Source organism: Stigmatopora argus, chromosome 12 (genome assembly GCF_051989625.1).
Source record: "Stigmatopora argus isolate UIUO_Sarg chromosome 12, RoL_Sarg_1.0, whole genome shotgun sequence".
Classification (NCBI taxonomy): domain Eukaryota; kingdom Metazoa; phylum Chordata; class Actinopteri; order Syngnathiformes; family Syngnathidae; genus Stigmatopora; species Stigmatopora argus.
Window position 1 is genome coordinate 3,523,766 of NC_135398.1, and position 288,358 is coordinate 3,812,123.

The 288,358-nt window shown below is 39.7% G+C and overlaps 2 protein-coding genes across 2 annotated transcripts in view; both read right to left on the reverse strand.

Moving 5' to 3' along the window:
- Positions 1-1,404: 1,404 nt before the first annotated feature.
- ptprfb (protein tyrosine phosphatase receptor type Fb) lies at positions 1,405-161,999 on the reverse strand. Its single transcript, XM_077616357.1, has 36 exons — positions 161,656-161,999; positions 161,459-161,554; positions 141,327-141,410; positions 114,412-114,587; positions 100,333-100,478; positions 99,509-99,650; positions 80,872-81,060; positions 79,621-79,638; positions 76,898-77,008; positions 73,242-73,253; positions 69,530-69,799; positions 68,867-69,448; positions 68,654-68,787; positions 67,605-67,749; positions 64,405-64,710; positions 62,576-62,769; positions 55,851-55,877; positions 53,245-53,362; positions 52,205-52,777; positions 50,474-50,574; positions 49,520-49,773; positions 47,775-47,853; positions 45,508-45,732; positions 32,799-32,956; positions 28,031-28,143; positions 23,966-24,063; positions 20,538-20,661; positions 20,280-20,455; positions 15,376-15,495; positions 13,928-14,082; positions 10,636-10,921; positions 7,814-7,992; positions 5,415-5,541; positions 4,190-4,470; positions 3,980-4,115; positions 1,405-2,622 (listed from the first exon to the last, which is right to left on the reverse strand). Exons 4-36 carry the CDS (start codon positions 114,491-114,493, stop codon positions 2,554-2,556), a joined length of 5,730 nt encoding a protein of 1,909 aa, XP_077472483.1. The 5' UTR covers positions 114,494-114,587; positions 141,327-141,410; positions 161,459-161,554; positions 161,656-161,999; the 3' UTR covers positions 1,405-2,553.
- A 35,655-nt stretch (positions 162,000-197,654) lies between these two features.
- Positions 197,655-288,358, reverse strand: part of tceanc2 (transcription elongation factor A (SII) N-terminal and central domain containing 2) — a 127,751-nt gene continuing 37,047 nt past the window's right edge. Inside the window, exons 6-7 of the transcript XR_013304392.1 lie at positions 272,538-272,780; positions 197,655-197,784 (exon numbers count right to left, since the gene is read on the reverse strand). The gene's annotated coding sequence lies outside the window, so the exon portion shown is untranslated. The remainder of the gene's footprint in view (positions 197,785-272,537; positions 272,781-288,358) is intronic.

Below are 288,358 nucleotides of genomic sequence, written 5' to 3' on the forward strand. Positions count from 1 at the left end.
TTCTTTAAAAAACGACATAGTATAGTAAGGCTTTTTTTCTTAAAAAACGACATAGTATAGTAAGGCTTTTTAATTAAAAAAACGACATAGTATAGTAAGGCTTTTTTCTTAAAAAACGACATAGTATAGTAAGGCTTTTTTCTTTAAAAAACGACATAGTATAGTAAGGCTTTTTTTCTTAAAAAACGACATAGTATAGTAAGGCTTTTTAATTAAAAAACGACATAGTATAGTAAGGCTTTTTTCTTAAAAAACGACATAGTATAGTAAGGCTTTTTTCTTTAAAAAACGACATAGTATAGTAAGGCTTTTTAATTAAAAAAAACGACATAGTATAGTAAGGCTTTTTAATTAAAAAAACGACATAGTATAGTAAGGCTTTTTTCTTAAAAAACGACATAGTATAGTAAGGCTTTTTTCTTTAAAAAACGACATAGTATAGTAAGGCATTTTTTCTTAAAAAACGACATAGTATAGTAAGAATTTTTTTCTTAAAAAACGACATAGTATAGTAAGGCTTTTTTCTTAAAAAACGACATAGTATAGTAAGGCTTTTTTTCTTAAAAAACGACATAGTATGGTAAGGCTTTTTTCTTAAAAATACGACATAGTATAGTAAGGCTTTTTTCTTTAAAAAACGACATAGTATAGTAAGGCTTTTTTCCTTAAAAAACGACATAGTATAGTTAGGCTTTTTTCTTAAAAAAAACACATAGTATAGTAAGGCTTTTTTCTTTAAAAAAAAAAACGACATAGTATAGTTAGACTTGGTCTTTCTTCACGAAAAAAAGCCTCACTATACATGGTGTTTTTTTCACGAAAAAAAAAGCTTTACTATACATGGTAATTTTTGAGGAACAAATTAAAATTTGGTAACTTGCAAGGCACAAGGACCAACCAGGACTCAAACCCAGAACCCAAGAACCATGAGACTGAGGCACTTACCACTCACCTGCCAGATTATCACAATATTAAATGTTGAGTTCTGTTCTACTCACCACAATCATCGAGTGTCAGGTACACATGCGCAAATAATTGTATCTGCTCATTAGTCCGTTCTGCTTCATGACATGTTCTCAAACAGTGACCTGTTTTTCCAGATGGTGTCAATTTCATTAAAAATCCAACCTTGGACATTTCATAAAGCCTGCTTTCAAAAATAAAAGACAAGGTTAGCAAATAACTTTCTCTTTAAGACACATAACTGCGGGCAGTAGTTAAAATACTTTGTACAGCCAAAGGCAATATTAAACCAATAACATTCATAAGCATTCATATAATAATACTATTATTATGGAAGTAGAATGCACACTAAACAACTATTAATTCCCAAACAAAAATGAACTCAAACCGATTGCAAAAAAAACAATAAAACCGATAACCTCAATAATGATGTCGAACATATTTGTACAAAAACCCAATTGTATACCTTTATTAACATCGAGTTTTTTTTATACAACTTGAGCGTTCATTCGTTAACAGGTTTTTTTTTTAAATTCAATTTCTTTATCAACAAATAGAAAAACAGACACGCCTTTTGTGCGTGTTTGTACAACAGGTGGATCCCCTACAGCACAATGCAATCACAAGATATTAAAATGAACATGGTAGCCCCCCCTCAACTCCTACGACATCCGCCGCCAAGCGTAGGCGCCCGTGGTGGCCATTTTGTTAGTGTGTGTATTTCGCCGTGTGGCGACGACACGAGGGTTTGTGCTGCATTATTTGTCCATTTTTTTTGTAGAAGGTAGAACAGTAGATACAGCAAACGGCATCTCTCAAGAACAAGATAAGCTGTGTGTACACCTATGCGTCATTGTACATATATATAATCATATATATATATATATTTATATTTATAGTTATATTTCTGTATAAAATAAAATCAAGTGTGTGTGTCACATCTGGGAGGAATGGTCCATTCTGTACAAAGGCCTTTTTTTTGCAGAAAAACACAGCCGTGTGCTTTGCTTTCCTGTACACACACAAACGTTGTCTCTTAGCTTAGCTTAGCTTAGCTTAGCGTTAACCACTTTGTGCTCGTCCTCGAGGAAATGGCGAGTGAAAAGGCAGGTTTTTTTCTTTTTTTTTTTCTTTAAACCGTTGCTGTTGTATTCCCAACTAAATCCCGAGCGCGCGATAACGACAACGCAAACAAGTATCTGACCCGCAGGATTAACCTAGCATCGTTGTGCTAATAAGTACCCCTTTTTAAAACAAAAAAAATACAACATAAAAAGTTTTAAAAAGTAGCAGGTATGAAAATAAAAGCACTGGAGCTGTGTTAAGACACAATGTTAAACAAAAGAGGGATTAAAATAAAAAAGTAGACTAAAAGATAAACATAAAAATGAGTGTTGGTACAGGTGGCGCTCGACTGTACAAGACGTAAAAAGCACAAAAAAAGTCACATCGTTGGTTCTGTCTTTTGTGCCTCCCCCTTACAGTAACAGGGTTAGATGGGTTTTTTTTGTTTTTTTTTTTAGGGGCATATGGTGGCTGAGATGGGACACTTGGCACACTCCTGAGAGGGTCCGACCTCGGTGACTGTGGTTACGTTGCATAGTGGTCGAAACTCCCGAGATATTCCAGAGCTGCCCGGTAGCACAGCTGGTACTGGTCCTGTGACAAACACCCGTTAAAATACGTCTCTTTTGTTCGTAGTTTGAGAAAATTCTAAGGAAAAGACGGGGCATAATTCTCGAATCAAAAAAATGACATTACAGACGCTTCCCTACTTACGAACGAGTTAGGTTCCGAGCGGTTGTTCATAAGTTGAATTTGTTCGTAAGTTGATTCAGTGCTATATTTTATGTTTAAGGCCTATATAAGTATATTGAAGGTTTATATAAGTGCATTTGTATGTTTAAGGCTTGTATAAGTAACCTGCATTGGTTTGTACTGAAAAAAAAACATTTAACGAACGATCGTCGAACGATTCAAGTTGTATGCCCGTGCAACGCTCACCATTTTCTCACCCGCATCAAGCTTCTTTATTATTGCCACTTTCGTTTCAAATGAAATGGCTTGCCTCTTCCTTGCACTACCACCCTCACTAGAAGCCTTTCGCTTTTCACCAACCATATTGAATAATGGATGCACGAGATATTTAATGATAAAAATGTTCTTTGCGCACTGGAGATACGTTCACGCACTTACGCACTGCAACGAACTGGGCAGAGGAAGGTAGATGCTGAGTGAGCGGAGCTCTCACAGCGCCAGGCGTCGGTATTAGCGGCGGAAAGAAGCACTACAAGAAGTAGCCGAAAGAAGCCAGGCTCACAGAACAAAGAAAGTTGTAAAAACGTTAAAGTAAAAAGTATAAAGTACAAAGTAAAGTAAAGAGGAATGTATTAAGAAATATTAAAATGTAATTTAAAAAAGATAGAAGGGCTGTAAAACATGAAAAACATAAGAATATACAGAGCTACTGTCACTGGCTTCCGCGTGATGGCACCATCTTGGGGAAGAAAAAAAATGTACCGTTGTTCGTAACTCGAATGTTCGTAAGTAGGGGAGCGTCTGTACATTTACCATATGTCATCACGTCGTAGATATATTGAAGGGTCTAATGCAAAGGTCGGGAACCTTTTTGACAGAGAGAGCCATAAATTCATATTTTCTAATGCTATTTCTGGAGAGCCATTGTAAAAATACATGAAAATGTGTGATTTTTTTGGGTCATTTCACCACTTTTAAAGTACAACATTGTTATGCTGATATGCTAATAAGTCAGTATTAATGATAGCATGCATGCAGAAGAGTAATAAAAAAGTAAATTATGATTAAAGTGGTGGTAGAAGTAGCGTCAATGCCATAGTAGTGCGTCTGGGACTCAGCTTTCGCACCAGAGATTTCCATTGTTTTACCTCACATGTTAGTGGAGAGCCATACGCACCCATGGAAAGAGCCACATATGGCTCCTGAGCCATAGGTTCCCTACCCCTGGTCTAATGGGAAAAATGTGAAAAATTCTGACCTCGGTCTGCACCATGGCAGGTCGCTGGGTGCGAAGCGTTTTGACGGTCTGGAAGAGGTCCACCACGCCTTCGTACCTCATCCTCTCCAGCACGATGCTGAGCGTGATGAAGACTCCGGTGCGGCCCACGCCGGCACTGCGCCAGGCAACGAGAAGTGGTGAGGCGGTAATTCCGCTGTTGAAATGTTGGTTTATAATCGGGCTTCCTACCTGCAGTGCACGGTGATGGGTCCGTCCTGTCCGAACTGCTCCTTGGTCTTGTGGACTTGCCCGATGAAGTCGATGAAACCCTCCCCGGTCTTTGGCACGCCCTGCTCAGGCCAATCGGTGAACTGGAACTGGCGGATGGTGCGAGACTGTCCATCACGGGCATCCGTGACCTTGAATTCTCTCAGGATGTATTGCGGCATGTTGTACTCGGCCATGGGGTCCACCACAAAGTACTGGTAGCGGGCCGAGCGTTCGTCCGGCCAATATTGGTGGCACTTCTCCTGTTGTGTAACAAATTCATTTAGCATATTCCGATCGTCCATCAATGTCAGAAAGACGACTCGATAAAGACATTAGCATTTAGTATCCCCATGGACAACAAACATCTCGGTCATGATATCGCTTTATGTACTATGAGTTGTGTTTTCTCATCCATCTACAAATCCCTCCGATAAAACAAAAATAGAAAAAAGGCAGCATATATACATACGTATACATACATACATACATACGTATACATACATACATACATACGTATACATACATACGTATACATACATACATACATACATACGTATACATACATACGTATACATACATACATACATACATACGTATACATACACACGTACACATACATACACACGTACACATACATACACACGTACACATACATACACACGTATACATACATACACACGTATACATACATACACACGTATACATACATACACACAAGTATACATACATACACACGTATACATACATACATACAAGTATACATACATACACACGTATACATACATACATACACACGTATACATACATACATATACATACATACGTATACATACATACACACGTATACATACATACATACACACATTTTTTCTTCAGTAGCAAGAGTGGCTTCCGCTTACGAGTTTCAGCGTGGATTTTCACATTTTTATGAAGTTAAAATAAATAAATAATCAATAGCAGAAAAAAATCGCGATAAGTGAGATCGCGATAAACGAGAGAAGACTGTATTACTATTACTACTACTATTAAAGCTAAAAATGAAAAATCCAGTTACAGAAGGTTGTTTACTTAAAATAATGAAAAGTGGTAAATATAGAGCAGCGCATTGACTTGAGATCCACAGCATCCAATAATAAACCCATGCAATGAGATGTTACGCTATGATATGATGTATGAGGTGCACCAGGTATTGTTCACGCCTCACCCGTCCCATCTCTCGTAGCTTGGTAAGCATGACGATGATGGTGGAGTTATGCTCCCACAACATTCTCCAGAAATCCTCGGTGGTCTCGGCTAGTGGGCCTTGCGTGGCCAGGTAGGCCTTTTGCTGTCTGCACACACAATCAAACAAGACAAAATCATCATGAAAGAGAATAGAAAGGAGGCTGCGGATGACAAAACACAGGTGTTCCCCAAAATGTGGCTCTGTTTGGGAAGACTGTTTGACGAGCTATGATCACATTGTATTCATATAATACCTATTAATCCAGACTAAGGGGGTTCATCTATGAATTATGAAGATTTCTGTTTATAAATGGTATCCATGGAGCTTTTTTAAAGCAAAACAAAAGTTTGCATGCCCATTTTTTTTTACACATTGCGGATGTGCACATCCCACTGTTCAAATAAAACATCTTTCAGTCCTAATGTCCATGTAATAACCCAAATATTGTCCATTGGGTAAAACAAGCCTCGAAATACTTTACTTTACTTTAAAACCAAATTCTTGAATTTCTTTCTAGCCCAGTACTAGAAAAACAAAGCTTGCCCAAGGGAAGAAAATAAATAAATAATAAAATAAATAATAATATAATAATAAAATAAACAAATAATAAAAAAATAAAATAATAAATACTAAATAATAACATAAATAATAATAACATAAATAATAAAAAAATAATAAAATAAAAAATAAAATAATTATGAATTAAAAAAACATTTCCCGGCTGTCTATGCTACTTATCTCGCAGTCACTACTCTGCCTGTGCGTGGCGCTATTACCCCACACTCATGTACAGTACATGCGACACATGTTGAAGTGGGCAGGTGCATATAAAAAGGAGGAGGCAGGCTGGCATGTAAGTGCATGAAAAAAAAACACACACACACGCAAACACACACACGCAGAGCAGCTAATGAAGGCACTGCAGGCAGAAGAATGCTACCGTGGAACCGGGAGATTAGAATGTGCTGAGGGCCCTTTTTTTGCCTTGCACAAATAAAGAAACAACATATTGTTGCGAGAGGAGACATCAGAGCGAGGAGAGATGACGCTGTGAGGAGAATGTTGAAGGAGAGGAGATTCCAAGAGATGTATGGGGCGGACCAACTAGAATAAAATGGTTAAGGGCGGATAAAAGGAGGAGACGGAAAAGAGAAAATAATGTTTTTCATCTATAATTCAATGCAACATCTCCACTATCATTAAATGTCAACACAATCCACGAAGGGAAAATGGAAGTACAGTGGTACCTCGTAATACAACATGCTCGTGTTACGACGAAAAGTTTGATCGAATAATTCGCTTGTGATACAATTAAAATTTCGAGATGCGACCAAGCCAGGTGGCCATGACATGAGAGGCTGTTTATCATTGTAGTGCAATGTCTTTTTTGCTGCATCTCTTTCATTTATTACAGATATCTATGAGCACTGAACGATTTATTCAGACGAGTTTCGACCAGGAAACGCACAACGCACATGCGCGGGCAAAAAGAGGGCTTTCTGGGTAATGAAGTATACTCGTGCACACAACACCAATAGCCAATGGCACCCTTTCTCAGAATAAAACTTCATTACCCACAATCAATACGTGGGAAGCTCAGCTATTGCATTTCCTGTTATTCTTTCTAAGGAAAGAAGCTCCCGTGATCTTTCTTTCAAGACTTTCTCGTTGGCAAGTGGTCGTGCGTTATCCTATCGTAAGGACATTTGTGTGCATCATTTTCGGAATATTTTGAAGGCAATACAACAGCAAACAGTCCATCGATAGCGAACGTGAGGGTGGAGGCGTGGCAAACCACTAACCCGGAAAACGAAGGAAACAAAAGACAAAACTAGAATTCAGTTTTGTGTAAAGTTACATTAAACGTATGTTTGAGTGTGTCTGTATATTTTTATCCAAGTTAATTTAAATTAGTTTGTTCGTTTACGAGTGCCGTAGATAAAGTGCCCCCTCACCCTCTTGCTACTGTGACAACGAAATTTCCCAAATTGGATTGGATAACTTTATTCATCCCGTATTTGGGAAATTTCATTGTCACAGTAGCAAGGGTGAGGATGCATAAATAGGAAAGGCATTTTAGACATAAATAGATAGGTAATAAGTAAGTTAATAAATAAATACATGAATAAATATATAAATAAATAAGCGTGTTGCTTATTAAACGGGATAAATAAAGTTATCCAATCCAAAATACATGAGGAGAGGACAGTTTTAAGGAGGAAAAGAAAGGGAAAGATGAGGAAAGCAATGGCGGATCGAGCGTATGAAAGAGCGAATAAAAGTAAGTCGGCACAAGAGCGAAACAAAGGAGCTCAACGAGAGCCAAAAGAGGAATTTCAAAGCAACGGGGATCAAGCGGGGAGGACGGACGGCAGTACCTGTAGCCGTCAATGCAACTGGCGTTGATGTAATCGGAGCCCTCCACGCCGCGGATGGGTTGCAGGCAGACGCGCGTCGACTCGAAAGGCATGATGTTCACCAGGCGGTTCTTGAATTTGTTGCACGGCAGGTTGGCGCTAATGAAGCGGGACGTGTGGGCCTTGGAATTGGCCAGCCGCTAACAAGGAGAGAGACAACAACCCAGAAGTGCTGTTAATTTTCTAGCCAGAGGGGGCACTCATCACTAAAGCTAAATCCGTACATGTAATGCATTGATTTTATGTTTAAACTCAATAGTGGTGATGAGGTTTGAGTTACTGGATTATTACACTGTGATGAATTGTTTTGAAGATTGATTATAGTTATTTAAATTGGACATGTAAAAATTAACTGGAAAAAAATAGGAGCCTTATCACAAAGGTCTAAAAAAACATTTACATTCAATAGGCTTTGTGATATTTTTGTAATTTAACAAATTGTCTTATTTCTACTACGTATACAATATTTTTAGTCATCCCACGGTTGAGCTTTTTTTTCCATTTCATAATTAGGCATATTTTGGTGTGATATATTTCATTGTTTTCTAATATATTTATTCAAAACTTTTTTTCTGATCTTGTATTTGTCCTTAGTGTCCAGTGTTGCAATTTCCAATGTAATATTTTTTACTTTCATTAGGCTTGGTAATATTTTGTAATGTAACATATTGTCTTGAGATTAATTCTTCCTGTATTTTTTAACCCAAAAAGTATTTTAAATATTTTTTTTCATCTTATACTGATAATTTCTAATTTCTAAAACCCATCACTGTTAGAAAAGAAAACACTGCTTCTAAAATACAAATTAAAAAAGCCTTTATTGTCATCATACACACCTGTGTATAATGAAATTGGCGAACTTGAGAGCAAAGAGCCGCTGCACCCGTGCATGCCGCCATTTTGGATCTAATCATCCTAAGATTCACGTATCTAGTATGTTTCTTTAAAAAAAAAATGATATATCCATCATGTATTCACTCTTCATAATACCAAAAAAGAGTCAAGGCCAAAGTCAGATTGCCATGGATGTTTTCTTACTAATTATTTCTTTTTCTGAGAGCTAACGGCAAGAGAGGCCATTTAATAATTAAATCTCACACACACACACACATGTGCCATGGACTCATTAGAGTGGGTTATTTCCAAATGAAATGATGATATCTGATGTGAAAAGTGGCGGCAATCATGAAAAAGCGAGATGAGGGCTGATCAATTTGATTTGATGATGCATTTGTGCGTCGCGTTCCCGTTTTAATGAGCAGGTTTTAATTTCAAAGCAGTATTTTAAGGAATATATTAACAAAGTGTTTGCATGGAAATGTGACAGAAGCAAGTTGGCAGTGCTTTCCATGGCAGATGGACTCGCAGGAGTGCATACGGGCATTCGGGCTTTGCCAGGAGTTTGTGTACAGGATGTGTGCGTGTGTGTAGTGTGTGTAGTGTGTGTGTGTACTGCGACCCTTGCGCCACACAAACACCACACGATTACTCCAGCCATCTTTCATTGGCCGGCGCTATTATCACTTCCAACACAATGCATCATGGTCACCACCGAGGCAAAAGTCATAGCGGCGGCGCTGGGAGGGAAAAAAAAACTGTGTAATGACATCACACCAAACAAACAGCAGGTGTGTGTGTGTGTGTGTTTTGTGCATGTTGCCGAGGGTCACCTTGAACGCCAACAATGTCTATGTGGCGTGTTTCCCCATGTCAGGGGTGTCAAACTTGTTTTTTTTGTCACGGGCCACGTACTTGTTATGTTTTGATTCAGAGGGTCATTATGTCTAACATCTAAATTGCCTTAATTAAATTACTAATTAATTCACTGATTTTTTTGATGGTTCATAGATTTTGTTCAAATGCTCTTTTTGTGCCTCTTAATAGTAAGTAGTCTCTTCTATTTTGATTTTTAAATTAGTTATTTTTTTATAAATCATTAGTGTCAAAGTGGCGGCCTGGGGGCCAAATCTGGCCCGCCGCATCGTTTTGGGTGGCCTGGGAAAGTAAATCATGAGTGTCGACTTTCTGTTTTAGGATCAAATTCAAATGAAGAGTATAGATGTATATTAAATTTCCTGATTTTCTCCCTTTTAAATCAATAATTGTAATTTTTAATCATTTTTTCTGTGTTTTTAGTTCAACAATTATTTTGTAAAATCTAAAAATATATAAAATAAGCTAAAATAAACATTATTTTAGATCAATAAAAAACTGAATATTCATTCAGGGATTTTAATCCAGTTCTTTTAATCCATTTAAAAGTAATAAATATAAAGGAGAAAATATTCAATATATATTTTTTGGGTGTTTTAAGTAAAAACTGTGAATGTTCTATTTCTTTAATTAAATTGCAAAATAAAAGAAGGGTAAGCATTCTAAGTCATATTTATTTTTCAAATTTTTAGAAGATATATTTTGGGATAAAAAAGATGACATTTTATATATTTTTTTTAAAAAGTGGAAAACATTAAATAATTCCCTTTTATCTTTGAATCGTTTTATAACATTTAAAATCAAAAGACAGCAAATATAATACTAACAGAAATATATGTTATTTTTATTTACATTAAAAAGAGTAGTTTTCTAAAGTTTAATTATCTGGATTTTCAAAAGGTTTTTTTTAAAGGCAAAAAAGATAAATATTCTCCATAAACCGATAATCTTCATTTGAATTTTAGCTTGAAACATAAAGTCCAAGCAATATGATTAACTTTCACGAGCTACACAAAACAATGTGGCTGGCCAGATCTTCTGGTCCATCCATACTTCATTATTACACCGACCTTGAACTCCAATTCCATGGCGGTGACCGTCTCGCCGGTCGGCGGCTGCGTCAGCTTCTGGATGTGCGCGTAGAGGTTGCGCGCCGGCACCTCCGTGTTTCCGCAGGTGGCCGCCTCCAACAACGCCTCATGGATGAAGATGTACTGGTCCTCGGTTTGTACCATGTAGTTACGCTGGGCTCGCATGCAGGTCACGTGGCCGTAGATGTCCACCGACTTCTCGTGCTTCATGCGCTCCAGCATGGCGTCGATCACGATGAAGCAACCGGTCCGGCCCACGCCAGCGCTGTACAGCGGAGGAATCAAGACGGTATTATTGCATGAGCATTTTTCAAGTATTTTAAGATGGTAACTCATTTGCTGCAGTAGAAGGAGGTGGACATGATTGGTCCTATTTTGGTGCCATTGACGTGATAGGCGTCCAATCCATTTCCAGTTATTTTGATTACACTTCTGTTATCATCATCATGTGAATAGCGTTATAGACAAAGGCTCCCTCTAGTGGTATCGAAAAGATTGAATTATAGGTTCAAACAATCTTTTTTTATAGTGGATAAATAAAGTACAATTCAGTTGCACTCAACTTAAACTACGAAATAGTCACGTCATGTTTTAGAATACTTTCTTTTCAAAGATTTAGAACAACTTTTAAGCGTAATAATACCATTGAAACAGTTGCACTCAACTTAAACTACGAAAGAGTCACGTTGTGTTTTAGAATACTTTCTTTTCAAATATTTAGAACAACTTTAAAGCGTAATAATCCCATTGAAATAATTCCTAACATACAGTATACAGTAATCCCTCGAATATTGCGGACAATGGACCCATGGCCACCAGAAGACAAAGGACTTGGACTAAAACCTGATTTTTTGGATTTATTTCAAGCAGAGAGGAACTATTATCACTGTGAGTAGAGAATTTAAAGTAATTACATTTTAAAATATATACATTATATTTAGATATTAATACATTATAATCTTTTGACATGCTTATACCTGTAATATTTAATAAATATGCACTTTTTGATAATTGTACTTGTGTACTTGTATTTCTGTATAGGTGCAAATTTTGGTAGTTATAATGGTCCTCCTTCGCAATTTTTCGTTTATCGCGGCCATGTCTGGTCTACATTAACCGCGATATTTGAGGGATTACTGTGTTATCCTTTTTTGGACGTCATTATGAAAAGTGGACTGAAGGTCAGAAGTTCATAGATAGATGCCCAACATTGTCCTCCATTACAAAAACTACTGCGTTACTGTCTTTAATCATGTTAGCTGCTTTTGGCTTTGTGGATTTTTACTATGTATTATTATTATATACTCTTATCGGAGGATTAATTTGAAAAAAGTGAGTCAACCTTTGAGTCAACAAGCAATGTGTTTCTTCTTCGTAGGTTCTTCGCAGAACATGCGTCAAAATTATGCACCTTTTATTTTGACGAGACTTGTTTTACCACGCCTCGCAGATTTTTACAACGTAGTTCTATTAATGTTGTAGCAGGTGGCCGTTAGATGATTTAATAGAAAAAAAAGTCTGCCATTTTGTCACTGAGCAAGGTGGTTCTTTTTTAGTTTTCGGTAGACTAGACTTCCAAACGATGCATATATAATTTTTACAAGATTAGTTTCGCTGTGGCTTCTTTTGACACAGCTGGGGCACAATTCAACATTTTACACATTTGCACTTGTCATCTCCGGGCAGGTTGTTTGTGAAGACGCCGCAATTTGCTAACGCTAAACTTCACAGCCATACGTAAACAATGAGATCGGATGGAAGATAAGTTTGTGATCATTCTGTATCCTATCGCAGTGTTTCCCAACCACAAAATTGCATACAATGTAAGATTCAGAGAGAAAAAAATGATATAACAAGATTAAAATTGAGCTAATCCAAGGTTAAAACCCATATATATTGAACGTTAAATTATAGATTATACTATTTCAAGATTCAAACTGTGAAACAGTGATTTTGTTGCTGATTTTTCTCTAACATTTACCGGAAGTTTTTTGGTTTCTAGGGCATAACTTTTGGTGACGTAAAGTCTACGTGAGCAAACCATTTTTTTAGCATAATATTTGGAGAAAAGTCATAAAATTATCCGATTAAAAACATCACATTACTTATTTTTGCATCACTCAATCCGGATGTTGTTCAGGGTCCACATACATAATCTTTTGGAATCATTTTGGAGGGTTATGTAATTCCTGTGGATAAAACTTTGATGACAATGACTATTATTAATATAGACAACATAGTTTTAAATTAAAATATTTTCCGATGGTGGTGTCCCTTGAGATTTTTTCAATGCAAAAAAGTGTGCCGTCGCTCCAAAAAGGTTGGAAAACACTGGCCTATCGTACTCGCCATTGGCCGCTTGGCGAATTATGGGATTAATCGATTTGCATAACATGCAGGCATTTTGGAGTTCCCCAGGCGACTTTTACTTAAGGAAATTGGCCTTCGCCAGCGTGGGAAATATTCACCGTGCCACATTCCCTTTTAAATCACCATTATGTGGCGAATGCAAGCACGCATTGGGACGTGTCACAGTCCATTCCCATCGGCATTAAATCTACTGTCCGGAAATGTAATACCTACAGGGGTTTTACAGTAAATTTATGTGAATAATAATTTAGTACTTAATGCCCACTAGAACCCTGCCATAGCACACAAAAATATGGCTATATTCTTAAATAATATTTCAATTGTGGGCCTGGTTCTGATATCTGAAAAGCTCCAGTGTTAGTATTTAATCACTAAATGCAGCTAGGAAGTGGATATTACCTCATTTTAGTGCAATTTTTGCCGGGGAAATGGTACTCCGGGCCCGGTTCTGATGTCTAAAAAGCTCCAGTATTTGTATTTAATCAATAAATGCTGTTTTCGGCTGGATTTTACCCCATTTTCGGGCAATGTTTGCCGGTACGCCATTGACGTTCATCGCTGTCTTTTCCCGGGAAAAGCTCCAGTATTTGTATTTAATCATTAAATGCTGATAGAAAGTGGATATTACCCAATTTTTGTGCATTGATTTATTGATTATTTTTTTATGTGTCACAGCTGTAGATGTTTTATAGCCATAAAATAGTTTTTGAGGGTTGGATTGATTTGTTGAAGGCGCTACGAGAAAATGCACGGACCGCCACTGGTCTATATTGATGAAGGACTAAATCCGATTTGAGAGCCGTATTTGACCAATGACTGGACTCCTTGCTTTTATGTAGCGCAAACTAGGAATGTAGTTCAGAAATTTTCCCCGTGGATGGCGGCTCATTCTGATTCTCACCTGCAGTGGACCACCATGGGTCCTGCATCTGGAGGATTGCAAGCCTTGACGCGTCTCAGGAAGGCCAAAATGGGAGTGGGGTACTCGGGCACGCCGTGGTCAGGCCAGGCCATAAACTGGAACTGCCTCAGCTCTCTCTTCTCACTGGAACCGTTCTGCGAAAGCAGAGAAAGAGGCTCATTCGGGGTGCAATTGCCAGGAGAACATATCGTGCTGAGCTCAAATACTCCTGACAGTGAAAGGTCAAAGCACATTAACGACATTACGCGACTTTCATTTGAAAAGCACCAGCGATTTAATTGTCAAAGGTTCTTCGCTATTCTGAGGAAAGGTCTCCATTGGAGTCGCTCCCACGGCTGTCGCTGGAGATAAGGTGCGGGGTTTCGAATTTGACTGCTCAATTCCTTGGAAAAAAAAACATTTGCGAGAATTGTCTTTCTTCGGTGATTGAATCCGAGAACCATCTCCGGCTGGAGTGGATTTAATAAACGGCAGATAATTGTCGTTTCAAAATAGTCTAAGAAAAATAAAGGACGTTCCATCATGCCTGCAGTTGAATATGTTATCCACAACAAAGAACTACATGTTTAGTTACCTTTTGCTAAGAAACAATTGCCGACTTTGTTTTAGTAAAAACTATTCCAGTAGCTAAACTTACAAGCAGCCATGAATTTTGTCAATCTAGGGAAGTTGGATTGGATAACTTTATTCATCCCATATTCGGGAAATTCCATTGTGAAAGTAGCAAGAGGGTGAGAATGCAGATACAGGAAAGGCATAGTTACACATAGTAACAAGTTAGAAAATACAGTCGCAAAGGCCACAGAACTACAAAGCAAAATCACAAGGTACAACGCAAAGCAAAGTATATGGGATCATTAAGAATCACCAAATTATATCATTAAGACTGAAAAGCAGCAAAAACACAAATCGAGCAAGAGCGGAAAGAGCTACCGCCACCGGCTGCCAATTGAGCGGCGCCATCTTGCAAAAACGGATACAGACTCAAGAAAAAGACGCTGTAGAGTTGGATAAAGCTGGAACCACATACCAAAAAGTTCAGTCCTTAACTCAATGACCTAATTCATAAAATAACATTTACGCGATTCCAACAGTACAAAAAGTGATTTAGCTCTCCTTATTTTCAGTGTATTAAGATGTAACATGCCAAAGTTATTGCTTGGTCAGTGAATAAACAGCTCATTCTTCGAGCTAATCGGGCAAGTTTATCGCCAATGCTGGCAGCCAATGAATGAAGGAATTCCAGTTTATGACGAGAGAACAAATTCCCTGCCATATTCTACCCAAAAACTTGAACCAAAAGTGTAATCGGCTATTTAGCTTTCCTTGTTTGTCGTCTTTTACTACATCAAAATTGGTAGCAATCAAATCAAAATGCCCTTTCGTTCCCCGACAAAAAAAAACCAAACAAAATGAAAATGTCCTACCTTGTAGAGTGCAAAAGTGCGGACGCTGTAGGTGGCCAACTCCACTGTGTCCAGCATGGTGACCTGAATCATTCCGTAGGTCTCAGTTCCTCGTGCCGGCCAGTACTGGTCACACTTCACCTGGCGTTTGGAAAGAAGAGGGAAGAGGGAAGAGGGGGTGGACTGTCAGAACCAAGTGTGGCGGCATTGATTAACAAGGAAGAAACATTAGAGGGGTCGGATCAGAGGCGATGCATTCTGTCTCATTAAAAGCTGAAGACTCAGCATCCACCAAAACACCAATGCCCGCTCTCACCTGCCGTCGGTGCATGTGTGTGGAGTGCACTTCAAAAGGCCACTTTGTCTTTTTAGCGGCCTGTGATCATTTCCAATGAACTAATTGTCAGGTGGCTCCATGGCCTTTGTCATGTCTGCTTTTTTTTTGGCAGTGGCACCACAGAAGAGTGTGAGGACAATGTCATTTCACTCTTTGTTGGCATACTTCTGTTTATTCCTACATGCAATAACAATGTGCAATATCTTAGAAATCTGTGCAATATTTCAGAATCTGTGTAATATTTTAGAATCTGTGCAATATTTTAGAATTCACCTGTGACTTTTTATACTTTTATACTACTATTTATGTTTTTTTACTGGGAAAACACACTTTGAAAAGCTTGGAGTAGCACCACCAATTTCGTTATACGCAGCTGTGTATGATGACAATAAAGGCTTTTGATTTGATTTGATTTGATTTTGATGTGATATGTGTCTGAAGTAAAAATTCCGTTATTGTCATCAAAAAGTGCTTGTAAGGTGGAATGCGTATGTTTCCGAAGTCAGTTGGGATGTGTTGCAGCTTGGTCAAGATTAAGAGAAAATAAATAGATTTAACCCTTTATGACAAATTTTGGTCATTTTTTTTTTTTTTTTAATTAAATGATATCCATATTATATATTTTGGGTCATGTAGGCTACAATATAAAACATTTGGTATTAAAATGCTTTACTATTGTTACTTTATTATTATTTATAGTATTCCTCATTGTTATATTTCTTATGCATAAATGAAATTATCAGTCATTCAAAAAAATGATATCCATATGATATATTTTGGGTCATATAGGCTACAATATAAAACATTTGGTATTAAAATGCTTTACTATTGTTACTTTAATATTATTTATAGTATTCCTCATTGTTAAATTTCTTATGCATAAACGAAATTATCAGTCATTTAAAAAAAATTAAATGATATCCATATTATATATTTTGGGTCATGTAGGCCACTATATAAAACATTTGGTATTAAAATGCTTTACTATTGTTACTTTATTATTAGTAATAGTATTCCTACTTATGCATAAATGTAATTATCAATGAATATTTTCATCACTTAACACACTTAAAATAAAAATACACTGTTATGGCCAATAATACTTGCGTTGAATCCATTTTTTTTAACGATACATTTGAACCTATTTAATTGGCCTGCCTATTTCAGCGATAGAAATTCATTAAAACAGTTGCGTATGTGTTCCCTATAAAGTGTTCATAAAGCCAAATGTTAAGACCACCTAACGTGGACAAGATGAAAGGTGCGATATAATTTATACTTTTAAGATTTCCCCCAAAAAACCCTCAAGAACTTTGTAAAGTTGAGCTCTGATTGGGCGATGCAAAGTTCTTAAGCGGCCCCCACGTTAAATTGTGCAACAGAAGGTTACTGATTGTAAACTTTAATCAGGATAAGCTCGCTTCCGCCATTTAACAACCCGTCCCACGAGAGTTTTGTCCCTATAATTTTCATTTATGTGGAATCTATAAAATCTCACAGCTAAAATCAGGGCCGGGCAACACTTCCACTTCTTCAACTCCAACTATCGATTAGGCAAACCCGAGTGGGAAGCGCCGCAGTGCAGTCGGGTCACAAACATGCGGTGCAGAGCTGACATTTAAAAGAGCCGTCTGTCTCTTGTGGTGTTCGCCACAAATGGATTAAGAAAACGTAGTCAAATCCTTAACTCTCAGATGATTGAATTTCCCGCATGAGGGTGAGCCATGTTACAGGGAGAACTAATGGATGGCATATGCATATTGCCACTTTTGAAACCTGATCACATACACATACACATTTACATATACATACACTTACCAATAAGTGTGTAACGTCCTAAAACGGATGTTTTAAGTGAAAAATAATAACAGCCAAGACAAACAGACTCAAGGACAGTTTCTTCCCAAGAACTGTCAACTCAAGTTCTACACCTAGGACCTAATCAAGACTTTTGCTAGCCACCATAGCCACTTTGCGCCACTTACCCGCGTTGACTACTCCTTACAATACGTATTATGTTGACCACTTAGATAATCAACATATAGTAATGATATTCAATTCCATTCAGAAATGGCAGACATCTTGAGACTCTTTGCAGGCGTTGAATTTTGTATTGCCAAAGTATAACCTACATTAGAGACTGAAATTAATGCAGGAATATGTTTTTTTTTTTCCCAAAGTTCAAGTCAAAATGGCTATCTTTTTAGGTCTTATCGGGGCTTTTTGGTCGATGCCAGTTTGAAACTTCATGAAGAGGATTTGTTAGCTTAATTTAAAGTAATTACATTTTTAAATATATACATTATATTTAGATATAAATCTTTTGACATGCTTATAGCTGTAATAATTAATAAATATGCACTTTTTGATAATTGTACTTGTATTTCTGTATAGGCGCGAAAACATGTTTTGCGGTAGTTATAATGGGGGTGATCCTGCTTAGCGGTTTTTCGTTTATCGCGGACATGTCTGGTCTACATTAACCGCGATATTTGGGGGATTACTGTATTATTTTTTGGGGGGGATCTCATTGTGATGAGTGGACTGACGGTCAGAAGTTCATAGATAGATGCCCAACATTGCTCTCCATTACAAAAACTACTGCTTGGGACCTTGACCTCTCCTGGGAATTCTTGGTCGATGCCAGTTTGAAACTTCATAAAGAGGATTTGTTAGCTTAATTAAGAATTAAAAATGATTAAAACTTCTCTGCATTAAATCAAAAGAGTCTTTTTTTCATATATGTCAATTTTCCCTCCACTACAGTCTTTGTGAAAGAAGAATTGTTTGCTGTAATTCTCAAGATTTCAAAGCTCTCTTTTACGCCAGTTAGAAAATGACTAACATTAATAACAAATTTGCTCATTCCTCAATCAAGGTTTTATGATGGCGACAAATTGACTTTACACAACATTCCACTTCCTCAGTACAGAGCTCTTCGTGATTGAACGCACAATAAACGCGCGTTTACGTATGACGAGGTGAGCGCTCCCTTTAGAAAAGCGTGTCGGCCGCTTTGCCTAAATGACTGATGGCCTCCGGAGTTGCAAAATTAAAACATACGATGTTATGTTGCTGTCGAGCGCTTAGGGACTCGCCATATTCATATTTATACTGATGGATGGAACGGATGGGTAATTATTTTTCTTTCCTTCGAGGCTTCCTTGTTACTCGTAAGTAATGGTGATGTGACGGTTATATTTTGAAAAACTTTCCCGACATTATTTTTTTTGGGTGTGTTTTATAGTTTGTCTTTTTTGGAAGCGGGCGACAATCCTCTTAACTTCAATTTAGTGAGTTTTCGTCGTCTCGGGGGCCAAAAAAAGCAGGCGGGGTGCATAAAAAGCCGCCGTAAAGTCGAGCGTGGCTGCAAAAACATATTAGTATTATATGGATGTCGCCGTAATGAATGAGGAATGTCATTCTTATTATTATGGAAATCCATCTAGCAGACAGGTGCAGAGGGAAGAGATTTGAAGAATCTTTGGAAGTGATGGCGTCTGCAGACTGACTTTGATCAGGCGGAAAAATCCAACCTAGCGAACGCAGGTGGCAAATAAAGGCCTGGTTGGGGAAGCTGCTGATAGAGTGTATTTTTTAGGGATCATCTGACAATAAAGGTTTTTCATTAGGAGGTCCCTCAAAGGGCATGTTTTATTCGACATTTTTTTTATTACGCGGGATTACCACAAAAGCACAATTTTGCAGAAATTGCAACACTTGTAAGCTTTTCATGTTGTTTTTAATAAGACATTGTGTATTTGTAATAATATATTTTGTCTTATTTTATACTACATATACAATGTTTTTAGTCATCCTATGGTTGAGCATTTTTTTCCAGTTCATAATTAGGCATATTTTGGTGTGATATATTTCATTGTTTTCCAATATATATATATTCAAAACTTTTTCTGATCTTGATTTTTGTGTTTTTATTTAGTATATAATATGTATTTGTTATAATAATTTATTTAGTTATAATTTAGTGTTGCAATTTCCAATGTAATATTTGTTTACATTCAATAGGCTTTGTAATATTTTGTAATTTAACAGATTGTCTTATTTCTACTATGTATACAATATTTTTAGTCATCCTACAGTTGAGCTTTTTTTTCAGTTCATAATTAGGCATATTTTGGTGTGATATATTTCATTCTTTTCTAATATATTTATTCCAAACTTTTTTCTGATCTTGTATTTGTCCAGTGTTGCAATTTCCAATGTAATATTTTTTAAATTCAATAGGCTTTTTAATATTTAGTAATTTAACATATTGTCTTGAGATTAATACTTCCTGTATTTTTTTAACAAAAAAAAGTATTTAAAATATTTTTTTCCATCTTATACTGATAATTTCCCATTTTGGTCCTATTTGTTTTTCATTGGACAATTTTGTCATTCTCTAACAATGTTGTTTAATGTGCATGTTTTCCATCAAATATTGAAGTTTTTTTCCACATTCATATTGTTTCTCTAATATTTTCCCCAAAGTTTGTCTAATATTTGTATTTTTATCCAAAAATACTGCATCTATCATGATTTTTTTTGTACTCATCTCCCCCTTAATTGGTAGCATCCTCTTCCTTACCCTAGATTTCTCTTCCAGTCGCGTCATCATGACAATAGTGCTTGAGCGCTGCTCCCACACCATCCTCCAGAAGTCGCTAAGCGTCTCAGGAAGCGGTCCCTGCGTGGCGATGTAGGCGTTTTGCTTCCTGTAGCCGTCGATGTAGTTGGCGTTGATGTAGTCGCTTCCCGGAACCGCTGCAAAGGAAAAAAAAAACATCTATCCAAGATGACATTTCCCCGATTTTGCGAGACCGTTCGCTGGAGGTTTTACACTTACCATCGACAGAGGTGAGCACCACTCTGGAGTGGTCGTAGGCGATCACGTTGGCGTAGCGGTTCTTTGGCTTGTTCACTTCCATGTTGGAATTTTCCCAGGTGAATTGTTGGCCCGGATCAATAGACTAAAGGGGTTGAATGCCAAATGGACGTGTGAATGCACGATTGAGAGTAAGTGGGCGGTATGGTGATACCGATAAGCAGATATTTAAGATTTTAGCTGCATTCCTTCCCAGCAACAGCAAGAATCAATTTGGACAAAAAAAGAGTGTCGACATGGGCATCAAAACATTACGTGAAAAGATTGGTGATGAAAACCAAATCTGAGAAAATGACCCAAAAAAAAAGAAGTACATTACACAAAATGTAGGAAAAAAAGATAACGGTTTAAAGTATATATATAGTAATATATTTCGTATTCATAAAAAAAAAAAGGAACATTTTTGGTTACCTTGTGGTATATCTTTACTGAAATTTAAAAAATCATAGTAACTATTTATGAGCTTTCTATTAATTCTGGTCAGATTTATTTGACCCGGGGCTTGTTTAATAATCTAAAGGTGTCAGATTTGTGGAAAAATGCCAAATAACAATGAATATCTCATTAACTCCATTACTCAATATTTGAATCAAATTATTATTGGATTGTCCGTCACACTTTACAGTTCACTTGTCTTTTATGTTTTAGAAAAATGCATGCTAAAAGTGTTTTCTGTTTAAAATGTAGCAAATGTGGCATTTTTATTTGAAACATTATACTTAGGACGAAGAGCTTAACATCCTTACAATGGGTCAAACTGATCAGCATACTAGCAAGTGTTTAAAATAAATGTATCTTCCAATTCATTCCGTTTCCAGTGTGATTTTCCTCTGAAATTCATGTTTTATACATCATTTTTGCCCAGTTGTTTGTCTTTTAGGTTGGACATCAGACTGAATGCTCTTAGAAAAAAATCTAGAATTGTCATGCTTGGTTAATTAAAAAGAAAAAAAATAAGGTCAGCAGAAGCTTTATCATAAATTTTTGGTATACATATATATGTTTTCCTTTGAAAGATAAGCATTTAAAACCCAACCACTTTTTAAGAGTATAAACATAGCATTTCCATCCTCAGTTCAAAATAACAATTACAAAAACTGTTCATACTAATATGACCATGGGCATTTTTTAGGATGTCTTTTGTAGACTTTGGCTAGATTGCAAGGTGAAAGGTTCTGGGGGGATAAATTAGCGAAGGTACAGCTGCAACACCGCCGCGAGTGGACGATCGATAGCGAATAACAAGACACCGGGTGACGTTATTGAGCTCGGGGATAGGATTCCGTGGCATATTCCTAGCCAATCAATATGTATGCGGTCTTGTGTCGTCTGGAGACAAATGATGCTTGGCGGGAGGACATTTTTTTGCAGGGTTGGAATCAAAATTAGGTTTGGTATACCTATCAAAATGGACTAAAATGAGGGGTAATACTTGTTTCCTTTTTATCAATTTCTGTCAAAGTGGCCTAAATGCCGAGTGGAGGGGTCAAGAGCAGCGTCATGCGGCGGCCAAGCTGGCGCGCCATCTGGTGGGCCGAGGAGGTGGTCTATTTTTCGTTTCCTCCCGATGCTAGCCTTTGGCGAGCCCGGTCGACTGGCCGGCGCCAACCGTCGTATGCCACTTCCTGGCCAGCGTCGGGTCGTTTGCACGAACACGCTGTGAGGCCAACGTGCCGTTTTGGAGGCGCTTGTAATGCGGTTAGTGAGCTGCCATGTTTTATTAGCGGCATTAAGGACGCTAATACCTTTATTAGGATGTCCATAAAAATACTCTTAATGCCTCCAAGTTGTGTTTACACTGTTTTTTTCATTCTGGGCTTGTTTATAGTTGTAGTTTTTTTATGTATTGTGTAAGGCGATGTCAAAAATGTGTAGTTATGAACATGCTCAGAGTCTACAATGACCTTGACGCCACAACAACTCATTTCCTTTTCCATTATACTTTGTAGGATAAAAAAGAAAAGTGTTTCCAAATGGGAAAACAAACTGTTTTTTTTTTTAAACAGGGGGGAAAAGAAAAAAAATATTCCCATCATCTTTCAATCATTCCAAGCGGTCAATCAGTGGTACACGAAAGAGATTGAAACGTCCAGAAGAAATAAAAGAGGATCTTGGTGTTTTTTCTGTACACGGGGACATTTCCTCGCTTGCTCTCCAAAGCAATGTGCCACTTTAAATGCTAATTTGCCCCGCTTCTTTTTTTTATTGAAGAGAGATAATCCCTCGCCGGGTTGCATCACAGGATGCGAGCATCAAGACGCGCCGCGATTGCCTTTGCTTCGTTACCACCTGCTAGTTTTGTACACCCACAAAAAGAATAAAATGCAGCATCGGCTTTTAAAGTAATTAAGCTGTCGGGGCAGGATCAAAGCGGCGAAAACTTCGTAGAAATGTACGCTTGAACGCGAGTGGCTTTGGAAAGGGGGGCAGGGGATTTTTGTTATATTAGCAGACGTTTTTGGTGGAACCTGACATTTGTTAATTTTTTAAAAGGCATCCATAGTGTTTCTGTGTTCGAGCCAAAGCTACAAAAGTATTTATTGACTGGCTCCTTGCGTCATTTTAGTCGTCTTGTTAGGATAATTCATGGACGATGCATTTTTTTTCTCCGCTACATCTGTTTTTTTAGTCACTGTTGAAATCACCCTCATGGTAGATAATTTGAAAGTAGATTTTCTGCGTTATTGGTTCGTGTGTGTACGGTACTCTGACGTTTCGTCGAAAGACGTTTGGTCCTCAGATGTTTGGTCCCCGGACGTTTGGTCGACCGGACGTTTGGTCGACTGGACGTTTGGTAGAATGGACATTTGGTAGAACGGACGTTTGGTCGCCGGGTTGTTACTGTTGAAACCAGCTCTCAAAATTATAATCATGAGAAAGAGTTTAATATCTAAATATCTAATATCTAAATATCAACAGTAAACTCTTTGTCATAATTTGACAGTGAGCGAATCCGGCGACCAAACGTCCGTTCGACCAAACGTCCGTTCGACCAAACGTCCGTTCGACCAAACGTCCGTTCGACCAAACGTCCGTTCGACCAAACGTCCGTTCGACCAAACGTCCGTTCTACCAAACGTCCGTTCTACCAAACGTCCGTTCTACCAAACGTCCGTTCTACCAAACGTCCCTTCTACCAAACGTCCATTCTACCAAACGTCCATTCTACCAAACGTCCGTTCGACCCAAACGTCCGGGGACCAAACGTCTTTCGACAAAACGTCCGGTCACGTGTGTGTACATGCTAGGTGCGTGGTTTTCATAATTTATTGGTTATATTTAGTGTCATTTTTAACTACCACTGGAATTTTTTGAGTCGACAGCAACAGGGTTCGTTATTTACCCCTAGTTTGGGTTTAAAAAAACGGCATCAGTACTTTGGCTCTTACCTCATACTCCTGGGAAAAGCGCAGGCCGTCATTGGCCTTGAGGTGCTCGATGTGGTCGGCTAGGCCGGCAACAGGAATGGGCGGATGCTCTCGCATCCCTGTCGGAAAAAAAACAAAAAACAAAAACCACAGTGAGAATGGGTGGCTTTCCGCAGAATATCCGAAAATGGGGCGGGGCCGTGAGGCTACGTTGATGCGTCAGTGTGACGGTAGATGGCCAGCCAGGACACAGGTGAGTGTGCACGAGCGACTGTCGGGTAAAAGGCATGCTTCCGTGGATGTATGGCGCCTGGAAGCAAACGAGCGAACGAGAACCCCGCAAGTCTCAACGGATCAGTCCCGCTCTTATTTCACAGGAAGGAAGCGGGTTGGGAAAGTGACTGGTCACCCGCCAGAACTCATTTCTTTGAAAATATCGCTTCTTACAATGGAGCATCCTTTGGCGCAGCCTAGAGTGCCTGGCCTGGATTACTTTCAAACAACCTCACCCCCCTACCCCTCAATTCGCTCCTGCTGTTTTCTTGAGTTATTGGGGTGATTTATTGCTAATCTGTTAGCGCAAATTCCCTCATGCGCCTTTGATGGAGGCTTAAAACACATTGCTTGGAAAGTAGTGAGCTCACGAAGACGGCGCGGAGTTCATCGTCAATCCTGCGTGTCACCTTGACACCACTCACTGATACATCAAAGTCGTTCTCTATCTTACCAAAATAAACTCTGAAACGGTAAAAGATGAAAAACAAAAAGGATGCAGCAGAAGAGGTTTATTTAATCACAAACTAAATTGTTTACGGTTACGAAGAATGCAAAATGAGTCACTTGCTACTTTACTAAACTCAAGTGTTTTGAAAACCCGTAGGAGTTTTTGTCCAGATAGTGCAGATTTCATGACGATTTGTTTGTAGTCGTAAAGCATGCAAAAACTAAACCTTGTAAAGAGCTACGTTCATATTCCTACTACAGAAGCAAACAAAATACCATATTTTCTCGCATATTAGCCGCCTCTGTGTATAAGCCGCACCCTTAAAATCGTTGAATTTTACAATTTCTCTCGTATAAGACGCCCCCTGATTCACAACTTTCACCTCCATATTCTTGGTTTTAATAGGGAGAACAAATGTGTTACTTTGAAGGGAAAATCTTAAGAAAAATCATCGCACGTGGTATTTCTGAGATACTGAATAAATCGAAAGGATCGCCTGCTGGATTGCACATTCCTAAAGGGTGTCACGTGAGCAGTACAACCAGGAAGTGTCTGTAGCAGTCTAGTTAGTCATTCCTAGGTAAGATGGCGGCGCCCTGAGCGAGCAACGGCAGGCACACGCAAGTCAGTTATTTTTCTTCTTGAATTTCATTCATAGTCGTCAAAATAAATTTTGTTAAGCATTTATCTGCTTATCTTTTCTCTATTTTGAAATAAATGACCATATCGACCGCATTGTCTTGCGTTATGGCGTTTCGTCTTTGTCAGCTTGCAGTTTCGTGCATGTCAAGTCTAATTTGTGCGCATATAAGCCGTACCCTCGATTCAGTCATTATTTTTTTGAGCGACGAATACGGCGTATATGCGAGAAAATACGACATTCCCAGAGATCCTCACATGCCTTTGCTTACTCGTTAAAAAAATCAATTCAAATAACAAATAAATGCAGTTACTTGCTTTCGTCACTACTTCCAAATTCTCACCTTAATAGCTTTAGTACTCCAAGCGTTCAACCACCCAAAGCTCATTGACTGCTATCTAATACCTCTCCACACCATGGCACCTGAGCAATGAATCCAATTAATAGCAGCATATTAACATAAGCCGCTCTGTGGCCACACCGGTGTTTTACATCCACGGCCCGGATGAAATGGAGGATGAAAACGCAAAATAGCCGAATGCGCGTCGAACACATGTCAGCTCAGCTAACTATTAAGTCAGTCGCTTTCGTGCCGTGCTCGAGGGCGACGGACTGGTTGGATGATGAAGTGCGGGACAGACACACACACAATGGGATTGCGTGAGAAACACAATTGACACCTGATTCCACCCAGCAGTACAGTTCAGTACTTTCACAAGACCAAGAGCACAAGGCGATTGTGTGTTAGAGAATCACATCTTCTGGGATTGAAATGACGTCATAAAGCCAGGCCCAAAGGATTTGACTGAACTGTACGACTGTGGCGGAGGGGCGAGGGGCTTAAGCGACATAGCTGACTAACTTGGCGTGTTGGGGCTGCGGTGAGAGCTGGGACCTGTGGAAGAAAGGAAAGTACAGGAGGAAGGAAGAAAATACAGAAAAAGAAAAGTAGCTCAATGGCAAGATGATCTCGGTACAGTGTATCGGACAAAATAATACCCAATGGATCAAATAATTCTCATTTGTTTTTTACAGAAAAAAACTGTCAGTGGGGTGAGCAGATATTTGACATCCAATGTATGTCCAATAACGTGATTGGTTACCGGAGCACTTAATTTATAACCGTTGTCCTACTGTGAGCCAATCAAGTCATTGAGAGTGAGAATTGGCAGCCGATGGCTTGTTCAGTTTAATGAATATTTGATCATAAATGCCTCGGTTTGGTCGGCGCAGGGGAAGAGAGAGCTAAATGTTGACATTTTCGGAAAGGAAGGGGGCGTTAGAGTGTGAGAGAAAAGAGCGACAGTGGGTGAGAGTGAAAGAGAGAGAGAGAGAGAGAAAGAGATTATCCTTCAGGGGGGAAAACAGAAGACAAAAGGGAAAAGAGGTGGAGTGGGAGGAGGGAAGAACAGGGATCCTTTAGAGCGGCAGCGCTGCTTAATTCCTCTGCAAGGGTTCAAAGAGGCTGTGTGCGTGTGTGTGTCTCAATGTGGTCTCTAATAACCTGTGAGAAGGAATGCAGACACACACACTTGCACACAAATTGTGTGCGTGGATGTGTCTGTTGCCTGGTTGACATTTTCTCTCAGCTCCATTGTTCCCTCCACCTAGCTCACCTTGACATCAGAGGCAGCACGACTCATTACCTGTTTGGTGGGGGTTTGAAAGCAGCTGATGGAGGGGAGGGAGGAGAAAAGATGGAGGAGGCTGAGGTCACATACCTCAACAAAAAAAAAACCCTTATCCCTTGGCCACTTTTCCCTAACAGGGAAAGCTAAAAACTTGGTTTAAGTCTTTGTTTTGATTTTATGTAGAAAAGATACAAAGGGGGCGGGGGAGATGCTCACAAATGAAACATACTTCTAAAGCTATGACTCATGGTGATGGGTTTGTGTTGAATTTAATGTAGACAGACTGATAGTGGAGTTTTGTCTTTGCCAAGTTTTCAGTGCAATGTCGATGTACGATGTTTTGCAGTTTGTTTGAAATTGTGGCAGACCTCTCTGAGGTCATCAGCGACTGGCAAGGATAGGTCTTAGTTTTGCTTCTAGGAAAATCTACAAAGGAAAATAAAGACAGCTTCGTAAATTGAACGCCTTTTAAAGCCTTGAGTCGGCAAAGATGATTGGATTGGGTCCGTATCAATGAGGACTGAATGAAAAATTGGTTTTCCCTGTCTTATGCCTTAGCTGCAATGCCTGGATGTGTTTTTAGTTGGTTCTAAATCCAAGCTATTTTTGGGACCACATCAAGCGGTACTCCTACAATTTTCTCAAGTACGACTATAAACAACCATACTACATTTCTTATTTGTCTACTACAGCCTGCAGAGAAAGTGACAAGGGATGAAATGCTTTTGACAGACACCACCGATTAGTAAAGAAAACAATTTTGGTCCACTAAAAGCTGATCTGAGCGAGGGACAAGGATACTATTTAAGAAACCATGAACAAGAAAACCCTGCACCAGATGGACAGACCACCATCAGTTGAAGTAGATGGTCTCGATTCTCAGGCAATTTAGTGAACTCATGTATGGTTCAACAAAGTGCACCTTAAGTCCACCCTAGATTGAACAGTCTTGAAAAAATGTTTCCTTTCCTGATTCAGAACTGGAGACGCCCACTGGTTATACAAATCATTTAGTGGACTTGAGTTGTCTTCAACCATATCTCGATAACAAACGCACCAGGTGACAAGGAGAGGTGAAAGCTGCTTCCTACCTGGCGTCTGGTAGTTGAGTCGTCTCATCTCTACGGGGTCGGAGGAGTTGGCCAGCAGGGAGTCTTTGACTCCACCCGAGTGCTCATCCTTTGGCAGGGGTGACGCCCGCTTCCTAGGGAGAGAGACAAACAACAACACAACATTTAAGTGGTGTCCTGCAGCTAGGCGTCGATCTATCCACTCAAGGGGAAATGACAACATGACTTAGAAAGACAAAGAAGAAGCTTCTCTTTGAAAGGGCTAAGCAATTGGTCACCACACTTTTTTGAAGGATCCTTTCTTGGTTTGAATTCCAGGGTGTGCATACATTTTGAAACTTTGGAAGATCTATTCCAAAATTTTCCAGGGAGACTGTACACATGATCCATTCGTGGCTCTGCTGACTACTGCTGAACTGATGCTTAATTAGATCTGGACAGATAACTGTGTGATTAAACTTCCTGGAATAATCTTTTCTTGGTTGAAGTTAGTATATGGTTTATCTAGACTTTCTGTTATGATTGACAACGTTGACTTAACTTTCCAGATGCACTCTCAAGGTCAACTGTTAAGAGTGACTCTTCAGTTCTTCGGTAAATTTTCTAGATTCCAAGATTTGGTTGAACGACATCCACTGATTCCTTCTGACTGAACATGCTGCTTGGTATTGCGTCCAATTGAATCCAACTGAAGGATCATTTTAGTCAACTTTTAGGATGGGAGAGAATTTCAAAGGTGCCTCGTTCTGAATGTTTCTTGGCCTTGATTTTATATAACCGCTTTGAACTTACTGTAATGATGTTTTTGGGCAATTCCCCAAGGATGTGTCATCATTTGACTGAACTTCCCTGTTTGGATAAGGCTAGGATTACATTTTCAGAAAGGTCAACAAGGTAATCTGAGGTTAATTATTGGCATGGCTATCTAATTTGTTTAGGACTACTTATAACAATCAAAGTGTTAAATACCGGGACATCATCATCATTAGTCTCACAATTGAGTAGTTAGAAAGGCCACCATTTTCCTGGAGTGGTATTGCCTAGTTTTGGATATTTGACAGCTGCTGTGTGGGAATGTGGACTTGTGCATATGTGTGATTTTCACGGTTGTGTGTAGGCATGTGTGCCAACAACACATTGTGTTTACAGGCTTCCCAGACTGAGAGGAAAACAGGCGGCTGCTGTAATTAGCTCATCAGCTGGGCGGCACAACACGGGATAATTGAGACCGGTTTTGGAGCACCTGCGTCGCATGGCGAATCGTAGCGAAGGCTCGGTCGGCCCCGCTCGTCTCGGTCGACCGTAATGTTGTCCATCAGGCGGACAGGCCTTATGTATTGTAAAGTTCAGACAGCCAGCATCTGTTGACTAGCACACACGCACGCGACGCAACATCCTCTCTGCCTGCAAATGGGGATACCCAGTGGAAATTTCACATCTCATTGCACCCCATAAAGGGCAGGTTTTGAGACCTTCTGGCGAGGAGACGTACAGCAGCCTGAATCCACTCCACCTGTTAGGTTAAACGGTGTGGGCTTAAGATAATGCTAGCAGCGTGATGGATAATCTATGACAAGCATCCCTTCTCTCTCGGAGTCAGAATACGTCCGGAGAGCAAGTTTATGACCTGTACATGCGTTGTCTGGGATTGCTAGCTACACACACCGCAATCTAACAATTATGGAGTTGGAAAAACTGAATTATTCAGTGAACATTTCCTTGGATTTGTCTAATTAACACATACCATAAAATTATTTACTATTTAGACCAAGGGTGTCAGACTCGGGTTGGTTCGCGGGCCGCGTTAACGTCAACTCGATTTCATGTTGGCCGGACCATTTTAGATATAATATTCAGATTTTTTTTATAAATGGATTAAAAGAACTGGATTAAAATCCCTGAATATTCAGTTTTTTTATAGATCTAAAACAATGTTAATTAACGTCAACTCAATTTCATGTGGGCCAGACGGACCATTTTAGATATAATATTTAGATTTTTTATAAATGGATTAAAAGAACTGGATCAATGTTTATTTTAGCTTTTTTTAAATATATTTTTAGATTTTACAAAATGATTTTTGAACTAAAAACACAGAAAAAATGGATTAAAAATTACAATTATTGATTTAAAAGGGGGAAAATCAGGAAATTGAATATACATCTATACTCTTCATTTTAATTTGATCCTAAAACAGAAAGTCGGCACTCATGATTTACTTTCCCGGGCCACACAAAATGATGCAGCGGGCCAGATTTGGCCCCCGGGCCGCCACTTTGACACCCGTGATTTAGACATTTAAAAAAATCTATAAAACATTTCCTAGACTTAAATAGGAGACCTCTAAACCTTGTGTTACGTTGTGAGTCAAATATTTTGTCAAGTAGTTCATAGTTTGAAAATTCCCTTGAACTATTGAATGAAATGGTATGTGATGGAGTTGAAATGATATAAAACATTGAATAACATTTTCTTGGTTACTTTGAAATAATTAAACTGGCCTTAAGTCATTAATTTTCCTTTGATTAATAATCCAATACTGTCGGAGATGAATTCGACCTATTGAAAAGTCATTTAAAATGGTTATTACGGCATTACTAAGATAAATGTCCTTTTTCCTTTGCTTTAGTTCTGCCAGTGCTGGATGCATATTTTAATTAAACTGGCCCTGGGTCAATGTGAAAGAGCAAAGTTATTCCCATTCCTGAGAGCAATGCAACAGGAGGGTTAAGCGCTGGCCTCCAGTCATCACGGCAGATTTTTCAATAAGGTTATTCACATCAAGCCTAAAGTGAGTGTGGGAATCTGCTTGTGAGTTGAAGTGTGTCAGCGTGTGTGTTTGTGGAGCAAGCAGTATGCTTAATGAGGGCAGAACAAGCCTTTTGTTACGACTCCAGCCTGGAAGAACGAGTCTCTGCGGATAATGTCAGCTTCAAAGACGGGAACATTTCTTTTTGCGGCACTTTCCCTCGGCTTGGCATTTACTTGACAAGGGGCCATTCTGCAGCCGTGTGCTGCCTCGGCAAATTCACATATGGCGGGGGGTTGTTGGGGGGTGGCAGGGGCTGCTGGGGTCGCATGCCGATGTTGGATGGATAATGAAACACAGCACGGATAGACAGGACGGATGTGTTGAATAACATGGCCACCAAATGTGGAACATGCACGTGTAAACTCGCACCACCCTCCAATCACGCACCTTCCATGACTTGTTTTATTTAACCTTGTTGCGAAAAGACGCTGTTGCCTAAAATGGAATACTTATCCTGGACTAGCATGTATATTCATGTTCCCATTTTAAATTGGACTTTGAACTTTAAATTCTCTGCACGAAATCCCGGTAGAAAAACAAAACATTGTTTTGATTGTATCGTTGTATTTTGTCCTTTCTTCCCCGTTTTTCACACTTTTAAGTATGTGCGTTGCTTGTCGATGATGGTTAGAGGAAATCTTTTAAAATTTAATTAGCTCAGACTCCATGCCCATTCAAAGATTAAAGCAACACTGCACACATTTCACTATTTTCTACAATGCTTGTATGATTTAAATGATAACTGTTCCAAAATGTAATTTGTTTATCAGATGGCACTTTCCCCCAATTTGAGGTACCCCCCCCAAAAAATAGAAACATCATAATATGTGTCCCTTTCTGAAATTGTGTGGCTATGTAGCCAATAGATTTTGAATCATCATGAATACGTAAATACTATAGCGTTTCAAATTTTAATTGAATTATTTTTGCTTGCAGCAATATTTTACTACGGTGCCAGGCCTCTTCAATAAAAATCCTGTGTTTGACATTTTTTTTTTTCCCTAACACTATGCAAGCTTTTAAAAATATTTTTAAAATTAGCTGCCCTAATTGTCCCAATTTGCTGGCCTTCAAACCATGCAGCAACATGTTACCCTTTCTGCCAGGATGCCTCGTGACTGGAATATAATCATGTGTCAGTCGCTTATTGATATTTTCAAACAGTAAGTAAACACATTTTCCATGACTCATTTTGGTTCCCAAAGGAGTTGATGATGCCCCACGTCTACTACAGCCCAACAAATATGACTTGACGGACCAATTTGAGCTTGCATTCCCTTCATTTTGCCACTATTTTTCCCATACAAAAAAAGTCAAAGTGAAAACCACACAACACGAATGCAAGAGACGTGACTGATGAAGAGTGACAGTACCCACCTCTCCTGTTTGCTGCGTTCATAAAGAAAAGGAAGGAGAAGGAGGAAGAGGATTAATTGGCAATTATTACCGCCTTGTTTTTAATCCAGCTCTTTCAAAATGTCAAGTATGAGCCATTATGGCAGGCCCCTTTTTCATGGAAACTCTGTTTGCCAAATGCGCAGGTAGCAATAACTACCGTGCCGGTGAGAACTCAATTATCCCTTTACGTGTTTTATTGGCAGAGAATAAAGAGGCTCACAGCTTCCAGCTCACACTCCCTGCTGTCAATCTGTTGGCGTAGAGAAAATGGCTACAGGAGCGCAGTGGGCTGTCTTGAGGCCTACTATCATGCCTAGGTGAGCCTGCTAGCAGTCTGCATGTGGCTGGCTGCAGAACAAATTGGCTTTTGAATAATGTTTCTGTTGTTGTTGTTGTTGTTACTCTTTGGGTTAGGATTATCATAAAACGAAAGGACTTGATTTATTTGATTTGAGCCATTGAGCATAGGGATGTTTCCTAAATGATCCCCAAATGAAAACGTTACCGCAAGATGGCATAAATACAAATAAGTGCAGAAACACTTTTACTTGAAGAATATTAAGAAGGTAGGCTACTTACTTTTTGAAAAGTAGGATGGCGATGACAACACTGATGATGAGTACCACGGCAAACACGGGACCCATCACCCAGAGCATTTCTGTCTGTTCCGCCCCTTGAGCCAAAGACTGCGAGGTGACCTGGATCAGGTCCGAATAGGGGCTGGCGGAAAACGTCATCTGATGGAGTAAAAGATATGTGGGAGTCAACACTAAATAACTGTTAAACAAATCAGGTTACAAACCTTTATTGATAGCAATAAGGGTCTAGTATTTTGACACCACTTGTCAAATTGAAAACTATTACATTAGAGAGAAATTAATATGAATATGTTTTCCATTCATTCATTTTCCGTAATGATTATCCTCACAAGAGTCAATGGGGGCTGGAGCCTATCCTGTCCAACTGTTGGCAGTAGGCATGGAGGTACACGGTCAATTGGTCGCCGGTCTTTTGGTCGCCGATCTTTTGGTCGCCGGTCTTTTGGTCGCCCGGAAGGTTATTGATAATTACCATTTAAATCGTTGTTCAAATTCCCTAAATACAAACTGTGAATTACTATTTAGTCATACTTAATGCCCTATTAATTATTAGGCTAAAGAAAAGCTCCAAATTTCCCGTACTTTTATTGTTTTTTGTTGGAGAACTTGTTAAGACCCTGACTGACGTCGCTTCTTAAAGGGACAACACATGTACATACAAACTCTTATACACTCACACGTCGGCTCAGTGAAACTGAATTGGTTGCCAGCCAATCACAGGGCGCACCAATACAAATACAAAATGACCCGCAAACCTAAGGAAAAAATCAGTGTTCAATCTGGGATAGCATGCATGTTTCTGGGATGTGGGATGAAACCGGAGTACCCATTCAAACTCCACGTGGGAATATCGGAATCCACCTAGGATTGACCTTTCGATCTAAGAACTCTGACATGCAAGTGCTCCATGTCAGCTTCCAAAGTGGGCTTAATGACTTGGTGAGTTACTGATTTGCTAGTTGATTGTGAAGTATAGCAGAACACTTGACTTCTCAGTAGCATGTGTTTTTCAAATGTGCCACATAAGAATAAGCCAAGACAGCCCGGTGAGACTTGAGAAAGGTGAACGAGGCGATGCAGAAAAATGTTCACTCCGCCCTCGGGTCCACTACACAAAAATGGAGGGCATCACCTCTTCTTCATTAGTGTGGGCGGCATGGCGGTTAAGCAAGGGGAGGAGGCGGTGGCGACATGGGCATGTAGCAAATGAGACATCTCCCCCTTTTCGCTCCTTCGTTTTCAGATGACGACGATGAGGCGGAGGGGTGAAGGTGTGCGGTGGAGGTACGGGGTGATAGACGAGAGCGCGGAAAAGCTTCTTGTCATTAGAGCTCAGCATGTTGCTCATTGCGCGGCCAAGCGGGGGTGCGGTTTGGGAAGGGAGGGCTGCGGGTGACAGTTCGTGGGCCGTGGCGGGGGGAGCTGGGCTCCCAGCGTGTAGCAGCACCGGCAGGCGGCGGTAATCCGCATCATTAGCGGCACAGCGGCCCGCTCTGCGGCACAAAGGCAGATATTAATTGGAAAGATAAACCAAGAGGGGTTCAATGTTGTATAGATACTTCAGCTATCGCAACTCGGGCTCGAAAAAATGGCGGATGTGCCAGTTGCTTGAGGGGGAATGTGGGTGCACACTCGTATACACACACAGTAAGTCAAGTGTGAAAGTAAAGCGAAGACAAAAACAGGAAGGACAAACCAGAATTAATGAACTGGGCATTGTTGAAACTTTTCGGGGTGTGTCCAAGCTTTGAATTTGTGCTAACCTGGCATGTCACATTGATTGGTCTCTATATCTGCTAGAGAGCTTGTTGAAACCACTATTTGGATTTTAAAGACTTCCTAGAAATGGGTAAAATCATTGAAATTGAGACTTCTGTCCAAAGTGGCAGCCTCTTTGAGACTTTTTTTGTGGGTCTCTTCATGACAGACATGCAAAATCTGGTTGCTAAAACCCATGCCTGGCTCTGGTATCAAAGGTCCGAGGTCTGGACATTACTTCGAATAATAGTCGCCTAGGGTTCTCTCCTACAGTTCAGTAAATTAACACCCCTTACTGTAGTACCAGCAATTGTAATATTTTCATATATATTTAAGCATACCTAATTACCTTAATCACCTTCAAACTTTTGAGTGGCCGCGTAATTACCGTGAGGCATTTGCAAGTCTACCCATACATTAAGAATGAGATAAGACCGTTTACCGCTGTAAAATGGGTTGTGATTGTATTTGATTGCCTGCGTCTTGTAGTTTACCTATCCTTCTTGTTTACAAGCTCTTTGCCAACGAGCGAAAATGCTTTATGATACATAATGTAGGGGGAAAAAAACAGGACCCTCTACTGCAGCGAGGGAGAAGCGCCAATGCTCTTGTGACTGACTCCACAACCGTCAGCGTATTGTGATGCCCCTCACAGAAACTGCTGCGTGACCAGGCTTTTATCAGATTTTAGCGCCGTTTAAATGGATGATTCTGAGTCTTTTGCCGTGACCGAGGAAGATAAAAGCAGCCTTTTTATGTTTAGGGTGGTTTTCCTTTGCGTGTTCCCTCACTCAAAGCACAGCTGCATTCATTTGTCACGCCGTGGGGGTTGTAAAAAAAAATTCCCAGGATTTCCCGCGGGGCCACATCCTGAGGCTCCTTACTGTCCTGTGGTAGGAACAGGAAACTCTCCATTATTTGTGCTGTCCAGTGTGTCAAAGTTCCATTGTTTCAGTAAGTGGAACTTGCAGACCAAAGACTCAACTGGTGTGTCTTTGACAACCAAATTGTCTTTATCAGAAAGCAACTGCACTGAACTTTGACAACTGATCTTCGATGATGTGAATATTTTGGGGATGACACTCCAAAAAACGAATGGCCTTCCACTACTTGACTGAACATTGAAAAGTCATTCAAGTGCGTGAATCCTCTTGTTCGTGACGGATCAAAGATGTGACTTTCGAAGGACATGTCTTCACTGCAACTAGCCAACTCATCTTTGAGTATTTGAAACTTTATGTTCATGAGCATCAGAAAACCAATTGTCTTTTTAAAGCCCCAGGTGAAGTAGTCCTTGACAACTATACTTCAAGTGTGTAGACCTTTTTATGACTGGTCAAAGACTAACTGTCTTCATAAGGACCTGGATGAATTTGATCTTGAACACTTTTGTTCAAGTGTGTCCTTTTATTTACGACAGAACCACGACTTAGACCTGTTTCTGTAACTGGCTTTGCTACGACATATGCTTTACACGTACAACAGCAATATCCAGATTTATGCGGGGAGCAGAGGCCAGCAAGTACATTTCAACTATTTACATGAAATTTACATTATGGGTGTCTATAATCAAATGTTTGGAGTGATGACAAAGAAAGCTGACCTTGATTGGAAGAATAAAAAATATTTTCAGGTCAGACTCAACCGATAGTTTTCCCATTTAACCCGACTCTTCTTGGGTTAGTAGCTTTTTACTGATTTATAGAAGTGTGTTTTATTGCGTGACCGGACGTTTCGTCAAAAGACGTTTGGTCCCCGGACGTTTCGTCAAAAGACGTTTGGTCGACCGGACGTTTGGTCGACCGGACGTTTGGTCGACCGGACGTTTGGTAGAACGGACGTTTGGTAGAACGGACGTTTGGTCGGCGGGTTCGCTCGCTGTCAAATTATGACAGAGAGTTTACTGTTGATATTTTGATATTAGATATTTAGATATTAAACTCACTATCTCATGATTATAATTTTGAGAGCTGGTTTCAACAGTAACAACCCGGCGACCAAACGTCCGTTCTACCAAACGTCCGTTCTACCAAACGTCCGTCCTACCAAACGTCCGTCCTACCAAACGTCCGGTCGACCAAACGTCCGGTCGACCAAACGTCCGGGGACCAAACGTCCGGGGACCAAACGTCCGGGGACCAAACGTCTTTCGACGAAACGTCCGAGTACCGTTTTATTGACACACGGGAAACATCGTCTGTGTTCGCAGTGGCAGGTAGTAGTCCAGAGTGAAGAAACAGCTGATAAAAGCTGGGATACTGCAAAGATATAATTGAAGTAAGCGATGTTATACTACTTGCACTATATCCAGTCTGTGATCTGGCCTGTGGGCTAAAAAGCCCCCCCGCCACCCTCCCTGGAGCTCCCAATCGGCAGTGCGCAGCAAAAAACACCACCACATTTGTTTCAACTGGCTATTGACCCTACGAGTCTCTTGTCTTTGCCAAAATGCCTTAAATAAGCCGCAGGGAGCCGTGTAGCCACGAAAACAAACACGCGTGTAAAGACAGCCACCGTGTGTCTCTTGCCGCCTCCCCCGGGCAAACCCACGCTCTCGTCCTCATCTGAGCATAACAGAGCTGGCGAGGGGACGCCGTTGATGAGACAAAAACTGCAAGTTTGGTGGATGATCATGCACTCCCTGTACACTGAACATCAAAGACACAAGAGTACAGCCTACATTTGCGGGACGGCGTATGTTCGCGCAGCCATGGCGGCTTCGTGTAGATAATTTAACGGGTGCCAAAATCTGATCCAGTGAGAATTGCTGTCAACAGAAAGGGGTGTGTGACTGTTGGGTAGTTTTGTCTCTGATCCTGAAGCCAGAACTCTTGTTACCTTGACTACATACAACTTTTTCCACATCGCAAATGACAAGGACAGCAATTCGGCAAACAATTATTCTCGGATGGTCCTTGTGAAAGGCAATAAGAACATTTTTAAAACCCCTACAGAAACGACGGGCATTCTTTTTTGCATCCGATTCGACATTCCCTCCGAAGCTCTTTCAGCAATAGACTGCTGCACCCTCATTGTAGGAAGGAGCGCTTCCGCAGATCCTTCCTCCCATCAGCTGTCAGGATCTTTAACAAAACAAATGGCTGAGTGTTAAGACCTACCGTATGCATGCATGTACATCTGTGTGTATCTATGTATATATGTGCTTATATATGTATGTATATATGTGCTTATATATGTACATGTATGTATATGTGCTTATATATGTATGTGTATGTATGTATATATGTGCTTATATATGTATGTGTAGGTATCTATATATGTGCTTATATATGTATGTGTAGGTATGTCTATATGTGCTTATATGTGTGTAGGTATGTATATATATATATATATATATATATATATATATATATATATATATATATATATATATATATATATATATATATATATATATATATATATATATATATATATATATATATATACATACATATATATACACACTTCAGCAACACGCTTATTTATTTATATATTTATTCATGTATTTATTTATTTATTTATTAACTTACTTATTCCCTATCTATTTATGTCTAAAATGCCCTTCCTATTTCTGCATCCTCACCCTTTTGCTACTGTGACAACGAAATTTCCCAAATACGGAATGAATAAAGTTATCCAATCCAATCCAATTGTACGCAGGCAAATTTGCAGCTTCGGAAAATTGTTGGCTTATATTTCTGTTTTCAACGGTTAATGTGGCCATCGACTCTGTTTTTCCGCTATGCCTGGTCCAAATCCCTCGTGAATCGTGTTCAATCCTGGATCACGACCCTTCATAAGACATTTTGAGCTAATATTTTTACGATATATCACATACACTTATAAGACATTTTTACAACAATCTCATCCGCCTGTGCCTTTTATCACAGGCTGGGAAGGACGGAAGGGCTCGCTCTCTTATTTCCCACCCTCTCTGCGGCATCACACACTATTTCATGCTCGCCCCCCTCCCTCTCGCATTAAATGATACTGTTTATACACAGCAGCATCTATCATCCCATTTCACACTTCCCCAGGCATGTTTATCTGCTTCGGGTTCTCGGGTGACGTGAAGGCGCGCTACTCCCTCTTCCTCACTTCCTTCCTTCCCAGCTTTCCCATCGCCTCCCAAGATCGGCTGCTCAAGGCCGCTGATGGACGAAGGTTTATTAAAACTCAGTTGCTGCTGTTTGATCCGTGTCTGGCGGTGCTGTCGCTTGTTGTCCACCAAGGCATTGCTTTTATAGCGAACAAAGTCGCTCGTAAAGGAGTTTCTGTGATGCAATCAACAATAGCTGCTTCGTAATCACCACCTCCGCCTCACGTCAAGACTATTGCGATATTCACAGACTGTGTTTACGGTACAGCGTGTACAGTTATCAGATTCCTTTAATGTACTTTTAAAGGTGAGAAAAAGAAAATTCCACATGAGTTTTGACGCAGTGTGCAGCAAACCCAAAGATGTTTTTTTTGGTCCAAGATTTGGACTGACGGTTCAATGAGAGGACAATCTCTGTAGTTCTACTTCTGTTCTGGCGGGCAAAAATAATCTCATTTTCAATGCCAGTTCCAGTCCAACACCAGATATAATTAACTTAAGGATAGAGCCACTGTGAGTAATGACTTTTGCTAATCCCAAAGAGCATGAGTCACGCAAATACACGTGTGAACTCTGAGGTGGGAATCTAAGCCGTTTTCTTGAGTGTTATGCACTAAAGTAACTAAGTAACTCAGTAAACTTTCTGAAAGCAGGCAAAATTACACAAGTATTGAAGAATTTGGGCATTTCTCACAATTTAGATGATTAAAATCAAATAATAGTCTAATAAATGTCATATTGGGTATTGAAATTGAGGTAATTCCCAATATCGCCTATATTCGCCTATTTTTTTTTATTTGCGCACTCGCTAGGTCGTTGACACTTGAGGTTTATAGATTTATATTTTTTCATGCTCTCACCCAAGATGATCAAATTCTGGTGGTTCTTTAGATCACATCTAACAAAATCATGGCTAATTATTTTTTTTCTTTTGGGTGGCACGTGAGATCAATTAAAACAAAGTCATGTTCTGTTCAGACAACTGCAAAATTGTAGCACTTTTGCTGTATGATGATAATGATCCTGATAAAATATTGAAATCAAAGTGTGTCTGGTGCAGATGACTTTCTAATTTGCAGTGTTGTCAACACAATCCAAAGGGCGAATTCATAAGTAAGTAAAAAAGCACATCATGGCTAAAGCTGCTAGATTGACACGTTCCCGATATTGATCGGAATGAGTGTAAATGGCCTAAATGTATACGTGCCGCAATCTTATTGAGGTAAATTGAAGACATTAACTGTGCTGTCGATAGGTATGCTGCTTGTTAGGGCAAAATGCTGCAATTGAAGCGAGTGATTAAAGGTGGACGAGCTCTACACAGTTCAAGGCAGTCGACAAAAAAAAAAGGACGAATATCGAATCCCATTATATGCAGCCGAGTGTGTCCGACAGGCGTCCAGGGGCGAGGGGGCCTGCCGGCGAGAATCCCCTTCTAGGTCGAGCGTATCACAACTTGCACTCAACATTCTTAGTCACACCTTTCTATCATCCTTCCCAGGTCTCCCTTCTGTTTATTATAACACTGTAAAAAAGTATTTTTATTCCTTGGACATTAAGATCAACCATGAGATCAAAAAAATGATATTGTTATAATTGTTGAATTTTGACAGCATTTTTGTTTAAGTAATGACACTTTTAACGATTGTTGTTACACTTTCATACCTGTCAACCTCGGCCAATTGCTCTCCTTATTAATGATTGCAATTCCCCTTATCAAGCGAAAAAAACCATACAAATGCAACGCGGCACATATTTACTCGGTACTCGGACGTTTCGTCGGAAGACGTTTGGTCCCCGGACGTTTGGTCGACCGGACGTTTGGTCGAACAGACGTTTGGTAGAACGGACGTTTGGTAGAACGGACATTTGGTCGCCGGGTGATTACTGTTGAAACCAGCTCTCAAAATTATAATCATGAGAGAGAAAGAGAGTGAGTTTAATACCTAATATCAAAATATCAACAGTAAACTCATAATTTGACAGCGAGCGAACCCGATGACCAAACGTCCGTTCTACCAAACATCTGTTCTACCAAACGTCCGTTCTACCTAACGTCCGGTCGACCAAACATCTTTCGACGAAACGTCCGGTCACGTATTTACTCACATAGGGCGCACTTAAACCTCTAAAATTTTCCCTAAAGTGGACGTATACTGCCTAATCAGTTGGTGCGCCTTTTGTATGCACTAAATTCAAGATTCTGTAGATGTCGCTGTATGACGTTGACGGCTTGACTGTCTGGATACATTGCTTGCTGAGGCGCTGTATTTATATAGTGAAAAGGCGGATGTGTGAAAGGGGAATGTGTGTGTGCAAATCATGCTTAATGCATGATAATACTAGCATAACGATAAAGTTTTTATCTGCTAGCAGTGACCAAGACGATCCGGGTTAGAGCCGAAATGGGTAAAACAAGACTGCTTTTACCAAAAAAAACGCACTTTAAAAAAATATTTTCCCCCGTACAAAAGTTGTTATACGGCGTACACAATTTGAAGTGATTAAAATACGGGAAAAAGGTATACATTGACAGCTATGCACTTGAAATCAACGTTACTTTATGAAAATAAAGGCTTTACATTTAATATTTTTTCATTGAACCCAACATTATTAGCCTGGGGAGCCTTTCCTCCCAAGTTGAGCCAATCATGGCTTGGCCAATATAGCCTCAGTCACACCTTTCTCTCCCCTTATATATGGCAGGGGGATTACAGGCAGGGAGGGGGGCCTAAGGGATCTTTAAGGCAGCATTTCAAGAGAATCTGGTCCCATTTACAAGCTCCCTGGGCCCCCTGTGACCGGACCCTCTTCTGCCTCTTCACTCCAGCTGCGCTAATCAATCTCCTCTGCTCTTGTCACGGTAAAGGAAAGAGCAAGCGAGAAGAAAGAAAAAAGGAGAGATGGATGGAAAAAAATAGGTGAATAGCCACAGATTTGCTGGACTCTGCAGGGTTTTTCTTTCCTCGCCTTTGCGGCTCCAAAAGGAAAATATCACACAGCGACACCGCCGGGATGGACTAAAACATGCGGCGCCACAACGGACTCAACGGTCGTTGACAAAAAAGTATTTTAATTCCAGCAAAAGGCTAGATTTACAAATTAAAATTTATTTGATGATGAAACTTCCTCGAGTAGGTTTTAAGTACAGTGGTACCTCGAGATACGAGCTTAATCCGTTCCGGAACTGAGCTCGTATGACGAGGTTCTCGTAACTCGAACGAACGTTTCCCATTGAAATGAATGGGAAACAAATTAATTCGTTCCAACTATCTGAAGAAAACACCAAAAACAGGATATTGGATTGGAAAACATGTTTTATTTCTTATAATTCACCATCTATTAACAAAGTAATAAATAACGAGTGGTTTGATAGTAATAATGTGTTTAATAGGAGTAAAATTAGACACATTTCGCGGAGGGGAGAGAACAACACACACGGAGGCGGAGGGGGGGGGGGACTGTTCGGGGTGACTTTCTCCACGGCAACATTGCACTCTTAAACGAACAAACAAATTTAAATTAACTTGGATAACTAAAAAAAAACAGATACTCAACCTTTAATGTAACTTCAAACAAAACTAAATTCTAAATTAGTTGTAATCTTTTTTACCTTACTTAGTTCTACGGGTTGACACCACCTGGCCGCTCCGCCGAAGTCTTCAAAACGAACGCATCAAGAGTTGTTTGTTTTTGTCTACCCTTCAAAATATTTCGATAATGTAGCATACAAATGTCATCATAATACGATGATGTGCGACCACTTGCCAGTTTGTCAGGGTGAATCGTTTCTATAAAATCCGAAACCTCTTGCTACTTCGCGAGCATGTCTTTGATATCTTTTGTAGCCGCCTCTTCCACCGCCTCCTCGCTACTAAGTTCCGGCAACAAATGTTCACGCTCCTGTAGGTCGATTAAATCCTGTGTCATGAGTTCTTCGTGGTGCTCGGCGATTAGGTCATTCACATCTGCCTCATCAAGTGCTCTTTCCAAAATTCACGAAGGGTTAGCTCTGTGTCATCTGTCACATCGAAGCATTTTTTGAATAAATTGTACACCAGTAGTGGCTTAATTTTACAGTCACCGCTGGCATTAGCACACAACGCTAGCGTTAAGCGGTCTTTCATAGGTTTGTGTCCCGGTAATGCCTTCTCTTCTGCCACGATGAATGTTCGCCTGGGCATTTTTTTCCAAAAAAGACCAGTTTCATCGCAGTTGAAAACTTGCTGGGGGTGTAATTTTCCTGGGCGATAATCAAGGCAAATGTCTTGATAAATTCCACCGCAGCTTTCGAATTGCAACTCGCCGCTTCTCCGTGTCGGATTACAGAGTGTATTCCAGATCGTTTTTTAAATTTTTCGAACCAGCCATGACTCGCTTTAAATGTTTGTGAAGTTGTTGAAGGCTCTCCTTTCGTTGATATCAAATCTATGTAAATTCGGCTGGCTTTTTCACAAATGGTAGACTCGGCCAGGCTATCTCCTGCTAATTGTTTATCTTTTATCCACAATAAAAGAAGGTTCTCCATCTCGTCGTGAATGTCACTGCGCCGGTGGGAAATGATAGATAGTCCTTTGGTCGGCCTCTTCTCCTTAATTGCGTCCCTCTGCTTAAGGATGGAGGATATGGTTGACGTATTCCTCTCGTATTGCCGAGCGAGCTCGGTAACACGTACCCCACGCTCATGTTTTTCAATTATTTCGCGTTTCATGTCCATTGTCAACGGTCGCCTTTTCTTAGCAAAACTTTGCCGATCCATTGTAATACGTATTGTTTACCTGGTATGTAAATGTAGACCAAGTGGGGGGAAAACGGGTGTGGAAATGCAAAGTCCGCCCACCAGTGCTCGTAGACATATTTTTTACACGAAATAGATGCAAAAACAAAAAAATGCCATGGCGACCTGGCTTGGTCGCATCATGAAATTTTGACCGCATCACGGGCGAATTATTCGATCGAAATTTCCCCCGTAAGACGAGCATTCCGTATGACGAACGGTCGTATGACGAGGTACCACTGTATTGACCTTTGCGTTTTTCCGATCGTAAAACTGTACATTATTCGTGAATAGAAATTGGGATTTTTGTTTTTTTCATTGTACCAGAAGCATATACATCACAGAATTAATTTGATAACAAACTGGAAATATAACTGCACTTGTCAAATGTTGCCAAGAACAGTGAAGCAATGCCCCAGGCTAGCAAACGTCATTCATGTAGCAATAGACTTTTGGCAATGGCTCCAACGCAATAATGAATGCCATCCGTGTTTTATGGCAATTGCATAATTATCCACGCAGTTCAAGCTGTTACTGTCTGGATTTTCCCTTTCCTTCAAAAACAAATTTGATATGCTAACACTTGCCTAAAAGATGCCATGATTACCGTTGGATACATTTGGGGTGTCCAAACCTTTCTCGCCAAAGGAAGCAAAAAAAAATGCAAGGTGCAATTAGAAATATTTCCAATTTCAGAGTCAGGCAAAAAGAAAAAAAAATTGGGTTCTTAAATGTATTTTAAGTTTGTACTAATTGGGGGCTGACAGCGATCGAAGGATGCCCAGACATGACGACTCAATACCGGGGTTCCAAGTTAAATGGATGTAAATGAGTTAAGGGCTACAAGCAACCAAATAACTCTAAAGTATAAGGATAGTCCAAACTATATCAACTTTTATTTACACTGCTGATTTTTTTTTAAACATTTGTATCAACATGTTGACATATTTTGACCCCTAAGCTAATGGTAAGACCCTTTTTAAGTGACCAACTATCTAATGTTCAATCTGAGAAGTGGAATGTAGATTTAATTTAAGCTTTTAATCATTTGCGGTGGGAACAATAGAAACTGAGCAGTCAGCCAGCTGGGAAATAGTTTGGACACCCCTTGATATGCATGATTTTGTTTATTTGAAAATATTTAATTCATTTTCTCACAGCCAATTTTACTCACTGACAATGTACGGGGGAAAATTTTGGTTTGCCACGGGTTACTTTTCTCCCAAAACAATGCATACTAAGGACAAAGATTTTCTTTTTCATTCATTTAAAAAAAAAAATCAATAATTTGTTCCTACACATGCAAAAGAACTTTTGCATATAGCTTACGGTTTTGTTACTTTCACCCAAAGGCAAGCGAACAGTCACATTAAAACCAAGGAATGAATTTTTGGCATACCGTGACACCTGTACAATATGCTACATCTACTGGTATGTCGCAACGAGCCCTGATTTGCACTCACTTGCTTGGGGGCATCGGCGCCGCCTACTAAATATGCATGCGCGGAGTCGAGTGACAGCCCAAAGCAATCGCCTTCCTCATTGTTGGTGGAATCAAATTGACAGGGGGGACGAGAGGGTGGGGTGCACTCTTATTTTGACACCCACTTAAAAAGCCAACGCGTCTAGTTTCAAAGCATTGTAAGGAAAAAGCCTGTGAAAAGCCGCATCTCCGAGGACTCCAAGGGGCCAACTGGGGGCGGGGATGTGGGGTTTGCGGGGGAGACTTAGCGGGACAAGCCGCAATGACTTTTAAAGGCGGCTGTATTAAAGGCTAAGTGGCAATAAAAACAAGCGCTATTTGGCTCGCCATCGCCGCCCATTCTGGACACGCTTTAGCGGCGGCGTAGTTAGAGCCTGGGGATGGGCGATAAACTTAAATAGTTTGTCAGGCGAGCCGGCTCTGGGCCGACTCCTTTTTAATTTGGCGAGTTGGGGAGGAGGCTTTGGGTCTGAAATTGAAAAACTATTTCGAAGTACTTACAATGACATAAATCTCACATCCGATAATTTGACAATTCGCTTGCTAGTTTGTTGCAATTAGAGACTTACGTAATTGGAGGTGCTGTCGGTTCCTTCGCTTCGTAGGACGGCCAGCACGAAGCAGACGTACTCTTGCCCGCTGGTCAGAGGCTTGTTGTAGAAGCCGTTGTAGGGCTTTTCGTCGCCCAGCGTGAAAGTGGGCGGAAGCGAGGCCAACTTGGCGGCGATGTACGGCTTGGAAGAGTCCAGGTGGCGCCGCCGCCTCTGGGCGGGGCCTTCGCTCGATTTAAGCAGCTAAAGAAACAAAACCATCGTAGTTATTTTGTGGAGGCTTGAATAAGTACAGTAATACCGTATTTTCTCGCATATCTACGTATAAGCCGCACCCTAAAAATTGCCAGCAAAGGTCGTAGACCAGGGGTGTCAGACTCGGGTAGGTTCGCGGGCCGCTTTAACGTCAACTTGATTTCACGTGGGCCGGACCATTTTAGATATAATATTTAGAATTTTTTTTTATATAAATGGATTAAAAGAACCGGATTAAAAGCCCTGAATATTCAGTTTTTTATAGATCTAAAAGAATGTTTATTTGAGCTTTTTAAAATATATTTTTAGATTTTACAAAATGATTTTTGAATGAAAAACAGAAAAAATGGATTAAAAAATTACAATTATGGATTTAAAAGGGGGAAAATCAGGAAATTTAATATACATCTATACTCTTCATTTTAATTTGATCCTAAAACAGAAAGTCGGCACTCGTGATTTACTTTCCCGGGCCACACAAAATGATGCGGCGGGCCAGATTTGGCCCCCGGGCCGCCACTTTGACACATGTGACGTAGACGAATTAAAAAAGGAAGTCACGTGAGCAGTACAACCAGGACGTGTGTCCGTAGCGGTCTAGTTTTGTTATACCATCCCTCATCACCAAGTCTCTGGATGCAATAATAGCATGAGATACACATTACGCAGGTATCAAGGCTGATATTTTAATGATCGACTGCAAAGGTAAAAGCGTGCAATGGCAGGCACAAGTGAGTTTTTTCATGTTTTATGCAAGATATGCTTTCTTTTTTTTCTTGAATTTCATTCATAGCTGTCGAAATAAATTCTGTTTAGCGTTTTATCTCTTAATCTTTTCTCTATTTTGAAATAAATGACCGTATCGCCTGCATTGTCTTGCGTTATGTCGTTTCGTCTTTGTGACCTTGCAGTTTTGTGCCTGCTAATTTGTGCACATTTTTTTTTGGTTACAATTACGGCTTATAAGCGAGAACAGGACTCTAATTTGTCTTTGGTGAAACTCGTGGGCAACAGGACTGCGGCGGCATTTTGTTTAGTGTCAAGCGCCGCTCCAGATGCAGCGTTATTAAATGATGATGTCGCAGAGAGGAGACAATGGGCCGTTCGTTGTTTAATGACTCAAGGAGGCCCCCCTCTTTCCTTGCCAGTCTTGTGCTTTATTTAAATACGCTGCTATTAATATTCACGCTGTCATTACGCTTCAGTCCCCTCGTGGGACAAGAAAATCTTCATTAAAAGGAATGATAAAGTAGTCATCAAGACCATGTAAAATGAGGATGAAGCCTCTAGGATGTCTGCAGGTTTAAGGAGGACAAATTCAAGGCTTTTTACCGAGCATTCTCTCTCAAATGGAAGACCTGTGGTTAATGTGACCGTTGTGAGTGGGCAATATTGGCTCGAAGTGACAACACAATTAGAGAGGTCCCCCATCCAATCGTGGGATTGGAAATCAGGCCACATTGCGTCATTTTCAGGGGAATCAAAATCGGGTAAAAAACATATACATTAAGTATTATTAGTAGTTTGACTGATCGAATGACATTAAATACAATACAACACAATAGAGAGAATTATTTGACAATGTTATCTATATTTGTCCTTATTATTTTTGTAATTGATTTATTTTTGTATTTGCCAATGATTGATTAATCCCCTAAAGCGATTTTTTAATTTATTTTTTTCTAATTTACGTTGATTTCCTTCCGTAAACAACCATTCCTACATCCAATTAAGGGATTTTTATATGAATTGTGTGGGCTACCTTCCACTGTGTTTATTTCTATTGTCCTGTTTGGCGCCTAATTATTCAGAGTTTACTGTGGATGGTGCAATGAGCAGATGGGGACTGTGCAGACCTGGCACGCAATAATTAGTCACCCCCCACTGCACCACTGCCACCGTACTCCGAGCCCTAGAGAGCGATGGAGATAATTGGTAACAAGTGGACACTTCCTGCCCAGTTGGAGCTCACGGCGACCTTTCACCCGTCATGTAACATGCCAACCAGCTGGCTGCTTTCTACTTCTCACCTCGTCCAGGTCCATCTCGTCTGGAGTCTTCCAGCGCCATCTCGACTGGGACACAGGTAGAACCACGATATAGTACCACCTGCCAAAAATAAACAAACAATAACATCTAAACGCCATGATATACAATGCCACATTGAAGGATGAAAATGACCCTTATCTTTTTTTCCAAGATGGCGCCGTTCACGCGGGAGCCAGTGGCAGTAGCTCTGTACACTCTTATGTTTTTCGTGTTTTACAGCCCTTCTATCTTTTTCTTAATTACATTTTAATATTTCTTAATACATTCCTTTTTACTTTCTTTACTTTGTACTTTATACTTTTATCTTACTTTAATGTTTTTACAACTTTCCTTGTTCTGTTAGCCTGGCTTCTTTCGGCTACTTCTTTTTTGGAACCATTCAGCCATGCCTACGCTGTCACACACATGGGACTAGCTGTTACAATACGCAGCAGAAGGAGCAAAATCTCGATGCCGCCGGAGATTCGGAGCTGGACAAAAGTGCCTGGAGAAGAGGCAATGCTTCTGACCAACCATTCCATCATGGGATAAGATGGAAGAGCTGTCGGTGCTTACCAGCAACGGAGTCGAGGGGCTCTACTCTGCTACTGTTGTCTTTAGCTCCAGACTACTGGGGAACTGTGCGGATAAGCTTGGAAGAGTGAGTGCATATTCTCTAGCTCGGTCGCAGTCTGTAGAAGTTCCCCATCTCGTGGAAGACTTCCTGTGTGTGGTTCCAATTTATGTCCAACTTTACGTCTTTTGAGTCTGTATCCGTTTTTGCTACCACAACCAAAATGGCGCCGTTCAAGTGGCAGCCGGTGGCAGTAGCTCCGTCCACTCTTGCTCTTTTTGTGTTTTTGCTGCTTTTCTGTCTTAATGATTTGATTTGGTGATTCTTAATGATCCATTTACTTTGATTTGCTTTGTACTTTGTGCTTTTGCTTTGTTGTTCTGCGGCCTTTGCGACTGTACTGTCTAACTTATAACTATGCCTTTTCTTGCTACTGTCACAATGAACACAACTCCCGAACACGGGATGAATAAAGTTATCCAACCTAATCCAATCCAATCTCCGAAAAATGATGGGATAAAATATCATCTGCCCCACATACACACGCTGTCATCTCCAGACAAGTCAGGAGCTCAGAGGGATGCCCGCAGGACTCGTGAGGTTAACAGGACTCCTTGTGTGAGGAATCTCTAATTGCTGTCATTAGCGAGGCCGCAAATAGAGCTGAAATTGAGCTATTTAGGACATTTGGGAATTGCAATACATCAATATGTTGGGGAAGACATCATCTATGCATAAAAATTTCAGTGGCCGCCTCTCCCCCAAGAAATGACAACTAGGATCATTTACTTGACACACCAACGCTCGAAGCTTGTACTTTCAGTAGAGAAGTTGAGAAGAGGAAAAACACAAACGTAAACCCTCGATGAACACAATACACCGCGTTATTGTGAAGCCTGTTCCCCTTATGTCTTCAAAGTTGACAGCTTTAAAAGTTCCTTTCCTGCTGCGGCACATGAGCACTTTTCCGCGGTCTGCCGCAGAGAGCCCAGGCGCCCGCTTACTTCTCGTAACAATTCGGCGTTTGTGATTTAACAGTCAGCCAAATACCCAAGTGCAAAAATTTAACAAGACCTCCTCCTGGTCCCGCACTTGCATTTCCAAAATCAAACCGTCCAAGTTGCCGTGCATTATCGGTCAAACCCATTCATCATTGCGAGTATTCGCACTCACCTGATGCGAGTGGTGGTCTGAACCTTGGGCAGGCTAATGGTCATCATGCCACCCAGCGCCTGATGAGTGCTGTACAGGGGCTTGGTCTTGATGAGGTCAGGGGCGGTGCGGATAGACACCTGCTGCTGAAGCCCCCCGGCAATGTTTCCGCGACTTGTCAGCACGAAGGAGTAGTCGGTGTCAGGCTGCAGCTGCGTGATCAGCTTCCGCTTGAGGTTGCCCTTCACCTCCACGCTTTGCTGGTTGTACAGGATCTAAAACGGCAACATAGAGTCAAAATAACAATCCACAAAAATGAAAAAAAATATCATTGGGTGCTTCCTTGGACACTGTATGTTACATGACAAATGTAAGTTTACTATGGTGTTACTTGTACTCTACACACACTGTCTATCCGTCACGTACGTTCTTTCACAATACATGCAAGAGATAATCAATCCTATGTGGTAATTTGCTCTTCCTTTTAGCAGCAACATTAATTTAGGTCTAATTCATGTCTGAAGATTTGGAAAGGCAATGCAAAATCAACACAGAAATCCCTATTACACCCAAAAAAAATCATATTCTTGAGACCATATTTCCATTTCCACAAGGCAAAGTCAACCTAAATTGAAAGTTATCTTTGATTTGGGTGCCAGCTTAACATTGTAGGGTCTTGGTGGGTCCTAATGCCAGACCAGAATCACTGTTGTAAAAACAAGTAACACTCCCAGAATCAATCCAGTAAAAAAATGGCACAAAGTGCTTGTCATTCATAAAAAAAACACTGACAAAAAAGCCCATGACACTTCCCGTCATGCATTTGTGAGCACAAAGTATCCTTCAAATAGCTAATATATATATAATAACTGAATCAATACAACACTAACCACACACAATAACATTCATTATGAAAGGCTTTCCTAAAAATAGATACGTTTGCTACATTGTGAATCTGTATTATTGGACACCCACCTTAAAAGGCACTTGAGATATATAGTTCATTGGCAAATCCCAGGTGAGGAGCACCGATGTCTTCGTGACTGCTTTGACGCCAAAGTTCAAAGTGGGAAAGTCTGGAGCAAAACGGGAGGAAGGAAAACCATTAATGCACAGGTTAATGTAGGGGTTGCTTGTTCCACAACATGAAAATGTTCTCCACGATTAGCTGAGAGGCGTTGGCGTAGAAAGCCTAGCATTAATTCACACAATGATGAAGAGCATAAAGATGTGCTGTGCATGTGACGGCAGGGAGGATGGTGTGACTGCAACGTTTAATGAGATTAGTCAGTCATAAATCAATAAACACACACATACAGGTGTGTAGAGAAGTGCTCACTGAGGAAGGAATGTATTTGATGGAAAGAAAATGAAGCCTGAGCCGTTCCAAAAACAAAGCAGGTGACGTAATGTTCAAGAGTTGAGGACTGTAAATGTACACATTTGGGTTTTTGTCAATGAATAGTGTTATTTTTCTTGCAAAACATGCACTGAATGCCGTGGAGTAACTGCACAGGGATGGCATGAAGCAAAAGTCAAAGGCAGGGGGAAAGGATGCATTGCATAATTCAAAAAATATGTTACATTGGAAGGTGTGCTTTCATTCCAATTTAAAATGTATGTATTATGTATGCATGTATTCAATAAACGTAGTTTTCTAGACTCATCAAAGAACACTCTTCTCTCTTAAGTAAATCTAACAATGCTTTGATGAACATCAAAGACACCTTACAGTGCTTAATGAACCTAAACTGTTTTTTGTATGCATCTAAATTAGGTGAACCTACCACCCATGTTTTAGGGATAAATTCAAATGTTCAATTAAACGAATGGAAAGCTTCATGGAATCATTAAAGACTTGCCTGTACATTTTTTTTTGGGGTTTGTTTAATATTTTTTAATCAATACCATGAGGTGATTTAGTCTTAAATGAACCAAACTTCCATGTTAATTTGGAAAAAAGTGGATTTAGATTACGAAATATATCGATTTTAGATCAAATCACTGCCCTCACTGGAAGACATTGCCAGCCTTCGATACCTCAGCAGAGCCAGGAACATCATCGGGGACCCATACCACCCTGGTCACATTCTGTTCCAGCTGCTGCCCTCTGGCAGACGCTATAGGTCCCACAAAGTACGGACAAATAGGCTTAAGGACAGTTTTTTCCCACATCCATCAGGACTCTAAACTTGCGGTAACACGACACACAATCCTTTCTGAGTAATAACTTCGGGGTGAGGTAATATGAAAAGACGTTGGGCGGTGATCTGCCTCCTACTGGCTGACTGAAGGTAAGTGAAAGACAGTGAGAGGTAAGTGATCCGCTCGGGGGGTGATGCGATGTATCCATCACGGCAGAATGCCAAAATTATCACTTATTTGGGTCTTTTGCCGGGAAAACGCACCTTATGGAGAAGCACTACCAATTTTGTCATACGCAGTTTCTGGGTATGATGACAATTAGGCTTTTTGTCGACTCAATGATGATGACAAAGCCTATGTCCGATTATTATAAATCAAAGACCAATAGGTCTTTGCTGAAGCTCACATGTGTACTTTGTTAAACAAAACGGGGAATTTACCATTTCCAATAAATGCACATCTTTGTTGGAAGTTGCAAATAATTGAGTCTTCAATGGACTCTTTGACATGAAGATTCTGTTAAGTGTCTGAAAACAGGCCACAAGTAAACACAGTACTTACCGTTAGACATGGTCCTGCTCTGTATACTCGGGCTAAGGGGTCCTGGACCCTTGTTGGTGTATGCCTGTATCCGGATGTCATATGTCGTGTCAGGGTTCAGCCCCATGATGGTCATGCGCGTTTCGGCCGTGCGGTTGGTACTGTTCTGCTGGCTGTTGATGTCCCGGTAGATCACAACGTAGGAGACAATCTTCCCATTCCGTTCTGCCAGCTGGGGCGGGTCCCACGTCAGTTGGGTGCTGGACTGGGTCAGACCAGTCACTTGCAAGTTCAAGGGGAAACCCGAGGGAACGTCCTCAGGAGTGCCGATTTCTTTGGTGTAGGCCTCGCCCACGCCGGCGCGGTTGCGAGCACTGAGGCGGAAGATGTAGGTGGCGCCCTTGTGCAGCCCAGTCACCGTGTAGTGGTCGTCAGTGCTGCGCAGCTCACGTGATGTGAACGTGTCATCGTCGTTGCGCTTATACTGCAGCTGGTAGCCCATCAGCTCCCCCACCATGTCTTTGGGGGGCTGCCACTGGATAAGTGCCGTGTTACCCATGGTGGCGCTGATCATCATGGTGGGCTTGCCTGGAACTGGAATCATCAACACAAGATTGTCACAGCATTGTCTCAAATTGCTTAAATTTGGACTATAAACATATTAGCTGAAGATAATAAACCGAAGAGAATAGTTAAACATGTGGTTTAGATCAGTGGGTGTTGTTTTTGACTTATGAATGACCCAAATTGTGTATCTTTTTCACTTGAATAAGTAAACACACGAACATAAATTGTTCAAACTGTACTGTGTTGTATGAATAGTAAGTTCCACGTGTGACATGTAGCTTCAAGGGTTAAATGACTGTTGAATGTCAAGTTTTTGGGTATAAGCTATGGCTGATACCAGCTCATGTGCGAGGTAACTGAAGATTGCATTTACCCGCTGGGTGTCCTAAAAATAATCCTTCTAACTGTGGTTTTACTCCCAATTCTGTGGCATTAGCTTAATGAATACACTGAAATGAAAAAAAAGTATGCTATACCGGGAAAGACTATCTCACCTGCTCCGGTAGTCGTGACCAATTTAGGTTTGCAGCGAGGTCCATCTCCTCTGGTGGTGTACGCCGCGACAGCAATGGAGTAGGTGGTCTCAGACTGCAGTCCGGTAATGTAGGCCTCCTGCATTGTGGCGACATGTACACAAAAATCCTCAAAAATGACCACACAAAGAAGAATTCTCAGCCAAGTTGCCACAAAAGCAACTTGGCCATCATCTATTGATAGTGTCCTCGTCAAATCTGTCGACAGCAAAAAAACAACAACCTTGGAATCTTCCAAAAGATACACACAAGCGGAACCAGGAACTTTTCTTGGCCAAGAAAAACTCCCCTCTCCAATTGCAAGGCACACTCCAAAACCCATCAACCAACCAAATGAGCAAGAACATCACCAGCGTGTCAGTGTTTGTTTCTGTCGCTCGGGAGATCATCAGAGGCTAAACTCGCTAATGAAGAAGGATAGGCAGTGTCGTCCAATTCTGTGGGCTCAAATTGTTGCTTTGCAAGGGTGAATTTAGATCAGGCCAATGATTAAAAAGTGTAGAAATCATTCCATCAGAGGTTTGTGTGCTCCCTCTAGTGGTCTGGAGAATAAATAAAAATCACACAATTACTGCGAGTGCCAATTTCGATCAACTAAACTGTTTTGCAAATACAAAGTTGTATTTCATTTTGAAGATCAAGACATTTGCATTAATCTTGAATAAATGTATTTAGCTAAAAACTTTATCCAGCGTGTGGATTAATTTTAGTATATTTTTTTTCTTACATCGTAAACTTAATGTTTGTTGCAGTCAATGGTAATAAACGCCCAATCAATTTGAACTAGGAGAGACTGCCAATGATTCTTTTTCCCAGTGTTATTCATTATGAAAGTATCAAGAATATTTTGTATGTTGAACTTACTGTGAAAGGCTAAAAACTACTGAAATTTGTTATATTTGGTTTGACGCCAGTGATGGTCATTCCCAAACGCGATGAACACGGACACGCTTGAGTGGGAAAACACACAGACAAACACTCCACTCAGACCAAAAGAAACATCAAAAACACGATCAACCGCACACGGGCATACTCACCAATGACAAATCTGCTTGTTATTTATTCATTATTTGCTTCCTATGCATGCAGACAAGAGTCAGCTCTCGGTACAAACGCCTGTAGCTCACATAAGAGGAGAGGCAGTTGTCATCTTGTGGAGCCACCAAGAGGGCAATCACAGCTACAAGCCTCCCTGCTGGCTAAACGCTACTCTTGGAATGATGCCTTATTTTCCTACCATCTGACACCCTATGACCTACTTTATAGCGTTGTGCATCAACAGTGCGCCACTATATAAGCTATTACATAAGTTATTATTAGACTTTCAGGCAAATGCATTACTCCGATATTTGTCGTTAGACATGGTATTAGTATTAATAAAAACAACCACGACAAAAACATTAACTTTACGCAATAATCCTATTACTTTGATCAAGAAAATGGCGACCGCTTGAAATTAAATGTGCATACAGGACATTTTTATCAATATTATATTTCTTATTTCTGTGCTGAGAACTATTTTCCACATTCAGAAGTTTTATAATTTGATGTCACAACTGAGTGGTGAATGCCCACAATTAAACTTTACAATATGTAGTATTGATGTAAACTACAACAAATGTATGTATCGACTGTATATAGAGTATCTATACTGTATTTGTATGGTGACTGATGTGATATTATGAGCGGTTCAAATCATTTTTCTGTCATAGTAACAGATGAAGCACATTTCTGCAAAAGTGTGCAGATGAAGATAAGATAAAATCGTAGAACTGCGCGCCATGTAGAACAGCATTGACAACAAAGATTAAATATGCGCACGTATATGGACAAGAGGTAAGGTTTAATTAATATCTTCCAACAACATGAAAACAGTACATGCCAATTGTGACATAAAATGGTCGTCACAAGATGGGCACGTAGTCATCAGTAAGCCTCTTCAAAGCTGAGCTCACGATAAATATAGACTAAAAAGTGGAATGGAGTTCACTATATGGCGGTGAGTAGCAGAACAGGAACGATGTTGGATAAGGCCAGTCTAAACGAGCGGCTGTTGAAATAACGGAATAGAAATAGTTGAAAAAAAAAGCCAACCCCTAAATTTGGACTTTTCCGCCTTGGAATTTAAATTGAAAGTGGAATTGTTACTGTGTGTATTTTTCCCCTAAATTAATCGCATTCTAATAATTTGGGATCGATTGTATCTGCAGTAATGTTGACAACAATTTGCATTCGCTTAATTGCAATGAGGCAGCAAACTAATTCTTTCGATTGTGTTTATGTTTAAAAATACGGGCAAACGTTTGAAAACCATTTGTTATTTTCTATTTATTATACTCTACTATTAAAAAACAATTTCCTCAATTTCATCCAGTCTTATTGCTGCATATCTATTGCAGTGCTGGTCCTGCGAGTCCGCAAACCAAATGAATTAAAGCCACGGCACGCTCACACAATCACACGTTCAATCCACACACGCAAAAACACACACAAAAACACCCCCAAACTCCGGATTGGGACCCTGCAATAAAATGGCAAACCCAGCAGCACACATGAGGCTTACTCACATGCTCGGTGACCTCCGTAATATTGAACTGATGGGAGAGAAGACAAGACACAGGACACAGGGTGGGGTGCATGGAGGAGGAGAATGAGTCTAAAGACAACACAACAGGCATTTGGAAAAAAAAAAAAAAAAGCTCTAGGACTTTTTTTTGCTGCAAGACAGATGAATGTAGGTGTCGTGCAGGGCAAGCAGCAGAAACAGAGAGAGAGAAAGAGAGATAGAGAGAATGAGCCCGGATAATAGAGGAGAGGCAGTAAAAAAAAGTTGAATGCATGTGATCAAGGTCGAGAATGATTGTGAAACTTTCTGGTGTTATGATGCGCTGCCTTGTTTCCCCTCCTGTCTATCAATCTTAAGAAAATGCGTTCCCACACATCTCCATTAGTCGTAACTGCGCTAGACATTTCGGGTGGAAAGCGTTTCCCTCTCACCCTTTTTTTTTTATTCATTACATTTCAATGTGTTTTCCAAATGTTCTCCTTTGCTCGCCCCAGGAGATTCCCGAGGGACGCGAAAGCCCATTTCCTGCCGCCGGCTCCGATGCCGAGCGTGAAATCTTATTACCAGCGCCACTGTACTTGCGCCCCGACATCAAAACCCGTCCGTGCGGAATGCAACCACTTGGCTTTTGCCAACAACTTGCTGCCTAGTTCAACAACTCGTGGGCTAAGTTCAACGATTGGGGGTGCGGGACGGGGCTTGTGGGTCATTGTGAGAGCTCAAGGCGGGATTAAAGAATGTTGGGTGTAGGTGAGCATGGCTAAACTGGAAATAAACCGTTGCTGAATGATAAAGTGGGGAGGTGCAATGTAACAAAACGTGACTACGAAATAAAATGAAGGAAAATACATATATCCGGCCCAACCAATTAGCGACCTAAAATGACTGTCGTTGAAACCCGACATAAAGCGGTGTCTACATTATTATATTACGCCCACTACATACCTGTCAATTTATAAATTTTTCCCGTTTAATAATTTTTTTGATCATTTCAAAAAGTCTACGGTGTATAACTACTTTTGTACGGCATTTTTTAAGTACCTTTTTTGTAAAACCGATCTCGTTTTACCCATTTCGGCTTTAATCCAGATTGTCTCGGTCACTGGTAGCCTTTTCACTATATAAATATAGCAGCAAGCAATGTACCCAGACAGTCAAGCTGTCAGCGTCAGTTTTTTTTTAAACCTAGGCCTACAATGTCTTCTGTGTCTGTGTTTGCTACTGTCTCGCTACTGCAACCACAGGAATTTCCCAAACACGGGATGAAATAAAATTCTAATCTAATCTAATCTAAATACAGTGACACCTACAAAATCTTGAATTTTATTGTATAGTGATTGGGCACCCCATCCAAAATTTGAGACTTTTAAATGAGTCCTATGAGAGTAAATATGTGCCGCTTGAATTTGTATTTTTTTTATATCACGTAATAAGGGGAATTGCAATCATTAATAAGCGGAGCAATTGGCCGAGGTTATCAGGTATGCCACTGTGACCTGTATCCACCCCCTTTTCTTTACTTGTCGTCGGGTTCACTGTGACTAAATATTAGAAACACCTCTCAAAAGGATAGACATGATCTAATTGGTTCATTTGCTTTCCTTCAGCTTCCCTTCACGTCTTGAATATCATCATGTCTAAACTCGAGGCGATCCTTACAAATGACTCCAGCGTACATTTATATTTCCAACGCCACGGCGAGCCGATAAGCGTCATCGCCGCCGACGGATGCAAATGTGATGACACGGGCTGAAATTTGCGGTTTTCAAAATGAGAATGAGGTGGCGGGCGGCGTGACGAGTGATGTGGAAGAGAAGGAGTTGTCATGATTGATAGAGGGTAACAGACTGAGGTGCTCTTTTTTTCTCTTCTTTATTCCATTTCTATTCAACTCCTATCTGAGGTAGTGGAGCGAAACGCACACGGAGGAATCGGCACAAACACGCGTGAAGTGTGCTATCGCATGAACGGTCAAGCAAAATGGAGCCGAGAAAACGGGTGCCGAATGTCGGCAAACATGGGCGGTAAGACTAGGAAAACATATGAACAGATGCAGTCATCCACAAAGCAGACTATTTTCCGATGGCTGTTATTGATAATTGTGTTATGGTGTGCCTAATTTAGTCTGACCTAGCTTTGCCACCTTCATACACATTGCACATAACATGTCATAATTTTGCATTATTAATGGAAATTGTTGATTTCTCACCAAAGGCTAAATACTTGTCAAAATAATAAACGGAAGATGACGTTAGGATGCTGAAGCACTGACATTCAGTAGCGCAATGAGCGATTGTTTTTTACTTTTATATTCTTGCTGGACATTACCGTATTTTCACGACTATAAGGCACACATAAAAGTCTTACGTTTTCTCCAAAATAGACAGGGCGCCCTTATAATCCAGTACACTTAATATTTGGACCAATTCTAAAAATTTTATCATGATAAAATAAAATAAATCAGTCGATAGGATGCACCATCCTCTACAGCTCTAACAACTACGGCAAGCAGCCCCGACTCTACTATATCCCGGTAGAAAAAGTACTGCGCAGTGACTGCTGGGATATATATTTTTGTCAATACACCCAATGGATTGTTGCCTGGACATTTGACATCAACACAGCTTTACGAAGCATGGAAGACAGCGTCAGAATAGTTATGCTAGCTACTAGCCAGCTACTAGTTGCGAATGGATTGTGGCCGCCTGGACGAACGTATAAAACTCAGCGTTTTCGATGACTCATTTGGACAATTGTTCAATTCGGACACAGAAAATGAGGACTTTGATGGATTTGTGGGTGATGATGACATGAGTACATTGTAAAATTGCTAAATAAAGTACAACCAAACTCAGCTTTGCTTCTGTTGCCTTTTTAAAAACGTGTTTTTAGCGTGTGTCCGTATGTTTAAGCTGGTGTATGTTTTGCCATGCCCGGCTGCGTCTATAAAAACGGTGCGTCCTTTGTGTGTGTAAAATACAGAATAGCACTCGTTACTGACACTGCGGCTAAACGATGCCCCGTATTGTCGTGAAAATACGGTATTTTTTTGCAATATACTTCATGATTATTTTGCTGTTTCCCTGCCATTGAACGTTATAGACATCAAATCCATTTCAATTGTAAAAGCTGGAACTGAGCGATTTTGTTTCACTGCCATCAAATTATCCATTGAGTTAACACTTAAGAAAATAAATACATATATTTTAGGGCTGATTAGGGACGGCAACTAGAAAAGGGGCTTTTATCACAAGTAGTAATTGCTCAAACGTTGGCCTAAGTGCAAAAACTGGAGGTGGCCCATGTTCAACATCCTCAAAAAAAGGGGTCGATAGCATCACACGGTTGGCGTCAGCCTCTTTGTTTAAAATTAGCACGTAAATGAGGTTGCTGTGTGGGCTGGGGCTTGACGAGAGGTGCTTCTAGCACGCAACTACACACAAAGTGCTTATTCTAGCATTGTGGCCAAGCATGAGGTAGGATCTGCTAGTTTATAAATGTGACATCACTCTACCCCTGATAAACTTTGGTGTTATTTCATGGCCAATATAAAAAAAATCGAAATACTGGGTAAAATGAATAAATTAAAGGCATACGTACAGTAGCAGTTTGCATTGTTTTTTCAGTTCTTTGTTTGATAAATACCATGATAATTATATTTGGACCCATAGCATTTTTTAATGCCTCTCTGTTTGATATGTCAACACAATTGCGGTTGGGAGGTGAAAGACAACATGGGGGCTGATGCTTGGGTGAGAAAACGACTGCTGGAGTGTTATTTTGATATTTGGCTGGCTGTGTGGTCCTTCTCTTCGCTAACATCCCGGCAGGCCCGTGCAGGTCGCCTGCTCGAGATGACTTAATTGAGGGGAACCGACTTGCACGCAAAGGCCCTTATGAAATGATTCAAATGGCTTGTAGAGTCAAGATGAAGGGGAAAAAAACAAAACAAAAAAAACAGCGCGTGATGGAAATCTGCCTGAGGCAAGAACAACTGGTTTGAACGAAAGAGCAAGACAAGCATCGTCGGAATTGGCTTGATAGGCAATTTGCATGATGTGTTAATTGTCTGGACCGCAAATGAGAGCTGTTAAGGGATGAATGTTTGCACGACAGGTCTGGGTCACGTTAAGTGCAACGACTTAGGTTGAGACTTGTTCAAGAGGCTGCCATTTTATTTTTTGCGACAAAAAGTTTAAGTGGCGGTGTGTGAAAACAGCAGGAAATCCTTTCATATAGCGCATACCTGTCAACTTATAAGTTTTTCTGTCTTTTATACATTTTTTGATCATTTCAAATTGTCTACGCCGGATAACAACTTTCGTACGGGATTTTTTTAAAGTACGTTTTTTTGTAAAACTGATCTCGTTTTGCCCATTTCGGCTCTAATTGGGATCGTCTCAGTCACTGGTAGCAGACGAAAATGTAATTGCTGACTGCTAATAGTATTGTCATGCTTTAAGCATGATATGTGCATGCGCATTCCCCTTTTGACTATATAAGTATAGCGCATCAGAAAGCCGTACACTTTGTAGAAAATTTCAGACTTTTACGTGCGCCCTATGTGAGTGTGCGTTGCATTTGTATGTTTTTTATTGCTTAGTAAGGGGAATTACAATCAATAATAAGGGGAGGAATTGGCCGAGGTTGTCAGGTATGATAGCAACAAAAATCCCAAGTACAATAATTTTATCTTTTTATTCTGATGTAGGCTCCAGCACCACCTCGACCCTTGTGAGGATAAGCGGTACAGAAAATGAATGAATATAACTGATTACTGTCGATTTAAACCATTATTTTGCGGTCTTGTTTTCAATTATAGTTTTGCGTCTTGGCCAACAACCTTAAAGTACGATAACAGTTTTATCAACAAATGATACGGTGGCGGAGAGTGGGTGTGTGTGAAATGATTTCTTCTTCCGAAGGGCGATGAGGGGTTGAGAATCAGTAGTTTACTTTGCGAATCACTAAACCTGCTATTTATCCAGCCAAAGCTGTCCCATTTGACCCCGAGCTGCCCTGCAACTAATAATAATTCCATGCCTACATCTGTCCACAGCAACAATTCTCATTAGACCTTTTACAAAAGGCCATCTCCTCACAAAAGAAGATCCCAGCTACTTACTTGGTTGACCTTGACCGTGCGCGATCGGGTGAAGACGACGGGATGTTTACCATTGCTAATGAGGGTTAATAGCCCACCCGCTCGAGGGCGCATCGGTGTGTATTTGCCGGGGGAAGTGGACCGGTGTCCCCGCTGCTCTTCCGAAATACAAGCGTGTGAAAAATGGGATGTTTTTTCGGAGGCGGCAGAGGGCGGCGCGCGAATGTGTGTTCCCGTTAATGGTAGCAGCCAGCAGAACAAACACAATCTGTGTTTTATTAGGTTCTTAAGATAGTCATCAAACGATGAATAAGGCAATGCATGGTGTGTTGTGAGATGTAAAAAACGGGTAGTTGACTTCACGATATGTATGTTTCCAGGGTTTATTTTTTTTCTCCTTTTTTATTTTGCCAAATTGTACTCGGCTCCCTGGTGAGCGAGACACAAATGACTCAGTGTGGCAATTTAGCTGATTTGTGATGACTGGAAATAATGACAAACAACTACTTCTGACAGGCTCTATTTATATTTTGTCCATTTTGCCCCCAGGTAACTAAAGCACCCACTTACGGAGAAGCACAATGTGCTTTTTCTCATTAGCCACACTAGACTATATATACGCTGTATGGGTTAAAAATGGCCAAAAAAGTAGCAACTTAAAGGCAGTTTTCTGAGTAAAGCACTAACAATTTTGTCATGCGCAGTTTCTGGGTGTGATGACAAGTAGGCTTTTGTTGTTGATGATGACGACAAGGCCTATGTCCGATTATTATTATTATTATTATTTCAAGGCACTACAATACATTGTATTCCATATCTGTCAATTTACACGTTTTTCCCTATGTACGTTTTTGATCATTTCAAATTGTGTACGCCATATAACAACTTTTGTACGGGATTTTTTAAAATATTTTTTTTTTGTAAAACCGATCTCGTTTGACCCATTTTGGCTCTAATCCGGATCATCTCGGTCACTGGTACCAGACGAAAACGTCATTGTCGACTGCTAATATTGTCATGCTTTAAGGACGATAAGCCAACGCCCATTCCCCTTTCACATGTCCGACTTTTCACTATATAACTATAGCTCGTCAGCAAGCAATGTACTCAGACAGTCAAAATGTCAGTGTCATACAGCGGCATCTATAGAGGTTTTTATTTAGTGCATACTAAAGACGCACTGACTGTTTGGGCACCCTGTCCACATTGGGGAAAATTTTACACTTTTAAGTGCGCCCTATGTGAGTAAATAAGTGCCAGGTTGCATTTTTTTAAATCGCTTAATACGGGGAATTGTAATCATTGACAAGGGGAGCAATTGGCCGAGGTTGACAGGTATGTATTTCTTAGTTACACTATTAGGAACCAATCATTACAAGCGTGTACGAATCGTGCATTTATGGCAGTGTTGGTAGACTATCAATAGATTTTTTGTGTTGAGTATAAAAAGGTGTGAGAGGCAATTTTAAAGTGAGTGTCAGACAGAGTAGAAAATTAAGAAAGGATAGTGGACAGAGAGGCATTTGTGTGCATGCAAGATGAAGTGTTAGCTGATTTCAAGTGGAAGTGGGGGAGAATTGAACACGGATTAGTGGATATTTGCATAGCTATGGACAATGTACCTGCTCCTCTGCCAAGACAACGTCCAGGATGTTGGGCTGACCGCGCGGCTCGCCATTTTCCACCAGCGTGAAGGCCACCTGGTAGCCTCGGATCTGGCCGTGCTGCTTACTTTGCAGCGGCGGCTTCCAGGTCACGCGAATAGCGGTGGAGTTGACCGCCTCGGCTTCCAGCTTCCGGGGTGGTGCGCCAGGCACTGGAGGGCGAAAAGAAAGTGGGGAAAAAAAGGCTGAGTTGGCGATTTTCACTGTGCTTTGATGAGAGACGACTGATAAGAAAAGCGGCGTTGGCGGCGGATCAACAGCAACTTTTGGACCGGCGAGAATGTGGGCCAGTGTGTGGGTGCGGTGATGGCGTGAAAATGAGCTGAACTTCAAAAACATTTATTGCAGACTGATTTCTCTAAGGGGAAGGAAAGAAATGAAGAAGAAGAAAGGGGAGCAAGGGAGCAGGCGTGGTGTTCCACTTTAGAACCTGAATGGTGTGTAAACAGTAAGGAAGGGAAGTGACACACAGGGAAGTCCCGAGGTGATGAGACATAACCTGCAATACACTTTCAAAAGTTGAAACAAGGAGTAAAAGAGGTGAAAAACCAACATGGCACCCCTCGTGGCTACAGAAGCGCCTCATTAGCTTGCTATGGATCAAAAAGAGAGACACAAAGAAGACAAAGAAGATGGAGACAGTGAGAGAAAATAAGAAAATAAGTCTTGCATCTTTTTTTGCCTCAAACAGTTGTACTGCAATACTACACTTAAAATATATGTACCGTATTTTCACGGCTATAAGGCGCACTTAAAAGTCTTAAATGTTCTCCAAAATAGACAGGGCGCCTAATAATCCAGTGTGCTTTATATTATGGAAAAAAATTAAAATGTGTCATTCATTGAGGGTGCGCCTTATAATGCGGTGCGCCTTATAATGCAGTGCGCCTTATAGTCGTGAAAATACGGTACTAAATAATTTGCGCAGTCACTTTGTTTTTGCACCAAAGCCCGACTTTAAGTAAAAACATTAAGACAGATTGGTACAGAACACACCCTAAATAAAACCAAAACAAATAAAAAACCCACAGACAATTCACCATTGCATTACCTGCATTTAGTAGTTAGTGGGAATTCTGTGCATGCTGCTTATAAATGTTAATGTTAATGAGAAAAATAAAATAAATGATTATCAATGTCAATTACAATGTTAAAAAAATGGAAGCAGATAAAAAGCACCCTAAAATTTGGCAGATTGGAAGAGAAATTTCTAAATCAGTGCGATTATTCCACTTCAGGCATAAATGTGGACTACTAGTCTGTTTAACTTCTACTTTCGATGGCGGATTACTATACAAGGTCAATAAGAAGGAAATCATTTGTGATAAAGTCAGCCATGGTTGAGAATTTTATTGAAACAAGGAAAGCAGAGTAAAAAGAGGAAATGATAGTAGCAATATAGATGAACATGAAGTAACTAGCAAAAGATTCAGGAAGTAAAAGACGAGAAGAGGAATTAAAGGAATAAATATGTTCCTAAGTGAAATATGTTGCCGGCTACAAAAAAAAAAAAAGATTCATGACTAATCTCTTTCAACTTGCTTTACACCACTACCACCATGGTGTCTAAAATTCTCAATGTAATTACAAATGGTGTATTATTTGAACTATTATTATTATCAAGTCATAAAGGTTTGCAATACATAATGGTTCAGCTCATTCATTTCTACCATTCTTCAGCTAAGGCTTAATAACTAGAACTTATTTTTTAAGAGACATTTTTTTTTCCCTTCCGTCTACTTAAGTGCAGAGTGTAATTGTTTCTGCCACATCTGACGTCAACCTACCATCCGGTTGGGTTTTCATCCTCACCGGGGCACTCTCGGGGCCCGGGCCTGCCTTGGTGTGGGCTCGCACCCACACCTGATACTCAGTCCAACGCTCCAGATCTTGGATGACGTAGAAGGAGGCGGCGGCTCCGATGCCGCTCACCTCGTGGCGATCCGTGTCCTCGCCAGTTAGCGCTTGGTAGCTGACCGTGTAGCTGACGATGACGCCGTGGCGCCGACCTGCCGGCGGTGCCACCCAACTCACCTTGAGGCTGGTGGAGCTCAGACTGAACAGGTGCACATCCTGCGGTGGGGCCGAGGGGGCTGCGAGGAAGGGAGTGGGGTGGGGGGCACAGTCACAAGGGAGGGAATGGGTGGGCGGATCAAGCAAACGTAAAAAAAACAAAACAAAAAAACTAAAAGATGAACAAACAGAATGCAAAACAATGGAAGCCTTTTGTTCTACAAGTAAAAATTGTGGGAAAATATTGAGCTCTTAAAAGCTTTAGCTGCCATTTTGGCTCTGGTCAGGGTTAATTTTTCTCATCTCATCTCATTTTCTGAAATGAGGCTGGCAGTGTTTTTGTCACTCCAATTATAGACCCTGGAAATTTTCAGCTTCTGTCCATTGGAAATCACAAACAATTGATTCATGGAGAGTGACCTAATAATTTTGTGGTACTCGGACGTTTCGTCGAAAGACATTTGGTCCCCGGACGTTTGGTCGACCGGACGTTTGGTAGAACGGACGTTTGGTAGAACGGACGTTTGGTAGAACGGACGTTTGGTAGAACGGACGTTTGGGCGCCGGGTTGTTACTGTTGAAAGCAGCTCTCAAAATTATAATCATGAGAGAGAGTGAGTTTAATATCTAAATATCTAATATCAAAATATCAACAGTAAACTGTCATAATTTGACAGCGAGCGAACCCGGCGACTAAAACGTCCGTTCTACCAAATGTCTGTTCTACCAAACGTCCGGTCGACCAAATGTCCGGTCGACCAAATGTCCGGTTGACCAAACGTCCGGCGACCAAACGTCCGTTCTACCAAACGTTTTTCGACGAAACGTCCGGTCACGTAATTTTGTTTATGGGCTTCAAATTGTATGGCCAGCAATTTGAACAATATGGATACAAAAAGCTTCCACTACACAAGTGTTACCTTTGGACTGAGATTTTTGCTGCACTATATATACATATACAGGAGTCTGCTGTGTGTATGTGTGTTTTAGAACTTAGGACCGTGAAACCTCGACAACAGGAGGAGCATAATAAAAAATATCCCAGAGAATTTTACATGTCAGTGTTTTCATAAAGATGTAATTTACCCTGAACGACGATAGCCCCTCCCGATGCTCCCTCGGTGAAGCGAGCAAATAACTGCGCAAGAGTGCGAACGACTGTCAAGTGATGTTTGCACGTCGTTGCCGAAGAAGCGGTGTGGCGGCGGCGGAGAGTTTCCCGACTAATGTGTCTGTACGGAGTTGCTACTCATCGCTCGTTACGGCTAATTAACAGCCACAGTGTGAGACGGTGAGAAAAACTCCCAAGTCCAAAGGTACGCTTTGTAACACGACGACATGCATCTATCTTCATCACAACACTTATTCAACAGCACAAAGGGAAAATAACATGGGATTCAAAGCAAGCATGCCTATGAAATGACCTTCTTAAAATACAGCGTAATGAACAGTGTGTTCCAATGGGAAGCCGATATAACAAATTAACCTCGGAGGACATGTTGCGCCATTCATCTTTTTACAAGCTATTGGGGCTGAGTTGAATGAGGACTACTGCTTGAATAGCGCAAAGATATTCATTTGGAACAGCTTTTTAATCATCTTTTGTTGCTTCGGTTAGCCTAAAAATGGAAAACACGGCAGAACATTTATTTCTGGCAACAAAAATAGATCCTGTCCTATCCTATCCAATGCCATTTTCAACGAACATTTACCTCAACAAGAACTATGCTATGACATTTCAATTTGGACTATTAATGTTTGTTCTGAGAACTATTCATTTAAAACATGCAGCAAAATGTTATTTTGTTTTTTGCTGGGGTGCATCTGCATCCTTATTGATGTTGGTTTTCATTTTATATTAGTCTAGCATAAGGTGCTATTTCCCCCTATTTAAAGCATGAAGCAAGATTTCACATTTTTGTCATTTTCCTTGTTAATCAACTGATAAATGTGTTGCTAAAGATGTTTTATAATGAATGGTGTGTTTAAACGTGTATGGATTTTAAACATTCATCTTTTCGGGACAACTTTAGTCAGCACATTTTTAGGGAATTAAGTTAAATTCACATTTGATATGCTTACAAATGTGAACAAAATTACTAATAAAAGCAAACAAATCAGCAATGACTGTTTATAAAACCTGTTTAATTACTTATTTTTATTTTTTTATAATTCTCTTAAAGGAAAGTTCAAAGGTAATGGCTGATTTTAATTGTTTAATGTCTTTTTTTAATTTTATTTTGAAGGTACTAATTCTGAATTGGAATTAGAACTAAAGACTACTATTCTGTGAAGCAACTACTCACTTTTGTCAGTGAGTTTGAAAATTCAAGGACGTCTCAAGGGTTTAGTTAAATTAGGCTTGTCGAAATATCTTTATAACATTTTAGTGTTCACATCTATCCTATATTATTCTTTTGACAAAAGCCGAATCCGAAAACACGTGAAATACACAAGCCTCTGGGGCTAAAAAAAAAAAGTGAATGTGCGATAAGAACGAAGCATGAAACCAAGATCAAATTAAAGATAAAGTAGCTTCTTTTCCTTTCAAATGTAAAAAGCTTAATGCATTTTTCACAACTTTAGCTGTACGCCTTATTCAAGGGCTTCTTTGAATGACTGAGTTAGCCAATCATATTGAAAAATATAAAAAGGGATTCATGCAATACATGCATGGTGGGAGTTTGACTAAGTGGGTAAAGTAATATGTATGTGGAGGGGACACATAAAACCTACCTTTAACGTTGAATAACAGAGCCTTGCCCTCAGGTGAGTGGAAAGTGTTAGTGTTGTTGACAAGGACGACGAATGCACAAACAATATTTGACGCTACGCCAGATCTGACTTTGAGACTCGGGAAACATAAGATGCCTGCCACTATACTGACTCAACTTTGCGTGCTAAAAAGCGATGACCTCGGCTGCCTGGCGGGTGACTTTTATTGGGTTAGGGGCAAAATACATGATTGACTTACTGGACTGAGCAGTGCGAGCCTCAATGGCCTGGGTGTAGACGCCTAAGCCCATTTCAGAGCGGGCGGCCAAGGAGAAGCGATAGACTGTATCGGGTTTGAGACCGTCCACTGCGTACGAGCCGGCTGGATCGAAAGTCACGTGAATCTGAAAAGAGTGATAACAATGTCATATTTGTGCATCAATTTACACAATGTACGGTATTTTCACGACTATAAGACGCACATAAAAGTGTGAAATGTTCTCCAAAATAGACAGGGCGCCTTATAATCCAGTGCGCTTTATATATGGACCAATACTAAAATTGTTATCACATAAAATAAATCAGTCGATAGGGTACACCATCCTCTACAGCTCTCACAACTACGGCAAGCAGCCCCCGACTCTACTATTTTACCCGTAAAAAAAGTACTGCGCAGTGACTGCTGGGATATATAGTTCTTTTGTCAATACACCCAATGGATTGTGGCCTGGCCATCGACATTCACACAGCTTTACGAAGCATGGAAGACAGCGTTGGAATAGTTACGCTAGCTACTATTTGCGAATGGATTGTGGCCTGGCGATGGGCATCAACACAGCTTTACGAAGCATGGAAGACAGCGTTGGAATAGTTACGCTAGTTACTATTTGCGAATGGATTGTGACCGCCTGGACGAACGTATAAAACTCCGCGTTTTCGATGACTCATTTGGACAATTGTTCAATTTGGACACACAAAATGAGGACTTTGATGGATTTGTGGGTGATGATGATGCGAGTACATTGTAAAATGGCTAAATAAAGTACAACTGAACTCAGTTTTGCTTCCGTTGCCTTTTTAAAAACGTGTTTTTAGTGTGTGGCTGTAGCGTGTATATTTAAGCTGGTGTATGTTTTGCCATCCCTGGCTACGTCTATAAAAACGGTGTGTCCTTTGTGTGTGTAAAATACAGAAATAACACTCGTTACTGACACTGCGGCTTAACATAAGATGTGCCGTATAGTCGTGAAAATACAGTAAATGTAATAAAAAAAACAGGCAAAAAGAAATAAGGATTGTGTTTCTGACCTTGTTGTCTGTACCAGCCTCCCAATATTGTAGCTCGTACTTGATGATGGGGTCTTGGAGGGGCCACAGCCAAGACAACAAGACACGGGTGTCGAGCTCAGTTTCAGCTTCAAAGCCTGACGGCTGGGATGGGACTAGGAGAGAATTGGCATTTAGAAGCCAATACTTCTGATAGATTCTTAGTCTGGCCTACACAGGGTTTTGGACACTTACCTCCCTGCTGGGTTTTCACTTGAAGGACCTCAGAGGGCGGGCCGTCCCCGACTGAGGTGAAGCCCAGTACCCTGAGACTGTAGGTGATATCTGGCGTCAGTCCAGAGATGGTTGTCAGGCGGCTGTCGTCCGTGTTGTGCTTGTGCCAGGCACTTAGAGGCGCCGAGTGGTCCGAGCTGTAGTAGATACGAAAACCCCGGATGTGTCCGTTGGGCTCCTCGGGCGGGTCCCACTGGACCAACATGGTGGTAGCGCTCAGCATCCGGGCTTGAACGTGCAACGGGGGCGACGACGGGGCCTGCTCGCCCGTGCGTGTTGCCACCGGCTCGCTAGGCGCCCCCCTGCCGATGTTGTTGACGGCCATGACGCGGAACTCGTACTCGGAGTAGGGGCTGAGACCACCGATGCTGTAGCGGGTGGTGGCGACGCCCTCCACTTCCTGGAAGCCCTGGTCCGAAGTCTTGGCCCGATACTGGATCATGTAGTAGGAAACGGGTTCAGGGTTGCCAGAGTCCCAAGTCAGGGTCACACTGGTGGCTGTTCTCTCGGTCACCATGAGAGCAGTGGGAGGCTTAGGTAGAGCTACAGAAACACATTTTACATTAGGTTGAAGGAGGACCAGAAAAGGGCCAGACTTTCAAAAGACCTTGACAGGACTCTCACCTTTGACGGTGACTTGTGCCGTGGCTTCAATCATGCCAAGAGAGGACATGGCCACGCAGGTGTAGTTCCCCGATTCGCGGATGTTGGTGACTTCTAGCACGTTACGTCCCATTGGCATGTCCTCCTCGCGGGTCAGTTCTTTCAGCCCCATCATCCACTTGACGTACGGCATGGGCGAACCCACGGCCACACAAGTCAGGTTGACGCTGCCGCCAGGCATCACTTCCTGGTTGGTGGGGGGTATCGAAAACCTGGGTGGGACTCTGCGTACTAAAGGGAAGGGGCGGGACAAGGGTTGGTGTTGTTAGCATTTGATAAATCTGATGTCGATGTGAATTGTGGTGTTCTGTTCTGAGAGTACCTAGTTAGTACATTGCAAGTCATTAAACTTGATTAATGGACTGAGCTTTTTCCATTTGAAACATGCTGTTCAACATAAATATATAATTTCTGTAAATTGTGTGGTACTAAAAAACAGAAAGGGAAAAACTGAAACTCTCTTTTTGAAGATATAAAGTTCAATAGATAACAGCATTATCAAATGTTAAAACAAACAAGCAAAACATCATGGAAATCAAAATCAATACAAAAAAAGATAGCATTTTACAAACAATAACAAAGAAAGCAATAATTAAAAACTATTGAAAAACATTAAGTGCAAAGTAATAAGTAAAACCGAGTTAAAAACCGCATCGGCTTGACTTTACCAGTATTTTTATTATAGGTAACTGATTTAAATGAGGATATTTATAAGGCAAAATGTTTAAAAATGACCACTAATAACCTCTATTTGGGGAAAATATTTTTAAAAGTTGTGTATTTGTATTTTTACTCTTTCTAGGCATACATACTCCATTTCACGTTGCTAAGTTAAAATGGGTTCACGGGCTCAATGGACTCAAATTGCTCAGTGATGTTACAGAGCTACTATTGTTGGTTTTTGGGGCAAGCACCAAGAAAAGGAATGTAAAAGGACTTTTACGAGGCACTCTCAAATAGTGATAAGAGTTGCATCACTGTGGGCCCCTGCAGTCAAGCCATTGTTTAATTTCTCCTCCCTCTTGCCTGCTCTCCCTCTTGCTCACTTGCTCTTCCTTTGTGCAGTGGTGATATGCAGATGGGCTGACATTAAAAAGGGGTTCCCATGGAGACGAGAAGGCTCGCTGACGTCGCGGAGGGACAAGGCAAACACTGATGCAGAAGCTTCAATGTGCCATCTTGGGAAGCCAGGCCCAGGATAAACAGACAGACAACATTTACATATGACTTGTTTCCCCCCCCAGTTTGAATAAAAACAGACCATGGAAGCCCGCCATTTTCCAACGCTCTTGGTAACTTTTGGGTAAACATTGGACACTGTGGCGAAAACGAACTTTTGAATCAATACCATAATGAAGCATGGTATGAAGTGAATTCTAGAGAAGAGGAGCTCTGACTTCTTTTGATTATGGAGAAAATGGAAGCCAAGGCAAACACTTAGCTGCCCAGTGGGACACCTTTATGGCTTCCCCAATACTGCTAGGTGGAATGTATTCAAAACACTATGGCATTAAGCTATCCCTGCAGATTTTATACTGCAGCGCTCCCCCGCACTACTGCAGCATCTGTTTTTTTTCTGGGAAAAAAAGCTCTCAACTGTAATTGCTTCTCTATATTTTCAACAAGTCTCCATTAAAAAACAATTTTCAAATTTGAGGCTTCCTTCAGCTTCTCTTTTCCCAAACTTTTACCCATTCCTCTCCGCCGGATATAATTTCAACTGTAATGTCATTTACCAAGGTGCCTTTCATTATCAGGTGCAATTGAATGATGCAAAAGCACCTTTTGAGATTCTCGTAAGGAAATCGAGTCTCTTCTGCATTTTCATTTTGGTAAATGATGATTAATAGACTGTGGTGGATTTATCCAATCTAAAAATGAAGCTTTGGGCATGTTATTATTTTTGGGCGAAATGGTCTTGAACAAATTTCTTCCTATTTGGAACAGCTACGTTTGTAGAGGGTATAATATGCTCTAAACCGTTAACAACAACAGTAAGATATACTTTGTCAAAAGAAATAGTAAGAATAGTCAAGGACCATAATAATAACCCACCAACCTATAAGTAACCAAAAGGCAATTCCCTAGCCATTAACAAAAAAAATCCTGAGCACTGCTTCATAAAATAATTATTATAACAATAATATTAAACTATGCTGTTGTAGCGGCACATCTGATGGAAATACCCATAGCACAGTTAGTTTTAGATAAGAAAAGCAATTTAGAAAAACTGAAAAAACAAAGAAACAAAAAGTTTGGTATAGGTTTGAACGTTTTTCTTGGAATGAGGCTGTTTTAGACATGCACACAGGTTGTAAAAGAAAGGGAAATATTGCAAGTCCATGAGAAAGACACAAATGACATTCTCAAACTTGGCATGCACGGGAGCCGGGGAAATATAAGGGCAAGGGTTCAAAAGGAAGCAGGACAGGAGGAGCGAGGACGACGAAGGCGCGCTTTGGTCCGATTTTCTCATATCAAGGCCTGGCCAACTGATTTGCAGGGTGCCAAATATATGACAGCTAGTTCTTGGTTTCGTTGGGGCCTTGTGACCCCTGATGTCACTCCCATTCAATGGAATGTGAAGTGAATTTGCACAACATTCACCCGCGAAAAAGGCCTGGAGTCGAGTCGGGCCTAATGTAAGACCATTACGCTAAAAGTGTCTGTTATTCTGTCATGATAGCGCAGACTTAACAGCGCTAAGAGGAGACGGTCAATGGGGCTTGCGTATTTTGAACACTTAATGCTGTGAATAATTCATGGTGTGCGGTTAAGTTTGGAGAGGTGCTGCGGAACTAAACGACTGGAGGCCAGGTAATTGTTATCGATTTCCCTGCCGAGCTGCTAACGCCGACGAGAGTCGCTGGCCTAGATGTGCGATGGGACTCTATCAAAACCACAAATAAAGCCCCGTCTCCACTCAGCCCTGGGTATCTATAAATTTAACAGCATTTTCAAAAGTGCCTGAGGATTGCAGAATGTGTTCTGTCAATCCAATCGATCGAGACCACCAAACTGGCAGGACCAGCAAAGTTCCTGGGTGATTCCTGGCATGATTTCAGCTGATCAGTTTGACGGACAGAGTGGTGCGAGTTCATTCTTAAATGTTGGATCATGAGTTGGCAGTGCAGACATGACTGAAACATTTTCTGTCTCTAGGGTGTTTAGTTCAGAGATGAAAAAAAAAACAGGGATGTCAATGAGAATGAGTTTCTATATTGCTATATAATCTCTTGAGAAGTGCTTTTTACGTTTTGAAGTCAATAGTCGTTTCAGTCTCATTGCCTGAAAACCTGACTAACCGGTCAGCAGAATATAAATGCAATCCATCACTCGTGATGAACCGCCAATCAGGAATGGAAGGCATACTAGCCTGTGGCTGGGGTTGACAGTGACAACAAGGATATGACTAAATAAATAAGAACAATTCAAACAATATCTTAACACCTTGAGCAAACTGCGCAATGTTATGGCAAGGTTGTCAGAAACCTGTTTTGCAGGACATTGGGATGCATGCGGGGGAAGAGGCTTATTCCAAAATAAGGAAATGAAAACACTCCTATTTGTCTGAAAAGGGGAATTCTAGGGTTCCTCATCCAGGTAAAAAAAATCTGCCCTCAAATTAAAAAGGTGGGTGGTGGGTTAGGGTTAAAAGTGAAAGTGAACCAACCTTCGCGCTGATCTGTGCACAGATGAAGTGATTTTGATGAAGGTGAGCAATGGAAATGAAGAGTGGAGAGCAAGACAACACACAGGTGAAAGACAATAGTGTTATGGAGAACAAGTCAGGTGACACAGATGCTAGTGTATACGCACAGAGGTGAAGAAAAGGCTGGATGACCTTCTCCTAAATGGACAACTCATTTTCTAACAATATTTCAGCATGAGACACACATCCATAAAGTTGCATTCCCAGGAAACCTTTATAAATGTGTAGAAGGATGGACAATTTATGTAAATGTTTTCCTTTCCAACACACAAAATGAAGATATTTTGGTCAGGAGAGGGGAAAAAAAAACTGCAGAGAGCGCTAAACTATATCCATGTGACATATGAACGTGTCACATGGATATATGGAAAGGAGCGTCTGCAGACAGGCGCTATTCTGCACGGGAAAAAGCTTTTGATAAATGTGGACGCTTGTCATTCCACCCACGCTGATGGAGTCCTCCCCTCGCTAGTATGTGTGAGCGACCTGCACCTGCAGCACCTACACAACGCTTGTAATGGACAGAGGAGAACGGGGACAGACAGCAACAACAAGAGAGCTCTCTTTCCTCCCTTGTGGTGAAATATGAAGACATCATTCTGCGGCAGCTGTGGAATGTCAAGGCGAAGGGTGGGGGCTACGCTCTGGGCAGCGGTACCCCGAGTGTGGCGAGTGATGGCGGACAAAAATTAGCGTGTACATTTTTAACCTTTAAAGGTATTTTGCGTTAACGTCAACTCGATTTCATGAGGGCCGGACCATTTTAGATATAATATTTAGATATATTTTTATAAATGGATTAAAATAACTGGATTAAAAGCCCTGAATATTCATTTTTTTTATAGATCTAGATGTTTATTTTAGCTTTTTTATATATTTTTAGATTTTACAAAATGATTTTTGAACTAAAAACACAGAAAAAATGGATTAAAAAATAGCAATTATTGATTTAAAAGGGAGAAAATGAGGACATTTAATAAACATCTACACTTTTAATTTGATCCTAAAACAGAAAGTCGGCACTCATGATTTACTTTCCCGGGCCACAAAAAATGATGCTGCGGGCCAGATTTGGCCCCCGGGCCGCCACTTTGACACATGTGATCTAGATAGTTAATTTGATTTTACAAAAAAGATTAAAAAACAAACAGTATGGATTTAGCTTTAGTAGTATAAGTTGTTTTTCCATAATGCAATTCAAAAATATTTTCGTGGTGTTCGTTCGAATCATATACTCCACTGTTTTTGTTCATATAATTATTTAGAGATTTAGATTGAAAGGCAATTTGTTAACTCGCCACTGGCATACTGATTGGTGTGCTAGCATTAATCATGTTGCGATATTTGATTTTCTTCAATGTGTGTTTAATTTTACATGATTAGATTTCAGTAGAATGACTTTGTATTGCTCTGTATTGTTTGCATTATTCATTCTAAGGATTTCTTGAAATTCATATCCGCCCCACTTTCACTATATAACTTCCGCAATACTCAGTTGCTACACTTTATAACTCCATTTGCATCCAAAAGCTTGTAATGTTCCCAGTTTGTAGGGTAGATATGCTAATCCCTTAAATCTTCCCAATGGCGTGCTGGATAAAACGAGACAAAGTACAAACGAGACTGGCATCGTCACTCATGTTTAGGCCAAATCAAAGCCCACCTACAGCCGAGCCTGCGGGTCTGACATTCGCTGTCGCCCTAGTAACAAAGACGGAGCAAAAACAAGTCTGTCTTCCGCCACTGGAGACGAGTGCAGATTTTAAAGGGTTATGCTTGGTTTGATTTCTACCTGTGTGTGCTTGGGGCTGGGGCTAAAAAGGGGGTTTGACAGCTACCTGGGTGGTGTTGGAGACCTACTGGCGCCACGCCACGCAATGACTGTAATTACCTGCGAGAGGAAGCAAAGGCTGCGTCTACCCCTGTGACAGCTGATTAATAGACGAGACCTATATCCCCTTCTATGTAGACCCCCCTCTGCCCCGCCCCCCGCCCACTTTTGCGTTAAGATTTAAGAGCAGAACGTGTCTGTGCTTGTGGTGTTTCATCTAGCAATTTTGATGGCGCTTTTGGCCTTGAAAAGATCATGTAACTCCCTCATTGGAAGCTATTTTGTTGTTGTAGTTTCATTTTTCTAACATGCTGTTTTGAACTCTTTAGGTGTTTACTTTATTTACTGCGCACGCAATGTTTAAATAAAATGGAGAGCTCATAGAAATGGGAAATAAACTGCAACAAAACAGTGCTTACTTTCTAAATCAGGGGTAGGGAACCTATGGCTCGGGAGCCACATGTGGCTCTTTTGATGGGCGCATATGGCTCTGAGCTATAATATTTTGAAACCAGTGGTGAGAGAGCCGAGTCCCGAACGCACCAATAGGAACGTCATGTCGGCACTGTGGCATTGTTTTTTTTTTTTTTTCATGAGTCTTCTGCATTTATTGTCTCATTGATACTCATTGATATTCATTGATTAGCAACAGCGTAACAATGTTGTCAAAAGAATTCAGAGACCTTTTATACTTTAAACGTGGTAAAATGACTAAAAAAATTGCACATTTTCATGTATTATGACTTTTAAAATTTGAGTATGGCTCTCAAGGAATAACATTTGATAATAAGAATTATTTGTGGCTCTCTCTTTCAAAAAGGTTCCTGACCCCTGTTCTTTATGTTCAATTTGTTGTATTGACAAAAATCTGCCCCATTTTATGCCTCTACCCAATTTACCTAATCTACCTTTTTTTTAAATTTTTTTATTTTAAACTGACTCGGTGTGACAAGATCTTTAATCAGAGACCGGAGAAAGGTTATTGACAATCTTTTTTGTCATGCAGCTTGCACGGAATTAAGTTACTCTTTTTTATCATTAGGTTACTTTGTTGGTTGTTGTAGCTCTAACTCATGTTAGCAACGGAAAAAGGTATAAAAAATGTTGGGTATTAAAATAGATCTCACAGGCAGTCAACGCTTTGATGCCGGCTGAAATTATGTTTACTAAATCTGTTCACGTTTTAGGGCTTTTTTTGTCATTTCTAACTAGGACACTGGGAATACATGTACTCGAGGCAGCTTCTATATTTGCCTGGTACAAAGTCGTGAAATGTTAAAAGTGCGTGTGCTCTTCGGCCTTACACTTTCTCTGTCTCTTATCCTTCTCTCACTCCACTAACAACAAGAGTTGCAATTCTGTTTCATGTACTTCAGACATGCTGGTGTTATCTACCGGGTCTGACCTGCACACAACTCCCGTTGCCGCACCGGCGTCATTTTCTTTTTTTCCTCCTACTGCAAAATGTTTGCAGCGTTACCCTTAGCCTACCCTGATTTAGTCCTCTCAGGGAAGCCCCAAAACAAGGACTGGCCAATCCGGTTTGGAGATCCTCACGACACAGTCAAAACAAGACATTTGAGACAGGGTGTTGGTGTGCCCTTTCTGTGTGGAAATTCCGCCTTAAATGCAGCTGTTTGCATAAAGGCTGCACCTGGAGGAGGCGGTTAGTTGATAAAATGCATGACCATGCCACAAAGATTAGTATATAGGAAATAAATATAGCTTTGACGCCAAGGTAGATGGGGAAGAAAAGTACAGGGGACAGCGGTTTGGTTGACTTTACCTCGTACGTAGAGGTTGGCGGGGGCCGAATAACGGGTGCCGGCACTGTTGGTGGCGATGCATTCATATTTGCCCTGGTCAGACTCCTCGCTGTTCTCAATCTGTAGAGCGCCTGTGGGGGTGGAGAGAAGGGATGAAAGATTCCAGCAACAAACTGGACTAAAACACACACTAATGTATGCTAGAGGATGGATCCATTTCAACACCATTTTTCTCTAGCATTCTCTCCAGCATTTTGCCATTGTTCTAATTAAACTCCCAGTGATAAGAATATTTGTTTTGCTATTTCAATCAAAAATAATAATCAATCTCTTCCACACTAATTGCCTGATCATCAAATTGGTGTTCAATTCTCCCAAACAAATGACCAATAAACGAATTCATTCATAACACTGACAATCATTACAGCAATATTCAAGCAACATGTGTGTGTTTAATGTTCCTTGCCTCAGGTCTACCATATTTAATGTTTGTCTTTTTTTTTTTTTTGTTGACCGTGAGTCAACACGACTCCCCTAGGGTGGCGTTGACACTGCCAGATGGCGTTGGTTATAGCTTTTAGCAGGAGCTTTGAGTGCAAACATGTTGTAAAAAATAAAATAAAATCATATATAGATATCTTTATCAAAGTCCAAAGGACAACACGGCAATTTAGACATATTGCACCACGCCTTTCACACTGGACAAAGAAGACACCTTGTTCCCGTCTCGCGATTGTTGTGTGTAAATGGGAAATGAGGGGGTTGAAGTCTTCTGTTGCATCATCCGAGGTGTAACAGTGTTGGACAGTGTTAAGGGTGTAGTGAGAAGTCATGACCAGCTTGTTAAATCTAACACAAAGTGTGTAGGGATGTACGTAGCATCAAGTTGTTAAACAGGTTTTAGGTAGTATCTGCTATCATAGACATGGTCACCATCCATTTTATAATATTGAAAAGTAATGTTAGGTACAACAGAGAGAAGTTGTGACCCACTGTCTTAATCTGTACATCTGGTTGAGTCAAAAGTGATTGCCAAATAAACAACATTTGGATTGTTACACCTCTGAAAAGGCAACGTTGTCACAAGGGGCACTGTGACAGACAAAAAAAACTTACCTGCCTGTCATGACTGACAACATATACGTTAAAACTTTAAGGTAGTGGAACATGTGCTTATGACAACGACAAATATGGCGCCTTCCGAACAGCATGGAACCGACGTCAAAGTCATCCAGTCACCGTGCAGTTGGGAACAAGACAAAACAGTCAGCGTACGATGATGTGTCAGGATATGCTTTTTTTCCACACGCCATGCAGCATGAGATGGATGCGACAAACAAGGCTCACCACAAGGCAACCTGACTACCAAGGTGAGGCTTCTCGAGTAGGAGGAAACCGTGTGCTCAGATCACACGACAGCATATCTTCTTTTCCGAGGTGGCAAACTCGCCGTCGCATGGCTCAGTGCTCACACGCACATGCATACTAATGATGCTGTCACCAAACTGTCAATCTCACGTTGGGTTAGGAAATAGCGCGGGCCGCCTGCGGCAAGGCGGGCGCTTAAGTTGTCAGACCTGCGACACTTAACTCCCGACTTTCTCAGCTCACCCTCCAGTCTGGTTACTTTCAATTTTTTAAGAGAAGTAGTCCTCAAACTAAGGTCTAAGGGCCCCCCACGCGTTTATAGGCCTGATCACTACCATTTAAATATTAATGTCATTTCACCATCTGACAGATTAAAATCATGTTGTATGGCAACGTATAATGACAGTTAAGATTTTCTGATTTGAGTGTCTTTCTGAAAATAAATCAAAAAGACAGGGACCCAATACATTTGGTAACCTCTTCAAAACTTCCACAAGGTCAACTGACTATAATAAAATTAGCGATTCAGAAGCTAGAGTTTAATACTGTTTATCTCAGTCTTAATCAACAGTCTTCCAAATGTGTGCGGGAACGCAAGGCTCACAGTATGGCTTATATGCTAACGACGCATCAATTTACATTCCCGGGCAGGTAGCTGCAGCAACAGCCTCACGTGGCAAGACCGTCCTTCAAGTTAAGATTCAAGACCTCGCTGCTTCGCCTGAACACCAGGGGTCGAGACGTGGATGACTCAAAGTCAGCATTTAAGGTAGCACAGCCAGAGTTGAAGGCCTGCTCGGTCAGATTGTGTCGAATCAATGGCTGAAATCTTAGCGAGGACTAGAAAAAGCAGTGGGACTGTAAAGGGAAGACGTGTGATAATGATCTAAATACCAGGGCTGTTCATTGCAAAATGCCCAGAGCAATTACCAGTTGATATCAAAGGGGATAAACAAAATGGACAGAGCATCTCATGTACTTGATCAGTGCAATCTCTTATGCAAATGAGCCACATTAATAACGATACAAACGCTTGGTATTTACATGCCCTATAGAAAAATCTAAATAAATGGAAGGTCTACCATGGTCCCAGAACAGATTGCGTTCACTTGTTTTTCCGAGGACGTACAGAATGTTCAAGGTAACACCTTGGAACATACCGACAACAAGGTTGGTGAACATTGGGTGTAAGCCGCAATAACCATAACGAACAGACCATGTGCTCGACAGACGAGGGGGGGAAGGAGGAAGAGACCTTGATGGACCCGTAGAAGTGGTGGGTGGTGGTTTGGGTAGAGTGAAGTGGCGGATGCAAAGGGTTTGTTTATGTGAAATGTGATGGAACACCATTTTTTTTTCGTTTTCTCATCCTTACCTCTAATTGGTGTACCACCTAGGTGGGAGTCATTTTGAGGCAAACAGGGGTTGAGAGATTTAGTTAGTAATCCACTTAATCATCAACAGAAGAAAAAATATATATATAAAACATGGCTGTCTGGTAGGCCACAGATAGGGACTATACTGATTAGAAGCGACGTGATAAAGTTTGCTCTCCCTGATGCCGTGGAACAGGTACAGTTTCCAGTCAGTGCATTCGGTTAATCAACAGCCAGGCGTCTTGCCTATCCCTTGTCGTTGTGTGTAATTTTTGTTACACATCTACTTCTATGGCTAGCAGTAAATCCCAATGCGGCAACAGATGTCTGGGAAAATTGGGGGTCATTGATAAAAAGAGGTGTTAGTCTGGTGGTGTATCAGGCTGTTTCCAAGGCAACCAACCTCCCCTCCCTTAACTTCTCTCAATAGAGCAAGAAAACTAATTAAAAGTTTTGCTGCTTGACAATAAGTAATAACATATTATATGACTGGTTTTAACCTTGGCATGTGTTAGTTTCTTTGTGAGGGGAAAAAGTGAAGCCACATTGTAACACCGGTTTTAAAATATTTTGCTTCTTCAAAGAAACTGTTGTAGTACTGCAGTTTAATTTTCATTAGAAACTTTCTATTGTCTGATGCTTTGAAGTAGCGCTTTTAATGTAGCGACGTCAAATGGTATTTGCCTAAATATTTTGATGTAAAACGTTCTTGAGATGGACTGAAACTGCAACACCATGAAATGGCAATATTTTTTGCTCATGGCTATCATAACATCCAAATCTGATAATGACACTGGCAAATAGTATTCCTAAAAATATAATATACTTTTATTTTTTTAAATAAATTACTTTATGGGCAGGCTTTAAGATGGGAGTTTACGTATGGTAACTGGTATTGAGTTCCAGGTTTGTGAGGCACGGACAGAGAAGGTGCTTTGGCTGAATGCTTTTTGAAGGGAACTACACAGTCACCTCTAGAGCCAGCCCTTGTTGATGTGTTGGAATTTTTTTGTACAAAATCTTGCAGTAGAGGAGGAGCTTGTTTTTTTCATCCTATACCGAGTCGCACTGCAGTAAATGAAACCGGAATATGAGAATATACTGTATGAAGTTAAAAAATTTGATGTGGGTTTGTAGCAAATATGTCATTTCTATCCGTTGATATTCATTGACGGTCTTCCAGAACAACTGTTTGTATTTCTTGAACATTAAAAAAAAGAAAACAACTACATAAATACTGCAAAATGTACCTGAGTGTAGCTGTCTGATGCGTCCATTGCTGCTGCCGATATCAACAGGTAACATATCCTTGAACCAGGTGATCTCCGGATCGGGGTTTCCGCTGGCTGCACACAACATGGTGGCGGTCCTGGTCCGCTCCACCACCTTCAGCTGTGGGCCCATGTCGATGGTAGGGAAGCCATGGGGGATTTGGTTCTCTGTGGGAGAATATTTGAGAATGATTTTTTGTTAGTAAAGCCTGTGAGGAGGAATGCAAGCAAGAAAAAACGCTCTGATGTTGAGAGGGCTCTCAGCAGTTTCAAGAACTTCAAGGATAACAGCCATGCAAAGTACATAAGAGGTATTCATTGAAGAATGAGGAGGTATTCACCATACATGAAGCAACGCTCAAATAGAAATGACGAATAACGCATCGCCTCACGATAAGAAACGTTTTCTTTTATCTGTGGATTACTTTAAAATCGATCCGTTTTCATTTCTATAAAATAGAAAGAATAACTTAATATAATCATAATTTAAGAATGATTTATTAACAAGGACGGCTTGGGCACATTGATATTGATGCGGCGTATCAAAATGAATGAAAATATAAAAATAACTTTAGAAAAGCCTACAACATCCCACAACCCAGTGTTTACATTACAGAAGCAGAATATTTGTATTCATGTCGCAGCGTTTTTGGCAAGCTAAGCCCTTTTCGCTTTCGACATCAACAGGGGATATTTGAGAGCAAACAATGTTGTACTGCCACCCATATAATATTTATGATTAAGATTATTGGTGAGTGCTTCCGGCTGGTGAAAAATGCAAACACAGATATAACATGAGCGGGAGGTGCGGTCCTATCAGCAGAGCTTAAACGAGGAGGGAATAAATCAAAAAGGCTTTTACATGGACCTGACACTTTTTACGCTCCGTTTGCACAGTAGGTGAGCTGTGAAATCCAAAACAAGTGTTTTGCACTAGGAATTAAATCCCGTCGGGAATTTTAAAACAGAGTAACATTGGCTGACCTGAGGAAATTTCATGAACATCCAAGTGTTTCAAGTGATAACAGTGACGCTTGCAACACGTATTTAACAACCTTAAACTTTTAAACCAAGTGAAAACACCAAGGTTGTGTTGAAACTGTAAACTAAAAAACCTTAATACAAGCTTGAAACCTACTTTTAATACAATAAATTATAACGCTTTGGTCCAACACAGTCGAGGTTTCTTTGAAACAATAGTAACAATCAACCCAATACATTTGCAAGACACTCAATTGGTGAAAAAGTTTCCTATTGTTTGGTTGGAATAAAAACCTGAACCCACCGTGGTCCTTTGTGGGTGAAATTCTCACTCTGGATGTCTCAAAAAAATAATAAAATAAAAATCTTAAGACATGTTTTTCGTCACTGGTTGTGTGTAAAACGGGTTTGTTCGCGGGCCGCGTTAACGTCAACTCGATTTAATGTGGGCCGGACCATTTTAGACATATTTAATTTTTGGGACTGGATTAAAAGCCCTGAATATTCATTTTTTATAGATTTTAAAACAATGTTTATTTGAGCTTTTTTAATATATTTTTAGATTTTACAACATGATTTTTGAACTAAAAACAGAAAAAATGATTAAAAAATTACAATTATTGATTTAAAAGGGGGAAAATTTAATATACATCTATACTCTTCATTTTAATTTGATCCTTAACAGAAAGTCAGCACTCATGATTTACTTTCCCGGGCCACACAAAATGATGCGGTGGGCCAGATTTGCCCCCCGGGCCGCCACTTTGACACGTGTGTTAATGCTTAAATCAGCTGCAGCATTGGTTATTTTATATAATTTCCAAAATCCTGAACATTTTGCCAAAAGTAGTTGAACAAATTTACATATCACACTTGCATGGTTTAAACCAATAAAATAAAATAAATGAAAGTCGGACATATGAGTAGTTGACAAGCTATTGTGGAAGATTTGAGGCCTGCATGGTTTCCAGACTCTTGCAGCTGGTCCATTTGCCAACTTGTCATTCCGGGCAAACAAAGACAAGCCTTTGTTCATGTCCTCTTTTATTGCCAGGAATGACAGAGAAGGCAGGCAGGCAATGCCTGGAGGAAAGCCAATAAATGGAGAAAAAAAACATGCGGTTTGACAAACTAGTCCGTGCCACCCTAATTTAAAACGAACTATCTCCAAACCCCGGCTAAACCTTCATTTAAAACCTTAACTCTATCTCGACATCTCACTCTCACCCTAGTTGAACACCTGCTTCCAAACACTAACAATATCTCCAAACCTGCGGGAGGTTAATGTGGTTTTCTGGTTGTTACTGAATCAGTAAAGCATTGGAATGGGCTAAAACTAAGGACGGCACCCCTAATATAGTAATTACCGTATTTTCACGACTATAAGGCGCACCGCATTATAAGGCGCACCCTCAATGAATGACACATTTTATTTTTTTTTCCATATATAAAGCACAGTGGATTATAAGGCGCTCTGTCTATTTTGGAGAAAACGTAAGACTTTTAAGTGCGCCTTATAGTCGTGAAAATACGGTAATTCAATTAAAAAGGCATGACGCTGCCCTTAACTATTGAGGCAAACCCTGAGCATGAGGCAGGTGAGGGGAAGAGGAAATAGGAAAGCGAGCAAGGAGAAAGGGGGTGGGCACCAGGGAGGGTTTTACATGCCAACCTCCTGCCAGCTCCAATTACCAGCGCGAGTAGAGCGTGGCGACGAGGGCGATGGCTCTAATAAGTGCCCCACTGAAAAAGACCCGTCCTCATCCTACTGTCCCGCTGGGAAGACCGGCGGTTGGCAATACCGGGCTAATGTCAGAAAACGTCGAGGCGCATACTCTCCCAAACGTTTTGACGGGGGAAGCAAGCGGTAACTAGAAAGGCCTGACACGCCAGATAGCGCACTTGGATCTAATTTTCATCTGGCCGTGTGTTCTCATTACTCGGTTCAATTTGCAGTGCAGGAGGCAGACAAATGTGCTGCTGTGAATCTTTAACGTGTAGGCAGTAGAATAGAAGGTTCCTATAGTAAGTCGATAACGCATGCAGTTGTGAAACATAAGGGGAAGTGAACATATGCCTGAGAATATTCATGAGAATAACACATTTCTCCACTTTCACATCAATAGTTAACAGAGACGTATCATGCAATTTTTCCTCCCAATTAAAACAGGTCCCAGTTGTCTGAAACGTGTTGAACATGTTAGAGAGTCATCTATAGAACTTTAGGAATACTTGATTGTCAGTTAAATCTAACTTTGACAAAGAGAACTTTAGCTTTGGAAAAATCATGTATCCAGGTAGTGTAATTAAAAGATTGCTGGGCCGTCACCAAAGGCCTTTTATATGGTGCAACTTTTTATCTAATTTATTATCATTTAAAATGTAGTCCTGGACAATAAATGGATGCTTTGAATTTTTTTTTTTAATTTTTATTGTGGATAATTACATTTAAAAAAAATCTTGCACTGCTCCAGCAGCAGTTTATTAGATAACTGCACTAGAAAGAGTTTTTTTTAGTTATTACTTTGTATTCCTGACAACACAAATTTAGAAAGAAAATATATTTAATGTTACTGTTGTTCAGGTACTGTTTTATTCATTCATTTTTACAAACATTTTCTATAGGCAAATGACTTCTTTCTTAGTATACTACCTGGAATAGGAAACTAGATATCAGAATCATTAATTCATTAGGCGAGCCTATCGTCAGAAGGATCGCGGGGGTGCTGGAGCCTAAAATAATAAATTTGTTGTCAGCCAATCACAGGACACAGGGAGACGGATAACTGTTCACACTCCTTCTCATACTTAAGGACAACTTAAGTGTTCAACCAGGTGGTTTTGGGGATGCGGGAGGAAACCGGAGTACCTGGAGAAAACCCACGCAAACTAGTGAGGGGACGATATTATTCAAGTTAACCTGACTTAATTGTCACAACGTCTAGATGACATTATAGAAGGGATTAAGGAAGAGACCCAGACCACCTGCATTCGTATGAAGAGTAAACATTAACAGCTTTCTTGACATAAAAACAAACTAAGCCCTTTCCCGCATCTCATGTTTTGCATTAGTCCCCCCCAATCTAGTTTATTCAATAGCAGGTCTCAAGCGCAAGCCTTTTATAATTCAGCAGCAAGGGCAAAAAAAAACTAAATAGCACTAAAGGTGTTGTTTTTGCTCCAATTGGCTGTGAGTCAATATGGCACTGAAAGGCACAAAGTTGAGGGGGAGAGAGATGGGGTAAAAAGGCTCACGCCTGTTTTCCGTTGGGAGCATCGCAAAAGCAAGAAGACATTTGCATGTACCTCATCCATAGGGGTGAGGTGTCAACACTGTGAGGAAAAAGATGGAGAGATGGATGTAAAAATAAATGGGCAAGTTCAACGAAGAAAAAAAAGCTGTCTGACTTGATGTAGTCTCTTGTCGACATGATTCACATGTGCAAGATGTAATTTTCAGTTTCTCAAGACGTCTTTGTCTCCTATTCCATTCTCGTCAGGCTAAGCTTCATTAACCTTACCCACCCTATTACTTTCAATATTGCATTTTGCGAGTCCTTTAAATCTTAGAGGATATGTATCACATTTGGGAGCAAACTATGTAAAACCAATCGTTAAATAAAAGGTTTCCCAAAAAAACGGACATGGTGATTTCTTGTTAGGTCTTCGATCTGGGAATGTCCAAGTACCGTAGCAATAGTGGTAAAATTCAGTTTAGTTGTTAGTAGTTTATTCTTAGAATGCCTTGCTTAAAAAAACAATGGTGGTAAATGTCTGACTAGGTAAAAACTTTTCTTGCACAGTCTCTATTTTATCAACTTGTGGATATTCAATGTAAACACAGTCTTGACGGTTTCATCCCGGATGGACAAACCGTTTCCTAGCTTTTGAATATTTTTCAACTAACGGCTGCTGGCATTCATCTCACATTGCTCTCAGATATTTGTCTGATTTGTCGCCCTTTGTAGTTGAAGCCAAATTATACGACAGAAGACGAAATCAATTTCAAGAAACACCTCCCGAGTCTCCACATTATTATTCAATGATAATAATCTCTTTGATGGAGGTATTTCGGAAGAAAAATGAAATCAACATCCAAATCCTGACTGCGCTCTGGCATGAAACTTTCCATTCACCACTCTCACGATCCTCGGCCTTAACGAACGTTACGGAGGAACGCCAAAGTGTCTAGGCGTTGCTATGGTGCATCAAACAAACGCTACGCACACCCTGAAACACCTTGTTGCCACAGAGTGTTGCAAAACACAGAGTTACAGCAAACTAAAGAAACCCTGCAACTGCTGATTTGAACACGATTGCCACAAGATGTAGTGGCTCTTAGTACGCTGTTTATCCAGAGTAAAATGACTGTAATGCATTTCTGCGACCTTTGAAACAACATCCTTTTTTTGTCTGGCTGAGCAGAACATTTGCTTTTATTCCCCGCCAGTAGGCACATAATCAATAACAGTCATCTAATTCCCCAGTACATCCCCCCCAAGTCCTTCCTCTTTTCCTGCCGTTTTATCATCTTCATCTCTTCCACTTTTCCTATTTCTCTGGTTCAGGCGATCTGATATCATACTTCCACTGCCATCAGTGTGATCTACGGCCCTGCCAGAATCCAAGCGTTTCTTATTAATGCCGGGGAGCATTCTTTTAGTACATAACCCTGGCCTTTGACCTGACACGACAAGTCCGCGGGTGGTTCGCCAAAATATGCTGGCTTCTGCTGACCGAGTCACCTTGTTCTCTGTCAACCAAGACTATTCTTGCGCTCGTTTATATTCTATCACTGTTTCCTTCTCGTCCGTGTAGTCAGTCTAACTGGCAGGGTCTTTTCCTGCATATCTTCCGCCTAATTACACAACTCTCTAGCTCATTTTTAATGACTGACACAATATAAATCACATATGCCAAGGAGTTTTCTATTTGTTGAGTTTTTGTCTAAGTCAGTTTAGATTCTCACTCATTCAGGTCAGTGTAATCCACAAAGATTCAACTAAAATATGTTAGTTCTAGTACATAATTAAAGAGGCAAAATTTTAAAAAGCCATCATTTGCTTGATAATATTTGCACACACAGCTAGAATGCGGATACAGATGATTTGAAGAATACCACATTTTGTTCAAATTGAGCCTTGAAAAACCCTGGACAAAAGTCTGAAGATCATCAAGATCACGTTAACAGGATGCACACACATTTTCCATTTACGTCTTTTCAAGCACCAACATCTAGGAGACGAGTAAACAAACCAGGGTGTGTGTGTAATACGACTTGACTGTCTGTCCTGGAGTTGGAGGATAAATACGACAAGGATCCGAAAGCCAGGAGAGCGTGACGATTTGTTCGAGCAGAGCAACAAGTTTGTAAACAAACAAATGAATCAATCATCTCCACGCCTCAAATTAATCACCGGGGAAACTTTGCCGCGACAAGCTAAGTGTAATTACAGGCAGATAGGAGAGACTTTTATCCAGTTTGGAGAGTAGATGGTAGCGGGTTGGCTTAATTAAAATGTGGCGGTCTTGTGACAGGTTTTACTCATTTCCCTCAGTTGGACATAATGAATAATATGCAGTCCCTGTCAACAGCGTCAACTGTGATTATAGAAGAAGGGTTCAAAAACAACCTGCAAACTGTTTAGACATGGAGGTAATTGAATCAGCGTGTTGGACAACAGTTCAGGTGCCTGGAAGGAAAGATAAATACATGGAAGGAAAGATAAATACACGACCTTCAAGCTAAACAGCTAAGTTGCTTCAGTGATTGATTCATCAGATCAGTGTGCGTTAAATGCCGTGAGCTGCGAACAATTATTATTATTTTATTATAATTAGCCAAATGCTAAGGCATCAACAACTATTTCATCTGTCTGTTTCCACATGTAGTTTAGTAAAACCCTTTTTAAAATTCCAAATATTCATTTAAATGATTCGGTACGCCTCACAGATACCCAAGTTTGAAGACCTCAAGTTTAAGATTTTATCTTTGTCATCAGTCAACACAAGTGAGTATAATCTCTTGCGCCCCTCCCTACACTTTTTCATTTTTTTTTTCTCTTTTCTGGCACAGCGCTACATGCAGGTAGAAACACTGGCCCTACGGTCATTTTTTTAGAGGTTTGCAATGCAGACAGCGATATTAACGACTCAACACTGTCTTGACAGATATCTTTATCTGGGGGCGGTGGATCATGTTTCAGTCAAGACATGAGTGAGAGTGGTTACGATACCATCCTTATCTTAAATAAAAGTAAACACAGACATTAGGTGTGACACTGCAGGTGTTAAGAAGCAGGTCAAACCCAGGTGAGATCATGTTTGCTAAGCCAGCCATGCCTTGCATAAGTATTGATGCAATGCAGTCATACACAAGCAAATGTGCCTTTATCACTGGTGACTGAATGACTACAAAGGCGATGCCTGTGAGAAATCAAGCGGTTGGCTGACTGATACGTAATCTCCGTCTAGTGGAAAATGGTTCTATTGTGTTGGAGAAGAAGAAAGAGGGTCAGGTTGAGAGGCCTGCCATTAGCCAGGTCATGGAGCACAGGTAAGAGGACTCCCCCGCTGACGTTCGCTAAGGCCCATCCATCCATAGCTCGTCAGGGCCCAGGGAGCCGTTGACTCGTTGGCCTGCGAAGCCATTAGGTGGACCTTGCTCTTTAATAGCAAGGTTACGGGCTTGGAGCGCCATTATTAACAAATTGGATGAATGAAACAGCTCTCGGCAGGCAATTAAGCACAAAGCATTGTTAAAGAATTAGCGTTTCATGCTTTTATGATCCTGAAATGAACCATTTCAAATCTCGAAGATGTTTGTACCAAGCGATACCGCAAATAAGATATTAAAATACTTAACCCTACCTTCCTGCTTGTCTGCAGCCCTATATTGAGGTACCAGGGACAACAACACGCTGGGTCAAATAAATTCTGTCATAGTTTTTATTATCAAGTTGACCCAAAAGGCAGAGAAAATTTAATCTATTCAAGAATCTCAAATGCATCGTATAATTGTTATGTGATCATAATGTTATACAACATCAGACCCTTAGATATACTTAAACGGGTATTTTTGAGAATTCTTGAGGGGCCACCAATGGTAAGCCTGCTTACCAAATATCATGCAGTTAAGTAAAAATAACTTTAGAGCATTCGTTTAAAAAAAAACTGAAAGGGAATAAAGATGAACTTCCTGACAAACTAATACAAGTAGCTGCTTTTTGGGTATTGTTTCTAGAGAATTTCTCGTGAGTCTAGTCGTAATAGACATTCCGACCAAATTTTATGCTGCAAAGGGGCGGTGATATTTCTAAAAAGAACAAACAATAACACGTTTTCCAACACAGATAAAGACAACTAGACTGACTCTAGAGAGGAAAAAAAAGAATATGGAGTTGTTTTCAGTCTTTGCAGTTAACGATAAAGGAAACTAAAACTAAAGTGCCACCTTGCAACATTCCAGATGACTCCTGAAAAGAGCCTAGTGTCACTTACCACTTTAGTTACTGCTAAAGAAATGTCGGCACCTCTCAGAAATCAAGTGTCAGACATAATTGATGCTGCCTCGATTTGATTAACACGAATAATTCCCTCCAACAGAGCCATAATAATAGACAGCAGGAGAGTTAAATTATTGGGAACCACAACAGGCCAAGTTAAAGTGGAATAAATGTGCACCACAGTAAAAGCTACAAGTAGACATGACACATTAGTCTTGATAATCAGATCAGTCATGCTCTCTTAGGACTTCTGGGCAAAGTCTCGTATTAGTGATGAAAAACGACTGGCTTGTGGATATTTAGCAGCCACATGTCAATTTCCAGACGTCACTGTCTGCTCTTGACAATTGGCAGATATTAGAGGAGGCCTGTGCCATGTCACATCTTCGATATCTTCCCCGGGGCCGGTGATGATGAGTTCAATACAGCCAGAGAATCAGCGACCAAAACAGATGGCGTTTTCACTGCACTAAAAATAAATTAAATAAAATAGCACAAACTGGCTTAATCCAAGGATCGTTTTTTTTGTGGAAGGGGGCCTTCAAACCCGTGACACCAGGGTGTTAGGCTTTTTATTGAAGAAAAATTTAAGATAGTGTTTACACTGAAAATAACTGCAAAAAGAGCACCATAAAAATGAATGAAACTTGGCAAAAACCAGAATACAACAAAAATTATAAAGACAAACAAGTATTTTCTTAATCAATTTTGCATTGGAAGACAGCGTTGGAATAGTTATGCTAGCTACTATTTGCGAATGGATTGTGGCCGCCTGGACGAACGTATAAAACTTAGCGTTTTCGATGACTCATTTGGACAATTGTTCAATTCGGACACAGAAAATGAAGACTTTGATGGATTTGTGGGTGATGATGACGTGAGTACATTGTAAAATGGCTAGATAAAGTACAACCGAACTCAGTTTTGCTTTCGTTGCCTTTTTAAAAACGTGTTTTTAGAGTGTGTCCGTATGTTTAAGCTGGTGTATGTTTTGCCATGCCTGGCTGCGTCTATAAAAACGGTGCGTCCTTTGTGTGTGTAAAACACATAAATAGCACTCGTTACTGACACTGCGGCTAAAAATACGATGCGTCGTATAGTCGTGAAAATACGGTATTATTAATATAACAATGCTATTACTACTATACACTTATCCCATCAATGAAGAGACATAATTTTTCCCCACGTGTTGCCGTGTTTCAATTTCTAGACACTAGTGCGAGCGTCCCGTTATAAAACTCCTGTTCCTTGCTCTACGTTTGTATTTTCCAAACAAACACTCACAATCACTATTTATCAGGAAACTTATATATTTCAGGTACATATTGGCTTTATTGTCAAGAGAAACCCCTTGTTACCACTACAGAAGAGACCATTTAAGTCTAACTGTGTATAATTATCAATATAGCTAGTGCTAGCCATTTAGTCGTGTTAGAACATCCAAACATTTAATGAAAAACGCACATTTTCGAGGACAGCGAACAGCTGGTCATAAGACTAAGCCGCTGTCCACAGCTGCAAAGACATTGAGCATGAATAAGCCATTTAATGTCTCCTCAAAATAACACACTTGAACGTGTGAAGAGAGCGAGAAAGAAGCCCACTGCGAGAGAACTTTCATGTGCACACTTGAAACCCCAATGAATGCGTCTCAAATGGAGTCTTTTGGCATAAATCTGTTCTCCAGCTTGCAGATGTGTTTGGTGGGTTTCTAATAGCAAATTACACGTTTTCCGAAATTTTACCAAAGGGTCCACTTTCGGAGCTCTATAATCTTCGGACAAACTCTGAAAATTGCAAGCCTCCCTTCTGGTTTCCTTGTCCGCAATCCCTAACTTTCTTGTATTTTTAGTCATTGATTGAGGTTCTGTCGTCTTCTTTATTCCCCTCCCTGGCTTCCTCAGTTCCCCGAGGCCACAGACGTGATCATCACTGACAGTGCAGCATTTGCTCTTTTGCAGATACGGCTCGCCAAAAGCACACGGCAATTGATGGACAAGTAGAGATGATAAAACGCCGCCCGAAAGCACTGACAAGCTGCTCTTCCAACGCTAAGGAAATATTCCAGCAAATTTAACTTTTAAAGGAGTTTATCAATCACTTGAAATGTGCCGTATCATTTATCGATGGGAGCGAGGGAAATAATTCCGGCGTGAATTGCGTCTTGTTGAAGGACACTGCAAGGTGGCCTCGAGTATTTGTGATGCGGCAAAATGTTGAATTACTCTTTCTGACTAATGCGAGAGTGCATCCACTCGAAAATCAATGTGAATCGTAAACTTGAATAGTTTAGAACATCATTTGAATACATTAAAATATTTACTTCAACAGTATAATCGGAAATGCTATTGTGCCATTTGAATCATTGCATTAAAAGGATGAACATGAATGGTGTAATAGAGAATTCTCTTTATTCATTTGACGATTCAATCACGTATTTTATACATCAAGGTCATATAGTTTTTCAACGCAATGATTCAAATAAACCAATAAAATCCTTACTAAATAAATAAAAGTAAATGCAATAGTCTAATTTAGCAACTCCAGTGGCATAAATCGCAGCCCATAACAACAACATTGTCAGCAAAGACCTACCGTATGCATGCATGTACATCTATGTGTGTATATATATATATATATATATATATATATATATATATATATATATATATATATATATATATATATATATATATATATATATATATATATATATATTCAGCAACACGCTTATTTATTTATATATGTATTCATGTATTTATTTTTTAACTTACTTATTACCTATCTATTTATGTCTAAAATGTCTTTTCTGTGTCTGTATTCTCACCCTCTTGCTACTGTGACAACGAAATTTCCCGAATACGGGATGAATAAAGTTATCCAATGAATAAAGTTATCCAAATCCTCCGAACAACTAATAAACAAAGACACGCTACTTAATGTTAGCAACTGACCACACTACTCGTTTTTAAACAGCATCTCTCCGAATCAACACCTGAGTTCAGTTGGAATGATAATTTGCAAACAATTTTCCTCCGTTTTTTCTATTCTCTGTCCTATAAATACCCATAAAGTTCTTGGAAACAACGGTGTAAGGGCGCAGACTGCTACGTTCACCCTCGCCATATTGTCTAAGTCCTTGGGAGAGGCGCACAGAGACAGATGCAGTTTATAACTGTCAACCTGGATATGATATACGAGGCCAGACCTCCAGCCACCAGATGGTGGGAGATATTAAATCGGGAGGCTCGTTCGGCCACAGTGGAACTGGCAAAATATATACAGGCGGATGGAATTGGCAAAATATTTATAGGCGGAGGAATGCACCCCCGAAGAAGCCAAATAGTCATTGTGTATTTCTAAATTGCAAGTTTACCATTATAAAATAATTATCATTTAAAGGTTAGGTGAATCAAAATGATGATTATGTTCATGCCCATATTGAAAAAGCACATTTCATTTAATCGGAGTGTTCAAAAGATTTCTAAAGAAGAAAAAGAACCTATTATAAGAAAATGAAATACAAAAAATATTGAGTGACAATAAATAAATATTTCAATTTTTTTTAAATCTAGAAAATATTTAATGAAAAGTATATATAACATATTATTATGGTTAATTATGCTACAAAAAAGGTTGATTTGACAGAAAAACTAAAACCGACTCAAATTACCCCCAAAAAAGATTGGTAATTTCAATTTAAAAAACATTGCAGTTACCCATGATGCATTCTGCCATGTTTCGGAATACATTTTGTTTCCAATTAAATGAGGAAATTCAAAAGATAACATTATATTAAGGTGTATCATAACAACGTGAAGCGCTAATACTAGCAGTCTCGAAATGTTGTCACGGTTTATCGGTAAAGTGTAAACCATCTGAGCTACAATATGTTACGATAATAAACAGCAGAAGCATTGTTATAAACCACACCTGGCCGCCACAATATTAAACCCGCCAAAGTGACATTATATAAAGAGATGGCGAGCAGAATTGAAGATTTGGGGAGCATATCAGTTCTACAACACACTTATTTGAGTCATTGTAGACAATTTGAATAAAGGCGAGCAAAGGAAGGGATTAAGTTGTCGGAGGAGCTCGGCTACGTGTTAAATCATTCCAATACAGCTCGCGTACGCATTCAGGGCGCAATGAGATTTCCTTGCTATTTATCCCGCTCGCTCTGTTTGTCCACACTTGCCCATGCCGACAAGATATTTATTACCGAGTATTGTATCGGAGTCATTTCCCCGCTCTGAGCAGGGGAGCAGCTCGAGCCGGACGAGCAAATAAAGGTCTTCTGTGAGGTTGCGCTGTAATTTGTTTACTGCTACCAAAGGCAGTGCCACTAAATGCAGTCAAGCTGCGGCATGGTCCAGAAACCAATGAGGTTTTCACACAAATGTCTCCTTTTGCAGCATAAATTGAATTCATACGTCAAGACTATTCATATTCCGGGAGCCGGGTCGCTTGGCGGTTTTCTTTTCGGCATCTTTCCGACAAGTTATTTTTCCTCGAAGTATGGGATAAATTGCTTATTTCTTGCTTGACCTTTTTCCACATGTACAAACTTTGAGAGTTCAAAGGGAGTTGACGGGCTAACTTCTTCAAAAAAGAACATTTCTAATTTACGCCCTGACAGGGGAGGAATTTGGTAATGATGGTGTGCTTTTGATCTGTTACCATTAGATAACGTTTCTCCTGTCTGGAGACACGTCTGCAGTCTCCCTGAGGACGAGACTCAGCTTTCCAAAGCACCTTCATTTCTAATACTCAACATATCGTATCATTGGCTAGACCAGACATGGGCAAATTACGGCCCGCGGGCCATATACGGCCCGTTAGGCCTTTTAATCCGGCCCGCCGATGTTGTCGAAATTATTATATATTTTTCTATTTTATTATTATTTTTTAAATTATTTTATTTTTATTTTGTTATTATTATTATTATTTTTAATTTTATTTTATTATTATTATTTTTTATTTTATTATTATTTTATTTATTTATACATTTATTTTTTATGCGGTCAAAATACAGGAAATCATTGGATGACCTGCATGAGCAATTCTGCCGTCGGTTTTGTGATTTTGGAAAAATTGACAGCTGGTGTCATGTCCTTTCTCACAAGACCCGGAAACGGTTCCACAGGAGTTGCAGTTGGAACTGATTGATCTCCAATGTGATAAGTTCAACTCCCTGAAAGTTTCTGAGTTTTAGGCTTCATTAAGTGCAGCCAAATTTCCAAACATCAACAGAAGATGGCACAGAGGATTCTGGTGTTATTTGGCTCTACATATGTGTGAACAGACCTTTAGTCTGATGAAAACCAAGAAAGCACCCCATAAATCCCAAATGAGTGATGAGTATGTTCATACTTTAGTCCTTTTTTTCGGTTTATGTTTCATATGTACTGTTAACGGATGCAGTTTTTTATATGTATCGTATCTTGTGCCGCCTGTCAAATTTTTAAAGTCAATGTGGCCCCCGGGCCGAAAAGTTTGCCCAACCCTGGGCTAGACGAAGCAATTAGGGCATTTTTTTTGCATGGACAAAACACTAAATTTGCAAAAAAAATGGCTTCTTCTAATTGGTCTGCAACATTTAGCACATCTTATTCCGAGTGACGTGTCACATCCCGAGTGTTTTTCGCAGTTCTACCACTCGTGTCGCTTCTGATGTCTTCTCTGCCGGCGGGATTGTTTTTTTTCGCACGTCGGCCAGACAAGCGCCATTTAGCAGGACATTTACTGAGGCGCTTCAATTCAAGTCGGGGTGCTCGGGGGTCAGAGCTTAGGCATCGTTACCCATGTAACGAGTCATTGTTCCCTCCGGTCATTTGCGAGTATCTAGTATACTCGGCGTAGCGATAAAAAGAATTTAGCAGGGATGAAAGAAGCGGGGTATGACGCTGATAATTATTTTGTTATAGGCGAAAACAATGAGGACTTTGGGCCTCATTTGAAAATTTGGATGACCTCTCAAAAAGAGAAAGGGCCGTGAGAAAAGCAGCACAACAAAAGCGCGGGAGTCTTAGCAGCGTGACAGAATGAATTACAGAATGACTGGATACTCGTGACATGCCAAAGTGCTAAAGTCCAACTTGGCAGAAGGTCGGGAAAACCTGCTCTAGCATCTCTATGATGCCATTGTTTTCGACTGTCTTTTCGTAGTAACTTCAGAGCTCCAGATTATTCATGGCCATTCGTTTTTAGTTACCTTGTAACATTTTAACTTTACAATTCACTCATAACTCATTCCTCCATTTTCTGAATTGGATCCCAGCCAATCCCAGGGCACATTGGGTCGAATAATCATTCACGCTTGTACCAAAGGACAATTTCGATTGTTCAATCAGCCTAGCACAAATGGTTTGGGTAAGAAAACCAGAGAAATGCGTAGAAAGGTCTGAACCCCTCAGGGACTGAACCCTTGGTCTCAGAACTGTGAAGCGGATGTGGTAACCACTCAACCATCGTGCCACCTTACTTAAAACAGGTCAGATTAACTGTTACTTTTTTATCAAATGCATTTCTTCCCAAGTACAATTTAAGTTTTGAATTCACACAGTAGCACTTTCAGTGAAGTAAACACTCCTCACGTTGCAGTTTTTCAGTTAATGTAACAACCCCCGCCCCCCCAGCGAATGTTCACCAATGTCTCCCCTCCCCCACCATCATTCATTTTCATCAGAGCTGCTGTACAACTTCTCAAAGCTCCGGGCTAGCATGCGGTCCATTAAGGTTGGCCGGCCATTAATCTCAGTCTGCTTGTGGGCTGCCCTGTGTTTTTTTTGCACCGAGTTCCGGCGCCATGAACTTGATGCATTGCCATGGCCAAAAACAATAGCCTAAATATAGTCGGGTGGGGCGACTACATTGCCCTTTGAAAAGATTTGTTGTCCTGAAAGTAGTATACTTAAGAGTACTTAACCAACGAAAAAAATATAGAACTAAATACAATTGGGAAATTGCTATGCATTCTAAAAGGTGTTTATTATTTAAGCTTTGCCCTATTTTACCTGACGCAAGATAATCAGGAAAAACCTAAGAAATCTAGGGCAGTCTTGTATAGTCAGTGCCAACACCAAACAACATCAGCCATTGTACAACACGAGTGTGTTTTCACACAAGAACATCTGTCTCTCTTATGTCAGAAATGAAACCTTCACCTTCATCGGGCGCCCGTTTGCTTTGGCCGCCTGCCCGTTTCTCTCAAGGCAGGTAAGTGCAGGCAGCCGGGATAGGCTTGCCTGAGCTTGTAGGCCGAGAGCACCTTTTTCACGCAAGATAGATGAGCTCACATTGTTTTGCTTTTGTCGGATCAAAACAGTTGACTGTTGTTCACCACTATGAGGGTTTTTTTTTTCTTTCAAACCGTTGATGGAGGACCGCGAGGAATGTTAAGATGTCTCCTGAAACCTATTGAGACACAATCTCTACAACAGAGAGTTGTTCCTCATCTTTAAAGATGAGTTAACTTTTGAAAAGGGCAGGAGAGGGAAAAGCTACAACGCAAATAAAACTGAAGAATGTCCATAGACATGAAAAAACAAACATTTAAGAACCCGATGCCAACAATACGTACAAGAATGTTTAACGCACAGCTGGGGTAAGCAAATGTTTAAACATTGTCTTTTCCTAAAGAAATACTTTCAGTGACATTAAAAAATATTATATAAGAACAAAACCAATAGAAAAATGCAAAATGTTCCTGTTAGGACAAAAAACATTACTGTATTTTCACGACTATAAGGCGCACATAAGTCTTAAATTTTCTCCAAAATAGACAGGGCGCCTTATAATCCAGTGCGCTTTATATATGGACCAATACTAAAATTGTTATTACGATAAAATAAAATGAAGCAGTCGATAGTGTACACCATCCTCTACAGCTCTCACAACTACGGCAAGCAGCCCCCGGCTCTACTATCTTCCCGTAGAAAAAGTACTGCGCAGTGACTGCTGGGATATATAGTTCTTTTGTCAATACACCCAAAGGATTATGGCCTGGCGATCGGCATCAACACAGCTTTACGAAGCATGGACACTAGCAACTAGCTAGCTACTATTTGTGAATGGATTGTGGCCAGGCGATCGGCATCAACACAGCTTTACGAAGCAACTTTGATGGATTTGTGGGTGATGATGACGTGAGTACATTGTAAAATGGCTAAATAGAGTTCAACCAAACTCAGTTTTATTTCCGTTGCCTTTTTAAAAACGTGTTTTTAGCGTGTAGGTGTAGCGTATATGTTTAAGATGGTGTATGTTTTGCCATGCCTGGCTGCGTCTATAAAACAGTGCGTCCTTTGTGTGTGTAAAATACAGAAATAGCACTCGTTATTGACACTGCGGCTAAAAATACGATGCGCCCTATAGTCGTGAAAATACGGTACTCTATGTCATTGTAGATGTTAAATCGAATAAAAGGGACAGTTAATGGTTAATTTGAGCAAGCCTAATTATGCCATAAAAAGTATGAATACAACCAATAATCAGTTTGCTGGCCTAAATGATGGACCCATCTCTAATGAAACAATATAGTATTCAATGTTTCAATTTTGTTTCTATAAAACCTGCAATAAAACAGGATGAATATACTGTTTTTTTCTGTTGGTTTGTTTATTTTTTAATATTCTGGACATGCAGACATTTCTAAGCCTCTAACTTCGTGGGGACAGTTGGAGAAGTGTCCCCACCGCCCAGAGGACAGTTTTGGACTGACTTTGGTGCGAAAGGATCCCATCAAGCACCTCTGGGATGAACTGCAACAAATACAATGAGCTACGTCCTCTCTCAGGGCCCAACATGAATGACAATAATCCCACCGACACACTCCAGAATCGTATTTTTTTTCCCCCGGGAGAGCAGAAACTGTTTTCCCTCATAACTCCAACAATAACTAGGGGGACAGTGGACTTGTACTTGGGCCTAATACTATGTGACTCGTGTGCACCTCGTGCCACATAATTCCTCACTATGCACAAGATGAGGACAAGTAAGCGAGAGTTGGGAGGGTGGGTAAGAAAGTAAAGCAAAAGTCCCTTTGGGAAGATTACGCAAGTCCCGACCAATGATATCAAATAAGTGCGGAGGGGAAGGGGAAGAAGTGGGATCTTCTGTAAGTCCGATGTGTCGGCAACGGATGACCCTCATCCTCCCACTGGCTCTCGCTCGCAGGCTTTTTTTTTACTCTAATGGAATCAAAGCCCCGTAGTGACTTGCATCCACATGACAAAATTACAATCAATTAGGGAGGAAATGCATGCTCACGAGCTACTGATATAGAACGCGGAGCGGGGGACGGGGGTGCGGAACCTCTGTCCACATACATCACGTACATTAACGCCACCGAGGAGGAGTGGGCAGGAGGACAGTGGGGTTTTAAGGCCAATGTGTGAGGGGGAAAAAAAAATCCAAAAGCTGTTTGTGTGATTATTCTGGATGTCGCTCACTGACTAATTTACATGTGCGGACATTTTGGGGATGACACGGGGTGTTGGAGTCCCTTTTCAGCAGATCCGTCGACCTTCCCTTCAACGTTTTATACAGTAATCCCTCGAAATTTGCGGTTAATGTAGACCAGACATGGCTGCGATAATCGAAAAATCGCAAAGGAGTGAATTCGTGATAATCGAGGAAGACTGTATGTATGTATATATAGACATGCAAAATGTTTTATTTTTATGCAACTTATTTTGTGTATAACTTATTTCATCTGTTTGAAATGTGCAAATATATTCACAGAATAAAGGAGAAAAGTTATGAAGGCACTTTGATTAAAATTTTAAGTTATACGATGTTGTTACTGTTATATATATACATACAAAATGTTTTTTTTAATGCAACTTATTTTGTGTATAACTAATTTCATCTGTTTGAAATTTGCAAATATTTTCACAGAATGAAGGAGAAAAGTTATGAACTCATTTGACAATTAATGAATCAATTTTCCCGCTCATCTGTAGCTGAAACTTTTAAAGTCAATGTTAATTTCACTAAAATTCCTCCATATCAACACTGGCCACCGTGAGGGATCATCACAGCGTCCATGTGCAAATAAATGCATAATTGATGCCGACCATTCCGGGACGAGTGCCAAAATGGAGGAGAGGAGATCCTTGACATACCTTCAAACACTGTCAGCTTAGCGCTTGTGTTGATCTCTCCGGCGCTATTGGTCGCCGTGCACTCGTAAATGGCCTCGTCGCGGTGCGTGCGCAGTGGCTGGATGCGGAGCACGGACCCCGAGCCGTCGTCAAACTCGATCACCTGGGAAAAAGCAGGGGGTAAAGGGGGCTCGGTTCAGTTTTATTTTCTTGTCATTTGACTATATTGCTGTAATGCAGCAGAGGAGCAGCCCTAAGGGCAGCAAGCACACAGACGTAGCGACAAAGTGGAGACTGTCAAATATAAAAGCACCCAAAGCTAAGGCATTGGAGCAAAGTACGATAATGGAGCACGAGGGTCAACTGCATTGATGTTTCGGAAGTGAAGAGACGAATGTTACCCCAATGCCAAATTTAAAGTACAGTTACATGGAAAGTTACAAGCGTCTGCATTAGAAATTACTTCGCTTAGCCTTGATTTTTATGGAGACGCTATTAAAAATTTGGGAAACGAGACAAAAGAACCCTCGTCGTTTTTAGTCGGAGATGGTCGGGAAAGCATTATGACGTATCAGTTTAGTACATACATGTTGAAAGAAGCGGCGGCGAGTAAGGCATCAAGAGCGAGGCATGGGTGGAAAGGACATGGCCGAGTAATGCGGGGGCGGGAATACACAAAGATGAAGTGGACTACTCTATAAACTGAGACGGAAAAAGATGAAAGCCAAAGGGTGTGAGGCTTGTCTGGTCTTGCGAGGAGTAAAGAGGCCACATTCCTTTGTTTGAGGATCAATAGTAATGGGGAGGAAGGACGTTTGTGCAAGTCAGGAGATGCAAATGCCTACCTCAAAGCGTTGAGAGCTGACTTTTTTGCCCTTCTTCATCCAGGTGATTCGAGGTTTGGGCTCTCCGATGGCCTGACACACAAAGGACACGACGCCACCGGAGATTCCTATCTGGTCCTCGGGGGATTTGATGAAACTTGGCAGGCCTGGAAGGGGGTGACAGGGAATTAGACAATTTAATTATTGATAATGATGGTCAATGTTCACTCTAATTTTTTGTTGGTCTGGGCAGAAAGACAACCTCCCTGAGCATACTGAGTACCGCCGGTGTGAGCAACATCATCATTGCTCGCTATGAGCACACACCAGTATCACACCTGCCATAAGCAGGTGCATGTCTACTACACATAAATTATTTAGTAATCATAAAATGTAATGATTAATATCTATGAGTGGGGCGGCGCGGCGAATGACTGGTTCGCGCGTTGGCCTCACAGCTAAAAAAAAATTTAAAAAATTGGGATTTTATTTTGTGCGCTCCATATGATTTGCTGTGCGCAGAGAAGACGAGACTAGTGCGCAATTGCGCACGCGCGCAGCTTAGAGGGAACATTGATGATGGTTCGAGAATTGAAATACAGATACTGACATACATAGAAACTTGACCTGGGAATAGATGGCATAAGAACCAATGAAAAACTACATAGCCATTTGGATAAAGACAATTCTGGTAAAAAATAAAAAAAATAAGTACATAATATTTAAAAAATTAAGTACAGAATATTTTAAAAATGGGTATTTAGAAAATTGAAAGTTTGCAAATGAAAATTATTTTAAAACAATTAAAATACATATAAAAATAAAGAGGATATCCTTTTAAAAAAAATGGTTCCTCTAAATTGTTTTCAAAGAAACCTTGTTTTCTAGGACCAACGCCCCAAACACAAGTGTTGATAATCTTTTGACATTTCATAAATGACCCAAGAGAGATGTGGATTAACCAGTGACACTTGTTGCCATGCACCGTGTTTGTTCCCAAGGCATCAGGGCAAGCTATCAAAATTTAGCATGCTTGCTTTAAGAGGATTAAAGAGAAAAAGAAAGGCTCAACTCCGTCTCTACTTTTCGCCCAACTCCCATGATTTCTTAGACGTCGCGGTGCCAAATGTTTGTCGCAGCAGCAGGAAGGTCGTGCCTTCTTAATTTGAGGGCTCTTTTAATGCCGTCTGATCCACAAAGTGAAAAGTCTCCACATTAAATTTAAACGGAAGTGTTATGACTCACAAAACAGACTCTTGAAGTCAGAACCGTAATAATCGGGTGTTTAGGATTCTAGGCCAGAACCCCTTCACCAGCCCAACCCCTCCCTCAAAACTCCTTAGCACGCACCAAAGCATGCTCCGGCATAAGAGCTGATCAGGTTGCGATCATTACTGCGGGTTGGCGCCTGCAGGGGAAAGAAAAGGATTTGCACTCTAAATATTTTCAGTGCAACAAGAAGGACCAAAATAACAGTCAAATGTCAGCCGGGTTGACGAACAATAGGGTGTGTGTGTTGGATTATTGTACGTGGAATAACAACAGACACACTAGAGCGTCTTACGTTATTTAAATGAAAAGTGCAGCTGGGAACGGCCATGTTTAATTCAAAGACAATCTGGCTAACCTCACATTTATATTATACACAGTCCCCCAAGTATACAAAAAAAAATACAACAACCCTGAAGCAATTTGTGCAAAGTGACATTTGAGGTCGATTATCCTGTTTGAGCCTTTAAGCAAAAAACTTGCTTTATATCTCCAAGCCAATATATTTTTTATTTATTTCTTTTTGCGAGCTTGCAAGATTTCTATCTACTAACTGGACTTGTCCAGTGACATCCAATGCGAGACACTCGTTTGCAGGTTAACTGTTGTACTGATTGAGTTTAAACACTTTATTTCAATCTTTTTCCTCATAAACCTTTGTTGTGCAGTGATATGATCATTCACATAACTAGGCATCAATGTAACAAAGAATTTAACACACAGTTTTGCTCAGTACTGCAGTGGCTCATAAACGTGAATTTTACAGACGAAATGGGCGTGATAAACATATTCAAATCAAAAAAACTCCTAACAAATTCTCATGCCAGCTTGGCAGTTGCCACATATGTGGTTGTTAGATTTGTAGTCAGGTTTAATTTACGCTTAACTTGGCTAAAATAACACACACGGGAGTTGATGTATCATTTTGTTGGCGGAAAAGGCAACGTAGAACATATAATAGAACACGTAGACTACATGGGGGTGTAACTACAAAGGCTTGGGAAAATATATGGGATGGTTTCTAAGTATTGGATTGGATTGGAAAACTTTATTCATCCCGTATTCGGGAAATTTCATTGTGACGGTAGCAGAGGGTGATTAGACAGAACAACAAAGCAAAAGCACAAAGTACAAAGCAAATCAAAGTAAATGGGATCATTAAGAATCACCAAATCAAATCATTAAGACAGAAAAGCAGCAAAAACACAAAACGAGCAAGAGTGGACGGAGCTACCGCCGCCAGCTGCCACTTGAACGGCGCCATCTTGGTTGCGGTAGCAAAAACGGATACAGACTCAAAAAGACGTTGTAAAGTACTAAACTATGATAAGGAAAATATGAGTTGGGTAATTTGGTAAAAACAACTACTCCAACAACAGCGCAGGTAGCATCTACTCCAAAATGCTTTTTTACCATTCATATCTGTTCTCAAAGGGGAAAAATGTGTGGCTTTTATGTAGTCCAACGGTCTACCAATGTGATCCAAAAAAATAAATGAAAAAAATGTGGGCAATTTCGGCATTAGCTTACTTGCCAACAGTGATTATTGAACAAAGTGGTGGAAACCATCGTAGGAATTTCCCCAGTGGGGGAACACTGGCATCTCCTTTGTAGACATGATTCCAACCCTTGTGTGTGAGAGTGTATATGTGCGTGCGAGAGGGTGCATGGCAGTTTTGGTGTTCTCTTTCCCGCTTCCTATGTGACTGTAGAGATGTAACACAAGCTGAAAAGAGAAGTCGGTATCAGGTATATCACTTTGCCACTGGTCGAAAGCAAGGATCGTATTATTCTGGCGGTAAATAAAGCCGGGGTGTGTCCATTGTCGCATTGACACGCCATCTCATTGGGTGTGGCGCTTAGTCAAGGTAAACAGGTTCACTGTTGTTAGAAACACACAATGAAAGACTAGGCGTTTTGGAAAATTGTGGGTTTTTTTATCGTTTACACGCAAACTGGAAATATGCTTATTTCTAAAACACGTGACTTTACATAAGGTGGGCGGGATCAAACTTTAGCTTTGGATATAAATTATGTTATCAGTGTAATGTGCATACAAGTGACCAATTTATAGTGTTCTATATTAAATATGTACAAGGAGTAAACACACAAATATGCATTTATGTGGTACTCAGACGTTTCGTCGAAAGACATTTGGTCCCCGGACGTTTGGTAGAACGGGCGTTTGGTAGAACGGACGTTTGGTCGCCGGGTTGTTATGGTTGAAACCAGCTCTCAAAATTATAATCATTGAGAGAGAGAGAGAGTGAGTTTAATATATAAATATCTAATATCAAAATATCAACAGTAAACTCTCGGTCATAATTTGACAGCGAGCGAACCTGGCGACCAAACGACCGTTCTACCAAACGTCCGGTCGACCAAACGTCCGGTCGACCAAACGTCCGGTCGACCAAACGTTCGGTCGACCAAACGTCCGGGGACCAAACGTCTTTCGACGAAACGTCCGGTCACGCATTTATGTTATATATAGGGTGTTTGAAAAATAACTCTGTTTGCTCAACAACTGATTGCGACCAATCTAGAGTGTGTTCCGACTTTCGCACGATAGATTCCAGCACCCCATGACAAGCAGAGTTGAAAATGAATACAGATTTTTAATATTGCCATTTTAATATTAAAAGACACACATTCATACACATTTTTATCTAGCCACATTCCCAAGAGGTAAGATATACTGTTTCACAATACTATACATTTCGGTGTGGGTGTTCCTCCATCACCAGTTTAAGGTTATCAAACTGTTTTATTTTTTCGCCGCTTCTTTTCTTAAACCTTTTTTCCACTGCCTGTGTCCCATTTTCTTAGCTGTCAGGCAGTTGTCACATGAAAACAAAGATGAGGATGAGGTGAAGAACACATAAGCCTACCTATGCAAATCTTCCCCCTCAGCTGAAGTGCACAGTCACTCTCCTTTCAAGGTTTTTTTTCTAAAGAACGAAACTCCAGTCTTAAAAAAAGCTCCTTCAAGGTGGCTATGTCTCTGCAGGTTTAAAGTCTGATAAATAGCGTTAGATTGTCTGTTATGATCGAGATATGACCCAATGAAATAAATTGACTTGTCACTGAGTAAAGACATTCATTGTGAGACAGAATTCAGTGAAATATCCTCAACAATTTATTAAATACTTAGCCTGATTTTTTATTTTTTAATACCGTGGTATTTTAAAATCACTGTTCATGTAGTAATCCTGTGCTTTATAGTTCAATCATTATTACAATGTTGTTTTATTATGCTGTAAACCATCAAAAGTAAGATATATTAATTTTAAAACTGCCAAAATCAGAATTTCAGAGCTCAGTCGACATGTTTTTTTCATACCATAGCTGAATCATTACATAAAGAGAATATCCAGCCAAAATGGTAATTTTTTTATTTAAAAAAATGTGGGTATGCCAGATTATGCTGAAAACCACCATAGCCTTCACTTTAAATCACTTGTAAATTTGTTTGGGGGTTTAATTTTATTGTCAACATCATTCACACAAATGTGCACAAAGCCCACCCACTCATAAACCGACAAAAAATAAAAAAATAAACTGCACAGCGGGTATCTAAAACCCTTCTAGAGTTCCTGCAAGTGTAAATTGCTATTCATTTGACCGTGGTTGCAAGACAAAGTAACGGAAAATCTGTTTGAAGAGAAGGCGGAAACAAATGCCTGCAAATGAGGTGTCTTGTGTGAAAAAGTATTTTGTTTGTGGTTATAAAAGCAGGCTGTGGTGTATTACTAGTCTGAGAAAATTGGAATAGCTAACAGCTTTTCTATCTTATTTTGTTTGCGGTTGAAAATCAGCGTATTCCCAAACTTGCACTGCCTGAGAGCTTCCTCTGCAGTGTCGAGTATCAGGGATCGATTTGCAAGCAGTAGAGTGAAAACCATTCATTCCTATTAATAATAAATTAGCAAGTTATCATTTTCACTAGGCGACACTAAGCGGGAATACGTCTGATGCCATCAGAGTGGTTGGCTTTAATAGAACACTTCCATTTAGGTCTTTTTTTGAAGGCTATTAGTGGGCAACTTGGATGCTATTAATTCCAAATAAAGCCGCTTTGCCTGTGTAAGTTATTTACCACAGTGAGATTGAGGCAGTTCAGGATGTTTAAGGCAATAAAAATAATGCCTACGTTTGTGTTTTGCACGTAAAAATAAGGACTATGTATCGGACAGAATCTCAAAGACAGGGTTCTTTTGGGGAACGTCTGGGATTTTAAAAATAAATGACAAAATTACCCAAATAACATAAAGATGACTAAATTCCTGTGTAATTTTAGGCATGGGATGTTGACACTTTTTTAATGCCAGAATGTACAATTAAATGTAGAGCCACACTTCCTCTAACTCAGGGGTGTTAGACTCGGGTTGGTTCGCGGGCCGCTTTAATGTCAACTTGATTTCACGTGGGCCGGACCATTTTAGATATAATATATAGATTTTTTTTTTATAAATGGATTAAAAGAACTAGATTAAAACCCCTGAATATTCAGTTTTTATATATCTAAAACAATGTTTATTTTAGCTTTTTAAAATATATTTTTAGATTTTACAAAATGATTTTTGAACTAAAAACACAGAAAAAATGGATTAAAAAATTAAAATTATTGATTTAAAAGTGGGAAAATCAGGAAATTTAATATACATCTATACTCTTCATTTGAATTTGATCCTAAAACAGAAAGTCGGCACTCATGATTTACTTTCCCGGGCCACACAAAACGATGTGGCGCGCCAGATTTGGCCCCCGGGCCGCCACTTTGACACATGTGCTCTAACTCATTCTAAAAATAATAATAAAATAAATTTAAATGCATGGAGCGTCACACTAAGACAAAACAAAGTGCCTGATCATTTAGAAGCTAACAAATTTTACCCATCGAAATCAGAAATGCAATCCAATGCCAATACTGAAATTTCCATCTTTAGATTCAAAACACGCAGATTTAACTCATGACACAGCAATAAACATCCCAATTTTTTTCCTGTCACGATGAGTGAGTCGGAGATTGCCGTTTTGCCCTTGTGAAATTGGACAAACTACACGAATCATTGCCACTTAGTAGGCGTCCTAACATCTAAAACCATAGCGGCGAGAAGCAAAGAGGAAAACATCAAACTTTCAATACCCCAGCGTACCATGAAGATGCAGAAGGGCTAGCGAGGCGGAGGGGAGATGCTTTCTATCAGCTCGCCCAGCTTTCGGTGAATTATTCAAGACAGCGGCAAAAGAACAAGAACTCTAAGTGCAATTACCCTTCGTTCCTCTCTTCCCTGTGTGAGTCGCCGTTATGTAATGGCTTTCATCTTCTACAGCCCGATTATGACTTTGGGAGGCATCCCCTCTTTAGACGGCCCAATAAGCACCATGTGACCAAGAAAGCAAAACAGGCACTGTGATTTCAGAAGCGACCTGACGCCCGGAGTGGCAGATGGTTCAGGAAAAAGCTTTTGTTTTTAATAGCAATCACATTGGGGACAAGACAATTACTTTGATTTTAGACAGACGTACGTGTCAAACCTTTTAGGCTTTTACCTCCTTAGTGATTTGTCATCTTACAAATGGCAACCCTTTAGCAGTGCCAAAATCATTTGATGCTTTTCATCGTTCTCTATTGCTACACAGAATGAGAAACTTTATAAAAAAGGTCTAAAGCCACTTATCGTCCTAACTGTCCTAAAATGTGGCACTCGGACGTTTCGTCGAAAGACGTTTGGTCGACCGGGCGTTTGGTCGACAGGACGTTTGGTAGAATGGACGTTTGGTCGCCGGGTTCGCTTGCTGTCAATTTATGACAGAGTTTACGGTCGATATTTTGATATTAGATATTTAGATAGTAACTTTCTCTCATGATTATATTTTTTTTCTACCAAACGTCCGGTCGACCAAACGCCCGGTCGACCAAACATCCGGGGACCAAACGTCTTTCGACGAAACGTCCGAGTACCGTCCAAAAATGTATACTTACTCACTTTTTCAAGACAACCAGACGCACAATAGCATCAAGGCAATCACAGGTTCAAATGCTTTAATAAAACAACTACAGACAACTAGGAATGAAACACATTTTAACTGCCATTTGCCATCGTAATAATCTTAGAAATGGTGCGCTTCCATTGTGTACTTCCTTTCTGAGGATTGGCCAAGACTGACCATATTTAAAATGTACAGTACACGAACAATAAAGTGACAGCTATGGAAATGCACAATTGCTTCTTGACACATATTGTGCTACGGTTATTTGCCATAATTGCTTTAGAGCAAAAAGCGCAGGTTGAGTCGTCAACTATTGTGATGTCACAATCGGAATAATGCATATTAAACGCAAATAGCTTTTGTATAATGAATGCTTTCATTCTAATCAAAATTCAAAGTGAGAAGCATTTTGTGCACATGTGGCCTCATCGTAATAGAAATCCAAGCTCCTCTACTAACTGGATATATTTGTACTAGAGCAAGGGCTTTGTTAACGCAGCTGGTTGGGTCTTGTGGTCAGCTACACTACAATTAATAGATCAATGCGGGGTAAATGTTAAGTGTATTAAATGATCCCAAGAGGCGCAGGGACTCAGCTGGCGAAAGGACTCCCAACTTCTTCAGGCATCCCATTTTAGGGGTGGTGTGGGTGAGCTCATCATCCATTAGTGTGCAACTACACCTTAAGCCCTGCTTGTAACCCCACTTACCTAATTAATTTGCCTCCCCTGGATTAACCCTCCCTTTGAGACCCACTATTGTTCTTGCCATCTTGACCACACCACCCCTTTTAGTCTTTACTCATTCAACTATGCTTCACATAAATTATCTTACTTACTGCACTCATAAAAAGCGAGGCAAGTTATTCAAGCTATGATTTTGTTTATTTATATATATATATATATATATATATATATATATATATACATATATATATACAGAAATATATATGTATATGTGTATATGTATATACATACATATATATATACAGAGAGATATATGTATATGTGTGTGTATATATATATATATATATATATAAATATATATATATATAAATATATATATATATATATATATATATATATATATATATATATATATATATATATATATATATATATATATATATACACATACACACACACATATGCACACTATGTATACACGCACACACACACAATGTATACACATGCACACACACTACATATACACATTGGCACAATACGTATACACATTGGCACACTACGTATACACATGCACACACACTACGTGTACACATATGCACACACACTATGTATACACATATGCACACACACTATCTATGCACATATATGGACACACACTATGTATACACGTATATGCAAACACACTATGTATACACATATGCACACACACTATGTATACACATTAATGTACACACACTATGTATATACGGCACAATACGTATACACATTGGCACACTACGTATACACATGCACACACACTACGTGTACACATGCACACACACTACGTGTACACATATGCACACACACTATGTATACACATATGCACACACACTATCTATGCACATATATGGACACACACTATGTATACACGTATATGCAAACACACTATGTATACACATATGCACACACACTATGTATACACATTAATGTACACACACTATGTATATACATCTACCTACATGGGCACATCAGCATTGTGCAATTTCTTACATCCGCAACAAACTTCGCTTGACATCCAACATAACGAGTGTTTTGCAAAATAACTACAATTCATCTAATGACTTTCAGGCAGCTTCAGCAAAAGACTTTAGGTTGTGCATCCGTGCACAATATTGCCTTAAGTGTAATTGCAACAGACAACGGGGGGTTGCTAAGTGTCCACTGTCAATAAAGCTATTTTCTATGAACACAAATTGACATTCCTTACTCGTGGTGTGGCACTGATGGATCTGGGACACAGTGGGAAGGGTTTGGGTGACTGCCTCAAGCCACGCTATCGAGCTCCAATTAAACTATTAATCTCACATCATTAACCCCCACCGACTCCCGTCTAGCTGCCACTTTGTGACACTACTGCACTTTGGCTTATGAAAACAACTCCATTTCCTTTATTTTGCTGATGCTATTATTCTACAAATCGAGCGTATTTTTTTCCCCTGGATCAATTTTCCACCGCCACTGTAGTCCAGTTCTGGTGGGCCAGGGACCGCAGCTGTGTGCTAACTGCATTAGGCTCTCCAAGTGGTTCTCCAAGGTGGATATGGTTACCTTTAATTAAAAGATAATCAATTGTTCTGTTCCCCACTTGATTTTGAACTGGGTGACCATATGGACCATAAAAAAAAAACAATCCAATTTCCACTCGCGCAGCTGCCCGTCTGCTCGCCCCCAGTCCAAAACCCACTTTGGCGCATTCATTACATCACCACATTGAAAGAGGTTTTCGAGATTGCCAATTTAATCTTGTCTAACACGATATGGGGCGATGGTATTTTGGTCCCAAAGTTATAAATACGGATGGCATGATGTGCATTTAATTCCTATAGTATAAATCCTATGTTTCACTAATACAAAAGGGTTACATTTCATCTTTGTCGGACTGATTTCTCATTTATGAATTGTTTAAAATATGTAGTTGTTAGAGCCGTTTGACATGATGTATTTGGCAAAGTTGTGTTTATAGTTCAGCTTTATATGTGATTATTGTTGACCTATTGTATTGGTATTGTTGTAGTTAGTTATTTTGGAATGATGACACCCCTTGGACTTGTTAATGGTATGGTGTCTTGTATGAGTCGTTAATTATCGTACACGTGGTGTGTTTAAATGGGTGTGGAAGTTGAGTTTTTAGGGCAAGTGATACCACATGAGACGCAAGTGAAAATGTCAACTGGACAACGCCAGAGAATTTTAGTGGACATTGGTGGATTTTTTTTTAAATTTGGCAAATACATTAGAACAGGGGTGTCAGACTCGGGTTGGTTCGCGGGCCGCGCTAACGTCAACTCGATTTCATGTGGGCCGGATCATTTCAGATATAATATTTAGATTTTTTTAATAAATGGATTAAAAGAGCCCTGAATATTCAATTTTTTTATAGATCTAAAACAACGTTTATTTTAGCTTTTTTTACATATATTTTTATATTTTACAAAATTATTTTTGAACTCAAAACAGAAAAAATGGATTAAAAAATTACAATTATTGATTTAAAAGGGGGAAAATCAGGAAATTTAATATATACATCTATACTCTTCATTTTAATTTGATCCTAAAACAGAAAGTCGGCACTCATGATTTACTTTCCCGGGCCACACAAAAATATGTGGCGGGCCAGATTTGGCCCCTGGGCCGCCACTTTGACACATGTGCTTTAGAAGAAGGGAAATAAATGGTCGACCCTGGAACCTCAGAAATTTTGTCTTGGTGCTAAATGACACTAAGACAAGACTATTGTTTACGTTAGTTTGTTAGAAAGATGGGATAAGGCCCAAATGTGTCTTTTAGAGAATAGGTTGAAATGAAAGAAAAAAAATTCCTTTGCTTTTTTGAAAATTATTATCAAATGCCACTTTTGAATGGAAAAAAAAAAACAGCAAACGTGTCTTCAGTGAGGACAACATAATTCTATTACTCAAACATGTGGGAACACAATGGTAGAACGCATACAGTCCCTTTTAAAGTAATAAGTTAATTAAGGCTGTATCGTAATCCTAAGGCGCCTCCCCACCGGAGCCCTTTGTGGTCATCCTCGCATGAAAAGCCTGCCTAGATTCTAACAGAAGAGGCGCACAGAGGCGACACATACATCAAAAGCTTATTAACGCCAGCGAAATAACTCACAACAGCAGCGCTACAAAAAGATAGGTTGCGCCAAGAAGGCAGCTGTGTGACTTTGAGGCCGACCTTGCGGGCCCCGAGGCCTATTGTGTACAAGTAGTAGGAGTTGGTAGAAAGCCTCCCTGCTTGATTAGGCTCAGCTCCCGGAGGAGAATCGATGGGGATGTCTGCGATCAGCTCTCACTGTAATAACACTGCACCGTGTGTATTCAATGACAACACAAGATGAACAATGTCACCGAGCTGATAGTGCCGCTCAAGGACTTATTCGCGTTGCCGAAACACAACAGTTTTAATTGTGCAACGGTGCAAAACGAAGGGGTGTTTAAAGGCAACACACAAAAATTTGCCTCATGTGGCCGCTCGGCTTGTTCGCGGAGGGCCCTTCGCACGCCACTTGTTTCAAAGCCAGCTGCTTCAGAGCACCTCTGGCCAAGCAAAGGAACTGACTAAAGATCTTAGAAGCTAAGCCTATTCCTGGCCACGTCCACACACACACACAAACAGTTCTTTTGCATTTCTATTTGTCTGTCCGTTTTTCTTCACTTTATGCTAACATGCAAATCGAGTGTTAGGACTACAGTGGTACCTCGACCTACGATCAGCTCTACCTACGACATGCTCGAGGTACGATGAAAATTTCAATCGAATAATTCAACCTAGATACGATCAAAATTTCGAGATGCGATCGCTCATTCAAGACTACTTCTCGTTGGCAAGTGGTCGTGCGTTATCCTATTGTGAGGACATTTGTGTGCATCATTTTTGGAATATTTTGAAGCGAATACAACAGCAAACAGCCCATCGATAGCGAACGTGAGGGTGGAGGCGTGGCAAACCGCTAAGTGGTCCTTTAATTCTAGTAGCGTGCCTTTCAAATTTGATTCTAAATTGTTTTGAAATAATATCAAGTTCTACTTAAAGGATTTATTTAAAAGCTTCTACCGCAATGGCCACCTGTCTTGTTGCGTTGTCGCTTTCTTGCGATTTTCTTTTTTACTAATAAAATAAATGCCTTACTTTCGTTTAAAAAAAACTCTCATAACACTGCTTTACAAGCTCTGATCTTGACCAGAAAATAGCCCCAAAATGACTTTCTTCTCATGAAACGGGATATGTTTTATGTTCAATATAGAACACAGATGTACGTTTAAACAGCCTGTGAATTCTAGATGGGTGTGGCATTGTGGCAAAAAGTGGGCCTTTTCATTCAAAAGCAAATATTTCAAATTTGAGCGCAGATAATGACTTGCCCACTTAATTGGTTAAGCCACACGTGTCAAAGTGGCGGCCTTGGGCCAAATCTGGCCCACCGCATCATTTTGTGTGGCCCGGGAAAGTAAATCATGAGTGCTGACTTTCTGTTTTAGGATCAAATTAAAATGAAGAGTATAGATGTATATTAAATTTCCTGATTCTCCCCCCTTTTAAATCGATAATTGTAATTTTCTAATCATTTTTTTGTGTTTTTGGTTCAAAAATCATTTTGTAAAATCTAAAAATATATTAAAAAAGCTAAAATAAACATTGTTTTAGATCTATAAAGAACTGAATATTCAGGGATTTTAATCCAGTTCTTTTAATCCATTTATTAAAAAAAATCTAAATATTAAATCTAAAATGGTCCGGCCCACGTGAAATCAAGTTGACGTTAAAGCGGCCCGCGAACCAACCCGAGTCTGACACCCCTGGGTTAAGCAATACATAATCCAAATCTGTAAAGAAGACTAACCTGTATGTGTATGAGGGATTTGGAGAGTGTGGTTGATGATTTGCTCTACAACTCAAGATCGTTGTTCTTTTTGTTGTCAACGAGTCCTTGACTTCGCTCACTTTCTATCACAACATGCAGTTTCCTTTTAAAGACTTTTTTAAGAATGTTGGAAAGAGTCAAACTAAAGGCGTGTAATCACAAACCTGCCATGCACCCATTCCAATAATATCTGTCTGCTGTCTGGACTATAACACAGGAAATCCAAAACCGGCACTATCAAGTTCACATAACTTGGGTTGCGCAGAAATTACAGGCACCACATTTACACAACCCTGTTATTAGTGGTAGGTGTTATTTTCACCCCCCAACGGTTTTATTTTAATTGTACGTCTGCTCATACTTGGCGGTAATAACAGGTCCGTAGTGGCTTTTTTTCCCCCTGCGTGCATGCACACGAAAATACAAGTGTAGCTTAACCTCAGACCAAGGCTAAGGTCTTGAATTTTTCTTCTCCCCTCAGTCAGAATTTGTTCTTGTGCGACTTTATCGACAAAATATATGAGCAAGTGATCGGCTGCCATGTATTTTTGACTCAACTTATAATTCATGACCACAAACATTATGTATCTTTTAAAAGATTGCTAAAAACAATGTTTTTGAATGCTTTTAGGGGAGGAAAATAATTGTGATTGTAAAAAAAAGTAACATTTTTGATCTAGAAAAATCCCATGTGAATTTAACATTATTATTGTAAAGCCTTGATGCAAGACCTGAAAACAACTACAGTGCAAAACTGATTTAATAATTTAAAGAAAGGAGCTACAAATGAAAGGATAAATGAGTTGTTCTCGCCCAAGTTTTTTGGTGTGTTTGTGCAGGTGAGTGTGTGCCCACGGGCAATTGAATTACATTGATGCCCCGACAGCACTATAGGTGAGGTCATGTATTCAATTAATTCTGTTGCTGACCTTGTCTTGGCTGTGACGGAGCCCCTCGAGCCCCCCTGCCCTAAAACCTAAGTGCAGTAACAATGGCACATCCGATTCTAAGCCTTATTCTAGTCTTGGTTGTCATTCACAGTGACAAAAGATTGAAAAAATCCACAGATGGCTGTACAATTAATTACAGCAGGATAAAACCTCAATAATATTACAAGATCAAAGATGGAAAAAATTATCATTAAAAAATACAGCACAGTAAATTAATGAAAGAACATTTGAAAACCATGCGTTTCTAAAGTGCCCATATTATAGAATATTGAATAAAGTGACTTACTGTCTGCTACAGAGGTGATCACGGCGCAGCTCAGGAGGAGGGGCAAGACAAGACACGCCCCTCTACTTTGGGGGGGCGCCATGTCTCAAAGTTGGCACTGCTGCTACTGCTGCCGCCCTCGGTCGTCGTCCCCCTGCTTAGACGCGTCCCGCTTTGGCACGATCAAAGGCTAAAACCTGTAAGAGCAAACAAACAAACATAATTATAGATCATTAACAGTATGTACATTAACAACAATGCATTTAAACCACTGTAAATATGTGATCCTGAGGCCTTTTCTTCATACCTAATGCTATCTCATTCTTTAGCTTTTAACATTTTAGAAGGAATAAATGGCACTTGACTCCAAACTGTGTGTGTTCCCTCAGGCTAAAGATATTTAATGTGTTTGTAAATAATTTTTGTCAGTTCTAATGCTAATTTTAGTGTTGTGCATCAATCGGGTTTTCCAATTCAATGTTGGCATGAAGCTGTCACTCAAATCAAATGCTTGTTGCATTGTAAATATAGAATGAGCATCATTATTTTTGAGTGTTAGTTTATCTCCAACTAAACTTAAACTCCAACTGGGGCGTCATTAAACAGCCTAAAACACACTCATGAGAGGAACAATGCAACATAATGCATTTTAAATACCTTTAGATACCTACATTGTGTTCAGAACAATCAAAAATGATTTATTATATAACTACCTAGTTACCCATTTGAAATATACCCTGGATATCAAAGTCTCAATATTATCATAATTCAGAATTACTTGCAGGATAATTATGGTAATTACCGACTGGCCACCAAAAAAGCAAATGTATATTATAATATCACAGCCCAAAATAGTATCTCAACATCGCAATTTCTTGCAATTGATTCAATAAATATGTAAACAATGCATATTGTGGTGGTAAATGCTTTAAATGTCATTATACTTGTATAATGACAATAAAAGCATTCAATAATAAAACAATGCATATCATATTGTTATAGAAAATGCATAATAATTATTCTAACCACAATTTCATATGGAATTGATGACAGTACACCGAAGGAAAACAATAGCATGATCTGTATAACAAAACTAAACATATTATGGTACAAAAGTAAGCCAATTTACAAAAATCAATTATATTTATTTGCGTTATCCCTACAATGTGCCCACCACGTTTTCAAAATTCTACTCGGGGCAGCAGATAGTACATGCAAAGCGAGTAAACCCAGCAAAGCGGAGCAGTCAGGATTACAAATGGGCTACAATGTCGTAGTTATAATTGATGGGATGAAAGTAAGAGCAACCAAATCGAAGACGGTCTCCCCGGGGATCTTTTTTTTAAAACCCAGAGGCTCTCCCAAAGGAATACCGTTGACACTCTCCATTTGGAAGATTGCCGCCCCATATGGATTGAAATTAAAACGAGAGCAATGATGTCATTGAATCTCAACATGTATGCTTAGCTAAACCCTTGCACCCTTATACCAGTGCCCCCCCAGAAAGACTGCAAGCAGCAGGTGTGCCACAAATGTAGCACAATTAAGCAAGCCATAAAAGCAAAAGCATTGGCGTTAAAACAGTCGGAAGAAATGTACTAGAAGAACAATGTCTCTTCTGAAGCACGCAGGGATTCTTATTCTTTTTAGCAATTAGATTTAGTGTAGGAAATAATAAGATCAAGATATATGACCCTAACTTTCCCCCCCTTATAGCCTGCAGTTTCTGCCTAATGCTATTACAAACAAAGTAACTGTGCGAGTGCATGAATTGCACTAACAGAATTTCTTATCCTTTTGCCCGTGGGGCATCTTTGATGAGCAATTGTAACGCTACAAAGCAGACCCACAATATGTTGCGGATAGAAATCTTGTCTGTTCATGGAATTAAAGCAGTATCTCCAGAGGACTTATGGGATAAAAATAAATAAATACGTAAAATATAAAACGAGCAAAGTTTTTTGAAAAGTTGTCTTGAAGGCCTTCATGACAGTAAATCTTAAGTGTAGTGCATATTTTCATACTCACTGGGTGGCCCGTCTGCTTTAATCTTATTTTTCTCCGATAGATATGTTAGCATGGCAGGGAGACAAAGCCTCCAGTATTTGCAGTTGGGGGAAGGGGGAAGACAAAAACGTTCCATTGTGAAGTGTCTGGAGGTTTTTGAGTGGAGTGTGTTACGCCCAAAGATGTTTCAAAATATCCGTGGGACACCTTTCCAACGACAGCCCTGCAGGTGAATATAGACGGAGACAGAAAAAGCCAAGAGTTTTGAAATGTTTATTCTATGAAAGCGAGTGGAATGACTCAAAGGAATGTAGTGAGTCACCTGAAACCTGAAGCCTGCTCACCTGAGCAGTAAGCCTTTTTGAGCTGCACAGTGCATCGGCAATTTATCGTGTTTTAATTAGGGAGTGTTTTTTGACCTTGTGTTAGAACACAGTTTTCAGCTTCAAAATACTGTTCGAATTTGCTGACAATTTGAAATACATAAGTTTTGTACTACTGTAGCTGAAATGTTGAAGCAATCGTTCAAATTCCCTTTGACTCGAGGAAAATTCCAAGAAAAGCCTTTGGAAATGAACGATACAATCCGACTGGAGGGCTGGCTGCAATTGACCGATCACTAGCAACGCTCTCAGTCCAAATGGATTGAATGTCTCTCGTCGTCAATGACATCTAATAAGGTCAAACCAAAAATTGTACATTAATACGTTTTAAAAACCCGATTCTGATCCTCTGAAAATGACAAGATCGGGCCACAATCCCTTCATTGGATCTGAATAGTAATCATCTTTGAACCCCAAATTCAATTTCCATTTGGTTCCAGGAGTTGGCGCTCCCTAAAAATAAAAAGGATAAATGTAGCACCCATCAGGTTTGTTGGCTGACAAATTAGTTTTGACGCCTGTTTTCATGTGTTCGCTTCGCGAGCTGATAGAGTTGGCTAAAAGCCGTTGCATCCAAACCGTTGGCAATTGATGCTGGATATCTTCCACGACAGATGCCAATGTGGGGCAGATGTTCCTCATATTGAATGAGTAATTCCTAGAGCGATGTTTTATTCTTTGTTCATTAATCGGCACATTTATGCACTGCGCAAGCTTCACACAGGAACGTGTCAGGCAACAGTGTAGATGGTTCCAACATATCCACCGAAGGGAGCAGTACTGACAAGCTTCCCGTATTTAGGAATTATCCATAGCCTCAAGAGTCATTTAGGAAGAAGCTTTTAGGAGTCTAGGGAACCCCCCCCCCCCCTCCCCACCGGTAATGCAGCTAACATGACATATGTGCTATATGTGTAAATAGTGTAACAGACAGAAGTCTAAGAGGTTTACAGAAGTAATTAGACAGACTACGATGAGATGGAGGAAAGCTTAAAATGTTCCAATGGTGGAGGTCAAAAAGAAGTGTTTTATGGGGGTTGGTGAGATAAAATCCACCTTGGTTAGCTACTGTACATCGTGGTCTTTTATATTGTAATTGTCAAGTAGATCCTTTGTTGCTGTCGGGTTGCGCATGATTCACCCCAAAGCCTTGTATGTCAGAACCCCCTCATTTTATGTTGGTTGAACTCAACTTCAACACAAACTGATTGCCTGTGCTTGCACCGCATGCCTTCACGGAGTTTCTTTTACTGGTGAAGAAGAGGCTTATAACTCAGAGAGTAGTAGGGGATTGTTGTGTGTGCCTGCTTCGTTATTTTACGGTACCATATGTCCTCAAACAAAGCTTCAAGTGGCAAGACACTGGGCCATTTTTGTTCGCGGGGCTTATTTGCCGTAGATGTGTACATTGCACATCTGCTGTGATTTTTTTTTCCTCATTGGAATTTATTTCGGTAAGGCATATCTTTAGTCAGGATCGATCTTGATAAGGTTAAGGTTAACTCAACAGCCAAGGTGTTCCACTCTGAAATTGGGTTGCTTCCCAAAAAATTTGGAAGTGATCAAATTCAATTTAGTATCTGAATCCTAATCAACTATTCAATATGGACAAAAACTTTGCAAAATTTAAGGTTTTGTACTCGCCCCTGAATTCACGAAGTAGAAGTTGAACATTGCTGTGCTACTTAAGTTAGAAAAATATTTGGTTGACATTTAAAACTTGACATCCCAGGGCTCATGCAAGGCCTCGAACGACAATATTTTATTATATTTATTCTTCTGCCTTCACTATCAAAGATACTGCGCGTGGCATACTGTCAAAGCTTGATGGTTTTGTGAATTCACCCTGAAAACTGGGGTGCGAAGGCCCACTCAACATTAGTGCAGCACTTCTTTTGTTGTTGTATTGACTAGACACTATTTGATGACAACAATTTACTCATTTGGTCGCAGTCAAGGTTTCCATTCTATTGGGAAAAAGGCTGTGTAGTATATGCCGTTGAAAGACATTCTAATACTAAAGTTGTTTGTATTCCAGTTTGCACAATAGCCCAGTATGCTGCAGGTTGTCAATACTTTACTTTCTAAACCCTGAACAGGTCCAAGTATTCACAGCTTTAGCATTTTCCTTGATGTATTTGTTTTGTACATTGCAGCCAGCTTCTTGATTTATTACCAGCCCTTTGCACCGCGCTTTGCAGTGCAAGCCATTTTCACTCGCGACAACACCGATAATCACCCTCCAATAAATCCAATTGAAAGTGTGTATCATCTCCACCGTGTAATACACATCAGCATAATACCCATCACCTCTCGTTCCCAGATTGATTTGCACCCTCCATGTCTTTAGAGGTGTAAATCCCTTTCTCCGAATAGACTGAATTTATGGTGGTGCTTGAGTTTAGTTAAATGTTCACATATCCACACTAAATGCTCGACATTGCATCATATGTGGTAAGACTAGCAACGGTGGAGCAAGTTACCACCCGTACAACCATTTCATTTTTCAGGTGTACAATTCCCGCTCCTCATGCGTCATGGAAAAGCTGCCATGTGTTGTGAAGTTGAATTCCGCACGTACCTATTGGGGTTAGGTTGCATCACCTTTATGGATAATCTTAAATTAAGTGATTTATTACAGTAGGTCTCGGATTGGATTTTACGTCAAGTGTACTTTGTGATCTGGCGCACTCACAACAGACCGTACAAGCCACTAACATCAACTTGAAATCGACAATTTAGTGAACTTGGATTATGTGTTTCTAGCCTTAACAGCAAAGTAGACAAGTCACGCTATAATTGTAATGAGATCGTTCCAAGTGAAATCAGGAGAATGACTAAAAATATGCAAGGACCAACAAGTCTGCTGCAAGGTGTCATGTTCCTGAGATTGTGTCTAAAGAGTTTTGATTCATGCAAACTGCCACCTTGCCCAATAGAAACGAAAGAACTAGAATTATCTCCAAGTTAAAAAAAATATTGCAAGCTTGGTCACATACACTAACATGCAATGTGCCATCATACAGAGGATATTGTGTTGACGGTTTATCACACTTGCTAGAAAACGACAGTCCGAACCTAAAATACAAGTTATGTACTGCCATATATTTATGGAGTTTTTACTCTCTCCGGTTATTATTGGTAACTGCCACTCAGCTGCACAGTAGAAATAAACGGAATGCCACAAGGCGCTGACTCAGCCCCAAAGAGTCCACTAGTCTGCCACAGTGTCTTTCAGCTGTCTTCTTGGCAGTAAGGCGTTAACAATTAACCCCCTGCAATCGCCTTGTAAACAGACGCGCCATAAAACTCGATAGGTCACAGGACGTTAGCCTTTGTTGGCTCGGATTTCAACGCTGAGCCTTGTCGCCGCAACAGCGAATAAAAGACATGCACCATCGACTTTGCGCTTACAGCAAAAGGCAAAGAAAAAAATGTGGTTATGTTACACTTTAATTTCACCGTGAGGGGCCAAGTGTCTCGCCGTTGTTCTCCCGTGGTCAATGTTTTGAACGCGGGAAAAGCCTTCGAGGAGATAGACAACAAACACAAGAGCCATGTTGAAATGCTCCTTGTTTGCAGAGCCCAACACAAACCTCTTATCACCCTCGCAAAAGGCCGTCATAATCTGGCCATACTGTGAGCTAGTATGTGTACCTTGAGAAGCACTAGACAAGACGACTAAAAATGATGAGGAAAAACTGCCACTTTAGCTCTTTGATTCGATCATCAAGGTAGTAAAAATGTAGGTTGTCATTTATATCTTTTGTTGGGTGTTTTTGTTTGTTTTTATACTGCCAGCTTTTCTGTTTATAATTATATGGTCGGATTGTCAAGCTGCACAAGCAAGACCTCATGCAGCGTGCCATTGTTGCTGAGGTTGGACGCAGCAAAACAGTTGATGGGGGACCTACTCAATAGTGTATCCTACGGAGAACATTTTTTGTTCTGGTTTGGTGTGTTTTTGTTTTTTTGAATGGTATATTTTTTAAAGCAATGTTCTTAAACTTTTGATCATCTAATAAACAGCCTATTTCAATTTGATTGTTTTCAATAAAGTGTTTTTTTTGTTGTAATAATCCCACGTCAATCTACTTAAAACCCAAGTTACATCCAAATCTATTTAAAGGTAAATTTTTCAACAGGTCTTGGGATTTTGATCAGGATGGTACAAGTTTGTTTTGTACCAAAGGAATCAACATAACAGTAGGGTCAAATGCATAGTATAATTGAAAAGACTGAATGTTTACTCACCAGCATGAAGCTTCTTATTATGAATTTCTTTTGAATTGAATCGGTGGCTGTGCACTGAAGTGCCCTCAACTTTGTACAAGTGCATAGATTGGGGCGCATTTGAGACTTTCATACTATTCAGCAGGTGCCTCCACTGTTCTAAATCAATTACCTCCAGTCGGCCAGCACTTAGGGTAGGGGGTATTGTAAATCAGCTTGGTGTCAAGACAGATTACGAACTGTAACTGCCTGTGGAGTGAAGCTCTTTGGCCAACAGGGACCCAATTGCGAGGCCTGTGTGACAGCAACTTTTCCCCCCCACTCGTAATTGTTTGGTGATACTTTCAAATGAAATAAGAGATGGAGAGACACATAACGATTGCTTCTTTTTTAAGGGTGGCCCTGCTCAGAGAGTCATGGTGGCACGATAAATAAGCAACACTGGAGTCCTGCAGTGCGGAGGCTATTACTTTTGCTCTTTTCCAATACTATTTCTATATCTTTAAAATGTCAGAGCACAGTGGGAAAATAATGTGGGATCAATGAAAGGGACTGCTGAAGCAATATTGGATTTGGTGATGTATCGCCAATGTGTGTTGAGACATCGCCTTTGGTGTACGATCAGAGAGTCATTAAGTTGACCTTATAAATAATACATGTCACATATTAGCATGAGTTTTTGACATCAACTACAATGTGCGGGTTTCAATAATTATATATTTAACAAAAAACTGTGAAATTAGAATTCACAAAATAAATCAAAAATATGTAAATATGTGATAGTGTAAACAGAGTACTGCATAACTGCAAGTCAGTCATCATACATACAGATGTGAACATGTAGATTTCTCAAGAAGAATCTGTTCATTTATTGGTTAGTCATTGAAGTGTTGACTTGCCCTGCTTGCTTGTGAAATTCCGGGTTGTAAACCACTGAATTGAGAAACAAATCCATGCACTGTAAACGGCCGCATTGTATTGCGTTAGATTTATGATCGGCACATTTTTGGATTACAAGATAAAGATCACAGAGTGATGAATCTTTGCTTGCCGCATCTATTCCAAAATAAACATAGTCATCATATTTGAAGTCCGGCAAGTTGTACTGATCTTGAACTATAAAAAGTATGCCTGTGTTACAAAATTAAAAAAATGTACATATGAAATAATATCACAGAATTATAGTATGTATTTGAGTGAACACTTTATCGACACTTTGTCCATCCAATCCAATAAACACACAATTTTGACTAGCTCTCAGCCACAAACCCACAGACCATTTTTGACTCACTGAATTGCTTCATCTGGCTCCCAAAACATTCACAATGTATAAATTGTGTCCTCTTGAAAAGGATAAAAATTCTCCCTCTATTTCAAACACAATTGTTCTCCAAATAAATTTGCTCAAAACAAACTACCGCTCATTCCAAAGATGGACATGCAATTGTAGCTTTCAATGCCCACATTCTATTGCAATTCTCTACATGACAAGACTTATTTCATGTCACATCCAGCATTGTTTGTGTGGTTCAAGGGCAAGAGAGTTGACGTTGTAGCGGTCAGTGATGCGATGTTGCTGGTACACATGAAATAGTATCACGGGATTATAGAATTAAGTATTTGATAAATTGAAATTGTAGCCATTTTTACTACATCGTTGATAGTCATACATCTATGTAGTTCAATTTGCTTTAAACCACTATTAATGCATCACAGAGCAACTAACTTGAAAGACAATGTCTTTATACCTAATCCTAATCAATTTAGTTTGGCACTATTTGAACAAAGAGGGTCTCCCGGGGATAAACTTAAGTACTGTAAGTGACCTAGTGATGAAGACATATTTCATGCGTATCAGCTCTAGCGTAAACTGGGGCCTGCCTATCCTGGGAAAGAGCTTCGCCCTAGAGTGGTTGCCAGGGAATAATGGAAGACAAAGATATCATTCACAATTTTAGTCCGACTTTAGTGTATGTTTTAGAATGTGGTAGTTAGCATGTTTTTGGCTACTTTGTGGGAGCAAGGATTATTTCCTCGTCTGTGCAGTGGTTTTGTAAAATGGAGACTTTTTTTAAAGCTAAATTTGGAACGATATGTTCCAACATCTATTTGAGCGAGCGATCTTCCAAATAGGAGGTAAATGTGCTAGTCATTATGTTAAAGTATGCTTTTACTTTGGAACCTTTTGAAGGTACAATCTAAGTTGGGTCACGGAATTACTTCAGGTCTTACATACCCCCAGACAACCCCACAGGTAATGAGGTCATATCTGGACAAAGAATCTGTCGTAGGGGGAAAGATTATGCTTCATCCTTCCTATCTCTCGGGGTGGCAGTCCTGACAGGCAGGAAGAGTGAGGAACAACAGATGAGCGCCCCGATCGATTGCCAGCTGACTGGCGAGGTCCATTATAGTGACAAGCCGAAGCTGTGGCACGATGACCCGCACTCCGACGCTGGCCTCATTACTACCTACGGATCTCTCACTGGGACCAATCTCTCTGGCATGGCTCCCTCATCCCTTTTTTCTTCTCAGACTTTTTTTTACTGAATATCATCTCTCTTTACAAATCACTGCCCTTGATTTTACAAGAAATGTTGCAGAGTTAAATATGAGCGCTGCCTTCCGTGATAAGGAACCAGCCCACCATATGAAATATTACCCAAACCTCATCCTGTCTATCAACAGATATGCTATCATTCGACTGATTATTTTCAAATCTTTAGACCCTGGAAGACTTATTTATACCTTCGGTGTCCCTACACTCAGCATTCGTTGTTCAACAGCGCAACTGTGGATACGATATAGCTGCCATTGAGACAACATCCAGGCCATCAATTACCACTGTTACCTACTGTAGAATCACTGTTCTGCGGCTCCCCGAACAAGAAGCGCACACGGTGAAGACAGGCAGGAAAATGTAGGATACTGCTCTCCGAAGATTAGTTCTGGCCTGGCTGTGAAATTCTTACCAAAAAGGATCTTGCTGCCAATACAACTGACGGGTTTTCGAGTTTTGGAGTTAGACATTTTTCTCAGTTTTTAGCCCTCTCTTTGCATAATAACATAACAGAAGGTCAATATGGCCTAAATTGAATATACACCATAGTCTGTCACTTAGATAAGATAACACTTACCTATAGAGAGAATATACTGTCTATATGGCAAACAAGCACTGGCCGTAGATGTAAAATAAACAAATCAAAAGCAGTAAGTACATCAGGAATGTGTCAACTCAAGGCCCTGACTAGACAACTTATAGCACCTACGTCCTTATAACTTCCCAGTTCAAAGGGTGTGCAAGCAACTTCTGAAGTAAAAACTAAAGTCCTTTTGTGCGAGTCACCAACATCCTGCAGCAGCCAGCAGTGAGCATCAGGATAACGCATTCAGGTTAAAGGCCATAGCCTGTTGTTAATTTGACCGTCCATTCTGAACATTCAGCTGTCTTTCCCCGTGCGCCATTTTTTTCCAAGTGCAACCACAACGCAAAGACTGATGAATCCCACCATTTCCTTGCGGCACTTGTTAAGAAGAGCAGGGCAAGCAGTGTCTGCAGTGTTTACTAATGTTGAGGCATTGCCGTTATCAGGGAAAAGATTTGTAGGGGAAGAGGCTGGGGATTAGCCGTCAAATTGCCAGGCAGACAGCATCCCTGCTGCAGGGTTGCCAAGCACTAATCTCTAGAGCAAGAAGGGGGAGATACCGATAAAGATTTGGTAGTAGGTCTGGACTGCTAAAAACGAGGGGAGGGGGAGCCCGAATATTTATCTGGTGTTGGTTAGAGGGCTCTAATGTTAAGTGGTGTTAAAGTCAAATATGATGGATGTGTCTCCCTACAGTAAATACTACGTAAGTCCATAGTGTAAAGAAAATATCTCTCTATTCACATTGCTTTAATAAACACTTATTAAAGTGTTAATCTCTGTGAACACTCAATTTTCATGAAAGATTGTACGATATGAATAAAAACACCCACTCTAGCATATTTTTATATAAAAGACAAGCTACAATGGTGCAGCTGTGTATTTGATCAAAGTAGGTGGACAAGGCCGTAACGTATTTAAATACTATTTATTCACACAAAACGAGGCTAAATCATTTCAGAACATTTCCAACATTAACGTGGCCTATCAGCAATGTTCCCTCTAATTTTTCGTTGGTCTGAGCAGAAAGTCAACCTCCCTGAGCGCACTGAGTACCAGTGTGAGCGACATCATCGGTACTCGGATGATTCGCCTAAAGACGTTTCGCCGACGGACGTTTGACAGACGGGCAGGTCGCCGAATGAACGTTCGGCGGAACGTCCATTCGGCGACCTGTCCATTTTTCATGTAAAACATGCTGTAAAACACGAAAAACATAAGTGGACAGAGCTACTGCCACTTGCTGCCGCTTAAACGGCGCCATCATGGGGAAAGGGGTAAAAAAAAAAAAAAAAAAAAAAAAAAAAAAAAAAAAAAAAAAAAAAAAAAAAAAAAAAAAATCCGATATTTTTTTTTTTTTTTTTTTACTGCGCGCCATATGATTGCTGCTGCGCAGCGAGGACGAGAGTAGTGCGCAATTGCGCACGCGCGCAGCTTAGAGGGAACACTGCCTATCAGCCTGTACAACCCTTAGAAATTGAAGCATTTGAACGCTCCGAATTAAAAAAAAAACATGAAAATGAATTATAAGCCACGATCACAGTCATGATGGTGATGGTGAAATATCCTGAATGACTGATTTTTCATTCCATCTGAGCTGGACAAAAATCTAATTATTTTATAGTAGTAATGTTAGAAATTCAAACAACAGGGATGGATGTATTTTGTATTAACCTATCACTTTCTAACTCATTGAATAAGACCTGCCATCTGTTTAACTGGCTTTGAATGAGTACACTAAGTAAATGCAAATGGTAGATGTTCTATTATACATGAAATTAACGGTAAACCGTGTATGTGTGTGTGTATAAATATATATATTTTTATATATACACATATATACACATGTATATAGATTTTTTTTTTTTTACGAGCTAACAAATATATCAACATCGCTTAGTGTTTAAGAGTTACTTCAGTAGGAACTTTTTGAAAGTTATGTTTATTTACAGTCTCAACAAGAGCCCCATTATTGTACAGATTATAGTTTACAAAAATAATTTCATTAAAGTTTTGATTTGTCTCATGACAAGAGTGGGCCAAATTTTTATATCCATACTGGTTTATCCCTTGTCACCCATTTTTTCACCGTTGCCTCCGTGGAGAACAACCAACCCCGCCAACCCCCCAGACACAGGAATGTCTCATCAGCCTCCAGCATCCTTTACAGGGCCCACAACGGGGGAAAAAGTGCACAGGCTATAAATAAGTCAGGCGTTCTAATGAAACCAACGTCCATCCATCTTCCTTGAACAAGCGAGGGACTTGGTATTCCAGCGGAAAAAGGAATAGGGACACAGCAAAATTTCTCAAAATGCAAGGCTAGAAATGGGTCGCTATTAGATTCAGTTACGTTTTAATGATAGTTAGACTCTGCCATGTTTTGCTGCGCTACGCTGGGCCGATGAAAATGAGGTCATAACTCGCCGAAGCGGTGACAGCGGGAGCTGATAAAGTAATCAAGCAGAACGTGGAGTCGACACCCGACATTTGGAGAAATTGGGAAGGCCCAGGCACAAACGAGGGGTGTCGAGAAGCAGCGGGATAAATCTGCCAAAAGACTCAGCGGTGCATAAATCAGGAAGCCTTTTCCATTTTTATTTGGTTTAGCAACACAAACTAGAAAGCAGCCTAAGAAATCAAAACAAAAACAAAAAAACGCAGTTTCATCATGTCAGGACATTACACTTATTAAAGTAGTTTTTACGTTTATGAGGCGATACATTTTGAAATATTTTCATTTTGTTGTTGTATATAAAACATTTGGTTGATTGTTTGAATATATTTTTAGGATCGAGTTGATTGAATTGTGTGAAAAACAAAGCGAGAAGTTACGTCTCTTTGCCAAAACGTACTAAAGAAAAAGTTGTCGGATGTCGTGATGTCAATATTATTCAAGGAATGGACGGTCTATCCGGAATAGCAAGTAAAATGGTTATTTTCTGCTGAAAGGATTCAATTATGCACAAAAACAACAATATATCCAAGGACTCCTGGAAACGATGGCTTCTGCAATTCATATGGCAGTGTAATGAGATTGAAATGAGTTTTTGCAAAAGGATGGAAAGCAACAGTGGATTTGTGTTCCTTTGAGAAATTTCCTCAGCTTTTAAGGTTTTAGTGAACGCTGTAACACTCGAAGCACAAAACAAAATTGGGTGGATAGTATCTGAAGTATGAAATTGTTCTTGGGAAATAAGTACTTCAGAGATAATTAACTGGATTTAAAAGGTCTCACGACTTATACTAGCGTTGCACCCTGAAGAAAATAAATGAACAGTACTTTGCCTCATGAAGAGATGGTTATTTACCACTGGTTTGTAGTTTCTAGTGTCGTGCAGGTCATCTTTCATTAAGTCAAACGGTCAAGGATAGATAATACTACACATAGACAAAGTATTGGCTCACTTGGAGTAAATCTTCCATTGTCATCTTGCAGAAATGGCATTTCTGTCCTTTTCAGTAAGACTGTCACATAGAACAAACCTCTTTTGGACTGTACGGAACTTCTACTCCTGTAGTTTATGATCTCTCGGCTATTCCTAATAGTGATCTTAGTGGTAAGGCAGCGTTTTCTTCCTTCCTTTCATACATCTCATCCCAGCAGCCGTCAACGAATGAAGCTGCGCTCTAGGAGCCAAATGTCACAACTGTGCCCGGAAAGTGACTATCAACACAACTAACACATTCGCTCAGTTGGTGGCGGCTGATTGAAGTCGGGTATTATGCGTGACTATCTGGTATGTTCAGCCTCCTTTCACTCTCTTGCTGCATCTACACGTTGTTTAGCGCAGCATAGGCGGACTGGCAATTAGGTTTCGTCCTCACAAAGCAGCTACTTTTGACCTTGTCGCCGACGGGCAGTTAATAATTCCTGGCGCAAAAACCAAACAACTTTGACTTCTTTGAGGCAGATCACAAACATGGCTGTTTTACATCAAAGCGTTGAACCCTGATTAGCAGCGCAAATTAGGGGTGGGAATCGCAGAGAAACTGGCGGTGGTGCTATATGATTAAAAAAAAACTTAATGACATTTTGTAATAATACTTCTGAGTGGTTTATACAATGTTTGGGCAATTATTTATTTATCTTTAGCACTAAACCTTATCCAAATATTTCAATTATAATGAATTGCGTCCTTAGAGAGAAAATATATTCATACGAGTTAACCGTATATTGAGACTGTCATAATAGACACAGCAGCAATATTTTGTTTGGCGTTTTCAGACATCGATCTGTAATTCTAAAGCAACTCTCGTTGGTGTCCCTAGTGGATTGAGAGCGATTAGGGTAAATCCATCATGCGTTAATAGGCCATTAAACATCTAACCAAGTCACCCATGATGAGAAATCAAGTTGAATGAAAAAATCCATTGGCTCCCTTTTATAATTACTTTTTAGCTATCCTATGAGGGAAGATAACTGACGGATTGCCTGCGAAACCCACCGTGATTCATTTCAAAGGAAAGCCTTGAAGTCAGAAAAGGTATTTCATTTTTTTTAATAACGATGACGAGACACTTCTTGGCAAGATGTCCGGTACATTCTAGTGGTTCCCCAGATCAATACCAATACCGAGGGAAAGTCGTAAAAAGTGTCACTGACCAACCATAACCGAGGTTAAGGCGGGAGTGAAGGGGTTCACCCTTGGTGGACGGGAATTGGCTTTGTTTAAATAAATGATGGTCGCTTTTTGTCTTCTTTGTTTAAGCAACTCAACATGCATTCTAACGCCCATCGTGCGGTTGTTGTTGTTTTTTTGCCTCAAGGTCAAAGTTTAAAGGCACATTTTTCTTGCTTTTGTTCATCAACAATCCAGCAATTGTTGTCTTGAGGACTCCTAAAAACCTAAGTGACCATATTGTCTCAGCAACACTAACAACTAACAAAATAAAGACAAGGGTCACCATCTAACTGTTCACGTGTGTTTGTTAAAGCCAATTCCTTGAACAAAAACAATTAAAAGTGGTAAGCCTCGAAAAGGCTAGATTTCCATGTTTACTTATTTGGCCGTAAGACCCCGTTCTTTGAAAAACTCAAGCGGTATAAGTAAAGGTTTACTCGGTCATACGCTCACCGGCCCACTAATTCTCCAAGGCAAAGTTTGGGAATTTTAACATTTCCCTGTGTCCCCCACAGTCTGGAATTTTTGTGGTTGGAATTCTAGCCTCCATATTGCCCGGGGAGATAAAGGCAACTGGAAAAGCAGGTTGTTTGCCCCCGACATAGGCCCTAACGTGGCATTAACGGCAGGGTGCCTCACCTTAGCAGCGGTAGCTAGGGGACATTCTATGGCTCCAATCTATTCAAAGTCCTCCTGAATAAGTTCAGGGAGGGCTCACGGCAGACGGGGCAATTTGCCAGAGAGCCAGCCAATAGAGCAAAGCCAAGATGAGGTTAAACTATTGTTTTGGCTTAACAAGCTGGAGTGAGCAAGGACAAAAGAATAGTGCACAAAAAGATTGAGTAAGAAAATACCTGACTGCTCAAGGGTGACACTTATTTTGTTACTTTTATTCCCGGTTTTAAAACCAGAAACTCCTGTCTCTACTGCCCAAGTAACGCATTCAGCCATACTTCCTCAAAAATGCACCTGCACTAACTAGATGATGTTACAGAAAGTTTCACCTTAGATAAAGACTCATTAATAATGCTCCACTTACCTATTCATGTCAATTATGAATCAATCTTTATTGTTCCTTTTCACTTTTAGGGACTTATTCCAGAAGGAAGTATGGTCTAATCCCAGAAAAGGCAATCCAAAGGTATTCAAGAAAAGATTATCCCTCAAAGTATTCTTCAAATGGTCTTCTATTATTCCACAAAACTTGGGAAGCAGAAGAAAGCGGTCTTCTTCCCAGTTACAATTCCAACCGCCGAGCCGTATCGCGTTTGGGGTCGATCCTTCAGGGAGAAGAGCTTGTTCATACACTGAGAGAAGAGGGTGCTCAGCAATGGCAAGGGACAAGCCAAACCCACTATGTGATGTCACTGGTTTCAGATTTCAGAGGGGAGGAGGGCCGGGGCCTTACCTTGTTGCGCCTAGACCAATGAGCTACAAGTCTGCAGTACACTTTAATGTAAAATTGAGCGCCACTATTCAGTATGATGACACGTGAAGCTATTTTTTTTTAACTCGTAGAAAATTGGCAGCCTCTCTGTCAGTCTCCTTGCAGTGAGGAGCTGATGAAATCTAGCTCCTACACAAGCACGAGATGATAAAGCAGGTCATAAAAAACTCAACGGTATGACCTTGACACAGTCCCGTGGGAATGTGGCAATCGAACACATATTGCGACAAAACCAATCAGATTTACCCAGACTTAGGGGCATCGATTAACAGTGAAAATGACCATTTCTGCCAGAAAAGGGAATGAAGAATATCTTAACTTTAAAAAAAATACCCCTAAGCCACTTAAAAAAAAAAATGACTCAAGATCAAAACATCTTGCACGAAATGCCACCTAAAGGAATATATATATAATAACTTCATGCTCTTTAATGAAGGATGAAAATATAAAAATATAAATTCAGCAGGGTATCGATAGAACATACACAGAATCCCCAACCACACATCCGTACCAGCTCCCGGTGGTCAAACCCTGCTAGCCACAGAGCTAATCATCCACAACAGATGTTCAAAAATGTTCAGCTGGATTTATGACAGAGCTCAGAGGAATAGCCAAGTCAGCCTCTGCTCTGGGTGCTCTTTTTTTCCCCTGTCGTCTGTCCTACAAGGACGAGGGATTGCACCAAGAGAAGGATGTCAGCACTACTATTCTCCCGTCCCCAAATTCCCTTGCTCTGTGAGATTTGCCATCCGAGACGACAGCGCTTTAATAGATCACACAGCCACAGGACCTTGAGAGAAGTTTGCTCATTTATCCCAGTAATACCGCGTGGACTGTAACTTGGCTCATCCGGCAATGCTTCAACCATGTTCCGTCGTCCATGTAATGATTTTTTTTTAATCAGTGATATTGCTGACGCTGCAAGCTATGGCCAAGACAAATGCTTACAGATGATTCCATTCATAATATTTAGCAATAGCAGGGATCAAATATTGCATTTAAGACTATGCAAGTCACCTAGTAATCAACATATTTAAGTTCTTCATAACGTTTGGTCAGACCAACATATCGTAAGTAAATAAGTATCCAAGTGTGCCTTGCTTGGCTCCCATCAATCGTAGTAAAACTGCACTGTTACCGACAAAATACAGCATTTTGAAAGAATTCAACTAAACGATTCAAACTGCTTATGATGGGTTTCCGCAAAGCGGTAACGTCGACTGTCTCCTAGGCTTTAACTCTGCAGCAGGAAATGGCGAAGTGCAATGTGTTCTACATTTCTCTGCGTCGCTAACAATGAGCGACAGCTTAATTTCACCGGCGGCTGCAGATGTGGGCATGCAGCAACAGAGAGCTACAATTGTTTTATCTCCAACTTTTTAGTCGAGTTTGAACAAAAAGGATATGGGTCATCTGATTAAACCGTAATTCCACCGCCTGTTCTGGGTGTCAATATAATCCTGCTCATACAAACTCTTGAAATTGTACAACTATCTGCATAAAAAAAGACAGCCGTGCAGGAATTTTGGAAGCCTGTCATCGTATTACAAAGACACGAGCAAGCTGAGAAACTTCTGGAGAACAATTAGCACCCACGCACCCCTGGAGAAGAAGCAGAAAAAAAAAGTCTGCAACAGACATAAACAGCGTAGGTGTGCATGCTGAAGTCAAATGTCATGTTCTCTCACGATCAAATCGGAAAATAGATGAAACTACCGTGAAAGGTAAAATGAAAGATTCAAACAGACAATTTGGTTAGCAGGATTTCTTGATGTTGGCCAACTTTCCTCATTTGTGGGAGATTTCGACAACTAAAATAGTCATTACCCCCCAAAAAAGGATTTTCTGTTGAAAATTTGTGTGAAAAAACAAAAACAAACTTATGAAATGTCGACACTCTTTTAAGATCCAACAAACAGTTTAATAAATCTCATTTCAGTTAATCTTATTGATAAGCAAATCCGAAATCAGCCCAACGATCATTGCTAAGATGTTCAAACCGTTGCCTCGGGTGCGATCCTTTTACTACTTCCCCACCCCCCATGTTTGGGTAGGCTTGCAAAGACCACCACTACCAACCCCCTTTCCAAAGAATGAATTTATAACATTGTGACAAGCACCCATCCCCCACAACACTGAAATAAGGGTGACAACCTTTTCAATCTAAAGGGACCCCAGAAGCCTCAGTAGTAGAGCGATTGTAGCCGGTGAGGAAACAATGCTTGAGAACACGCCGAGGCTGATGAACACCTGGATCGAGCCAGACAGCTTCACTTGGCAGTGCTCTGCTACAGTCAGCGTTTGATCGGAAGAGAGTTCGCTCGAGGCAGCAGGATGGGGATGAACCTTTATCAATATGACTGTCTGAGCAAGGCTAACAAGTCCAATCTGCCAAAACCCTCTCACGGTCCAGGGAATAAAATCTCCTATAGAGTCAGGCTTGGGCTGGGTGACAACACAGCTGACATAAGGAAAAAAAGCTTTGTATCATTCATTTTGTTCCACTTCAGAGAAGAATGATAATTTAGGCTTCATTCATCACTTCTGTGTAAGAACACCGTTAAAAATCCCTTTTGTGAACACAACTCCAATGCACTTTTTTGTCGCTTCCTCCGCAATTGTGGCTGCGAGCCAAGTAGAAAAATGCTGACCCATGTCATAAACAGTGAGTTGTGAAAGTTAGTGTGCTGCTGTTCCTGATAGTCTTCTAACATGAGCGCTATGTCATCATGGCCAAAGACACAGCTGGGCAACACCTGTTACCAACATGACTCCCTTTCACTCCCTGGTCCCGCCGGAGTTGCTCTTTACAGACGCTTGGCCACTGTTCCTGTCAACTTGTTAGCTAATTTCCCTTTGGACTGCCAGGGAAAAAGCATGAAGTTCCTACAGATAAGGGTCGGACCGTGACTGACAATACAATGAACTATTGGGAGCTATGTGCAAACCAAATCAAATCCCAACCAAAGGGCTTTAAAAACTGAAAATTGGAATGACTAAAGGATGTGTGAGAAAAAGGCAGTGACAGTAGCAAAAATTGATAAGGCAAGGTACAGTCAGTGTTGTACAAATATGTATGTATGTGTCATTCATTGTTCAATCCCAACCGAGGTGGGCGTGACTCGTTTCCGCATAAGGAGTTGTGGGTTACGGGTGGAAGTACACAAGGGAAGGGAAAGAAGATGAGAGGTAGAGACGGAGGAAAGGCGCACATCTTTACCCGCTACTCATTGAAAATCAAAAGCAACGAGCACTCTAAATTACACTCTGCCATTGAGAACCGACGGGACGCGCACCCTCCAACGGGAATGACGGAGAGCATGCCTCCGAATGCGCGCGACAAATCATTTTTATCAGGCACCCCAGCGGGTATTGACAAACTGGGGATGCATTTAGATAGCCCAATTAAAATGAGGAAATGAAGCGCCACTGAAGCGCCGTAGTCCCTCCCAGCCCCCCTCTGCCCTCTGGCCCCCTTCTGCTCCCCACAGAGAGAGGCTGGCTTGCATTGGATGTTCCCTGTTGAAGGAGCCCCATAGTTTTTGAGGTGAACTACGTATTACAGATAGAGACAAAAGTGGCATAACATCATTTCGCACCGCGTAGCTCTTGTTTGCACAGCTGTATTTCTGAGATAATGGCTGCACCTGATTTCGGATGCTCCCAACGGGCACTGAGGCAGCGTGCGAGACAAAGGCTCCGAGGCAACACGATACAACTTCAAAGGCTAAGTTAACGATCAATGATATTGATGTTGTTTTCCCATTTATCTAAACTTATCTTAGGTGGAGACCTCCAAAGGCATCCTTGCTCCCACTCCCAAAACCAAGGAATTGTTCGCTATCCCCGACTTGTTTGCAGTACAGAACCTCAGCAATTAGTTCACTATAGTAAAAGACAGAAGAATGACATGCTCTTCCAATAAATAGAAGTTACAGTATGTCTACTGTATTAGCATTTATATAAGAAGAAATGAGTGATGGCTTCCTTTGAGTGCTGCTTATCAGGTTTATGTTCGAAAGTATTTAGTGTTATTACATACTAAAGCTCAGAAATATGAGAAATGCTGCTCTTGTATTTGAAACCAGCCAGCAAATTATATTCCCCCTCTACATACACCACTTGGCAGACAATTTAAGCTTCTGATTGCACTGTAAAAACAAAAGCAGCAACAATGTGTTGGTCATTCTGAATAAATGTATACAAGGGTCAACTTTTGGTGTTGTTATATCTTGGCTCTGCACAACAAGAGAGACGAGGAATGCTTTTAGCGGCAGGTTTGAGCCCTGGGGAGTGGTCCCGCCTCAGTCAAGCGTCGCCGCTCTCAGTCTCAGACAAGCGTGCCTTCCGGATGCTTCCCCCCTAATATGTTTCTGGCTTGCACTGACGATAAGAAGCCGGCACTCAAAAAGACAAGTTGCCTGACTGGCTACAGTGAAAAGTGTCAACTGCTGCTTTGACACTCCCTAGCTTCACACCTCCATGCCCCTTATGTATTCTATTTAAAAAAAAAATGCAACATGCTGTAGCTTGCAATCTCAAACCTTCCATTGTTCAAATAATGGCTCATTAACAAACTGGAAAAGTTACAGTTAACTTCAGGTTTGTAAACCCATTAACGGAGTCTTGCAAAACAACACGTCAGTTTAAAAATGATGCCCTAAACGGCTTAACTTCCTTGTGCAATGCAACACAAAAATCCCGATAAAAAAATCATGCCAACTACATGCAAGCAGTTACGAAAAAAAACGTAACATCCTTAGTTGTTAAAGAACCACAAATAGCTGTCAAAGGTTAAATAACATTCAATACTAGTAAAAGTACTCAACCGCTGACAACACAGAATCATAAGCAGATAGAAATGTGTTTCCAAATTGCCATGTTTCTCCATGACTGAAAATACACAAGTATCAAGTTGTCAATCAGAACAGAGCAACTAACAAAAGCAACGCCCCCGTCAACAAAACCATGATGGACTCTGGATAGAAGACTTTGCACTAACAATAAGGACATCATTGTTAACTTATTTGAAACGCCACTAAAGGGAACATTGTACACACTTGGAATAACATTTCAACATACTCCCAGATTTTTGCAAACCAAGTAAAAAAGCTGCACTGGACTATAAACCGGAGGCATCATTACTGACAAAAAAGTAGCGGGTCACAGTACCTGAATTACGGTATTTAATTGAAATAGCTTGAGAACCAATAACACTCTCGGACATTCAAAATGTCTGCCTGGTGCGTAGCTCTGCCTATTTCCCCAATCTGTGGATTGATTGCATTCTGTGCATGCATGAACTAAATTGAGACTTTTAAAATAATTTCCAAGCATGAACTATTGAACTCTATTAAACAATTAAAGTAAGACAAAGAAAGAGGGGGAAAGGCAAGAAGGAAAAACAAGTAAATACGCATTCCTAATACCTGACTAATCCTTACATGGTGGTGGACTTTCACGTGAGAGATGAAAAGCCTGCCAAGTGAAGGGAGTAATCCATCACTCATGCCATTTCGTTTCAACATGGGGTGCCTTTCTTCAACGGGGGCTTGACTGACTGCAAAATAATAGCCCAGTGTTGACCAAAGAAAATGGTGGGCAGGAAAAAAAGAAATGACCAAGTCTGGGATAAACATGCATTTTTGGGCATCAAAAGCTAAGGCCACTTAGGAGCAATATGGCTACTGAATGTGGGAAAGAGATAATGACATGCATCCATAATGTGTTCTAAACGGACATTAAAGAACCTCACAAGAACGCTAGACTGCGTTTCTCTCTATTTAAAACGTGTGGTGGGGGGATGACAAATGGACTTCAAGTCAGGCCTGAAAAAAAAATTAAGGGAATAAAAAATTCAACACATACCTTCTTATTATAGCATTGCTGCCTCATACACTAAGCGAGAAAAAATGAGTGGTTTCGCACGCTTGCTAATGGGAGGAGAAAAGGTACTTTCAGCCTCCCTATTTGACTTAATATAGAAGTTCCATATTCTAATTCTTGCATGTGGGGCTTTTTGGCACATTAAATCCACAATGAAAATATCTGGTCCTTAGAAAAGAGAGATCCACGAGGGAGGTGTGAATGAACAAGGTAGTACAGATCTCATCTTAAGAGAGCCAAGAGTAAAATTCAAAGCCCACTGTGCCTCATCACAGACAATCCTTACCATGTGTCATGGTGAAAAGACCTCTTTGAGCTGTGGACAAAAGATGTGGGTAAAATGCTACTTCGGATAGAAATGTAGAATGCGAACGAAGCAATCTGACCGCCGATGTCTGCTTTTCCGACGTCCACCGCGTATATTACGCATTTCTTTTAATATCTTACCAAATGGAGCTTGTGGAACAACTAAACCCGAGCTTTGGCTTTTGTTAATAGTCACAAAGGGCGAGTTAACTGCAGAGTATATTACAACTCTGCTGCTAAGGCAAGTCACCGCATAACAGGGCTGAATTTAGTCCACTTTCACAGCTGTTGTCCCAATGTTTGTTGGGATGAGGGGTGTGTCGGCATAGCAATGAATTCCAGTTTTTCTTTTGATATTTTGAAGTTTTAACTATAATTCTTAGTGTTCTTCCAGATCCATTTTTGACGAAGAACTGAGACATCTGAATGTGAATTCATAATAATTCAATTGACAATAAATGTCCTTTTCATCCATTTTGTTTACAACTGTTTATAACTGATTAGCGTGTTAAAATGTTGCACGTTGTTCCGTGAATGGATTTGTTGTAAGCTTGCCTGTTGTTTCCACAGCAAGGTACCAAACTGTAATTTTTATCTTAGCATTACACCGTCCATTCACTGTGTTCGTGCTGTTCGCTTGCTACCCCGCAAATAGAAAACTGAAACACTGTGCGACCATGTGAACACTTCCCACGTTAGTCATGTTGGCAAAGGGCTCAATTTGGCCGATCAAAATCATTAGCGCAACAAGCCCTGCCAGATTAGGGTGACGTGTTCTGCCAGTTTGTTTATCCACTAAGTGACAGGTTTGCAAAAGACATACAGTTTGTAGTTGTATATTAGCTTCACATTAACTACCATAGTGGTTTGTATTTTCCTCCAATTCTTGAAATGCTTAAATTGGCAAATAAAAGGGACTCAAGTGAAGTTTATCATCAACTAAAAAGTGTAAATTTGATACAATTTCCGTGTTGCCTGAGCTAGTTAAAACACTTAAGTTAAATCATTGAGGATTATTGTCTAAATACACTACCACAACACTGACTGTAAACAATTAGAACATATTTTTCTCTCTCCAGGATTTAGACCTACATTGCGAAGATTTACAACTCCTTGGGGAATTAGCAAACAATGTTGGATGATTTACAAGAGGATGAAATAACTTTGTACCTTTTTTCTCATTTGGCTGACAGCGTTGATTTATTATATTAAATAACAGCTAGATCTAGGCCACCTATATTGCTGGAGGTGTTGGCAAAACTGTGCCCTTATTGCGCTATAAATGGTGTTCAAATGTGGGCACAGTGACAATAAAAAAGAGCTATGTACAGTGTATACATCTGCTGGTTATTTCTACCATTTGAGCAGCACGTATGCAGATACATATTGAAATTCTGCCACCTATTTCTGGCCTATTTAAGCCACAAAATGTGTCCGCCACTGAATTAGAAAAAACATGCAGCGTTTCTTTGAGTGACTATGTAAATTAGCCTACATGTCACACATTTCTTGCTTAATTGGCAATTTAAATGAAGTAAAAAGTGACTAAATAATACAAGTGAAGGAATGAGATAGACTCTCCGGAGGCAAAATATGACAAAAATACTCTGCAAGTTGGCCTAAATTGTGGTTATTAAAAGTGACTAAGTTGTCATATTATTTTAATCTTTAAGTAAACTCATTTCCATTCTCTGTCACCTCCTTGCCAGCAAACAACATTACCAATTATCCTATACATATATAAAATAGTTATCAGTACGTTCCTTAAATAATCTCCACAAAGAGAGGTTAGAAATTGCCAGGTAAATGCAAAGCTAAACGCCAATAAGTAGAGAGGGTCACGGAGCACATTCCTCATTTGCATCACATAGTGGGTCAGCTCCCATAACAGTTCCATTTGGGTGTTAAAGAGGTTGAAATGTTCTGTATTTTTGATTCATCAGACATCTGAAGACTGTCAAATGTATGCGCCATTGTGAAAAAAAAATGGCATAGGCACGAGGTTGAAAGATTGAATAACAATGGTGCAAAAGTTGCATCAAAGTCAAGCACTGATCTGAATTGTCATGTCAATGCCGACAACGGGGGTAAAATATAAGACGAAATGCTTGGCTTTCCATTGATCAGCGCGGAGTTTTGATTCTACTTGTAATGACTAGGTAAACAGATTCAAGGTATCATAAATGACATCAGATGAAGCAAAGGTGAGATCAGTGCATTTGACTTCTTGTTATGATTGTGCACACCACCTGATAAGTGCAAGCCACCTAAAAGGTCAAAAACTGGGGCAGGAGACCTGTTTGTCTATCTTTTTTTCCCAGTACTATTTTGTCTTGCTCTCAAAAGGCAGACAGACAAACAGACATCCTTGAGGCCCTTCTACATGCTTGCCTGCGTCAATAATACAAACTGACGTGCACAAGATACTTTCAAGGAGAAGCCGTCGGTTCGCGTCGGCTAGTGTGCTTGCCGTGAAACTGGGATGAGAACTGACAATCCTCGGGATAGTCTGCGACCCACCCTTGTTGGGTTAGCTCGGTCCCTACAGATTTCCAGGGCTTTTGCTCGCAGCTAAAATAGATAGGCAAGGGTACAGACGAAGACTGTTGATTGAAAATATGAATAATTAACAAAATGTCAAATCTTCAAATCCTTTTGCTAGGCTGTTTTCAAGGCAAAATATTTTTCAAGGATTTTCCTAGGGCACACAAATTTGAAGCTGGGACACATGCAGAAAGATAAAAACCAAGTCATATGATCCATTTCTACAGCTTTAGTCTAAAGCGGCTAATTGGTCGAGACATTTTGCTTAGGTGGCTTAGCATCTTAGCCACAGGGGGATTTGAAGTGGGCGTGGTAGATTAGGATGGACATGGTTTGCTAGGGGTCACGACCTAAAATACGCTGATTCAAGAAGCTATGTCATTTTTCCCCCCAGTAAAGGGCTACGATTCAGTACAATAAAGACCAAACAATGGGACAACGTCCTTCAAAAGTTGCACAATCAATCCTGGGTGTCAGACAAGATGTCAGCAAATCTCCCGAGACTTCAGCAAATCTCCTGACACTTTAGCTCAGTAGATTAACTCCACAGGTATAGGCTGACTAGCAACAGAAATGTCTCTTTAGCTCCTCAGTAGTACAATACCTTTAGATAAGTCAACATTGTGACAGTGGAGGAAACAATATGGTATCATGTCAACAAAAAATCTTAGGGGAAACACGAATGTTGCACCAGGTCATTCTTGTCTACCTTAGAAGAGGTTGTCTCCAAGGAAAATCGGACATGCTATTAGTTGCTTGGTAAATTCAACTCCATCCAAGCTGTTTAGTACAATATGGCCTTATTCTCAATAATAACATGCCAGTCATAGTGATAATGTCATCACCTGTTTTCGACTAGACTAGATTGGACATCAGTTGCCTCCACTTTGGGTGTCTATTAAGTGAGTTATACAAACTGACAGATGATCGGTAGAACCATGTCTGCCCTGATTGTTCAATGATGTATGACAAAATGTAATAGCTAAGCACAGCCTTCTATCCCAGCATAAAAGACCTAGAGTTGATTTTTTTTAACGCGTAAATAAAATCCTATTAAACTTACAATTTAATGTCAAGGAGTTTCAAATCACTATCATTTTCAAACTATTTTTCCTCGACTAGTCGAGCAGTGCTGAAGCAAAGTGAGGCGCGGGATAGACATGTTCATTATCCTATTGCTGAGACAAACACATCTGATGGATTAAACAGTGAAATATTACAAGATGCTTGAACCGCTGTCCTGCTCTGGGAGATCAAAGTGGGCCCTGAGGGTCTGGTGAGCAACGGGGGAGCGGGATTGGTTGGAGCCCAGCTCCAAAGGAACAAGTGCTGGACCGAGAAGATACAACATCAGAGGCGTGCACTGCATTCCCTTAGGCTTGTTCCTTCACAACTGTCAGCTTACCGTGTACAAAATGAGCCGCATATAGAGGAAGGGGTTGGAGGGGTGAAGGGGGGGTTGCCAACATTCTGTCAGGGAGTCCTTCTCATCTTACAATAAGGATAAGATTCGTTTGGTAACATGCCATTGAAGTGAAGATGCCTGATCTTGGTAGGAAATGAAGTTGGGATTTTGTAAAAGCGCCCCTCCTACAAACCTTCACCTAAATCAGAAAATGTGGCGCACACTCTAAAATAGGTCAAAACCAGACCTCCACCAAGGTCCAGTAGCCTTCAAACACTGTTCAGCAAAACTGAAATGAACTTGATCAAATGTGAAAACCTGGCAGTCTCAGGCTGTATTAATGTGGTGATTTAATAACAAAAAGTAAAGATGTCCCCAGTACGAGCATGTTATTTTTCTTGCAAACGGCTAGAAAAGCTAAAAATGTGTTTTAAAAATGCACTCATCATTTAACATAGGAATGCGTATGGTAGTTGCTCTGTTTATCAGTGACAAACACTATTATTTGCCTGTTGAAGGATGGCATGTCCGTGTGCACAAGTGCACAAACAGCAATGGGACAGCCAAATAATACTAACAAAGGTTCTCCCTCCTTGTGACTGTTCAGCATCTCAGCTAAGAAACGCTTGCTATTTTACCTCCAACAAAAAGGTGAAAATTTGCTGGAAATACTCTAGTCGTGTATTTTTTTTCCCCATCTTATCCGTTAAAGGTCAGAGGATTGTAGAAATGAAGTGTTGGTCTGACATTCTGTGAGCTGTTGAAGGTTTTCAGGGTTTCTTTATAGAGGTAAATACCATGTTGGATTGGTGATGACATTCACAAATAAATTCAACTCAATTAAAAATATAGAATACGGTCTCAGTTTTAACAGATACTAAACGATCAAAAATATAATCACAAATTATACTGTACCTTTCCAATAAACAATACAATAGAGGAATATTTACATACCTGCAGTCAAAAAACTTGGTTCCAAGACATCTGATATCTCTCTAGTCAAGAACAACAAAACTTGACTGCTCCGAAAGGCCAAATCTGATGAAAAATCGGGAAGGTACCAACTGATTAGTTTAAAGTTAAAAAAACAAAATGCAAAGCCTTATTAGCCAGCAAGTTAAGATAGATCACAGATACACGATGTTTGAATCTTCTCTAAACGCTACTGTATGTCAAGCCAACATTCACTGACTGGCTCACAGGTGTAAATGGGAAACAATTTTTGATTTAATCAAAATAAAGCAGGTAAATGTGTAGGAGTGTATGTCATTCTGATAATAATAACAAGACCCCCCCAACACAAAAACAAATGATTGAATTTTCAGAAGGATAGATTGTTCAGTTGTATGCTTCAGGCTATACACGATTTTATAAAGCCTTGCTCAAATGGAGTGAAGACAAAACAGCATTGGGCATCATTAAAATTCTAGACAGATGAAACTCAGAAAAATGTCTCCATGTTCCTTAAATTAAAAAACTCTTGCCTGAAAAAATAAATTTACTGCATATATACACATCATATTTACTGTATATACATCTTCTTCGATTGCAATCTTTCTACATTTTAGCATCTCCCATTCATCTACTTAACATGGTTAAAATTTTCTTCTAGTAAGACAACATTTTCGTCCGTTTCAGTTATTTTTTTCCAGCAACCTAAGAATGGCACGTTTATCAGTCAAGTGACTGCGATGCTCATATTTTCCGAGCACTACTTGATCTTCTCCAATTGCTTGAAAAAAAAAAAGGCATTTGCTTGAATTGATTTAGAGTAAATGCAATTGTAGTCCAGACGAGTTTGACACCACCTTGTGACATCATCTTTGTCGGAAGACCACAATAACTTTGATTGGATTAGTTTTTCAGCAAATGATGGCAGATCACTTAACCTCCAAAAATCCTTGCGTAGGCTATTCTCCAGATAGTAAGCCGTTACAGGTTGAGGATTACGATATAATTGCATTTTACATTGCAAATTCACAAATTGGCATCAGATATCTTTGATCTTCGTCATGGCAAACGCAGTGGCCGTAGTAACATATATGATTTATGAGTTGTGTTAAGCGCAATTGTTTCACGTCATTAAACTTGCATAATAGTGCATGGCAGTCATCTCAATAACGTAGCATGAAGCAATTACTAACACACACAAACGCAACACAGCAACACCAGCTTATACAAGTGGGAAGCACCTGCATTATGACATCTTTCGACCGCACCTACTGCTGATATTTTTTGAAAATCTTTCTTCAGATGCACAAATGAGGCCGATTAGTGATATTGCTTTTTTTTTCACCTCAATTTCACTTCAATGTCGACTAAATGTTCCATTCTGCTGGGATCATGTTCGTTTGACAGCCAAGTCGGCCATACTTTTTAACAATAACCATCCCATGGCACAAAGGAGGTGCTAGACAGAGGATGATGGAAAGAAATTAAAATGCGAGAGGAGATGAAGCGAAACAGATGCGCTTCTTGTGCAGAGGGTAACGGCGTCACGTGTCCGCAACAACAGCATATACTGTACAAATGCGTGGAGAGCGGCAGGCAGGGAAGCAGGCGGCGAGCGCAGTCACTCAATCATCGGCAGGACGTGAGCCAATCCATCTATTGCAAGTTGACTAGGATCCAATCACCATTCCCCAACAGGGCTAGAATGAAAGGACGGCTGACGGCCGACAGGCTGCGTAGAAACCTATGCTCTGGTTCTTGGAGATTGATTGCAAGAATCTGAAAGCGCTTCACTCGGCGGGGCGCATCAAGATGAGCGCGCCATTAAATAAAAAATAAAAAAAATCTTGGGTGACATGCCGTACCGTGTATCTGCTGTTCATTCAACTACCCAGAAAATGGATCAGACGTGATGATAACCACTAGTGTGCCGTGCTGCCCAGAGTATCCCCGTTTAAAGTTTAAAACCGTTTCGAAGGAAGAATACTTCTGTTATTTTAATGAAAAAATGTAATTCAATGTCAAAAAAGCAACTCTGACCCTTGCAGAATCGGTGTATTCAAGTGGGGTCAGAATGAATAATGGCTTGTATTCATTTTCCCAATAGTAATTTTGTTGTTTTATGTATCTGCTTAGTTCAGGGGTACGGTTAAGAAAGCCTTTTGGGGAACCTCCCTCGGAAAATCCCTTAGTGGCCCTTTGGCTAAATGAATAATTCAACAAAATCTTTAGGAGGAACAAAAACTATATTTTTCAACTACGCGATAATATTAAAATGGCCTTGCAGCCCAATTTGTATTCATGAGTAAATCCCATAACATCTCTCGGCAAATGTAATCAGCGGCAACATCAAAACTGACAGAGAATGGCTATTCATGAGGTTTGTTCGGCTCTGAATCCGTTTTGCAAGAACATGAATTAGGTTGGGATGTGGTGGTGGTTGTGGGAGCACTTGATTTTACATACTGCTGACCCGAGTCACAATAAAACTACTTAGCATCTGTGTGCTGGTATATTCATCGTACGTCTGCCAGACCCAGTGCGACTTAACGTGGTGACATGGTTTATAACCTTTCATTGGATTTTACCATGATGCAAATATCATGCATTATTTATCAGAAAAAAATGCTTCATAGCATAATGTCATGACTGGGCCAATTTCCTACTGATTAACTGTGATGCGGGATCTGAAGCTGCCATCACAACAAATATCTACAGTGTCCTCTAATGTTAGATGTAGACCACCTCAATCTACTAGTGATTTTTGACTAGGGTGGTTGAGGTGAATCATCCAGCTTCGGCGGTATGTTTGAAAAACCACAAGACGTGACAAGCCCAGAGAAAAAGATGCTGAGATTTTCTGAGGGAATGATGATTGGGGAGTATAAGGAATGTGCACGTTTGAGGGACAAGATTAGGAGAGAAAAATGGAGGCACATGGATAGATCAGTGTCAATTTGGATGAAACTCCGCGAGCAGGCACACACCATAATTTTGCTAGCATTGAAATTCCTTCTGACAAAATCAAACGAAAGATTGAGTAAATGAATCAATGGAAACTGACTCGAATGGCTGAATTTTCCACGGTGTCCCTGAACGGAGTAAATCATACATAGAAACTGTTACATGAAATCTTATTTAAGAATCAGTCTTTTTACCATACATACATTGTTTCAGTATTTGGAGGTCAGGACTACAGGTTTATGTCAGCTGACACTGAGCAACAACGGGTGGCATTAATCCTCAATGTAAAGTACACAGGAGGTACTCGAGGAAGTTGTTTACAGGCCAAACTGCCAGGAAAAGGAATAATCCTCATCCGTGCTGTCAGTTTTATTGACATGTGCAGGAGGATCAAGTCTTGTGCACTGGCTCTCTCCCGCCTCTTGCCATGTCACACAGAAACACAGCAGTAGCAATCTCCTGCATTGCACAGTCGAGCGGCTGCTGCTGCTGCTGCTTGTTGTTAATGTGAAGAGGCGCCTGCTTACATTGTAGCATTGCGCCAGAGGGGGCGAGAAGCACCTCAAAACAGAAACCTACTGAGCTCCGATTCCGTTGCTGGCAAGAAAAAGCCAGCACCGACCCCTGAGACATCAGTCACTCGCAAAAATGGTAATCCAAGAAGGAACTGTTTCATGTCATGATATTTTACAGTGCAAATGTGCTGAATTCCATTGGGTGTGTAGTATTGAAGTGGTGATTAATTATACTTGGCTGCAATCGGCAGAAGCACTGTCAATCCAGCCACAACTAGTTTAGTGTCAGGACCCTAAAAGTACGACAGCAGATCATGTGAAGTTTTATCATTATTAAGATCTTGAAATGTGAAAAAACTTTGTAAAAATGAATCCAACTTTGTAAATTGATGAATCATGTGATTGGAGCCTTACAGGGAAAAAAGGTGTACCCAAAAGCCTTATTTGTCCATTTTCAATTAGCACTTAAGAATGCAAAGGACATGATGTGCCATGTGTGATGTTTAACGAACATATTGTGAGATCAATAAGAGTTCTGTTCAATGTGTGGAATTGTGACTGAAGTTCAGTAAGTTTCTGATTAAAAGAAACTCCACCAAGCGGGTCTGTTGATTAACTCAAATATTTACTGTCTACTGGAGACGACAAAATATGAGTTCAGGAAAGTTGAGCCACATTAAAGACTGAGTCACAAGACTCCCTGGAAGCATTGGCCGCCTCGACTCATCTCATTAAATAATGATTGATGAATAAATCATAATCGAAAACCTCCCCTTGTATGAAGTCAAAGCTTTGAATAATTCTCTGCCATTTGCACTAAGTCAACCGACAGTATGTAGAACATGTACAGAGTGTACAGTTTTGGTGTATGCAACACCAAGTGTCAGTCTTCAAGCTGGCCAATGACGTTAACCGCTGCAGTACACAGCGTACGCAGCAGTGTGACCACGCTTATGAAAGATGCAGGAGCAAGAAGGAAGCAACAAAAGAATTGAACATTCTGTAGCCTAGGGTGTTTGGTAACACTGGTGATAGGGAGGGCAAGTCAACAGAGGAAGCTCATACACAAAATGTCTTAGGTACACACAAGTACACCCCAGTCCTACATTTATGATTAATCAAGGCATACGCAATTAAGTATCAGTCTCGAAATGTCACCAAAGGGGCGTACAATTGATGATAACTTGTATCTGGGGTCAAAACAGAAAGATATTCAGTAGCCACTGCGGTGTTTGGGAAGATTTAAGCAGTGTTTAGAATGTGGAGGGAAAAAAACAATAATACAAATCTGTCTGGCCTAAGGCCAAGGAAAGGCTGCGCTTAACAGTCATTAAAACACATGTTGCATTGGCAATAGCTCGGATTCGGTTTGACTGGCATCCAAAAACAAAACGCGAGCAGCTTGTTTTCCAACTGCCATATATTTTAAGAATTATTTACAAAAAGCGAACATTTTAAAGGGGAATGTCTTTTGCGCAGGAAAACTGGTAAGCTGTTGCTGACAACCCTAGTGACACATTAGGCTAAATTTTAATTCACTGTGAAAGATAAGTAACCGTCTTTCATATTAATCGTGGTCTGAACAATTTAGGGATATAGCTACCTTTTTGTTACAGTTCTACAAACACATTATTAGGTGTCTGCAGAAATTACACACATTACATAATACAACATTTTGTAAAATGTGTATTCCTGTAATGCATCTGTCAACTGTGGACAATCCATTTATATGGAGACTGGGGTTGTTATGTAAATTAGCCAAATGTAACATACCCATTCCGCTAATTTAATTTTATTTGTTACTTTCAAAGCATTAGCTATATCTATTTTATTGTCATGGTAACAAAATGCCTACTAGGCATTGTAAATGTGGACAAGGGGAGCAGTGACATATTTGCATGAAACAGAACCACCCCTAATGGGTGATGTATTTCTTTACTCTTTTTGCTTCTGATCAAAGAATATCCGGCCAGTTAATATGAAATCTATGAGTTTTGAAATAAATAAATAAATGTTTACTTTCACACTAAGAACTACCCGACACAACAGGTGGTTCAGGAAGGAACAGTCGGAGAGGGAGCATTCCAGATGTTTTCTATGCATCATTAAGCTAATACTTTGTATTGGTGCTTGGTTTTAACAGGAGTTTCAGCGCAGTTTCGAGGCTTGGGCGTTCGCGTCGAAGTGACATCCCTCCACTCAAAGCCAAAGGACTCATTGGAATGCTCCAAAGCATTGTGGTACACACAGTCCTTGACCGCAATGTGCCGCTTTAAATGTAAATGAGCCTCAGTGTTCCCGGGATAACGCTGTCATGAATATGCATACTGAGGCAAATTAACTTTGCTTATCTAATAATTAATGCTGCGCTCTGAGGAATTTGGGAGTACTCTGGATTATTGATTGAGAACCCCCGAGAGCCTTATTCTGTTAGCCACAAGGTGCTAAATGTCTTGTGTCCTTTGAATGGAGTCTTCCATTTTGGTTGATTTCATGCTTTGTTTTGCAGTAATGTGAGGCAGACATGACGTTTTTTTTTCCCCTTTCAAACAGTTGGTGTAGAAACCAGTCCTCAACGACCGCAGTGGGTGCAGATTTTCGTTCCAATCGATGAAGAGGATATACATTTTCATCAATCTGGTGTTTTACAAGTAGTCTGCTGATTGTCAGGTAATGTTTGTTTGAGTAGAAACCTGATTGGTTAAACTGTCTGTGCTTGATGAGGTAGAAGAAAAACCTGCATCGACTGCAGCTCTATCTGGAATAGTTTAGACACCCTTGACATAAAGGAACCATTGGCTGGAGTGGTTATTGACAGTTTCAGTGCATCCTTACCTGGTACAGAAAGGCATTCATATATTACTGGCTTTGTATAATTAAGAATGAATACTATTATAATAATGATGATTTATTTTCCTTTTTTTTCAAGCAAAAAAATGTAAAACGGCAAGTTGCTAAGGAAAATGTTACCCAAAAAAAAAAATCAAAAAAACATTTAAGAAGAAAGAAACAGGTGCTCTTTTTCAACCGCCAAGTAATGGCAAAGGATTTTGGGTTTTTATTTAAATGCCTTCAGGTTAGATTCACAGCAGGTTCTTTTGCTTTGCTTTACTTCAAACCCAATCTCACGCGTATTTTATGGCTGGCCAAGTACTGACTTTCCCCCACCTTTCCTTCACTTGGGAGAGACATTAGACTTTAAAATTCCACGTACAATATGAAAAGATGAATTCACTCGATCAATGTGGTCTCCCATTTTATTGAAAATATTTTCTCGAGGACACCAAAATAGGTTGACCATGGGTCAACTGTGTTTTTAAAGAGTTGCATTGAACACAACAGTTATTCCCCATCTCCTTTTTGCTTGCAACTTCCTCTTTTTTTATTTACTTAAAATATTATTGCTTTGTATTAGAAAAAATACAAGTTCGAAGTCCTTCTTTAATTAGTCTTCTTTCTAGCCAAACTATGCTACTATTCTCTAATGACAATAACTCCAGAACAACCAATAAGGACAATTTCATGTTTACACATATAAAACATGTTCTCATTCAGATTTTAGTTTACAGTTCTGCAACATAATTTCAACCCCACTCCTATTTATTTTAAAATGTATCCTTCTTTCAGACAAGATTTTTTTACTGGATCATTCCAAAATTAAAACATATAAAAGATTACACTTGACTCACTTCAAGTAAATTGTCCATAAATTCACCAAGGTTTTTCCCCCCAGCCAGACTTAATGTCTGAGCACCTCGTTAATTTCCTCAAATAGAAGGAGGAAACACACCGAGTTGAGTCGAGCTGGCAGATAAAGATCTGTCTGTCATGGAACCGTTGCTATAATCCACTTGTAAATGCATAGTTCTAAAATGAATTAACATCTATCTTTGTAAAGATTTTCAGATACTAATTTGCTGGATAGGCATTAATAAACAATATATGATAGGCGCTCCAGGTAACACAGAGTTCTCAGGGGGCATGCAGACATTAGATCACTCATTAAAACCCAAAACAACTGCTTGTGACACATCTAGAGTCTTCGAGTGGTTCGATAAGTCGTGAACTCGTGCAACATTTGTGAGCGGAATGAAACAGAACTAGTTTGAAAGTAAAAGGGGCTACGTGCTGCGCTTTGGGACTAAAAACAGGTGATGTTGGCTGAAACACAGTCTGTCACCTTTCATTTTAAACGCTTGAAAAAGTCAGTCAAATTTGGTTTGTGCCAGCAGTCCGTTTTTTGCCCTGCGGGCTGTGCAAACACCGGCCATTTTGGTGAGAAAGCGCAGAACCGCAATCAGCCAGAAAGGCACGATGGATGAGAAACCATGATTGTGGACAAGATCCAGAGGGAGTCAATGTTAGGCTTCCATTAAACAGGACAGCGGACAGTAGCCATCTTTGGCGTAATGTGTGTAGAGTTCTTGAAAAGTAGAGAGCAATAAAACATGTTTCTTAGAGTCGATTAGGGGGAAATGTGTATGTAATGTTGGGGTGAATTAAGCAAGTAATACGCATAAAAAAAAAATTGAACAGAAAAATTTGATAATCTAGGCCAGGGGTGTCAGACTCGGGTTGGTTCGTGGGCCGCTTTAACATCAACTTGATTTCACGTGGGCCGGACCATTTTAGATATAATATTTAGATTTTTTTAATAAATGGATTCAAAGAACTGCATTAAAAGCCCTAAATATTCCGTTTTTTATAGATAGATCTAAAACAATGTTTATTTTAGCTTTATATATATATATATATATATATATATATTTTTAGATATTACAAAATGATTTTTGAACTAAAAACAGAAAAAAATGATTAAAAAATTACAATTATTGATTTACAAGGGGGAAAATCAGGAAATCTAATATACATCTATACTCTTCATCTTAATTTGATCCTAAAACAGAAAGTCGGCACTCATGATTTACTTCCCCGGGCCACACAAAATGATGCGGGGGGCCAGATTTGGCCCCAGGGCCGCCACTTTGACACATGTAATCTAGGCTGTACTGTCTAACTTTGAATTTGTTTTGCAGTAAAAGCTGGGGCAAGAAAGTCAGTCAATAATCTTTCTTGAACTGGTCAAGGGGCAAAAAAATAGCATTCTTAAATGTGTTTACTGCTGATCTCAATTCCCAATTATAATGGTTACTATTCAGAACACAATAAATTTTCAAGCATTTGGCAGATATTTTTGCGATTTTGAAATTTTAGTCCTGAGAATCATCACATCACGAGTTATATGATATTGTCACTAAACTTGAAAATTGCAGAGGAACAACTTTCCATCGTCACTGAAACATGGCCTCGCTATTTCAGGAAATTTGTGTTCCCTTGTGACAGCAGATAAAAGCGGCAGAAAAAAAAGACTTCAAGCAGCTGAGGCGCGCACATCCGTATATAGACAGTAGATACAGACTAATAAAAGATATATTTTTTTAAAAGTTCATTCCTCGGCTGGATACGTAGAGAAAATGGGCTGCTTCTATCACCCAACAACTTGGGGTCCATAAATAAGCTTCTTACTATCTTTTGCCTTTTCAGAATACCTCACAGAATGGAGCTTAAATTGAAGATACATAGATTGCGAGCTTGGAGGTATAGAAGTGGGTTTGTAAGTACACACTCGATGTTTGTGTACATGCGACGGAGGCAGGCGCGGGGGCGACTCGGGCCAATACGTGACGAAAACCAAAGTGATCAGCCCATCTTGCGCCATAAATCAGTGCCTTGGTCAATGTAGCTGAGAGCATTTTCAAAGCCATTTGCAGACGATAATGCCAGCTATTCCTTTCAGCCTCAGGGACAATGTGGGATGGGGGTGCATGGAGCCAGCCCAATGAATCATTAGCCTTTTAGAAGTGCTGCAGCATAGATCTCACCTTGCCGTCCGTAAGGTCTTTCCCGATTCTAGCCAGTAGGCAAAAGCAGAGAGGAATGTCTGAACAATGTCTTTTTATAAAGATGGCTGGCTGGGCACAATAATTCAAGGCCGCGTAGACATAAAAGAGCAGAATACTGTAGTGTTTTGACGATCGGCACATAAAGTAAGGCTGTTCATTTACACATTAAACTCCAGAAACGGAAAAAGCACACGCTGGAAGACACTAGTGCTCTGAATAGATTTGTTTTTCTTTTTATCTATTTGTATCCACAAAGGGACAGAAATTGAATCAATTAGAGTTGACGGGTTGTCTTTTTTTAAATATAAACTTTACATTTGATCATTCAGAAAAGCAATTCCTTCACGAATAGTTCGAAATGAACGCTTAATGTAAAAATATTCGTGGTGTGCCTGTCAGTTGCCTTAAATCGTTGAGGTTTTTTTGACTGAGTGGTTTGACTTTTTTTGTTTGTGTGCTGAAGAAAAAAAAGGTCTATAACATGCAACTGTTTCTCCCTAGCACAGAATAAGAACAAACAAACAACAGAATTCAATTCAAAATTAAACATCTCAGATCTCAGACAACTCAAATAATCCTGGACTTTCGCAAACAGCATAGATCTGGCCCCACTCCTCATAAATGGAGTAATATGTGTAGACAGGGTCCAGTCCTTTAAATTCCTGGGGGTCCACATCACGGATAAGCTCTCCTGGTCTACAAACACCACGGCAGTAGTGAAGAAGGCCCAGAAATGACTCAATTTCCTCAGGGTACTCAGGAGGAACAACTTGGACACTAAGCTTCTGGTAACCTTCTATAGAGCCACTGTGGAGAGCATTCTGGCATACTGCATTACGGTGTGGTACGCTGGAAGCACGGCAGCAGACAGAAAGGCCATGCAGAGTGATTAACACTGCCCAGAAGATCGTCGGCTGCTCTCTGCCCTCACTGGAAGACATTGCCAGCCCTCGTTACCTCAGCAGAGCCAGGAACATTGTCGGGGACCCATACCACCCTGGTCACAACCTGTTCCAGCTGCTGCCCTCTGGCAGACGCTACAGGTCTCACAAAGTACGGACAAATAGGCTTAAGGACAGTTTTTTCCCACATCCATCAGGACTCTAAACTTGCAGTAACACGACACACAATCCCTTCTATGTAATAACTTCGGGGTGAGGTAACATGAAAAGACGTTGGGCGGTGATCTGCCTCCTACTGGCTGACTGAAGGTAAGTGAGGAGACAGTGAGAGGTAAGTGATCTGCTCGGGGAATGATGCGTGCGATGTATCCATCACGGCAGAATGCCAACGAGTCTGAAATTATCACTTATATGGGCCTTTTGCCGGGAAAGTGCACCTTACGGAGAAGCACTACCAATTTCGTCATACGCAGCTGGGTATGATGACAATTAGGCTTTTGTCGAGTCAATGATGATGACAAAGCCTATGTCCGATTATTATTATTATTTCACAATCGGCTTTGGTTAAAGGAATTTACAGTACCCAAAATAGCTGCATAAAACTGAAATGACTTAATTCTTCATTTTTTCACGTATCCTCTTATGATAGACAAATCGATTCATGGCATAGATTTTTTTTTAATGTTACATGAGGCACTATTGAGTGATTCCTACCTAATAATGCACGCTCTGGCCATTACGAGTAATTCAATGTCCATTGCCCTATTTAAGATCCACATAGTGACACTATTTGACAAAAGTGACTCTAAAACTATAAGTGCACCTCCACTCAAGTTGAAAACGATCGTCCTTCAAGAGCATTATAAGATAGACTGCAGTGCTAGTAAAATTGCTTCAAAGTTCAAACTCAATACAGTACAAGAGGTTATGCCGTTAATTGTTGTTGTAATTTGCAAATGAATTAATCGCATCGTTCTTTGGAGAAAATAAACAAAAGCAAGTTGAGATGCTTCCCCCCCCCCCAAAAAAAATAAGAAATATCATTCTGCCCTAATGCTTCCATCATCCTTCTTTGATATGAATGTCATGAGTAAAATGTCTCTCAATAAAATGGAGCGGTGCACCTACACACGTTCCCAAATCAAATTTCATGCTTTTTAAATCCCAGCCTTGAAAATTGGGAGTACATGTTCAGAGCATGAAAGTGCACATTAGTACGGCGGAGAGATATGTTTGACACCAATCACCATATTTATGAGTATAGCTACTTTTGCGTGAGAGGGAATGGAGTATATAAGTCTGACACTGAGCAAAGGCCGGCTGGGATTTAATGAGAAAAACAGTTTCATGCGCGTAATTAAAGCACAAACTTTGGACTTACTTATATTTCAGTCGGAATTAACATATCAAATTTGAAATACTGCGCTTTTCAGACTATCATGGGAAATCCTTTACTTTTCCCCAAACTGGCAGTGCGCATTATAATCGTTTTGCAGAACCAATCCGCAACATTACATAAATGTTTTGTGCAATTTCAATAGTTATTGATCTGTGTGTGTGTCTTGATAGTTCATTTTTTTTTAAACTGACACATTTAATTAGTGAGTAAAATGTGTGATCGAGGGACGTTAAAAGATAAGGAACAAATTATGCACGTTGATGCAATGAAATAAAAATTCATTCAATAATGGTGCGCCATATAATCTGGTGTTCATGACAGTCCAAAAAATTAGTATATGAATCATTTTTTGAATTCACCCTGCCCTTATTGATTGCTTTGTTTTTGTTTAATTTGAATGTCTTAAATTATCTTATTACAAAGTGTGTTTTGTGTGATTTTGTGAGATTTTTATGGATCAGTGTCAGGTGCGGTTCTGCAAAAAGTGCTTTGCAAATCAAGTAGAGTTGAGATTAGCAATGGAATGAGTTTGAATTTGTTTGAGTTATTTTAATTAATGACTAATGCATTATAATGCATTGAAACATTTTTTTTGTTTATTTTATTGCCAAAAGAGCCCAAAAAATGCACAAACTACCCTTTAAGTACCCTTAAACTTCCCGCTGCAATATTCCATTAATTTTCCAGGCGCAGCCGGTAATATTTGCATCATATTTCATCTCCACCATACTTTGTCACCTTGAAATGTACTTTTGACAAAGAATATGCTATTAACGGCATGGGCGTGGGGCTCATTTATAATATAGAGGGCGGTATTTAGATGATACCAAAAAAAAAGTCAAACGCGCAGCCACTCCATCCAAAAAGGAGTTTCCGCTTCTTATTACTTTGTGCTGTGCAGCGATAAGAATGGAACAATACAAAGCCAGGTCACTGACATGTGAAGTATTGTGGATTCCATCCTTATCGAAATCCCAATGATTGCTTCCATTATTGGAATACAGCAACAAAAAAAGTCTTTTCAAAGATATTTGAAACCTCAATTGTATTCGATAGACTTCAGAAGTCCAGTCTCACGGTAAAATAAAAAACAGCTCATAACAAGAGTGGTGAGGGAGATATCCTATGATTTGTATCTAAATTTCTGATTGTTTAGTTCCCTAGTGGTTGTGAAATGGAATTTAATCAAATGAGAAGGGAAAGAAAAAAAAAACATTTGTCATGATATGCAATGAACGCTGAATGGTTACATTCCTCAGCCAAGGTCTAGAGCTTGTTAGTTTTCTCCAGCTTTGAGAACAGCTACCTTTAAATCGAGTATCCTCTAATTGTGTCACTGAATGATTGCATTACACTTTTATGAGAGACACCAGTCTTCACTTGTGTCATTCTAAGGTTTTTGTCAAATCACACACGAGAAACAACTTAACAAAATGTAAAGATTATTTCTATTTCTTAGAAAAAGTCCATTTGGCTGCGTATCATTCATCTGACAAATAATTCTCCTCAAGCTCAGTATCTAACTTTTGTCAGCATGCATATTTTGAGGGCAATCTGTCGATTTTTATTCTTACTAGCATGGCTTTTAATGGTTTATTATGTATTCATCATGATTAAATATTAAAATACTGTATGCGTTACTCTACTGTCAACATTACGGAAGGAAAGGATCAACAAAAGAGGTCCAAAATGGCGAATTGCTTCATTAACTGGTCCTAATTTTTCAAAATATTTTCAATAAACCATCCTCCGCATATTATAAATCCTTTGGTCTCATCCTATATTTGGAGGACAATTCTAGCAGTCAATAGAGGTATTAAAAACAAAGTTATCAGCGAGCATCAACGGTATGGATAAATTTCATGTAAACAGGGAGGGATTGGAATAAACAAGCCTGTCCTTATCGGTGTGATTCATTGCTTGACCATGAGCCGCTATTTGACATGATGCGATGCTGTCAGCGCTAATGATCTCTGACGGCATTACAGCGCTGTCAGGAGGACACAGTCGGCGCTGAGAGCCAAGGCCCCCAGTTGCGAAAGAGCTGTCATCTCCCTTCCTTTCCAACAAACACTCCCATCCCTTTAAAGTCCTTTTCATGTGCTGCATCAGCGGAGGCAACCGTAGACTGCTAAGTGTGCACTTTCCCATTATCCGCCACTTTTCTATTGAGCAATCAAGAGCATAAAGTTTGTGTCCCAAATGATGTGATAATCAAATGGCCTGTTGCCAAATGTGTCAAAGCAACGTTCACTTCATCTGTCAGTCGGCAAGTCCTGACAAAGTTACTCCAATGTAATTCTTCACTGTCGAGGTGATTCGTATACTTGAAAGAACACTACGATATTGTCTTTTTTTGGTTGGGTACAGAGTTTAAACTACTCTTGGAAAAAAAACTTTAACCATAACAATCTACAGTGGTACCTCTACATACGAGCAGCTCTACATACGAGCAGCTCTACATACGAGCAGCTCTACATACGAGCAGATCTACCTACGATCTGTCTTTTTTGCCGCATCTCTTCCGTGTATAACAGATATCTACGAGCACTGGGCGAAGCTTGCATTTTCCCGTGTCACAGAGATTGCTCGTTGTCATGGATGATATCGTGTCATCGTGAAATTCCTTGGGGCTGGAGGTTAACGAGGCAGATGTGAATGATCTAATCGCCGAGTACCACGAAGAACTGATGACAGGATTTAATCGAGCTCCAGGTGAGTGAACATTTGGAGGTGTTGCTGTAACTCAGTAGCAAGGAGTAGGTGGACGAGGGAGGCCGCCTGGCTACAAAGGATATCAAAGACATGCTAGCGAAGCGGCAAGTTTTCTGATTTTGTAGAAAAGAGGCACCCTGACAAGCTGGCAAGTGGTCGCGCGTTATCGTATTGTGAGGACATTTGTGCGCGTCATTTTCGAAAGGGAAGGCAAAAACAAACAACTCTTGATGTGTTCGTTTTAAAAACTCCCGCTGAACGTCCATCATCAACCCGGTGGAGTCAACCCGGAGAACAAAAAAATTAAAACAAAATTAGAATTCAGTTTTGTGTAAAGTTACATTAAACGTATGTTTGAGTGTGTCTGTAGATAGTAATCAAAGTTAATTTAAATTTGTTCGTTCAGTTACGAGTGTGTTGCCGTGGATTAGTTCATTTCAATGGGAAACGTTCGCTCGAGTTACGAGAAGATCGACATACGAGCTCAGTCCCGGAACAAATTAAGCTCGTATATAGAGGTACCACTGTATTTACATGTCATTGCCTCCTATTTTCAAACGTAAGCATAATCAGGCTACTAAAGTGCTGTGACTGATTAGAAGGCCAAAATGGCATAGGCAAAATCCATTTACAGTTAAAGATCACCCTGGCTAATGCTTGCCAACACTGTATTCAATCATATCCTTATTGCGTGCCGTTATCTCTCTTATTTACTTCCTTTTCAGGTAGAAAAAAAATAGTCAGCGAGTTCAGGGAAGCCTTACTTAGCACGAGGTTAAAATCTCTAATATTACTCTGGAAATGACTCAACGTTTTCCTAATCCCCTATGACATGTGGATCATCAGCACATTAATTCATAAATGATTGAATTTTGCAGGTGATTTGTTAGTCACTAAGAAATATGATTACATGTAAAACCAACGTCCATTGCTTGGACATTCATCATCAAGCAAAAATTGCGTTGGTTGAAAGTTAGTGGTGGAGAGAGATAAGAGAGTTAAGCTTTCTTCCACCACTTGATAGCATTGTCTTTCTTTTCCAAAAGGCAATCGCTCCATATGCCTAATAGCCTCCTTCTAGACGGGCAACTCTTCTTTAATGAGAAACAGACAGAATTGATTAACACTTAACCTCTCGATGTTGTCCACACTCACCTTTTCACTCAGCAGAAACAACACACGATCTGCAATCAGGCAAGCAAAAACTACGCTTCTCATAAGACATTTTAGATCTGTTTCCAGTTTTTTCAAGTTGCAGAGGTTCCCCACAAAATCCCCTGATGTCAAATGGTTTAAATTGCCACCATTGGAATCTCCAGTGAGAGAGCTGGTCTCAGTCAACATTCCAATTGCTCCTAACATCTGTCGCAGAAGTAGCATTAAATCACTCCACCTCGATGTTGCCTACGCTAAGGAGAAAGCATTGTTAAATCCCACCAAGCGTGCTATTGAAGAGTACCCTCTCCCTATACAGCGATGATAAACAGGACAATAGCTTGCGGCGGCCCAGTAGATGCGACATAATCTGATGTCTAAGCAGAACATCTGAATATCTTCTGCGGTAATCTACAAGGGTAAGAATCACAAGCCGTGAGCAAGTGGACTGAACTACAGCGTGTAGCTAGGCGTGATGAATGTTGCTTCCAAGCAACCTTGGTAGTTAAATTCAACATTTTTCTATGGTAAAAAAAAATAAGTTAAATAAAAACTAGGCCTTGGCTTGTCCTTGTAAACGCCCTGAAAACAGGCCGGCACATCCACTGTAAAGCCCACAGAAAAGTCAATCCCACCCACCACAAACCAAGACACTACAGGCAAAAGCTCTCATTAAAGAGAGCCAGCGGCTTTGAAATTACCAAGAATTTACCAGTCGGGAGCAACTGGGAGTCAGTCGTGCCTGGCGGTTTCTAAGCGTGTGGCCCGCTGAGTAGATAGACTTCATAAATAGTATCAGGTCTGTTTCTTCCGAGTCGATTAGGGGGAAATGTGTATGTAATGTTGGGGTGAATTAAGCAAGTAATACGTATCAAGTATACGTACTGTCTGACTTTGAATTTGTTTTGCTGTAAAAGCTGGGGCAAGAAAGTCAGCCAATTATCTTTCTTGAACTGGTCAAGGGGAAAAAATCGGTTTGTGTAGACAGCATTATTAAATGTGTTTACTGCTGATATCAATTTCCAATTATAATTGTTACTATTGAGAACACAATCAATTTCCAAGCATTTGGCAGATATTTTTGCGATTTTAAAATTTTAGTCCTGAGAGTCATCACAGCACGAGTTATATGATATTGTCACTAAACTTGAAAATTGCAGAGGAACAACTTTCCATCGTCACTGAAACATGGCCTCGCTATTTCAGGAAATGTGTAATGTTAAGTCATTTCCAGAGTAATATTAGATATTTTTACCACAAACCAAGACACTACAGGCAAAAGCTCTCATTAAAGAGAGCCAGTGGCTTTGAAATTACCAAGAATTTACCAGTCAGGACCAACTGGGAGTCAGTCGTGCCTGGCGGTTTCTAAGCGTGTGGCCCGCTGAGTACATAGACTTCATAAATAGTATCAGGTCTGCCCTTCCCACCCCCACCCTGGCCTACAATCGCCAATCCTGGATGAGGAGGCCAAGGCAGATGCTTTGGCGTGTGGCCCGGACCAAGCCTTCTAGGAAATACCCTTCACAAACAACTCACAAGTGACAACGTGTATTCAGGTCAACGAGCAACAGACGCATTCAAGCAACAAGTTCAAAGGACATAGACCAAAGGTGAGGGCTGCAAAACCTGTCTGCAAACGCCAGACACCAACCCTTCTTGTTCGGCTCATTAGAGAACCAAATTAGGGAATATATTGACCTAAATAGTGTTTTCTAAAGGTCACTATTTAAGACAAGAATCAATAAACCAATATACCAACGATAAGTCAATAAACTCATCAAGGCAAGGATTCTATCTAATTATTGTCCAATAACACCCAATCTTGCATTTACCAAATGCTTGACAGGCTACCAAGAAAAAAGGAACATATTGATTCTGAGATATTTCTCCATTTTGAGCCGTAACAACTACTATTGGTCAATTTCAACTATCAACATCCGACCACAGTCTGGATAAACAGAGTGTGCTATCATAAAAAGCAGAACAATTAGGGGGCAAAAAAAAGTCAAATAAATTTGCTGCAGCACAATACATTGGAGGATTGCATCGTGAAATATCCAGCCACCATATAACAACACCCAAATAGCACCAGCTGCCTGCAGAATGTTTTACAGTGGACAGAGGCCTCGTATGGCCCTTGTAATGTAGTCAGCAGAACAAAGCAGTAGGACAGCTTGATAACAAAGTGCCTTGAATTTAAATGACAATGCACCATTCCGCATTTGTCTAGTAGGACTTCAAGGTTAAGGTGGGCAAAAGTGGTACATTTTTATCAAAGCTATTCAACGCACTTGTTCAACTGTCAAAATGCCGCAAAAAAAAGCAATGCTGAATGTGACCCTAAAAACCAATTATAACCCCATCAACACCCACTCAAAAAATTCCAGCAAGACTCAAAATCCTAAATTAGCCAACATTGAAAATATTCCATACATGCAAAATGGTATAATAATTTTCACAAATCTATTGCCTTTTTATTTGTGAAAATTACGATTTTCAACAATTTCACAAAAATGGTTAATATGACGACTGTTTTTTTTAACCATGCACCAAAGTTAGTTATGCTAATTCATAGCTGGTTGCTGTAACTGACTACAATGATTAGCTGATGGAGAAATCACGAGGGATTCATAAAAACATAACAACAATCTGCACAGTTCCCTGGCTGATGTGTTGAAAAAAATATTTAATTATGTCATTTAATTCAACTTAAAAATGATACTTTTAAAATGGAATAGCTTGAAACCAGTCTCCCTCAATGCCTATTTATTTACCTGTTTACTCCTTACCTGAAGAGTCATCTCAAGCCTCTTTTTTAATTGAAATGAATGCTTTTATTGTCATTATACAAGTATAATAAGATTTGAAGCTTTCACCACATAGTGCACAAATAACAACAAAAAACAAACAGACAAATAATAAATGAATAAATACATATATACACACATATATATAAATAAAATACATAAATATATAAAATAAATATAAAAATACATAAAGAAATAAGTAGTCCAAGTGTGATCAGCAGAGTGGAGCGCCCAACACCACCAATTTCTGGTGGTATTTGATATGAAGTCATAGATCGTGCACTATTGTTGGCTACCAACGCGCTAACAGGTGTCCTTCAAGGTATTTGTTAGAGAAATAGCATTTGCGAGTTCACAAATGTTGATCACAAAAAATGTGCATGTTCTCCATCTATAGTGTATTCATATGCATATATGGAGAAACATTACAGGTGGGATGCTTCTCCCCCATCACAAATAAATCACATTTCTCGTTATTAGTGAGCATCCACCTCATCTTCTCTTATGATTAGTGTTGTCATTGGCCATACTGTATCCAATATGTAGTATCAGAATTGGACTGAAAACAGCCTATTGTCTTTTTTTCCCTCGTCACACTGACTTGACACATCGTCACATTATGCCACTTGTGCAAAAAAAAAGAAAAAAAAAGTCGGTCTTGTATCACTTAAGCCACAGAGTGTGAATTTCGCCTCGGACAGAGCAGGCACAGTGGAGGAATAAAAAGACGATACACTGGCTGATTCTTAAATTACACCCAATGCTTTTAGCGGGCAATGGATATTTGGCCATCCAAACGAAAGGGACTTAATTCTTCCAATCCAGTTCTTTCTCACACGCAGTCGAGGCCTTGTGATTCTTTCTTCTTTATAAATGCATGTTATGCAATTTGGAGAAACTATCAGACCGCGCTTTCGTCCTTTGATGGAGACGGTCCGAGCTTCGCTTCGACCAAGGCGATAATTTGCACCCTGCAAAATTGCCACGCAGGACACCGCGGGCGTCGCTTTAGAAAACCTTCCCATGCGCATTAAAAACAGCCCCCACACACACTCTTCTTTTCCCAGATTGGATTCAGCCTTGAGGAACGCTATGGGCTATCAACAATGAGCTATGCATCAGCACAATTAAAAATAAAAGGGGGTGGGGGGCGGTTACAAAAGGAAAAACTGGTAGATTTTGCTGTTGATTGACAGGTGTCAGCGACATCCTCCAACAGATTTTTTTTTATTGCTGGTTGTGACGTCATTGATGCAAACCCACAGGCATCGGCGTTGCATGCATGCCATCCAAATAAAAATTAATAAAATAAAAAGGTGAGAGGAGGGGGTGCATGTTCTGCAGGTTCAAAAACTGCAATTTTTGTATTGCACAAATGATTTAATAACGCTGCCATTAGGGACACCTTATCATTGCGCACCCCCCTCTCCATTTATTTATTTATTTTAAACTCATTAAAGCGAAGATTCCGTCATTCGTCGCCCTCGAATGATCGTGCATTTGACAAAATTAACGTCATTAACCCAGTTTAATTGCAATGATGCCTCATGTTATGCTGCAAGTGTGCAAAAATTAGCTCGGGCTACTGCTTCAAGCGGTCAGTCAACGCCAGGGCTGCTGACCTTTGCTTAGGTTACACCCCCGCAACCCCCCCAAAAGCCCCCCTTCTTGCCCCCCAAAACTGATTCCGTGACACGCTCCCAAGCCAAAAACCTCGTCAATCGGCAGCACAAGTTCAATTGAAGAAGAAAACTGGTGGCAAGAACACTTACGGAGTCTCCTCGATGTCGCCGCCGTCGTTGGCATGTCTTTCTCCCCGGTACCAACACCCGCACCTCTCGCTTGGAAGAAGCGCTCCGCGTCCTTCACTTCGTGGCCAACCGAGGGAAAGAAAATCCAACGTTAGGGCGATCAAAAAAAGGAAAAGAGTAAAACAAGTCCAAGGGGTTGTAGAGATTTCAAAACAAACCATGAAAGAGTCGGGAACGAAGAAAACACGAGGTCCTGTCGCGACCGGCTGGTCCAGACGAGTGTGTGGATCTATTAGGCGCCCGTGTGCGCATGGGCACCAAAAAAAACGGACCCCCCACCCCTCTAAAATATAAATAAATAAATAACAAAAGTGTGTTTATATAAGTCCTCGAGTAAATATATTAGGCACTCGCGTCCCTCGTTAGATCAGCCACCGCGAGACGTGGGAGCGGGTGGAATCGGGTTTTTTCCCCCGGCTTCCCGTTACTCCGTTCCGCTTCTTTCCTCGTTTTGGAGGAGAGACACGACTCGCTCCGGTCGGTCCGCCGGCAGGCGCTTCGGGTTCACTCGGCAATCTCCGGCGGTTTCCGGACAATCGTGGGAAAACAATACCTCAGTAGAGTTGAAACCTCCCTTTTACAGCGGAGATGTGCTATTTACGTCATCGGGAAAAAATATTGATCTGGTTTAACGTTTATTTAAATGTCTAGGACAATTGCAAGAACAGATTTGGACACCCCTAGCCCAGAGGAGAATTGATTAGATATTTAATTAACATTAATTCACTTCCCATTCTATTTATCCTCAAGTCTCAGCGGATAAGTGGTTAACGTGATCTCGCAGTTCTGGGGTTGAGGGTTCGATCCCACGTCGGTCATCACTGTATGGAGTTTGCATGTTCTCCCCGGGCTCGCGTGGGTTTTGCACTGGGTACTCCGATTTCCTCCCACATCCCAAAAACATGCAGGTTTAACACTCTAAATTGCCCTTAGCTATGATTGGTTGTCAGTCCCCTTGTGCCCTGTGATTGGTTTGCTACCGATTCAGTGTGACCTCCGCCTGGTGCCTGTAGTTAGCTGGGATAGGGTACAGCACCCCCAGTGACCCTTGTGAGGATAACCGGTTAAGAAATTGAATGAAAGGCTAAATTATCATCACAAGGGGGCAGGGGTGCTGGAGCCTATCACAGCCAACTTTGGACAGTAGGCAGAGGACACCCTGAATAGCTTTGCAGACTATCACAGAGGACAATGAAACCAACAAACAAACAAAAAACATTAAATTTCTCTCTTCTTTTCTGGACTTCCAAGTGAAATATATAGCTTTTTATTAGGAGACACGAAATGTCTGTGCAAATAAAGCTTTCTTTTGTTCAACCAGAATGATCCTGTACACTTTTTTTATCATTTCTACATTACCTTCACTTGGGAACTGGCCAGGGAGTCTCCAAAGAACCCCAACATGCTCCAGAAAATCTACAAAAGATGGGAAACTAAAGAAACAAAAGGAACAGATGCATTAAAATTACATTGCAACGTTGAAGGAAGTGAAGCAATAGAGAAAATTCAGTAATCCTAATATAAAATTTATCAAAACACTGCACCCAGCTCATCAGACGACTTCCACACAAATAGATTGCCTTCCCGCTAACCCACTATCGTTTCCCACTAAAACCCCATTCGTCATCCTTGCTCTCACCTTGTCAAGACTCAGGGCAATACTGTGATTTATAATTTATACGCACAAACGTGCCAACTTTTTCCTTTCCTCTTTCACCGAAAATTTGTTTGGAAGACAAATGGTGGAGTTGGGCGGTGTCCAGTCTTTGCAATCATCATTCACGCTACTTTAGATGAAATAAAGCCAGTGGCGGTCCGTGCATTTTCTCGTAGCGCCTTCAACGGGTAAAATCCACTTCCTAGCAGCATTTAATGATTAAATACAAATACTGGAGCTCTTCAGACATTACAACCGGGCCGGGGGATGATTTTCCCGGGAAAAGACAGCGATGAACGTCAATATCGTACCGGCAAACATTGCCCGAAAATGGGGTAAAATCCAGCCGAAAACAGCATTTATTGATTTAATACAACTACTGGAGCTTTTTAGACATCAGAACCGAGCTTGGAGTATCATTTCCCCGGGAAAAAGACAGCGATGAACGTCGATACGTTCATATAGGTGAAACGGCAATAATTGCACTAAAATCCACTTCCTAGCAGCATTTAGTGATTAAATACAAACACTGGAGCTTAAATACAAACACTGGAGCTTTTCAGATATCAGAACTTGGCCCACAATTGAAATATTATTTAGGAATATAGCCATATTTTACTCACCAAAAATCATCTTTAACTGTACACAATATCCATCCTCCTTTCTTTCTTCCTTCTTTTATATCGCCATCGAAGCTAATGCTGAAAGTCGAGCCTGTCCTGTCATATTTCTGGCATAGTCCGTCTTGAAAATGGCTTTAAATCAACGCAATATATTTGCTTGTGCAGCTAGCTCCAGCTACAGTTTGGTAGCTCTGGCTAATGACTAGTCTCATAGTTGGTGAAAGTGATGACGTATCCCTACACCTGCGACAATGCATTGTGGAGGTGCCAACTCGAAATCTGATTGGTTAGAGCAACAGTCTTATTGACGCTTGTTTAAAGCGGCAGAGCCTGCAGAACTGATTGTGAAGGCCTTGAGGCAGATTTCTAACGCTGGCAACAAATAACGGCTCAAATGTGATTGGTTAAATGCTTCAATATGAAAACACATCTGGAAGCAGTGCAATCAGGGGGAAAGGAAGCTAACAGACAATATGGAATTATTTAATAAGTATTGATGGACAAAATATAATATATGATTCAGATATTTCTTAGGCCAGCAGAGAAGGCCTTGAAGGCCCTGACGGCCCACCACTGAATAAAGCACAAATAATAGTCGACTAAATCAGGATTCTTTACTCAAGTGTTTTTATAACTCAGTGGGAATGTTCAGAAAGGATGATCTAGCTCTCCACTGAAATGGTTAAAGATCCTTGTGATGCTAAGGTATGGTTTATGGCTTTATCAATACTAAGGCTGTGTTTGCAGTCAATTCCCAAAATTGGAATTGGGCATTACGCCATTAGCCTAAGGCCAAGATTTGTGCAGGTCCCCGGCATTAAATGGCTGCCAAAGTGGTAAACAGAATAATGGTGTGATGCTTCTTAATTGAAACCTTAAGAGCATAAAAAAACAAAAACAAAAGTCGACTATCCTAATACGCTTGGACCTAATTGTCCCCGTACGTTTCAAATGAGTCTCATCTATATATAGTAGTTACGATTACTAGAGGGGACTTTATCTCCTCTTAAGTGCACAAATAATAACCTTGGCCTGTACACAATGTCCTTTTTCAGACAATAAAAAGCATTATCACATTGAGAAGGCGAACACATTAAGCAGTGAAAGGTGCCAAAATGAAGCAAAAAGTACATTTAGAAAGTCTTGGGTTTTTCATGACTCACAACACCAGCTTTTCCATTTTTTCGCTATATATCACTCCTATGTTGATGACCTTTATAAACATGTTTTTTTTTTCTAATACACTCATACCTATCAACGTTTTTCGGGTATAGGATTTTTTTAAGTACATTTTTTTGTAAAACCGATCTCGTTTTACCCATTTCGGCTCTAATCCGGATCGTCTCGGTCACTGGTAGCAGACAATTGGTAAAGTTGTCATGCTTTGAGCATTATATGCACACACGGGCCAGTCACTTCTGCCCTTTTCACTATAGAAATATAGTGTGTCAGCAAGCAATGTACCCAGACAGTCAAGCTGTCAATGTCATACAGCGACATCTACAGAATCTTGAATTTAGTGCATACTGATTGGGCATTATGTCCACTTTAGAGACAATTTTAGACTTTTAAGTGTGCCCTGTGTGAGTAAATCTGTGCCGCGTTGCATTTGTACGTTTTTTTTAAATCGCTTAATAAGGGGAATTGCAATTATTAATAAGGGGAGCAATTGGCTAAGGTTGACAGGTATGTACAACTTTTCTACTCATATGCTGAACTCTCCTGGCAAAACTCTTTCACTTGTCTTTCCTTTACCGCAACGCGGTCAGAGCTATCAAACCCATTTCCAAACATAACACACCGGGAATGAAACTTGGATCCTCATATTGGCTACCCCTGCTTTATAAATATTTTATTGATCTCTGTGGGGAAATAAGAGAGGGGGAAATTAATGTAAAGTGATTCATTTTGGTCCCAAGCCCTCACACTTGATAAGTGACAGCAGCAAAGCTAATTTATTGAGTTCACTTTTTTGTCGCTCTTCAAACTAAATCTCAAAATTCTATGTATAGTACTCATATTCAATGAGAACAACTACAGTTCACAGCATTTTTCCATAAATGAATTAGAAAGCAAAGCTTTTAACATATATATTATTGTTTTTTTCTTCCTTGCACGCAATCTTTACTTACTTGTTATTATGTGTTATTGTGTCAAATTGTTACACACCCTCCAATGCAAAGAGGTTCCTCTGAGGAAACACTAGCAGTAAATTATATATAAAATAGAAAAAGTTGATTCAACGTGGCTACAAGCCATAAGTGTAGTACAAATACACAAAAAATGATTAAAAATACAGACCTAAAACCATACATGTAAACCTCATCCAATTTCTCCCCTTATTAATGATTGTAATTCCCCTAATTAAGCGATAAAAAAACGTACAAATGCAAGGCGGCACATATTTACTCACATTGGGCGCACTTAAAAGTCTAAAATTTTCTCCAAAATGGACGGGGTGCCCAATCAGTATGCACTAAATTCAAGATTCTGTAGATGTCGCTGTATGACACTGACATTTTGACTGTCTGAGTACATTGCTTGCTGACACGCTATATTTATATAGTGAAAAAGGCGGATGTGGAAAAGGCAAATGCGCGTACGCATATCATGCTTAAAGCATGACAATATTAGCAGTTGACGATGACGTTTTCGTCTGCTAAAAGTGAACGAGACGATCCGGATTAGAGCTGAAATGGGTAAAAACAAGATTAGTTTTACAAAAAAACGTACTTGAAAAATATCCCGTACAAAAGCTGTTATATGGCGTACACCAAGGGTGTCAAACTCGGGTTGGTTCACGGGCCGCGTTAACGTCAACTTGACATCATGCGGGCCGGACAATTTCAGATATAATATTTAGATTTTTTTTAAATAAATGGATTAAAAAAACTGGATTAAAATCCTTGAATATTCAGTTTTTTATAGATATAAAACAATGTTTATTTTAGCTTTTTTATATATATTTTTAGATTTTACAAAATGATTTTTGAACTAAAAACACGGAAAAAATGATTAAAAAATTACAATTATTGATTTAAAAGGGGGAAAATCGGGAAATTTATTATACATCTATACTCTTCATTTTAATTTGATCCCAAAACAGAAAGTCGGCACTCATGATTTACTTTCCCGGGCCACACAAAATGATGCGGCGGACCAGATTTGGCCCCCGGGCCGCCACTTTGACCCATGTGGCGTACACAATTTAAAATGATCAAAAAACGTATATAACATGGGAAAAATAATTAGTTGACAGGTATGTAAAACTCTATAGACTAAAATGATTAAAAGCATGAACATACGTAGAGAACTATAATTATTTGTCATTTTCAATATAAAATAAACATACCTAAAGGGAGGCAAAGTCAATTTTGCTAAGTAATGTATTTTCTTGAATGACTTGTTTAAGTGCATGAACCAGATTATTGCACCGCCTGTCATCAACCTCCATTTTGCATTTTGACTAGAAAACTAGGAAAATCCCCGTGGAGGAAAATGATTGGAATTTAACACATAAACCACACAGTCTGATATATCACACGGCTAACTTGACAGTGAAACCAAATCATTTACTCACCTGAAACACACTCTAGTCCACAATTACTGGTTTTAAGCGAATTTCCATACAACGTGTAATGACGAGCGACAGTTTGCCGCATAATGAGAAAGGTGTCCCGCTGTGTTTTCGGGCCACAACTCAAATCCATTTTCGGTCAGGCGTCGTAATTGCTTTAGATCACTTCTTTAAAAGTAATATCACATCCGCAAAATTTGTCTTCAATTGAAATTTAAAAGGCAAGACTGTTATCTCATGAAGCACTTGTAAATTTGCTGCTACTCTTCAGAGAGAAGAAAAAAAATTGCAAGAAGCCTTATCTTTAAGATTCTTTGTTGCCTCATTTGGAGAGATGGCACACTTTTTCTTCACTCTTCTTTTCTGATTGGCAGTGTAAGAAAGTGATCATCACAATTACTCTAAACCAAGGGTGTCAGACTCGGGTTCGTTCGCGGGCCGCTTTAACGTCAACTTGATTTCACGCAGGCCGGAGCATTTTAGATATAATATTTAGATTTTTTTTAATAATGAATTAAAAGAACTGGATTAAAATCCCTGAATATTCAGTTTTTTATAGATCTAAAACAATGTTTATTTTAGCTTTTTTTAAAATATATTTTTAGATTTTACAAAATGATTTTTGAACAAAAAACACAGAAAAAATAATTTAAAAAATTACAATTATTGATTTAAAAGGGGGGAAAATCAGGAAATTTAATATACATCTATACTCTTCATTTTAATTTGATCCTAAAACAGAAAGTCGGCACATTATTTACTTTCTCGGGCCACACAAAATGATGTGGCGGGCCAGATTTGGCCCGGGGCCGCCACTTTGACACACGTGCTCTAAACAAAGTGATCTCCTATTTATGATGACCCAGAGGTAACAAAAAAAAAATAACACAACGTATTTCTCGCATATTGACCGCCTAGTACAAATGTGTTATTTTGATGGGAAAATCTTAAGAAAAATCATCCCAGTTTTGTGCATGTCAAATTTAATTTGTGCACATATAAACCATACCCTTGATACAGTCATTTTTTTGTTACAAATACGGCTGATATGCGAGAAAATACGTTACCTAATGTGTCCAGTGGCCCAAGAACATGTGATCATGAAGTAAATAAGGGTCAGCTATATTATACAAAACACTTTAAGATATGATTCTTCAAAACAAAAAGCATGCAGTTGTCTGAAATGCAATATGGCATCTATTTGAAGAAAAGACTGTCGTGGCTTATCCAAGATTAAATTAGCATCATTCAGCTTTTTCACTGAATACAGAAGGACACACTGTAATTTCTTATGTGTGATCTTAATGGCACGCCGAGAACAAGTCATTCTTGTATTCGTCCTGTTCTACCGTTAAATTAAATCAATTTGTACTTTGTGGTACTTCCAGAAAGGGATAGTCCCAAATGAGATGCAATTGAGACCAAGTATCAAAAAAATGGTGATGGTCCATTTTCAAGCTATTTCCAAGCTCCATCAAAATCTCTGGTGCAAAGTAGATCTTTTCCAAGATCCATTCACCATTAAAAAGTGAGAGAGCAAGTGTCTATCCATCTGTGCTTGAAACTTCACCATTTGTTCTTGGATGGTGAACAAATTCTGCACTCTGATGTATTCTCCAGCAAGATCCTCAATTCTAAGGTTTAAGCCTCAATGCGCTTGTTATGACTAATGCTTCTAACCAAAAGCTGCAAGCTATGAGGAGCGCTTTAATTAAAACTTGAAGAGAAATGAACGCATCATCCAATGAGCCAGCGAAAGGTTGTTAATGGAATTTAAAGACCACAACGTACAGAGCTTCTTGTATTATTAACCAACACGCAGCCAAATATATGTTAAAGATTCTTCTTATACTTTCCTCTCAAACTCAGGGACGGATCATGCTAATGTTGTATCCGTGTGTAACAAGCAGTGGTGTGCCGTCAAGGCCTTCTCTGCTGGCCTAAGAAATATCTGAATCATATATTATATTTTGTCCATCAATACTTATGAAATAATTCCAAATTTCCTGTTAGCTTCATTTCATTGCTTTTCGCCCTGGTTGCACTGCTTCCAGATGTGTGTTTTCACATTGAAGCATTTAACCAATCACATTTCCGCGTTTATTTGTTGCCAGGGTCAGGAATCTGCCTCAAGGCCTTCACAATCAGTTCTGCAGGCTCTGCTGCATTAAACAAGTGTCAACAAGACTGTTGCTTTAACCAATCAGAATTTGATTTGGTGAAACCAAGGCCTTCTCGCAGGCGTAGGGATACATCATTGCCTCCTCGCAGGCGTAGGGATACGTCATCGCTTTCACCAACTACGATTGGCTGGTGATAGAGTGGACTAGCCAGAGCTACCAAACTGTATCTGGAGCGAGCTGCACAATCAAATATATTGTTGTGTTGATTTAATGGCGGTTTTGTCAACTTGCAATGGCTGGAGGAGAACAAATCGATTTGTTTGCAGATTTACCGTCAAAGCCATTTTCAAGACGGCATTTTCAAGAAAAAAAAGCTGGACATCATTAAGAAAGGTCGGACAACTCCAAAGCAAGCAAGTCTGTCACAACCGGGAACGAACATTTTCAGCACTAAATCGAATAAAAACGTTTGCTAGAAATACGACAGGATAGGCTCGACTTTCAGCATTAGCTTCGATGGCGATAGAAAAGGAGGAGGAAAGAAAGGAGGATGGATATTGTGTACAGGTAAAAATGATTTTTGGTGAGTAAAATATGGCTATATTACTAAATAATATTTCAATTGTATGAGGTCATTATTGATGATTTTTTATGTGTCGCAAGTTGTAGCTGCAGTAGAGGTTTTATAGCCATAAAATAGTTTTTGAGGGTTGGATTGATTCACTGAAGGCGTCGCTAGAAAATTCACGGACCACCGCTGGTAACAAGTATCTACGGTGTGTGTACATTTCTGTTAAATTGTTGTCCCAGATGAAAGAATTGAATTGGGACAGAAACATCAATTTCAGATCTCTGCATTTTAAATAGCTTTCACCAGAAAGACATATTTCTGACAGCATTAGACGAATTCCTCGGTGACGCTAAGCCATAGATATGTTGCAAAGTTTTTCTAGCGCTTCAGAGCAGACTTCAGAGCAGTCGTTGGCAGTCTCTGTGGTAATCACAGATTTATTTTCAGGCTGTGTTGTCTTTGCTGCATCGGTATGGCCTGTTGGCGACAGTTTCTGATGAGCGAGCCCCTTCCCCTAGAGCTTAACGAGCCATTCATGTTTGATTTCATACCTCTAATAAGGTGGTAGACCTTAGACCTCAGTTATTGTGCTCCAAAATTCAAAATTTGTGGAAAAAATAGCATAGAACTCTAGATCAAGATAAAATTAGGCATGTAAACAGTTCTGAAAATTAAGAAGCTATCTTGGTGTCGATTACAAGGTGTCGTGTAAAGCACATGTGTCAAAGTGGCGGCCCGGGGGCCAAATCTGGCCCGCCGCATCATTTTGTGTGGCCCGGGAAAGTAAATCATGAGTGCCAACTTTTTGTTTTAGGATCAAATTAAAATGAAGAGTATATATGTATATTAAATTTCCTGATTTTCCCGCTTTTAAATCAAGAATTTTAAATTTTTAATCCTTTTTTTCTGTGTTTTTAGTTCAAAAATAATTTTGGAAAATCTAAAAAATATATAAAAAAAAGCTAAAATTAACATTGTTTTAGATCTATAAAAAACTGAATATTCAAGGCTTTTAATCCAGTTCTTTTAATCCATTTATATATAAAAAATCTAAATATTATATCTAAAATGGTCCGGCCCACGTGAAATCAGGTTGACGTTAAAGCGGCCCGCGAACCAACCCGAGTCTGACACCCCAGGTGTAAAGCATCAAAATACAAAGATGATTTAATGGATGACAAGGAAAAATAAAGTTAGCAACCTGAAGTTGACTTTATAACGCCCCTAATAAATACAATTGTGATGGTGATTAATGAACCATTAACTAATCACCATAACTGTAAAAAGTCACCATAAAAAGTTCGTAGCCGTTTGTTTCTACACTTGTTGTCACCCAGTGATATAAATTAGCAAGAAAACTTACACAAATAAAAGTTTCACATGCAGATTCAAAGCCACAAAGCGGAAACATGGCCTATCAACATCAGCATTATTTTAAGTTAAAGACAAACAAATGCATTGTGATTGAACTATGCGGACGCCAGCATAGTTTTATTGGAGCTACAAAGTTTCGTGGCAATCGGGGGTGAGAACAATGCTTTTGCACTTTTGCAATTGGGCGAGGTAATAAAAGAACTTGGGCTTTATTGCAAATTTCTGCTTAGGTCCCAGTTTTTGTCTTGGCGGCAACTCAGCTGAAAAGTACTCCATTTCCTAAGCTTAATGAGCCATTCACGTCTGATAATATATTTTAATAAATATGACGCAAGTGACGCATTCTCTTAAGCCTTAACTGACATGAAGCTGTCGTCGGAACAATCACAAAGGAGCATGAATGTACAACCTATATTTAAAAAGGAGGCAATGCAGAGAGACAAATGGAGACAGGAGGAGAAGGTTGGTGGGTTGGGATTTAGATGAAGGAGTCATAAGCAGGGCCTATTGAGTTGGCAACTGTGAAAAGTACCCTTGGTTTAAGAAGGAAAATTACAAGCAAAAAGAAAATGAAAGGCAGAACATTTCCAGCAGTGAGATGAAGGGCAAGAAAACAAGGCTGTCCCTCTAGTCTTAGTATATTTCTTCTATTCTCCCACCACTGCTGGCAAAGTAACAGCAAACTGGCTGGGCTATTGCGTTCCAAAATATAATAATAAAAGAAGAAAGCGTGGCACCTAACACACCTATTTTAATTCTGCAATTTTTTGGATCATCCGAAACATGATGGTTTTATGCAATATGGTAGTTCATCCGAAACATGATGGTTTTATGAAATATGGTAGTTCTGTCCATTTGCTTATTTATTTATAGATTTATTCATGTATTTATTTATTAACCCACTTATTACCTATCTATTTATGTCTAAAATGCCTTTCCTATTTCTGCATCCTCACCCCCTTGCTACTGTGACAACGAAATTTCCCGAATATGGGATGAATAAAGTTATCCAATCCAATCCATTCATGTTAAAAAAATATATAGCTTGAAAAGAACAGTGGACAGTCAGCAGTGGAACTCTAGTGCATACCTGTCAACTTATACGTATTCCCGTTTTTTGATCATTTCAAATTGTGTACGCTGTATAACAGCTTTTGTACGTGATTTTTTAAAGTATGTTTCTTTGTAAAACCGATCTCGTTTTACCCATATCGGCTCTAATCCGGAGCGTCTCGGTCACTGGTAGCAGACGAAAACGTCATTGTCGACTGCTAATATTGTCATGTTTTAAGCACGATATGCGCACCTGCATTCCCCTTTTACACGCCCACTTTTTCACTATATGAATATAGCGCGTCAGCAAGCAATGTACCCAGACAAAATGTCAGCGTCATACAGCGACATCTACAGAATCTTGAATTTAGAGCATACTGATTGGGCACCCCGTCCTCTTTGGAGAAACATTTAGACTTTTAAGTGCGCCCTATGTGAGTAAATATGTGCCGCGTTGCATTTGCAAGTTTTTTTTATCGCTTAATAAGAGGAATTGCAATCATTAATAAGGGGATCAATTGGCCGATGTTGACAGATATCCCAGTGACATAATTAAAATGTAAAATTATCAATAATAGGCTTCAACCATTACACTCCCAGGACTCAGTGATTTGGGCACCTTGGTAAAATTTGGTGATGGAATCAACGCTTTGGTTGAAACTACTGTTTTCCCGTGACAATATTAATTACATTTTTGTCAATTAATCAGAAAGTTATGTTCAATACTCAAAGATGACAGTGCTCTGCTTAAATCAATAGCACTGCACAGCACTACACACAAGTGGTGGTGAAGGGTTATATTGTTAAAACTCTTGTGAAGATAAGCACTACAGATAATGAATATATAATTATTGTCAATGATTTGCTGAGCATGTCAGAGTCCAACTCAAGTTTGCTGCGTTAAATAAATGTTTTTGCATTCATGTGGTTGGCGCTGGGCATGATCAAGTACACCACTGTCTGTTCAACCATTTAAATTATTAGTGTATTTATCTGTACTCGGACGGTGCATGGCCTAAATTCGAAGTAGGTGGGCTTTTGCCGGAAAAGCACTACCACAACTGTGTATGTCTCCGAATATTGTGATTACACGGCTCCTGAACAATTTTAGCACAGCCTCCGATGATTGCCGAGGAGTGTGTGATGTCGCTCCATCCTGTTGAAACCAGGTTTTTGTTGAACATGTGAAAATTGTTCCAAGAAGCTGTACAAAGTGAACTGTGGCTGAGTCAAAATATATTTTTCTTCCAACACTCTTGGTTTTTTGGAAAATATTTTTTTTGCGTCATCCTATATTTTGACGATGATATTCTGAAAACTGCATCGCAATATAGTCTTAGACTCTCGTGGAATAAAAGTCGTATGGTGTCTACAACAAAACGAATTTGGCATACAAAGTACAGTTACTTGAATGTACATTCTCTTGCAAATTATCGTTCTCCTGTTAGCCAATGGTTCGACAAAAGCTGTGATGTAGATGGAATAGATATTGGCTCAGTTGAAGGTCCAGTCTTGGTGCTCACAGTTAACCACTACTTGTTGCAGACATTAGCTACCTTCTGGAAGTGAACGTGAAAGAATTGATATACGTAGCATATGCTGTATCTACTTCAATGCTCTATAGAGGTCTTTAAGAGCAACAAGTTGAAGTATTGGTTTAACAGGTCCAAGATTTTCTTCGAGTCCTCTACTTGACTGCCACTTGCTCAAAGTTTCTTCGGTTTCCTGAAGAGTCTGCCTTTCCTCCAACCCTCAAGCTACACCATGTCGAGTGCTTGTCACGTCTGTCTTTTTGATAATGCAGCGAGTGTAAGACCTACGAGGTGTGGATGCCCGCGAGGTGACGCCTCGGGAATAGATGGCGGCTTTATCGAGGAGGTCATCTCTCAGTAAATGCACGAGTCGTTGAAGTGGAGGTGATGGATGTGACGGACAGGCATGATCCCTCTTGTTTCTTCCAATCATCCCTGTCAGCGTTCCTTTCCTCCGTCAGATTGGGTTCCAGCAGTCATCCCCCACCAGGGAATCTTCCCTTTCAACTGCGCCGTCTCCCATCAGACAAATGGATATTAGCTGGTTAATTTTTAATTCCTGAAATGCAAGGGAGCCCACGTGCTTTCATGGCTGGGAGGAGAGCTAATGGCCCCCCAGATTAGGTATCATGAGCGGATATCTGGGAATGCACCCTGGGGATTGTCATATGCTGGTGTGTCCATTGAACTCCATTAAGAGTCTTGGAGTGAGGCAGAAAACCTCTCAAAGACACAGTCCAACTATTGACCCTTTTGGGAGGCACAATGAAAGTTCTGGGCTGAAAAGATATTGAGTGGATACTGCGAGTAGTTCATTAGGGCGTAGTGGGAGGAAATACAAGATAAGGGTTTGTATCCCATGCAACTGAGCCATTTTCCAACCACAACACGTGTTCGGGTTGCTTTGATTTTTAGTGCTGCAACAGCTTCCTCAAACTTTTACGTGACCGGACGTTTCGTCGAAAGATGTTTGATCCCCGGACGTTTGGTCCCCAGACGTTTGGTCCCCAGACGTTTGGTAGAATGGACGTTTGGTAGAACGGACGTTTGGTCGCCGGGTTCGCTCGCTGTCAAATTATGACAGAGACTTTACTGTTGATATTTTGATATTAGATATTTAGATATTAAACTCACTCTCTCATGATTATAATTTTGAGAGCTGGTTTCAACAGTAACAACCCGGCGCCCAAATGTCCGTTCTACCAAACGTCCGGTCGACCAAACGTCCATTCTACCAAACGTCCGTTCTACCAAACGTCCGGTCTACCAAACGTCCGGTCGACCAAACGTCCGGGGACCAAACGTCTTTCGGCGAAACGTCCGAGTACCAAACTTTTATGTGAAGCAAACCAACTAAATTGCGTATCAGTGCACACAGACAACAATAATGGTTGATTTATATTAAATACAATCATATGGTTGATAAATTATTAGTATAGTAGGAGACTGCGTATTCGTGCACACAGACAACAATAATGGTCAATTTATATTAAATACAATTACATGGTTGATAAATGAGTCATTTCGTTCATTTTGGGTGTTTTTTTTCTTACCGTGTCTGTCACTTTTGAAGAATGATACACTTTAGATCAAGATGACAGGACTACATTCCCTGAAAAATGAATGCAACACAAGGGTCAGGTGTACATGAACTCAATATGTAAATACGTACAAGCATATGAATTACTTATTCTTGTAAGCACAGAAAAAAGAATCGCTGTTTTCAGTATTATTGGTGGCAACGGGTTGTTTTTTTTATTGGATCAGATGTTCCATTAAGGCGAGGACTGCCATGTAAGCAAATGAGTCATGACAGCAGCACAAACCGCCTGATGATGCCCGATCACCAGACCTCACACCGGCGTTATTAACTGGCTGCCTAGCCACCGCCGCTTCCCCCTGACAGTGACACATGCGTTGACTGAATATAACGCCATCATCCATTTCTTCACTCTGTCTCACCTAGAGTAAGCGAGGGAGGAAATTAAATAAGATCTGAGGGAATTGAAGGGGAGGAGGCACCATTTTGAGTTTCCTTGACTTGGAGCAATAGTAGACCTGAGAACGACGTCACAAAATATATTTTCTACAAACTGCTATGTCAACATATTGAAGTACAACAATACAGCATGTCGAGTTCAAATACAGGTAAACCATGGTATATGCTGCATTGTGATAGGGAAACATAACTTAATTTCTATGATTTTGAATGAACTAGGGAACTGAAAAACTGCACACTATTTTCTAAGAATGAATCATCATTTCCATTTTTTTGCCCTGGCTGAAAATTTGTTAGGCAACTGATTGATTTAGAACGACAGATGAGTGATAGATCTGAAGAACTAATTGCGTTTAAAGCTAGCTAAAACCTTTAATCTGGATGGCCAATAATTGACAAACTGACAAATGACCCAATTGATTCCTGGCTTCCATTCTCATTCATCTTTACACCCCATGAGTTACTCCAAGGACGTTTTTATAGCCATGCAATGCTTGACCAAACTTTTCACTTACAGAGATGTGACAGTGGGCCCTGGAATATACAGCATCATGTTCGTAGATAGCCCGATACCATTCGGAGTCAGCCTACCAGGCATAAATCAAAGTGCTGAATAGTGTGTTTACTGTGATGTCACCTCCACACTGTCATCTCAGGTTCTCTTGAGACAATAGAAATGCAGGTACAATACGATGAGCGATGAGGCGCACGTCGTTGGTCAAACAGTACCACCGTCACTGGAGAATACATGCTTTGTCAGCATTGCCTCTTTCACATATCAGGGCTAAGTCCATGTGTACAACCAATAATAAGGTGGGGGGGAAATACACACAGAATTGCCAAATTACAAGACCGGGAAACAGGTGCCATTTTAATCCCTGCCTAACTGTCCCTCCAACAATCTATCCTACTATTCAAAATACTTTGGGTTAAGGACAAACTGAGAGCAATACTTTTTAGGGTCATTGGGAGACTAAGGGGTACATGGGTTGATATCCAACCCCTGACTGCAGCAGATTGGCAGATGGACTGAACCCAACAGATGAACAGCCCCCTCAAATAATGATTTATACTATGTATTTTGATGCTGGGTTATGTTACAAGTAGAAACATGACAAAAATAGGTATACTGTAGATACTTGCTAAGGAGAGGAAAGCCAGGTACGCATAGGGACAACAAGAGACTGGCACAGGGAGAGGACAGACAGATATGTTAAATAAACAGACAGGTATCCTAAAATCACGGCAATGATAAAGTATAAGTATAATGTAGTTAGATAAAGCGTTGACTGACCCAATGAAATAATTAATTCACATATATTGTCGTAATGGGTACTCGGACGTTTCGTCGAAAGACGTTTGGTCCCCGGACGTTTGGTCCCCAGACGTTTGGTAGAACGGACGTTTGGTAGAACGGACGTTTGGTAGACCGGACGTTTGGTAGAACGGACATTTGGTCGCCGGGGTGTTACTGTTGAAACCAGCTCTCAAAATTATAATCATGAGAGAGAGTGAGTTTAATATCTAAATATCTAATATCAAAATATCAACAGTAAACTCTGTCATAATTTGACAGCGAGCGAACCCGGCGACCAAACGTCCGTTCTACCAAGCGTCTGTTCTACCAAACGTCCGGTCGACCAAACGTCTTTTGACGAAACGTCCGGTCACGGTCGTAATGCCAACAAACTACATCTGTACCTTCTTTTTGCTACTGTCATTCCTTCGCTAGGTTCTCCTTATTTTTTTGTAGGCATGGCTTTTATATCTGTTAATACGTTATACGCTCATGCAAACGACCCCATTTTCAACCCATATGAAATTCCATTCGATACAGAGACAGACAGATGGAAATAAAACGATAGGTAGGTGTGCAGGTCAATACTATAGATAATTAGATTCTTCCTTGAATACACGTACACTCCTATTATTGTCAACGTCAGGGTTGTGTTATCAGAACGCCTCTTAAAAAGTGCAGTTCAATGACTTTGTGCTTAGCATGGCATTTTTTTAGGCCGCGTGCCGACTCATGCGGAAGAAGCCCGCTGACAGAATGATGATTCCTAACCTCTTTTTGCTGCTTAGCAAACACAGACAGCACAGCGTGTAAACGGAGGGCTTAGGGATACCCACTTGGGTGGGTGGAAGCAATGAAACGTTGGAATCAAAATGGAGGGGAAAAAAAAGATGGGGTGAGAAGAGATAGAAAGCAGTCATCAAGGCAGTAGTGAGGGAGGATGATGCGGTGAACGGAGGCAAAAGAGCTATTTACCGGCAATGGAGAAGGGCGGGGGTAGAGTAAAATAGGCATTGACAGATACTTGGGGGTTGCGCAGGTGGAAACAGATGGCAGAGGGAGGAAGATCCCGGATGGGTGTGACCCCCGGCTTAGATCGGGTGGTTGTGGTGGAGGGCATTGGACGGGACAAGTACTTCTAAGAGGGTGCGGGGGCATTAACAAAGCGTGAAATTAAAGCTGCCATGCTGCAGCAAAAAGGCCCTGGGCCTTGATTCAAGCCAAGCATCCTCATCAGCCCACTGTAGGAAGGCTGGCCATTGGAAGGCTGCTGAGGAGGTAATAGAGCCTGTCGTATTACTGTAATGATGTGTGGAGAAAGGACGGAGAGAAGGGAGATTATAAACAGGACCTTTAATCACCGCGCCGTGACGACATTTCTCTATCTGCTACATGTCATGCTACCATACAGGTGGGAGTGATGGGAAAGCAGAAACCAATGCTAAATTTGTATTACGGTATGAGGTGTTATGGGGCTTTATACCATGTGGACTGACATTTAAATGGCTTTTTGAGAGGTAGTTTGCCCAGTTCTATATTTTTTAGTTGGTTTAGGGGAAGGGTGTCAGACTCGGGTTGGTTCGCGGGCCGCTTTAATGTTAACTTGATTTCACGTGGGCCGGACCATTTTAGATATAATATTTAGATTTTTTTTTATAAATGGATTAAATGAACTGGGTTAAAGGGCCTGAATATTCAGTTTTTTATAGATCTAAAACAATGTTTATTTTAGCTTTTTTTAAATATATTTTTGGATTTTACAAAATGATTTTTGAACTAAAAACACAGAAAAAATGATTAAAAAAATTACAATTATTTATTTAAAAGGGGGGAAAATCAGGAAATTTAATATACATCTATAATCTTCATTTTAATTTGATCCTAAAACAGAAAGTCGGCACTCATCATTTACTTTCCCGGGCCACACAAAATGATGCAGCGGGCCAGATTTGGCCCCCGGGCCGCCACTTTGACACCTGTGGTTTAGGGTAAAAATTCAGATCCAAATTGGAAAAAAATGTAAATAATGGATGTTTTTATGTGAAGTATTTGACATAATCGTTTAATATCAACTATTGCAACCTTTTTTTATCCCCTTTGGTTTTTTTGTGGCAGACAAAAATAGAGCTTTATCTTTACTCACAGAGATGAACATTTAGGATAATTTTTCTTAAGTAAAAATGATATAATTTTTAGTCGATCTTAAATCTATGATTATAGTCAGTTTTCCACTTACATACCGACCGATTTACAAATCTAGTTTTTCGTTACAAATCTTCAAAATAGAAGTCTTCTATGACCTACTCTCAGAAGTAGCCTATTCTTCTCCAAACAAGGATAGTAGAGACAAATATAGATTATGCAATTGATAGGGCCTTGTAACTGAATAAATCTGGTAAATGGTTTGTGTGTTGCAATGGTAGTGGAAGGAGGGTTTTGTTTCTTTTTGAGTGGCCAAAAAAAAGGTAACAGAATCTTCCTTTGAGTGAAGTCATGGCTTCTCCAGAGAGAGGCAATTGATCAGTGTCAGGGCGACTGCACAAAATGGAAACACCCATCAGTTTCTAAATTCACACATTGAGTATTTCCATTCCTTCGGAGCACCTGGTATCGACTAACACTCCATTTCTAGAGACAAACGGTGGCGTCTCTAATCCTCGCACAACTATTTCCCTTAAAGAGTAATGCGTAACCACCAGATTGGAATTCAAGTCCACTAATGCGGCACTCCCATATAAACAGTTTGGACTGGATGCACATATTCTGGTGGGAGCTGATCAATGTTGAAGTCATTAGGCAACTTATCTCCTCATTAGACCCATCCTCAACAACATTCATCTCTTGCTACAGGCCACGATTTGGACGAGCTAGAGGCAATTTACAGAAGATGTAAAAAATACATAAATAAATAAGTGTTTTTTAATTCAGGTGCATTTTGTATAAAATGTATGATATTTTCCTTCAGATCCAAATTTTTGCCTGGAGCTTCTTTTCCAGTTTCTAATAGGTTATTTAGTTTATAGTAGTTTTCTAGTTAGTACGATACTTTGGTTCAAAAAGAGGCTTGACGTCAAGGCCAGACTTCCCTCTCCCGAGCCACTTAATCTCTTCTACGGGGATCCTGAAGTGTTTCTAGACCAGCCAGGACACAGCGTCTCGTCTCCTTGGCCAATCCTGAGGGGTCCTCCCAGTGTGATGTGCCTTGAACATCTTACTAGGGAGGCGTCCAAATCAGATGCCTGTGCCACTTCATTTTCTTGATGCGAAGGAAAGCCGGCCCTTTATTCTGAGCCGCTCCCAGATGACTGGGCTTCTCGTCCTAACTACTAAGGAAAATATTTTTGGCCTACTGTATCAGGAATCTTGTTCTTTTGGTCAGGGTGCACAGCTCGTGACGTAGATCGAATGGTAAATAGAGAACTTTGTCATTCGGCTCAGGTCCGCAGACTTATGCCGAGTCTGCATCAATACTTGATGCCAAACTGATCGAGTTGTCGATCTTCACTCAATTCTTTCCTCACTCGTGAACAAGACCTGGAATGATTACATTTTAGATTTTGATAGAGTAGAGCACATGTGTCAAAGTGGCGGCCCGGGGGCCAAATCTGGCCCACCGCATCATTTTGTGTGGCCCGGGTAAGTAAATCATGAGTGCCGACTTTCTGTTTTAGGATCAAATTAAAATGAAGAGTATAGATATATATAACATTTCCTGATTTTCCCCCTTTTAAATCAATAATTGTAATTTTTTAATCCATTTTTTTCTGTGTTTTTAGTTCAAAAATCATTTAGTAAAATCTAAAAATATATTTAAAAAAAAAGCTAAAATAAACATTGTTTTAGATCTATAAAAAACTGAATATTCAGGGTTTTTAATCCAGTTCTTTTAATCCATTTATATAAAAAAATCTAAATATTATATCTAAAATGGTCCAGCCCACATGAAATCGAGTCTACGTTAACGCGGCCCACGAACCAACCGAGTCTGACACCCCTGGAGTAGAGATTATTTTAGATTTTGGTTGGTTGGTTTGGTTCTAATCCAAATAATCTGAAAGTTTTGGCGAAGGTTCGTTTGCCATTTGCTCTTGAGCATCCATCATTGCCCACTGAACAGAGACGCTTTGCTTTGGATTTCCCACTCCGAGACACTTGTTGCTAGGTAACCGGAATTTATCAACCGCCGCCTCTAATCTCTTGTATTGCATGTTTTTTACTCTAAAGTTGCCACAAAACACACTCGCAACCGGCAGCAGCGTTTTCCGCAGTTCAGGGCGAAAATTGTTTTGTATTTACTGTAATGGATGCCAGATGTCAGTTTCATACCACAGGCTATGTTGCTGTGATGCATCAATACTTAATCTTGCGTGTCTGTTTGAACGCCTGGCTCCTTGCATATGTCCATGTGTGTATGTGTGTGTATGTGTGTGCGTTTCACACTCCAGTCTATTCATCTGCACAGCAACACAACACAATTATTACTATTTCAAGGGGAAACGTGACTTGAGTTTATCACTTTTTATAGTATTCTTATAGCAACTGCCCGGGATGCTCCTCTGGCTATGATATACAGTTTTGTAGAATGAAGTATGAACTTCTCTGCAGTAGTAGCTAAAGCTATTTTGAAGGTGACCCTACAGTAATATGTTGCCAAGAGCTCCCAGGAAAGTATTTGTCACCGGGGTCTCTAGTGCATGGATGAAAACTGGCTAATTAGATGATCAGTTTACAGTTTCTGGCGTCAGTAGCACCAAAAATACATCATTATCTTCATAATGTTTCACATTAGGCAAATAGACATTCCGATTTTGTCATTGTTGAATTTTGGATATTTGCAGGAGTTTAAAAAAGAAAGTTTTGTTGTGTTTTATCTGTGCTTTATTGTGGAGGATGTGATGCTCGTTTTGAATCAAGGTTGTGTTAGAAAATATGGTTAACTGTAGAATAAAACTGGATTTACAAAATATTACTACTGTATTTTGCTGTTTAATATAACCCCCATTTAATACCCGGGTATATTAAACGGCAGGGGTATATTAAATGGCGCACAAACGGGAAGGTACGATCCACCACACACTCTTTATGCCGTGACGGGGTGCATCAATGTTTTGCAGACGAAACCTACTTACCGGTCAGGTTAAAACTACTTACTGCTGAATAAAGTCTGACTTGGAATTTTAATGAACTTAAGTATCTCTAATTATGCCCCCATGAACACCATACAAATCTTGCCAAAAAAGCTGACTTGCCGTTTAATATACCCGGGTATATTAAATGCCAGGGGTATATTAAATGGCGCAAAAACGTGAGGCTCAAAAAAGCAAAAATCATTTAATATACCCGGGTATATTAAACGGCAAAATATGGTACTACAATATTTTTTTAAATGAAATTACTTTGACTTGTAGTGAGTCATCATCATATTTGGTCCCTTGCCTAATAAAGTATTAATTACTGTATATTTGAAATTACAAAATGAAATATACATATTGTAAACATTTGTAACCTGATTTTTTTCATCTTTTTTAGAAGAATCGTGAAGTTCTACTGCCTTATTTCAATGCATATTCAAACTTTTAGTCTACTGTCAAACATACCATATTTGCTAGATACGATCCCACATTTCGCTGGAATGTTTATTGAATAATGAAAGCTTTTGCAAGCGAAAGCGTCCGCCCCGGATCACCTCGCCACCGTAAAAGATCGTGATCCCTTCCCGTATCTCCGGCCCTGAGTATGCGAGTGGGCGTGGTTGAGTTAGTCGGGGTGGTAAATGACACATTTGCGTTATTATGCGAGAGGAGACCGCCATCACGCTCTAGAGTGCTTGCGTTCCACACTACAGGTTTAATTGTGTTCTCCAGTGGTCGTCAGGTCACCCCTACGTGTGGGGCGGCTGGGGCTTTTGCAATTATTAAGTTATGGAATTAGTCATGTTTTATGCAAGATATGGTTTATTTTTTTCTTGAATTCCATTCTTAGCGTTTTATCTGCTTATCTTTTCTCTTTTTTGAAATAAATAAATGACCGTATCGAACGCAATGTCTTGCGTTATGGCGTTTCGTCTTTGTCACCTTGCGGTTTTGTGAGTGTCAAGTCGAATTGGTGGGCATATAAGACGTACCCTTGATTTAGTCATCATTTTTTCGAGTTACAAATATGGCTTGTATGCGAGAAAATATGGTTCTGTGTACTATATGCTAGCCTGTAGTCACTTGATTGTGTTGGGCCACAATTAACTAAGCATTAGGATATTTAGGGTAGTTTGTATGTGGGAATCGGGTTTAATGCTAGTGAATTGTTAGAAAGATATACTTTTTTTCAGGGGACTGAATTTTCTGGTTCTTGAAATTCCTGGTTATAGTAGAAAAATCACGGATTTAAGGAAACATTATCCTTGTGGTCATATAGTGTACGACCACCTCGAGCATAACTGTTTTTCATCGTGACCGGACGTTTCGTCGAAAGGCATTTGGTCCCCGGACGTTTGGTCGACCAGACGTTTGGTCAACCGGACGTTTGGTCGACCGGACGTTTGGTCGACCGGACGTTTGGTCGACCAGACGTTTGGTAGAACAGACGTTTGGTCGCCGGGTTCACTTGCTGTCAAATTATGATAGAGTTTACTGTTGATATTTTGATATTAGATATTTAGATATTAAACTCTCTCATGATTATAATTTTGAGAGCTGGTTTCAACAGTAACAACCCGGCGACCAAACGTCCATTCTACCAAACGTCCGTTTTTCATATCACAGCTAAGAAGACAACATTCCAGTTACTTACATATTAATATCAATGAAAAATAAAGAGGCTTTAAGCTTTTTGTGACAATTGGCAGAATTCAATATACCTTGAGTTTCATGGACATTATTACCAACATAAAAAGAGGGTGACGTGTTACCTACCTACACGTCAGGAGCCAGACGGACAGTCACGTCAGCCACTTTATTCCTAAAATGACAGAAAGTTAAACAATTTTTTTTCATGTTGATGAAAATCAATAAAACACAGTAATAAAGCTTTTATTTTCTCTCTTTCCAACCCCCGCTTGGTGCCTACAGGAGTGTCTCTCATCTTTGTGCGTCATTTGTATTCGCCTCACAATGGTGCTGTCATAATGAATGCGGAGGGCAATCAATCTTCTCATCCGACACTCCCGACACCGCAAAGGTGATGAGCGAAGTAGAACAACAAAAGTTTCAAATCTGTCTCTAAGTATTGCGAAACAAGGCCTGTCCCATCAGTTCTATTAGAGTTAAACAGCAACACGCTGGTTGTGTTCAGGCGTGACGGGACTCTGCAGTTAATTGCGTGTGATGGAGAAAAGAAGGGATAAGTACATCGTTAAAAGTGAATGAAACATTTGGAGGGCCTGGATATTGATGACCTTCTGACCCGGTGAATTAAGAAAAAAAAAAGCTAATTGTAAATATCCATTGTAATTCTGTACAATTGCCTTATTTGGATGTCTATAGTTTAGATTAGATTAGATGAATCTTTATTCATCACGTATTTGGGAAATTCACTTTGTTGCAGTAGCAAAAAGGTGAAAACAAAGACACAGGAAAATACATTGTAAATAAAATAGGTACCGTATTTTCACGACTATAAGGCACACATAAAAGTCTTAAATTTTCTCCAAAATAGACAGGGCGCTTTATAATCCAGTGCGCTTTATATATGGACCAATACTAAAATTGTTATCACGATAAAATAAAATAAATCAGTCGATAGGGTACACCATCCTCTACAGCTCTCACAACGACGGCAAGCAGCCCCCAACTCTACTATTTTCCCCGTAGAAAAAGTACTGCGCAGTGACTGCTGGGATATATAGTTCTTTTGTCAATACACCCAATGGATTATGGGCTGGACATCGACATCAACACAACTTTACGAAGCATGGAAGGAAGCGTTGGAATAGTTACGCTATCTACTATTTGCGAATGGATTGTGGCCTGGAAATCGACATCAACACAGCTTTACGAAGCATGAAAGAGAGCGTTGGAATAGTTACGCTAGCTACTCGATTGTGTTCCAATTCGGGTGACGATTCTCTGAACCGAATCGTGTTCGTATCATGTGGTATTTTCTTCGTATTGAAATCCAAATCTGCGTCGCTAGATAAATATGTATCGAATTGGCCTAATGCCAAAGATTCCTATAAGTGTCTTTAAGAGGATGACATAATATATTCCCTCCCTCAAAGTTTTTAATCTTTTATAAATCAAACATGTGTTTTTGTTCCTTTTGGGGCCGTTCCGAAAACAAGAAATTCCCCCAGAGTCAAACTCGGATCGGCATCGTAAGCAGAGCAGCTGAAGCCGGTCGACAGAAGCAAGCGTTACGCTGAGTGATGAACACACAAAATACACCGACGGCCTTTTGTCTCTTCGGGGGAATGCTCACTGTAAGGAAATAAGCCCCGCTTGCAACCCCAGGCATTGCAAACGCCCGCTAAGTGACGGAACTAAATAAAGACAAAAGCCACCAGGAGGCTTTGTGATGAGCAGCTGAGTAAACAGTGGGCAGACAGCCCACCACGTAGGGTCACGGGCCGGCCAGACTCGTCTGCGCTGACGTCTGCCTCCAAATATGCCGCCGTCGCGCAATTTATAGCATGCGATGTGCTTGACCTTTAATTAAAAAATACCCAACACGAGCACATCTATAATAACTGGAGCACGTAATTGTTGTTAATTGCTGTAGACACCTGACCTCTCTGTTCCAAATAAAGGTTGCTTATTAGAGTGGCTTTTTGAAAACACACCCGAGACCCTTTGATACCTTGAATTAGGGCCTTTTTCTTGGGGTCTCCGTCTTAATTAATTTTTAACTCAGAGCTGACTAAAATGAAAGTATTGCATCTTGGGACTGATGAATTGTGCCACATTTTTTGTTTAGGATGCTCTATACTGGCCCCTATTGGCTTGGAGACTATTGGCTGTTTGAATAAAACTTGAATAAGTTTTCTAAAACATTTTTTTCCCCATACAAAAGTTGTTATACAGCGTACACAATTTGAAATGATCAAAAAATTTATAACATATGGGTTTAAGATGCTCTATACTGGCCCCTATTGGCTTGGAGACGACTGGCGGTTTGAATAAAACGAGAAAATGTTTTTTTAAACATTTCTTTTCCCGTACCAAAGTTGTTATACAGCGTACACAATTTGAAATGATCAAAAAATGTATAAAATGCGGGTTTAAGATGCTCTATACTGGCCCCTATTGGCTTGGAGACTATTGGCGGTTTGAATAAAACAAGAATATGTTTTTTTTTTTAACATTTCTTTTCCCGTACCAAAGTTGTTATACAGCGTACACAATTTGAAATGATCAAAAAATGTATAAAATGCGGGTTTAAGATGCTCTATACTGGCCCCTATTGGCTTGGAGACTATTGGCTGTTTGAATAAAACAAGAATACATTTTTTTTAACATTTCTTTTCCCGTACAAAAGTTGTTATACAGCGTACACAATTTGAAATGATAAAAAATGTATAAAATACGGGGTTAAGATGCTCTATACTGGCCCCTATTGGCTTGGAGAATATTGGCTGTTTGAATAAAACTAGAATACGTTTTTTTAACATTTCTTTTCCCGTACAAAAGTTGTTATACAGCGTACACAATTTAAAATGATAAAAAATGTATAAAATACGGGGTTAAGATGCTCTATACTGGCCCCTATTGGCTTGGAGAATATTGGCTGTTTGAATAAAACTAGAATACGTTTTTTTAAGCATTTTTTCCCGCACAAAAGTTGTTATACAGCGTACACAATTTGAAATGATAAAAAAATGTATAAAATACGGCTTCAAGATGCTCTATACTGGCCCCTTTTTTCCCGTACAAAAAGCGTACACAATTTGTAATGATGAAAAAATTGTATAAAATACGGGAAAAATGTATGTTATATTTCTCAGCATGTCATTTATGGAGTACGCTGTGCTGGGGAAACCAAAAAAAACAAATTAAAGTTTGGAATCTTATTTTGTAAGTGGAGGAAGCTACATGCTCCAGAGATGCAGGAACCAATAACGTTGGAAAAAGTGGGCCACGGGCTCCCGAGTCATGGAATGAGTGTAAGAGGCTTGAGGAGATCCTATTAAACGCGCCTCAGTGACACCTGCTCCTTTCGGCTCTGCTGACCTGTATCTTTGTCACACAATTCTTCCTTTGACATTTTCACTTGAAATTGAAGAGGAAGAGAGGCTTTCATCATAAAAATGACACCAAATACCTATATAGATGTGCCATTGTGTCAAGTTGAGCCAGGAGAGTCACTATTAGCTATATAGCCTTTTATAGAATTCAATGTTTGGATTAACCTTTAAAAAATATCCTTTGTAAATTTCATTTTCTCTAACATATTTGTATAGATTAGACACCATTGTCTAATCTATACAAATATGGTAGAGAAAATGAAATTTACAAAGGATATTTTTTAAAGTAAAGATAAGTGATAACTTTTTATACTGATAAAGAGAATCAAAAAGGCGTATTTTTGGCTGTAAATTGTCTGATGTTTACAAGAGCATATTTTAAGCGGGATAGAATGAAATAGTTTCTTAAGTTTCCAATTCTTGGGGAAAAAAGAAAACATTTTGGGTTCATTTACTGACTTTATGAGTTTTTAACATGTAAGCTTCCTTGAAGTCACTGAAAAGTTGATATGAAAAATAGGAAGTTGGTATAAAGCTTTGACTTTTCTTTTTACACAAAAGCTCACAAAACACGAGGCTCGCTGAACTTGGTTTTCTTTGATTCTGAAAAGTATGAATCAAACGTAACAAACACTTCCCAAAACCAAGTACATAAATCATCTTTGACACGTACAAAAATGTTTGCCAGCCTTATTAAATATTCTGAAATTTTCGGTTCTTGGGGCGTTGTTTTTTTTATGCCTTTTATCTTTAGAAAAAAATTGGGTCACATTGAAGAAAGACTAAAAATCATCTAAACTCTTTGCAAAACATGTTTTAACGATTTAGTTTTGCCGTTTCAAAAAGATATTTTATAGCTGTTTCATTAAAGCATCTCAATCAAAAACCACAGAACAGCTTCCCTAAAGATATTTTGCCAATGTTTCCAATAACACTTTAGGATTATTTAACTTTCTAATAACTCTTTGATCGTTACAAACACATTAAGCAAACACACTGTTTACAGTTTGTATTGTCGTTATGTAAACATTTAAGACAAACTGTGCATGAAATTTAAGTATGTTTTGAAATATTGCACAATATAGCTTTTAGTGGTATTAATGATGAACTTATTTTGAATGAAACCAGCAAAGAAATGCTAATTTTCTATATTATCATTTATGTATACAGTAATCCCTCGAATACGGGCAATGGACCCATGGTCCAAGAAGACAAAGGACTTGGAGTAAAACTCCCATTAACCTGTTTTGGGGGATTTATATCAAGCGGAGAGATAAGTATAGTATTTAAAGTATTTACATTTATAGGTACTCGGACGTTTGGTCGCCGGACTTTTGGTCGCCGGACGTTTGGTTGGCCGGAAGGTTATTGATAATTACCATTTAAAACTGTTGCTCAAATTCCCTAAATACAAACTGAGTTATTATTTAGTCATACTTAATGCCCTAGTAATTATTAGGCTAAAGAAAAGCTCCAAATTTCCCAGACTTTTATTGTGTTTTGTTGGAGAACTTGTTAAGACCCTGACTGATGTAGCTTCTTAAAGGGACAATGCATGTACATACAAACTCTTATACACTCACACGTCGGCTCAGTGAAACTGCTCAGTGCCATTGTTGGCTTTGATTGATGCGTAGACCATGTTGTTTTACCTTGTTTTGTCGCCGGACGTTTGGTCACGGGTTGTTTGGGTCCGGGCGACCAAACGTCAGGTCACGACATTTATATATATAAAGATTATATTTAGATATTAATACATTACAGTCGTTTGATATGCTTATAGCTGTAATATTTAATAAATATACACTTTTTTGATCATTGTACTTGTGTATCTGTATTTCTGTATAGGCGCGAAAACATGTATTGTGGTAGTAATAATGGGCGTGATCCTACTTTGCGTTTTTTCGTTTATCGCGGATATGTCTGGTCTACATTAACCGCGATATTCGAGGGATTACTGTAATTCTTTTGTAAAGCCACCATATATGTCTTTGTTCCCATTATAGAAAATTCCGTGGTTTCATCAAAGCTACTGTAACAGATTCTGCAAACATTTTGAAGGCTACGGAGCTTTCAATTTAACCACACGTTTTTGTCGACATAGGAACAATCAGTAGAAACAACATTGCAATAACGCCTTGAAGGCAGAAAATCTCATCTCAACCCAGCGTGAACCAGCCAACATTTTTTTTCTACCCGGCAACCTCCATATCAACCAATATCGCTCCGCCACTGGATGATTTCTTGAGCTGTGCTAATTCTTTGTGTTAGCCCTTTCTTCCCAGAGGGCACTGGCTTTTGTGCACATCATCACAGGAGGCTGTTTACTCTGCAAACTGGCTGATGAAAATAGCGGGAGGAGTCGAGTAGGCTTCCTCCAATCGGGGCGTGAGGGCTGGGGATAGCGTTGATGCTCCGAAAAACGAAGCGGTGCGGAACAAATAGGACTGAGAGGCTCAATGTCATCGGAGTCTAACGTAATTCAGCCAATGGCGTATTGATCTTCGGGTTAATGAAGACAAAGCACTTTTGAATGGTTAATTCTGAACGGCGAGAGCGTAAATTACGGTTTGTCCAATGATCCATCATTTGCAAAACAGTTTGTGCATTTCTCCAAACAATTAAGTGCACGTCGCAAAACTCAATGGATTGCTTGCAAAATTGAGTTCCTTATTCCATCTCTCAAAATTAAATTCCTGCGTCAATGAAAATGTCAGCGCTATCAGAAGGACGTGTCCTTGCGCCGTGTTCGGAAGAGAGTCTTATTGCCTCGTCTTGTTGTCAATACAACAGTGCGTTCTATGCAACTAAAAAAAGGAGCAATTGCGTTTTTTTTAAATGCACACAAGTGACAATGTTATGAAGATTAAACGATGGCACGAAGTCAACTACTGCATTCAATAGCATTTTAGAAATGTGGATGCTTCTAAAATGGAATAGAATTAGTACTACAAAACCAAATGGACCTGATGTTAGTAGGAAAAGATTGTTTATATGGCAATAAGTAAAAATGACTCATTTTACGGGCAAAATTTCTCCTCTGGATGTGTTTAAACCAGGGGTGTCAGACTCGGGTTGGTTCGCGGGCCGCTTTAACGTCAACTTGATTTCACGATATAATATTTAGATTTTGTTTTATAAATGGATTAAAAGAACTGGATTAAAAGCCCTGAATATTCAGTTTTTTATAGATCTAAAACAATGTTTATTTTAGCTTTTTTTAATATATTTTTAGATTTTCCAAAATGATTTTTGAACTAAAAACACAGGAAAATGGATTAAAAAATTACAATTATTGATTTAAAAGGGGGAAAATCAGAAAAATTAATATACATCTATACTCTTCATTTTAATTTGATCCTAAAACAGAAAGTCGGCACTGATGATTTACTTTCCCGGGCCACACAAAATGATGCGGCGGGCCAGATTTGGCCCCCAGGCCACCACTTTGACACATGTGGTTTAAACCATTGAAGTCTGCTCCCCTTTGTCTCATTACATCTCACCTTTGCCCTTCCACTGATGAAATTATTTTCTATCCGCTGCAACATCTTCATTCCCACCAACTCGGCTTCCTGACTTCTTTTTAACGGCGCCGTTTTTAATCCGTAAATCACTACTGTCGATGCATTTTACTCTTGAAGAGACACCTTATTTTTTCTTATCCATGGATTTGAAAACAAACAATTGAATTATAGCTCCAGATATTTCCATTAACTTGACCCCCCAAAAATTGATGGAACTGCTGAACATCCATGTATTTCAGTGGCTCTTTCCACGAAAATGTAAAAAAAAATGGAACGTCCAGTCCGGAGGCATGCGTGCCTCCTTGTGGACCACACACACATACACACACACACACACACACACACACACACACACACACACACAAACAAACGTCCACATTGCAGCACATGGCTGGTGTCGGCGGCTGACAAGTGGCCAGCAAGGAATGTGTCACACTGCCTCCAGCCTTAGCGTGGTTGGGGAGACGTAGATGAATGGCGACAATTCCGTGGCCGCCGCTTTCAGATGGGATTGTCCCCACAGCTCCTTCCCTTCTCTTGGTCGGGAGAGGGCTAAGGGGGAAGGCCACCACCCTCAAAAGATCACAAATCTTGGCCGTTGCGGAGTAAACAGACACATTGGTCTGCTGTGGATTGATTTTCCAACATTTTGCAATGTTGTTTTTGTGTGCCGCTAACTGAGCCTAGCACTAGATGTCTTGGAGTTATAGAAGATTGCACAAGATAAGCAAATATACAGATATCCAAGATATTTGAGTATTTGGCAAAACCGTGTGCGGTCGATTGGTCGCCGGTCTTTTAGTCGGCATCTTTTGGTCGCGGTCTTTTGGTCGCCCGGACCGCGACAACGGGCGACCAAAAGACCGGCGACCAAAAGACCGGCGACCAAAAGACCAACGACTAAAAGACCGGCGACAAAACAAGGTAAAACAACACGGTCTACGCATCAATAAAAGCCAACAATGGCTATGAGCAGTTTCACTGAGCCGACGTGTGAGTGTAGAAGAGTTTGTATGTACATGCGTTGTCCCTTTAAGAAGCTATGTCAGTCAGGGTCTTAACGAGTTCCCCAACAAAAAACAATAAAAGTCCGGGAAATGTGGAGCTTTTCTTTAGCCTAATAATTAATAGGGCATTAAGTATGACTAAATAGTAATTTGCAGTTTGTATTTAGGGAATTTGAGCAACGATTTAAATGGTAATTATCACTTACCTTCCGGGCGACCAAAAGATCGGCGCCCAAAAGACTGGCGGCCAATCGACCGTGTACCGGCAAAACAGGCTAACCTTGAGAAGTAAATGGATAATTTTTCCAAGAATTTTCAGCAACAATGTAGTCCTTAGAAAAGTTAATTTATAAACATTAAACACCATTTGAAGTCTTCAAAAAATTTAACAGGGATGACATAAAATGCAATTTCAAATTCAATTACCTTACAGATATTTTTTGAAGACTTCCAAAGAAAAATTTCCAAGACAGTTTGAAGTTTTCAATTCAATTTTGTAAGACTGAAACAAATATACATGTTTAAAAGCTTTCCTCAAAAGAAGCTCACAATTAATGATCTTTTTTCAGTTAAGTCCAAGCAATGTAACACATTTTTTCATGAACATACCAACCATTTTGTTAACCTCAAAGACATTTAGAGGCACGATAACGAGCAAGATGAAGGCGTTTCTCTCCAATATCACCATGTAAATATTTGCGAAATATATATATATATATATACAATATACTTACAATGACTGTATTCATGAAAATGATTACTGATTAAGTCAATGTTCCCTGTTGGAGAAGTTCTATTTACAGTCATTTGCAAGTCTGTGCACTTTGTGCATTTTACGATCTCTCAAATATTATGACTTGTTCTACACGCATCATATTAATAATTCAGCCTGAATATAGCTAATCAGTTCATTACGAGGCAGGAGCTGAGCAGATGCAAGAAGCTTACAGCACATGCATTATTAAATAAGACTCCTCGATGAACTTTTGTCGCTTGTGTTCCCAACATTGATGGATTTTCTCGAGGTGGGATTGGATATCGCTGAGGTTGGGCTAATTTAATTAAAGGAGTGTATTCGTTGTCGTAAACATGGATTGGAGTGTTTGTTACACCTAGTATGTGTTTTTGTTTACATCTTAAACAATGTAGTCTTACAAAGTGAAACTAACATTCATGTGGTTGGTGATTTTAGTCTTCTAGAAATCTTTTTGTCAACATCAAAGACAATTCAAGTCATCAAAGAGCGAACATGTATGTGTTTTTGTTAACATCTTAAACAATTCAGTCTTGCAAAGCAAAACTAACATTCATATAATTGGTGATTTTAGTCTTCTAAAAATATTTTTTGTCAACATCAAAGACAATGCAAATCGTCAAAGACCGAACAATGTATGTTTTTGTTAACATCTTAAACAATTTAGTCTTTCAAAGCAAAACTAACATTCATATAATTGGTGATTTTAGCCTTCTAAAAATCTTTTTGTCAACGTCAAAGACAATTCAAGTCATCAAAGACCGAACATTGTATGTGTTTTTGTTAACACCTTAAACAATTTAGTCTTACAAAGCAAAGCTAACATTCATATAATTGGTGATTTTAGTCTTCTAAAAATCTTTTTGTCAACATCAAAGACAATTCAAGTCGTCAAAGACCGAACATTGTATGTGTTTTGTTAACATCTTAAACAATTTAGTCTTACTAATATTCATATAATTGGGGATTTTAGTCTTCTAAAAATATTTTTTGTCAACATCAAAGACAATTCAAGTCATCAAAGACCGAACATTGTATGAGTTTTTGTTAACATCTTAAACAATTTAGCCTTAAAAAGCAAAATTAACATTCATATAATTGGTGATTTTAGCCTTCTAAAAATATTTTTGTCAACATCAAAGACAATTCAAGTCGTCAAAGACGGAATATCGGAATACTTAAGCCATTAATACAATAAATATAGATTTTGCAATCTAGAAAGGCATTTTAACTGATTTCCGGAAAATGTCAGGCAAATTGCAAATGCCCCAAAAAACATTGATAACAAAAACACTGACAAAAATGTAACTAAGGCTCAAAAGCAGGTGTATAGATTTAAATACTGCAATATTTATATACTGAATGCTTGGTAGGGCTCAGTTAAGAACCTCAGTGGGAACCACAAGTGGCAACCTCCGGAGAGCTTTTCGGAGTGCTAAATGCTCCCGATAGAAGTGGGCGTGGAGAAAAAAAAACAGGTGTTTGCATAATAAGTAATAGTAATAAAATTCCAAATCTACCCTTTGCAGAAAGAATTAACTTCCTAATGAAGCTTTTGCATTTAAAAATGTTCAACCAGGACCTACTCTTGTTTTGATTTATATGCATGAGACACTTTAAAATACTGAAAAATTAATTCAGTGTCTTTAAATCAATATAATTTTAACTGTGACATCCACAGATCTTGAGTGGTGAGGCACTTTAATCCTTTTTGGAGTTTGTTATGAAAATTATATATTTTTTAATAAGATTCAATTTTAATTTTGATTCAAATGGAACGGACACAAGTTTGTGGACACGTAAAAAATGACAACAACTTTCAGTGTTTGTAACATTGACGTTAGTAGAAAGATTTTAAAAAATCAACTTTTTAGGAAACAATATAAACTGTTTTTGTAACAATTTATCTTTCAATGAACATCGCATGCAATGACGGGCTGGCAAACCCTCGTGAGGATAAGCACTACGGAAAAATGGACGAGCCTGATAGGGTTGGTAAAAGTTATCCGATTTTTTGTAACCAAATCCAATTGATTTGCCATTTCTGAATGTAAGCGAAGCAACTTTTCTGACTGCTTCAACTTTTTCGTCGATATGAAAATGTTGGCTAGGCTGAGCAAATTCTCCGAGCTCACTTAGCCCACGCTTTTCCTTTCTCCTCAATCTGTGCTCATGTTACCACCTGTTTCCTTCTAACTTCATATTTTATTCACTGCTCGCGTCACTCATTAATCGCAGTTCACCTTTGAAGTCTGATCTTTCCGCTTTATAAGGCAAAAAAACGATGTCTTTTGTGCATTTAAATAAAGTGTTTAGGGGGCAAACTTGAGGAAAAAAGACTTTTTGAAATTGCCTAAAGAGACCTCCGCCCACATATCCATGACTCTTTTCCAACTGTTGTTTTTGTGCTTTAGCACATAAAAAATTGTTTAAAAAACCCAAACAAATATATTTACAGTACATTGAAACACAGCTTGTCAACTAAAGGGCACCATAACGCCAAACCCTCAAATTCAGCTCAAACAAAAATGAAAAGGGTGTTATTTCTCAGAAAAATGTGCATCAAATGTAAAGTTAAAGGGTGTCGTGGGTGGGTAGGTGAGAAAGGGAAGGGAAGAAAGGACCCCAATTCTGCTTTTTAAGGTCTTATAGAGAATTAATTTAACAAAGTTTACTTTAAGCGTCATACTTTGTTCATCCGAACAATAATAACTACCATAAATTTGACTGGTTTTCAATCTGTCTTTTTTTTTTTTGTAGTTGGGACTATATGTATATATATATATGGGTGAGAATACAGACACAGAAAAAGACATTTTAGACATAAATAAATAAATAAGCCTGTTATATATATATATATATATATATATATATATATATATATATATATATATATATGACAGGCTTATTTATTTATTAACTTGCTTATTAGCTATATTTATTTATTTATGTCTAAAATGTCTTTTTCTGTGTCTGTATTCTCACCCTCCTGCTACTGTGACAATGAAATTTCCCAAATACGGGATGAATAAAGTTATCCAATCCAATTATTTGACCCATCTTGAATTGTGTAGTATTTCAATTAAAAAAAAAACAATGAGACACTTTTGCCCATAAAGAAAACAAATCACTTTTTTAAAAACATGCTTACAATTGACCTTATTTTTCTCCAGTTAGACAGCGTTTCACTGCACGTGTTTTACCGAGACCTCTGCATGTGAGGCAAGAGATTCAGTGTTGGTTGGCATCACATTGGGTATTTCTTGCTTGCTGTTTGTGATGAAGACAAAGCTCGCGGGAGCTCTGATGCAGCCGCGAGCGTCTGCAAACAATCGACATCGATCGGTGCAGGACTGCGTGCAGTGCACGCCGTTGCGGCACTCAAGCCCTGTATTAAATCCAGACGCATACAGACTTCACTTGTATGTGCGTGAGCTTGTTCGTGCAACTATTCTGAAAGTAAATAGCTTTTGCACAGCTTGCCTTGTGGATCTTTACTTGACAATGAATCGCTTCAGACTGTCCTTGTGTGATCTGTATCAATTCTAAGCTTATATAAATTTCACTTCGATCAATTTTACTAAATTTGTTTTTTAAAATTCGTCATCAGCCATGTGGCAGCAACGTTCTACCTAGTTAAGTATTTTATGAAATATCCTTATTAAATCTGTCAAAACCAGTGGCGGGCTGTCAGGGCCTTCTCTGCTGGCCTAAGAAATATCTGAACCATATATTATATTTTGTCCATCAATACTTATTAAATAATTCCAAATTTTCTGTTAGCTTCCTTTCGTTGCTTTTCCCCCTGGTTGTACTGCTTCCAGATGTGTGTTTTCATATTGAAGCATTTTACCAATCACATTTCAGCCATTATTTGTTACCAGGGTCAGAAATCTTCCTCAAGGCCTTCACAATCAGTTCTGCAGGCTCTGCTGCATTAAACAAGCGTCGATAAGACTGTTGCCTGAACCAATCAGAATTCGATTTGGTGACACCAGGCCTTCTCACAGGCGTAGGGATACGTCATCGCTTTCACTTTTAGCTAGTGATAGAGTAGGTGGGCCAAAGCCAGAGTGAGCCAGACAGAGTGAGCAAATTCAACCCACAATGGCCGACGTAGGAAAACAAATGGATTTGGTTGCAGATTTGCTGGCAAAGCCATTTTCAAGACAGCCTTTTCAAGAAAAAAAAGATGGACATCATTAAGAAAGGTCAGACACCTCCAAAGCAAGAAAGTCTGTCGCAACCGGGAACGAACATTTTCAGCACTAAATCGAATAAAAACGTATGCCAGAAATATGACAGAACAGGCTCGACTTTCAGCATTAGCTTCGATGGCGATAGAAAAGAAGGAGGAAAGAAAGGAGGATGGATATTGTGTAGTTAAAAATGATTTTTGGTGAGTAAAGTATGGCTATATTCCTAAATAATATTTCAATTGTATGAGGTTATTATTGATGATGTTTTATGTGTCGCAGCTGTAGCTGCAGTAGAGGTTTTATAGCCATAAAATAGTTTTTGAGGGTTGGATTGATTCGTTGAAGGCGCTACGAGAAAATGCACGGACCACCACTGGTCAAAACACACACGGCATTGAAGGGTTCTTCCGTAATAACGTCAACCATTGCAATAAATCATCGTAACAAACAGTGGATTTACATTGACGTCTAACAACTCTGTTGTGTCACCAATTAATAGAAATTAGAAGAATCAAAAAGCAAAAAAATAATAATGAGAAAGCAAAGATTGTTTGGCTCCACCCAAATATAAAGGAATAATGCATAAATTAGCCAAAGGATTCAAATGGAGAGAAAAAAGTAGCGGTTCATAATCTGAAAAAGACATTACTAAAAATGACATTACTCACATGAGAAGTAAAGGTATCATTACCTCATGGTGGTTTGTTTTGTGACTAAATGTGATGTCAGGCTGACGCGAGATCGGCCAGGTCAGCATCTGTTTTTTCCATGGCCAGTCTGGGTTTTTGTGTTTGTTTCTATGGAAACACGCCGCTCACCTCTGTGGAGAAGAAACAAAAGTCATGGACAAAAGGGGGGGTTAGGGGCTATAACCAGTAAAGTTTGCTACACCTAGAGGAAGAATTAAACTCACTAATGATGGTTTCAGGAGAGACCCCTAGGCTTTACTTCCTCCATCATCCAGCTTAGTGCTGGATTTAGTGTCTGTTAGTTGCCAATGAATGGTGAAACATTTCTAATTTGCTTTCACCAAACATTTGTCTTGCTGAAACTACTGTAAATTGAAGGCTGTTGTAGGGTTTTCACGTTTTTTTTGTGCTATTATAGAACTGATTTGTCTTGGTTTTTTTTGTTGGAAAATGTAGAAACAATAACTGAGAACAGGCTGAGAATTGTTTAAGTTTTCACGGACACCAGATACACGGCATTTGTGTTTTAATGAAACGCTGAAATATTGTTTTTTGTCTGATCTCTGTCCTAAGACATGACCTTGTTTGAAGTGATGTTCAATATTTGGTTTAAAAACATTTCTGATTTCCAACCGAATGGCGTAATGTCATCTTCACGTTTCAACCCTGACAGATAAGCACACTGCCTACAAGAAAGTCCTCTGATTGGTCTCCGACGGTACTCGGGCGTTTGGTCGCCGGACGTTTGGTCGCCGGACGTTTGGTCGCCGGACGTTTGGTCGCCGGACGTTTGGTCGCCGGACGTTTGGTCGCCGGACGTTTAGTCGCCCGGACGTTTGGTCGCCGGACGTTTGGTCGCCGGACGTTTGACAACATGACAGAGTTTACTGTTGAAACCAGCTCTCAAAATTATATTCATGAGAGAGAGAGTTTAATATCTAAATATCTAGTGTTGAAACCAGCTCTCAAAATTATATTCACCCGGGCGACCAAACGTCCGGGCGACCAAACGTCCGGTCACGGTCTTCGACAGGCTTGGTCCGCCATGTGGCTGGGTGGGAAAGGGTGTCGTGGATCAATGGAATTTCTGTCATAAAACTCGGACCAATTTAGTTCCAAAGTTGAAATGAAAAGAATCCATGAGATGGAGGAGGCGAGATGTTTGGCTTGAAATAAGAGGAGGAACAGTAATTAGACGGATGTTAAATGCTGGCAACGGACTGCGAGATGGCGAGGAGGCACTTGCTGAGCTTTTGGCAAAAGCTTCTGACTTGGACGTGCGTGCCGACTTTATTAGAGGCTCGCTCTGTCACTTTTTAGCTCTTAAATCCTGATACAGAAACTTGCTGGCACTGATTGAATATTAAGGAACTGTTAACAGTCAGTTGTTAAAGTTGAAATATGCAGGGGGGAAATAAGTTGGAGTAAGCACTAAAGGCCAAACAATCTGCAATATAAAGTGTTTCAATTAGGGTTTACAACTTCCTGTATGGTTATTACTTTTCTTTAAATTGTGCTCCATTGCTTACTTAGTCAGTTTGTAGGGTTTGCAATTTAGACTTTTTAGTTGAGGTGAGGTCTTATTACAGTGGATTGTATCTTTTTGTGATGTTTATTTCAACTGTATTGCATACCTGTCAACCTCGGCCAATTGGTCCCCTTATTAATGATTGCCTTTCCCCTTATTAACTCTACCTCTACCTACTGAGGAGTCTACGGTCCTTTGGATTGTGCAGGACACTGCTGAGGACTTTCTACGACACTGTGGTGGCATCTACAGTGTTTTATGCAGTGGTCTGTTGGGGATGCGGGAGCACGGAGAGGGACAGGAACAGGCTGAATAAGCTGGTCAGGAGGGCCTGCTCTGTTCTGGGCTGTCCTTTGGACTCTGTGGAGGAAGTGGGAGAGTGGAGGATGCTGACCAGGATGATGTCCATCAGCACATATTTACTCACATAGGGCGCACTTAAAACATTTTCCCCAAAGTGGACGGGGTGCCCAATCATTCGGTGCGACTTTTGTATGCACTAAATTCAAGATTCTGTAGATGTCGCTGTATGACGCTGACAGCTTGACTGTCCGGGTACATTGCTTGCTGACACGCTATATCTATACAGTGAAAAGGGTGGGCGTGACTGATACGCATGCACATATCCTTCTCAATGACAACTTTAGCAATCGACGATGACGTTTTCATCTGCTACCAGTGACCGAGATGATCCGGATTAGACCCGAAATGAGGAAGAGAAGATTGGTTTTACAAAAAAGTACTGTTTTTAAAACATTTTTTCCCAGTACAAAAGTTGTTATACGGCATACACAATTTGAAATGATAAAAAACATAGAAAATACGGGAAAAAACATATACATAAGTTGACAGGTATTGTGAAATACACCCATAAATAATGTGTCACAATCATGTTGCTTAGCATCTATGTTGCCCCATGTTTTTAAGCGCGGCTGAGGATAAAAAATAAATAAATAAAAAAGTTACACGTGCCAGTTGAATGACGTTCCAGGATTTGATGAATCAATCTAGTCTCCACTAAGGCTCATAGAAGGACCCCGTGTACTCAGGCGTAAATGTTGAGAGTATTTCCTTGCCAGTGTAGAATATGCCACTTATGTTTTGGAATTTGTTTTGCTCAAAATAAGGGTCGTATGCTTGTGCTGACAAAATAAAGCACACCAGTAGCAGAATGTGAAGAATGTTAAAGACTTTTCTCTCTTCAGGGACTTCATTCTATGCTTTTTTTTTTCTTTTGGACTTCTTTGGAACAGCAGAGTTCTTCAAGGTTCTTTATTATCAGCTTGTATATGAAATTCACTCAAACCAGAAGTTCCTTTACTATCCTACCTCAATGTGCTGTATTTCTGTACATTATAATTCAGGCTCTTTACTAGTTGAAGGTCCTTGGGCGCAATCATTGCATTCTCATGCGGAATATACAATAATACACTAGCGATTTGGTCCAAGGAACACGTGTTCCCGAAGAACACTCAAAGTTGGCCTCGGGTGCCATAACAATGGACAAAGTCGTTTAAGGAGAGCCACTGAGCTGACCATCTGGACTCTCTAGCTCTATCCTCTGTGATACTCTCTACCAAGATCCTTCCCGGTTTGCTTTGGCACTGTTGCGGTACTCCAGTTTTTTTTTTTTGTTTGCCTTCTGGCATGGGAATTTCATTCTTTCCCTTCGCCAGATGAGATCCTAAGAAGCCTGTTATTTTCAGAGATGCTGAGAAAGCGGCCTGGAACCTGCAGTTTCCACATTAGGAAATTGGAATTCTTCCGCCCTGACCCACATCTGAACGTATGCAAACAGGAAAATTGTCTTTGACACCAGAGTAAATGAAACGGAATGTTCCTATGCATTTGGGATTGTGAACACTCTCTATCGAAAGGTTAGAAGCGCCTCAAAACCAGTCTTGTTTTCCCCCGTTTTCCATCAGGAACTGAGGGCATCATCGACCCGTTAATATTCTTTGGCGGCGACGTGAACGTTTAGTCCAATCTCTGTTTTATTCAGTAAACCTACACCTGAAATAGCCTTTGTCCAGATTACAGAGAAACACAATACTTGATGTAATTGGGACTTAAAGCAGAAATGAGTTAGGAATTGCTACGAAATCATGCTACATGACTAAAAATCAAAAGTAAAAGTGCCATGATGATTAGAACTACTGTGCCAGCCAATGACAAATTTCAATGGGATTTCAAGTAATTTACCTTGACGACCCAGTCTGGTCCGTAGATAAGACTCCTGTGCTGCAGTGAATGTAGGAAACTATTAAAGTTTCCGCTCACGCGTGCACAGTCAATATTTAAACGCTGCCAGCAGAGGAAGGCAACACAACAAACCCAATGTTTTGTTCAGAGAGAATGATTATTTAGATCACTAATATTTATCTTTAGGGGAAGAATTACACAGAGACATACACCCAATAATGTGATACTCGTGCACTTAATTTTGATTTGGTCAAAGAATATTTTTGAATGGAAATGAATTGAAATGGTCATTGCGTGGATACTGTTGATAAATAAACTAAACACGTTACAATGTAAATATATCCTTCATTACCAATGGCCGATTAACTGACCAGCTACTCAAAATATGCCCAAAATGGTCTTTCTGTTATCACAAAAAAGGAGTCTAGCCATCATTCGATCTGTCGTCTAGACTTTGCTGTCTTATAGCCAGCCTTCCTTTATTTTTATCCTTTAAGTTATGTATTTTCACAACCTAATCCAACCCGCAGGCACTCCCCGTCCAATACGAGTTTGCACCAGTATATCTTTTAATACTGCTTCTTTCGAGGAAGACAAATATTTTCACTTCCCAGCACAGTTCAGAAGAGTAAGCATCTTCTACTCCCTTTGACATCTATGAAAAAGGATATCATCATGGTTTGCCAACGTATTGTACTGTCAACACAGATTTTGCAAAGGGCTGAAGGAGGAGGACCATCCGTTTCCACGGGTGATTCTAGGGGTTAATGTCCACTTCCAAAGTATGTGCCAAGACATACTGGGCGGCGATCAGGTGTGAGTGTGGGTTGTGACCTGCTCGCTGGGTCTATTAAGAGGAGGGCTGGGGGGGGTCTGGTCTACATGGATCCTACGTACCTCCTCTGGCAACATCAATTACTCGCCTATAGCTGCCATTGCTGTAGGGGTAATTTGCTCTACTATAGAGTTCCAATTCCCGGGCTGGTCGCTCACTATTTCTCCCAATGTCTCCATGTTGCGTTTGCCATTATAGCTTTTATAGCCATGTGGAGAGTGAAGAACAGGGCCGGTAATCAGCCGTGAGCTATTGATGGACAGGCAGCAACACAACACACATGATGCTTTTTTGTTGTTGTTGTTGTTGTTTCTCCCATGAATTAATTTTGTCCATCAATACAGACATTTTCTGTAGCACTTATCCTAAATTGAGTGGCTGGAGAATAAGTTTAGACATCATCTTGGTAGTCCATATCATACATAACGGAGTCAAAAGCAGTGGCGGTCCGTGCATTTTCTCGTAGCGCCTTCAATGGGTAAAATCCACTTCCTAGCAGCATTTAATGATTAAATACAAATACTGGAGCTTTTCAGACATTACAACCGGACCGGGGGGTGATTTTCCCGGGAAAAGACAGCGATGGACGTCAATGGCAAAATGGCAAAAATTGCACTAAAATGGGGTAAAATCCACTTCCTAACAGCATTTAGTGATTAAATACAAACACTGGAGCTTAAATACAAACACTGGAGCTTTTCAGATATCAGAACCGGGCCCACAGTTGAAATATCATTTAGGCATATAACCATATTTTACTCACCAAAAATCCTTTTTAACTGTACACAATATCCATCCTCCTTCCTTTCTTCCTTCTTTTCTATCGCCATCGAAGCTAATGCTGAAAGTCGAGCCTGTCCTGTTGTATTTCTGGCATAGTCCGTCTTGAAAATGGCTTTAAATCAACACAACAATATATTTGCTTGTGCAGCTTGCTACAGATACAGTTTGGTAGCTCTGGCTATTCACTAGCCAATCATAGTTGGTGAAAGCGATGACGTATCCCTACGCCTGCGACAAGGCATTGTGGTGTTGCCAACTCGAAATCTGATTGGTTAAAGCAACAGTCTTATTGACGCTTGTTTATTGCAGCAGAGCCTGCAGAACTAATTGTGAAGGCCTTGAGGCAGATTTCTGACCCTGGCAACAAATAATGGCTATAATGTGATTGGTTAAATGCTTCAATATAAAAACACACATCTGGAAGCCGTGCAACCAGGGGGCCAAGCAATGAAAGGAAGCTAACAGACAATTTGGAATTATTTCATAAGTATCGATGGACAAAATATTATATATGATTCAGATATTTCTTAGGCCAGCAGAGAAGGCAATGAAGGCCCTGACGGCCCGCCACTGGTCAAAAGGTCCCAAAAAATCTTATTGGCAATCACAAATTACTCAGTGCTTGTTGCATTCATTTTCCATTGCAATGAAACATGCACAAAAGCTGTTGTCATCTTCTGGGTCGGCTGACCTTTTACTTCCTCGCCACCAGGCCGCCCAGCTGACCCACCATTTTGGACAAGAGTAATTAGCTCCGTTAATTGCATAAGCCGTCATTTGAACGCCCCGCGTCATTTGTGCTCTCGCGCCCTCGCCGCTATTACTCACGACATACGCACGCGCTGGTGAGTTTTAGTGGATGACGGCATAACAGCCGTGAACACACACACACACACTGAAAACGATGCATGAATGAGCAATTAAAACTCAGTGTGTACATGTGTTTGTGTGGTGCTTGTGAAAGGTCAATGAAAGTGCTTTCCAGCCTACAGCAGTCTATGAAAGTCCGTGTGTGTGTGTGTGTAGGGGGCTTCTTGTCAAAAGAACACGTGTACACACCTGACTGGACCTTTGTTTCATGTATTACCTCGAGGGTAAAGAAGGGTTTCCCAAACTTTTTCAGCTAAGAAAAGGTCCTTTTGTTCTCTTTTTGTTACCTTTCTGGTTACAGATTAATTGAAAAATTAGGATTTGCGGTCTCAATCCAGTTTCTATCGTGCTTATCTTCAATATGATGCCACTTGAGTTCGTTGTAGTTTTTGGATGTCACCATACGAAGGAAATATGTGACAATTGAAGGAAATGACACCATCGAATGGAAGTTCACATATCTGAGAGTGCAAACTCTTTCAGATGTTTGAAGAATTACAAACACCCGGTCCAAAATGACGCCTTGGAAAACATCAGCCTAGATTTTAAAATAGACCCTTTTGATTAAAAAAATAGGACAGCGGATGTCTGAAAAAGCATAATGTGTACCTCTGGTGACTATGATGTTCCAAATATTGGTTTTACATGTTATCAAATAAATGTTAATTATGCTTAACTGCTTCTGTCTGCTCTTGGATTGCATTGTGTAGATTTTTGGTCATGTTTTACTGTTCTACAATGTAAGTTTTGAGTGTCACTCGCTCAAAGAATGTAGAGTTGTACCAGGGCAGGTTTTAAATAGTTCATGAAGACTTTCATCAGGCACGCCCACCAGAATCCCAAAAATTAAATAAAGTTGGTTAAGGCAACCAGCACACTGCGAGGCCACATCCCTGGCCAATAATGTGGCAGCGTTCCCATTTCTCGCTTTTTTTTCCCTCCCAAACTACGTTGTTATTCCCTCATTCTGCCATCTGCTCTTATGATATCTTCCACTGAAGCCTGAAAGACAGATAAAGGCTTTCTGTGTCTGTTTCATGTGCTTCATTGATTTTACACGGCTTAATCTTAAAATGAGTGATATTCGTTGTGAAGAAAAAATAAACAAAATAAAAAGTAATTAAGGTGTTTTCCTATACTCACTCCTTTAAAAGTCAGCGTATTTACTGAGTTTAATTGCTTATATTAAGTCATTCAGGTATTTTTTTCATTTGTAAAGTGGCAGATATTATGAAAAAAAAGACTTGCATGAATTGTTTACATGGGTACATGGTCGATTGGTCGCCGGTCTTTTGGTCGCCGATCTTTTGGTCGCCGGTCTTTTGGTCGCCCGGAAGGTAAGTGATAATTACCCTTTAAATCGTTGCTCAAATTCCCTAAATGCAAACTGCGAATTACTATTTAGTCATACTTAATGCCCTAGTAATTATTAGGCTAAAGAAAAGCTCCACATTTGCCGGACTTTTATTGTTTTTTGTTGGAGAACTTGTTAAGACCCTAACCGACGTAGCTTCTTAAAGGGACAATGCATGTACATACAAACTATTATACACTCACACGTCGGCTCAGTGAAGCTGCTCATGGCCATTGTTGGCTTTTATTGATGCGTAGACCGTGTTGTTTTACCTTGTTTTGTTGCTAGTCTTTTGGTCGCCCCGACCGCGACAACGGGCGACCAAAAGACCGCCGACCAAAAGACCGGTGACCAATCGACCGCACACGGTTTACATGACCAGTTGATCATTTATTTCCAATACCTCTTTGGATTGTAGTTATTCCGTTAATATCTCTTGTGCAAGGACAATTACAGTGATTGAAGTACTAAAGCTGTTATGTTTATGATAACAGCAATTTGGACGTGACCGTGAACCATGGAGTCCTTGGCAGACAATGCTTAAATCGACAGCTAATGATCCACAGATGATAGAAACAAATTCATTAAGTGTAAGCACACGCGACTAAGCCGTTTTGAGGGAAGCGATTCATTATTTTTTTTGGTTACCCTCTTTTTTTCCTTTGTGTTTTAACGAGCAAGCCGCATGTCAAAGAACATTTTGCATGGAGTCCGCATCTTCAGTCTTCCCGAGTCCGAAGTGATTCCCCGGTGGTGTCCGGCCGCTCGTAACCAAGGCAACGAGCCAATCGCTGCTGTTTCTGCTGCTGCGTATGGTGTATTTTTTTTCTTTCTTTTTCTTCCCCTGACTTCGCTTGCTTCTTCAGGGTTGTCTTCACAGCTGCCGGCCTCCTCAGTTGTTGAGCGCGTGTGTGAGTTGGACTCATAGGTCAACCGACAAGAGTACCAACTACTCATCCTTATTTGCATTTTGGCAAGTGGAAGTGGGAGGGAAGACGGCAATGGAAAGCGTAAATGCTACCGTTAAAATACTCTTCTTTCCCTTTGTATTGAACAGCATTCATATCATTAGCTCATAAGGTACTCTAATTACGACATGAGAAAATTGTGGATGAAAATATATTTTCAGAACTGCCAACCTACGTTGACCTCATTTCAGGAGTTTTATGTTTTTAATCAGGAGTGAATGTGATTCGCGCAAATTCGATATAAAATGTAAAAAAATAAGGGACAATTTAAATCAAACTGTTATTATCATGCTCGGATGATTCACATTGCACGTGTGTTACTGAATTCATCCGGTTTATAGTGCAGTTGAATCAATTGCCTAAGTAAGATGGTGTGGATTTTGAGGCATTTAAATTGGAAATTTGGCACTTTTCCAAAATGGTTGCTTCCAAAAAAATGAAGGTGACAGTTTTGAGGATTTCCGGAGTTTAGGGAGGTTGTTAGGAGTCCCGAAGTTTGTGTTACTTGTCCGAAGTAAACTCCTTGGCAACTCTGTATTTTGTGAAAAAAAATAGAGGCTCAAGAAGCCACAATCAAAAAAGTTCAAAGGGACAATTTAGGGTTGTTTAGGACATTTAAACCAAATCCATCTCCGCAAATGAGAAGGTGTAAAACCCTCTTTTCTGCCTTTTTGACGAAAACCACCAAACTCTAAAAACTCAAATCCAAACATCTTAAGCGTAATGTGTAATGAAGACTACACTTTGTAGAGATCCATTGACGGACCACCACTGAGTCTCTGATTTGCTTCCAAATGATTGCTCAGCACTCAGCACCTCAAATCTCTCTTTTTACCTAGTCTATGGTTGACGTTCCTGATGTTCCAACAATCACAGAAGACGGTAAAAAAACACTGATGATAGATTCCATTGTGTACTCTTTGCAAAAACCAATACGCAGGGATCACAAACTACGGCCTGACCCGAGTGGAGACAGAAGAGACGTATTTGATCCTCACATGTCACCGACATTCAATATTCTCGAGGTGACATAGGGGTGCGGGGGGTTCGGCCTTAGCGATCACAGAAAGTGCTGATAGCAACAAGAAGCTGCAAAGAAGGTCACGGCGATCCTACCGTGCGTCCATCAAGCACTGATCAAACGACTCGCCGTGACACGTCGCTACCTCCCGCCGTTAGTGAGCAAGATGCGTCGTGACATTTTAGACCAGATTGTCCTTCAGAATAAACAACCCGGCGCCGAGGAACGCTCACGTCATGTCAGCTCGCACGGTAGGTGTGCTTTTGTAAATCAGCCTCTGGAGGCACTAGCATTATCTGGAATACTTTTGCCATTTAATGCTAATATGGCAGATACAAAACATGGTGGCCACAGACAATCATTGCACTTTTTATCCAGCAGGAGTGGTGGTGTCGGGGGAAACTACATACTGTACTAGACAATTGAATATTCTGATGTGAATGACAAATATGGATATTAAGAAATAAATACTATCCCAAAAGACTGCATGTATCAAAACATACCGTATTTTCACGACTATACGGTGCATCGGATTTTTAGCCGCAGTGTCAATAACGAGTGCTATTTCTATATTTTACACACACAAAGGACGCACCGTTTTTATAGACGCAGCCAGGCATGGCAAAACATACACCATCTTAAACATACACGCTACAGCCACACGCTAAAAACACGTTTTTAAAAAGGCAACGGAAGCAAAACTGAGTTCTGTTGTACATTATTTAGCCATTTTACAATGTACTCACGTCATCATCACCCACAAATCCATCAAAGTTGCTTCGTAAAGGTGTGTTGATGCCAATCGCCAGGCCACAATCCATTCGCAAATAGTAGCTAGCTAGTAGCTAGCGTCTATGCTTCGTAAAGCTGTGTTGATAGCGATCGCCAGGCCACAATCCATTGGGTGTATTGACAAAAGAACTATATATCCCAGAAGTCACTGTGCAGTACTTTTTCTACGGGAAAATAGTAGAGTCGGGGGCTGCTTGCCGTAGTTGTGAGAGCTGTAGAGAATGGTGTACCCTATCAACTGATTTATTTTATTTTATCGTGATAACAATTTTAGTATTGGTCCATATATAAAGCACACTGGATTATAAGGTGCCCTGTCTATTTTGGAGAAAATGTAAGACTTTTATGTGCGCCTTATAGTCGTGAAAATACGGTACTCCATCCATACTGCCATAGTGGCATTCTTCCATTTACCCATACTCGTGTGAATACCCTATTATCAACGAAGATGTAGCGGTGTAAAATATTAAAATATTCAACAACACATAGCTGCCACACAAAATATGGCGCAACAACCATGACCAAAAACTTTGCAATCCTCCAAAATGCACAAAAAAGAATAGAAAATTGTCAACACTAGCATAGCAATTACTACTTCAACTCGCCTCTCAAAACATTTTTTCCCCTAAATGTAGAATTCGGGTAACAGTTGCGTAGGAAACTGATAAATGAGTACTTTTTTTGTACAATGGTGCTTCTACTTACGAAATTACTTAGTGGAGACATTTGTAAGTAGGGGCACCTCTGTACTGTAAAATGGGGTGCTTAAATCTTTCCTAATGACTGTAGTTGAGGATGAAATGTTTTGTAGACATGTGAATACAATCAAGAAGGAAAAATAGTCTGCAAAATAAAAGCATCTCATTTTACAAGTGGAATTCCAGCAAAAAATGGAACTGGTGGTGTGCGCCTCATTCAGAATCCCCTCCAATCCTCTCAGATTCTCCACAACTGCTCCTCATTAACATTACAGCGAGGTGCACGACCCTGCCATTCATTTACGGGCAATTTCATCCCACCGTCGTCCTTCGCTCTCAAAGGAGATCGCGCCGTCCATTCTCTCCGGGAATGTAAATGCCTTGTAAATCCTCCAGCAGCCCCCTTTTCAAAAGGGGAGCGTTCGTCTCACTCGGAGAGCGTTATTAAAAAATTCAAATTGGAGCGCTCAAGCATGGGCAACAAAACAAAAAAAAGAAACGGGGAGTAAGGTTTGGCGATGTCAAAAGATGTGGGCCACACAATGAAGGTAGTATTGATTGTCGTTTGTGTGCTGGGCTGGCTAGATTTAGAGTTAATGTCTATTGTGTAGCTATTGTGGTGTCTCAATTATATAATATGGGTATTCTGATAGAGTTTAGTGAATTTTTATTTGAGTGAAATTGTCTGCATTTTAAGTGTTCGGTCAAAGCACAAAAAGATGAATTGTTGTGTTGTTGAGGGCGCAAATTATTATATAATTGGGCTAAACTTTAGGCTTCTCGCAAAAGAATATGGGTGTTCTAGCGAATTATAAAATCGTGGTTGGAAAATAAGAAATCATTTTTATAAGATTGTGGTATTTTGTAGAGAAAAACAAATCTGAAAAGTCATATCAATTGATGAAGCTTGTTGGGAATAGGAGGAGGTAAGCATGAATGATGAATGTGACCTCGTAAAAATGTTGTTTTTGTTTTATATAATGTTTATATATTGCTCGAAAAACATTTTAGTTCCCGCCATCAATAAGGTTTTTTTTTACTGGGGTGCTAAAATAAAGTGAAAGTGTCAAATTAGGAAAAAACTCTCAAGGGGAAATTGACTGGATGAGTTCATTAGCTGTACTCGACTTTGTTCTCCATGGGAGGTAAATGACACACCTGCAGTTTAAACCATTTCTTTTAATTCGTCACTCTCAAATGTGGTGCCGCCTTGCAGCCCACCATCACATTGCAAAGTTTCTGCCAGTTTCAAACTGCAAAGTTTACAAATACACCCCCACCGTAATAAAAGCTCCTTGGCAAAAATGTGCTTTCGCCCCAAAATTGCGGCATCCGTCACCCATTGCTGCTTGCTAGAAAGGGGAAAATATAGAATGTGGAGTTGGATCAGATGAAAAGCAAAGATGGAGAGTTATTTAAAAAGAGAGAGAGATAAATAAAGAGAAAAAAGTTCATATGTAAAAAAAACAAAAAACAATTACCGTATTTTCACGACTATAACGCACACTTAAAAGTCTTAAATTTTCTCCAAAATAGACAGGGCGCATTATAATCCAGTGTGCTTTATATATGGAAAAAAATTAAAATGTGTCATTCATTGAGGGTGCGCCTTATAATGCAGTGCGCCTTATAGTCGTGAAAATACGGTAGCTATAAACGACATATGTATGTAATCATTTCAGAGTCTTAAAAATATTGTCGACTAAATCACACAAAACGCTACTTGAGATAACCAACAATTGACCAACTAAATCATGATAATTCTTATACGTTAATATACCAATATTTTTTGGATTCTTCCTTGTTTTTAACTACCGCATTTTTCTTTACTATAAACACTTTTCTTTTGGCATATAGTCAAGAGAGATTTTCTAGCTAATGAGCTCCATGTGTTGTAGATTAAATATTGTGTAATTCAATATCCCTGTGGTTTACATGTAAATGAATGAAGTTATCTGGCTCGGCTTATATTCAAGTGCGTCTTATCTTATCGTCCGAAAAATATTTAAAATAAAAATCTATTCATCAATAGCCAATTCATGGTGTCCCCCACCTACTGCCCATAGTTGGCCAACAATATGGATGCTCTCAACCAAGTACTGCTATGCACGTTCTCGGCAGCTCCTTAAAATAAACCACTCCTAAATCTCCTGGGTTTGGATTGGCCGATGTCGGCGTACACCATACGTGATTGAAATGCCAGTCCCCAGTTAGTTGGATGCTTTCATAAAGAGGTTCTGAAGGGAATATTGCATGATTAATAAAGCTAATGTGTGCATGCGAGTGAAGGGTTCATTGAGTCTATACATGTTAGCTCCACCAGAACAGAGGTCTCCACTTTGCTAGATACAGAGGAGGATGTACAGTGTACTTTGTTGTTATTATTATTAGGGAGAGGAGCCATTGAGAGGGTCGTGGGTGGTGCTTCACTTGCTTGGTGAAGCTGAAAGAGGAAAGATGACACGCTGTCACTCCGAGTTGATGGTGACCGCTCAGCACTGCGGTGCTTCCTGACACTTTCTATTCAAACCAGGGCAGGCCGCCTAGCGCCCCCGGCGCGCCGAGGGAAGCTGAGACGGATCGCTTTAAAAGGGAAAAGCAAAGTCACGTGACTGCATTTCCACATGGCGGGATCTCCATTGGTCACTACGGGTGGTGCTGCTTTTATAACGATAGTTTTGATTGACGCTGTCAGAGAGAAGTGTGTTTATAGAAGATAATCGCTTCAGGAAATGAATGAATGAATGAATGAGCACTTTAAATTCAATTAGGTACTTGACACTACAATCAGTACTGAATATCTGTCTCAATAAAAGCATGCTATCATCTGCCTTTAGGTAGATAGTCTGATGATCACAAAAGCTTTTTTGTATTGTACAGATTTTGTAGTTTTTGGTGGCATTGTTATTTTGGCGTGGAAAAGGGATCTCATATTAGGTCAATTCAAATGTAGAACAAAGTAACAACTTAAATGATGTTTCCTTGATTAAAACCAACGTTAGAAACCAGACCACACATTTTAAAATTCCTAACGAATGCGGGAGATCGGAATACGTTAATCAAGATCATCGTTGAAAAGTGGCCTACCTGTCATCCTCTCAAGTTTTCTTTTTAACATATACTTTTTGGAGCTTATAATTGCACGTTAAATGCAAATCAATCGGACAAACACTGGCAGTCTGTCAGAAGCGAGCGCCTTAAGAAAAGAAAGACAAGAGAAGCTGTTTTAATGCACCGCGCAGGCGAGGCTAATGGGCGGTCTTGACTGAAAGGCCCTCTTTGAGGTGTCATGTGTTTCGACGTCGACTGAGTTAAAATGATGTTTGGATTTCTTTTCTTTTTCAGGCCTTGAGATGAAAAATTCATGAACAATGTTGCCATCATTTTTTCCTCTGGGTTGCGACTTTGTAACTTAGTCTTCCAAACATTTTCCACCCACGATTTAACACGTAAGGACACAATGGAAAATATATTTTTGCAAGTGAATAACAACTAGAAAAAAAGTCCTTTTACACCCCCGGAGCTCAACCTAGTGCGTAGCTGCATGCGTTTTACCCGGTTCGTCCTTGAGATGCTAATATATGTAAATGGAGTCGATTGGACGTAATTGTCAAAGTCACACACCTGTCTAAGCCACAGTTTTCGGTTCACGTCAGAAGACAAACCGAGGAAAATGGAAAGAAAGGTCTGTGGATCTCTGAGACAGAATATCCACGAGGCGTACGTCTTAGTATGTGTGCAGAAAAGAATCTATTGTATTGAAGAGCTCAATGAGAAGAGACATCATACATAAATGGACAAAGTTTGGTGGAAAGAGAAGAAGATGCTGAACTAATCCGCCATTCAAACCTTTACGGTTACACCAATAAAAACAATCTACTCGTCTCAAAATGCATATGGCCGCCTTCCTAATGTTCTGTTTCACCATAGCATAACATGGTGTCATTAAGTTAATTCATTTTGCCTCGGGAAAGTTTTAGTCGTTACCTTGATTAGCAAGTCACTCAATAGGTCTTCTCATTTCTTGCAAGTTATCCTTAGTGTAGTACCAATTTAGAGCTATTTTAAATGGGAACTAAACAGCAACACACACTGCACCATCCTCTCAAGATTGCCAAAATAGTCGAGATCTGATTTTTGTCTCTCTGCCTTCTATATTCAATAAAATCTCTATCCAACGTTTGATCAAATACGACATATCAAGTGTGACACAGCTCAAGCGAAAACAGACTTTTTAAAGAATACAATAAAAACACTGAAGCTGAACTTGTGTTCACCTCCCACCTACTGGAATCTGCCAATCTGCAACGGGATTATTTCCTCAAACAGTTTGTGTGAACCTTTTTCTGTCACATGGAAGTTGGCAAATAAATCTAATTTGATCCGCAGTCCTGCTTATGAAAGAGTGGATTGTTTGTGGTATTTACCACCATTTCACTGATTAGAGTTCCACCTGCTACGCCACCATATGTCACTTATCTTTCTTTATGGCCCACTAGTTCGTCGTTGAAGCATGATGAACTCATCCATCTAAAGTTAAATACAACTGAATAGTTCTTGAAAAAAGTACTGTACCGGATCTTGAAGATTTTGCCAAGCTGCTTCTTCAAGAGTTTGGATTCTTGTTTTTCTATATGCTCCCTGATTCTTCTGCTTCTGCTCACCTGAATAAGAACCAATCACAGAACGGATATTCATTCTTTCATGTCGGCCCACCCTGCAAACTAATTAAAATCCGCATTTCATCGTAGGTCAAGAAGTTGGAATTGTTGTTAAATGTCTTGCTTTGTGATCGCCTTGATTAACTGCCACTGTTTTTAATTGAGGTCTGGCTTGAAAATTAATAACTGATGTTTAATCAAGTTTTACATCAAACAGCGGGAATAATGAGGGGGAAAACAGGATGGCGGTCCATGGCTTTTCTTTCCTCCTTCCATTTTTTCCTTCCCTCCAGTTATCGGCGGCCAAACTCGGAGTGACAGAAACAGGACGAGCATTTTGAAGTGGTATCAGCACCTGCCTCTGAGGTAGAATTCCCTGTAATTTATTTAAAGAGTAATTAACACTTTTACAAGTCTGGGATCTGTGAGAGAGCGCAAAGTCGAAAGGCAACTCTTAACTAATGAGGTTTTGTGCTTTGAAGTAATGAACTCCCTGGATTTAGGGGAATAATAACAACAAGCTTTCGGGCTCAAGACAATGACTTTTACGAGCTCACGTGGTGGTAGCGCTTCATGTGTGAACTTGCGCTCACTAACTCAAGTAGATGAAGTGGAACACCTGGCCAATGAAAAGTGTCTACCAGCAGTTTTTTCTAAACTTTCTTGGAATCACAGTCTGGATTAAATATTAGTCTTTGCAAACTAATGTTTTAGCGGCATTTTTACATTGTCAAAAATATGGTGGTACCTCTACTTACAAATGCCTCGACTTACAAATGCCTCGACTTACAAATGCCTCGACTTACAAATGCCTCGACTTACAAATGCCTCGACTTACAAATGCCTCGACTTACAAATGCCTCGACTTACAAATGCCTCGACTTACAAATGCCTCAACTTACAAATGCCTCGACTTACAAATGCCTCGACTTACAAATGCCTCGACTTACAAATGCCTCGACTTACAAATGCCTCGACTTACAAATGCCTCGACTTACAAATGCCTCTACTTACAAATGCCTCTACATACGAAATAGTCTCAAAAATCCAAAGATCGCCCAAAACATAAATACACTAGTAGCATCCTGTATTATATTTTGAAATTGGCATGATAAAGTTGCTTTCATTTTTGCTTTTCCCCCAACATTCTGCAGGCTTCTCATTGGTTATGAGGGACATGCCAGATATTTTGGTTTGGTTCGAAACCTCATGAATCCAAATGATTTTTTTCCTTTTGCCCGTAATGCCAGCAAAGCAGGGCGTCAAAATTTGATAATATTCTAATCACGTTGTGTTCACCATGTAAACGTGAGCTCCAGACAGCAATTTCACCAAAGGCAGGAATCCGGGTGGATGTTTCTATCTTAACAGGATTCATGGAAAGAAAGAAAAAAACCTCAAAGTCCTAATAAACTCCTACTCTGTAATTCTGCTAAACGAGCCAACCAGAAGCAAGTCACCGAGACAGATGGGCTTGATAAATTATGAAGCCCTTAGGCCTACATGATTTGATGTGTCCAAAAAGTCAAAGCTATCATGATCCTTTTGCGGTTTTGCAATCCATGGTGTGAGGGCTGCTGATGGCAGAAAAAAGACAAAAGTGTCATGCTTTCATTGGACAGCAAGACAATGCCTTGTCTATCTATTTTATCAAATGAAAAGGTCATATTATGGAAAATTGCCTTTTTAATTTGCTTGTATGCAAATACTAGGTTCCCTAGAGTGCATGAACACCCATCAAGTGTGAAATTAAACAACCAAGTAAATATTTGGTTAACTGCCCCTAGGGTGTCATTGGTTTTTTTTATGGACACGGTCGGAATAGTTGCAAAATTTCCTAAACAGAACATTTGTGAATGGGTTTAACAAAGCTACAGTACATTGGAAAGGTTTTTTGTTTTTTAACACAGTAGGATGCAGCTGATGGTGATAAATGTCCAAATCATTTTCTATCGTCGATCAGTGTCACTAGCAAAAAAACAGAAAAAAAATCATGACAAGTGACATCGAACTAACATGGTTAGAACTAAAAAAAATGCAGTATTTCCCTTTGTTGAGACTTTAGATGCATGCCATTTTTTTTAACTGACAATACTGCAAAACCTTTTCCGAGCTGTTTTTTTTTTACAGGAGTGCAAGGATGTAGCTGCCAACAGGCACTCTCAGAAATTCAAATGTAAAAAAAAATGTAAGGAGGGTTTTCACTGTTAAGATAAAGTACAGTCAGGTCCAAAAATATTGGGACACGGACACAGGGCTCCTTTTTTCCTTGGCTTGTAAAATTGAAATTAGAGGATGTTTTTATCCAAATCGGGTGTAAGAATGACAACAGATGTGTGTTTTCATTTTTTTTTTTGGTGACTGGGCAATTGGATGCTGAGCTGTTCCTTGGCCAGGGGTACGTTTGTGGCTGCCAATGCAAACTGGTGCCATTGTGTTGATTGTTAATGTGAGTGCTGACAGCAGTGTGGATTTTCAAGTGCTGCACCGAAATTATTTGTTCAAATCCAGCCACAAGGCTTAAAATTCATTGGACAGCACAGATGGGCAATGAACCAAGCATACTGCATTTGCGGGAAAAAAGGGCAAATGTCAAGAAAATGGCCGAGGTAATCACCTGACCAGAATGACACGAGAATGCTTTTCACTTGTGGACGTCTTTGTGTTCCAGACTGCGGACTGCAGAAGATGTCCAAGCAAGTATAAAAAAGTGAGTTTCATTTGTAATTGTTGATTATAACCGAATACTTTTAGTCCCTTAAAAACTCGGGAAAATGTATTTTCACGACTATAAGGCGCACTTAAGTCTTAAATTTTCTCCAAAATAGACAGGGCGCCTTATAATCCAGTGTGCCTTATATATGGACCAATATTAAAATTGTTACCACGATAAAATCAAATATATCAGTCGATAGGGTACACCATCCTTTACAGGTCTCGCAACTACGGTAAGCAGCCTGCGACTTCATTTTCCCCCGTGCGCGGTTCATGCTGGGATATGTAGTTATTTTGTCAATACACCCAGTATGACGGCGAGCACACTAATTTGGTGCTCCCCGTCATTCCGGCTGGATTGACAAAAGAACTCCAGCCGCTAGATCGGCGTTCAAAGCTAAACTGCGAATTATATTTATATATATATATATACATATATATATATATATATATATATATATATATATATATATATATATATATATATATACATATATATATATATATATATATATATATATATATATATATAGCAAAGAAATGAAAAAAAGTAACAACACATCACAATTGTAGTAGAAAAACATGTACTATGACAACAATAACTTTGAAGGACACTATGTAATTGGAATTGGAGCACAATGGAAGTGATAATCCTTGTAATTTCTGTTTTGTTATGATATTAGATAGTGATTCATTACAACCTTTCCAGTCGATCTTGCATCCTGATGTATTGTGTTTTTGCATAGTATTGATGCTTTCTGTCTTTGCAACGTGGTTGTAATGGATCGAGTCGCTATAAAAAGGCATTGGTAGCTAATGCATGGCCTGCCACAGGCGACTCTGCTTTTTATTGTTTACTTAATGATTCGAACTATTTAAGCGCACGATATTGTCGTAGGGAAAAAGGCAAAAGCGTCACAGCATCAGTTTTATATTTATTGTGACGGCTCGCAGTCTCGACGCATGCGGGACCTTTTTGTTTTTCTAAGTTTAGCGGCGCCTAATGCTTAGCAGTGATTTAGTTGACAAACGCCCCTAAATAAATCACCGATTCCGCTCGTGTGAGTGTTCTCAAATTGAAGTTTAATATCCTGTGCCGCCAGCAATTTCCTACATCCGCGCCCTCGCCAAGCAGGCGAGCGGAGGCCTGGCGGTTTGACGAAATCTTTCCCATCACTGCCACCTCCGAGGGAGGAAGATTATGAAGATTAGATTTGCTTTTTTTCCCTCCAGAAACAATGCTATCTCACATTCTCTCCATATGCGAGTCGCTCTTCTGTGAATGGTGGACAAAAAAAGCACGGGGTGTTCATTGTGCCGTCTTGTTTGTGCGTGTGCGAGAGAGGCATGGCTTTGTGTGTCGCTGATTCAATCTCGCAAGGGGGATGGCCGAGGGGGGGGAGTAGCAATGGCAAATGTTACGTCCACTGACGTAAGGGCAGGAGACAAATTTGGATCCAGAACGATCAAAGAACAAATGACAAATGCAATGAATTGGTACACTAATGCACGCTAAGATTGAGCAGGCCTTATGTATGAAAATAATCTTGTTGATGGTGCCTCATTATTCTTATAATTAATTTAGTGTCAGGCCTGGACTCAAAGCAGGACTCCGATGCCGAGATAACTATTTTTTTAAAAAACATTACGTAGAGGAGAGTAACAAAGAAAATGAATACAAAAGACAAAGACAACACAAAATGCTGTTAAATATGCAGATGCCACCTTAGTTTACATAATCTTCCTACACAAAGCTCCACTGCAAGATTTTGTACAAAAAAATTCCAGCACATAAACAATGTTTTTTGGAATGTGGGAGGAAACCAGAGTACCCGGAGGAAACCCACGCAGGCCATGGGAGAACATGCAAACTATACACAGATGGACGTGACCTGGATTTGAACCCAGGAGCCCAGAGCTGTGAGGCCAACACTGTTACACAAGGGACTAATGATGGAAATTAGCTCTCGGCTATTATCTTACATATTTACATATATATGTTCATAAACATGAATATAATTCATTAATATGTGCTGTCCCTTATTAAAAAAACTCAAACTTAAATAAAAACATTCCCATCAAGGAGGACAAAATCAATGGCCAAAAAAAACAAAGTATACAACAAACTTGTTACAAAATTACAATAGGTTAAATTACAAATAGAGCCAACCCGGGAGAAGAAAGGTATCAAAATTTAAAACAAATTTAGAATTAAATTTAGTGTAAGGTTAGATTAAACTTATTTTTGAGTATGTCTGCAATCCAAGTTCATTTAAATTTGTTTATGTTATGTTACGAGCGCGTTGCTGTGCAAAAAGTCCCCCCCTCTCTCTCCCCTCCGCAAAATCTGTATAATTTTAGTACTATTAAACACGTTTTAGCACTATTAAACTACAAGTTATTTGTTACTTTGTTAATAGATGGCGAATTAGAACAAACAAACAAAAATTTCCAATCCAATATCCGCGTTTTGGTGTTTTTTCAGAGGGTTGGAACGAATGAATTTGTTTTCAGTTCATTTCTATGGGAAACGTTCGTTTGAGTTACGAGTAAATCGACATACGAGCTCAGTGCCGGAACGCATTAAGCTCGTATCTCGAGGTACCACTGTACAACACGTCTATTAATTGCCCACTACATAAAAAAAGAGGTCGGTAATTTTCCCAGTTGCAATTTATCGCTAACCTCGCTCCATGTTAAATAACATTAATAACATACAAGACTCACAGATGGTTATTGGTCATTAACACACCGTAGAACTAAAGTCGGACATACAAAATAAGGAATATATATATATATATATATATATATATATATATATATATATATATATATATATATATATATATATATATATATATATATATATATATATTAAACCTTGTACAGCATTAGCATTTTGCCATATTGAGGCTTATGTTGACTATAGTTGCAATGACGACTTTAGCTTGATCTTTAACCAATGAACATTTTCCTAAAGTGGTTGGATTAAATAATTTCTGTTGATTTATGTCAATAGTTACTTTGTTTATGATAAATTGATCAGATCTTCATAATTGTAATTGGTTTAGTTCATCATAATTAAGGCAATTTCAATAATAAATGTACAAATGAGAATTATCTTAATTTACTAAGCTCACATTTTAACATAAAGTCAACACAGGAAGGTCAAATCCAAGGTTCATACCAACAACTATAGGACTGCGAGGCACTCGTGTTGACTACGAGTCAAACCACATTCGGAAATGCAATTCACACATACTGTAAAAGTGCTTCATAAACTGGAACTGATTTATCGAACTTTAAAATAAAACATAAAAGAACTGTACACTGCTACCAGTAAATTCTCCAATAAATGGAAGTTTCTCAAATAAACAAGACAATGAATACAGCCAAGTGAGGGGAGAAAAAAGAGCATTTTGGAACATCTAAAAGATGGAATATTCCCAAATTTAGAAAGTGCAACAATTTCTTTTAATGGGAAAATAAATGATGCAGTAGAAACAGTTTGGACACTGTGAATTGTTAAGTCATAAAACCAAGCAATAGTTTTTGGGGGAATGCTTAGTCTTCAACGGAAAAAGCTTCAAACGCACTTGGAAGTTGTTTTTTCTTGCTGCAATATTTTTTCTTCTTGTTCCAAACAAGCAGGTTTGCTGGAATGGATGCTCATTACCAAATCAAAGGTGTTGGGAGAGTTCATTTTTTTCCCTCTGTAGTTCTATATTTAAGTGAAAATGAACTACATTATTGTTTTGCATTTTTGCCAATGTTTCTTATGGGTTCAGTTATTTTGCAGTTTTCAAATTTTCTTTTATTTCAGGCTGACTGTGAGCTATTGTTCTTTTTTTGTGGACAAATGACAATGAAATGAATTCCAATTTGTTAAACTGATAATCACATTTAAAAATCTGGGTGTCAAAATCATCGACTGCAATTCACACGTCCAACACATTCGCCACTTTGCTTCCTTTTCAAATCATGTCTACGAACATCCTTCCCTTGCAAGATGCCTCTTTTTAAGATGCTTTTCAACATTTGCAAAAGCATTTCATTCACTAGTATTTAATTACGCCTGCTGTTCGAACGCTGCTCTTGAAATGAAGTTGTTTCTGTGCCATTGTTCTGCCGCTAAATGCCCTTTTGATAGCTTGCTTATGCTCTAAAACTGCTGAAAATGTGCTCACACAATAGTTAAACAATGGTTAAATCACACTAATGCATTCTCACCTTCATGACTGCGTAATTGATGTTAGTTTTGTTGGGGTAAGTGAAGCCAAATTGTCTCACTTTCCTGTTTTTGCTTTCCATCTCTTTAATATTTGGCATGTTCCTCATGGATTTTTACAGGTTGGAGGTCGCATAAGAGTTGGATTGCTTTAATCTTCTCATCACAAAACCCTAACATTCCGAAATGAGTGTGACCCTTTTTTTATCCACTGCGATATAATGTCACAAGTGCTTCTCTCTCTATTCATTTTAACTGGAATGGTTCAATTACTTTACTATAAACACATAAGAACCCATGGATGAACAAAACAAATCTTCAATCTTGGGTTATAGCCGTCATTAATCCCTTTCCAAGGGTTCAAACCAAGACACATCCTGGTGATTTTATTTTGATCCCTCTTTACTAGACAAATGGGCGATAAACGTCGAACATTTTTGTTTGTGTATTATTGCAGCTGGCAAGACAGAAATATATAATTCATGTGGCAACACCCAAAAGACGTCTTAATGTCACATACCTGAAATATATTCAACAGCCTGCCAAGATGTTTTGCAGTGACTACAGCCATCTTCCGAGGTCTTATTATTTATTTTTTGGGTAACTTGGCATATTTCTACAGTACTCATGTCAAAACGAATGTGAACTATGTGGCAGGTAACATGTTTAATAAGGATAATTCCTGTGTTGCAGTGTTTATTTTATCCCAACGGAGCCAACAGGAAGCAGTCTATGTGATGACGACCCACCACCCACACTATTTAACTTGAGTGGAGACAGCAGCATCCCATAATAGAAACAATGCAGCCAATATTAGAGAAAATGACACCATAACAAGCTCAGGTGGATGGGCAGCAGGTGTGAAGGTATTGCCACTCGTATCACATTTTTTTTTATAGTGCACAAATTCACTATTTATATCTACTGTTGACGGTCCAAAAGTATGATTCTTGTTTTTTCAGAGTTAAAAATCGTAGTGAAAATTGTTTTCCAAAAATTTCAAAGTATGCAAGGCCAACTTTTTATTTATTAAATAGACATTCGGAATCAGGTTAAAGCCTGGGAAGTGCATTGAAGGCTGAAATTCGGCTTTTAATGCGGGCCATATTCAATGATATTTTTTATTATTTGCTGCGGGCAGGTAAAAACTGGGCAATGGCCCGGAGTTGGCCCAAGTGCCGTAGTTTGTCAATCCTTGATATTGGATTGAATTGGATTGGATAACTTTATTCATCCCATATTCGGGAAATTTCGTTGTCACAGTAGCAAGAGGGTGAGGATACAGAAATAAGAAAGGCATTTTAGACATAAATAGATAGGTAATAAGTAAGTTAATAAATAAATAAATACACTAAAATATCTATAAATAAATAAGCGTCTGGCTGAAATTTGTGTATAAATAAATATATATATATATATATATATATATATATATATATATATATATATATATACATATACACACACGTGTACATACACATATATACATACATACACATACATATATAAGCATATATATACATACATACACATAGATGTACATGCATGCTTATGGTAGGTCTTAACACTCAGCCATTTGTTTTGTTAAAGAGCCTGACAGCTGATGGGAGGAAGATGTATGTGCGATGTTGCAACCAATTACCGGTGATAAAAAATTCAACTTGACTCATACTTAGAAAAAGATTAAAGGTTCTATATGTAACAGACATTATATAGTAAATGTCCTTGAACGTCATTATGAAAAATTGGTTATTGAGAAATCACTTTTAAGGTTCAGAAGATGCATGAACATTTCATACAGCCTTTGTTAACAATACATGCGACGCTTTAGAACATTTTTAATTATTACGACTACTGCCAGTAAGTGTTCTGTTTGCAAGAGCACTGATGTAGAAATTAATAAGTGTGCAGCCAATGTCGTTTTTACAGCTTGGGCACGTCTTAGCGTGTTAGTGCCTTGTCACCATGCGTTTAGGTCAATGACGCTATTCAGCGCAGCTTTTCCGAGCTGTGAGCTAAAGCGTGAAATTGCCAGCATTGAAACCTTACTAACTGTACAAGCCAAGTTATAGGTAAAAGTTCACGAGTTGAAAAAAGTCAACACAAAAAATATATTTTTTTCTGTAAGATGGGACTCGCAGAAAAGAGTAAGGGGTGGCAAATAATGTCCTTTACTGCTGTTACTAAATATGACGTGAAAAACTGACCTAAAATTACAACTTTGTCTTCTAACAAACAGAACTTGTATCTCAAGTTTTTTCTCTCAAATCAAAGCAGCCATCTTTGCAGGAATATCGAAAGTTTATGACGATGGAACGCAAAATCTTCCATAGGAAAAACAAACAAACATCAAAGATACCCCAAAATATAAATCGCAACAACTTGCTGGCCTCCCATTGGCCATCTCCAAACCAAATCAAAAGCCTTTATTGTCATCATACACAGCTGCGTATAACGAAATTGTTGGTTGTGATGGATATATCGCCTCTCCTACCGAGAGTAATTAAATCCTGGCGACTTTAGAAAATGTTTTTAAATAACGATAAGACTGAGAAAACAAAACACCAAAATGGAGAGCAAAGAGCCGCTGCACCCGTGTGCGCCGCCATCTTGGATCTACTCAACACCGTCGAAGAGAGATTACCTACAAAATTGGTCAACTGATAATTTTTAGTAGGTATTGTTGGAGTCCATGGAGCGGATTACGTAAAATCCATCTCTACTCATGAAAAAAAAGTTACGGAACCACTTAGTATTTTCGTAAGTAGACATAATACTGTAATTATATGGGCGATCTATGGATTCTGCAGATTTACCTCATAAAGTGTATCTAAACAGAGTTTGTAGTATACAACACATACACTTGGCTGTATTGTGCCGCCTTCTTTTCACTCCGTATTGACAGGCTAACAAGGCAAGCCGAGAAGCCAGCTGTGCCATTGGGAGCTCTGATTATTAACACACAAATACTATTGAGCTGGCCGTCATCTGGGAAAACGTCCCTGTCCAAACAACGCAAACAAAGTCCATGTCACTGTGTTCTTCCGTCCCGTTCGCTGAGTGCGACCACCCGCTGTTTCCTATGCTCCGTATTGTTTAGTCCATCTGGCAATCATGCATAACAGAGTGGGAGATGATTGAAGGAGGGACTTGTCTCACAACTGAGCTTGTTTGCGTTCCTGCTACTTTGTTATTTTTAATGGAAACTAACGAGAAATGCAATCTTTATTTGTTATGCCTTTTTTATTTTTTTTATTTCCCTTTTTGGCTCCTCTCCAGGTCGAGTACACCGAGACAAATTTGCATCAATTTTGACACTAATTGAATGTTTGTGTATGTAAATGCGACGCAATTCATTAGGGAGTCTTTTTATGCATCGCAGCACCTTGTTCAATCCCTCCACAGCGCCACTTCTCATTCCTGCTAATTACACCCGCGTGACGAGGAAAGTCGGGAATGCACGGGCCGGTGGAGGCGCTGTGGGGGGAGGTCCGTCAGAGAAGGTTAGGACCTTGTTCTCGGGCTGCTGTTAATGAAGTCTGCAGGACTCCGCTTCTTACGGCCCGAGCATAGTCGTACCCACTTCTTCCCAACGAGTAAAGTTACGACATCATACTTATAATCATTTGAAAAAGATCGGTTGGTGGTCTTCTGACAACAGCTACAAATTTGAAAGGGTACATTTTCAAATTGAATCTGATATTGGAAATGAACTTCTCTATCTTTTCAGGCATTTTTATGGCATAGAGACGGTAGCTCTTCGGAAAAGACGTAGGCGGAGCTAGAAGTTGCGGAGATAAAAATGCTAAGGTTGTACTTAGAAGAGACCCGTTAGAAGGTTAGACGTTTTGGAGACAAGATCAGAAAGACTGGACTTGTGGTGATTTGCACAAGTCGAGGGGAGAGATATCAGTAGGAGGATTTTGTGGGTAGAACTGCCAAGGAACAGAGCTGGAGGTCAACCTAGAGATGTCACCTGGATGTAGTGAGGGAGGACATGAAAGTGGCTGATGTGCGAGAGGATAATAAATAGAACAGGATAAAGTGGAAAAAGCTGATTCGCTGTGGAGACTCCTTGCTGGATAAAGTGAAGTAGCGTTGTGGCGAAACTAATGATAAGCTATAATATAAAAAAATGCCTTCCTAAAAATGCGACTTATACTCCAGTGCGACTTATCTATTTTTTTATTATATCTTTTACTTATAGATATTTTTTAATATATTATATATAGGATGAACACAAGTCTCTTTCCTGCTGGCATGTTCGCCACCTCTTTGACCATCCGTGATGTGGACCAAACGACACGTAACTGGGGCCACCTTGAGCCAATGACCTCATCAGTGTACAGCACAAAAGAACAGGAGTGACAGGATTTTCGTGATTGCCCAGCTATTGTGCCACAGGGGCAAATCAATTATAAAAACACGACCAACAGCAAAGATAACAGCAATGTCCTCTATTGTGTCAAAGCCCCCCTCCCTTTCTTCCTTCTCTTTCCTCGAGGTCCTCTTGACCGGTCCGGCATCACCTTGGTGCAATTTTCTCCCCCGCCCTATCTCAACTCCCATTGCCTTTTTGGAATTGGATTTTCCTCAAACTCATTCGCACAAAGAATGGACACAAAAAGCGAAGATTCTATGTGAAATTGCTCAGGGAGTCATGCAGTTCTCGTGATCCATTGGGTTTCCTGTGTGTGGGTACCCATTAACCTTCCGATCAGGAGCAATGTCCTCATTACAAACACGGAAAGTGACCCGTTTTACTGTAACAAATCTTACAGGTTTCGTTTTTTTCATCTACAAGTTACACAAAAGTCACTGCATTGGACTACGAACAAACAAAACAACAGGATTCATTCATGATTTTTTGTTTCCCTGAAGCTATTTAGAGCCTTCTTGGCTTTTTGGACACCCTACTTGGTATAAGTAAAAAACATCTGGCGTTACAGGATTTTCATTGGAGAGAAACAATGATCCACTGGTAATGAAGCCATAAATGCTAGTAAAAACTAAAGTACATCACTTCCACAATGCCATTGTCCTATTATACCAAGTCTTAAATTAAAGCGTGAATTGTTTAGGCCCTCATTGAAATTTACAACCCCGCACTGCAAAGCCATTATATTTTATTGTACACCTCAATACGAACTAATACAAGCATGTGCCAGACTCTATATTAGCCACCACCAGTTTAACGATTTACAGTAGCAACTCACCCACACTTTAGCTTTACTGTCAACAGAAGATTCAATAAATATGTAATCTACTGTAGGAGGATGCTCTAGGCTAGAATTTGGACATCTATCTTTTACACTCGACAACCAGAAGTACATTTAAGAAGTACGAATTTAGCAATGACTCCATTACAGCAATGTGTGGCAATTTGTGTTAATTTTCTTTTATTTCTTTGCGGCACATGCAGTTAAACAAGTAATATCACGAAATATAAAAAGGTAATTCTACACTATAATGAATACTGATTGAATATTTTGTATTACGCGCCAATACACGCTAACCACGCCATCACTGTGCTATAAAAAGCCTAACATTTTCTGAGGTCGTGATGTTCAAACTAATTCCCACAGAAGCCAACATTTCTTGGCCGCGCTTTTACAAGAGGTGAAATCGGAGAGATTAGTGGGGATGATGGCCATCATAGCCCTGCACTGATAATTGGCCTGCATGATTGTGTTACGAGCCCTCATTGGATAGATATTGATTCCCATCCCTCGTGTGTACAACGGCTGGTTCAAATATCACCTCCAAGACTGCAGTCCAACTCTGCATCTGCCTGCACCAACCAAAGTCGAACAATTTGCAATGAATGCAATTTCTCTTTGAAAAATAGCGCAAAACTTCATCTGAGTAACTATGTGAAGGAACAAACCCATTGGTGTATTTTGCTTGTCTTTGCTTTCTACATGTGTGTACTAGTATTTGTGTGTGTGAAAGCCAGATACAATGGAGGACCAAAGCTTACAAAATAAAAAAATGAATGAATAAATGAAAGTAAAGATGATTATAAATAGAAAAATATCTACCTCATCTCATTTGCTGAACCGCTTTATCCTCACTAGGGTAGCCTATCCCAGCTGACTTCAGGCCAGAGGCGGGGAACACCCTGCATTGGTGGCCAGCCAAGTGCAAAGCACAATGAGACAGACAACCAATCATAGCTAGGGGCAATTTATAGTGTTTAATCAGCCTACCATGCATGTCTTTGGAATGTGGGAGGAAACCAGACAACCCAGAGAAAACCCACACAGCCGGGGAGAACATGCAAACCCCACACAGATGGACCGACCTGGATTTGAACCCAGATCCCCAACAGTTAAACCGTCGCGCTAACCACTCATCCACCTGGCGGGCCGACAGAAAAACACGAGATTAAAAAAATAGTTGCTCTATAGCACATGTGTCAAAGTGGCGGCCCAGGGGCCAAATCTGGCCCGCCGCATCATTTTGTGTGGCCCGGAAAAGTAAATCATGAGTGACGACTTTCTGTTTTAGGATCAAATTAAAATGAAGAGTATAGATGTATATTAAATTTCCTGATTTTCCCCCTTTTATATCAATAATTGTAATTTTTTAATCAATTTTTCCTGTGTTTTTAGTTCAAAAATCATTTTGTAAAATCTAAAAATATATTTAAAAAGCTAAAATAAATATTGTTTTCGATCTACAAAAAACTGAATATTTAGGGATTTTAATCCAGTTCTTTTAATCAATTTATAAAAAAATCTAAATATTATATCTAAAATGGTCCGGCCCACATGAAATCAAGTTGACGTTAAAGCGGCCAGTCTGACACCCTTGCTCTATAGGAAACAGGCTAGCTCTTAACTATAACATGAATTAACTACATAATACTAACACAGTAAATAGAGTAATATTAAGGAAATGTTATTGAATTATTCTTTGAAACGCCTCCCTCGTCTCCATTTCAACTTGGACCGTCGGATGTTACAGAATGAAATGTCAGGGGCACGTCATGATAAAGCTCTACTTTAAAGTACTAGTTGCTGTGTGTCAATAGGCTTTGCTTACACTAAGGTCATCTTTGAGTTAAGAGCTCTCAATTAAAACTGCACATAAAGGTTTTATCCAGGTAGACTGTTTGATTGAGTCACACCGACTAAAAGAGATAATATAAAGGATTTAAATTGCCGTTTAATCCAGTCGCCTACCCCTCGCGGCTGGGTGTCAGCGGTGGGGTCGTCCATTCAGAATCTTGGCCTCCATAGATTAGAATATGAAATTAATCCGACAGCGGTGCCGAGTTTCTCTTCTTCCGCGAAGGAATTTGAAAGCGCTGCATGCACAGCCGTGATTTATCAAGTCAGGCTGTGAAGTTTATCTTTGTTCAACTTCGCCTCTATCACACTTTGATTTAAAACCAAAACACTGCGGAACGTGAAGGTCTGAAAGAACAGAAACCAGACGATTGTTTGTCTGCATTCAGATAGATTTAGCCTATTTGACCATCAAACTTTTGGGGCACCGTGTAAGTTGGGAGAAAAGACTCACAAATTACCATTGCACATCTGTATCGGATAGCCGTGAATTCCGTTGTTAGCAATAAAACGTCAAAACAACCTTTGCCGATTGCCATTTTGGTTCGAAGTAGCAAGCTTTTTTTTTTTTGTCCTTTACAAATATTCATACCTTAGCTTCACAAGGTCAGTACAGCCCCAAAAAAACATAAAATCTTCGTATTTCACTTGAATGTGACAAAGACTTGCCCTTTGCTTAAAAACTGAGTACAAAGTATTTTTTGTTACTGTTGTTAGATGTACTGCAGAGACTGTTCGCTGGATATTTTTCTTAAGTAAAAAAAAATTCTCATTCTCATTAAGGCCCCCCAAAGAGCCTTTGGTGGAATTGTGCTAAAGAAGTGGCTAATGTATGCAAATTAAAATGAAAAAGCCCAAACAAACATAAGTCGACGTTCAGGTTCAATCCGTGGTTATTCAGGTGGCTAATTACAAGTGCTTGTTTTATGTATACTTCATTCATGAGGGATGAGTCATTATGTTGGAAAGGGGATGGCGTTAAGAATTTAGTTATTACGATCATGTTTTGCAGCCACAATTAAGCAATTCAAACTCCCACTTAAGGTGTAAAATTTCTTTTTTCTCTTCTTCTGAGGTCTTTTTTTTTGCAACCTTGATGATAGTCTCATTTATCATGCGGCTTTCTGACAAAAACAACGATATGTCAACTGTCAATGATTACAACGAGCGGGTATCATTTTGAAATGCCACAATAATCTTTCAAGTAACCGCTCACTCCTGTGAGATATGCTAATTTCAAGTTCCGATGCAGAACTAACTGACAATTATCTCAACTTCAGTTATCTTACATTTAGTGTATCAGCACTGTGGAAACATTGAAATGGCGTTATGGAAGTATGAATGATATTGAGCTTAACTCATGATGCATTGGTAACATGATGTGTTGCTGATAACGTAATTGCCTGCCAATCAAATTAATGGGGAAAGCCCATATATGAGATTGATAACATGTAAAATGAAGTCAAATAAAGGTGACTGGCTGTGTAAAATGTATGGAATCACTTGATTTCGTAAAAACATTAGTAGTACCGAGCCTTTTTGACATTGATATCTCGTCAAATTACAGTATTTTCACGACTACAAGGCGGACATAAAAGTCTTAAATTTTCTCCAAAATAGACAGGGCGCCTTATAATCCAGTGCGCTTTATATACGGACCAATACTAAAATTGTTATCACGATAAAATAAAATAAATCAGTCGATAGGGTACACCATCCTCTACAGCTCTCACAACTACGGCAAGCAGCCCCCGACTCTACTATTTTCCCGTAGAAAAAGTACTGCGCAGTGACTGCTGGGATATATAGTTCTTTTGTCAATACACCCAATGGATTGTGGCAGGGCCATCGACATCAACACAGCTTTACGAAGAATGGAAGACAGCGTTGGAATAGTTATGCTAGCTACTAGCTAGCTACTATTTGAGAATGGATTGTGGCCGCCTGGACGAACGTGTAAAACTCAGCATTTTCGATGACTCATTTGGACAATTGTTCAATTCGGACACAGAAAATGAGGACTTTCATGGATTTGTGGGTGATGATGACGTGAGTACATTGTAAAATGGCTAAATAAAGTACAACCCAACACAGTTTTGCTTCCGTTGCCTTTTTAAAAATGTGTTTTTAGCGTGTGGGTGTAGCGTGTATGTTTAAACTGTTGTATGTTTTGCCATGCCTGGCTGCGTCTATAAAAACGGTGCGTCCTTTGCGTGTGTAAAATACAGAAATAGCACTCGTTACTGACACTGCGGCTAAAAATACGATGCGCCGTATAGTCGTGAAAATACGGTACTTAAGAGGGAGTTTGGGAACTATTAAAAAACAATTTAATGGCACTTCTTGTCTGAGTAATATTCCACAATGACACCGTGTTAGTATTTGTCTCCTCCTGGCCAACACTAAGCAACAGAGTCTGGCTCCCCATTTTCCCAAAACAACCAATTCCAAACTCCCCGAGAATCGATCGATAAACGAGTCATCTATGTTCTCATGAGTCATTCCGTGGAATGATTACAGCACAATTAAGGCATGAACCAGTGGGTGTGTTTGGCTGCATTGAATGGGATTTGGGACGATATGGGTTGGGCCTAAGGGCTGTTGGAGCAGACACTCCTACTTCCTCTCTCAGCGTCCCCTGAAAAATTCATAAGCATCACTTCTAAGAGAGCCCGATCAATTATACGCCCACCACGGGCCCTCGATGCATTATTAACATGCCGTCTGATGAGTATCTCCGACCACTGTCTACTTTGAGAGGCACATATCCCGGATGAGCCAATCAGAGGGTGGCGGCCAACTTGAGCCAACAACAATAACTATTAGTTTGACCTTGAAATTGAAAAAGTGAAGCAAGCAGATTGAAAAATCCTGGCCTTCCATTTAGTAGACTTGATATGTATCAGGTAGTACATTTATTTATGATTAAAATAAACTGACTATGTTCACAAGTATATCAAGTGTGTTCATTTATGAATTTTTCTTGTTGTCTTCTGTCATTTTTTTTTTAAACTCAGTCCACTGCTTTCGTAATCAGCAAAACAATATGTATAACAACAATAGGACTACAGCAAACTCCCAGGTGGCACATTAAAACTGTTCATGATTAAAATAAACTGACTATGTTCACAAGTATATCAAGTGTGTTCATTTATGAATTTTTCTTGTTCTCTTCTGTCAAAATTTGAAAAAAAAACTCAGTCCACTGCTCTCCTAATCAGCAAAAAAAATATGTATAACAACAATAAGAATACAGCAAACTCCCAGGTGGCAGATTAAAACTGTTCGGTCAAAAAAAGGCACTACTATTTCCATTTTCTGCATCTAAGCCACTTAACAATACCTGTTTTAAAATAAATAAAGTAACAGTGGCATTTCCAAACAAGCCGATTCATTCATCGAGACAATATTATGCTGCAGTGTGTGTGTGTGTGTGTGTGTGTGTGTGTGTGTTGAAATTGCATTCACGCCTGTCTGGCTTTACTAATGATTCAGCCCACAGTTAAAGCCAACATATGCGGCTGCCAGTAAGGGCTTGAAAAGAAATTGAAATGCTTCTTTGGGAGTCTCACATTGGACGGATTCAAGATGCCAGGTGAAGATTGATTGCCAACGAGATTGAGTTTGAGAGGAAGTCCTCGGCGACGATGAAGATTGGCTTTTTTTATTTTTGGGGGGGAAAGTGGCAACTGAGAATTATATTCAGATGTTTTGCCACTCGAAATGCTTGGGCAGTGGCCAAGCTCATTTTTGTTTCGTCCTCTTTCAAGTGTGAAACATCTCAGTTTGCAGTGAATTTCATGCCTGTGTGATTTTGTTTAGTGTATGTGGTTCACCAGAAAAAAAGCAGTACAAAAATGTTACATTAACGCCTGTAGGTAAGAAAAAAATGGACCCCCTTTAAAATATTTAGTCCATTTCAACAAAGTAATTTTAAAACACTGACAATGGTTATAAATATATGAAGTATAGTGACTTAGCAATGGCATTTTTTTAATCACCATGTTCATCACAACAGTAATCAAAAGAATGTGGCTGTTTTTTTATGAAAATATATCACAATAATTAAACGTATATGGCAAAAAGTATCATATTACATGTGAATTTTGATAATTTTTCATTGATAAAAACTGATAAAGTCGTCCAGTTTTGCGAAAGCACCATTACATTATCAGGGACATTTTTGGTTTATTAAAATAAATAAACATGGATGATTATATTCTGCCCTATTTGTGTTTTTTGCTGATATTGGTAGAAGGGGGCTATATAATATTTTGAGAAAAATATTACGAAACTACAGGGAAATCATGATACTTGTGTCACTGTAAAAATTAAAAATAAAAATAAAAAACTTTTAGCAATTTTGGCGCTGCCAGGTTACAATGGCAATAAACCAAACTAATTACAATCGTCCACAATTTTCAATATGTTGACACTTGATGAATATGATCACAATATCTAGCCAAGGATACGAGTATAAATATACAGAAAGGACACCATAATATTGATGTAATTATTGGTTCGTTAAAAAATTGACTTTACCATTGACTCCTTTCTTTAAAGAAAGCCAATTCTGTGTTTCCCACCGGACGCAAGGCTTATGAAAGCGATCTTGGATGAATAGCTCGGGTCGCGCGGAAAGCAGAGTAATTAACGAGGAAGCTTAACGGCAAATTAAATAGGCGGCGATGCAATTACGCAGGCGAGCGTTGATCAATAACGTCAAGCGGCGCTGTGGCGTAATGGAGAGAACTTTTAAGTGGAGGGGCACCAAGACGGCAAAAAACAAAAAAAAACTATCGAGTTGTATGAACAGGAAGTTGTCATTGATTTGGATGCTCTTTCTTTGCATTGGTATTAGCCAAGTTGACCTTTTCCGGTTGAAAATGCTGAAAATGTGGACAGCTTCCTAAGAAAAATGCTTCAAATCAAAGCACTTTTGTGATGTTGGGTGCTCTTTGAGACACTTTTTCTTCCAAAACAAAGCATCTTTTCCGGTTATGATGGACTTTTCTGACAGTTTTTGCTCAGAATGTATGTTTTTACATATTAAAAATTCACACAGAAAATTCCTGCTTCTGATTTGGACTTTTTTTCCGCCTCATGCTTCATTTTAATGTCGCGAAAGACTTTATTCCCAAATAATTAATATACAAGTAAATAATCATGTGTGTGGTTTAATTACAAAAGATAAAATGGAAGATCTGATGGTGTAGTAGTTCACTGCAAATCAAAGCAGGGAGATTTTGTGTAGGTTTGCATGGGAAAATTTGAATTATTACTAGTTTTGTTTTACTTCCTACTCAATTCCCATACATATTGAAGTAGAGGAATATATCAAATATGATCAGTTGAGGAAAGATGAAGACATGAAAGCCATCCATTTTAAATTTATATCCAACTTGATTGATTAAAATGGTGGAAGTGCAATTAACGCGCAATCACGTGTAAGTTATCGGCATAGTAGCCGAGCTTCTACTCGGATGCTAAAGCTTAAATGAGGCATGAGATGCATTCGAGTAAATAATTTTGCTTGACTCTTTACAGGGACTTGGAGTCACTTTGATTCACGGTCAAATGAGAAAAAAAGTATAAACGCCTGTCAGACATGTGCGTATTTATGTTTACGACGCCATCCATAATGCATGAGGGGTTGACCGTTAAAATCTCAGGCTCGTAGCAAACGGCCGCGTGAAAACAAAGACATTTTTATGGTCAGTGAGGTGTGCACATCCACTGGCAGATTTGTGGTGTGTATCAAAACTTTAGATTAGAGGCATGACAAAGTGACACAACTCTGTAATATTAGAATTGCTTTGTTACAGGATGTGTAGTGCAGTGTCGCAAAAGCCATCGGCTATCATCTAACTGGGGGATTGGACACATAAGGCTTGAAAATCAGCTTTGCTAAACTTTTTACTTTTTGAGCTATCAATCATGTTATTTGGTCATTCCCTGGTTAAAACCACAGTTTGAGAGTTTTTCGGAACCGTTCACTTATGTTTGAGAAACCTTTGAATTAGAATGGATGTTTACCGTATTTTCTCGCATATTAGCCGCCTCCGCGTATAAGCCGCACCCTTAAAATCGCCTGAAAAATCGTTGAATTGTACGATTTCTCTCGTATAAGACGCACCCTGATTCACAATTTTCACCTCCATATTCGTGGTTTTAATAGGGAGTACAAATGTGCTACTTTGAAGGGAAAATCTTAAGAAAAATCATCGCACGTGGCATTTCTGAGATATTGTATGAATCAAAAGGATCGTCTGCTGGATTGCACATTCCGAAACGGTGTTGCCTGCACGTGGACGAATTCAAAAATGAACTCAAGTAAGCAGTCCCTATGATTTTCATTTCATTCATAGATGTCAAAATAAATTTTGTTTAGCGTTTTATCTGTTTATCTTTTCTCTTATTTGAAATAAATGACCGTATCGGCCGCATTGTCTTGCATTATGGCATTTCGTCTTTGTCATCTTGCAGTTTTGTGCATGTCAAGTCTAATTTGTGCGCATATAAGCCGTACCCTCGATTCAGTCATTATTTTTTTGAGCGACAAATGTGGTGTATACGTGAGACAATACGGTACTTCATCCCTTTAGAAAAATATGTGAATGACTTGCAACATTTGCTGTATTTCTTCAGATAAGGGGGAAAAATGAAATTTGAAGTAAAACCATCTATGCAACAGACATCTATGCTATATTGGATCCAGCTATGCTATGGCAAAAATCCATGACACTGATCTCAAGAAGCAGGATATAAGAAGCAGTTACGCTACCGGCTATCAAAAAGGGATATAACTTTCCAGCTAAGCAGCATGAAATAAATCACAAGAAAATACAAAGCATTAAAGTAAAAGGTAGCTTTAAAGAGATCAAGATTTGATTCCTCTAGAATAATTTGGAGAGTCACATACCGAGTACCGCCAATACAATTAATGCCAGGGTGACGGAATTCCACGAAAACTTAACCCGCCCTTCTGGTTTCCATAGCGACAGTCCACCTTGTAGCCAAAGAACTCAAAATAGCTATACAGTGTCCCACGGGGGGTTTCACGCTGACGGGTACACCGTGACCGTGCAAATCAGATCCTGCATGCTTACATAAGACAGAAACCCTCATCCATTTCAGCGACCATATTCTTCTCGCTGCCTCTGCTGTTTAAGGTTTAATCACAATTGATGCTGCAGAATGTTGCCTCTAAATTTAGCTTGGCCGGGAACATTTGTCCCCTTGCTATAGCTACCACGCGGCCCTACGTTTTCCTCGGTGGCGGTCACGCACAGGACAAGAGGCAGCGAAGCTTAAAAGTGCGCTGGTGTCACGATCGGAATGTACAACGATGACGCAACATCGCCACTTTGCTTTCTCTCACACGCCAGGGAACAACTTTCCTCAGGGAAGCAAGATTTCATGAACACAGGCCCAAATGATGACATTCCCCGTTTGATCATTAAACGGGACCTATTTAATTACTTGTGTGCAATTAACGGAGTCTCGGGGGTGCCAGCCCGCCCATCACGAGTGAAATTAAAGAATCAAACCATTTTTTTAATGCTGTCATTGTCAGAATTTGCAACGACTACGATGTCAAAGGCAAAAACTAAGCAGAGCTGCAGTCTAGTTGAATGTGGGATGGTGACAATTTGACTTGTTATCCTTGTTTATGTCATGAATGTTTCTGCAATAACAGAACACATTACTTCAAAGGCGAAGTGTTTACTCTTGAGGAACGCTGAATAAAGTATTTATGATGATTACCATTTGAAACAGCAGGACTTGTTAACTGTTTGAAATGTTATCGCGGATGATCTTGGATTTTTTTTTTTCAACGGCCTGCCATTTTGTCAGTACAACTTGTTGTACTTAGTAAGCACGTGTAAAAGAGAAGCCATTTGAGACACTTAATGCAGTATTCACGATAATTACCATTTTAAATTTTATTGGGTTGACATATGACAAAGAAACGCCAATTACAAAGACTCAAAATATGACACTAATGATGTTGTCAGCCCGGCGGTCGCGTGGTTAGCGCGTCGGCCTCACATCTCTGGGGTCGAGGGTTCAATCCCAGGTGGGTCCTCACTATGTGAAGTTTGCATGTTCTCACCGGGCTTGCGTGGGCTATCTCCGGGTACTCCGGTTTCCTCCCACATCGCAAAAACACAGGGTAGGCTTGGTTGAAGACTCTATATTGCCCCTAGCTATGATTGGTTGTCTGTCTCATTGTGCTTTGCGATTGGCTGGCTAACAATTCAGGGTGTCTCCCGCCCTGTGGCCGTAGTTTGCAGCACCCATCACAATACTTGTGAAGACAAGTGGTTCAGAAAATTAATGAGATTTTGAAAAAGTACTAGTATACTAACTATTTGAAATGTTATCATGGTTTAACTATATTTAAATTAAAACCACGTGTCGGTTTGTCAGCGGAGGGCCGCCATTGGCTCTCTAATTGCCGCGCAAACCCACGTCTGATTGATGGAGTCACTGAAAGGTAGGTAGGTGCGAACCGAAGCGGGGACAGTGGCGCAAAACTCCCTCAAGGACACCGCAATTGCAGTCCCGCTATAAAACGGTGGCAGCGTCACATATCTCAATCAAAGGAACGCCACACACACACACACACACACAAAACGAATCCCATATTGTGTACGTTTCACAGAGAAGTGAATCAAACAGTAAATCTCCTTGGGACTGTTCTCTGGGTTAAACATTAATCTCCCTCATGGTCTCAGCCGATAAAGCTTTCGTATCAAAGACGAGAAAATGGCGGTTAAAAGGCGGAGCCAAGTGGGCAGCGGGTCAGTTTTTTCATGCAACGAGAGGGATTCTCTCATGGCGTGCTCTGTGATCTGAAGCCCGCATGGTGAGCCCAGATGGAGCTGTCAGGGTGAGCGTCCGCCGTGTCTTTAGGCGAAATTAAGGATGTGGCCCAAAAATAAGAGGCAACATAACCTTGAGTCAAATGATTCGCTCACAGTAAAGGATGACGCAGGAAAGTGTCCTTGACAAATGTGGAAATGAGCACAGTCTAGCGTCATCCCTCATGTACTTGCGATTGTCCCATGACTTACTAATTGAATTCGTTCCGTGACAGAACTCATAACTTCATTTACTTACATTTTAAATCGATTCTCCCCTATGAAATAAATGAAAATGTCTTAGATCTGTTCATTTTTGTGTGTTTTTTTTCCTATTAGCTTTGACAGTGGTGTGCCGTCAGGGCCTTCAAGGCCTTCTCTGCTGGCCTAAGAAATATCTGAATCACAGACTGATGTTAATTATATTTTGTCCATGAATACTTATTAAATAATTCAAAATTATCTGTTAGCTTCCTTTCATTGCTTTTCCCCCTGGTTGTACTGCTTCCAGATGTGTGTTTTCATATTGAAGCATTTAACCAATCACATTTCAGCCATTACTTGTTGCCAACTTGCCAGGGTCAGAAATCTGCCTCAAGGCCTTCACAATCAGTTCTGCAGGGTCTGCTGCATTAAACAAGCGTCGATAAGACTGTTGCTTTAATCAATCAGATTTCAAGTTGGAAACACCACAATGCCTTCTCGCAGGCGTAGGGATACGTCATCGCTTTCACCAACTATGATTGGCTAGTGATAGAGTGCACTAGCCAGAGCTACCAAACTGTATCTGGAGCGAGCTGCAAAAGCAAATATATTGTTGTGTTGATTTAAAGCCATTTTCAAGACGGACTTTTCCAGAAAAAAAAGCTAAACATCATTAAGAAAGATCGGAGAACTCCAAAGCAAGCAAGCCTGTCACAACCAGGAACGAACATTTTCAGCACTAAATCGAATAAAAACGTATGCCAGAAATATGACAGGACAGGCTCGACTTTCAGCATTAGCTTCGATGGCGATAGAAAAGAAGGAAGAAAGAAAGGAGGATGGATATTGTGTATAGTTAAAAATGATTTTTGGTGAGCAAAATATGGCTATTTTCCTAAATAATATTTCAATTGTATGAGGTTATTATTGATTATGCTTTATGTGTCGCAGCTGTAGCTGCAGTAGTGGTTTTATAGCCATTAAATAGTTTTTGCTGAAGGCGTCACTAGGAAACGCACGGACCGCCACTGAGCTTCGATAACACTTTTTTTTAACTTGCTCATTGTTTTGATGGATATTTGTGTTTATGTTAGAAAGAGAAAAGCAATTTTAAAAAGACAGATACCAACAATTACAGGTTTTCCCTGTTGGTCTTCTTTTACCTTTATTTTAGTCAGAGAGATGCTAATAATTTCAATATGAATTCAGGCACTTATTTGACCACACATGTAGTTCAGCGTGTGTTTCGATCTCTTGGCTGATTCACGGCATGAATGTTTTATGGCGGGGGGAAAATGCAACCTGTCAGACATGGAATGCTCACCGTGGTGCCATTAACATATTATTTACCCCGTCTTTGTCTCTTGACCTTGACTTGATAAAGTGGAACCCCAGACAAGCTGACTCAGCAGTCCTTCAGTATAGCCTGAGATCTTTATTATTTGGTGGATGGCAGCACTGGAAGTAAATTGGAAGACTGAAATCTACATTTAAACAACCGTCAAAAGTCAACTACTCATTTCTGAAAATGGGTTTATGAGTGACCCTGCTGATCAATACCATTATTTTATTTTATGATTAAATACAGCAAATAAAATTGGAGAAATTATTCCAGTGAGATCGGATGCATCGGCATTTCAGATGGAGTTAATCAGCACTCCAACAGATTTAACTTGGTGAATATGTTCACTGAAAATGTCGCTTCATGTTGTGAAAAGCCGTCATACAATTGACAAGATCTTTTAGGATTATATTTTACCATCCCTTCACGTCATTTGCCGACAAAGTTTCATAACGACTTGAATGCTTTCGTTTGTCATTGAACGACCATATTTTTGGACTATAAGTCGCACTAGCCAAAAAAATGCCCAATGAATGGAAGAAAATCTATATATGTTGCACTGGATGTATGTAACAATTATTAATTTTCCTTACCAGTTATCCTCAGTTATCCAATGAGACAATAGGAAAAATGGGTACAACAGTCAAAATAAGCACCTGTTAACATTAACAGTTATTTTGGATAACTATAGCCTATAAAAAAAACCACAAGATGTTGACAGGTAGAGTATAAAAATAAAATATATTAGTCGCAGGCAAAGTGAAATTATGAAGAAAAGTCCGTAAGATACGGCAATTAAATTGCTTAAAAGGCTACCTTCACAAATTAATATTAGCACCAAGACCCGGATGCAGCTGCGAAGTAATAATAATAATAATAATAGTAATGATAATAATAATAATAAATATGATAATGATGATAATAATAATATTATTAATACATATAATAATAATAATGATGATAATAATAATAATAAATATAATAATAATGATAATGGTAATGATAATGGTAATGATAATGGTAATGATAATGATAATAATAACGATAATGATAATAATGTAATAATAATAATAATAACAACAACAACAATGCATTTTCGACTTCTGTTCAATAAAATTATATTAGGTAAACAGATTGTTTTCCATTGAAAAAGAAGCTGACTCATTTCTCATATTTTTGTTGATTCACATAAGACGGAATTAGACTTGTTTTCCAGAATGAGAAGAAAAAACAAGTAGCCAAATGGTACGCTGACCCTCTATCTCGGTAGCATCAATAGGCAATACTGCCCGCGAAGACCCTGCCGGGATAGCGACACCATAATGAAACCATAAATCACGCTGTCATTGGACATCTTCCCGACTCTGATATTTCCCCCAGGAGTGCTCTTACTGTCTGTTTACATCGTCAAACAGAGTGACCATGCAGGGCATGGCACTAAAAGGGACTTTGCTTCAAAAATAAGACGGAAGACCCGTGGAATAGGGGGACTCTATTCACTTCCACTGTAGCCTCCAACTTTCTGTTGTTGTTGCAGAGCACTAAACAGGTGACTCAAGTATTAAAAGCAGCTCAGTTTGGGCCTATTTTTCAACCAACGACACAACAACAGAAAACAAATGAAAGACATAATGGTTTTGAATCATGGGGACTTTTTCCCCAACAGTGCCGAAGATGGAAACTTGGCACATCCCGCGTAATTACCAGCAGGACGTGGTTCCCATCGGGCCGTGGAGGAACTCGTTTATCACCTCCAAGATGACGACTTCATTACAAGTGCCAAACAAAGCCTTGCTCAGTGACACAAAATGACTGATGTCATTGCGACAATGCTGACAGTTTTTATCACAAAGGAGAAAAAAAGAACAATTTCAGCCTTCTGGATATTTTTGTACAAACATTATGCACGTTTTCCATGAAGAAAAAAGGTGCTATGATATTACATAGACTCACATTGTAACAAATGGAATGCATGTAGTGGATCCTTTTGCCGTTATGCAATTGTTTTGATCAAAAATTTCGGTCCAACATAATAAGACTATTTACTCTGTCTCAAAAAAATGAATTCCCACTGAAACAAATGCAAATGGGAATCTATTCCAGCAACCCCAAACATAAAAAGTTTCGTTTTGCTTGTTTGTGTTACGTCCACGTGAGACGTCTTCGGCGAGGTTGGAAGGATTAGGACCCAGTCGCAGGGAAGCAGGTGGGGATGAGGTCATTTGTGCTCATAACAACAACTTTAATAACTTAGAAGGGACCTTGCAAAACAACAAGGACTTGTGAAACGAAAACCAAACCAAACCGGAACATGGAGAACAAGTGACATCGAGGAGAAAGGTAGCGTGGCTGCATGGCAATGGAATCTACACAGGAATTTACGCAGGGACTTTTGCAGACGATCCGACAATGAATACCAAACTCAGTGATGTTTAAATACACAAATCAGGAAGTAATTATGAATCACGCACAGCTGCCCGAACACAACGGCAGGGCAGGAGGAACAAAACGAGTGGGAATAGCAGCAGGGCTACTCCTGACAGTTTGTTTTTAATAAAGAAAACAGCAATACTATTATGAATTAAGAAAATGTAAATTTGATTCACGTGTACTTTAACCAAAGATCTCTCTTTCATACACGCGCATGTACACACACATTTGCGTTAATATTTGCATATTTTTAAATAACTTTTTTCCCTGTTATCTGAACCGTCCTCCTAACTCAAAGTTTGACTCACAACACAGACTAAAAATGAACCACCAAACAATGACTCACCACTAAAAAAAAGGGGAAAAAAGACATAAATTGGGCCACTTATTAGTCAAGATACATCCGACTTGATTCTAACGAGAAAATGCTGTAACTGACTAAAATGATGACCCAGATGTAGAGAAAATAAGTGTGTGCTGTATAAGACCTATGGTGTGAGTACATACTGCAAAGTAGGCATCCAGGCACGGTACATGCATTGTCTGTGCAGAAACTCCAGTAAAACAATAACGGAAGGCGCTCTTACTGGCCTTCTTTTTGTGTTTGTTGGTCATGGATGTGTGATTTATGACCGCCATTCTCTGACCCGTGTGGTTGGGGCCAAACGGTTTCAAGTTCTCTCAGGGTAGTATGGTTAACCTTTAGACGCGGTTCGGACACATTCCATTCTGGCAACGCTCCACGGCTCTTTGCCTCTGGGGGCTTTGTACCCATCGGGGCGGTAAAAATCCAGTGGGGGCAGCAAAAGGAACGACCCTGAAATCCAAGGAAATGCTGACATTTTTCGAAAATCATGCACAGAAACCTATCAATTTTCTGAATCTGACCCTCTGACTGTTGTCAAATGGTTCAAATATAATCTGTCCAAATTCAAAGACGTTTTCCTCGAACACCTGCATGGCGACTCTTCAACTGACAACAACGGTAACCTAGGGGGAATCTGCCACTTTTTGACCATTTTTAATTAGCTGTCTATTGAAAATCTACAGTAGTCTGATTGAAATATGATGCCGTTTTTTTGTCATTCTGCGACAGTTGTCAACTAGCGTTCAATTAAAGAAAAACCTTTCTAGTCTGCCTGCCACATTAAAATCTTTGTTGTTTGGCAGTGATGAAGGTAAGCCGGGACAACAACATAATTATAAATCGCCCAGCTGCTACTAATCTGAGCGTGTTTCGCCGACATAGACTTTGGAGTCTTTTAATAGACTCCGAAACGTACGACGCCAGACAACTTTTGTCCACGCCCTCCAGCTGTGCAAAAGGAAGTCACATAAGGGCTTATCTCCGTGTTGCGTGTCACTGATTCAGTCAGTTATTTCCAGATATGGTGGCTGTGGTTTAATTAAAGATAAAAAGCACTCATTTTATGTAAAGATGTGCCATAGCTGTCAGGTTACGTACCTTGCTTACTGCTTAAATGTACTAAATCGTCCTCGTCTATAACATGTTTTTAAAATGACAGAAGCAAATGATTATAGCACCTATTAAATGAACAAAGAGTAGTCTAAGTAGTCTTCTGACATTACTTATAGATCAGCGTGCCACCATTTTTTTTAATGAAGTGCCTCTCTTGGGTAGTGATTTATTCAAATTGTTGGCTATAGATCTCTAAAAGACCAAATTTGCTCATGCCACCTCTAAATATGTATTTTACACTATTGGTGGTATGCTACATCATAGTAAAAATTAAGGAGACTAACATAAATCATTTCACAATATTTTTCAATTTATGTCCCGTGAACCTGGATACCTTCTTAACTAAACATTTGAATAATCAATCTCTCCAACTGGAGTTCCGGTTCTAATCAGCACACAAGATCTTGCCCAAATAAATTTAACATGCCTTTCCTGATGTTGTTTTTATTCCTAGCAGAAGAAATCAAATATATAATTATTAAACAGCCCTAAATCAGGATGCTTCCACCACCATGCCTTGATTCATTATAGAAACGTTCTTTTCGTGATTTGTGTTCTAATGGAGTATCAATCGTAGTTGTCAGAATTTACGGCAAAAAATTCAACCATGGTCTACAAAATAAACGTCAGTTATTACCCACAACGCTATTTACTATAGTTTAACGAGGTGAATTCTTCATTTATCAGACTACATGTTAATCACTCCCTGTAAAACCCTAAATTAATATTCGTATTTGCAGACTGATCAAAGGAAAGTGAGCGAAACTATCAACTTACAGGCAAAAGTTTCGAGCAACGAATTGACCGGCCCCATTGTAGCTTCCTTCGGCAACGAACGAGAAAAATGTGCGGAGCTAAATCTGACAAATGTCATCTTTCTCTCGAGGAGGCACAAACAAATCGTCTAAATTCGGAAAGAAACCTTGAATAAAATAGATCTGACTGCATGCTTGAGAGAAAATATGTTATCCGTAGGGGGGAATAAAGATAGAAAACTGTTTGAAGAGTTATGGTTTGTGTGCACTCCATTCCAGTTCTGCAAATTCACATCAGATGACTAGTAATTGACAGGACATAAATTATACCTTATAGGACTGCAACAAGTTCAAAGCGGGGAAAACATCCCGTTGTTACAAATATGAGCCGACACCTCAAACATGCAGTCGCCATCCAGGTTGCTACCGATTGCTTTATTTGTAGCGACTATTATTCTCCGTAGAGCATAAATACAATTATCCTATAATGGAATCCCCCTTTGATAAAAAGGAGTCTTCTGTCATGGTGAAGGTGCCACAATGTTGGCTGGTGAGAAAGTCCAGGTTAAGTACTTTCTTTTATCACTCCGCCTTTTATATGCAAATCAGTCTCCCCGCCCATCTATTTACCGTTGAAGGTATTCAGACAGGATTGTTGGGCGGTGTTGGCATGGGACTGGAAATTGATTTGATTAGGTTTCATATGCAGGCTTTTGATCTGTGGTTTGTGAGGAGACTGGAAGGAAAGCTGTGGAGATGATGCCAGGAAGATTTCTCCCAGCAATTCCACTATAATTGCATGGTGCCAGGTGTGTTCTGTTACGAAAAAGAGGATATTTTGGGGAGGGGTGTAAAAATTAAGAACATAAAAATGATATCACGCAAACCAGTATGGAAGTAGGCCATAGGCAACCATTGCGATTGACATGATCGGACAACCAAGTGCCACTGGGTGTCATGGTTAGTTGTTATACTGTCTACATGCTAGTCATGACTTGCAACCCAAATATAGCTGTAACATGTTTAGTTACTTTGCTAAAGGTTTGTCACTTCAAAGTACTATATATAATCTTAGTGTGACCTTCATGTTGTGGTTCAACAGATGACTAACATGAGCATCAACGGCCTGCCCAGGCCAACATCTTCGGGCAATGTCCAATGTGGTAGCCGACTCATGCCTACTTCAGGGACACGAGGGACATCTGGCTGGCACTAAAGGATGACCTTATGATCAGCGTCATGTCCTAGGGGGCGTTTGAGCAGGTCGTTGAGAAACCGAGACCTCAGATGACTCTGCGTGCCGCCAAGATCTCTAAAAAGGCAAATGAGGGGTTTCGCCACCCCTCGACACCCCACCCCCACTTCTTCATCCTGCTGTCCTGGCCCGCTATACCTTACTCCTTTGGGTCCGTCTGATGCATTGAGTCATCTCCGCAGCCGCGGGTTGACCTTGACAATCAGAGACGGCAGGGGTGAGTCAGAGTCGGCATCCCTCTGGGGGGCCATTGGTCGAGATAGGAGGCCCATCAGTCAAAGCAGCCATTGATCGGCGTGTCGGACTGCTTGATTTGCCCGTGTAATGATCACCCAGCTTTAGGGACGCAGCCTAAATGCGTAAACTGAGAGTGGGTAACAATTGTATTGTGAAGGACAGATGACATCCTTGACATCTGATGCAAAATTCATGAGCAAACCTATCAAGCCCGTAACCCTTAAGTACCTTTAAACAGTTGTGTTCTTGCTGGAATGTCGATAGGATTGTTTGATTAATCTATTAAGGATTGAAAAATGATGTCCTTCTACTGCGGCAGAAGACCATCTCAGGAGAGCTTTGCAAATGCCAAGCAATTGTCCGGAATCCATTCAGAGGCAGTGGTGGATTAGCGCGTTTTGGTCAGTGCGCTACCGTGACAGTAAGAGACAGGCTGACATGTGTTGGCCATTGATAATGACTGTGGGAATCACAATGGGGAAAATAAAAGTGCTTGAGCCATATCAGGGCCGAGCATGGTGGCGGTCGGGCCACAAACAAACAGTGTGTTCGCTAAGCTGCTCTCTGTCTTTACATGTTAATAATAAAGACATGGAGGAAGAGCAAAAGTATTATCCTATCTGGAGCAACCATGGACTCGCTAGAAGTGATATTACAGGCTTCAGGGTCCCTCTTTCCCCAATGGCGATTGGGGGGGAAAATTATGTAATACTGTTGACTTAAAAGCATCTTTGCAGAACTAAAATCTTGCATTTAACGAGGAGCTTAATATGCTTTCAAAACGATTTGACGCACTGTAAATGTAAATGCTGTTGAATAGAATCTGAGGCTTTCCAATTCAATTGGCAAGAGATGGCACTGTTTGGCTCCTTTACGGTGGCCTACATGACATTTTCATGAAGTGGTATGGTATGAAGGGATTTAAAAAAAAACATGTCCTTGTAACCTACTTGAAGAGTGCCTTGATGGAAGCGGGTTTCTTTTTATAATGTGTTACAATGGCCGTGGTTTTGTTCTTTGTCCAGAATGTTTGTGTGTGTGTGTGGCTTTGGGAAGGCACTGATTAATCACAGGTGACTCAAACATCCACACTCGAACTACCGGGTCGTCACATCGATGAATCAATACTGTGAGAGTCAACATGTTGAAATGAGAACACCTCAGCCTCAATTAAAGGAAGACAAAAAGAAATCACAACCATCATTCAGATGCTTCTGCCTCTGATTACTTTTGCCCCTTCTGAATTGCTCTGTAGTTACAATTTGTAATAGCTTTATTCCATTTTCTTTACACTTCATCCTTGTCAAATAAGACTGAATATTGAGTAGAGTTGTGAACTTGGTCACAATAAACAGAAGAGCTAAGTATGCACTGTGGCGTTATGATTACTAAGATGTAAAAGTGGACATGGATTATAAGAATACTGACTGAGAGCCAATTGCAGCTAAACCAGCAAGACCTGTAGCAAAAACTGACTGTTGTCATACTTTTGAAAATTCAATATGGATCCCAAAAAGGGATTAGCAGCCACGATAAACTCGAAAGACCATTCAAATGTATCTGTGATATAGTTGGGTGATTATAGCTTTATGTAAAATGTATGTTGTCCATTGCATAAATGACAAGTGTATGAGAATATAGTGAAGACAAAGCTTGTGGGGAGATCACTAAGCAAAAATAGTATATTCAAGTGACAACAAAGTAAAACGATAATCTCCAGGCAGAGAATTTTAGCTCGTTTGTTTCACGCGAGTCTCTAAACAGGAGACGGATGGACTCATCAACTTCATAGTCCTTTAGAGAGTCTTTTCGTGATATCAGTCCCTATAATGTATTTAAATATGATCACCCAAAGAGCAATAACACCACTCTTTTGACGGAAGCCGATTGATACAAAGGCATTCCAAGACACCAACTTTGAATTGCGATTGATTAGGATTTATCTTCTTTGGAATACCACTACCTGCCCGTTACTCGTCAGTGTGTGTCTGCCCGAGTTCATGTTCTTGCAGTTGCTCAAGCGCCAAAAGCAAGAGAGCGTGACTGGCATAGGGCATTTTTTTTCTATTCACATCTGGGGCTTTCCCTACAAAAAAAGTAGTGGAATGACCAGGGAATTTAGCTATTTTTGTCCATGTCGGATTCATTGAATTGCATGGGGAGAGAATTGTAGGGCTGACTTGGCAAGCAAATCTCGCCACATTGTATAAAATTACACAATTTTATAAAGCATCCCCATGTTTTTTTCCATTCACTCTCTATGATTTCCACCTAAAACCTGCACAAAAATCTCCATTGCCAATGACAGCTATTCGCATCAACTCATTCATTCATTATCCAAACTGCTTATCTTAATATCTTGCATATCTGTCCCTTTCAACAACAACAATATCCGACAATCCCAAAGACGACTCTACCCATCATTTCCACCGAGCAAAAGACCACCGCAACTGCTTTCCGCAGCATTATGTGCATGTGTGGTGGCTCTAGCTGCATCAACTGTATCAAATAAGTTTCCTGCGGCTCTTCAAGTGCCCTAAGCCTCTTATTGCAAAAACATGTTCCCATCTACCTAAAAACAGCATCCTTGGTGCATTCGAACCGCCAATCAATGAAAACCAGAGTGTAATTAGGGTTGGAATTTCTCTGGTTTCTGTACAGTGTCGGATGGAAAACTCAACGTGGCTCCTTCAAGGCGTCGTTACGATTATAAGGTAGCAAAAGTTGCAGGTCAGTGACAGGACAAGTTCCTGTCATTTCTTGATAACGGCTGAGACGAATTACGGCAATGACCAAGCAATCGATCTGTCATGATAACACGTGACAACATGTAAGTGATTTTGAACATTGAGGCCCTGTAATAAGTCAAAGCAGCCTCGACAAAGTCAGTCGATGCTCGGAGATCAATTGCATGCATCTAAAGTATTGCCAATGGCGCACTGAACAAGCATGAAATGATATTTCCCTCAAAACATAATGGAGACACATCAATGCAATATATCAGAGTAAAAGCACAACATACAGCTTAGACTATTTTATGATATAGATCACATGTGTCAAAGTGGCGGCCCGGGGGCCAAATCCGGCCCGCCGCATCATCGCTTAAACAAGTCATTTAAGAAAATACATTACTTAGCAAAATTGACTTTGCCTCCCTTTAGGTATGGTTATTTTATATTGAAAATGACACAAATAATTATAGTTCTCTACGTATGTTCATGCTTTTAATCGTTTTAGTCTATAGAGTCTTACATACCTGTCAACTAATTATTTTTCCCATGTTATATACGTTTTTGATCATTTTAAATTGTGTAAGCCGCATGTGTCAAAGTGGCGGCCCGGGGGCCATATTCGGCCCGCAGCATCATTTTGTGTGGCCCGGGAAAGTAAATCATGAGTTTCGACTTTCTGTTTTAGGATCAAATTAAAATGAAGAGTATAGATGTATATTGAATTTCCTGATTTTCCCCCTTTTAAATCAATAATTGTAATTTTTTAATCAATTTTTCCTGTGTTTTTAGTTCAAAAATCATTTTGTAAAATCTAAAAATATATTAAAAAAGCTAAAATAAACATTGTTTTATATCTATAAAAAACTGAATATTCAGGGCTTTTAAACCAGTTCTTTTAATCCATTTATAAAAAAGAAATCTAAATATTATATCTAAAATGGTCCGGCCCACGTGAAATCAAGTTGACGTTAAAGCGGCTCGCGAACCAACCCGAGTCTGACACCCCTGTTATAGATTATAGACAATAAAATGTGGCTTGGAACTTGAAAAAGTAACAGAGTGGGGAGAAGTAAAAATAATTAAACTTTTTTTAAGGACAGACTAGAAAAATATACTTGTAAAATGTTTACACTGAGCCAAAAGCTCCTATGCTCTAGTCCTCTGTGTCTATTCAGTTCTTGGTCAGCCAGTAACGTTTGATGAATTCATCATAACCGTTGTTGGCCCCATTGATTTTAATTAAAGCAATTGACCTAGAGATTGGAGGCAATACTTTTGCCCATGATTGTGATTGTGGTGGTTGTATTCATGGGGTAAACAAAGCATTCCAAGGAGTGATAGAAATAACACAATGTATTGATTTTTCTGGAAATAAGGAGCTTGTCGCTTTGGTCAGGCAGTAGACAGCCTTTTGTGCTCCTTTCTAAATGCAGACAAAGACGATGACACAAAGCGTTCTTTCTTGCTTTCTCTCTCTCTCGCTTTCACAACGGCTCCCATTTCGTCTGCGACACTGTCACTTGTGGGAAAGTGACATGACGCGTGAGGAGTACAACTAAACTTGGCCTTCCTGTAAAATACTAAATGGAAAGGAATCGGTGCTTTTACAAGGCCCGAAGCATCGAACAGGCTCATCGGCTGCTGCCAGGCCCACCAGAAACAAATTATGTTTCAGCGTCTTGCCCAAGGACACGTTGACAGTGTGCAGAGCCAGGATTGAACGGATCCCCCGTGGAAAGATGACCTCATCTACCAACTGCGCAATAGCCACACAAAATAGCAACTCTGACATGTACCTACTGATACTAATGTTCAAATCATGGTGTTTTCTTCTGTTGTGCCTCTAAATGATTAATAGACACCCAAAACAAACAGAAGAAAAATCTGGGGGTTCATCCCGATATCGCCTGAAGGGATTGTCCGAACAAAAAACTACACTCCCTAAAAACAGCACTATGTTGTTATTATCAGTGTCTGCCAGCATGTTGTAAAAAGATCCCTGCAGAGATCAAACCTTTTTTGTTTACCTTTCGACGCGATTCGCCTTTAAGCATTGTTTTCATCATTAATCTTCCTTGCTTTGCTCATGGCAACACACACAGGCCTAATGCTATACTTTATTAACCTTTAGTAGGGCACTCATTTAACTCATTGGCTGCCTTTTACGATGCTGTAGGTCCAATTTCAAAATTTCGGTCAGTACAGTGGTACCTCGACATACGATCGTAATTTGTTCCGAGACTGAGATCGTATGTCGAGCTTTTCGTAACTCGGGCGAACGTTTCCCATTGAAATGAACTGAAAACAAATTAATTCGTTCCAACCCTCTGAAAAAACACCAAAAACAGGGTATTGGATTGGAAAAAATGTTTTATTTCTTCTACTTCGCCATATATTGACAAAGTAATGCGCAAAGTAATGAGCATATTGTATCACGAGGTACCACTGTATTCCATAGGATAGCCCTAGAAGCCACTGGCTTTAAAGCTTTGCGATTGCCAAATAGTCGCAATAAGCCAAATAACATTCACAGTGAGGCCCTAAAACTGGGCGAGATCAACTGGCTCGCACTTATGTTAACATGGTTATCTAAAGACTTGTTTTCTCGAACACAAAAGTCCTGCTTGTAATTCTGAGTGACTTATAAAGAAGCATGAACGGGGGAATAAACGAAAGTGCGCTCTAACTGTCTGAAAGTGCAACGCGTTACGAACCCGCCGTATGGGTGGTGGTGGGGTTGGTGGGTCAACAGCTGGCAAGCGTTTAGCAAGGCACGAGTCCCAACTGAGCGCTGCCATTGCCTCGCAGATGCTAAAAAAGTGCAGGCAGGGGAAAGGCAAGCGAGCAGATGTTTGCATATTAATGCAGCCCGCCTGGTGTACGTTATCTTCACAGTGTTTTGATGTGGATACTTTAACACACCACCACGGTGCAACACTTTCAATGGAAATCTGTTTTACTAGAGTTCTACCACATACTACAACTTCTATTTCTGTCTCTTTGTCGCGGGCTCAACAAGGTTACTTTGATAGACTGTGTGAGTCAGCATAACATGAGCTGTTTGTGTATATGAGTTCAGTTATATTCACAGAAGATACAAAAGTCTAAACAACCCTGTTCAAATACCAGGTTTAAACAAAAAAAAGACCAAGCCACAAGGCCAAATAATCTTTTTTTTTTTTTTAAAGGTGTGCAATAATATAGAACTTGGGACAAAGTAAATAAAGCCTACAGAGAGATCATATGAGCCAGTTGCATTAAAACTCACCAGCGTTTTACTGATATTTCTGGATTTATGATTTGAAATTCTGGCCTTTTCAAACACTTAAAAACCAGCATTGTTCACAACATGCTCATGCCGATCAGTTGATATGCTGCAAACTAACATGATAGACCCCAGTGTGATGATTGGTAAGTTAAATGGTTGACATAGTACTGGCCGGCACTCAAGTAATCATGCTCGGCCTCTGATTGCATGAAAACAAGATGCATTTTACCCTACATTGTATTGGGGTTTTGCTTAAATGTACTCTTTCGGTCACAATCAACCTCTACTTGGGACGCTTAGGTTCGAAATCAGCCACAATCAGAGCGCTGTCTGATGTAAATAAGTTGGCCTAAGTGTAGAAATAATGACCCTATGGGCTGATATTGCTTAAGTTCCGTTTCCCCGTTGTGAAAAACTCTCAATGGCCTGTTTTATTTTTCTAGCGATACACAGACCTTCCTAATCTTTTTTTTTTAAATTGAAATGCATTGAATATTTGGTGAGTGGGAAAAAAAATCAACCGAAATGCTATTTTTCACCGAAATAACAACATTACTAACATCGGATAATCCGTTGAAGCATGTGAATGTGGGTGTGTCTGCGACTGGTAAGCACAGTTTTAAAGTCAAGATTTCAATCCAGGCTACATAATTCATATTTGGACTTGCATGTATTCTGCAATTTCTCCAGCCTTTTGCCTAAAGCCTCGAGATAGTACACCTTGCGATGCTAGCATGGATAAGCGGAACAGAAAATGAATGGATGGATGGATTATACATTACTTTAGGTCAGTGCTTCTGAGATTGTTTAGGCCAGCAGAGACCACAGGTTGTTTAAAAAGTTTGTTTAAAAAAAGAAAAAAATCTTCTTTGGCAAAGAAAGACAAGCAGTTCTGGCTAGGAGCCTCACTTCTTCCTCTCGTCAAGGCACTAAAGAATGGGAAAGCCTGAGAATAGTCACGCCGGCTGCTTGGAGAACATTGTATCTGTCTGAAGCGTGAAAAGAATGGAGCCCTGAGAGTGGCCTTCTTACCCTGCAAGAGGGGTGGAGGCAGAGGAGGAGGAAGTCAAGTAAAAGAGTTCACCACTTCCCACTTAATTAGATTAAGTTGGGTATTGATTGGGTTATAAATGTCAGGAGGCCTCTGCTACAGTATGCCGCATCTCAACAACAAACGCTTTCTCGGTAAGGGGAAGTCATGGAAGCGGTAATGAAAGTACAGGGACACTATTTCCTTACTTTACATTAACAGATGAAAGTAAGTCACCATCTGTCAAGAGCTGCATGAAACAAGAAGTCTTGGCATGATTACAATAAAAGTAGAAATTTGAGGCACAAGCGAAATCATACAACCCAAACTTTACTGCTTGTATACATCTAACGTGGAAATTTTATGCATGGATTCTGGACAGTATTTTTCTGCAATATGTTATGATTGACATTCCCAAGCATTTTACTGTCTGTCAGTGAAAATGTTGCAGATGAATGTTGCAGAAATGTTAGACTTTTTCTCAAAAGTGCCATAACGAACCATTGATTTATGCATTGGTAGTCACTGTTGGTTTTGCCAAACAAAAGATGAACAATATTTATGGATTTACGATGAAATTGAAAGGTTGGTTATAACCTAATTTCCAAGAATGATTTCTTGTTTCCCACCGCCATGATTAAACATCCACATTTAATCGATTTCACACAGCAAATTCGATTATTGTCACCAGCTGCGTGCCGAGCGGCGACGCGTCATCTGACATATCATGATCTTTGAGCAACAGCTGGCGCTCTAACCAGATTGCCATTCAACATCCCTCTGGATAAAAAGCCTTTGAACGATTTCATCTGCGACACTCGGTAATCAGGCTGGACCCTAAAGACACTAATGGATATGTCTGTCTGTTAAAATATCGGCTCATGAAAAACTAAAGCCCCTTTCAGACTAACTTCCCTTCTAAATTCCCGCATGGTTCTGTGTCAAATAACTGGTTAGGTCAAGACTGTCAGACTCGGGTTGGTTCGCGGGCCGCTTTAACGTCAACTTGATTTCACGTGGGCCGGACCATTTTAGATATTATATTTAGATTTTTTTTTCATAAATGGATTAAAAGAACTGGATTAAAAGCCCTGAATATTCAGTTTTTTAATAGATCTAAAACAATATTTATTTTAGCTTTTTTAAAATATCTTTTTAGATTTTACAAAATGATTTTTGAACTAAAAACACAGAAGAAATTGATTTAAAAATTACAATTATTGATTTAAAAGGGGAAAATCAGGAAATGTAATATACATCTATACTCTTCATTTTAATTTGATCCTAAAACAGAAAGTCGGCACTCATCATTTACTTTCCTGGGCCACACAAAATGATGCTGCGGGCCAGATTTGGCCCCCGGGCCACCACTTTGACACATGTGGGTTAGGTGATAACCAAGATTTAACAACCCAAGTAAAATGCATTTTCCATTGACAAGCTGATACACTTCCTCTCGTAACCAACTGCGTGTACTTGGTAATCAGCCCTTGTCTGTCTATTTAAACCTGTTTGTTAGTCATTGTCGGATTGTCTACCTTGTTTAATTCATGCCAAGTTCCTCGTTGCCCCATGTCTTTTCACGTCAGGTTTGAATTTGTTATTTGATGTTAAGTCCTTGTTATTTTCTGAAGATTCCTGCCCTTAAGTAATTAAAGTTTTGTGAGAGCACTCCTTCCAAGTCCTTGACTGCTTCCGTGCATTTGGGTCCAACCACGTTCCACTCTCAATGTCACACATATCGTAACAAATACCGTGTAAACAACACCAATTAAGCAGCCTTAAACAGTGTCACTCACAATAAAAAAATCTGAGGTAAACAAAAAAACATGTCGAGGCCAACAAACGATGCACGTGGTCTATTTTGCGACCCAAAAATGCTTCCATTCAACCCATAGCTTGCATAATCAGTGTGACAACAAGGCTGCGCATTGAAAATTGAAGAACACGTGAAGGTCAACGGAGGTTTTGGGTGTACAGATTACTCCTCAGTATCCAGTTGGTGGAAAAGTGGCTTCTGCTCCAAGGAAAGGCAATCTGTGCGGATCATGTGATAACTCATGGATCGCGTGACAAGTGCAACAGTCTTAATCAATAGCAAGCATTTCCCCTTGAGTGCGCGGTTAATAATTCAGCAGTCGTATATATGAACGTATCTGCGTTCTCCACGGCATAGCCCGTGTGATAACGGGTCTTGTAATGAAACCATCCGAAGCCTCCTATTTTTTCTTTAGCATCAGGTTGCGTTTCCAGATAGTGGATTGTGCATCACACCCAGTTATTGTAAGCATTTGCATTTTATGTTTCGCTCCCCCCGTTTTCCTTTCTCCTTTAGTCATCAGTATCCCTTCTCCTGCTTAATGGTGCGAGACAGCACCCGTGATAAGCAGCCCGATCTGCACGTGGGTATTCCACAATATGTCTCCCGATGCCCGCGTGCCGCTGTAGCGTCCGTTGACTTTTGCGTTTAATAAACACAGAATAAAAAATGACGGGTGGTCACAATGCTGCAGGCGGAGATGCTAAATCCCGGCTAAAGCGTGTTCAAATCCCCGCCGCGCCCTCCCCACTGAAGGACTTATCGCGAAAACAACATTATGTTCGCCCGTTGAATTTTATGATTAGGCCTAACAAAGTCCCGCAGATAGGAATGTGCGGCAACAAACGGCAAACCCAATTACCGCAATTGGACGGCTAAGTTTGTTTGCTGTAATTTATTAGCCTGTCTGAAAGAATTGCGTTCTAGTGACGCGAGAGGCCGAAAGCTGATTTATGCAATCATATTTCGTCAGTGTGGGCAGGGGAGGAAGTCAGCGATGAGCAAAGTCGCCTTGCAGCAAGGAGGCTTCGGTTCGAGGGGAGGGGTTGTTGACTTTTGACTGCGGTAGAAAATAAATGGCATTTTATTTGTACATATTTTAAGTGTGAGGTTTTGGAATATTTATTGCTTTTCAAGAGTTATAGCTGATTTGTTTGTCCATTTTCAGTGGCGGCAGTGAATTATGAAATTGACTGTGTGTTTTATTTGCTGTTGTTGACTGCTTATGGCTGTTGGATAGACAGCACTAGAAGTATAGGACATGTGATGGTTGGTAAAGTAGTTTGGGTTATTATTTTTGGGGTTGGAATGTAGAGGATCAAAAAAATGAAAATTGTATTTTGATGCCAATGCAAAATAATATTGAAAGCATTTCTTAATTTGTCATCGCAAGAGAGTTCAGTTAGTCAAAGCGCATTAAAAAGCCAACGATGGTTGTCTCATTTGTAAACTAGTGTTTTGATATATCAAGATGTAACTCTTGAATTCTGTCCGACTTTTGGAACCCTGTTTTTCAGAGATATACTACCGTTTTCACTCGATTTTTAGGAGGAGCAGAGTCTGTTTTGGGAAGTTTTCTATTTAAAATACTGTGGCCCGTCACCTCTGCGTAGACCGGCCATTCGACCTCACAGATAAGAGTCCCTCACAGCTGCCTAATCTCTTCTCTTGACGCAGAAAGTAGACAAGTAAAACTTGAGTGCCTCAGAGGACAGAGAGACTTTTAGACATTTTTTCTTAGGGTTTGTGAATTGTATTCTGATTCTTCCTCCTACTACATTTGTAAGTTTGCCCAGGTCAAAAGAGATGAATTGTCACCTTGGTTGATTATTGTGATAGACATCATCTCGTTTTGTGGATTATTTAGAGCACATGTGTCAAAGTGGCGGCCCAGGGGCCAAATCTGAGCAAATTTGACTCTAAATTGTTATTTGGGATCTGTACTTTTTACATTTGATCGTAAAATATACTTAACTGACAACTTCTGATGTGTTAATGCAGTTCTTGGGCGTGGTTGGTAAGATTTGTAAAGATCCTGGTGAATGCCACAATAAACTCAGCACATCTGGGTGAAAGTTGCGGAAATTGAGGTGGGACACAATTTGTAATTAAATAATTATAGGCATATGGAGAGTACCCTGGCGCTCAGGTTTAATCATTCAGGTCTCGTGTGGTGGTCTTTTCAGATTAAATGCAGATGGCTTGGCAACATATTGGCGATTAGCTGATGCTAAGTAGTTTTTTACAGGTGTATTATCATAAGCCACTTTTGTTTTTAGCTTATTTGTTTTTTTCTTTTAGTTTCTAAATGACATTAAAGAGCTCTTAAAATAGTGTAGGTTTAGGACAAAACTGAAAATCTGCACAAGACTGGAATGGGTCACAGATTTGACAGTCGAAGGGTTGGTATCATTATTATTTCAAAGTGGAAAAAACACAAAATGGCTGTCAATTGCCATCGGGCTGCTGCTCCAGGCAAGATCAAGAAGTACGGCACACTTAAAAATAATCGGGCTGTTTTTGTCCCGATTTGGCCTCTTCTTGAACGAGAATGTCAAATGGCAAAGGAGGTTCTCAAGTCATTATCAAATGAAAGCCAGGCTGAAATGTGTCACTCGGCCGATCCAGTCAACCACATAAATGAAAAAAAAAATCTGGAAAAATTAATTGCCCAGTTAAATTTTTGTCAGGCGTGAAATTTTGTCGCCATTCCAAGTGGCTCTTGCAACAATTCTATTAGTCGATACTCTATTTCTACTCAAGTTCCCAACATGCTTGGTTTTCACGATGGTTCTGGAACACCTCTGATCAGATTTACCCCAAAATATCTGATACATGTCCGTTATGAACCAAATACCGAAATAAAAATCTGAATTGACCTGTACCCTGACACAGCTAACGCCTCTTTTCCACTTCTAATAAATCAGGCACTTGTCATAGCAGCTTTTGCTTCCACTCCCCAGACCGCCTGGAGATGCTGATGGTTTCTCCCTTAGCAGATAGAGCTTAGGGAGATGGTTCAAGGTTGGTCAAGGGTGGTGAACCGGAATTCCGGCCCTTCACAAGAAAGCCCACCCAGCCGTGCTTAGAAACACATGATGTTCTCAATGGAATGTAAGACCTTTAACCCATTATTCTTCCAGACGGTCATTAAAGCCCTGGCAGTAGATTACGTGACAGCATGGAGCAGTTGGTCAATGGTAGAAAAAGGTTGTGTGTGTATGTGTGTGTGTGTGTGTGCATATCCTCTGGGAGAAGAGAGGGGTGATTTAGGAGCCAAAGTGGAGAAGCATCCAGCCTTGTTTTGATGACGCACCCTTCCACCCATTGGGTACTCGGACGTTTCGTCGAAAGACGTTTGGTCCCCGGACGTTTGGTCGACCGGACGTTTGGTTGACCGGAGGTTTGGCAGAACGGACGTTTGGTCGCCGGGTTGTTACTGTTGAAACCAGCTCTCAAAATTATAATCATGAGCGAGAGAGAGAGTGAGTTTAATATCAAAATATCTAATATCAAAACATCAACAGTAAACTCTGTCATAATTTGACAGCGAGTGAACCCGACGACCAAACATCCGTTCTAACAAACGTCTGTTCTACCAAACATCCGGTCGACCAAACGTCTGGTCGACCAAACGTCTGGGGACCAAACGTCCGGGGACCAAACGTCCGGGGACCAAACGTCTTTCGACGAAACGTCCGGTCACGCACCCATTGTATGCTAAACCTGCGTTCCAGTCGGCGGTGTGAACCACTTGACTGGACGAGAATATTTGAGCCGTGCTTGACATGGTTGGTTAGTTTGCCATTCCCCTGCTGACCGACCTAAATGTCTTTTTTAGTAGGCCATCTGTAGGAGTGTGTCAATTTAGTTAAATGTAACTTAATGAGTATGCATGAGTAGGTTTTGGTTTGTATGTTATTTCATTTTGAAATGCGGGAAAAATGTATACTGAAAATCTGTGCATGGAGTCACGTTGTTAGTGAGTAGGAGAACGGAGACGGTTTCAAGTCACGCGGATCAGATGAAGCCAGCTCATGTGGAAGCGAGACAGGTTTTGTGACCAGCTGACACGAGAGCTGTAGTAGCTCACAAAAGGTTTACTTTTTAGTTTTCATTCAAAAGATTTAAAGAGAAGTTGGTTTTGTTGTGCAAGTCTCATCTCAACATTTCTTAATTTGCACCAGATGGGGTTTTGAATGCTTCCTTGCGCTTTTGGAGATTCCGATTGGGGGATGTCGCCATTTCTGTCAAATGTCCGGCCGTGCTATTGTTGGGATTAAAATTTATATACACGAATGTGACTTTACATGAATCATTTGAAAGCAAAGAGAGTGTCACTATTTGTCTGTACTTCAAATTACTATCCTAAAATCACAAGTAAAATACAAACAACTGAAAAGACAGCTACTTCATTTCTGCGCTGATTGCTTACCATTGCCAATATTAAAACACCACACTACGCTTTGGAACAATCACACACATAAAAAAGATCAACAACATTAAGGGAATCGTGAGTTGGGGTGCTAGTAAACACAATTAGATTCAAAGTAATTGTGAGATGTACTTTAAAAGTCTTGTTTTTTATGCTGATCTCTAGTAATGATTTGACATGAAACCAGTCAGTGGCCCATGAACCATAAGGAAATGCTGGGAAAAATATCAATGATTTCATGAAGCGCAACTCATTTGCCCATGCATTTCTGAGCGTACAAGCCAAATCTTTCAATTCTATTGTGGAAGGCAGCGGTCATCATGAATAACTGGCTAAGTGAGTCATAACAAAAATGCTCTTAGGCTGAAAATGGGAATTGCAAATGACAGCGTGCGCTGAAGCAACATTCTTGTAAAGCATTCCAATTACAAGCCATAGGATCAATCTCAATTGGCATAAAGAGTGCTAATGTCCGGCCTTGAATGAAACACATAGACGCCGTCGACAAAGCCCATAAATCATCTCCATTTCCTCTGTTTGTTTTTCTGTTTTTTAGGAATTCAGGAGGGCTGAAATGCATTCGCTCGTATTACTGGGCCAGAAATACAAAGACAATAAGCGAAGAAATCGGGATGTGTCGGTATCAGATGGAAAAAATAAATAGAAAAAAAGATCAAATCAATGAGCTTCATTAACGTGCAAGTCCTTTGACTTAGCAAAAATTATTCAAATGAACAGGTGGGCCATTTTATCATTTGCAGAAGACAATACAAACTGGCAATCTTTTTGGCACAAGGGGGGAGTTTGGAGTTGAGTTTTGACACGGGCTGCAGATTTGGAGGATTAACAGCAGGCTTGACAATCTTTGAGGGACCCAGATAAGCATATGGTGAAAATAGATGGCGCCTCACTTGGACCGGCTGACTGACTGACTGACTGATGAGGAATGCAGATATGCTCTTAGAAATGTCTGAATAGAATATGAAGTACAATGGCTCTAAAAGGATCAATCATTCTTTCATGCTGTTAATCTGATCCTTTATTAACTGTATTAATCCCCATAGTAGTATATATAATATTAAGTACATATAAAAGGGATAATATTTCTAGAAAGATATAGTACTCAAGTAAAAGTCCAAATGTTACCAGATATTAGTGATTATTGATGAAGAAAAAAAGGCAATGTCAAGATTTAAGTTAAAAAAAGAATACAAAAGTTGTCATTTTGTTATGAAAAATGACGTTGGATGGAATTTCATCTATTTTAACACATTTTGATACAAAAGAGAGAAAGAAAAAATAATGATAACCAAAATTTAAAAAAATATTGTCATGGTATATTACAAAAATTGACGCAAATGACAAAAAAATAGGACCTGCTTATAAGATTAAATATTCACCAACTTCATTTTGTCAGACTATATTCCTGCATCTTTGAGTCTTATTACAGATTTTTTTCTCCTTTTTCCCCAGTTGACATTGAAAATTGATGTCATTTTTTTTAGATTTAAAATTGATAGGGTTTTTTAAAATATTTAATCCCCTGCCACTTGCATCTAAAAGCCGTTGGAAGAAATCACAATAAGATGCTCAGTTTTCCGTGGTCTATTAGTGCTTCCGAGTAATGTTAATAGCAGAATTCTTTGTGAAACAATACAAATAATGAACGCAATCATGCATACAATGACAAATTTAGTTTACAATTACTATGTATGTTTTGCGTAATAGCTGTGGATGTGTCTATGAGTAATGTGAGCTTTTGACCAGCAAGTGGCTGGCGAAGACTAATCTGTCACATTGAACTTCTTAATAAAAGGAATAAATCATAATATTCACATGTCACCCCCGACCAGATCGTGCCTTTCATTAGCCAACAAAGGAAATGTAAATTCACCAAATCTCCATCCGCCCAATGAACGAGACAAATTTGATCAACTCTGCCTTGACGCTGCACAGCTGACTAAATAGTGTACACAGCCATTGTCTTTTTTTCCATGGGAAGAATAATTCAAACACTATTCCTATTTATTATTCGCATTAAAAATACATTATTCTCTGAATGTTAACATGTATATATAAGCTTTGAGAATGTCTGAGTACTTCGACTAGTGTCATGCCACAAATACTGACATTTTCTGAATGCAGGTTTCCTTATAGATGTTAAAAGTAAAAAAATATTGCTTATCATTTGATAGGACTCAATATGGTTTCAATGAAGTATAAATAGTTACTGATACATATGCTACAAAATGTTTTCTTTGACGTCTGTGTCCGTGTTTTCACCTTTTTGCTACTGCAATAAAGTGAATTTACTGAGTACAGGTTGAATAAAGTTTAATCTAACATAATATAAGTTGGTACTCGGACGTTTGGTCGCCCGGAAGGTTATTGATAATTACCATTTAAAATTGTTGCTCAAATTCCCTAAATACAAACTGTGAATTATTATTTTGTCATACTTAATGCCCTATTAATTATTAGGCTAAAGAAAAGCTCCAAATTTCCTGTACTTTTATTGTGTTTTGTTGGAGAACTTGTTAAGACCCTGACTGACGTAGCTTCTTAAAGGGACAACGCATGTACATACAAACTCTTATACACTCACACGTCCGCTCAGTGAAACTGCTCAGGGCCATTGTTGCCTTTGATTGATGCGTAGACTGTGTTGTTTTACCTTGTTTGGTACTCGGACGTTTGGTCGCCGGACGTTTGGGTCCGGGCGACCAAACGTCCGGCGACCAAACGTCCGGTCACGATATAAGTGAATTGATGGACCAAATTCTACAGACCTTTCTTGATATATACGGTATCCAATGTACAGAAGATGTTTGCCTTCATAAAATATCAGTTCCCCAGTAAAAACAAATCCGATATGTTTGCGTTCCTGATCCATAACTTAAAAAATAACCCAGTAACAGTCATGGATACGAGATTTCTCCTTTAGATAAAGGCCTATTTATGCAGTGCCTCACTGTCATATTCCTCTTTCCAGCCCGATGTGAGCTCCGACATTTGCTCTCACATTTTGATTGTTGCAATGAAGCTTCTGGGGCATGAAGCTATTTTTTTTTTGCAAGTGGTGGCAGGGATATCACAGAGTGACATGGCTCTGTGATCGCAGTTGCCAGGCATCACTGACGTTTGAGAGCACGACCTGCCAGTCTATACTAATAAGAAGGTCAAATCCACCCCGACAATGAGCATCTCTCCCAGATTTGTATGGAAAAACATAAAGAAATGGCTTAAGCCGGCTAAAAGCTTTCCCATTTTAAGAGCTACAGTTAAAAATGTCTCACACCGCATTTCTTTAATTGCTTCCAATGGTCTTATGTCTCATTTTCCTTTTCTGTACAGACAAGATTTAATGTCCACCCTCATTTAATGAGGCCTAAACAATTTCCCTAGCACCTTTTTATTATCTTAAACAAACTAATTATGTCTTTGCTAGCCCCCCTTCCTCTCTAATCTTGCGCTTTCTTGTTGAAGAATTCCCTCCTGACTTTTCATGGTAAAAAAAAAAACATGAAGATATATGGGCTCTGAGATGGAGCTTTGACGCATTGCAGGGTCTCAGGTGTCACTGTCTTTTTCCTGGCCAGGGACCCCTGCACCACGAGATTAGGTCCATTTATCTGATCACACATTGCTCCTAAAGCTATTTCGACTGTCATTAGTTCCATATGTTTTATTTTATAGAAAAGGGGCTGTTACCGTTTATATCAGATGGCAAGAGTTAGGCTGAGACTGATGCTAATTGCGGCAACGGTTCACAGTTCGATGCTGTTAAAGCTTCACATTTGACAAGCCTTTGGAAAACAACATGCCACCTATCCGCGAAGGAACCATTTTTACCTTAAAAGAATTTTGATTTGACAGGTTTAGGTGAGGTCATGTTTGGGGGGGTGACAACAGAACTGTTAGAAAACTTCCGTGCAAGTGTTGGGTCCTCGATAGTGCCTCTAGCATCTCGAATCCGTCATTCTGTCAAAATGAGTCCTGATTCTTACGCTACCAAAATAGTTTATTTCCTAGTACTACTGAAATAATCCTTAACACATAAATACAATTCCATTCAGGCAACCCAATGTTTCATTCCCTGACACATTGGGAAAAGAATGAAACATTTCTAGTGCTTAAAGTACCAAAGTGGGGAAGAGTTGACTTCGGGCAGCATGCTAGTGACACCCTGAATTGGTGAGCAGCCAATCGCAGGGCACAACGAGATTGACAGCCAATCACTCATAGCTAGGAACAATTTAAAGTGCTCAACCAGCCTAAACTGCATGTGTTTGGATATGGGAGGAAACCAGAGTACCCATAGAAAAACCACGCAAGCCCAGGGAGAACATGCAAACTCCAAAAGAAGGTCCGAACCAGGGAACGAACCCTGACGCAAAAGTGACCGGATATAAATGTCCATGTATTTTTTGTTCCCTCCTCTTGAAGGAAGTCTGAAGAAATGTATCACCCATGATATTAATTTCTCTTTGAAGCGAGAGGTACCGGAATCAATTAGGTTTAAGTGAGATGAGTCCAAATTAAGGCTTTTTGTTCGTGACCGGACGTTTTGTCGAAAGACGCTTGGTTCCCGGACGTTTGGTCTCCGGATGTTTGGTTGACCAGACGTTTGGTCGACCGGACGTTTGGTCGACCGGACGTTTGGTAGAACGGACGTTTGGTAGAACGGACGTTTGGTGGCCGGGTTCGCTCGCTGTCAAATTATGACAGAGTTTACTGTTGATATTTTGATATTAGATATTTAGATATTAAACTCACTCTCTCTCATGATTATAATTTTGAGAGCTGGTTTCAACAGTAACAACCCGGCGACCAAACGTCCATTCTAACAAACGTCCGTTCTAACAAACGTCCGTTCTAACAAACGTCCGTTCTACCAAACGTCCGGTCGACCAAACGTCCGGTCAACCAAACGTCCGGTCGACCAAAAATCCGGTCGACCAAACGTCCGGGGACCAAACGTCTTTCGACGAAACGTCCGAGTACCTTTTTGTTTGGCTTCAAAAGAAAGAAAAAGATCACAGCGAGGCAAACTTTTATAGATACCTGCGGGGGCCCATTGAGCTTCTTTGTTTAATCTGTCACATTTTGTCAGCGGGTATAAACCCCTCCATCGAATGTCAGGTTTCAAACGGGTAAACAGTTTGTTTGTTGTATCCCCCTCCACTTGTGGAGTCTGGATCAGTCTGACAGGACTCCCCCAGTGGGACATTAGCAGACTACCTCTGAAAAGATGACGACATTGATGACTTTGACCGATAATTACCCTGCCGTCCCCCACCCGCCTGTTCCGCCTAAAGAATCATCCCGCATTCAAAGCAGGCTGCACATGTTATCTGGCAAAATGCCTGACGAGGAGCAAACAAGACAGTCGAGCGCCGGCATGGGTCGGAGGGATCAAAGTCGCCGGGATGAATGGGAGCGCGAGAGGTTGAGCGGCAGCAAGGGGTGGGATTGGGAGATAACCAGTGCCGAGTCTGTTGCTTTCAATAAGGACCATGAAACATGTTGAATGTGGATCAAATCTTGCGCACATCATCACGAGGTTCCTCGTGGGTTGCGCGTCAACTTCATTTGCTGCCATGATGCATTATGTAATTTGTTACCCTGCAGTTTGGTTGGTTTTACACTGTGAGCCGGAATGTTAAATATATTTTTGTGTGCCGTGACTCAAGGCAATCAGAGTTTATTAGATGAAATCTGACTACGGAACTACATTTCACTACGCCCACAAACATTTTCATACGTTACATAACATTGTTTCGGAAACTAAATTAAGAATAAAAAGTTTTGGATGTTACTAATAATAATAGATTTTAGTTTTTAAACACTTAAACACAAATTTGAAACTGAACATACCTACGACAATTATGCCTTGGTTTTATATCGGTTCTTGTTCAGGAAGGGTCTGCTATACAATTATTAGATATGTTAGCCCAGATTGTAAAGATATATTTAAGAGAATTTTGGGAGTAAGGGATATAAAAGCTTATTATGTTTGTCGTAAAAAAAAAAGATTTTTTTTCTCCTATGGAAAGGTCACAGAGTAGATTTTTTGGGGAAGGGATTATTACTTTAATGCACGTGTGTCAAAGTGGCGGCCCGGGGGCCAAATCTGGCCCGCCGCATCATTTTGTGTAGCCCGGGAAAGTAAATCATGAGTGCCGACTTTCTGTTTTAGGATCAAATTCAAATTAACAGTATAGATGTATATTAAATTTCCTGATTTTCCCCCTTTTAAATCAATAATTGTAATTTTTTAATCCATTTTTTCTGTGTTTTTAGTTCAAAAATCATTTTGTAAAATCTAAATATATATTTTAATAAAAGCTAAAATAAACATTGTTTTAGAGCTATACCTAACTGAATATTCAGGGCTTTTAATCCAGTTCTTTTAACCCACTTATTTAAAAAAAATCGAAATATTATATCTAAAATTGTCCGGCCCACGTGAAATCAAGTTGACGTCTGACGCCCTTGCTTTAATGGAACAATCTTACTTCCTCGTTTACTAAACTCTGTTAAAGCTGGGTTGTTTGTTGGACTTTTCTCCCCACTTGCTCCCTTTTTTTGTGCTGATGGTGCCGATAGCCTTTTACTACTTTCGGCTTTGCAATTAAAAACGTTTCCCTTCCACATTAAATTTCCAATTTCCCTACTCGTAGCAGTCCAATAAGGTCACGTCCTGATTTCCTGTCGCCAGCCTGCCAGAGTAAGAGTTTGCCTTGTAGTGGTTTTTTTTGTTTCTGGTTTTTGGGAAGACCTGGCCCTCCTCAACCGCCTTGCCCCATTATCTGAATAGGATTGTAAACATGCCACTGTTGGTTTTGGTACAGATAAGAACATCCGAGGCCTCACAGTCAGTCGGAAAGATCCTCGGGCGCTTTTTGTTTCCGTAAAGAAAATCCCGGCAATGGTAGTTTAAGCAAAATGATTAATGTAGAGTCTCTGTAATTAATTCTGACCCTCATGTGTCATCTGAGTAAATAAGCCACATGTATATATACATAATATAAAAGTTGTCGTTACAAATTTTACAGCTTTGGTTGTTTAACACTGCATTACAGAAAATAACTTCTTGTAACCACTGCAGTGTAAACATGGATCTGGCATTTATATTACCGGAACTTTTTGCTGCATTCACAGAGTTTCTTAGTCATTAAAGGGTATAATAAAATGTTTCAGAAAGTACATGTGGAAAAGGCTAGGTAATATTGAGGTGCTGCTTAGACGGACATTCTGAAGCGAAAGTCTTGACAAGCGTCAGAAGGCTTAGTTTCATCAACCCCAAATGTAAGACCACCTTATTTTTTTACAAATAGAAATAAATAAATTACGGTATTTTCACGACTATAAGGCACACTAAAAAGTCTTAAATTTTCTCCAAAATAGACAGGGCGCCTTATAATGCGGAGTGCCGTGTGTAAGCTCTAAAGCACGACTGAGAACACTTCTTGCCGACACGCTTCTTATATAGAGAGAAGGCGGACGTGGGTGGGGTCAGACGCTAAAGGCACGCTCCTACAAGGTACCCGTACATTGTAAAATGGCTAAATAAAGTACAACCGAACTCAGTTTTGCGTCCATTGCCTTTTTAAAAACGTGTTTTTAGTGTCTGTCCATATTTTTAAGCTGGTGTATGTTTAAGGTGGTGTATGTTTAGCCATGCCTGGCTGCGCCTTTAAAAGTGGTGCGTCCTCTGTGTGTGTCAAATACAGAAATAGCACTCGTTACTGACACTGTACCTTTAAATGCGGTGCGCCATATAGTCGTGAAAATACGGTAAGCTTCACCTTCTGGCGCTGCTATGTAGCACATGATGAAATTTAAGATTAGGATGGTTTTCTTGAGTTCACCCAAGAGTGGCTAAAGAACAAATCATGACACTCATTGAAAATGACCTAAAAACATTCACTGTAAAAGAAATGGCCTTCTGACTTAAGCTCGGGGAAGTGAGCACCAAGGATCTTTATATCACAGGAATCATTCCCCACCAAAGAACCTGTCCACGTAACACTTCCCAGTGAATAATCGTTTCGATCTACACAACTGTTGGTTGCAATCATGTTCTTGCTCCACTAAATGCATAAATGGCCACCTATTTCACAGCCCCTCATAGTGTAAATCCCTTCTTGACATTTCCCTCATGGGCGGCTATCGCTCCATGTCAGTTTTAAATGACTGATAACCATCTCCAATTTTTCCGGGAATTCTCGCTTGGTTTGGTCATGATTGGATAAGTGGTGGAGCGCGTGATCAACAGGCTCACTTACACCGATAATTCCCAGCCGTGAAATAAAAGAATTCCAGGTGGACCGCATCACTCGCGGGTGATGGAAGTGGGGCCGTGAAAAGCCTCTGTCATTGGTCAGTTAATCTAGCAGGGCGGTAGGATTTCACACGAGTGCTTACTCTCCAAAGAAACAAATCCAATCGGGTTTACTGACTTCAGCACTTTTGCAACAGAAGTAAGAACCCGAGACGGCCGCAATAAAAAAAAAAGAACTGACACGGTTCAGAGTGAAAGATGGGAAATAAGTATTTTTGCTGACCAAAAGCTTTGCTCTGTGGCGAAGAATAATGTTTCAACTATTCTCCTCTCATCTCCAGACGTTGAATCAAAGTTTCCCGAGCGACGGGAATTTTCTCTGCCTTTTCATGTATTATTCACTTTGGGCATTCCAAAAAAAAAAGGTGCAAAGTCATTCCTTTTCCAATTATATTCTCCATCAACCTTGTTTTCACGCTCCCACGCTTCTTCGGTCCCCTCCATTTGACCTCGGGTTCATTCGGTCACATGCGGAGGCACTTTGCCAATGTGGCATTTCACCACCACTCAAATGTTCTCACCCCCCTTCGATGTGAAGACCCCCTAAGGCCAGATCGCTGCTATGGAATCAACTATTACACCCCACAAAGTCACAATACCTCGAGAGTGACTCACTGTCGGAGTGGAAAACTGCAAAAAAATGAGGTCTATTTATTGCAGCGGTGTCAAAAGTTCGGCCCACAAGCCGGAAGTGGCCTGCTAGGAGGTCCAATATGGCCCCCGGGGTTGTTTTGTCTGACAGTCCCTTTGTAGCTCATTTACTATACTGTATACGAAAAAAATGAAATGCTTTCATTTTTTTTCGAAAGGGGCGCTGCAAAACCAGATGTTTGTGATTTGTGTGATTAAATGTGTGTATTATTGCACTTGCTCAATTTCCTACCCACAATCACATTTGTTCATTCAAAACAGCATCTTCAATGGCAGCCATTGAGTAAATAGCGAACCTGGAAATGCCCCAAAACGAACAGAAAGTCACCTGGAAATGCTCCAAAATCAGCAGGAACTGACAAACGAACAAGAAGCCCCTCTAAATCGATAGAAAATGATCCAAACTTTACAATACTTGATCTATTAGTACCCTAAAATGACAAGGAAGTGACAAAATGGCCTCACTCCCTACCATTAACAACGATAGAAGTCAAATTCACTTAAATTGCCTTTTTGGGCAGAAAAATAAACTGGTCCGGCCCACATGAGATCTAGTTTGACACCCCTGATTTAACCCTTCAGTCAGAACGAGACATGTTTGAGAAGATCCCAGTCGTGGGGAAAATAAGCAATACTGGTACAAAATGATACTATGCAACATTACTACAGCACTGGGGTTGCCATGGCAACAAAAGAAACACAGCTCTGCCTAGAACAAACCCATGCAGTGTTGCAATAACATCGTTGGGAGTAATGGGAGGCGACGGGAACTAAAAGAGGGCACAAAAGACGTGCTTGCACACATGCTCCCAGGACATGAAATTCTAGCTAATACAAGGCAAAATTGGGCCGGCTTCCCGCCGAGGAGAACCTATCCATCTCACACTATCAAATATTCATTTGGCTCTCCCGTACTCTTTTGCCAGTGCAAGGCCAGAAAAGATTTTTTTTCGTGTGAGAAAATTATGTAAGCGACACATGATTAGAGCAAAGGTCACCCCCTGTAAGACAGTCACTAACATGCAAACTGCATATGTCTGTTGAGTTGTTCAATAAAATTAAAACAGTCTCATGACAGGCCTAGATGGCAAATTTGGATGGGAAATGGTTTCCACAACATCCGAAAATTATGCAAAAGAAGGAAACATAACCTTCATATATGACACAAGTGCAAATTTTCAGAAGCATACAAACGGTTAAAGATGATTCGGTGTAAAGTTTAGCGATATCAAGTCGTTCTTTACAGTTTTGACAGTTTTTTACTATGACATGAGTAAACATCACTTCAATCAATATTAGCTAGCACTCACTATGTTACTGAAATTGATGGTGGATGGTAATAATAGTAGACAACAAGCTACATTCGATTTATTGCTACCATTGTCTTTTGATATTTAATTGAATGCTGCTTATATCATGGTAAGAGACATTCCGACATTTACGGCTTTCATCAGATTCTTACAAGTTTTTGAATGCTCATATTCCGATTTTTAAGGGTTTTAATTTTTCGTTACATCCGAAAATTTGACCTTTTCAGGCGTGCCGGGCAGAAAGGAACAAAAAATGATCCAAAATGTAGATTTCAGGGGAAAATTTGCTTAATTAATGAATATATCCAAAAGTGTCTTTGGTTAAAAAGCTCGTATTTGGATCTTCGGATAAAGAAGACGTTCCGCCGCGAGGCGAGGAGTCAGTTTTATTCGGGTGTCCCACCCATGTCCCAAAATTCCAATTGCCTCTTTTCAAGCGTCCACAGTGCAAAATGTCTCCATTGGCCATTTTCCAGTGTCCCTCGTCCCCGTGATTCAGTTGCTGAGGACATAATTAGCACAATCTTGCTGGCTAATCCCTAATTATTTCCCCACAGTTTAGACAATACTCATTTTGTTTTGTGTGTGTGTGTGTATGTGTTTTGTTCTGCGACCAATCCTTGGATCAAGACCTGCCTGATAATCTGGCCGACGGAAAAGAAATAAAGTTAATGCTTAATTTAATTGCCACGTCCTGACAAGAGAGAAGAGGATTAATCCATATTAAGTCAGTGGAAACTTCTGGAAGGTTATTCAAGGTCACCGCCTGCCCCCCAGGGATGCTCTAATAGCACGCCTCGGACTGGCTTTCATCGTCTTAACGCCGCTTTCACCGAGAAAATCCCCTCGTTAAAGCTGATTGGCTGTTTGTCTAATGCCAAAGAAAACAGCGCTAGCCACCGTTTTCCGGACTTAAAAAATGTGGTCACAGCAAGTTTTGTCCTACCAAGCCTTTTGAGGATAATTGCCCTAACAATTAACGGAAGGGGGATTTAAATAATGCGTCAAAATAATGCTATTGTCCGAATTAAAACAATTTGTAATGTTTTTTATTAGCATTCAGGTGATTTCTTTTAAATTCAAGCCATTGTCAAAAAGGAATACAACTTTCTGGTAGTTGACATTTAACCGCTAGCAGAAGCTAACATATCGATTCAAATTGATATCTGATTACGGTATTTTCACGACTATACGGCACATCGTATTTTTAGCCGCAGTGTCAGTAACGAGTGCTATTTCTGTATTTTACACACACAAAAGACGCACCGTTTTTATAGACGCAGCCAGGCATGGCAAAACATACACCAGCTTAAACATACACGCTACACCCACACTCTAAAAACACGTTTTTAAAAAGGCAACGGAAGCAAAACTGAGTTCGGTTGTACTTTATTTAGCCATTTTACTATGTACTCTCGTCATCATTACCCACAAATCCATCAAAGTCCTAATTTTCTGTGTCTCAATTGAACAATTGTCCAAATGAGTGACTTGCCATAGTTGTGAGAGCTGTAGAGGATGGTGTACCCTATCGACTGATTTATTTTATTTTATCGTGATAACAATTTTAGTATTGGTCCATATATAAAGCGCACTGGATTATAAGGCGCCCTGTCTATTTTGGAGAAAATTTAAGACTTTTATGTGCGCCTGATAGTCGTGAAAATACGGTAACAAATTTAAAAAGAATTAGTGAACTTTGGCTACTCATGCAGCCCCTTTTTTTCTAAAACTGACATCCGGTTCCGCGGGGCGAGATATTGGAGCATCCTTGATTCTTAAACAGGCCAAAGTTCTTGCAAAGCAGTGCAGATGATTCTGTCTCCAGGGAACAGAATTTTTTTATCAAGGCTTGGAGAAAATTTGGTGTGGGTAGATCGAGCGACAAAGGCCAGCGAGCTCTGCTACATTTTTTTGTGTGGATGACGCTTGTTTAAGTGGAAGCAAAGCATGGATAATGACAGAATCTCAGCGTGATTAGCTATTGTCTCCACGGAGAGCAGACGAGGTCTGACTACAACGATGAGCCGAGGCACCACAAGCTGCTTTTGTGCTACGAAATGAACGTCCTGGTAACAAGTAGCATAACATGGATGGGAGGGTGCTAATTACCTATACGTTTCCATAGGTTACGTGATTTTACAGGAAAGATGGTGACATTTTGTGAGCTTTGAGCAGTACTTTAGATCTCAACGTGGCTCAGAAAATGTACTCATTGGAGGAGTTAAAAAAATCATCATCGTTATCTGCGACCTTCCCCAAAATGTAGTGATTGGATTGAAGTAAAGAATCCTTTTGCATACCTGACAACCTCATCCAATTGCTTCCCTTATTAATGATTGCACTTCTCCTTATTAAGCAATATTTTTTTAAAAAGTACAAATCCACATATTTACTCAAATAGAGCGCACTAAAAGTCTAAAATTTTCCCCAAAGTGGACGGGGTGCCCAATCAGTATGCACTAAATTCAAGATTCTGCAGGTGTTGCTGACAGCTTGACTGTCTGAGTACATTGATTGCTGACGCACTATAACAATATAGTGAAAAGGTGTGTGTATATCATGCTTAAAGCAGGACAATATTAGCAATGACGTTTTCATCTGCTACCAGTGACGAAGACGATCCGGATTAGAGCCGAAATGGGTATAACGAGTTCGGTTTTACAAAAATCTAACTTAAAAAATCCCGTACAAATGTTGTTATATGGCGTAAACGATTTGAAATGTTAAAAAAAACGCAAAAATTACGGGTAAAAACGTTTAAGTTAACAGCTGTGTTTTTGCTTATGCTTTTTCACTGATTCCCACAAAAACTTCCCAAGAGTTTTGATGAAAAGACACAAATGCCCTAAAAAAATTATAGCCAATTGCATTGCACCACAGGTGTTAGGTTTTAGTTCAATACCGTTGACTTTGGCCATGTCCTCCCGTGTTTCGAAGCTTTTTGCGTGGATTTTTTTATGAGACATTGGAACGTACGGTGACATTCGTTCTGGCACAAAATCTGTGTGATTATCAGGTTCTTCAATGGGTTGAGCGGACCTGACAAGTCATTCCGGCATCGGGGAACCTCCACGGAGCACACTTTCATTTTAATTAAAGACTTCTGCAGGCTTCCAGGCAAAATTGCTTGAGCTGCCCCCGAGAACACCGTGGAAATGTGTGATTAATGCTTGTTTTCCATCCTGGCGAGAGCTGTCGTCCGGCCATTGGCCAAGCCATTAATACTGCTCACAAATATGAGCTGCATGAGGCATGTTTGTTTTAATGATACCTGATCCAGCTCGTCTTTGCACTCCATATTCATTAGCATAGGAAGAAGAGGGCTTCATTAATGGGGACTTATTATGGAAAATAGTCATCTAATTAGTTGTATAAAAATGGGCAAATCTCCCAAGGGTTTTCCCATTCATCAAGTCTGGAATCAAACTATCAAAGAACCAAATTTCACTCAGTTCAGCGCAACGCTTCCGGTAAGTGACTCTAGCTTCCTGTCCAATAGCGAAATGGGATTAAAACTGCTGCTTTGCACTTTTCTGGTTCATTTTAGAAAGAAAATGTTCTAAAATAACTGTGGTTATGGCTAAGTAAAGTCCAATCTAACAAATTCAGCAAAATACCCCCTGAAATGAGAGTGGGACTTTAAGACCATAGAACAAAACCTAAAGTGAATAGAATTGTGTGTACATCTATAAAAGAACCGGAAAACATGGGCCTCCCAAAATCTTTATGCCGACACTCAATGCAAAATGGTTTAAAAAAGTGAATGTCTTCAATACTCACGTTTATGATCCTTATGGCAATGTTCATTTGAACACAAATAATCCCTTAAGAAATTAAATGAAATGCTCACAGGTCTATATTCCTAATTCTCTGCATGAAGTGGCAAAAGTTAGTCATTTTTCTACTAGTACTACTAAAATTCCATTGATGGATCAACCAACGAAGAATAATTATAATGTAAAAAATGTCAGAGTTGGGCAGTAATAAAGCATTAACATCTATCGATCATTGTTAATCCTCATGAGGGCCGTGGAGTTTTAACTTTAACCGAATACACAAACAATATTTGATGAACAAAATCATAAAAGATGGGCAAAAATATACAAATACTCAAACGCCTACAAAAGAGCGTGTTGCATTCACGAACAAAGTCAGACAGGTTTATGAATGGCTTCAAATTATTTTAGGAGAAAACGCTAAGCAATTTGGAAAGTTTTCCCGCGTTCAGACCCATTTTGAAAACATCAGCTCCGCAAATAATACACAATGTGCACATTGTGACACAGTCATCCCATACAAATACACAAAATAAATGCAGACAACCCTTTTGCATGCTCGTGTGTCACTGGCTACCATTGAGGACAAATTGGATTGGATGTACATCAATGGGATTTTGAATTGACTGAAATTTGGTGTCTACAACTGTCGATGGAAGTTAATGTGTTCAGGTCTACAAAATCTAACTTTTTTTAAATATATTTTTAGATTTTACAAAATGATTTTTGAACTAAAAACACAGAAAAAAATGATTAAAAAATTACAATTCATGATTTAAAAGGGGGAAGATCAGGAAATTTAATATACATCTATACTCTTCATTTTAATTTGATCCTAAAACAGAAAGTCGGCACTCATGATTTACTTTCCCGGGCCACACAAAATGATGCGGCGGGCCAGATTTGGCCCCCGAGCCGCCACTTTGACACATGTGTGTTTGAGTGACTGGTTTTAGTGCTAAACCTGAGAACTACATCATAGCCTGAAGTCAAGATTCTTGTGCGGGCCTTATTTAATCATTTTTCATCATTAGGCTAATAAAAACTGGGCTGGATTTGGCCCTCGGGCCTTAGCTTGGACACAACTGTTCTAAGACAACAGGCCCTAAAACCTGCAGACATGTACTAGCTTCTGATGAAATGGAGTTGGAGTAGTTTTTTTGTGAATGACATCAACATTGTAGGCATTTGTAAATTAAAAGAATGATGACTCACAAGATGATGCTCGTTAGCGTCGTCACATTGTCGTTATGAAGGGTCGCTGATTGCAGATGCCCTCGAGCGTGAACGCGGCCTGCCCGACACTCCAGCTAATGGTCCATCTGCCACCATTGTCTCCAGGACCGGGACGCCTGATAATTCCAATGAGCGTCGAGTGGCGTTTGATTACTTCCTGCACGAGTAGCTCCTTCATCCACACAATACGATGACTAGGACTTCATCAACGATTGTTGCTATCTAGCATAACGACACACAAAAGAACAAGAAAATTCTACTTTGAGATAAGCCGCTTCGAAACCGTCATCGCTCAGCCACCATTTTCGCGAGGGTACAGTCGGTGTCCTCGGGGAGAGGAGGATATGTGGCCATAATGGTTATTTGGAGAAATATTATCGACCGGTGTGTGGCTGAAAGTGCCCACTCCTGTAAAAAAAAATAAAAAAAATGACCTTGGACACCACAGAAAAGGTGCAAAGTGTGCTTCTTGTGGACTGAAAAATGGGTGCTTATGTGGAATATACAAGGACACTGCAATAAGGACAACTGCACACATTTAGTATTTGTTAAGCACAATTTGACTCGAGGTCATTCAAAACATTAAGAATATGTGGTGAATTCACATAAGGCAGTTGTCATTTTTTGAAGAAATCAGTCATAATGTATCAAATGAACAGCATTTTTGTGGTTTAGAAAAAGTTCAGAAATTTTTGTTTAAATGTTTCAATGAAAATGGTAACATTGGATCATATAAATGTTCCCTCTAAGCTGCGCGCGTGCGCAATTGCGCACTACTCTCGTCTTCTCTGCGCACAGTAAATCATATGGAGCGCACAAAATAAAATCCCAATTTTTATTTATTTAGCTGTGAGGCCGACGCGCAAACCACTCATCCGCTTGGCCGCCCATTCATCGATATTAATCATTACATTTTATTATTACTAAATCATTTATGTGTAGTAGACATGCACCTGCTTATGGCAGGTGTGATACTGGTGTGTGCCCATAGCGAGCAATGATGATGTTGCTCACACCAGTACTCAGTGTGCTCAGGGAGGTTGTCTTTCTGCCCAGACAAACAAAAAATTAGAGGGAACATTTGATCCTATTACTATAAAAGATAAATAATACAGTTATGGATGACGTTTAAATCTCCCACACTCAAAAACATTACAATATGAAAAATTGCAGAATCAAGCTGAGAATGATAAGGCTGTTGTCATTTTTTAAGAAATCAGTTATAATGTATCAAATGAACAGCATTTTTGTGGTTTAGAAAAAAGTTCAGAATTTTTTGTTAAAATGTTTCGATGAAAATGGTAACATTGGGATCATATTACTGTAAAAGATAAATAATACAGTTATGGATGACGTTGAAATCTCCCACACTCAAAAACATTACAATATGAAAAATTGCAGAATCAAGCTGAGAGAATAAGACAGTTGTCATTTTTTTAAGAAATCAGTTATAATGTATCAAATGAAGAGCATTTTTGTGATTTAGAAAAATGTTCAGAATTTTTTGTTAAAATGTTTCGATGAAAATGGTAACATTGGGATCATATTACTATAAAAGATACATGATACAGTTATGGATGACGTTTAAATCTCCCACACTCAAAAACAATACAATATGAAAAAATGCAGAATCAAGCTTAGAGAATGATAAGGCAGTTGTCTTTTTTTTTTAAGAAATCAGTTATAATGTATCAAATGAAGAGCATATTTATGGTTTAGAAAATAAATCTGAAATTTTTGTTATGAAGCAACCAAATGTTTTGATGAAAATGGTAAGATTAGGATCACATTACTATACAAGATACATAATACAGTTATGGATGACGTTTAAATCTCCCACACTCAAAAACACTACAATATGAAAAATTGCAGAATCAAGCTCAGAGAATGAATTAAATAATAGAAACTGAACCTTTTATTAACTTCATGCTGTTGGTTTTGTTTCATCAATATGAGCATCCCATTAATTAATGCTAAGTGATAAATCATTACAAAATATTGCAGTTGTAGTACTAGCGAAATAAAATAAATCTGCAATACAAAATTGTAAAATTAGAATAAGATTACACCGTTACAAGACAAAAAAAAGATAAATTATGTGTAACCCAAGACATCATATATCGATTTCCTTCCAATTATGAAAGCGAAAAAGCATCTTTATGTTTTATTTATAAAAAAACGAAATATACCACTATATCCTAATGACCGAGAATAGCAGCAACCTTTTCTTTTCTTAATATACGATTTTTACAGTCATCTGTGCACTCCATCACGACCTTGTGCCTGCCTGAAAGTGGAGTCTGGGTAAAGCATTTTGTGGCCTGCAGCCACTGTGTCGCTCTGCCGTGCACTGGCGAGCATTGACTTATTATTGTTAGCTGACACTGATAAAATGTTGTTTTCATACAGTATGTGTTCCCTTGGGGTGCTTTGGGAACAGCTTCGGCCCCCAGCTGCTGCTCCCAAACAAACACCTGTTTAACACACACTTTCAGCCCCATAACATTGTTTGCTCATACGACTATATCGCACTGTGTTATTGTCGTAAATGTGGAGGCAGGAGGAACATCATTTTGATGCGCTTGGTTATTTTTTTTTTTAATGAAAAGACCCTAGTGTGGATAAAGCGGTTCAGAAAATGAGATGAGAATCAATTTCAAAGAAGGATGCGAGAAGGATGAATTGTGATGAGGAAAAATGTTGGATACAAGAACAGAGCGAATAGTCACGTGACAATGATGTAATAACTTAGCAACGGAATAAATGTTGCAACGGGAAAAATAGCAATAAAGTCTTGTTTGAGACTGTAGTTGTGAATTTGTAAGAAAGCTGTTATAGAATAAAGTTTAGGGGGAAAAAACGAAAAAAACACTAATGACAGTGAATGAAATATATATATATATATATATATATATATATATATATATATATATATATATATATGCATATGCATATATTAAATATAGAATCAAATAGATCAAAAGATGCTCAATAATGTCAATAATGTATTCCACATTGGAAGTGAAGACTTTCATCTCCTTGACAAATATTTATTGCTACCATTCAAATTCACTTGATGAGATACATTTCTGAACCATCTTCTCTGGATTTATTGTTTAAAATTCACAGGGCTAACACGTAGCTACTAAGTGAGACATTCTCATAAAGCTCTGTGTATTTTGCTCTTGAAAAATATCCCTGCTTTTGTGCCCCATGACATGAAAAGGCTGCCTGGGAAGGAAGCATAAGAGAGGTACAATTATATGAAAGGGGATCTAGTAGTTGTCGCAGTATCTACTCATTGTTACTTACTGTGTCTGCGTGTGTGGGTATGTGCAATGTCAGTTGTGAATTTTTTTTAAAAAGTACTGTATCTTCCGGACTATAAGTCGCACTTTTTCTCAGTATAATTCCCTCTTCATTGTGTATTCTTTGGCTGGTGCGACTCATACTCAGGTGAGACACAGTCTAAAAAATATGGTAATGAAAATAAAATGTAATGTTAGGATAAGGAATAGTGAAACATTCCTAGACTAAAATGTTATTAATACAATAAAAATCTAATCTATTGTGCTGTAGTAGCTTTACAAGCTAGCGGCTACAAATCTGACCACTTACTGTATTTTAATTCATTTGTAGTCGTAGATTTTCTTTAAGAAATTTCACAATTTTTGCTTTGTAACCGTACACATGTATTATAACTGCATCTTTTTTTAACTTATGTGCAGTAAGAATTAAATTCTTGTAATGTTACTATTTTATTGTCTTAAATTTCCCAAATGTTTCTTGAAAAAATCGCGACATAATTCTATACATACATTTGGTCATCGTAGAATTTTTTTTTTTAAACCTCTTACCTCAAAGGTAATTTTCTGGCTGGTTGTGCAATATTGTTTTTTAATAACTGTGAGTATTGTACAAATCCATCATACATGCATTGTGGCCTTTATACTTGCTAATTTGTTACCACTTTCAATTTAGCATGAAATTAAGTTCCATTTTACCCAGTTGGATGTCAAATTGATCACAGGATCCCTGATGGGGAAAACGACCCTACCTGCTCAAATTTGAACAGCAGGACACTTTTGATGAGGGAATCGATCGGCAAACCCGTTTTTCCGGTCGGTCACCACTTTTAAAAGCGTCTTTTCATTTGCAATAACATCTAATGATGATGACGTTCTTGACCTGAGCGCTTGACTAAAAAATGAAGTTCCACTTTTTGCTTCATGATCACTAAAGGCATGTCCCGTGGTTGACGTTTCTGCCCTGACGCCAGCTGTTGGTGAACATTACACGCTTTCGAAAAGCTCTATTTCGGTTTGGGAAGCAAAAAAATACAAAAAACGCAAAACGCCTTCTTCCCACTGCGCTGCCAACGACGTCTATCGGCAGCATGAAAGATGTGTTTTGATGACGGCTGCGTGTGAATTTAATGAGGCGAGATGGGAGCCAGCCTAAAGCTACGGGTGTCTTATAAAAGGAGGGAGTTGGAGGGGAATTCCTCCTGCTCGGTGCCTTTCGATTCCTTTTTATAGGATTGCGCGGTCGGATTGCGTGTTCTTGTGTTGGGAGTTATTTCATGATGTGCTGGCAAGGATCTGACCCTGAGGTGAACCGTTTCATGTTGTAGTTAAGAGTTGGGGCGTTCGCGAAGCAACCAATTTTTTTTTCGGAACGGATCATTAACATGAACGATGGGAACCAAGTGGTGAATGGGCTGGAGCCATTAATTTTTTTTCACCTCCATGAGTAGTTCTCACCAACGCCCAGTCTAGCTTTTTCCTTGTCTGAAAGTCTTATTTTTTAAGATGCTATATGAAGATTACAAAATATATCCAATAACCTATGGAGATAAATCATTAATCACCCTATCAATCACACCATGAAAATAAATAAACGGACGGGCAAATATTTCTGCACCATATTCGTCAAATACCGTATTTTCTCGCATATAAGCCACCTCCGCGTATAAGCCGTACCCTTAAAATTGCCTTAAAATTGTTGAATTTTACACTTTCTCTCGTATAAGACGCCCCCTGATTCACAATGTTCACCTCCATGTTCATGGTTTTAATAGGGAGTACAAATTCAGCCATGTCCAACTTAACATCTTTTGAGTCTGTATCCGTTTTTGCCACCGCAACCAAAATGGCGCCGTTCAAGTGGCAGCCGGTGGCGGTAGCTCCGTCCACTCTCTCTCGTTTTGTGTTTTTGCTACTTTTTCTGCCTTAATGATTTGATTTGGTGATTCTTAATGATCCCATTGACTTTGATTTGCTTTGTACTTTCTGCTTTTGCTTTGTTGTTCTGCGGCCTTTGCGACTGTACGGTCTAACTTATAACTATGCCTTTTCTTGCTACTGTCACAATGAAATTTCCCGAATACGGGATGATTAAAGTTATCCAATCCAAATGTGTTACTTTGATAGGAAAATCTTAAGAAAAATCATCGCATGCGGTATTTCTGAGATACTGTATGAATCGAAAGGGTGTTGCCTGCACGTAGACAAATTCAAAAAGAAAGTCGCGTGAGCAGTACAACCAGGAAGTGTGTCCGTACCTGTCTGGTTTGTCATCCCTAGGTAAGATGGCGGCACCCTGAGCAAGCAATGACAGGCACAAGTCATTTTGTTTAGCGTTTCATCTGTTTATCTTTTCACTATTTTGAAATAGATGACCTAACGGCCGCATAGTCTTGCATTACAGCGTTTTGTGCATGTCAAGTCTAATTTGTGCGCATACAAGCCGTACACTCGATTCAGTCATCATTTTTTTAGCGACAAATACGACGTATATGCGAGAAAATCCGGTACTTCTCTTTCACTATCACAGATGTAAAACAAGATTACGAGAGCTGAAGAGTCGGAGACTCCAGCAGAATCAATTGTGTGTAACATTACTTTACGCACTGTTTCATAGTCAGTCATCTAAAAATACAAGGTCTTTGTTGGAGAGCGTTACACTCACAGATACTGCGACTCGTCTCGGAATGCCTTTAGCAACATGAATCTGATCAAAGGAAGAACGAGCTGCTCCTGCTCGTCTTTAACACCCAATTCAAGTCTTACAAGCCTTGACTATTTGATCCAATACGTGCAAAACAACGAACTTGCTAATGGCTAACAGGCTTTTCCGTCCATTTCCGAACCTTAATGTTTGTGTCTGTATACAGGCATCCTCTCTGGCCTTCCAGTAACAGGTCTCTGAGAGGTCAATTCGCAGTAATGAGGCAAAAATGCGGTTTTCCTTGAAGCCCAATTAGATTATGCCTGGCTTCCAGGCTCTCAAATTTCCAGCATGCAGAGATTCAATGATGCTATGTTTCATTTCTTTCGGACTCTTAAGTGCTAACAAGGAGCCGTCCAGGCAACATATGCTTGCCATTCAAGTCGCTGGAAATGAAGTAATCGTATTAGAGAGAACAAGTCATAAAGGCACCAGAATAAATCCTTATTCTTAACGACAGAGGGTCATAAAGGGGCAGAAAATTATGCTACAAGAGAAAAAGTTCAAAATATGTGTTCAGGTTCCAGCAAAAGTGGTGAGGTCTTTCCTCATTTTCATTTTTTTCCCTGTTATTTTGGTAGATCTAAACTAAATATAAGTGGCGGGCCGTCAGGGCCTTCAAGGCCTTCTCTGCTGGCTTAAGAAATATCTGAATCATATATTATATTTTGTCCATCAATACTTATTAAATAATTCCAAATGGTCTGTTAGCTTACTTTCATTGCTTTTCGCCCTGGTTGCACTGCTTCCAGATGTGTGTTTTCATATTGAAGCATTTAACCAATCACATTTCAGCCATTATTTGTTGCCAGGGTCAGAAATCTGCCTCAAGGCCTTCACAATCAGTTCTGCAGGCTTTGCTGCATTAAACAAGCGTCGATAAGACTGTTGCTTTAACCAATCAGATTTCGAGTTGGCAACACCACAATGCCTTGTCGCAGGCGTAGGGATACGTCATTGCCTTCTCGCAGGCGTAGGGATAAGTCATCGCTTTCACCAACTATGATTGGCTAGTGATTAGCCAGAGCTACAAAACTGTATCTGTAGCGAGCTGCACAAGCAAATATATTGTTGTGTTGATTTAAAGCCATTTTCAAGACGGACTATGCCAGAAATACGACAGGACAGGCTCGACTTTCAGCATTAGCTTCGATGGCGATAGAAAAGAAGGAGGATGGATATTGTGCACAGTTAAAAAGGATTTTTGGTGAGTAAAATATGGCTATATTCCTAAATAATATTTCAATTGTAGGCCCGGTTCTGATATCTGAAAAGCTCCAGTGTTTGTATTTAAGCTCCAGTGTTTGTATTTAAGCTCCAGTCTTTGTATTTAATCACTAAATGCTGCTAAGACGTGGATTTTACCCCATTTTAGTGCAATTTTTGCCGTTTTGCCATTGACGTCCATCGCTGTCTTTTCCTGGGAAAATCACCCCCGGTCCGGTTGTAATGTCTGAAAAGCTCCAGTATTTGTATTTAATCACTAAATGCTGCTAGGAAGTGGATTTTACCCGTTGAGGGCGCTACGAGAAAATGCACGGACCGCCACTGCTAAATATACACATTTTCAGTCGTTCTGTAGCTGGTGTCTAGTTCAGTTAGGTTAGTAAATGTTAATGCCGCCTTTTTTCCAACATGTATGGCACGATCCGAACATGTTGGCAGTTAGGGAGAAAAACCTTGGGAATGACCCAGAATAAAGACAAAACAGGTGCGAATTGGTGTTATTATTCAGGATTTGCTCACACGAGGGGCCCGTCTGCCCCCTGATATGAATAAATGAAGAGGTTTCATGCAAATTCCATCAAGTGAAATATTCTGCACTCCGTTCCTTAAGTGGCCTTTAAGGTCAATTGAGCGATCGCTCGGGCGAGGCGCGAGTGGAGGGCGTTTATGTCTTACGCCACACTCTAAGCTCATCGCACGTTATCAAATGGGAGATTTTTATACGGGGACGAAAGAACAAGAAAACAATGGATGCCTTGTGGTCGGAATTTTATCACACTGGAAATCCAACAGGAAACCTATTTTAAATATTTAACGAGTAACCTGCACTGGAACAGCTGTAATACTGAAAACTAATATTATTGTTATTGTATGATACTACGAAAATACAAGTTAGTTTTAAAATAGCCGCTTGAGAACAAAAATGCAAGTTTTTGATAATATTTTGTGGTCTAAATTTAATATTGCCCCCACCCATACACACACACAAAAAGGGGGCTATTATTTTAAAGAATTAAAACAACAAACATACATTTTTATGGGTCTATTCCAAGGGTGTCAAACTCGGGTTGGTTCGCGGGCCGCAATAACATCAACTCGATTTCATGTGGGCCGGACCATTTTAGATATAATATTTAGATTTTTTTTTATTGGATTATAAGAACTGGATCAGAAGCCGTAAATATTCAGTTTTATTATAGATATAAAACTGTTTATTTGAACTTTTTTTCTTAGAAAGGAAAAGCATCTAATAATCATTTGTTTTTCATTTCAAATGGAAATATTTGGCTCGACTTTCAGCATTAGCTTCGATGGCGATAGAAAAGAAGGAAGAAAGGAAGGAGGATGGATATTGTATACAGTTAAAAATGATTTTGGTGAGTAAAATATGGCTAAATTACTAAATAATATTTCAATTGTATGAGGTTATTATTGATTATTTTTTATGTGTCGCAGCTGTGGCTGCAGTAGAGGTTTTATAGCCATAAAATAGTTTTTGCTGAAGGCGTCACTAGGAAATGCACGGACCGCCACTGACCTGAGGTTAAATCAGTGTTTAGTTTTTTTTCTTGGGAAACGACAACCCTAACAAAACTTATTTCCGCGAGGAGCGAAGAAGAAAAATTATTTAACAAATATTGCGGCACAAAGCCAACTCGGTGGTTGTCAGATCTTTCTCTAGTGATCGGTCGCTTCATTACTGGTGTAGAGGATGAAAGGAGCATTTCCATGTTAAGTGGCTGCCTCCTTTTTTTTTGCATCCTTCCTTCAGCTATATTCATGATGATTGCGAGTGCAACAGAAAGAAATATATAGAATGGAAATTTCCCTTTTTCCGAGTTGATTAAAATGCTGAATTGTTTTAGAGCATCTGTGCAACGAAAAAAAAAGATAGAACAAAGTGAGTGAAACAGATTGAGCAGCGCAACTGTGAATAATTTGATTCTTGTCATATCAGAAGTCTGGAAGCACAGAAGTGGGGAACTTTTTTCAGATGCCACTATGCAAAATGTATTTGAAATTAATCTGTGAGGGAGATGTGTGTTTTGGGAAATGATGCGGTGCGTAAAAGATGGAAAAATGTTTGGGATTTGAATAACTGCATGGCAATGCGGTTCAATTAAAGTACACTACGCATTGAAACGTTGGATTATGCATAGTTGGCTTACATGTCACAATTTAAAAACAATGCCTAATTCCGAGAAAATTGTCAATTCTGTCAATCATCATAAAATCTTCATTATATGTAATGCTATAAATACATACTGTATAAATACGTATAGGTCATTAAATGTAAATCTATCATGTATGAGCAAGTGTAGCGGGTTGGCCTCACAGTTCTGGGGTCCTGGGTTCAAGTCCAGGTTGTGTGGAACCTGTGTGGAATTTGCATGTTCTCCCAAGGCCTGTGTGGGTTTTCTCTGGGTACTCCGGTTTACTACCACATTCCAAAAACATGCATGTTAGGCTAATTGAACACTTAAATTGCACGTAGGTATGAGTGTCAGGTGAGATAGGCTCCAGCACCCCCGACATTAGTGAGGATAAAGCGGTTCAGAAAATGAAATGAAATGAAAAAATATATATTATGAATGAATGAACCAATAATTCAAACTCGGGTTGGTTCGCGGGCCGCGTTAACGTCAACTTGATTTCATGTGAGCCGGACCAATTTAGATATAATATTTAGATTTTTTTTAATAAATGGATTAAAAGAACTGGATTAAAAGCCCTGAGTATTCATTTTTTATAGATCTAAAACAATGTTTATTTGAGCTTTTTTTAAATATATTTTTAGGTTTTACAAAATGATTTTTGTACTAAAAACACAGGAAAAAATTGATTAAAAAATTACAATTATTGATTTAAAAGGGGGAAAATCAGGACATTTAATATACATCTATACTCTTCATTTTAATCTGATCCTAAAACAGAAAGTCGGCACTCATGATTTACTTTCCCGGGCCACACAAAATGATGCGGCGGGCCAGATTTGGCCCCGGGCCGCCACTTTGACACCTGTGATTTAGGTAATCACACAATTTAGCTAGTAAAATAAAAGCAATGGTGTAGCGTTATGGTTAAGATAATAAAAATAAGGCTTGAAGCTTTATGGTTCATAGTATCCAGAAATGTAACCAAACATTTAGCTGCTTCTCAAGATTGCCTGTCAATCATTGCCGCGACTGTTTAACGACACAAGCGCAGTTGACGCGACGCAAAGTTATCAATAGATGCCACTCGATCATTTTTTTGGTTTGTGCTTTGTGCGCCGGCTAAGTCGCTTTAGAGTGAAATCAGACTCATATGACAAGCACAGCTGATCATAAATCTGATAGCGTCGCGCATCTCATTGGAGCGATGGAGTCGACACGCTCTCGCCGAATACTAACAAGTCGAGCACAAGCGCAATGATTGTCAGGGACAAAATACTCCACCAATTAGTTTCAGCTTGCCAGTGTTTGCACATGACGGCAATTTTGACACTGTTTCTGCAACGAGCGACTGATACCGCATCTATTCATATTTATAAAGGATGGGGGGGTTGACATCAACTTAATCTTTTCCATTGAGAATCATTTTTATCCATGAACACCCTTCAAAAGCTTCATTAGCTGTGGCAGTGTGACAATTAAAAATGCCTTATTGTCAACCAAGTCTGCACACATGAAAAAAAAACAGTCGTAGTCATGCTCCCCCCTTTTGTTGGAGTTCAGTTGTATTTAACCTTGTAAGACAATGCTTACAAAACATTTGAAAACAGCTTGGCTGAACTGTTTGATTTTTTTTTTACAGTTTTACGGTAGGTCAAACATATTCAAGGTGTTTGGTTCCCTTTGTCTTAATGTGTTCCAGACACTCAATAATGAGTAAAGGAATTATTATAAAACTGGCAGGATATATTTGTAATGTGAAACAGGAAGAAGTGATTAAATTGAGTACATGTGTCAAAGTGGCGGCCCGGGGGCCAAATCTGGCCCGCCGCATCATTTTGTGTGGCCCGGGTAAGTAAGTGAGTGCCGACTTTCTGTTTTAGGATCAAATTAAAATGAAGAGTATAGATGCATATTAAATGTCCTGATTTTCACCCTTTTAAATCAATAATTGTCATTTTTTAATCCATTTTTTCTGTGTTTTTAGTTCGAAAACCATTGTGTAAAATCTAAAAATATATTTTAAAAAGCTAAAATAAACATTATTTTAGATCTATAAAAAACTGAATATTCAGGGCTTTTAATCCAGTTCTTTTAATCCATTTACTGAAAAAATAATCTAAATATTATATCTAAAATTGTCCGCCCCACGTGAAATCAAGTTGACGTTAAAGCGGCCCGCGAACCAACCCGAGTCTGATACCCCTGAAATAGAGGTTTACAGAAAAGGAACCGCATGAGCACTCGGTAACAGATTAGCCGATTCAACTCAAATTTGCAGGGTAGGCGATATAATAAGACCAAAAATGGTCAAAGGTCAACGATGTAGTTCATCAAAATTATAGATGTTCTCTATCTAAATTATAGATAGAGAATATTTACTGTACTAACCCGATGGATGAGTGGTTCGGGCGTCGCTCTCACAGTTCTGAGATCGAGGTTTTGTTCAAAATTTATATAATTAAATAACTTATAAACTACCAGAAACGCTCTCGATTCATTAATAAAATAAAATAACTACAACGTGGCCTGCGACAAAACTGATTTTGACACCCCTAAATTTAGGGGGATCAGTGTCTGCAAAATAATTTTCATCCGCATCATCATAAATAAGCAATTTTAGTAAATTATACGAGTTTATTACAGGTCAAAACTGCTCTGCCAGATTCCAAAAGCCTGCGCTCAGTAAAACATGAGCCAATCACGAATGTTTTTTTTCCTTATCATATCTAAAGTGAAAAGTGAGGAGCCTCATTAAACAAGCACAGAGTGGAGTGAAGAACCGAGTGAATCTTAATTGCCACATAGGTGCGTGCTGACCTTCAAACTTCACCTCTGAAAACGAAGCACCGCATTCCTTACATTAACAACTTCCTCTGCCATACATTATATAACCTGACAAACTCTCCCGAAAAATAAAATGAAAAGAATTCTTGTCATATTGTCCCTGTGAAGATGTTTTGGCACCAGGAAAGCAGGTCATTATTTTTAATTAGTTTTTAGTCCTTGATATCCAAATGAACATTACCGGTTCACCACCGCTGGCTGATGACTTTCTCGCTTTGTAGAAATCTAAAAATTTTCCTTGATGTTTGTTTGTCCTTTTTTTAACGTACGATACGATGCAATGGCGTACTTACAAATGGCTTCGAGCTAGGTTTGTTACACCGAAGCGTGTTTTGGAATCAGACAGCATGCCACCTGTTTATTTGTGTACGAATAAATGGCGTCTCAGTTTAAATTGGCAAGTGGTTTGGGATAGTCACGGACTTAAAAATAACCCCCATGTGGATTAATTTGCAGCCTTTTTTGACAAGCCCAGTCAGTGCGTAGCAAACAATTTTTCAGCAAGCTGCCAAACATCTGACCCACAATTCTTTTTTTTTCCCCTCCATCTAATTTATATTTGCATCATGCAGAGAAGGCTTCCCGGCTTCTGTGTGTGTGTGTGTTTTTTTCTGTGTGAAGAACAGCAGCGCCAGAAGCCGGGTGGTATTTTTTTTTTCCTTTTGTTCTCTGTGACATGGTGCAAATCTTGTCTGTTGACAAAAAAAAACTTTGTCTCTGACTTTTACTGATGCTTCTCAAAGGAAAATAAATATTTTCAGCCTCTCTGCAGCAATATTTAAATATACTTTACATTGTATTTGCTGTATTTATGGATAAAGGTAGATAGGTGACCAATTTTTTTTATAGGTATACAGTGGTACCTCAACATACGAGCAATTCGAGATACGAGTAAGATTTCGGGCAAATATTTATCTTGAGATACGAGATAAATTTTGATATACGAGCAGACAGCGGACGTGAGATGCTGCTCATAAGGACATCATGGCCACTGTCTCTCTCCCCGTAACTCCCTCGTGTAATGTATCTGGTCGGAACTCCCTCTTTGTAATGTCTCTGCGAGCACTGGGCGGAGCATTGCATTTTTTCGGTGTTTTTTTCCCCGTTAGTCAGTGCGAATGGCGTATATACTACTTCTCGTTGGCAAGTGGCCGTGTGTTATCCTGTTGAGAGGACATTTGTGTGCATCATTTTGGGAATATTTTGAAGGGAATACACACTCAAACAACCCTTGATATTGACTGAAAGTCAGTGTGGAGGCGGGGCAAAAAGAGCCAACCCGGGAGAAGAAATGTATCAAAATGTCAGACAAAATTAGAATAAAGTTTAGTGTTAGGTTCGATTAAACTTATTTTTGAGTGTGTCTGCATCGTAATCCAAGTTCATTTAAATTTATTTATGTTATGTTACGAGCGTGTTGCCGTGCAAAAAGCCTCCCCCCTCTCTTCCCCCTTCAAAATCCGCACAATTTTAGTACTATTAAACACATTTTAGTACTATTAAACCACTAGTTGTGTTACTTTGTTAATAGATGGCGAATTAGAAGAAATAAAACATTTTTTTCCAATCCAATATCCTGTCACAAATGCTAATCACCCCCCACCTGTCTGTCCTCTACATAAAATAGTAATAGTAATACACAAAACACAATTTCACAGTCCGATATTGGTTTATTTTATTTCATTTGCTGCAGTTCGAGATCGTTAAATTAGTTGTACGTTATTTAAAAAATAAAATAAGGCGGCATGAAAAGATGCCTTTATTAAAAGTGATAAAATCATGATCCTGTAAGAAATGACTGGCAAATGCGATGACGCAGGTGTTCTATGTTCCTTTATTTCTTTTTATTTATTAATCTTTTCATTTACAATCTTATCAGTGTAGCGCAGCAGATAAGCATGCCCTCAGCAACATGAGTCACACTTGGAATGGATTCTTTTTATTGGCCGAGCCAGAGCTTTTAGTTCGTTGTTTGTCTCTCAACAACATGTTGTCAGTCTTCAATAAATACGTCAACAAAGTAGTGAAAGAAAGCCTTTAAGCCAATTAAACAACTTTGCCCTGTTTGCTTTGTTTTGCTATATATAATATATATATATAATTTCAAATGTGTAAAATCTCCAAATTAAAACAGAATTTCAAAATTGAATACATTATTAATGATATCTATTTAAGATTAATGTCTTATTGAGTGCAATAAGCATCCAAGAAATAATCATTTTATTTTTTTAAATTAACTACAGGAAAATGGCAAAGGTAAGCTTTTAATTTTCAAATATCTAAATGAATAGAATATAAATTTAAATCTTAAAAAATTTATGACATTTTCCTAATAAATTTAGTTCGGAGAAAAAATTTGAGTTGTAAAAATAAAACCAAATATTTGTTTAATGTATACAGATACTAAATCATTAAAAAATGAAACAGAAAGTTATGAACTCCTTGCTCCTCTGCTTTATTGTACAGCAAAATTAAAATATAAAATATTTTTATGTCTTTATTTACCATGGTGTTCTGAATAAATAATAAATGTATTTATATTGTATTTGTCTCTTTTCAGAGTTCACAAAATTCTCACCCGTGTAAAGACTGCATGTCACGTAATTATATTCTAATAATTTCAACCAAATACTTGGGGGGATAAACTCTATATATGTTGCCAGTGTTAGCACTAATTAGACTAATTATGTGTTTCTATTCGCGTGGGCGATGGCGAGTTTCTCTAACTGGGAAGCGCTCGCGTCTTTGAGAATGCTCGGCCCCGCCCCCTTTTGTCTTTGACGTCACCTCGTCAAAGATTCATAAACCGGGATATTTTGCATAAAGCTTTTATCGACTGATTTAACCGTATTAAGCCCCCGCTCGGACCCCGACATCGGGGCCAAGGTTAGCGCTGAGGGACGTGGAATAAAACGACATTTACAGCCTCTTTAATGCTTTTCCTTAACTTAATTATTCATCACAGTTACCACAGGTGTCCGTCATGTGATTTTACAGAATGAAGTCATCAAAGACGTTTGTGTAGCCATTTTTTTTAGGATTGCCGCCATTTAAAAATCATGTCATAAAAACAACAACTATTCATAGTGAATCCGACTGAGGGTGGGGGGGTTCACGATGTCAACATTTGCATTTAAATTGCGGCATTAAAGCGTGACACGATTTCAACGGCTAGCGCGCTCGATGGTGCCGCAGCTGGCTAATTAATGGATGTTTCCAAGGGGGAAACCTGAGCAGTCTAATACTGCGAGGGCGGTCTCATTACAACCGCACCGGCTGCTTGACCACAAGCGACGACGCTTTATTAAAGTTGGCAGTGTGAGAATGCGATAAATAATAAGGGCGGGAATTAATGAGTCAGTCTTTACATTCCTGATCGATTAGTCGTGTCTCGCTACTTGAGCTTCCACTTGTTGTGTTCTTGAATACTGCGGTTTTCTGCCCTTTTGTCAATTGCATAAGCGTTGCTCGCGAAATGTTATTTATGCTCAAATGATGTGGAGCATTTAGGTTTTATGATCATTTGTGGCTTGATACAAAATCGTATCGGCGAAAAAATACGAC

Bases quoted from the DNA above. Each gene is read 5' to 3' on its own strand.
- ptprfb (XM_077616357.1), bottom strand. From the start codon at position 114,493: ATGGCGCCCCCCCAAAGTAGAGGGGCGTGTCTTGTCTTGCCCCTCCTC. The intron at 69,449-69,529 runs GTGAGAGTCCTG...GTGTTTCTGTAG, and splicing joins GGCACAAGTCACCGTCAAAG to CTCTACCTAAGCCTCCCACT. The intron at 24,064-28,030 runs GTAGGAAGCAGC...TTTTTCCGACAG, and splicing joins ACTCAACTACCAGACGCCAG to GGATGCGAGAGCATCCGCCC.